The following is a 288,358-nucleotide window of genomic DNA, read 5'->3' on the forward strand; positions in this document are numbered from 1 at the left end:
TAGCACAAAACATTTTCAAAACATTTTTAGAAGGTTGTATAAATATCTTATTAAAACGTTGTCAAACAAATATTTTCGTGATTTTTAAAACATTTATTTAAAACATTTTTTGAAAATATTTTTACAATGATGTAAGAATATTCATAAAAATGTTTTCGATGATATTTTTTAAGATATTTTGGATGAATGTTTTATAAATGTTCAGAAGATATGTAGGTTCTACCTCTGAAACACATTTTAAAAGTATATAAGTAGAAATTTCTTAACAATATCACTACGATGTTTTAAAACTATTTTCTAAAAATGTTTCATGAAATGTTAAAATAACATGCCTTTGAGATATGTTAACAACATTTCTTCATACTATTTGATGAAAACATTTTGAAAACGTTACGCTTTTAATATTGAGAAAATTAATTTATAAAACATTTTGTTGCTAATATTGTGACAACATTTCAAAATGATATTATGAACACATTTACCCCAAAACATTTTAAAAACGTTTCGCATTTAATATTGAGAAAATTACTTTATAAAACATTTTGTTGCTTATATTCTAACAACATTCTAAAAATATTATGAATACATTTACAAAAAAATATTTAATAGAAAATGTTTTAACCATATTTTTCAAACATTAATTTAGGTTATGTAAAATACTTTATTTTATTAAATGACAGGGATTGGAGCTGTATCTCGATCCCATATATAGCATTATATAGTGCACGCACTGCTATTTTCCGGATTTTATGATCCACTACCGACATCAAACGTTAACACATTTAAAATCTAACTGTTCCCGATGATCAACGGACATGATCCAAAGGAATTTTGGAACCAGTAACCGGAAGTTTTATGTATTGCCATGCTGTAAACAAAGACAAAAGAAACGTACAAAATAAAGAATCACCTTATCATGCGTTAAAACTGGTAAGATATGACACGAGTTCACATTTATAAATGATTGTTATGCTTCAGAAAATATCTTGGGTAATTTGTTTAATATATTCAAAGAATAAATACGAGTGTAAGCAAGTATAATACAAAAAGGGGGATGATGGTAATTTAGTCTGCCTTGATGTTGTGGTGTGTATGTCCAGTGAACATTAGAATAATACAAACAGGGTTAAATGTAAGGGTTATTTATATTATTTTAAAGTCTATAAATGCAATCACTTGTAACCACAAGAACATGTCTGAAAAGTTCTGTTATAAGCATTACAAGTCGGCCCATTATTTGCTTTAACAGACTGGGCTATATAAGAAATACTTTATTTGCTCCATCGCTGGCTACACATCTACTAATCAAGGGAATCTCAAATACGCAATGATTATCTAAGCTTTTGCTATTTGACAAAGCAAGTGTTTCAGTGGCGGATCCAGAACTTTTCCTAAGGGGGGACCGCTGACTGACCTAAGTGGGGGGGGGGGGGGGGGGGCGGTCCAGTCATGCTTCAATGATTCCCTATATAATCAACCAAATTTTTCCCACGAAAGGGGGGCCCGGCCCCCCCCCACCCCCCTGGATCCGCCTATGTGTTGTTGCCTCCATAATATATTGTTTTAGGTTTTTGTAACTTGTACTTTTGTGTTGAGCCCTACAACCTATCGCCCAGCCAGATAATTATTTATGTGCCGGTCCCAAGACAAGTGTTCGATTCAGTAGTTGCCGGTTCATTTCTGACAAATTTGTTTTTTCGTTAAACTTTATAAATTCTGCCATTCCTTTCATTATTAGAATTATTTAAGTTATACGCCATACAGAACGTATTATGGTAATGTATACTGTGTCCGTCTGTCGATCGGCCTGTCCGTTCCTCTATCTGTTGCGTCAACATGTCAGACACTAACTCAAAAAAGCTTTAACCAATTTGAATAACACTTTGGTGGATTGTTTATATACATGGAGCAGCTGTTCACTTTTGAATGCTGTGGCCTTTGTAGCTGACTATTACACTGTGACTTTTTCTAACTTATATTTTATTTATTTGTTTATTTTAACTTTTGTAGGATCAATTAGACGTTCCAAAATTTATGATAAATTTTCTGAAATGCAGATTAAAATGGAGAATGGAAATGGGGATTTTAAAGAATAATCTAAGCTTAGAAATGACTACAACCATCATGGAAGAGCAAATTCTATGAAGGTATTTATTATTTTAAATCCTCAGTCTACATTACATGTATTTGCGCAAAAATATACAATAACCATTACAAAACTCTTTTTGTTTCTATGTAAGACCAAGAAAATGTTACAGGTTCTTCATGGCTGGCTACTCTTTATAGTTGAGAAAACTATAGTGTACAGTATATGTATATACATGTCTTTTTTTAAAAACTGGTGAAATCTACCGTTACACTTGTTTAATAATAAAAAAAAAACCTCTAGAGGTATATAATAGCTACAATTGTTGCTTCACAATCAATTAACACTGATAAGTTGACACTTTTCAATTTATTTTTGTAAAACCACTGGATTTAATGAAAAGACATAGTTTATAGTGTAATTTTGATTAAATTAACTGAAGCTCCACTTGTTTAATCACTTAACTGAAAGATTAATGTTTTTACACTTTATTTTACAGAAGCCAGCAGATGTCAAAGGAAGTAAAAAGAATGGAACAAAGGAAAATTTGAAAAAGAACAGTGATATGATAATATTGAATAAATGTTTTGCATTTATAATAATTGTAGTTCTATCTTGTATAGTGTTGACTAATTATATATAAGGTAGCAGAGAAAACAGTTAAATAACTATGCAGAAAAATGTCTGACGGTACCTGTGATCAAACATGAGATCAAGAAATACTTTTAAAAGAAATGCGCAAAGATATTTAAAATCAGAAAAAAAGAATACCTTTCTGTAAGTAAAACCATTACAAACTATATAATATTACGTGTTCAATAAATACAAAAAATAGGGTTATGTCAATGAGATATTAATCTAAATCTGACAACAGTAAACAAAATATATGTTGATTCAACTGTAATCAACAAACAATTGTAAAATGAGATGTTGGGTAAAGATCAGTGTGACAGCAGTTGTTTTTCAGATGCAGATCTAGGATTATGAGAAAAGTGGCCACAGGCTCTAAACTAGACAAAGTTGAAGTGGAATAGTTGGAATTAGATAAACCATAATTATAGCTCCATACGGGGACCCAGGATACCCCCATATTCAAACACGATAAATTGTTTTATAATATTTTATAAAACGTTTGAATAATGATGTTAGAAAACATTTTTCTAATGATATTCATATAACATTTAAATGATGTTTTGAGAATATGAACATTATCAAAACATTTTGTAAAATGTTTTTTGAACATTTTCACAACATCATGAACATTATTTCCTGCAAAACATTTTTGTTTTATGTTTTCAAAATGTTTTAAGGATATTTTAATATTAAACAAACATTTATAAAACATTTTACAAACATTGTCAACAAAATTTAGAAACGTTTTAGTGATGTCTTAAAAATATTCTGGAAATGTTATAGAAAATGTTTTGAAAATATTTGTGATACCATACAATCATGTACAATGGCACGTTATTTCAATATTTTCTACGATATTTTCACAACATTTTTCAAAATGTTTTAAAAACATAAACAAAATATTTGTGTTAACTGGGATGCTGTTATAAAACAAACCGACATGAAAAATGTGAAACATGTTAAATAACTTAAACGAGGTAACAAATATATGTAATAATTTAGTTCATAATAGAGCAGTTTACGTTCAAATGGCAACAACTGAACATTTATAAGAAAAACGGCTATAGCCACAATGAATTAACACGAATCGGTAAGTTAAAATGTTAAGATTAACTTCTATCATCTTTACCTTTTTAAACATATCGTTCATGGTTAATGTAATTAACCCTATAATTTTGTCAAGTTGCGGTTTGAACTATTTTCATGCATCTGCAATTAGAGGATAAGCTTTACAATTAAAAAATCGTAAAACAAGTGTAAATGGATCAGAAATGTATATATATCTTACTAAGATACTCTGATGTTTTTAAATTGACGATAGTGTAAAATAAATTGAGGGGAAATCGTCCACAACAAAACCCCAAAAAAAACCCATTAAATTATTGAGTTTTGTCTGTACTATTACAAACTTCAGAATTTAGCTCTCCGAGCAAGTTTCTGCTTCTTGTAATATTCTTTTATATTCGATATTGACGTCGAGTTTTAACATAGCATATATACAAGGAAATATTGAAAACAACGTCAACATGTAGAAAAGTGCAATGATTGTTTCAATACGATAATCAGTAACTCATAAGGACGACAGGGACTTCCTATATCATACTGTTTAAACTGGTGATGAATTGAATACCGAGTTAGTTCTAAACGATTGTCAATGTCGCACTTTAATATTGCGCTTCAATATTAACATTAATTTGCATATTCATGATGTTCAAAAATGTCCAATAAATCTTATGTCTTATTTATAACATTTTATTAATGATAAGAAAATAAAAGTTAAATCAAATGTAGCTCAGTTGAAATCTTCAATCACAAACTGATCAAACAGTGCTCACAAATACGAGACAACTAAAAAAATCCGAATATTTTCATTAAATACTATATTATGAATTCAAGTTACTTTTACGAATATTATAATTTTTTTGTTGTTATTTGATATGTTCTATATGTATCATTCTATACTCATAGAAATGAGTATTCTTTTTTTCAATTAAATTCAGAAATGCAAATGTTTCAATTTTATTTAAAATGTAATAGTTCTTTCTTTTAAGAATCATGTGTAAAAAAACAGCTGAATTTGCTACGTTGATTTTTCGACAATCCCAATATGTGAGCTTTCGTTAAGAGTAGTGAGTGGATAAACTATTAAATAAACATGTACACTTTAAACAAAATATAGCATAATCCTGACGAGTGCACAACATACATTTGAGAAAAAATGACACTGCTTCAAAATCAACATCAAATTTGGACAATATGGACCTTTGATTAGGAGAATAATGACACTAAATGACGAATATCTGTAGTCCTGTCCCGTAGTTATACTTGTTATATTATTATAGGTTTATTAAGAATGTAAAAGTATTAAAACTTTTTTTTTCTATTTTTTAAAAAGGAGCATATTGTCTAACAGATGGTTGAAGTAAGCAAATTATACCAACACCTTAACTAGAAATGTGGAAGTTTGATCGACTCTGTGGTGAAAATATTTCTTTTGATAACAATTGTACCACTGCAAAGAGACAAAATCCAATCGATACATATGGTTATGGTATTTGTTTTACCAACACACCATTAGTGATTTGTGAAGTGTTTGAAATACAAGTAGACAAAATTGTTACGAAATGGAATTCAGCTGTTTGCTTAGGTAGTTTAATTTATCAAACTTTACAAATTAATGATAATGTTATTTTAATGACCGACCGAAAGGTCACATATTTTGTTTAAGAAAACCCAGTATCATATAAAAAGAACATAGTTTATTCGAGTGAATTTTTCCTTTAACAATAAGAAGTTATAATTTGTTTGAGTAAGAAAAAAAAAATGGCCACTGCAGCATTTCTTGTAAGACTAGACTGTGACGATGCTGATTGGTAATTTTCTGGCTCATGTTCTTTAATTTCGAAGGAGGTAGAACTTCGACCTTTAGGTGTCTTATGAACAGGAAATTCCAAACATATCGTTTGACTATCAAGAGTTGCTATATACAATAGGAAGAGATACATAGGTGCTCGGACCTCATATAGCTGACTATGCGGTATGGGCTTTGCTTTTTGTTCAAGGGGGTCTTGTGACCTATAGTTGGTAATTGGTGTCATATTGTCTCTTGTGACGAGTTGTCTTAATGTCGATTATACCTACATTTCTTTTTTAAACTGTATGTACTGCTGTTTTTTTGTTTTAGTCAGTGTGTCTTCATTTTGCCATAACATAGTCAGTTATAGACATTTAAGTTTTAGTAATCAGCTGTTTTTATCGTCTTTCAAGTTATGGGGTATGTGTTTGTTCAAATGCGATAGAAATTACTTCTACAAGAAAAAATATAACTGCCGTTATTCAAAAGAGCTTTTGCATGTTGTCGACAATATGAACTCTTATATAAAAGTTCCGGTTGATGGTCAATAAAGGCAACAGTAGTATACCCATGTTCAAAACTCATAAATCGATAGAAAACAAAAAACAAATCCGGGTCACAAACCAAAACCGAGGGAAACGCATTAAATACAAGACAATGACGGCAAAACATTAAAAGGTAACGCACACATAAACGAACTAAGCATTAGACAAAATCCGATGCGAATAACAAATATAGCATCAAAACTAAATACATGAATTTGGAAAAGAAAAGTACCGTGACACGTCTTATTATAATGTGAATTTACACTCAAATTTAAGAAGAAACAAACGACACAAAAGAAACACAACTTTAAAATTAACATTGACAAACATTGTCAGCTCAATTAAGACACATCTAATACATTACTATTCTTCATTTCAGAGGTATACTTTAACTTTCTAAATCACATAATAGCTCCTTTTAGCAGTTCTATCAAATAAACTTTGATGAGTTTTTAGATTTACTACTATCATTTGATAGAACAGTATTAGTTGAAATAACAAGCGAATTGAATAAACAAATTAACCACTAACATAAAGTGATGTTAAGAGTTTACACATTGTGTAAACTGGAAAAAAGTGTGTATAATACAACGTCACAGAATTGTATACATTGCTGAAACTAGCCAGGTAATTTTCTGATTTTGAAACCATACAACTTTTTGAAAAAAATTAATAAATAAAATTACAACACATATAACAACGACACAACCGCAATGCAAAAATAAGATAATTAATTTGATTTTCGAATGCATTTTTACGGGTGTCATTTTTTCAAAACGCAACTTCTTCAGTCCATATACTTAAGAAGTATGTCAATATATATTATTCTACAAATGCAAACCGAATAACATAAATCTGAGATCAGTTATGTTCTATTGCCAGGTGTGACGACACATATACCACATAATCTAACGAAAATCGGCTATGGATTACTTTTAAAAGAAAGCTGGCTATTACAGTAAGTTCCATTTTCAAAAGAGTAATGTGAGTTTTCTACACATGTTGATTCATTATTTTCAAACTAGTGCTACCACTCTTGTCTTTTAATATTATAGTAACACAACACATGTGAATAGCTTCAATAACATTTTTCAAAAACATACTTCTATGAAACAAAACCTGAAACATATACATTGTATTTTGTTTCTTGTGCTACCAAATCACCTGCTGCAAGTTTTGTCAGTAATGCAGCATCCTTTGATATTACAGCACACTCTCTAACACGACTATCGACATTGTATATGGACACGTGATGTAAGGTGTCGTCAGAAAAAGCTTGATCCACAATCGAAACATTCATATTCTTTCAAAGAAATATCACAAGATAAACTTGCACGTGTGTTTGTGCTTTCTTTTGACTGGAAATTTCTATAATATCATCACTAAGTAACTGTCTCTTTTGAGCACTTTTTAGTTTTGTCAAATTAAACACGATTGATTAAATTTGGCATTGTCACTAATGTGTTTGCTATACCACTTCCATCATTAAAAATTGTCAAGTTGATTGAATCCGGTATACAACTTATTTCATTCAATTTAACAAGATTTTCTGAAAAAATAAAATCTCCTGCTCCAACATTTGAGCGTATTGAGTCAGATGGACGTTGCAATTGTTCTTCTGTGCTGTTCTGGCAAATCAAGCAGATATTCTAATCATATATATCATAAGATTTAAATTTTTGTGGCGCTGAATTAGTTGCACTGGCTGACGTCGTAGAAGCTATTTGTAAACTTTGTGTTGCCATAGTTTGACTTTAAACTATATCATCCTAACTACATTGATCATTATCTGAATAAAATAGATAAAACAATGGTTGAAGTCTTAGTAAATGTACAAAGAAAAAAAAATGGATCTAAGAAAAAACGAAAATAAGAACACATTTTCCGAATAAGTTATTGACTTATAACTAATGGACATCATTGAAGCATTTGTTTGCATCATGTATAACAGGACGATAACAACATTTAATGTTAACGAGGCACGCCTTGAATTATTTGCTAGGAAACAGCAATCTTGTAGACTTCTTTGGCTGCTGTTTCATCGTGTTGTCAGGAACTTTCGAAATGCACACACAAGCAATCTAGCTAGCCGTGATAATAACTGTAAATGCTACCGTGGTGATCTTCCTCGTACGGATTTGTAATTGGCAACTATCAATTATTTATAAGATAAGCAAACTTTATTTTGAACTAGGCATTTTAGGGGGAGGGTTGGGATCCCGCTAACATGTTTAACCCCGTCTTATTCTGCTATCGGTCTGTCCACCCTATGGTATAATATAAGTCACTACAGGAAAAAAAAACACCATTTCAACAATTAAAAGATGTCATATAGATTAGGTACAAAAGCGATTGTCATACTGATGGAAAATTGCTTGTTTGTTTATTTAAACGAGTTTGCAATATTATAAGATTGACATAATTACATTTAACATTTAACACATTAACAATCCTCCTAATGCATTTTAGAAACATTTAAAATATTTAATATATTTCTTTTTCCAATATCTTCCCTGTTGCGTTAATGACGAACTATTCATATCATACATGCCACTGCATTCTTTCTCAAGTGATGTCCCGTCTTATAATGCGAACACGTTTTATCGTGTCTTTTTTATCAAACTCTTATCACTGGATTTTGTTATATCTTAATCGTGTGACAGGTAAACTTTGTTGACATCTAATTGACAATATTACGATACCAAGTGTAGAAAGCAAAACATGCTGACCGACCTTAGACAAGTTGTAACTGTTATTTAAAAAGTCGAACCCTTGCTTGAAATGCGATTCTTTAATCAAGAGATTTTACGTGAAAACCAGCATATAAGAACTATTACATTTTAGTACAACAGCTATACATTGTGTAACCCAGAAAAGTATACACAAGGGGCCCTGTGTTTAAAATAATCCATCGTGGTTAAACGTTATTCTATTATCAAACAAATAATTTTCTATTTTGAGGACATAAGTTGAATTCTTATTCATCACACAGACAAACTTGCGTACAAATCAATATAACATTGTGCATTAGAAAACATATTTCAAGAGACACACTACAAAATGTGTGCTAATAACCTGGATTGCATTGTAATTGCTAGGTACGATGCTCGACGTTGTTAACTTATGCAAACTTCATTTCTATTGGATGCTGTAAAATGTTGTTAGTAGGAAAAGAAAATAAGTACAAAACTTATTTATGTAAATTTTTTTGCAAATAAGTTTTATGTCTGCTACTCACTTCTTTTTTTGAAGATACCGACATATCCATAGATTAAATTAAACTGCTTAGTTCCTTTTTCGCATTTGATATCAATTGACACAAGGTTAACCATTAAGATTTTTTTTTAGTTATATAGTGTGCTAATATATAGATTGGGTCAGTAAAGTTCATATAGGGTCAGTTAATTTTATATGGGTCACTAGGAGACTGTATAACGAATTTATCTTACCGGGTATTTAGGCTTGTGAGTACACGATCTGGTTTGCGTTAATTAAGGATGTATGTTTTAAATTTAGGTAGTAGGAAAACGTTTACGTTTCTATCCTTTACCTTTATGTTAACCCTTTTCTTTTAGTGGATCAAGTTTATGGGAAAATGGAAATGATATTGGACCTTATTCGTTGAAAATCAATGATGTACAAGTCGGGGATAAACTTGGTATGATGATTGCTCCAGACAGTACTCTCAACTTTTACTTAAATCGTATCGACAATGGAAAAGCTTTTTGTAACTTACCTGAAGGTACGACAGAATATTGAGGTTACAGTTAAGAGTAGTTGTTACTATACTTTATTAAAGTTTTCATTGCAATATGACATACAGACGCAGAAATACAACAAAAAAGTGTCTCTATTGTCAATTTGATAGATTGCACTAAACATTTCAGATTTTTGTTTTAAAAAAAAAACTTAAGTCTTAGACTAAGTCCTTATGCTTAAACAGTTTACATTTTCCAGTAAATGACTCAACTTCATACAAATTTGAAAGAAATACAATGTATCTGTTGGTTGTCGTAGACATGTTGACTTGATACTGCTTCCTCCAAGAACATCAGGGATATGCATATACTGAAATAATAACAAAACATGAGGCATGAACACCTAGGTGATTAAACGTGTCGACCCAAAGTAAATACTGTATAAGAAAACAGTGCATACAATTAAAGTGTATCCGACCGAGTCAAAACAACAGCTTATTAAGACTAGTGTTGATAGCAAAGAATTTAGCATTGTAATGATTTAAGGCAAATTAAAAAAGCTTGTTTAACTAACCTTGTCAAACATACAAGTACAATGCTCTCGTTCGGATTACATTGTCTGTCGTTTGTCCATTTACAGTATATTTAGCCACTATCGTCTTCGATGTACTTTGTTTAAACTATGTATTTCAAGACCACCAGTGTCCACCTATCAATTATCATTAGTATATACTTTGGGCCAAAATGTAATACAGTACACAAAAAATCTATAGGACATGTATACATTGTGAACAGAACAAGGATCAACAAGAAAACATTTACAAACTGATAAAACATGCTGAATATTTAAGTGACGTTAGCCCCAAAAATAATACGAAAAAAAATATGACAGTCATTAACAAACGACAACTAATAATCTGTCTAAGAATCGACACAAAACACATATTTATTAGCGCTACATCATTCCCCTATCCTAGGACAACAGTGTTACATGATAACGTATAAGTAAACTTTACAAATAAGTCAAACATGTTGAACTCCTTTGTTACATGTAGTACTGTACAAATGAAAATACTTCTGAACGAACTTTAAGAGGTACTAATACATCAACATAACAAATAGAGCCTTTGCAGATTTGAAAAAAAAACTCGAAGTTACTGAAAGTGAGTTTAAAACAAAAACACGACTAATTAAACAAATCATGTACATAAGACTCATGATAATGGCATACTTTTCTGGAGATCCCGAATAACTTTACCATTTTGACATAAAATAGTGTCCCTCAAACGATACATTGATATCGCAACATATTAAAGCATATAATGTTTTAAAGTAAAATATCGGTCAAAGGTTTGTGAAACCTTGAATCGCTAAGAGATGAACAGTCTAACAACTGATATCAACACACTGGTAGTTAAAGATTTATAAACCTTATCATTTGTATAAAACTTATTGTGCATTTCATAACTTCGTATGTCTCGCAAGTTATTCTCGAGTCCAATATTTTGCAAACTGTATACATCAGTGAATGGTTAGAGCTGATATAACAAATGCACAAACAACGTATATAGTATAAATAGACCTCTGGCTACACATGCCAAATTGAAATGATTTATTTAGTGTCCGATAGTACTACTAGCCCTTTCAACCGACATGCACATACACATATTTGCTTAAAGTGTATCTTCACTGTTATGATTATTGTTTGCTTCTAGTAATCTTTGGGGTGCAATTGATGCAATAATTTCTTTCCCATATGCATCGAATGCTGATATCGTTTTACTTTTAAGATGTTTATGGTGTCGTTGACGTTTATGGAAATTGTTGTGAAGTTTCTATCATTAACCAAGGTAAGTTATGAATCAATTCTTTACACATCTTTATCAAGTTCTAACTGAAAGACATGTTAGTCGTACTCAGATTGACAGACATCAGAAATTATCAATATTATAATAAAAAATATTTTCGATATTCATCGGTATTGCAATTAATGTCCCTGACATATTTCGCATCAAACGTCATGCAACTTTTATAGGATCGCATGTGTTCTTAGCAGTTCATACACACACACACAATGGATTAGTAAAGTCATCATTGCCTGGGATAAAGTATGATCCCTACAGCAGAATAGTAAAAACTATAATGTTTGCATTATTTGATTTACATTCAGCTCGATAGTAATAGGAATTTAATTTATACAGTTTGAAGTTAGTTTTGTATCCTACTTCATTATTTTTTATTACAAACAATATTGCTCCGCGTCTCATTAAATACATGCAACTTATCAGTCAAATTTGCAATTTTCATACAAAACATACATTATTTAGTAAATGTTGAGCCGTAGAAATACGTTACAGTCCATTTGTTTGATCTTACACATTGGTTTAACGTAATGAGTCAAAGAAAAAAATATTATACGCATTTTACAAATGTTTTAATTTAATTTATAAAAAAAATATCTGTGACATATACAACTATGTTAAAAACAAATACCAATCCATATAGTCAATTTATAACATGAGTGAGTTAATGAATTATTAACAGTTCTTAACATAATTTGAAATACATTTTTATCATATAAAACTATGTAGAATATAATAATCAATCAACAAGCTGTCTATATATATTATATCATTAGTTGCATGGTGTGTTAATGACCCAACACGATAAATGTGGGACCAGTTAATTCTAAATGGGATGAGAGCGAAGCTTTGTGGTGTTTAGACTAGCGGCCTATCAAAGTGATTTAAAAGACTACAATACTCAGTTTTAACATGTTTAAGAACCTTTTTTCCATTCCTTTATACAAAAACAAATGCTTACGATAACAACGATGTTACGTTTTAGCGTTGATTTGTTTTATAAATATATTTCAATCATTTTTTATCAGTTTTTTCATCTGTTTAAACACTTCAGATGACATTTTTGTTTTGAAAGGGAAATAGCTTCTTACTAACCCCATGTGGTTGCTTACGCTATATGGTAACTAACCATGTATTTTAAGGACACCCTGTATGAAATATATATAGTTACCACAGGTAGTCGATTAACCAATCATATCCCTATAAATCTATAAAAGGTAAGATAAGAATTCATAAAATTATTCGAAAATACCTTTTTTACAGCAAAATCTGCTACAGAAGCACAGGTGGCAATAACAAAAGCACCTAATTTCAGCGGACGACCAGCAGAATGGAATGTATGTATAACTATTACCAAATTACAAGCTTTTTCCAAAGGCCTCAACGTATATACTTGTATTTCAATTGGTACATACCCAATGGGGCGTGTCTTCCTTAAAAGTCAACGAAAGATGCCAGAGGGACAGTCAAACTAAAAAAAGATCGAACAATAAACTGACAACGCCATGGCTAAAAATGAAAAGAAAAACAGACAAGTAATAGTACACATGACACAACATAGAAATCTAAAGACAAAGTAACACGAACCCCATCAAAAACTGGGGGTGATCAAATCCTGCTCAACATGTGGCACCCTTCGGGTTGCTCATATTATTAGAAACCCGTTAAAATTAGGTAGTTCACATTCACCAAAAGGGAAGGGGATTGTAGTTAAGACGTAAGGAACATTTCCGGTATCATCTGTGAAACGGTTATTGAAATGATATCGGATATGTTCCTTACGTTGTAACTACAATCCTCTTCCCTTTCATGAATGTGACCTACCGAATTAAACTATTTACCGGATTTGTTATCACATAAGCAACACGATGGGTGCCACATGTGGAGCAGGATCTGCTTACCCTTCCTGAGATCACCCCTAGTTTTTGTTGGGGTTCGTGTTGTTTATTCTTTAGTTTTCTATGTTGTGGCATGTGTACTGTTGTTTGTCTGTGTGTCGTTTTCATTTTTAGCCATGGCGTTGTCAGTTTATTTTAGATTTATGAGTTTGACTGTTCCTTTGGTATCTTTCTTCCCTCTTTTATTCCATAACGGTGAACCTATTCGGAATGGCGTCCTGAAAATTCACGAAGGGATGATTTTCAACTTTAGCATTTTGGAACTCTTGGTTCGATAGCTTCCTTGTGAGCAGCAACCCTCTATCATGGAAATCAGGTTAAGAAATACAAGCACGGGAATATCGTATCAATTGGGCGATATATATTCCGTATGCAGGGGGTGCTGGAATGTTGCTACTTAGAAATGATAGAAATGAACATTTCACAATCTGAAATCATCTCTTGTTTTTGTAAAAAAAAATGTCAATTTCTAGATAAAAATCTAAATATGAAGCCAAAATAAATGCATCTACCGTTACCTTTATCTCTAGTTCGATGGGATAGATGCGTTCAACATAGCAGCTAAATTTTGAATTATTTAGTGAGAGAACATCATCTTTATAGCGGAAAGTAAAAATAAAGGATATTTATAACTTCTTATTTTTCTTCCTAACAAATTCTTATATGACGTCAGCCTCATAATAACAAAGAAACCAGTCGACAAGAAGTAGAGCACAATTAGTTCCCATTTGAATGCCGACAGTATGTTGTAAACCACGTCCTTCAAACGTAACACATGTGTTGTCAATCAAGAAATCAAGCATTTCGATAATGTATGTTTCAGAGATTTGTTTGTTTGAATCAGAGTGATCCTTTGCAAAGTTGAATGTATCACTCCCTAAGACCAAGATACTTGTATCTACGTTTGACATTTTTTTATGAAACAAAGCAATACTAACATTTTCAATTTGCCCTTTAATTTGGAATGGGGAATACTTGTGTAAAGTGTAGAACAGTCAAATGTTTAAATACTATTGCAAGATAAAATAGTCTTAGATTGTGTGTACTCTAAAGGGTCTTTGGAATTTTTGAGTATCCACATCTGATTCATGCCACCTCTAAAATAAGCAGTTTCACAATAACTTTAAAGCCCGGCTTTGATAAATGATACAATTGGATGTTATTAATTAGAAAGAGGTTTTGTGGAGCATTTGGAAGACCCAGCAATATATACCGTTGATTGTAAGACACTTATGTAGTTTAGGTATCCAATACAGTGATCGAAGATCCAGTTCTGCATCTTTGGTTGAAATTCCAAAGGAACATTGAACTGACCTGTGATTATCCAGGATTTTCTCTTTGGTAAGTGTCGTGAGGGTATATGTTGAGTTTCCTAGTTAATTGTCAATACCTAATTCATTTATCCAGCAGATAATGTAATGAGTTTTACACACAAACATGATGTTATCTTTATCTGCAGGAACAACATATTTGTCATAGTGGTAGGACAAGTCTTTTGCAACATGTTGGTCTCTAAAGATTGACGTAGCATGTGTATTGATAAACCTGTTCAGTTTCCTAATTCTGATTTGTATCAACGACTACACAGCCTTAATCTATTCGGAAACAGTATCTTCCTTCTTGCGCTTAGCCCATTGCCTAGAATAATCCTCGAACAAATCAATCCGTATTTTGAAGTTGTATTTCTAATTAATGGATTAAGGCAAAACGTGTGTGTATTTCAATATTTTAGTTGCTAATGGTTTGCTTTAGTTATAAAAAATGATTGGTACAGACCGATCTTTGAAATAACGATGTATTTTTGACTGAACTAATCAATGATGAAGGATATTGCTACAGTTGACACAATTGAGACCTTTGTTGGTAAATGAAAAATTAAGAATGGTCTCGACTCAAAAAAGTATTTGAAATAAAGGAACAGTAGTATTCCGCTGTTTAAAAATCATAAATCGATTCAGAGAAAACAAATCCCGATTACAAACCATAACCAACGAAAACACATCAACTATAAGAGAAAAAACAACAAAAACAGAAAGCTGAAATTCAACGAAAACACACGACAATGCAACATGTGTTTACCCTGATATTACAGCAAGAGGTACAAACATGTATATTGTTTTGTATGCTATATATCAACAGTCGGGAAAACTTTAGTATGGTAATGTCTCTTTGCATGTTTATACATATCAACAACATTTAAAATAACATAGGACCAGTGTGTATGTAGGTCACTCTTAAACCCTTAACATTTGCCATATTTATGGTTTTATCAACACGGAACCACATTGTGAAGCATAGAGTTGAGTTGTGAAACACCCTATACGTTTTATTTTTATTTTTTCTCTCTCTAGGTGCAAACAGTTTGTGATTTCATAGAGTCGATCCCGGAGTGTGCCCCATATGTTGCGAAATTCCAATCAGAGCGCATCAATGGGGCTGCCTTATTAGAATTAGACAAAAAGGATCTTAAAGATTTTTTTGAGATGCCTTTAGGATTAGCCGTTAACGTTTGTTCGCATTTGAAGAAGTACGAAGAAAAAAAATTAGATAATCTCCATTTGCCTTAAATATATGTGTCGCGTACATATTATTATTTTGTACAGGTTATTACTTGTATAATGCCTCCATACAAGTTATAACTTGTACAACTATTATTATACAAGTTGTTACTTTTATCATTTTTGTGGAGAAAATATAAAAACTTGTAACTGTATTTGAGTTATATTTCTTTCTTCTTCTAATTTAAAGTGTTGTTCGAAACTCCTCTCTTTTGGTTTGTTAGTCTATGACATTTTTTTCATTTGTCAGGAATTGTTTTCTTTTTTACTATTTCCTTTTATTTATTTGTTTTATTATTTCTAGATATCATACAGTGTACTGTGGATTTATTTATTTCCTAGGGTACACATTTTCGTAGATTAGGTAAACCTTACTTATATTCTAATTCTCCAGCTCAAATGAACTACTGCTACGTTAACATGGTTAACTATAGGCAAACTTCGAATAACTTTATTTTCTCAATCGAACCCCTTAAGTTATAATTATTCATGTTTTTCACGAATCTCATGATCGCATATACATGTACCCGTAAAACCGGCTATGCGGGTATATCCCATCCAATTCAAGTGAAAATAAACACACACAATGTGCTTGATGCAACACACACAAGTGTTTATAGTAAACAATCACTTAACCGTTACTATACGTCATGTGACCAATAACTTTAATATATATATATATATTCGTAGATATGTAATTTCGTGGTTTCGCCATATATACTAGTCTCTAGAAAATAAGTCATCCGTTCAAAATTTGATTTCATAGTTCACCTCTAACAACGAAGTCCACGGATTTTGGTATTCAACGAATAATAATGACTCCCAAGTACGTATTTTGTGAATACAACCAACCCGACAGCTGTTTTGGGCATGGCCTTGGCTTCTAAAACCTTAAAAAAACATCTACTTGCCAATGAAAACTACAGTCTGTTGAAGTGATAAGACAAACGAAGTATTTGGTGGTTTCAGAGCGACTTTTTATTTTAATGTTCACAAATATGAATGAAAAGCCTAATAATTTCTGTGCTGATATCGGCGATTTTTTTTTTTAATTACTCCTTATAAAATTTGTTGATGCCTCCGTGACCAACTCCAGAATGTGCTGTTCAAATCAAAGGTCAAAGTTCGTCAACTGTACAACAATAAATGTATTTGTACAAGTAATAACTGTCCAAGGTTAGAGGAGGGTTAGGGGAGGGTTAGGACACCACTAACATGTTTAACTCCCTCACATTTTATGTCATTTTGGTCTCTTGGGGATAACTGTCTAATTGGAAATCATAGCACATCTTCTTTTATATATACACGACATATACATGTGAATCTTGTAGATTTTCATTTTATTTTATTGTTGTTTAACACCTTACACCATTTTTTTTAGTTGACACGGTTTTCATACACTATATATAACAAAACGTTGGAATCATAAAAGAAAAGTAAAAAAATGCATGTCTCAAATAGATGATTTAATTCATATATATTCATGCATGCAGTTTTATCTCAAATAAATATACTTTCTTAAATTCTAATTTTCACTCCAATTACATTCTCTGAAACAATTGAATATTTGATGGAAAAGTAACATAATGTTCAAAATAACTAAACAAAACCACAGATTACCACATATAATATAACTGCTTCCAATCTGTTGTGGTAGAGTGATCGCCTAGAGTGCAGAATTCTTGGGTTTAAATACAGTCATCGTCAAATTAAATATATAAACAAATAAAATTGTTTCAAATAGCGTGTATTGGAAGGGTGCTCGTCATTCGGTGGAATGTTATTAAGTGTAATACATTGAGCACGTTGAAATCTGAATTAGCATAACCAGTTTATACAACACGAGTTTCATATAGTAACGCAATTACATTACGTATATCATACATTATTAATGTGCTCACCAATACTATTAAATGAACTGGTGTAAGCAGTTTTCAAAATTGAGGTGGTCTATTGTGTAAGAAATGAAAAAGGAACACACTATACATGCTATATGTGGCTAAAACCACTAAATGTGTATTAAAGAGGATTTGTGTAAGTATATCCTTTCAAAATCTACGGGTTCGTGGAAGAGTGCTTGTTTTGGGTGTCATAGTCAAACACTTAAACTTTTATATATACTGCTTCACGTCGCATATAATCAAAAAGAAAGATTAAAGACTGGTCGAACTCTAGTGTGTCCGGAAATGGTGGTAACAGGTCTGGTAGGTTGTATATTTGCAAGTAAAGATCCAGGTCATTGTGTCAATATTTTACAAATAAGTGTCCCGATTCATCTAAAATATACGAATGGAATATATGTATAACCGTTATTATCTTCATCGTTGTCAAAAGAAGCTGAAGCTTTTACAAACTTAAGCAAAATCATGTGTAAAAAATAAATGCAAATGTATGAAAAACACTTGAAAGGAAACATTATACACTTGAGCAACACTCCAAATATTAAATCGAATAAAATAAGTTGTGTGTTTTTAAGTGAATAGGTTATCAGGCTTTATGGGATGATAAATGGTGTCATCCAAAAAGAGATTGCTAAGTTGAAAATAAAAAAGTAACCTGTTCCGCCTTGACTTCAATATACGGTCGAAACTTCTTATTTTTGTAAATGGCACCTTTAAAAGTGTGCATAGCAACACCAATATCAAGTAAACTATATAGATTTGATTATTTTGACATGTATATTGTAGGCTTCACTAACGGTATAATCCAAAAGTTTTATAAACATAAGAACTAACACTCTGATAAAAAAAAAGTTCACTTCGAAATAACATCGCCAGGTGATAATAATTTAATTACACCAGAGTTACTCCAATTCATATAGGATGTAGAGAATATTTCCCTAAACGTATATCTTTATTCTCATGTAACATGTGTAAAAATTCATCAAATTGTAACTTTCAGTAATAAAAACTTATTCATTAGTTTTAACTAACCTGCACTGCAATATCAAACACACAACCTTATGCTGAGTGGTTGTCGTTCGTTGATGTCGTGCGGTTGTGTTTCTCATTTCACGTTTTTTTATACAGATTAGACCGTAGTTTTCCCGTTAGTAGGGCTTTACACTTGTCATTTAGGGTGACATTTATAGCTTTCTGTTCGTCTTGAACTAATGCTCCGTGTTGATGATAATACTTCGACATATTATGATTTACTTTTACAGATTGTAACTTGCATGAAGAGTTGTCTCATTGCCACTCATATTACATCTTCTTATATCTATCATACTGTTTAATATACAGTGCCGTAATTAATCAAATAGCTACACACACATTTTATTTCTGGCTCGTATATCTATACTATGATTCCGTTTTTTATGTTATTCGCCTACTTTTGATAAACATAATACATGTTATAGATGTTTGCATTTATTCTATTGCAAATAAGATCTAAATAAGCTATCATAAACTGTACAAATATAGCAATGTTTTATAATTACTTACTATTAAAACATTGTTGTGACGTCATTTTAGTGTTGTACCCGTTCTTTATGTCAGTGATTAGACTATCATTTACATGTAAGAAACCTTTATGTTATCTTTAACTGTCCAACATTTTTAGGAAGAGCCCTCCTCTTTCTTAAAAAAAATTGGACAACTGATTCTTACTGGTTAATTATAGTTATATTATAAAAAATAACTTCCGCCCTTCCGCCTATTGTTTTCATCATGTGAAAAGAAAAAAAATACAAACAAAAAAAGAATAACAATTAAAAACCAATTGTTCAGAGAACAATTGAAGGTCTTTCCACCATTAAAGATCTGTTTTGGTATCAGCATATTAAAAATCAGTTTAAAATGTCATTTCCTATGGCTTTATGAAGTATAAATATGAATGTTAAGCAAAGTTCAGAATCTACAACTTCCTATTAACATATGACCTTGTTTTTAATTTCAAGGTCACAAACCAAGGACCTGAAATCAAAAGACCCTAGGTCTTTAATATGTTTGGTTAATGAGTTAAACCTCTTCACACATAATTCTAAATATATAATGGCCGAAAACTCACATTTGTTGTCGACGCACCCTTTCAACCAAGATCTATAAGTTACGGCATGTCGCAACTAACAATTTAGTAAAAATACGGTTTTTGAAAATAAGTGAAAATAAGCCAAAATCTAAATTTAAAATATGACCTTAACCTTTGACTTTGACCTAATTTAGTTCCAAAGACCCTATGCTAATATCACTGATGGTTTAGAAACGCATATCACTTATATCAAATACATCAGGGGGATAACTCTCATATGGAGTCTCTAAATCTAAATCCTGAAGATGTAACATCTGGTACAAACATATGTTACTCCCCTATTCAAACTACACTATAATATGTAATCTATTTAGCTTATACACATACTTTTTTATATTATCGAATAAGAATCATATAAAGTTCTTTTAATACAAATGAGAAAGAATATATAAAAAAAATGTTCTGTGCTAAACAATGGTTAACAATTGTTCATTTTATTTTCTACAATAAATTATTCAAATGATAATATCAGTGAAAATTAAAACAAATCTAACGTTCGTAATTAACATATACAATATCGTTGCATGATTGAATGATTTACAATAAGAAAACATAACAAGTGCATGTTCCATGTCAAAAGTTATTGTATGATTTAAAATACAATAAGAGAATATAACAAGTGTATGTTCCGTGTCAAAAGTTATTGTATGGATAGGTGAAACTTAAGTTTTAAATGCTTTCATTCTATAGCAAAATAACCTAGGTATCTAATTGTTTAGAAGGTAAGTTATTTTCATATTCGATATAAAAGCAACATTTTCCCCCGGATTGATCAAATATGGCTTGTCTGATTTTTCTGTCTATTCATTAAAATCCAAAATGTCTAATATTTATAATCCACCCTCATTTTCATTTATTTTCTGTACATGCATTCAACGTTTCATTTTGTGTTAACTATTATTAGCTCACCTGACCTGAAAGGTAAAGTGAGCTTTTTTCATCACTTGGCGTCCGTCGTCTGTCGTCGTCCGGCGTCCGTCGTCCGTAAACTTTTACAAAAATCTTCTCCTCTGAAATTACTGAGCCAAAGTTAACCTAACGTGGCCACAATCATCATTTGGGTATATATACTTTAAAAAATGTGCGGCGTGACGCGGCCGAACCAACCAAGATGGTTGCCTTGGCAATTTCAAATTGTGGAAAATATAAAAAAGAAGATGTGGTATGATTGCCAATGAGACAACTGTCCACCAGAGATCGAAATGACACAGACATTAACAAAAATCCGTCCTCCCTTTTTTTAAAGTCATATAGTCGTTCCCTAACTGCTAGAAAAGTTGTTTGAAAATTTGAATTCGGTTCTACGTATACGTAATGAAAATTCAAATGACATATAGTTTACAAGTGTGAACAAATCTTATGTACAGGTAGCTAAACAAGGTGTAAAGATGTGAACAAATGTAATATGAAACTAGTGTACGTTACATTAAACCAAATGTAAACATGTTTACTGTACACAGCGTTTTGTGTAAACACGGCCTTAGTTCAGCAGATTGTAGAATTGAACAGAAACATATCATGCAGATGACATCATTTACAGGTTGATTGGAGTGGAGTGGAGTGTAGAAGTGCTGGAGTGTTTGAGTGGAGTAATTTAGTACAAACATGGGTATAGGAAATAGAGTGTAGTTCAGTTGTGGGGTCAATATTTTGTTCAATTCAACCAATTTATAAGATTTTTTTGTATAGATGTTTTGCTATAAAAATCATAGAATGAATATTTGGTCTCAACTGCATTCATGTATAATTTCCCTTGTATGTTAGGATTATACAAACATGCAGTCACACATATTTAAAGATGGTCTTAAGTGTGTTAGATGTACTATGTGTATCTAGTTGACACCACAAAAATGTTATGATAAATGTTACATGATAGATTTCTATAATTTAGAAGTGGGTCTTATATACCTTTGTTCTCAACACTCTGGTAACTATAACTTTGCTGTGTGTGTAAAATAATTTTACACGCACAGCAAAGTTATAGTTATAAACTACTAGTATATACAAAACAACATCATCAACAGAACAGTCTTTTGCGGGAAAAACGATCCATGTATCTATTGAGATCAATATATCATTCAGTTAAGTTATTTTTGTCTCCCGCTTAACATTTAGCTGAGGTTTAGTAACTAAAACTAAACAGTCTTTTGTTGTACTGTAACATCACCGATCCAGATAAGGGGGAGGTTGGGATTCCGCTTACATGTTTAGTCCGACCACATTTTGTATCTATATGTCTGTCTCTAGTCAAGGGCTTTTATATAATAAACAATTTGTTATTCAGTTACATGTATCGGTTCTTGTGTTTTTCGTATAGACGCTATCTAAGGATTTCTTATCCCAGGCATATATTACCCTAGCCGTATTTAGCACAACTTTTTGGAATTTTGGATCCTCAATGCTCCTTAACTTTGTACTTTTTTGCCTTTATAAATATTTTGATATGAACGTCACTGTTGAGTCTTTATAGACGAAACAAGCGTCTGGCGAACTTAATTATAATCATTGTACCTTTAATATCTATCTAATAAGCCAGCAAGGTGACCTCTGATGACTATCGACGGTCTTATAACATGCATAACTTATTAGGAAAATACACAAATATATAAACAGATACCAAACTCTTGCAAATTGATTTTTTTAGGTCTATTTGATTTTATATCATAAATTAAAAAAAAATACATTAATACTCGTGTGTGCCTGTATAAGAATTAGTTTGTGTAGATCAGACAATCTTATGATTTATCTTTGTTTCACTTCTATAGCATTATTTTTCTTCCGATAGGTTAAATGCCTAGTGTATGCGTAACCCTTCTCTAGGCATAGGGCTCAAATTATCACAGGAATATGGATTTTGGGAGGTTGAATTATTTGCTTGCAACTAAAATAATGTTACTTTTTTTTGGCAACTGAACTGGCGGTAAAGACTATTTAACTATTTCACTTTCATCAATAATAATTGAACAAAAAAAGAATTTAGTTTTTTATATTTGTTTTAGCTTATTCATGTTATTCTCCTTAAACAATAAATATATACATACTTGAATGTTGTTAGATATTACAAATTTAAAGGAACATTCGATAACATAAAGTTTACAACACGTACATATATATGAGACCCGTCCATTGTACTAGGGTCAAAGCAGTGGAAAATTCGAAGTTCGAAGCACTGTTCCCGTAACTGCAAACTTGAAAATAAAGTCAATGCAATCTATGACACATTTTTTAAATAGCTGTTTTATAAACGACGTACCTTATGTAAATATTTTTTAAATATGCATATATATATATAAATCATTTAACTACTGGCTCCAATATATGCCATTTATCTTTCATTTTATAGAGAAACAACATTGGAATTACTGGAATGAATAATGACACAACTGAGTTATGAGAAAGACTGAATGAAAAAGAAGGGAGGAATATTTCAAAACTGTTTTGTAAGTGCGAACTCTTAATTGTTCGTAAAAAGGTATTGTAGTTCAAATGAACTTTTCATTTTATGATACAATTTTCAATGAAACTTCGTCATTGTCACGATGCATAGTTTTATCCTTCAAAGATGTTACTATGTTAAAAAATCTATACATATGTCAAAATTGCAAATTGTTACAAAAACCAATAGAACAATGTACAGAGAGGTTTGGTCGTCATATGAATAACAAGATACTTTTTTTTTTGGGGGGGGGGGGGGGAGGGATTTTAACCAAACGTTTTTTTAAGACTGATATACCTTTATAATTTTACTCTCTTTGTCTCGATTTCAGTTGACTCGAATTTATAGATAGGTCGACATTTTCCAATATGTCTCTAATTTCGTCCCATTTAAACGTATGCGTGTATATCGACTCCTAATAAGTTGGATGAGTAAACTAGTTGGTTTACCCGAGCCAAATTAACGATTCTTAGATTGACAAAAATAATTCAGGTGTGTTTTTATCACGAACTATAACATACATATCCTATTGTCTCAGTTAAAGGAGAAGGTTTCGTACCCTTAAAACGTTTAAACCCGCTGCAAATGTTTGCACCTGTCCTAAGTCAGGAATCTGATGTAAAGTAGTTGTCGTTTTTTTGTGTAATTTATACATATTTGTCGTTTCTCGTTTTTTGGCTCACCTGGCTCAAATTTTTGTAATCTTTTACAAAAATCTTCTCCTCTAAAAATATAAGGTCAAATATAACCAAACTTCGCCACAATCATTATAAGGGTATCTTGTTTAAAAATGTGTGCAGTGACCCGGCCAACCAACCAAGATGGCCGCCATAGCTAAAAATAGAACATAGGGGTAAAATGTAGATTTTGGCTTATAACTTTGAAACCAAAGCATTTAGAGCAAATCTGACAAGGGGTTTAATTGTTTATCCAGTCAATATATATCTGTCCTGAAATTTACAGATGAATTGGACAACTGGTTGTTTGGTCGCTGAACCCCCCCCCCCCCCCCCCATCCTCCAATTGGTAATGTTTAAAGAAAGTTTGCCGTTTGTGGTTATTATCTTGATTACTATTATAGATAGAGATAAACTGTAAACAACAATAATGATCAGCAAAGTAAGATCTAGAAATAAGTCAACGTTACCAAAGTGGTCAGTTTAGCCCTTAAGGAAGCTCGCTTGTCATGTTTTGGAATTTAGGTCAGATTTTCGGTATCCTCTGGTTTTATCCATTTGAATGCCTTAACAAAATTTGCCCGGTGACCCCCATTTTTCTTTTTATAAGTCTTTTACATGTATAATGATAAGCTGTCTGTTAAAGTCTTATACATTTTTAATTACTTTTTAATAGTTTTTGAAGACTTAAACTTGTCAATGATAAAGCTATGAAGAGTCAAGAGAGAACATTTTCCAGCCCAAATTTCAATGGCTAATATCTCGAAAACAAACACGGTGACCTATATATTTTATTTGCTCTTTGGATTCCTTTATTAATCCCCTATCAATATAAACTAGTGTTTTGAAAAGTTAATTACTTTGAAACTGAGAAACCAGCTCCCTTAGGGAGTTATTGCCTATTATAGTAAATTTTAAATAATTTTCACTAATGTGGTAAATTTTGAAATTTTAAAAAATATATGTTCCTCTGTTTCTAAAGGGCCAAATTTATTATAGATAGAGAAAATAGTAAGTACCAAAAATGTTCAGTAAAGTAAGATCTACAAACACATCACCATCAGCAAAACACAATTTTGTCATGAATCCATCTTTGTTCTTTGTTTAATATGAACAAAGACCAAGGTGAGCGACACAGGCTCTTTAGAGCCTCTAGTTTTATATAGATTAGACCGTTTGTCTTCCTGTTTGAATGGTTTTAAACTGGTAATTTTGGGGCCCTTTATAGCTTGTTGTTCGGTGGGAGCCAAGTCTCTTCGTTGAACGCCGTAACTTGACCTCTATTTTTTTACTTTTATAAATTGTTATTTGGATGTAGATTTTTCTTATTGGCACTTATACCACATCTTCCTATACCGATATCAACAAAAAAACAACTCGTGGATTCAAATTGATTAAAATGTAAAGTTCATCTGGCAATACACGCTTAATTAATTTTCCGGTCTTTGACCACTGTATTGATTTATGACATGTTTTTCCACCAGTGTTTACCTTTGATCATTATACAAAAATACCCATATTCATACATTAATGAGCTTGCATAAATTATATAAATGAAAAAGTAAAGATAGGTCAACATGGACAATGTCCTTGTTCTAAATAATACAAACGATTCAATTATGAATGAAAAACGGGAATGTGTCAAATAGACAACAACCCGACCAAGGAGCAGATATGTGCATACATCTTACTATAAGACAAATGTAAAATAATTTCAAGGAAAATCGTCCTTTAATTTTTTCCACAAAAAAAAATCAGAAAGAATTGTGTTTTGTCTTTACTATAACAAATGTCTATCAAATTCAGTTCTCTGCGCACGTTTTTGTTTCGTGTAATTTTCTTTTATCTTCGAGATTGATGTCGGCTTTTAACATAGCACATATACAATGAAACATTGAACATATAGTCAACATGTAGAAAAGCGATAACTAGTATCTCATAATAATGACAGCGGATGATCATTTTATGAAAACATCCTATGCCCTACTGTTAAAACTTGTGATGACAACCGACAAACGAACTAATACTTAATGTTTTTCTATGTCATAATATACCCAAATCTCCATTGAATCATATTTCTTATCTATAACATTGTATTAATGATAATAAAGTCAAAGTCAAATCAAGTTTACCTCAGTTAGAATCTTCACAAAGCGATCAACCACGAATACGAGACACCTCATGAAAATCAGAATATGTTCATGTTATGCAAAATTTGTAAGTAACTTCATACGAATATTACAATCTGTTTTAGTTATGATATGTTTGATATGTATCTATCTATACTAATAGAAATGAATATTGGTTTTCCCCAATTAAATTCAAAAATACAATTATTTATATTTTATTTAAATTGTACAAGTTGCTTTCTTATTAGAATTACGTGTAAGAAACAGCTGCATTGTTCTCTTGATTCTACATCATCATTACAAATCACTCAGAAAATTCCGTTTCACTTTGTCTTTTTGTTTTGGCTTTTTAATGCCAATTGCTACCTTGATTTTTCGACACTTCCAATATTTGAGCTTTCATAAGGAGGGATTAAGAAACTATTTAAGAAACGTGTACACTTTGGAAAAATGCAGCGTAACACTGATGTGAGCACGAAATAGATTTGAAAAAAACCGAGATAACAGTCACTGCTACCAAATCAACATCAAATTAGGACAATACGGACCTTTGATGAAGAGAACAATGAAACTAAAAGACGAATCTCGCGATCGGACGTCCTATCCCGTAGTTATATATGTTTTATCTTTGTATCTTACGAATGCAAAAGTATAATTACTTTCTTCCATATTTTTAACATGGAGCATATTGTCTATTACAGATGGTTGAAGTAAGCAAACAACTTAACAAGAAATGTGGAAGTTTCATCGTATCTGTAGTGAAAACATTTCCCTGGAAAAGAATTGTACCACTGCAAAGCGATTAAATCTAACCAAAACATCTGGTGGTGGTATTTGTTTTACCAACACAGCATTAGTGAATGGCAAAGTTTATGAAATACAAGTAGACGAGCTAGTTAAAGAATGGGGACTTTCACTTAGCTTAGGTATTTTTTGTTATCATACTTTACAAACTAATAATAATGTTAATGACACTACCGAACCAAACACTACTATCAAATTAAAGGTTGATAGAATCGCTATTTAAAAACCCATAGCTTTTGTCTAAGAAAACCATGTATCAGATTCAATAGAAAATAGTTTGACCTTTTACAGTTTCTAATATTATGTGTTAGTGTAAGAAAATCAAAAATTGACAGCTGTACTATTTGTAAGTTAAGACTGTGACAATGTTGAGTGGTTAAGTTCTGGCACTTCCCATCTCTTATTAATTTCATTATAATTCTGCATTTCTTCCTCCTTTTCACAATGTTCTATATGAATGTTATATCATCAATTCCTCGATATTATCTGTATTTTTGTAGACTTTGTGACAATTTCAGTTTTCACTCAAAATGAAACACTGCAGAAATGTTTATATCAGACTAGCATTATAAAGTAATCTGTTCAGTGAAATGATGATTGTTTAACCTAAACATGATAAATCAGTTGTTAACTTGTGAATTGTAAAATACGTCAAAAATTCATAGTGGTCAGTGTCAATAACTTTTCTTGTTCATCTTATCTTTAACAAGGTATATTTTAAAAACAGCAAAAAATGAATTAACATTTCTAATAAAGTGTATGAGGTTTTACTGCATTGACAGTTAATATGTTGTCATAAACCGATATATTGTAAAAAGTATCAGCTTTTTTCAACATGTAAACAAGGATTTTGAGTTTTAAAGTATTTACGTCTCGGGGATTCACTAAACATGCTAAAAGTACACACTTTTTAAAGCTTGTGTTTAAAACAGAAAACACGAACAGAAGTTTCAGATAACAGAAAAAGCTCAAATACAGTTATGTGTTTTGCATGACAGAGATACTACATGGGCTACTTTCGTAACCTTACTTTATCAATGCAATCATCCCATCATTACGATGATTATCATCCGATTGTAAACTCAGAGTAGAAAAGTTGACAAAAAAATGGTTTTAAAAAAAAACATATGTGTTAGTATTTCTGTAATATTTTCTATACAGTTGTCATTAAAAATCTTGTGCTAAAATGGATCAATTATGTAGATTTGACAAATATTTGAACTATTTTTATTAAATCAAAAAGACCGATTAGACACATTAACATTGTTCACGTTCTGACAAAACACTTTATCAAATTTTATATGTAATACAGTCGTGAAGTTGTTATTTTACATAGTTGAATAAAAGAGATATACAAAAATGGCATAAAAAAATAAAAAAAAATAAGAAAAAAATATACTAAATTTTAAAGATCGAGAAACACAAACTCCAACGAAAAACAAAGATAAACCAAAATGCTGTGAGAGTATACAGTTTCTTGTATACGTATCATTAGTCTGCATGCTCATGTCAAGTACAACACATATGTACATGTACACATCATTTACACTACATTACCGCACTTGTGCATTACCGTCATCCTTGTGGTATATGGGACGCTAGATAGGAATATAACTGTGGAAATGTTATATGTTATACGATACCTGTATGGTGTTTACGTTCTTTAATGTTTGCTACAACTAATGTCATATAGGTAGTATTTGAAAAGCAAGTTGTTGGCTTGATAACACTGAAGTTCTGATATATTGTTTTATAATAATAATAATGAGCTATGTCATCAGCAATGCCCATTTGAAGAGTAGCTTTAATTTTGGAAATATGTTGCATCTTTAAGTTCTGTATACATATTGATTATTACAACAAGTACATTTTATCAAGGTTATAATTATAATTATTATTCCTAAGATTTATTACGAACTTTCATTTTTGGTAACACGCAATCACGTGACATGGAATAATTCGGTTAATTGTCATTCAATTGCATGGAATGAAGATTAACCCTTAAAATTAATACTAGCGGATAACCTTTTTAGTTTTTAATTATTAAACTAATTCCTAAGTGTTTTTCAATAATTAATAATAGTCTGCCACTGTTATTTTGGTATAATAAAACAAATGTGGCCCTATAGAAGCAATGAATATCCAAAATTGTCCACCCTTAAAAGTTGCTTCCTCATTGAAATAACCTTGTCCTGTTGATAATTTTGGATATTAATCTTTTCCAAGATTTCTACGGGCCAAAATTGAAAAATATTATTACTCCTGACATGAGCTAATTGTTCTGTAATGTTTAATAATAAGTGTTTATAAAATCTACACTACGCCATCATATCTTCGTTGTAGTATCTATTAGCATTGAACAAAGTATAAGTCATTTCAAATCGAACGTTATGGTCAACTTTGTACTTATGACTGCTCAGAAAAATAATTCCTTGCACCATTAAAACAAGGTTGTTGCTGAAACATTTATTGAAACACCAACTTCCATGTAATGTAGTATCTCTGTCTAATACTATTTTTGTTTAAAAACAAACTCAGATTTATTTTTCTTCAAAAAACATGTTCTTTAATTTCGGAGGGGTGACACTTTGTCGTATAAGGTGTCTTATTCACAGGAAATACCAACCATATCGTTTGACAAATCAAGAGTTGATATTTGCAACAGGAAGAGCTACACAGATGGGAAAATGAAAAAATTAACAGCAACCATCCTAAACAATACTTAGCGTGCATTAATTACTAAAGATTTGAATTTGAGTTTCCATTCACGCATTCAAGGTAACACAATTCCAACAGAAGTATTTTGATAATTTGAAGGTATTCGCAATAGTATCACATTTCACATGTGGTATAAGTTGGTTAATACATCAAGCGTTTCTATTGTATCATACAGTAACACCAATATTCTTTTATCTATAGTATTTTACTATAACCAAGCATTGTTGGACCTGGATTTAGAAGAATACTTAAAATAACCTCTGACATGTGAATGTTTATCATGCTGTACGTAGATTCGTTATAAATCGTTTGATACAGTTTTCGTGGATTTCTTTGGTACAGGTCAACCAAGATATTTAATGTTCAACGAGTGACACATTTTCTACAGGCGTGTATGCAAAACCACGAAATCCAACATTCACAAACATGTTAGTTTTCCTTCATCCCCGAAAACCAGCACACACAAAAATAATCGAATCAACAGTAGCAGTCCATACCTCAAGCGTTCATCTCAATACCGGAATATGACAAGCAAGACGATTTTACTTTCAAATTCACTTGCATATGGGATATACATTTCAAAGCTAATTCGATATTCGAGCGCTAACAGCTACTATTTATACTTTATAAAACATCACCGGTGTCTGAAAATATCGAGTTATGTCAAGGAACGTCTCCTCCTTTTTTAAAAATAAAACATTTATAGGAAGACACCACTATCTTGATGATATTTATTCACAACTGATAAATGATGGTTTTCAAGAATAGAGTCTTGGTATGGATTTTTCATCTCAATAAAGTGTTACAGTGTTCCAGTATGTGTCTTTGTAAATTGTTAACCCTTTCTTTTAAGACCAGTTTTAAGTTACATCCATCTAGCATGGTTCGGTACACATACTTTGTCGTTGTATTATTGTGTTATGGTCATTTGTGTATTCTTGTGTTATTGTCATTTGTGTATTCTTGTGTTATTGTCATTTGTGAATTCTTGTGTTATGGTCATTTGTGTATTATTGTGTTATTGTCATTTGTGTATTCTTGTGTTGTGGTCATTTGTGTATTCTTGTCTTTCATTTTTCATATTTGTTTGTGTTATAGGGTTTAGGAATAAAGCAAAGTGGTGACTGCTGTATCCCTTTTTTTTTATTTTTGTACCTATTTTGTCTGTTTATATTGTTCACACATTATTGTCCATGTAATGGAAATAAATAAACTCATCATAAATACCAGGACTAACATTTTACACTGACGCCAGACGCGCGTTCGTCTACAATAGACTCATCAGTGACTCTCGAGTGAAACAATGTTTAAAAAGGCGCAAATAAAGAACGGAGTTTAAGAGCACTGAAGACCATAATTTCTAAAAGTTTTGCAAAATACCGCTAAGATAATCTATTCCTGAGGTAGTAAAACCTTAGTATTTCAAAAATTCAAAGTTTTTTTAACAGTTCATTTATTATTATGAACATGTCAATAAAAACTCAAGTCAACACAGAAGTTCTAACTATTTGTCTGGTAATACCCTCGGGAAAATAAATCTTCTTTTGAACTGAATTTTACTGTACGTATTAGTGTGTGTTTGTTTTTTTCTACATTGGCTAAACGTATGGAAGGAGGGTTGAGATATCAAACACAGTTCTAACCCGCCGTTTATATTTCGGAGTTGAGTATGGCGCTTAGTTTGTTGCTTTATATCTTGTGTTTATCCTTGATCAACTGATTTTTATAGTTCTTTCTTATGTTGTGCTGTTTCACCCCTGTTCCGGATACCGCTAAAATGTTTAACCCCGTCACATATTGTATGCATGTGCCTGCCCCAAGTCAGGAGCCTGTACGTCAGTGGTTCTCGTGTGTTTATGTGTTACATATTTGTTTTTCGTTCATTTTTTGTACATATATTAAGTCGTTAGTTTTCTCGTTTGAATTGTTTTACATTGTAATTTCGAGGCCTCTTATAGCTGACTATGTGGTATGGACCTTGCTTATTTTTGAATGCCTTACGTTGACCTATAGTTGCTTATTTCTGTGTTTTTTTGCTCTCTTGTGGAGAGTTATCTCCATGGCAATCAAACCAAATCTTTTTTTAATATTGTATATACTGCTGTTTTTTAGTTAGTGTGTCTTCGTGTTGCCATGACATAGTCAGTTGTATTGTATATACTGCTGTTTTTTTTTAGTTAGCGTGTCTTCATTTTGCCATGACATAGTTAGTTGTAGACTTATTAATACGGCAGCTTTGTGAAAAATTGTGCACATCCTGCTACAAGCATGAAATTTGGCATATACCTTCCTCAACTATTACTCTTTATTTCAGATAGGGAGGCATTTGAAAAGTATGTCTCACTTCCGCTAAAATCATCGTCTTTCCTTTTAGTCGTGTGTGTGTGTTTGTTCAAATGCGATAAAGATTATTCTACGAGAAAAATAACTGTAAATATTCAAAAGTGCATATTTTCGAACGTATGAACCCTCATATACATTCAGTTTGATGGAAACATTGACACATCTAATACATTACTTTTCTTTCATTTAAATAGTCTACTCTTACTTTCTTAATCACATTACACCTCATTTAGTAGTCCATCAAATAAATTGATGATGAGTTTATATATTCTTTACTATCATTTGATAGAACAGTTTTAGTTAAAATAACAACTGAATTAAATAAACGATATTACAAATAACTGACATCAAGTTATGTCAAGAACCTTTATCATGTAAACTGAAAAAAGTGTGTGCAATACAACGTCACAGATTCGTATCAGTTGTTGAAACTAGCCATGTAATTTCTTATTTTGAAACCATATAACATTTTTAAAAAACAATTCAATAAAACACATATAACACCAAAACAAACGCAATTTCAAAATAAGATTATCAAATTAACTTTCTAATAAATTTTCATGGGTACCAATAATTCAAAACATATCAGTCCATATACCTTAGAAATCTGTCAATTTTATAGTAATCTACAAATGAAAACCATATTGAATATTACAAATCTCAGATCAGTTTTATGATCTATTGTGCAGGTGTGACAACAAATATACCATCTGATCTAACGGAAATTCACTGGGCTTGGAAGTTGACAGAAAGCTGGATATTACGGTAAGTTCATGGTTAGAGGAAGGAATGAGACTTTTCTACACGTTTCTCTGATTTCAAATTACTGTTACCACTCTTGCCTTTGAATAGTCTATTGATACAAAACATATAGATATGTTTCAATCACCTTTTTTCAAAAACATACTGCTTGGAACAACACCTGAAATATATAAAAGGCAAGGCAAAACACAAGCATACTTTTAAGTAAATATTCACCAGATTTCATACACTTCATGAAATGATACTCGATGTGATGACAGCGTTTCAATGTGTGTGTTGTGCATCAATACAAGGTAATATTAAGTGAAGCGAGGATAACAAAAATCAAGTTATCAAATTACCGTTATCTAGATCTATCAAATCAAACTAAATACGAAGCACCTTTTATACAAATATTGGTTATCGCCAGTGCAAAACGTTGTTGATGAAGGTAAAGTTAAGTTGCTTTTAAATGTTCAAAATTTGGGTTTTCAAAAAAATTCACACGTTCGATAGCGTTGAAATATTATAGTAAAATCGAATGTAGACATTAGAATATGAATGACATAATTGATGATTTTGAAATTTAAAGCAACTGATTGTCAGCATTTTGTTTGAATTTGAAATAGTTGAAACAAATCAGGTTTTTAACCAGTTGTTTATATCTTATATGAAGTGGTGTTCTCTTTGACAAATATTTAGATAACAACTTGTTTCGGCAAAGCTTCAATGTCAAAGTAAATAAACCAACATACAAAGCTTACACGACAATTTAAAACTGAAAGTCCTTGAACAAAAGGCGAAATCAAAGTTCAAATATCAAATAAATGGAAAACACTTGTTATAAGCCTTACTTGGTACAGGCGTTTCTTTGTCTTTGTCAGTGTGGCAACATTTAGACTAACAGCTTGTTTTTTCTCACTTATATAACAGCCGCATAACATTCCATTATATTGACCTCAATATTAAATCAAAACAAACAGAAATAATTGGTAAAAATGTCAAACTATTAGGGACTGGACTCAACACTGTGTTAAAATCCTAGTCACTACAGAAATAAAAAAAAATAGCTATGTCAACAACAAAAATAGATATCGGCTGTTGTCTGCTCTATGGTCGGGTTGTTGTCGTTTTGACACATTCCCCATTTCCTTTCTCAATTACACTCTATACAAATCACATAAGGTGTTGTTATACTAATATAAGATTGCTTTATATGTCATTGATATATCTAATTGCAAGCTTTTTCATTTGCATAAGTCTAAAATAATTCTATATAACCCGTGAACAATCCTTTTCTTTTTGTATTTAAGAAACATTGAAAAACTTTAATGTATTTCATAACCAAATACCGTCCCTGTTGCGCTGTTGAAACACCATTTATATCATACATGCCACTGTATATTTTGTCAAGTGATGTCTCATTTAAAGTAATAACCATTTTTTGTCGTTCCGGATGCAGGCTGACGTTTTTTTTTATTTTAACTTTGAACGATTGTAGAATTACTCATTTCAATCTTGTCGATTCTGAAATCCAGTTTGATTTATCTTCAATGATATTGTATATAAAATGGTTTATTTTCTTATGTTTTTGTTTTACATCCCAATAAATGTAATTGCATTCATTTTACTTTTCCGAAATAAGTGAAGAAAATAAGAATTCTGTTGTGTTGATTTTTTTTATTTTCGAATAATTGTTGGTTAAGGATATCGTTTCTATTTATTGGACTGAATTAAACAGACGAAACGTGCGTCTGGCGTAATAAATGATAAGTCTGGTACCTTTTGTAACCATATTGCACGTTTTAATTGAATCAAGATACAATTTTGGGAAATTTTCTGTTTGCCATCATCGGAAACCAATACATTTTTCTAAAAAAATATCACCTAATATTTGATATCAAGTCTATTTAACCACCATTCGGCTATTATGTTGCAGATATCGGTTTCTGATCCTAAAAACTTTGTCTTACTTTTGATTTGTTTAGATTTAGAGTTGATGTTTATGAGACTCGACCCTTCCTTTACTGACCCGCATCAGTTGATCCTTTTAATTAAAATATGTTGTTCTCTCCCTACACATGTTTACATGATGTTGTTTATTTCTTTCTTATCTTTCAGGTATTCCTCGTATTTAGATTCCAATTGTTTACCGTCGATACAATCAATGATTTTGATATTAAGACTCAGCCCTTGAATGTAATATCACGAGATTTCCATACCTCGCAACACGCATTAATGTTCCTTATTTTTCTTACTATAGAGCTTATATATTAACAATGTATCCATGCATGACTCCCAATACAATAATGGGGTTATTTGACTACATTTTTTTGTTAAATGTTGATGTTTGATTTCTTCAACGACCAAAAACATGTACACACAGTTAACACTTTTCACATTACTCAGACCAACTTATAGATATAATCAATATGTAATAACAATATTCCTTGTACTAATCGAAACAATATACGTGTTTATGGGTTGCCTTGGTATTATTTTATACGTTGCAAGTATTGTATTTCTTAGCTCCAGTAGTATATGTATATCATTTGAAAAACTGAGAATGTCATACAATTGCAAGGTAGTGTTATTGAGTATTGCAGTAATAGAGTATTACACAACACCGTCCTGACTTTATGTGACATACTTTCAGCTTTACATTAAGCAGTAAACAATGAAGAAAGGAAATAAGAACTTACAAGTTAGCAAAGTTTCTTAAGGAGACAATATTTGCCTTTGAAAGTGAAATAATATTTAAGGACCTTGCTTATATTAAGTAGCACGTTGATTCATTAATCACAGATACATGTAAATGTCGTATAATATAATAATGAAAAAAAATATTTGGAAAACGTCGAACAAAGCCATTTGTAGAGATAGAGATTATTTTTTGTCACCCAATCTAAGCTACATTGATAATTCCAAAGATTACAGGTTTTAAATTACTTTAAGTAAGGATTACCCTAAAGAAGTTACCGGGTAAGAAAATATAAATAAAAAGAATCATTCATTGTTTACACTTTATCTTTCAGTGGTAATACTTTAAACAAAAATGGAGAGGTGATTGGTAAATATTCCTTAAATTCAAATAAATTACAAGTCGGTGCTAAACTTGGTATAATGAAAGCGTCAGACAGTACCCTACACTTTTACTTAAATGGTATCGACCATGGTAAAGCTTTTTCTAATTTTCCTGAAGGTAAGACCACTATATGGATGGGTATAATGCAATAAGTAAATGCTACTATAATTTATTGGAGTTATTTATTGTTATTTGAGGAATCTAAATGTGATAATGTTAGTTGTAAAATTGATAGTGTTATATCTAATTATATTTGTTTTATTTGAGGACTTTTACTTAGTCATTATCCTATGTTATAGAAATACTTTTTAAGATGTTTCTATAACTAATTCATCTTATTAGGGTTTTAACAATCGTGAAGCAAATACCGTGAAATGAGTTTTTATAGTAGACCATGTACTTTTCATATTGTACTATTCGTGCAAACGTCATCGTTTTATGAACATGATTAAGTATAAGGAGCGAAACGCGAGTCAAGATGATATCAAATCCAAATATATGGTCAAAACCTCGAACAAAATATCGCTAATATATACATGATAAAGCCGATAAATGATTCAAGCTATACATTGCACAAAACAAGTCATGTTGAAGCAATTTGTCTTCTGATTCCTATTCTAAATATACAGAACACAGGATAAAAACAAAACAAGCATTATTTTCGACCATATGATGGACGTTGTTTTTAACAAAATAGTGTATCAAATTAGAATGAATCAATCAAAATGTAATACAAATGCTTATACATATATGCATGGTTATACATATTTGCATATATAAACTTCTTGTTAAAACGCATTAAAGCAAAAAAAAAATCTTAAAGCTCTTGGTTCCCAACAGACAAGTAACATGTTCGCATCAATTCGTATTACATCGTATGTCGTTTGTCAATTGACAGTTTATTTGGCCACTATCGTATTTGTGCTATATTGATTAAAAAATGTGTCCTACCATCCACCTTGGTGATTTACGTAGCTTCACAACAATAATTAAAGTACAGATAATATGCAGGAATGGCCTAATAAAATAACTTTATGAGAACCTTTATCTTACATTTGTTAAGGCACAATCTAACAACAACTTTAATGAAAAACCGTATCGGGCAACTGCTTAGTGATCTTTTTCTTGCTATTCTTTGCAATAATTTAAAAGATATATCAAATTCTTAAAAGCAAAAACCCATAACTTTTATTAAACTTATCATGGTGAATTCTCTAGCAGCAATAATCCTTAAGCATATCAAGTAATAATAGTTTCCAATTTGTTTTTTTTCCGCTTATTATTAGCACATTATAGATAAGGGAAAACTTCCAAGGGTGAACATCATTAGAATTACACTATCTGTATGCACATACGAGTAAGTATAAGAGAAAATAAGTCACGGAAATGAAGTTGTCAATCTTCTTAGAAAGTAATTGACAATTTTATCATATTCGTGCTTTTGGCCAAGCAAAAACAGCCTTATCTGATGTACAGAAGTTGTCGTTTGTTTATGTAATTTATACGTTTTTCTCGTTTCTTGTTGTTTTATATAGATTGGACAATTGGATTTCACGTTTGAATGGTTTTACACTTGTAATTTTGGGGCCCTTATATAGCTTGCTGTTCGGTGTGAGCCAAGGCTCTGTGTCAGGGATGGGGTCGAATACTTTAAAATGTAATCGATTACATTACAATTACACCATTTTTCATATGTAATCGATTACATTAGATTACTTTTCTTTAAAGATTACTTTAGATTACTTATGATTACATTGTATATTGCAATATCAAATTTTTTTTAGCACAAAAAAGCTAATTTTGGTGATTTTTTTAAAAGCTTTAAAATAAATTATTCATTTTCATCAAAAGAATTTATAGACAAGTACAGTGTAACATGTGTAATTTGATAAAATAGCTATTACAGACAAGAGCATGTCCTTTCTCTATGTAAAAGATCTAACATTATTTTTTTTCTACAAATTTTAACCAACTGCCTAATTAACAAAAACCTAATAATAAGGAAGAATTGATTAAGTATAGTCTTTTTGTCTGTTGGGACATAATTGACACATCCATTAATGTTTTACAGGTGTTAATCACCACTTCAACTTTTTTTTAACAAACAATAGGTGAGCTTGGGTATTACAATGTTATTGTCTTTATAACAATATCAATAACGTTAAAAGTGGTTGATTGTCATTATTTTGTTTGATTTTTTGTTATACTTCATCTAACTAATAATTATTGTCAGGTGAAAACACAAAACAGCTTTGTAACTTAGGAAAGCATATACATTTATCTTTAAATTAAGAAACAGTTTATTTCAATAAAATATATTTTGTACTAATGAAACTTCTGACGTCACCTGTTGTTTACTATGCATATTGTTTGTAATATTATGCCATATGCATACGCTGTGTATGTACTTGTTTGTACTGATGAGCCGTAATGCTCAAAGTTAATAAAGAATAAAAATTAGAAAGCACATATTATACACTAATTTATGCAAAATTTATTCAATTTGTCAATAAATGAAATCTGGTTTTAACTTCCATTTTGAATTAAGTGAGCTCATATATGTATGTCGACCTTCAAAGTAAAATTAAAACTAAATGTCTTCTGCATTTGAATTTTCAATGTAGTTATGTAAAAATATTGGTTAAACTTATATCAAATTGGAGTGTAATATCAGAAGTTTTCAATCAAGGAAAAACATGCTTTCAAGGCATATTCTTGTATCATAAGAGCTCAATCTCACAACAAAATATTTGAGAGGCAATTTCCTTTAGTAAACTGTTAACAAAATAAAACACTTGGTTATACAAATTTGTTAAATAAATGATACAATTTATCAAATTAAACAAGGTCCCATCATTGTGAATACCAGTTTCATGATTTTTCATTCAAGCTTTACATTTTCTTATTTTCATATTGTCTATCAAAAACTATTTTCATATATGTAATCAGCAGGTAATCATATGAATGTAATCTTAAAGTAATCTAAAAGTAATCATGATTACACCTGTTTTTGCAATGTAATTGATTACATTCTGATTACTTGTAATCAGAAATGGCATGATTACTGATTACATAGGATTAAACTGCAAAATGTAATCGATTACAACTGATTACGATTACTGATTATGATACCCCATGCCTGCTCTGTGTTTAAATTTGACCTATAATGGTTTACTTTAATAAATTGTTATTTGGATCGAGAGTTGTCTCATTGGCACTCATTCCACATCTTTTATATCTTTTAAACTATAGAACATAGACAGAAATCGTGGACAAAACATGAAAAGAATCAAAATCGCCGAAAATTTCTGTCAAAACTGGGTCAATAGTCCGACTAACATATATTTGTACTTTTTTTTCTTGGTCTGACATTTTTTTTGTCAGCAAATGCTGAATACTAACATTGACAAACATCGCTGTTAACGACTTCATACTGTAAATGTGTTTTTTCCAAGTCATCAGTCTACGTTTTAGTTTTTTGATGTTGACTTTGCGGTATTCGTATTTAATCTGTTGTTTAACAATTAATTATGATGTTGAACGTTGGTTGCTTTATTGAATTATTTCTAATTTTGCTTCGACGGTGTTTAGCTTACTTTCTGAAAAGCATTATGTTTGTTGTGTTTTTTATTCTGATTCATAAACGTCATTCATCTTTGTTAGTTGTCTTGCTTTCCCCCCAGTTTAATTCCAGATGTTCTCGTTTATTGATGCAGTATCAATCTGTGTTGATTTAAATACAGCCATTTGTCGACATTTATGTGTTGTTATTGTTATTATGTTTAAAAAAAAAAAACCAGATATAATATGATCGCCAATGGCCATACTGTCCACTAAACTTTAAATTATCTGGATGCAGCAATGATTTGTAACCTTACAACCTTAAAAAACTAAAAAAAAACTTTACTTTTCAGTTGTTTATGGTGTCGTTGACCTTTGTTCAAACTGTTGCCAAGTTTCTATCATTAACAAAGGTAAGCTATGCATACATTTCTTACAAATATTTATAAAAAAATAACCAAAAAGATGTGGCTATCGAACTCAGATTGACAGACATGAGAAACTAACGATTGTTTAACAATAAATAATTCAAATAGATCTAATAGCACCAATACTGCCCTCATTGAAATCGCCAGTCATATCTCTGAAATAGCTTTGTATCACACATCAGTCAAAATTTATAGATTTGCGTGTGATCGTTTGCATTCAGTGAGACTAATTAAATAAGACTGTCACAAGATTTAACAATGTTTACCAGAAAGTAATTATCTGACCTTGATGAAAATGTGTTAATGAAAAAAAAAATACATTTAGAATTAGCATTATAAAAGCCCTTAATAAATTGCTCAGTTCTATCGTAGAACTTAACCTAACATGTTGACCGTAGAACAGATTATTGCAGTTAAACTCTAACAATCAATACGGTCATCTTTACTTGTTGCTATGCTTTATTTGTTTGGCCGGGTTTGGCATGTATACAAGAACTAATTACATGAGTTCTCCTTAATGTGTGTGTGTTTTGTTTTGCGGTATATTACTTATTTTCTGTTTGCGCTGACGAGAGCTGTAAGATAGTTTTAATGATAACGTTTTTCTTTTGTTTTTTTCATCCTTTTTTATCTCCTGGTTCTTCAGATTATGATTTATATTTCGATTGCGTTTTTAATAGTAGAGCATCATACAACACAAATCATGCAAGTGACGATACACGTGGGAATTTGTATGAACATGCCTTACGGTGAATTTGTATAATATTAAGAGGGTAGCCACGAAAATAATCTATCCCGTCATGGTGGCCATCTTTGATTTTAAAAATGACATCTTTACAGGTAAAAGACATCAAAATATTTCTCTTTTGCATGCGCTTTTGCATTTATTTAATTCAAACTGTTATTAAATAAAGTGAATGAGGGTTTAATTGTTTTATTGCAGTACTTAAACATCACTTCAAGTAAAATCTTGGTCGATTACTCACTTCCGCTTTAAATAATATCTTACATTTTATCCATCCTTCCACACACCAATGTTTAAATCGTAGAATGTTGTTGAATATTAATTTCGATTGTTGTTTTTAGGTTGATCTTTAGACCATATTTAAAATGAATCTCAATCTTAAGTCTTTACTTGGCATCCGTCCGGAACCATTGCTTGGCATCAGTCAATTGTGAGATTGCATGACTTTGTCGAATGCCATTACTTAATGAAACAGCAAAATTGTTCAGCAGAATAAGATCTTCAAATAAGCAAACACGACCAGAATGCCCTCATAATCTATTTTAAGCATTTTATTATCTTTTACAAAAATCTCCTCTGAAACAGACAAATTTAACCAAATGAGCCACACTCATTATAAAGGTAAATGGTTAAAAGTAACTGTCAGATGATTCCGTCTACCAACCAATATGACTGACATTTATAAATAGAGAAAATTTGAAAGGAACAAATATGTTTAGAAAAAAAATATATCTACCAATTGTCCATATATGTAAGACAAATTCTTTTCTTCAGATTTTGAGTAATTTCTTGCAATTTGATTTGCTAATATTTTCCTAATAAAGTTCTGTACAATTGTTTTATAACGTCAATCGGAATTATCTTCCTTATGTATTACGTCAATTGGAATTATCTCCCTTATACCATTGACCTAATAAAACAATATCAAATTAAAGTGTCTTTATAGTCCGAATATTTTAATTTTTTCACAGTTTTTGATTAAGTATCTAAAATATATTTGTTTGATATTGTCCTAATATTGAATTTAAATATACTAATATGTAGTATTACAAAATCAGGATACATTCATTTAACAGTGTTCAAGTGTCCTAATATGGAATGTATCAGGTCAATAAAATTCATATAGGGTTTGGCGTCGCCTCACCCGATATGCATTTTATTGACCCGAGGAATTTTCCTATTAGGACATATACACACTGTGTGTATATTAAAATAAAAAAATGATCAGCAAGGTAAGATCTTTTAATAAGTCAAAGAAACTATAAAACAGACAAAAAGATCAGTAATATAAGTTCAACAAAATAGATATGCCTGTCTTGAAGTCTATTCTCGTCTTCAATGTTGGAGAGTGTGCTTGATAATATACTAAGTTGAAGGACACCGGCTCTTTTAAGCCTCTAGTTTTGTTATATAACTTAATCTCTGATATTTTTCATTTTTTTTTCGTTAGAATATATTGATAAGTGACTATATTTGTTGGTAATCAAACATATCAAATATATTTTACCTACTTGCAATACTGCGATCCTGAAGTTTAATGTGCGCAGTGTTGGTGTAAATGCATTGGTTAAGCTTCACCATGCACAAAATTACTCATATATATGAATGTGAAAACCGTTTTTGATATTATGAGGCACACAATTCTCAATTGTACCTACTCGCTCCTCCAACAGACATAATTTTCCATTACGTACATATGAAAATGTATACATATTTAGCTAATAATAAATTTTGTCAAATAACAAAGGAGGATGTATTTACACTCACTGCTTAATCTGTAATCCAATGTCATGAGCTATTTATTTATAAGTACTTGTATTATGTATGTCTGCTTGACATTAATGTCAGAGGTTGTTGTTTAACTAACATTACAAAAATTGAAGATCTTTTCTACGTGTATGGAAATATCTTCATTTTAAGAAAGCAATTCCTTTAAAAATAGTATGGTATTGGTTTGAAAATAAGAGAAACAAAAATGAGCAGCTAATGAACAACAAATGGAAAGAAGCAATCACTTGTCACATTTTAGCTACATTTAACGAACAAATAGGAAAATTATAAATTATGGTCGTACTTAGTTTAGTCTCCGATTTCCAGAATTTATATTATTTTTTATATATTCTACCACTTCTAACCCGATACATAAACTGTTAAATGGAATGCTATAGAAATATCGTTAACGTCCATCTGTATGACCTAACTGTTATATATTGGCTTCAGATTGTAATTCGAAGAAGGGAAACACAGATAATAGAGGTCGATATAATTTATTGTTTATTTTTTTCTCGTTTTGATGGATAGTTAATTGTTCCTATCAGCAAATGGATACATTGATAAATGTTTATTGTAATCGCTACCCCTTTTTGTTCTATTCCTAGTGATACCAACGTATATTATATTAAACGTTGATTTCAACTGAACTGTTAATCAACATTAATAGCCTATTTCATCCAAACAGTTAATTAAAAACAACAATACGGTACATGAAGAAATTGTAATACAAAGCAATAACATTAAAATACTTCTTGGAGAACATTTATTTGGCTGCTTTTGCATTCTTGAATGTCTTTAAACCCAATGTTGTTCAATACATTCAGTTTCTATGTGTGCGCAAACTTTACATTATTTGTGCCTATACCAAGTCAGGAATATGACAGTTGTTATTCATTCGTTTAATGCGCTTAAAGTTTTGATTTTTTCCATTTCATTAGGTGCTTTCCGTTTTGATATTTCCGCGGAGTTCAGTATTTTTGTGAATTTAACTTTTCCTGTCATTTACAATAAAAATGCGTGATATTTTTAACAGTTTTTCGTAGTATGCCCATAACAATAGTCAATATACCTACTAATGCCCATAACAATAGTCAACATACTAACTAATGCCCATAACAATAGTCAACATACTAACTAATGCCCATAACAATAGTCAACATACACAATACTATCTATAATAAAAGTCAATGTATCAAATAACTGACACAAGCAGATGTACAAAAAACCTAAATCAACATTTTGCTACATTTAAATGTATTTTTTTTTTAACATCCGTCGCATGTAAATACTTGGTGAATACACATATCAATCAAAAAGCAGTCTTTTTATAACACAAGTGAATAAATACATTATTTACAGCCAATATCACAATTTGAAATACTTTTTTATCATCAGAATTAGCTACAGGAGTTGGAGCTGGAGCACAGGTGGCTATCAAAAAGGCGCATAATTTCAGCGGGAGACCAGCAGATTGGAATGTATGTATAAATACTACCTTAGTATAAGCATTTTTTTCTAAAATCCTCGCACGTATATAATTATATTTAATTTGGAACATATTCAACGATGAATGTCTTCTAAAACGTTCGTGACTCAAATGAATAGTTCAAAACGCGAGTAACATCAAATTGTATACATGAGGTGTCGAGTTTGATAAATATTTTAACGGTGAATGTATTGATTGAAAATCGAGTTAGTATTTAAATTGCGATTTTTAATTAAAAAAAACCCCAAAACATATCAAAATGTCTTACAATGTTAACGTATGAATATTTAATGTTAACATATTTACCAATAGTAATGTTTTTTTATCTTAATTTCGGACTTTAATGAGTAATATATTCACTGGTCGAAGTAGTGAGTGTCCCATACCAGCAGCAATGGTGGCTTTAAATCAACATCTCTATCAAACAACTAAAATTTACATTAAATCGAACACTATCTACTACCAAGGTGCAATCAGCATGATAATACATCTACCCAACAGTGCTTTGACGTATATGTTTTTTTAGTGTGAGCACTTAGGAAGATTTCGTTTCTGCTGTTAACATGGTTAAGCCTCCAATTAAAAGTCTATAAGTAGTTTGTAGTTACATGGATGAGGGTTTGATTACAAAGGATGTAAATATGTGTCCGCCCTGAGATTTAGATAATCAAGCAATTTGTACACACACGTATATTATGCTGTTGCTATAAATCTAAACAGTCGGAAAATGTTGATACATATCAACAAATCAGAATAGAGAGTGTGCATAAATGTCGCACTTATATTCTTTACACATGCTAGATATATGGTTTGTATCAACAAGTAACTATATTGTGAAACATTAACCTATGTTGTGAAATTAATTAAGCATTTTTATATTATGTTGTTTCTCTCCAGGTGAAAACAGTGTGTGAGTTCATAGAGTCAATACCTAACTGTGCGCCGTATGTTGAGAAATTCAGATCAGAACAAGTCAATGGGGCTGCCTTATTAGCACTCGACAAAAAGGATCTAAAAGAATTTTTCGAGATGCCTTTAGGATTAGCCGTCAACGTTTGTTTGCATTTGAAGAAGTATGAAGAAAAAAATAAATGAGACACATTTACGCATTCTATATTTGTACATACGAATCTTGTAGATTTGTATCATAGTTTATCGTGGTTAAAAAAACAGACTGTGTGTTTAATTCGTTTTGTATTTGACCTTTAATATGAACAGAGGTTGGAATCATCAAATAAAAGAATACAAATTCATGTCTAAAATAGATGATTTTATTATATATTCATACATGATGTTTAACTTCCAATACATATACTTTCTAGGATTCTTATGTTCACTGCAATCTTTAAAAAAAGTGGAATTCACAGTGAAAAGTAAGATTATTTTCAAAATAGCAACCACTCAATTCAGTAGAACCGTTTATAATGTCTCGTTGTAGCGTGATTGCCTAAATTGCAGAATTCCTGGGTTTGAACCTTGAAATCGTAAAACTAAATACTTTCAAATTAGTATTCTTCATTTAACATATTGTGTCTAGGTAGGCAGAATGTCTTTCTGAGAAAGGTAACTTAGTAGAATACATTTAGCACGTTGAAAGGTAGTTCATGTTTTTTTTAGTACAAAGCAAGGTTAATATCGTTACGCAGTTACTTTACACATTGTTGACCTTACTTTTGTGTGCTCACCATGCAATACCATCTAATTAACTGGTGGAAGCAGTCTCCATAATTGAAGTGGTCTATTGAGCAAACAACGGAAAAGGAGTGATTTTAATAGTTCGTTCCCGTATTGTGCTGCTATATCACTGTCACAGATTAGGGAAGGGTTGGAATCCCGCTAACATGCTTGACCTCCCCACATTATGTTTGTATGTGTCTGTCCCAAGTCAGAAGCCTGTAATTAAGGCCGTTAATTTTCTTGTTTGCATTATTTTACATTTTCATTTCAGGGCCTTTTATAACTGACTAAGCGGTATGGGCTTTGTTTATTGTTGAAGGTTACCTGTAGTTGTCAATTTCAGTGTCATTCTGGTCTCCTGTGAACATTGCCTCATTGGCATCGCCATAGACATCGTTGTTATTCCTTTGTCCGAAATAGTAGTATTCGACAAAAACCCACGTAAGCAACTCTATAAATGTTGATACGATTACGATACATATAGTTTGTGCTTAATTGACAGTGGCTATGTTGCCTGCTCCGGCAAAGTAGTGATTAACATGGAGTTTTGCTATTTTGCCAGTCTTAATTATGATTGCAAGATAAAAATAATAATTAAGAATAGAATAAATATAGAAACATACACTTTAATAAGAAATCTGTCTTCTTTAAAAAAAATATTCAAATTGATTTCCTTTACTTTTAGAATAAGTAGTTTCTAAAAATGTGTATCTATAAATATCTAAAAAGAAAAGCATAAATATCAAAACTAATACTAGCACTTGTTTTTATTAAATGTGAAGTATAAAATAAAGCATTAACATATAAATTGATACTAGTACCTTTTTTTATTAGAAGACAAAGATATATTTCTTAAAAGAAAAACATAGAATATATACACATAAGAAAAGCATACAAACTCATAAAAAAATTCGACATTCTGATTAACACTTTTTTTTTAACAACATAATTATTTTATTCGTCAAATATTGCTTGTTACAAAAACTATTAAGATTCCAAGCTTCTCTTGATGTACCCTGTTACACCCCACTGACTACCCAGGGAATAATCAGCTTATAAGTTATACATTTTATTAAGTCAAGAATACTGTAGAATAAAATAAAAGTATTATATTAGTTTTGAAAAAAAACGGAACACCCAACAACTTCAAACTGCTTGACGAGCGTTACAAAACCAGTGCCTTGTTTTTTGTTATGATTTTCTTTTCAGTCTAGCACCAAAAAGTTGCTGCCACTGAAGACATGAATTGAACACAACACTTGTTTCTTTTGTGTCTACATCACTTTTGCGGACTGAAATGCAGATATTTATAAATTGTCGTTGATCATCTTAACGAGATTGATTTTTTCGCTTGAGCCGGTCACACAAAATTCCTCCAAATTACATCAATAAGGTCTGATTGTAACTGCAACGTTTTCATTTTATATCCATTTGATTCTGCAAATAACTGATTTACCACAAACTGGTCATTGTTAAAATGTTTAACGCACAATCGTGATGTGTCGGATGGCTGAAAGTTATTCCGTTTCACTTTGATTGTCTGTCCATAGTTTACATCGTCTGTCATCTTTAAGAAACTCTAATAATCCTATTCCTAGACCTGACCCAGTTTTGATTTAAGGGTGCCCGATGGGTATAGATCGATTTTTGTTTGTAATATGGGATCTCGCTGATTTTTTTCTTCTATAGATGAACTTTATCATATACGTAACAGAAAAATAGCAGATAAATAATACCACACCTGCTTATATTTTGTGTACTTTGTAGAGGATTTGTTTTCAATTATTGCAAATAAGTTGACTTAGAGAAGGCATCATTATCAAACTATTGACTACTCCAAATACGATGTAATAGGTGAAAAAAGAGGGACGAAAGATATCAAAGAGACAGTCAAACTCATAAATCTAAAACAAACTGACAACGCCATGGCTAAAAATTAAAAAGACAAACAAACAACAGCACACATGGCACAACATAACAGACTAAAGAATAAACAACATCAAACCCATTAGAAAACTAAGGGTGATCTCAGGTGCTCAGGAAGGGTAAGCATATGATGCTCAACATGTGGCATCCGTCATGTTGCCTATGTGATAACAAGTCCGGTAAATAATCTAATTCGGTGGGTCACATTCATGAAAGGGAAGTAGATTGTAATTACGACGTTAGGAACATATCCGATATCATTTGTGAAACGGTTATTCCATAACGGTCAACCAACTCGTGATGGCGTCCGTAAAATTTACGAAGGGATACTTTCAACTTCACCATTTGGAACTCTTGGTTTAATAGCTTCCTTTTGAGCAGCAACTCTCTATCAAGAAAATCATGATAGGAAAAGCAAGCACGGGGATATCGTTTCAATTGTGAGATATACACCCCGTGTGCAAGTGCTGCTGGAATGTTGCTACTTCGAAATGGAAAGTTCACAATTGGAAAGCTGAAATCCTATCTTTTGTCGTAAAGTTTTGTTTTCAACCGACCCTCATTGTCAATTTCGAGATGTAAGTCAAGATATGAGGCCGACTAAACTGTATATGTAGTATCCTTTATCTCTAGCTCAATGGGATAGATGCGTTCCACCAAATTTAGAATTATTTAGTGAAAGAACATCATCTATATAGCGGAAAGTAGAGCTAAAGGATATTGCTAACTTCTTATCTTTATTCCTAAGAAGTTCCTGTATGCAGTCTGCCTCATAATAATAAAGAAACAAGTCGGTAAGTAGAGGGGCACAGTTTGTTCCCATTGGAATGCCGAAAGTCTGTTGAAAAACACGTCCTCCGAACGTAACAAATATTTTGTCAATCAAGAAATCAAGCATCTTGATAATATCAGTTTCAGAGAATTTTTTGTTTGAATCAGAGTGATCCTTTACACAGTAGGATTTATCCCTCCCTAAGACAAGATACTTGTATCTACGTTGGCCATTCCTTTTTTATGAAGCAAAGCAATACCAACTCTTTCAATTTGTCTTTTAGTTTGGAAAGTGGAATACTTGTGTAAAGTGTAGGAAAAGTCAAATGTTTTAATACTGTTACAAGATGCAAGAGAGTTAGATTGTATGTATTATAAAAGATCTTACGAATTTTTAAGTATCCACATCTGATTCACGCCACCTCTAAAATAGGCAGCTTCACAATAACTTTGAAGCCCGTCTTTGATTGCTGATAAAATAGATGGTAATAATTTAGAAAGAGGTTTCGTGGAGCACTTGGAAGACCCAGCAATATATTGTTGTTTGTAAGGACACTTGTGTAGTTTAGGTATCGAATACAGTGATGGAAGATCCAGTTCTTCATCTTTGGTTGAAATTCCAACGGAACACAGAACAGACCTATGATTATCCAGGATTTCCTCTTTGGTAAGTGTCGCGAGTGTATATGTTGAGTTTCCAAGTGAATTGTCAATACCTAGTTCGTTTATCAAGCAATTAATGTAATGAGTTTTACACTAAAAAAAACGATGTTGTTTGGGGCTTTATCTGCGGGGACAACAACATATTTGTCATGGAGGTAGGATAGGTGTTTTTCAACATTTGGGTCTTAAAAGATTGACGTAGCATAGACATTGATAGACCTATTCAGTTTCTTAATTCTGATTTGTATCAACGACCTCACTGCCTTAATCTATTCGAAAAGAGTGTCTATGTCTTCATTCTCGCGCTTAGCCCATTGCCTGGCATAATCCTCAGCTGAATCCATCAACATTTTAAAGTTGTATTTCCAATTGATGGATTTAGGCTCACAATATTTCGGACCTTTCGATGACACAGTTCGTAGAGAAGTGTTATTAACAATGTTGAGGTCACCGGTAATAACGTGGCCCGCAGGATTATATGTGAATATGGAACTAGCACAATTGCAATCAGGAGGTTTAGACTTGAAGTCGTCAATATCGAGATCCTGCAAAACGTGTTTGTAATTGAAAATTTTAGTTGGAATAGGTTTGGTATAGGTATAAAAAATGATTGGTACAGAATATTCTTTGAAATAAGGAGGTTATTTCGATTGAATTAATTTATTATGAAGGATATTGCCTAAGTTGACGCCATCGAGACCTTTGTTGGCAAAGGAAAGATTAAGGAAAGATCTTTTCTCTTTTTCATCTTTACCAATGTGGACTGGCTTGAAAAGTCTGTAACTTGCAATATCCGAATCTATAACTTCAAGTTTGTATTGGTTTGAATGAGGGTTTGTAATAGTGGATTCCAAACATAAATTGAACAGAGAATGAAGTTTTGAAAGGGGTAATGAATAAAGTTTCGTGCGAATGAGATGAATACCTAACGGCTTTTGTATAAATGGCAGCAAGTCATTAATAGATACATCATGCAAAGAAGGTGATGTATAATGTCCATGACCATGACTGCGTCTACGTCGAGGAGTCGAGTTGAAAATATTCGTCACATTCACCGAGTTACACGAAGGACTAGAATTAATACCTATACCATCAACTTTGTCATTGCAACCCTAAGGTATCGCAGATCCCAATTCTCTAATCCAATAGTCCTCTTTTTGTCTACGGAGAGTCGTTGAAAGAGTAGGATTGTTAGAGCTATTGTATCGATAATGCGAACAGTCATAGAAACGATGGAATGTACGGGCTGATTGAAATGCTGGTATAGAATGTCGTTAGCATTGAGGATAATGTCTGATTTATGACCGCAAATACGTTTGTTTAGCCTTCCTTTCGTTTCACCGGCGTATACCAATCCGCAAAGGTTGCACTCTAATCCGTAGACGACACTTATCGATTAAAAATTCAGATTACCTTAACTTCTGGTAAAATATGACTTCTTGGTCAAATTGCTAGTGAATTCAGCATCTGTTATTTACAGCATTTGGTCTCACATTTCGAAATGTGACAGTGTTGTACAGTGTCATCAAAAACCAAAATGTCTTTAAGGAAACTGAACATGGTTGTATATGTGTAATATTTCTGTTGTCACTAGAACGATGATCTGAATTAGATCTGAGATATTTGTCATGTCTGGTGATGAGGGGATGAAAATAGGTGAAAGGGTGATACGGAAACTCCAATATCATAAATTATTAATCACTTAATACTGTTATTGCAGGTCGATGAGTTATTACATACGACAATTAAACAATCAATATCAGACTATGAAAACACTTGTTTCAGACAGACTTTCAGACTTATTGTAATTTTCCAAATAAGTTTGTTCATATAAAAAAAACAAGAACAGTTCGTTTGTTCATTTTTTAATCAACAGTTTTGCACTTTCGCATTTGACAATAACGATGTATTTATATCTATGTTAACATGTCTAAGGAGATTGCTCGAGATATGAAAAAAAAAATCGAGAGGGCAAAAGAAAACAAAACTAACTTCCAATGAGCTTTAGTATTGTGCCGGTAATATAAACAAATATCATTATATCTGTGATCAGGCCTTAAACTATAATAATTTACTTGGATGGAGATCTTTTTCTTCATTCAGTATTTGTTTTGAAAAACAAATCTTTTATATTAAGTAATGATACTGAATTGTCAGTTTGAATTTACTGATGAATGTAAATATTCCTTCATCATTTTAAGTATCTTCAATCTCTTTCAAATTCAGAACCTATCATATAAAGAAATTGACAATACCGGATAACTTTTATTTCGTCAAAAAAGGTGTAAGCATTATGTTTTCATCTTAATAAATTATCTGACTATGCATACAGAACGTTTGATTTTAAATTTGTGATGTGGTTCATGCTGTGTATCGCCTATTTATGAATCTTGTCAGACAGACTTTCCGATGATACAATGCATACCATGTTTTCAATTTGGTTCATGGAGAGGTTGTATAAACGATAAAGCCTTAAATCATTTTAATGACACCAGACAACGCAATGTCCCACATCGCTAAGAGAGTGACGAAGAAGACAAGTTCTCCTATAAAACAGTGAGAATTGAAATCTCTATCTACAGCCGTGAAACTGACAGAACAGAATGTTTCGCAAGAGAATGTAATTGTGAATTCCGTATTAATCTTTTCTATTACTATTTCACTCTTATTCAATGGCGTTGTACTAGTGCAAAACAAGTATGTGAACAACTAAAATTAATTAAGACATTATCGTTTTAATCGTAGAATGCGTGGTCAATAATAGTGTATACACCTAAACATGCTAAAAGCGCTTCCATATGTTATTTCTCGTTTATAAAGAGAAAATGAAAATTTTCGTTTATCAATTGGTCATGAACTATATACATCTCCATTCATTTTTTTTTCTACACTGATAAAACGTGCTAGGTATATCGTTTTTTTTTTGGTTTAAATGTTATGAAACTATACAATTATACTTGGAATAATATAAATACATTTAAGATTCATATTGTTTATCGGAGAAGAACTAAATGGCTGATTATTTGACTTAACAGCTTCAATCAAACATATTAACATTCTTCTACAAATGGCACATTGAATACTATTACAAAAACAAACACCCCAAAACACCAGACATAGGCGAAAAACAAACGGTAGTCTCAACAGATGTTTGCTTCTGCGTTTTATGCACATATTGTACACATCATAATTATCAAAATGAACGAAAACACGTGTACAGAAGATACTGTAAAAGTTGTGCGCAATACATACGCAAACATCAAGCCTTTTTAAACTAAAAAGTAAAAGTTAAAAACCAATATTCAACAAAAAAGAAAAAAAATAATAGCTAAATTGTAGTCATTAAACGTAAAACCATTCTATCGTTTCCGTTTCATGCAATTTGTTAAAAAAAAAGAGCGAATAATTGTGATAGAGTTCAGGGTATTTGATTTTTTACGAAGGTCACAAATATAAGTTCGCAATGATTTGTTTTTCTTGTATTGAAAGTATTTCCTAGCTCTTGTGGACAATACTTTTAAAAAAAATCCAATTTGTTAGGCAGAATACATTTTTTTTTCTTTATGGACTGCCAAATGTGTCCAATACATCTTTCTCTTATTTCTGCATTCAAATAAATGCATTCAATGCATTGTTATAACATTAATAAAATATCGTTAATAGAGAACGATTCCTTCTGAGTCTTTAAGATGCAATTCGTTTATAATAATTATGTTTCCACATCATGCAAATGGCATATAATCCAGTTTTATTTTTAAACTAATGGAAAGCATTTAAAGCAAATATTGAGGACGCAGATGTTGATCCGGATATTCTATTACAGTCAACACAATCGTTTGTTTTGTTGAACTTTAAGATTGCGATTTGATTCATCTATACCAGAACACTGTAACATTGATATTTTTTTGAAATTCATCAAATATCAACATAACAAACAAGATTTTTAACTATATCATTTTTTTTTAAATTTAACTGTGACTGCACTTTTTAGGTGTGGATCAAGTCGTGTGACAGACAATGCGTGGTTCTGTTGTGTTGTTTTTATGTGCTGTCCTACAATGTTGTTTTTTTACCTGTTTGCTTTTATTATGTTGTATGTCAGCACTTCGGTCTTGTCATGCATATCAATTTAATGGTCGTTTTTTATAAATTTACTATTTGCAAAAGGATGAATTATTCTGAACCGTAAGAGTTTTCTTGTTCCAGGCATATATAACCTTATCTGTATTTGGCACACTTAGGGAAATTTTGGGTCATCAATGCTCTTTCACTTTGTACCTTTTAAGCTTTTAACCTATTTTGATCAGACCATCACTGGCGAATCCCTTCCCTTTTCACAAATATTACCTACCGAATTAGACTATTTACAAAATTTGTAACAAATATAAGCAACTTAACGGATGCCACATGTGGAGAAGGATCTGCTTACCCTTCTGGAGCACCTGAGATCACTCCCAGTTTTTCGTGGGGTCGTGTTGCTTAATCTTTGGTTTTGGATGTGGTGTGTTCTGTGTTATTGGTTGTTTGTCTGTATGTTTAGTTTTGGCCATGGCGTTGTCAGTTTGTTTTCGATCTATGAGTTTGAATGTCCCTCCGGTGTCTTTCGTCTCTTTTTCTGTGGACTAAACGGCCATATGTCGTTAAAAAAATAATAAGCCGGGTACCTTTGGTAACTATTATCATATCAGAATGTTCTATTTTTGTTTTGTTTATTTGTGTATTTTACCGTTCTGCATGTTTTTGCATCTATTTGTTCTGTAGTCCTGTCATGTTTGGCTTTATAAATATTTCTATATTAGCGTCAATGATGAGTCTTATGTAGACGAAACTCGCGTCTGGCGTACTAAATTATAATCCTTTTAGCTTTGATAACTATTTAAACCTCTGGGTCGATCCCACTGCTGGTGAACGTTTCGTCACTGAGGGTCACCAGCTCAGAAGTCAACATTTCGGTATTGACATGAATATCAATAAAATATTATTTGAAATTATGTAGCGAGCAGGGGCTTGAAATGCTTCGACCCACAAGTTTTTACTCAAATTTTATGAATAGTTTGTAAATTACAAAGTCAGTATGACAAGATATGAGCAAGTCAATATATTATAGGCATTTTCTAAAAGTAATAATGTCAGTGTTATATTTAACATTGCAGTAAAAGCAACAGAGGTTTGGCTAGCCACAAACCCATATTCAACTCATCATGTTTTCTCAAAATGTTCTGTACCAAGTCAGCACAATGGCACTTGTTATCTTATAGATCGTTCTGTGTGTTGTTTGTTTTTTTGTTGCACTTCAGTGTTTCTGTTGTTTCGTTGTTTTCCTCTCATAGTTGATGTGTTACCTTTGGTTTTATTTTGTTACCCAAATACGTCTCTCAATCGATGTATGACTTTCGACCAGCGGTATACTACTGTTGCCTCACAAAACTTGTATCACCTCGAATCTAAATAATTCATCTGCAGGAACATGTGTTATGATGCAACAAATAAATGCATATCTTATTAATGAAATTGAATTCTTCAAGTTAGAGACAATGTCGTGTTAAAGAATGAACATTTGATTTGTAGACAAGCAAAAATTATTTGAAAACAAAAGTATGTCAACAGCCTAGGTTTTTGATTGAAATGGTTCCACAGTTATTGCAGTGTATATCCAAACCTCCTACTAATAAGACTGAAACCTGCAGATTCACCAAATGTATAAAAATTAAACCATTGTTATCGATGTCTGCTTTTCTTCCGTATATTTTGTATAATGTCCAAATGCTGTTTTGCTAGTCTTGGTATTTGTGATTTACAAATCTTCGATTTCTTTTAAAACATTTACACAAATCATTTCATGTCATTACTTTATATAACATGCAGTGTAATTGATTGGAACGATTGCATTTATTTTTCAAACGATTTACAAAAGCAATTAAATTCCCAAATTGAAATGCATCCATATAGAAAGTTAATGTTTAAAATAATGATATTTTACAACACCTTTGAAATAAAATAAATTGCTTTATTTCATCATTGTTCAAAAAAAAAAATAACTTGTTTTGCCATTCTAACGTTTTACTCCAACAGAAAATTCTAAAAAATAATGATTCAACGTAAAATTACAACTAGGTGGTCACACAAAATCATAGCTTGACATTATATATTCATTCAAACGTGAAAGAGTACTTTCGTTCCATAAAAAAGGTAGAATCACAAAGATACTTAACTCCAAGGAAAATTCTAAACGAAATTCCCTAATCAAAATGCAAAATCAAAGGCTCATACACTTCAAACTAATAGATAATAATTGTCACATTTCTGACTTGGTAAATGCATATCCTGATGTAGAACATTGTGAATTGAACCATGTTTTGTACCGCTAAACCTCTCACTTTACGACGATCGCTTCCAATTTTATTATATCAATAACGATGCGTGAACAAAACAATCAGACACAATAGGTTACCATGCATGTTTTTATTGAACAATGATGAAATAAAGCCATTCATTTTATTTCAAAAGTGTTGTAAAATATCATTATATTAAACATTAACTTTCTATATGGATGCATTTCAATTTGGGAATTTAATTGCTGTTGTAAATCGTTTGAAACATAAATGCAATCGTTCCAATCAATTACGCTGCATGTTATATAAAGTAATGACATGAAATGATTTGTGTAAATGTTTTAAAAGCAATCGAAGATTTGTAAATCTCAAATACCAAGACTAGCCAAACATTATTTGGACATTATACAAAATATACAGAAGAAAAGCAGATATCGATAACAATGGTTTAAGTTTTATACATTTGGTGAATCTGCAGGTTTCAGTCTTATTAGTAAGAGGTTTGTATATACATTGCAATAACTGTGGAACCATTTCAATCAACACCAAGGCTGTTGACATACTTTTGTTTTCAAATAATTCTTGCTTGTCTACAAATCAAATGTTCATTCTTTAACACGACATTGTCTCTAACTTGAAGAATTCAATTTCATTATTAATATATGCATTTATTTGTTGCATTATAACACATGTTCCTGCAGATGAATTATTTAGATTCGAGGTGATACAAGTTTTGTAAGGCAACAGTAGTATACCGCTGGTCGAAAGTCATACATCGATTGAGAGATGTATTTGGGTAACAAAATAAAACCAAAGGAAACACATCAACAATGAGAGGAAAACAACGAAACAACAGAGACACTGAAGTGCAACAAAAAAACGAACAACACACAGAACGATCTATAAGATAGCAAGTGCCATTGTGCTGACTTGGTACAGAACATTTTGAGAAAACATGATGTTATCAATATCAGCGTTTTTTCCGTTTATTTTGTATAATGTCCAAATGTTATTTTGCTAGTCTTGATATTTGAAATTTATAAATATTCGATTGCAGATTAAAACATTTACAAAACATATGTTTTGTTATTACTTTATATAGCATGCAGTGCAATGGATTGGAACGATTGCATATATTTGTCAAACAATTTACGAAAACATGTATAACAATTTAATTCCCAAATTGAAATGCATCCATTTAGAAAGTTAATGTTTAAAATAATGATATTTAACTTCACTTTTGAAATAAAATGAATGGCTTTATTTCATCATTGTTCAATAAAATTTCAACTTATTTTGCCATTCTAACGTTTTACTCCCGCAGAATATTCGGGAAACATAATGATTGAACGTGAAATTAAAACTAGGTGGTCACGATAATGTATAGGTTTACAGCATCTACTCATTATAACGTGCAACAATGTTATAATACACTAGACTTTCATTCCATAAAAAAGTAGAATAAAAAAAATACTAAACTAAAAGGAAAATTCAAAACGGAAATTCCCTAATCAAATGGCAAAATCAAAAACTCAAACACATCAAACTAGTAGATAACTGTCATATTCCTGACTTGGTAAAAGGATTTTTTGATGTAGAAAATTTTGAATTGAACCCTGTTTTGTAGCGCTAAACCTCTCACTTTTAGACGGTCACATTAAATTTTATTAAATCAACAATGATGCGTGAACAAAACAATCAGACACAATAGGTTAACATGCATGTTTCTCGTTTGAATTGGTCTACATTGTCATTTCGGGGCCTTTTATAGCTGACTATGCGGTATGGGCTTTGCTCATTGAGAAACATTTGTTAAAGTCCGTACGGTGACCTATAGTTGTTAATGTATGTGTCATGTTTGTCTCTTGTGGAGGGTTATCTAATTGGTAATCATATCACATCTTCTTGTTTTATATGATGTATTCCTGTAAAACAGTACTCAACTTATAACAGTGTGACACTTTACAAATTCGATCGAAATTAAAGAGTCTCTACACGAAAAGATAAACGAAGTCTATTTTATACATGTTATATTTGAGAATCATTAAATCTTCTGTTATCCTTTTCAAAAAGAAATTGGATTCATTCCTAATCAAACAATAAGTAATATTGAAGGTTAGACTAAATCGATGAAAACAAAAGTAATATTCGGAAATTGAAGCATTCTACAAATAGATTGCTGTTCCAAGACTAACTGACAGTACCGACTAATTGGAAACGAAATTCTAGACAATTAATATTTTGTTATCACATATGTTGCTGGTTTTGGAACCACGCAACATCTGTATTTGATGTTGGACTAATTGTTTGGGTCAAATTTATCTAGAAATACAGAACACAGCATTGCCTATAAGGTTGTACGAATCAATCGATTATATTTATATTTAACTATATCATGCACGAAGTAGACACTATAGAAATATTCAAAATATGAAGTAATGCGCATTAGTTTTGTATCAGAGTAATTCTGTAGTTTAGATTCATAGGGTAAAAACTGTAACTGATCTTATTTTTCGAATTATAATTTTGTTTCACACAAATGTATTTTTTTTTATAGAAGTCTATTATATTTACAAATGGTGGTGCATATTGAGTTATCGTCGGTAGTATTGCTAGAACGCAAATACAATAATTATAGATATATTTCATAGTCTGCAGTCATTACGAAATTGGTTATGGTTGTTCTTATATGTGCAACAGGACAATTTTCTGAACTATTAGCAAATTTCATAACTGTAGTTGGCTTTTTCGACTGATGTTTATAGTTTGTTCTTATGTTGTACTGTTAATCCACTGTCTCGGTAAAGAGGTTGAGATCCAGCCTATATGTTTCACCTCAACACATTGGGTATGTATATCCCTGCTCTTAGTCAGCAACCTCCAATTTAGTAGGTGTCGTTTCTGTCGTAAAACATGTGTTTCATATTTGTTTTGCGTTCATGTTTTTGTACTTACTTTCGACCATAAGGTTTTCTTTTTTGAATTGTCATTTCGAGGTATTGTTTTGCTGACTACGCGGTATGATTTTGCTAATTGCTGAAGTCCGTACGGTGACATATAGTTGTTATTTATGTGTCATGACGTTGTAGCAATGTCTCATATGTAATCATACCACATCTTCTTTTTATAAAATAAATATAAAACTAATAATTTACCAATTATTTCTCCAAGGCAGGACAATGACAGTGTGTGTGTCTCCTTGCTTGCTTAGCTCTAACGTTCGATTGTCAATTGTTAATAACTTCCCCTTTTTTTAATTTACTTTTAAATACTTGTTATACTTTTGTTCATTTGGTAGGTTTCAGATAGATAATTTAAAAAAGATATAAAGTATAATTGAAACAATTAATACCCGACTCTTAAACAACAAATGTTATCTCAAATGTGGAATCAACTAAAAACATTTTGGAACAAACAGCAATGCAGTACATACCATACAACATTGGACAGCACGTCATTTTGGAACTGACGGACAATTTATAGAAGAAGTTTTCTTGAGCTATTCTATATATTGTATTTTAATACGTGGTTTTTCTTGCTAAGAATACGCCTTTATTTTTTGTTTAGATATTTGCCAACTTTTAGCTAAACAACTTATACATTTTATAATTACCAATACTTTAATTGATTTCGTCAATCATAAAAGTCATAGATTCAGGAAGGCAGTTGAAACAGTTCGCACACGTCATTAATAGTTCTTTTCCTTTCCGTTTCAAAAGATATGTTAAAAATTGCTGAATGTTCTGTTCGTTATGTTATTGACATGGATAATAAATAATTAACATGTGTTGACATTTGATCAGAGTTTTTAGATGTAAGATTATTGATAATGAATAACACACAAACACCAATTGATATTGACATCTTGTGTGTACCATCTCATTATATAATTGAGAAAATTTAGGGAAAAATTCCAAAACTTTTGTAACGTATTGTTACCATAACCTTGTATATATGATAAGTTTTGGAATAGCTGTATTTGCAATTTCTTCTAGGGAAAAGTAGAATAATAAATTTTCTTTCTCATATCAAACAAATAGGAAACAGCTGTCATCATCCAGGCACTTACAGCATGTTTGTATCTACAAACGTGCATTAAACCTGGTTTTACAGCTAGTCCAACCTCTAACAGATATGATGCATTCAATTACATTAAGTTTACAAGAATGTGTAAACAAAACAATCATTTGTCATTTCGGGGCTATCATAAGTCGATTATGTGGTAAGGACATTGCCCATTTTTTAAGATCGTGCAGTCACATTCATGTCTGTGTAATATGGTCTCTTGTGTAGAGTTGGCTTATTGGCAATCATACCACATCTTATTTGTTATATTTAATGTTGCCAACATATTTGGTTACAGCAGTCATCATTGTGTTTAGTTGTTATTACTAGACCTCACATAATAATGGGAACAAAGGAACCAAAAAGGCTTAACATAACTCTTTGACAAAACAATTACGAAAAGAATACAAACTTTATCAAAACACAATAGCACAATAACACAACGGCGGACTTAATTCATATTTAGTATGCTTCAACTTGTTTTTGTTTATTGAAAATCATTGTAGGATATTTTGTAAAACGATTTGTTAACATAAGATTTGTGGTTGAACAATGTAATGATAGTTTTGTTAGATTTAATTACAGAGAATGAGATATCTTTTAAAATGTTCGAAAATTCTTTCGGATTGATATGAATACACATACGCAAGTAAACAGTTTTACATTTTTATATAGACTGCGTATATAATTTTTAAAATCTAATTCATTTGTAGAAATTGCTGATTAGCCGGCATTGCACCGTTGAATGTCGTGAATTTATAAAAAATTCAGGGTTAACCAAATACCGCTCTTTATTTCCTGGACATTATAATATGACTCAAATATGTACTGTTAAAGACGTGATATGCCTGATGAAGAAAATGAGAATGAGTCGAATTCCTCGTTATCTTAAGATTATAAAACCGACTTTATTGAAAACCAAGTGCTAAATTTACTTAAGAAACAACGATTAATGGGATGCAAGTTCACAGCTAGTTCGTGTAGACGACATTCTTGTACAATAATGTTACTTAGTAATATCAATAGCAATTAAGAAAAAATAAAGTGGGGGTTGTTGATTCATCAGTTTATACAAAATTCAACAATAAAGTCTGTTTGTCTTTTTTATTGTTAGTCATGGCGTTGTCAGTTTATTATCGATCTATTGCGTTTGAATGCCCCGCTGATATCTGTCATCCTTTTCATTCCATATTGCATTAATCGGGAAAAAGGAAAAACAAGTATTTACATCTAATTTTGATCCTTCATTACAATTTTGTAATACAGTCATTTATTCAGACGTAATGGAAGTCAAGGTAACCGTGTTTTCATCCTCGAAAATAAATTACTCTTCTTATCAACGTGAACAATAATCTACTTTTTGAAATGTTCTATTTCAGAGACTTTTCTATGTCCTTTTTTCACTTGATTTAAGACTAGTATTCTGTAATTTCAGTTAAGTTGTGGTAGATTTGTATTACTATTATCAAGGAAAAACCATCGCAAATAGAATCCTTCCACAAAGTTTGTTTTACTGGCATAACTGCACATGACCATTCCTGCATTGATAAAAACAATATTCTGTTGGTGTTGAGATAATGAACTAACGTGGTTTATGAGTTTCACAATATGGTGTGCGACAATGGAACAATTACAGCCCAATCCTTTCGATGTATGTCATTACCCAGTTATTATCTTGTGATTGGTTAAAAACTGTATCCGTTGTTTATTTGTATCATTTCTTATACAGCTATAGCAGGGAATGGTTTAGTCAATTGAAGGATAGAATACATCAACACCGTCGCAGTTTTCATTTTTCTTCATGCCCATGTTGACGTTAATGTAGTGACAATGCATGATTATCACACCTTTTTTCAGGTTAGTGTTTTGTGTGTTTTTGGTTGTGGCTGACCATTTGAGAAAGTTGTGCTTTTTTCCAATGTATTTTGTAATAATTATGCGTTAAAAGACTAACATCAATATTTAGTGGTTTCATAATGAGTGGAAATGGGCGATCGTTGACCTGCCAACAAATACTGAATACTCACAAATGTATAACTTACCACTCGGACTGTACACAATATACCCAATAATTTTGTATACCTTATTTCGGTGTCGATGTGGCATGCGGTATGTTGGTAAGACAGAACAGTAATTCAACACACGCATGAATGGTCATCGAAGTGACTACATCAACGAGCCAAACTGCCCGGTAAATTGTCATTTGAGTTCACCTGGGCACGCCCAAGCTAATATCAAAAACCTTATCATCAAAATCATAGACGACAACGAGGGTTGGTCAAGGGCAGACAGACTTGCTCAGGAAAGGTTTTGGATAATTAAGCGAAGGACACCTTCCTCACAGGGAAAACATGAAACATAGAATAAGTCACTCATTTTCCCTACCATCACTCATTTTCCTACGATAGATATATGAAGATGTGGTATGGGTGTCAATGAGACAACTCTTCATCCAAGTACCAATTTTATAAAAGTGAACCAGTATAGGTCAAGGTACGGCCTTCATCACGGAGCTTTGACTCACACCGAACAGCAAGCTATAAAAGCACAACAAAATTTACTAGTGTAAAACCAATCACACGGGAAATCCAACTTTCTAATGTTTATAAACACGACAAACGATAATCACTTATGAACCACCTAAACAGACGACAACCACTGAACGTCAGACTCCTGACTTAAGACAGATGCAACAATTGTAGCAGGATTAAACGTTTTAATGGTACCAAACGTTCTCCCTTTTCTGAAACAACAGTATAACATCAAAACATAGAAAGACGCACCTACTATCACTTGTCTCCAGTATATCAGGCTTCCATAATTGACTCTAACAGTTTTAACTATTTTTTTTTAAATTATACCAGTTTAAATTACAACTTCTATTTGTAGGGTGAGGGATGAACAAGTACACAGTCAAATTTAATCATTTAACCTTAGTCAAAATTGAGTATTATTTTTTTAATCATTATCAAACTGCTATGCATTTTGCATTTTTAAATATACAATTAGCTTTTAAAAGCAGTTGGTTTGAGAAATTCTGATAAATGTAAAAAAAAAATATCTTCACTGACGCCCCTCATTTAATACATTTTTACGGACATAGTGTTGGAATTAGTGGCAATATTTTACAATTATATCAGATGCAAACCTCGGTTTTTATAGAGTATTTTTAAATAATGCAACTAGAAACCAGTGATTGATTTGAAAACGGCAGGAACAGCTGTTTTGGAAAACCGATTGTATTTGTGTAATTGATTTAAGCCGTTTTGTAACTATATTGTTCTAGACATTTAACATTTATATAATATATTAAAATATTCAACTGTTATCAATTAAACGTTTTAACTAAAAGTGCACATAGCTTATTAGTATGTAATTATTTTGTGCTAACAAGTATATGTAATTCTGAACACGTACCAATTCCCTCAGAACTTGATATAAAACTTGTAACATTAAGTTAAGTACACTATTAAACATTCAAAACTAATAAAGTCATATGACGATTGTTCACAGGTTTATCTCGATAAACGAATTTATTGTGTCTGAATAACTGATAAGATAGATACCATTTATCATGTTTATTTGCTTAAACTTATCAAATATGTGCATACATTTGATTATTCGTTTTATTAATATTCTTCCACAAATGACTTACAGACATCTTGTTATCAATTTTTTTTAATGTCAAGACTCAGAAAGAAACTGTGAAAATAGGTAAACCACTGGAGGTGGTAGAAGTTACAAAAAGCATGTTTCCGTTTTTGGGGATGAAGAACCTGTATGAACTAGTTTTGATTGAAACCATTATAAGTGGCATAAAAGCATATCCGTTGTTTGTTCGTGCCGGAAATGTTTCAGTCGATTGACTTATAGTATGCATAAACATTAAAGTAGTTAATATCTTCTTTTTAAACCATTGTGGTGACGTCAGTCTATTCATTTATCGTGATTTCTTTTATAAGAATCAACGCGTATCCATTGTATCTATATCACTTACTAACGTCAATGTACTAATAATTCAATAATATCAAACTGTTTCAAGGTACATGTCTTGTGTCTTTACGGTGATTACGGATTATCGTCAGATGCAGCTGCTTTTTTTTATGGTATTATGTAATGTATACTTTGAATCAATATCAATATGTACATTTATCTGTTGATTATCAATTAGACAATCCACTTGCAGAAATCATTTTTACAATATCAGTACTTGTTTGTGTTCTAAAATATTTAATAGATAAATTGTCCAAAAGTAGTCGTCTTTAATAACTTGTGGAGCCCAATAACAGAAGAGATTTAAGAAACACATATCAATTTTAATCAGACAACATAACAAATAACAACATTCTTTCCATTGTAAATACAACCATGGTCATACTAAATGCAAGAATGTAGTGATACCATCGCAAGCAATCAGAGATATACTAACTAATCATTCTTGAATATCAATAATATTTAATTCGATGTGGTTTTTAAATTACATCTCTAATTTGAATAATATTATTATTATATAGCAAATGTTTTTAACACCTCTTGATTTACAAAAAATAGCAGAATTGTGAGTGCCTTAACCATGTTACCGATTTCATTTGATTTGACATAAGAAAGACGTTCATGTACACTCACACTGAAAGGTGTGATTTTTCTTTATAATATATATCATATTGATACAATATGTTAAAACATACAATTTCTAACTGTTTAACGTTTCATTTAAAGTGCACATAACTGTTCTGTATGTATGTTCGTTATTATAAGAACTTCAAATCTAATTAGTTTTCTCTGAAAAGTATCTGTTATTCTGAACACGTGCAAATACCCTCAAAACTTAATATATAACTTGACATAACGTAAAGTACACATGCAAAGTACACTAAAAAGTAGAAAACAAGTCTTATGACGATTGTTCACATGTCTATCTCAGTCAATGTTATTCTCGTGTCTGAATTATTAATTAGATAAATTACCTTTTACCTTGCTTTCTTTATCAAAAATTTCCCTCAATCTGATTTGTCGTTGAATTAATATTCTTCCATAAACGACTTACAGACAGCTTGTTGTCATTTTTTTCAATGTCAAGCATTAGAAAGAAATTATAAATAGGGAAACCTGAAGCAAACGAAACATTCGCTTGAGGTGTAAGAAGTAGAAAACTAATGTATCCATTTTTTTGGAAAAAGTACATGTATGAACTGGCCTTAATTGACCTACCTTATTACAAAACAAAACGTAAAATTACTTTGACTGTTTTGGTAGTAAGTGATTAAGATTTGAACACAATGATGACTCCTATACCCCTATTTGTGGCATGCTTCTCAATTTAAAACTACTATGTCTGATTCTTTTGTTCATGCATCGTTTTTAATGAATGTAATTTGATGTGACTGTTGTACAAAAGACAGGTTTATTTAGCTTAGAAACCAGGTTTAATAAATCACTGTCTACATGACATGCAGTTTTCAATTTTCGTCGGAGTTTAATATTTTTATGATTTTACTCTTTTTATTTTAACTTAGAGCCTTCTCTACAAGTTTTTGGGTCGATTGTAGTGTTTTGTGTTTAGCCGAATGAATTGTTGCAGCTTAACTGTTTTTGTGACGCGATCTCCGTTTTTTCGTCCAAATGACAATATCGTGTTAAGGTGGTATGGGTGTCTTCCTCCATCTTGGATTGTAAAAACAGAGAACCAAAGGTCAAGATTTTCTATCAAGTTTGCAAAATTTGATGCAAGAATGCAGATAGTTAATGTGAATTTTCTTTTTAAAGAATCAATTTATAAGAATATAACTTAAAAATATTAATATTTTTGCAAATGGTGATTATTTTTGGTTGTTTAAAAAACAAATTAAATTGGCATTTTAAGGGGAGGTAACTCTAAAACAGTGCATTTTCTAAAGGATTCTACATGGAATTTTCCTATTTTGCATTTCAGCTGGAAAAAACGCACGGTGACCCTATCTTTTCTTTTGATATTCTCAAAGCATTGTCTGAAAGCTATCCTTTCCTTAAGTATTTTACAATTATATCAGTTTGTTTAGTTTCTAATCACAAAATGGTGTTTTTTTTCCCTGTATAATCCATACAAAATGTGTAATTTTGTCACGTCCTGTAGCTTGAGAAAATGCGCGGTGACCTATCATTTTTATTATATTTTTCTACATATATCAATAGATACTACGTTTTGACAAAGTATGAACAAATTCTATCATTTTTATTTTAGACTCCCATACCACCTTAATATTATTTATTTACAAAGTGTATACCTTTGTGTAAACATCTTTCACATTGTATACATCGTGATGTTGAAATGAAATGAAACCAATTAACACATGTGTTAAGAAAAAGACATATAGCTTAGCGACATAAAACGTGATGATATATGAACTATAAAATAATGCAGTAGCAATCGCTTATCGAGTCTCTCTGTATAGGCATGTTTACGAGATACATAAAGTGAACTGCACCTTAAAGTAAAATGAAATATGATATCAATATCATCTAACCTTGAGCGACATTTCTGTACATATTCATTGATAAAGTCACTGTTCATGCCTAGATACATTGGATTGAGTTTAACAGTAATTCTTTTAAATCTTTATTTTCTATCATTTGACAGAAACCGATTCTGGATTCTATCAAATTGATCAAGATATATATGGTATGGTTTGAAAGTCAGATTGACGGAATATATTTCAATTTGGGGTTCTGACTATGAATTAACAACAACTCATTTATAGTAAATCTGGAAATTGTCAAATATTTTGATGATGTTTACACATTCTATACACAACTGTATAACCCCAGGACACAACAACTATAAGTTATATCAACCGTTTACATTACACGATATCAAGCTCGAAGGGAGATTAAGATAACATGTGCTACATGTACATAAAGGTCGTTACCTTAGAGTTCAGAATCTGATTATCTAAACATCACGTGTGATACATGTTGTCTTTGAAATGACAAATATACAATGCATTTGAAATAACTTTCAGTAATTCATTCGATAAAGACTAGCTGTAAATGATTTGACAAAACTTTTTTCACAGAATGACATTGAAGTTTTTATTTCTTGGACTTTTATCTTACTTCAGGGATTGTTTCGATGATTTGATTAAGTGTGTGCCTACTGAATAATGTAACATTTGATGTGGTATATTTACGCTATAATAATAACAGAGTTAATTTCTTTCCCTAGAGAAAACTTTCGACGTACTGTGGTTGAAAAAAAGCTGTCATATGACATTCGTGTCATGACTATGTAATTCATAGTACTGGATATTGCCATTAAAATGTTGCTTTTGCCAATTTCTGTCGAAAGGGTAACAATAATATATATTGTTTCCCGATGGCCCAATTAATTATACAATTATAGCGTTCAGTTGAAGGAAACACAGACATAATTCAATTTAGAAGTCTAGACAGAGTCTATTGAAAAGGGTGTACATTGTTGAATACATTATTATTGGCAGGTCAAAGGATTAAGACGCCTGTGATGTAATAAATAGTTTATCGTGTTTTCAAGTTTCAACTTCTTGTAACACTATATTTTCCCAAAAATTTGTATTGTGGATATTGTAACAAGAGTTGATGCAATATAACCTTTAAAATCTACAAAGACAATTTAGTATTGGAACAAGGCTTTGGTCAATGTGACGTGTTTAAACAATATATTTGTTAACTTATAGATAAGAAAGTTTTTGTATTCCAAATTGTAGATAAAGTCGACAAAAACAGAAACAAAAAGAGCAACGTACTAGAAACAACAACACCGAAAATAAATAGTAAATAGTAAACACTTTGCCAGTAATGAAAAGTTAAAACAGAAAAAAATAAAACGCAGTAAATCCCGGATGATTTGAAGTGCTGCACTGGGGACATTATGTTACAACTCAAAATACGTTGATAAAGTATTATCACATAATTCGCAATTACATCTTAGCGCATGTGTCATCCATTCATTTGATATGTTTGAGCTTTTTGGTCTTGTCATTTGACTAGGGACTTTTTGCTTTGAATTATGCACGAAGTTTAGTTTCTTCGTAATTTTGCTTTTTTGTAAATACTTTGTTTAACATTAATATAACAACAAATTGTTTAAATATCGATAAGGTAATAAGTCTTTCCACTTTTCTGTGGAAAGACTTATTGTATTTCTTCTGATTATTATTAGGTCTTTCCACTTTTCTGTGGAAAGACCTATTGTATTTGTTCTGATTATTATTTTTTTTCCGCCAAAATTTGTTCTTTCGATAAATATTTGTTTCGCAATATGTCGTTTAGATATTTCTTATATTGTATCGTATGGTTTATGCGCTTTTAAATTTCACCCTGCGAAGCCGAACCATTTTCTTTGTAAGCGTTATCTCCCTATTCACTGTTAACAATCTGTGTGCATCTCCTTCGTAACAAAAAGAGATAGCGACAGAATTCTCTTTACAAATTGTTCGTTACATCCTCAGGAGTTTTGGGCTTATTAGGATCGAAGCGACTCGATGAAATATTATATGAGTTATCTGCCTTTACACAATAAATTTGTTGCTATGTTTTTTTAACTCACAAACCCGAAACCGTATAACCCTGAAACATTTTTATTTGAAGACCCTATGTCCTAATTTAAAAAATAAGGTAAAAGTCAAAGGTCGAAGTTAAGTTCTGAATTGAGACTTTTGCTTTTTTGGCATTTTTTCCAACACTTTTAAAGATATATATAAAAGAACAAGCATAACATGTTTGCTTAATTGTTATGAAGATATGATACATTTGGTTCGAAACAATTTAATGACTTCTTATAGGAGTTAGTGCCCCTGAAATGTCTTATTATAAGGTTAATTGATTATTTCTTTAACTTTGTTCATTATAAAGTCATATCACCTTTAACAAAAGGTTGAGTGATATATGACCTTGAAAAATGACAATCGGAAGTGACCTTGAGAAAACTGGAAGTAGCCATTTTTGCACTTTTTTCAAGAAAAAGAAGTCGGAATTCATATATTTTGTCAATTCAATACATATCACTCAAGACTAGAAATAACTTTCGATCAACCGGAAGTGGCCAATTATCTCCTGGTTTAAAGTCTTAAGTATATAAAAACTATATATTTTTGGGATCCTTGTGAAAGAAGCTATCATATGAGACCTGAAGAGACATTTACTTCAACAGAAGTAGCAAATTATCTCCCGTATTTCAACCAAAAGTATATCGAAACCACTTATGTATCGCATCAGTAAAATGTAACTAGCTTATTCATTTTAAAATTTCTTTGATGTGGAAAGACCTTCAATTGTTCTCTGAACAGTTGTTTTTTAATTAATAAAATTGAGAATGGAAATGGGGAATGTGTCAAAGAGACAACAACCCGCCCAAATAAAAAACAACAGCAGAATGTCACCAACAGGTCTTCAATGTAGCGAGAAATTCCCGCACCCGGAGGCGTCCTTCAGCTGGCCCCTAAACAAATATATACTAGTCCAGTGATAATGAACGCCATACTAATTTCCAAATTGTACACAAGAAACTAAAATTAAAATAATACAAGACTAACAAAGGCCAGAGGCTCCTGACTTGGGACAGGCGCAAAAATTCGGCGGGATTAAACATGTTTGTGAGATCTCAACCCTCCCCCTATACCTCTAACCAATGTAGTAAAGTAAACGCATAACAATACGCACATTAAAATTCAGTTCAAGAGAAATCCGAGTCTGATGTCAGAAGATGTAACCAAAGAAAATAAACAAAATGACAATAATACATAAATAACAACAGACTACTAGCAGTTAACTGACATGCCAGCTCCAGACTTCAACTAAACTGACTGAAAGATTATGATTTCATCATATGAACATCAGGCACAATCCTTCCCGTTAGGGGTTTAGTATCATACCATCATAACATATATGAGAAGAACATAACCCGTGTCATGCCAACAACTGTTTTTAGAATAAATGTGTTTAGTTCCGATGCAAAGACCTTATCAGTGACTCAATATTAACGCCAAAATATGCAATCTTTAATGACTTGACAACAGTATCGTAATTATATCCCTTCTTAATAAGTCTATTCAAAGGTTTTGTAAGTTTCTGAGGTGAATACTGACACCTTTGTGCTTTATAAAGAATATTACCATAAAAAAATTGGATGTGAAATACCTGAACGTATTAAAAGTCTGCATGTTGAGCTATATTTACGAATAATGTCTTTATACCGATGATAAAATTTAGTAAATGTTTTGACTAGTTTGTGATATCGAAAACCCTGGTGTAATAATTTTTCAGTAATACATAAATTTCTCTCGTTAAAATCTAAAACATTGTTACATACACGAGCGAATCGTACAAGTTGAGATATATAAACACCGTAAGATGGTGACAAGGGAACGTCACCATCTAAAAACGGATAATTAACGATAGGAAATGAAAAATCATCCCTTTTATCATAAATTTTAGTATTCAGCTTTCCATTAGTGATATAGATATCAAGATCGAGAAAAGGGCAGGGGTTATTGTTAGTATTAGCTTTATTTAAAGTAAGTTCAACAGGATAAATTTCATTAATATACATACTGAAGTCGTCATTCGTGAGAGCCAAAGTATCATCCAAATATCTAAAAGTATTATTAAATTTGTTTATCAGATGTTGTTTCGATGGGTCTTTGCTTATTTTTGTCATAAATTGTAACTCATAACAATACAAAAACATGTCCGCAATAAGTGGTGCACAGTTAGTCCCCATTGGAATTCCGATAATCTGACGATATACGGAATCCCCAAAGCGAACAAAAATGTTATCTAGTAAAAATTCAAGGGCATATATAGTATCAAAGCATGTCCAATTAACATAGTTTTTTTGTTTATTGCTACTAAAAAATGACCTAAAAGAGTTTGAACATATATATTCACATTCTGATTTTTTGAATGCCCATTGAATTAGGTGTGTGAATTTTTTCTTAATGAGAATGTGAGGTAATGTGGTATACAGGGTAGAAAAATCAAAACTTTGAACAGATTCAAAATCACCAATATAAGCATGCAATTTATCAAGTACTTCCAACGAGTTCTTGACACTCCAAAAGTAATTTATTCTACTATTTTCGAAGGCCTTATTTGAACAATTTATTATCAGGTTTTTAATTGTACCAAGTGTGCTGGTAAGAAGAATAGACAATTTAGTAGTTGAACAATGGCTTGAAGACGAAATAAATCTATATTTGTAAGGGGTTTTGTGTAGCTTCGGAAGCCAATACATAGTTGGGACTTTCATTGTATTTGGCTCTGCTTTTAAAGCGGTGCCTAAAAGTTTATGTTTGTTACAGATTTCGTTTTCTGAAAATGGAGTCAGTTGGAATGTTGGTGAATTGGTGATTTCCTTTTTCAGAACCTTAATGTAAAATTTACGTCAAACAATAATAATATTATTAGCAGCTTTATCTGCCGGGACAACAACAAATTCCTTGGCTAGTTCTTTTAGTTTATGTTTGATACGAGAAATAGGTTTATTGTTGTAATGGTTTATAGTAAAATGTTCTTTAAAATGTTGAATACGTATATCAACTATCTTCATTACTGAATTAAAAAAAGAGTCCAAAGATTTTTTGTCAGCTTTTTCCCGTTTTATCCATTTCATACAGTAAGTATGGAGTGAGTCGTGGATGATATTACGACACTCATTCCAATTAATTATTGACGGGGGACGATATTAAGGTCCTTTACTGAGGAATGATTTTAACTCTCGGTCTTGAACGATGTTAAGATCATCTGTTATAACATGGGAAATGGGGCCATAATATATTCGGAATTACTGCAATTACATGAAGTAGGTGTATTTTCACTGATATTAACATCTTTACACAATTGACCATAATTAAACACAAATTTACGGGTAGATTTCTTGTAAATATAACAAATAAGAGGTAGCTCAGTATTGTCAAAATATCCAGGAATTTGTTCTTTAACAGAATGGTCGTTAAATATACCGGCAATATTTACAAAATCAAAGCCTTTATTGACATACTTAATTTTAATAAAATGTTTTTTATGATCTTCAGGGCGATCAATTTTGGAAAATAATTTAGAATAACAATATGCCATAATAATTTGAACAATTTCATACTTAGGACTGCTATATGAAATTGTGTTGCAATCCTCCAAAATTTTATTTAACTTATTAACCGGTAACGAACAGAGTTTTATTAACAGATAATGTCTGCCGTTGTTTTTTGAAATAGAAATTAGGTCCGAAATATTGGTATGATTGGCCCGAAATTTTCTTTGATTGCGATTTGTTCTACGACCGTGCGAACGTTTTTTACGAACAGTTTTAGAAACTATATCCAAAATGTTAACGGAATTGGTTCTAGATATATTACCAATTCCCATGATATTATCATTTAGACCGAGAGGGTAAACTGTCTGTAATTTTTTAATCCAATTTAATTCAATTATTTTCCGTGGTCGTACAAACTTTGAATGCGATTCACCAGGCTGCTTATTTACTACTTCTAAAGGTTGAACTGCTAAATATTTAAAAGGATGGTTGTGCTTCTTAAGGTGTTGGTAAATGATACTTTTGAATTTATTGGGTCTTTTGAAACGATACAGATGTTCTTGAGTGCGTTTAGATAAATATCGTCCAGTTTCTCCTACGTACTGAATACCACACCCCGGTTTGTTTCATGTGAGTAAATAAATAATACTGTTTGTTTTTCAAGTTATATCAGTTTCAAAATTTAAAGAAAATGTGCGACCATTAAACGTGGACCTTACCGTATTGTTGGTGGAAAGACGGGGACATGTAAGTCATTTTTTGGCATGACACTTATCGATAGAAGGGTAACCACGTTTTTTATTGTTAAAAATGTTAGCGATGGTAGTATTTTTAGATAACCGATTTTGAAGATTGAGACGTGTGGATACCCTTTGAACAAGTTTAGTATTTAGTAATTTTCCATTTCTAAGCTTCATAATTGTTTTGTTAGTGAATTATATAATAAAGGAGCAAAGATTGGCGTCCAGAATATGAACCAGCATACAATAATTGAAGTATATAAAATGGATAAATTTGTTCGGCTAAAAATGTCAAACGCTATCAGTATTAAATAGTAGAATGGGGCTGAATATTGAAATACTACTTTTTGATAAATATTCCTTAAGTAATGAATTAGAGCAGTTCTCGCTCGGACACACACTCCATAATCTAGTACATGTATATTATAAGAGCATAAACCTGAAGCACTGGGAGGCACTCTACTGCCTCCACACGGCACTAAAGACAAACTCTGTAAAAAATATTATTGAGAATGGAAATGGGGAATGTGTCAAAGAGACAACAACCCGCCCAAATAAAAAACAACAGCAGAGGGTCACCAACAGGTCTTCAATGTAGCGAGAAATTCCCGCACCCGGAGGCGTCCTTCAGCTGGCCCCTAAACAAATAAGTCTTTCCGCGTTTCTGTGGAAAGACTTATTCATATTATTGTATTTCTTCTGATTATTAAGTATACTTTTCTGTGGAAAGACTTATTCATGTTATTGCATTTCTTCTGATTATTATTATTATTATAAAGTCTTTCCACTTTTCTGTGGAAAAACTTATTGTATTTCTTCTGATTCTTATTATTAGGTATTTCCACTTTTCTGTGGAAAGACCTATTGTATTTGTTTTGATTCTTATTTTTTTTTCTTTCGCCACATTTTGTTCTTGCGATAAATGTTTGTTTCGCAATATGTCACTTAAACCATCATTTATCGCATCAGTATGAAGAAACTATCTTCTAATCAAAATTTCTTTGATGTGGAAAGACTTTCAATTGTTCTCTGAACAATTGGTTTTTAATTTTCTTTGAATTTCCAACATGAGATAACTGTTTTGTTTTAAACACAACCACAGTTTTTTTTTTGTTGTTGTTTGATTTTAATTATTTTAATTGCCTTTTGTGTTTTGGAGTGTCGAAGCTTCATCATACCTATAAACATTTCTGAAATCATTCAAAATGTATGTAATCTAAAATGCATTGCCTTGGAGGTTGCATTTCTGTAAATAATGACAATGCTATTTCCAGTAGGAACTCTTTTTACGACTAAAACTGTACCTCTTTTACTATGAAGTTTTGAAAAAAATCAGATCCTAGAATATGCACCACATTTTATTTTCAAAGGTCAAAATATAGGGCTGTGCGGCATATTTTCAACGTTAATATGCCCTGAACTTCTCAGAGTTTAAACTAACACTAATTTTCTTTACTACCCTTACCTCGAATGAAAGTTTACCACAGATTTCAATGTTACAATATGCACATGTATATTTACTGGTAACATTCCCAAGTTATGTCTCTGTGAGATGGAACACAGAGAGCATAACTTGGAACCAGTATGAAAACAAAATAAATGTTCTATGCATATTCAAGATCTCCCCAAAAGAGGCGTGTTTTGAGAAACAGCTGTATTTACAAAGTACAACCTGGATTGAAACAATCCAATCGTATTTTCCAACAATTTATCAATACATTTACTGAAATCAATTTCCAATTTGTAAGGAATCAATTGCAAACTATTTTCATTAATTATTTGGAATAAAATATTTAACAAATACAAAGAAATTTTTGTTGCTCAGTATTTAGTGTTGTATGTTGTGTTGTGTGTACCAATGTTTTACTTTTTTTTGTTTAGCTAAGGCGTTGTCAGTTAATTTTCGGATAATGAATAAGCAATAAGAAATTAAAGACTAACAGAAAAGTATTCACATAGAGATATCAAGTGGATTTTGAATAATTGATAAACCAAGTGGCGCTTCTTGTCGATAACAATATAGATATGTCTTGATATAACCACCAAAACATTTTCATTCAAACTTTCAAGCAACAAATAACGTGTTTTGCTTGTTTAACGTGGATCTCACAAACATGTTTAACCCCGCCGCATTTTTGCCCCTGTCCCAAGTCAGGAGCCTCTGGCCTTTGTTAGTCTTGTTATATTTTAATTATAGTTTCTTGTGTACAATTTGGAAATTAGTATGGCGTTCATTATCACTGACTAGTATATATTTGTTTAGGGGCCAGCTGAGGGACGCCACCGGGTGCGGGAATTTCTCGCTACATTGAAAACCTGTTGGTGACCCTCTGCTGTTGTTTTTTATTTGGTCGGGTTGTTGTCTCTTTGACACATTCCCCATTTCCATTCTCAAATTTAGTTGTAATAACCAATTTGATTGCGACATTTTAAATATTTTATAGAAATGAAAGCACCACTTTGTGTATCAATTATTCAAAATGCACTTTATATCTCTATGTGAATACTTGTAACCTACACACATTACATGTATGCAATGTCTACGAGATGTGACAATCAATACGCACTATTGAATAAACAAATTGATCTCGATAAAAACATTGTCCCTTATATGAGAAGAGACAGGTACATATGTAGTCGATAATATTTCTTCTTGAAGTTATTGTCTGGAGAACTTTTTAAAGGCATTTGTATGCTATTTTAAGGAATACTGTTAGATCTTAATACTTGTTGCAATCTGAAATAATCTTTACACCATTAATTTACCCAAATGGGAATACCATAGTGTAATGATATTTATTGTTATTCATGCATTGCCTTCAACAGATGCTACTTATTTTGATTTTAAAACGGAAAGATTCCAATAAAGAACATTGTAGTCACGATTTAACCTAAATAAAATGACAATGGAAAGAAAAACATTATAACATATATAATTCGCCTGCAGGCTGCAGGAGCATCTGTTCTGCTGCCACACCAAACAATGAATATTTTTGTATCCGTGTTAACCTTGGTTTTAGCTAAATAGTGGATTAAAAATACCATTAATTAGTGAGTGAAAAGTTATCGCTTACTTGTCTGAATTAAAGTGAAATGGTAATTCCAATTTTGTGTCCTTTTTCTTGAAATACTTCAGTCGGAAGTCTGTCTCATCCATCATTTTCTACATTTGAAAATGCCTGTACCAAGTCCGGAATATTTCAGTTCTTGTCCATGTGTTTCGTCATTTGATTTTCCCATGTGATTAGGGACTTTTTGATTTGTTTTTGCCATGTGATTAGGGACTTTTCTATTTGATTTTCCTCTGAGTTTAGTATTTTTGTGATTTTACTTTTTACTCATAATAATACACCTGTAATGTAAAACTGCAGGACACAAATGGCAGATACTAAGTAGACATGTAGAATAATTATAAGACGAGCACAGAGCACATATATGACAAAAAGACATATAATAGTTTATTTTCTTGTGTAGGGTTCCTATACCACATATGTTTGTTTATACGTAATGATGTGTATATTCTTCTACAATAGCAATACAGACGGTGCACGTTTAGTTTCGTTTGTACAGTCCCTGTAACGTAAAAGTTAACACTTTTTTCGTTCTGGAATCGTACGTACAGCGTTCGGTAATCGTTCGTATAGAGATCGGTCATCGTCCGTACATCGTTCGTATAGCGTCAGTACAACGTTCGGTCAGCGTTCGTTCATCGTTCGTTCATCGTATAGTAAATGTCACCGTTGAGGGTTTTGTATAACGTATGCTTCATGGTATCGTTAATCGTTTTATTTGTCGTATGGTTTATGGTATCGTTTAGCGTTTAGCGTTTCGTTTATCGTATGGTATGTTATATTGTTTAACGTTTCATCAATCGTATGGTATATTTTTTTGTTAAGCTTCTGATATACAAATATGTTAGGGTTTTATTTCAGAAAGTTATTTCAATTATTATAGTTTTGAGTTAAAATGATTTAATATAAAAAGATGCGAGATAAAAAAAAACAATTATTAGTTTGGATTAGATTAAATCTCTAAGTAATATCATTATGGAATATATATAAAACGAAGGGGAAACGTTTTCTCCAATCACATTTTGACATGAACAACAAGAGACCAAATACCGCGATATAAGTCTATATGTCTCTCTCTCTCCTCCGCCAAATATTTCTCTGATCCAAATATTTCCTTGACACAATAAATTATATATACTATTATATAAATGAGGCTTTATATGAAGTTAACGTTTTATATCTAAATATATTAGAAAAAAAACAACACATCCATGGTATTTGTTCTCCTCAATGTCAGAGTCTGATATATACCGAAAACTGCCAGGGATATATAAAAATTCGTTAAAGATATCTATGGAACCAGCGTTGCTTGTGATTCAAACGGAAGTTGAACATACCTTAGAAAATATTTCTTTCTAAATCGTTTATGTTTAATGTAACCATTGCCGTGTTGATTTGGAATTTAGTGGTCATTGGTTTTAGAGAAAATATCCAAATCAGTTACTCTAATATATGTTTAAACGGAACCGTAGGGTTAAGCAATTACTCGCCTAAAACCCCTTTCTGTGCAAATGTCGTTAATGAATATGAAATGATAAATTTGCTTGGTGTATTATGAAAATTCATAAAGGGTCCGTGAAACCGTGGTTCTCGCCTAAAATTACTGCTTGCTGCGAAAATTGAATCCATTTATCAGTCCATTACGAAAGGATTTTATTTAGAGTTTTTTTTTCTTGATCTAGAATATTAACTTCGGTCAAATTTTCATAACAATCATAATCGGAAGCCTTACCAAAATTAATTCTCATGTAAAAATATTAAACACAGATCGTCTGTTGACTGCTAAAAGATAAGTTCGTATGTCTAGTGAAAAATTAAAAAAACATATACTTTCAAAATTTTGCTTCAGATATTAATCACAAAAAAAAAAATTCTGCCAGTTTCATTTAATTCGCTGAAGGCTTGACAAAGTAATTGAAGTGTCACCAACTTTGACCACAGACTGTATCTTCTTGTTAACTGCTGTGCAAACAAAATCCGTTTATTAGTAAAATATGGGAAAATCAAAAATATGAATTCGTCATTAGAGAATAAAAAGCACATGAAAAATTGTGTCCAACTTTCGTAAAATTTCATGAAGGTTTGAAAAAATATTGATATAAAAAATATCTTTAACCACATTTTGGACCTAAATGTTGACGCCGCCGACAGAGTAAAGGTCCGATATATCTTGCTTTCGCGACATGAATGTCACGGGTTCGGCTAAAAGTCAAGCCACATATCAAATCACAGCTGATTATGAATTGCTTTGAACAAAAGGAAAGTAAGAAGAATTTCCAATATATTTAGACTTTGACTGACAGAAAATAAACAAATATCTAATACGGTACCTATTGATCGAAAATAAATTCCGTTACTTTTATAAGTAATTACAGCTATTCATTGAAGAAAGATTTACAAACTGATGTGCTTTAAACTAAATATTTTTAATCTATTGAAATTAATATATTTTGTTTACCAAAATTCAAGTGTACGCCCGGGCGTTTTGACGTAAACGTAGCTACGCGCCTGACCTTTACTTTATCTTATTGCAAAATCAAAATTATTGACGGATAGTTTCAGTAAATATTCCGTGATATGTCAAGTCCTGTGCACCTTGCTCTATTAAGTCCAAAGAAAAGACAACAGTCGTTCAATTTTATGCAGTGCATAATATGCCAAAAAAACCTCGATTGAAATTTTGAGTCAATTTACCAGTTTAGGGAAGTCGATTTTTGCATGTATCTGCATTGCATAAAATATTAGATGAGGTGCACATCAAGATGTTTCATGCGATAGCTGTTAATTTGACAAACTCCGTGCAGGCAGTTTATCATCGTTCATGCTACAAAACTTACACAAGTAAACATATGTGTTCCCCCTTTTAGTGCGAGGAAGCTTCTAGTCTGATATTTAATGACGACATACAATTATCTGACTGTTGTCCCTCAGTTTCGGGAACTTGTACACGTTCTAGAATGCAGTTGTTCAACTGGAGCGCTTGTATATTTTGTTGCAACAAAACATTTTAGAAAGATAAAATATTACTCAAATTTGAATCAGATGAGCGTTTTAAAAATGTTTTATCCGTGTCAGATAAAGTTAAAGTTGAAATAGTTTCCCGTCTATCTTTTAAACTTTAAGCACTGTCATTTTGGTTGCATTACAAATTATTTACTAAAAACGAAAAACAAATCCAAACCTGTGGAAGTAGATATCTCAGAACACGATACTGCTTTTACTTATTTTATTTTGGCTTTTGACAACAATTTAATGGTCATTCCTCATGACACCGTTACTTAATAAATATAGATCATTTCTTTCGGCTGATTCTAATTTCAAATATTCTATATGTAAAATGCAGTCTAAACACTGTATTCATATAGAAATTCAGTTGTCAAACAACTTCAAGTTTAAGGCAAATATAACATAATATTTAGTAGCGAAATAACTATTTAAGATGCCGTATAAGCTTCTAGTCAATTGAAAACTGACCTTAAAATCTCAATGTCATGCAACTGTAATAGACACAAATAACGGACAGATATTTCATTCGGCTGCAAGTTTACTTAGAAAAGACATCGAAACTCTACAGAAGACTACCCAACTTCGGATGAATTGTATCTTCCTTCTTAATTTAGTCAACGCCTTCGTATTTATTGCAATTCATTCTAAAGTTACTCAATGAAACTGCATACCGCCAAGACTATTCTCAGAAAATGACACCAGAGAATTGTGGAAATGCTAAGCAATTGTTGAGGCAATCGTTTTTGTTTTACTCCTTTTCATTTAGGATTGGCTTTACAAATTTACCATGAGTTTGGTTCAAAACACCTTGTTGAAACATTGAATGCCAATGGAATTTATGCTTCTTAAAGTATAGTGCGACGCTATCTAATGTGTTGCCAACCATGAAATTGAGCGAATTTAAGATAGCGTGTACGTCTCGTATAATGTTTCCCCAGCATCTTTGCAGACAAGCATATGGATGTCATCAAACCTTCCTAAACCCCCTTTTATATCTCTGTTAAATCTTGGATAAATTGATAGGGATGGAATGAAGCTAGTATTTTTTTTATGAACAAATGTCTTCGGACTTCCTACATAACCCTTGTCTGTACTTGTAAAGAAAAACTCAAAATAACGTGTTTGTTTTGAGTAGAACCTTTCATGTGCAGACCTATTGCCATGTGTGAAATGTGTAGAAATATTAAAACATGTCTTGTTACGGTTGATGAAAATGAAGATGATGGAGATAACGGTTGATTTGGTATAAAGCTTGTTGCGCTGGTACACACGGTTCGAGCCCCGAGGTTAGGGGTGTATTGGCGTGCCCTTAAAAAAGTTAAACCCCGCCACTATCTGTATGTGTCTGTTTCAAGTCACGAGACGGTAATGCAGTGTTTGCCGTTTGTTTCTATATACTTTATTTGTTTCTTTCTTATTTATTTTGTACATTCATCAGGCCGTTAGATTTTTTGTTTGTTTTACATTATTGATTTCGGGAATTGAAAACTATGCAGTATGAATTTTACTCATTGTTGAAGTCCGTACGGGACCTATAATTGTTTTATGTCTCATTTGATCTCATTTTGAGAGTTGTCTCATTTGCAATCATATCACATCTTCTTTTTTTATATGGAATACTTTTGAAGTTTGTGGTACGTTCCAAGGAAAAAAAGGGGGGATATAGTAACAAAACCTGTAATGTAATAGATATTAACCAGAGTTAAATACACAACAAAAGATAATACTATGGTAGCAGTAATAATTGTGAAAAAAACCAAAAGCAACGCGTAGTCTATAAAAAAACCTGAAGTATCCGCAAATTCAATTTGAGGTCATATTTGACTGTAGTGTTATATGGCTTTGGTTTGATACCTCACCCACTATGATAGTTGAAAAAATTATTTTAAAGTATTGTCCTGCATGACACTTGATTTTTACTTGAAATTGATATTTTCATAAGGTTAAGGTGCTCTAAACATTTTATAGGTTGGAAACTTGATTTTTGAAGTTTTGTTTATAAAACATCGTTTTAGAATTTCTTTTGGATAAAAAAATCTCAATGTTTGAGGTTTATGTTTAATAAAAAACATTACTTAAGCCAAAACAGTATCATTTGTATTTAGGTAGAGTTTAGAAATAGAAACAAATGTCAAAATTGAAACCCTCCCAAATTTTCACAGATTTTTACATATGACCTTTGACCTCAATTTTATAAAAAAAATGTGACCATATCAAGTCCTGACGACAGGCATATTATTATAGTACACGATTTCTTCTTTCCAATGATATATTATGTAAGTGTGTGTTCGGTGGGGAGATTAAATTCCAAAAAATCTGCCTTCAGTCACTGCACTATTATAGATTACTTAGAATTGTTGGCTATATTTTCTTTTAGACACAAAGAGTCTTGTCATATTGTTATACAATCAGACAATACAATTTCAGTAGCTTTTATTATTCAGTAGGAGGTATAACCTCTTTGTCACTTGACAGGCTTACTACAGATATTTCATTATTTGAGCTTGGTGTTGAAGAAAGGACATTTTTATCACAGCTCATACATATTCATGGATAGACAATTTTGATGCTTATCATATGTTTAGAAATTAGATTCAGCAGAAAGGCAATTGAAAGAAAAAATATTTGTTTTGTTTGTATCAAGTTTTCATTTTCAAATCTGTAGATTATTTCTTAGTCTGTTGACCAACAAGCTCTTTTCTTAGATGCTTTTACTAATTTCATGGCAAGAATTAAAACCTTATATTTTCCCATCTTTTCCTTGTTGAGGATAACTATAAAGAAAATTAGTGGTGATAAAGTTCAGAAGGCTCAGAGTTGGTTTTCTTTGCTAAGACAAATTTCAATTTATTTGCCAGTTAAACTGCTTATCATAAAAATTAGCAACGATGTTACATACTGAAGAATGCCATCCCATTAGGAAGGGAATACATTAAACTGTATGTATTGTAAAAATATAAGTGAACCAACCCCTGAAGTGGTGATTATGCGGTTGGGTAAAAACGTGTGTATTGTAAATTCAGAAATCACTCATTAAAAGAAGATTTGCAAAAAAATGTTATCACTTCATCCTGGAGACCATGCATCTACGATCAAGCAGTTTCAATATTTTTAGAGAAATTTCATTATTTGGTGTATTCAAAGGAGAATCAATTGTTTATCACCATTTGAAAAGGATGTTATTGAATTTTCTTTTATAAAACAGAAACTTTTCATATTCAGCACCTTCAGTGTTAATTTTACTTGGTCTATGTTGAAACAGACCTGATCCTTTAAGAAGTAGATGTTACTAAATTTGTTTGTTTACACTATTACTGAAAGGTTCCTTAAACCTGAATACGCCGCTGAATTGAAGAGTGGGATACTCTTTCACTTGGGAGTTGAATGTGTGCTAACTTTTTTAAGTTCTTTATATTCATTAGAGGATTTATAACATTGAAGACAGTCTTTTATACTTTTGTCTTTATTTGCCTTGATTACAGCTGCCAACATACATTCTTTGTCAGCTCTAGATTTACATTCTATGTCTTTCATTCAGAGACAAGGTACTTTATTTTTCCATATACATGAGCTTTTGAAAAATACTAAATATGGTGCTACCTAATGAAGTGTTTTATGGTTTTGATAAACTATTGAACTTTGTGTTGTTAAGACAATGATATATTATGTTTTGTGTACAAAAGATGTGAGGAATTCATCTAAGTCTGTTTATTTTTTATGGAACTTTTTCTACTTTTTCTTTATCTAGATAGTTAGTACTACAGAGATGTCTAATTTTAGCAGACATTTTAAGTTTCACTCATTTAGAGGGGCCTCTTGATAAGTGCCTTTAGCTTCAGGATGTTCTATTAAAGACATCATGGCAACAGCTTAGGGGTCATCCATAATTGTCAACCATTTTCCAAAGTGTACAAAACGTACACTTTTTCAGACCTCCCACCCTCCCTCAAAAAGTATACATCAACCATTTTCAGATTTCAAGAGAAGAATCAGTCATTCTTAATAAAAAGAAGATCCTGTCTATTATATTTTAGTTTAATATAGAACTTTGCATTGAAAAAAAAACTAAAACATATCTGACTGTTTTATTTGATGACATCTATCTGTGATGTTTGTGTTTTGTCAGAATAAAGAGTACAAAGATTAATAGTGTTCCCCTTATCACACAGTGGAAATGGTAACTCCAATAAAATAGGGCACCTAGAGCATGCAAAAGATTAACAAAAGGGCACATAAATTATGCTAAGAATCAAAGAAAGGGAAATGCATGGTTTTATTGCATTTGTAAAGTATCATGAGTATGGACTGACAGTTGTTGATGGAATCAGAGCTCAAGACAGCAATCAATAAAAGTGTAATGTTTTAAAACATTTTGAGTTTTTAAATTTCCCGCCTGTATTTCTATTTAAATGGTCCCTGTAAATATGCCATTCATGGCACTATTATCGTTTATGTATATATACTGTAACGTGTACATATATTGGATATTTTCTAAGTTAAGGTTAAACTTCATATGGAGGTCCTCCTAATTGAAGGAGGCTTTTACTAAGAAAAATAAGTTTACTTCCAGTTTACTGGTTTACTATTTTGGAATGCATTACAAGGAAATTAATCGAAGGACCAGTTTAAAATCTTTTCACAAAATGGGGTCTTGTCAAAATCAAAACATTCAAAGAATTTAGTGTTTCAATCAATTTTGTTTATTAAACAGAGTAAAACGATATCGATCAATAATAAAGCAGGTGAAATTGAAAATCGGGGGTACTGAGAAATGCTTGCAAACTTTTTGTTTAAATAATTTTACTAGTTCACATTTTTGAAAGATTTCGTTTTCATATGATTTGATCTTTTAATCGTTCAATCTCGATTGAGTAGAATTATGATATCGAAATCAATATCATCAAAGTGAAAATAATAAAGAAGAAATAAGAAGAGAAACACACCCAAGCCAATTTTCGATTTTATAAATCGACTTTCCCTATGAAAACGATATAAATTCCGGAAATAAGAAAAAAAGCGTACGGTAAAAATGTTGATTTTTTTACCCCCTCCCCCCAAGTGTACGTTTTGTACACTTTGGAAAATGGTTGACAATTATGGATGACCCCTTAGTCTGGACATGTGCTAAATCTTTTTATTATAGCGAAGTGAATATAATATCAGTACTAGAATACTTTTCTTCAGTTGTAATACTGGATGATCTTGTGATATTTATGCTTTAACACATGTGGCATTTGTGTAAACATTGTTTTTAGTTTGTGTCTACACTTTAAACAAGCTAATTCATTACTTGAGACCGAAGGTGAATATGAATAAGAATGTTCCGTCATCCAAGCATATCTTGGATGTGCAGGATGAAGGTCATTCTTAGAATATGAGCCTGAGGCTCGAAAGTAATTAATTCCCACCCTAGGGATTATCTGTCAGACCCACCCTTTTCCAATGGGTTTTATGGTTGACACAAACTTGCTTTAAATTATGACAAGTTATCATGGAACAGGTGCCTATATACTAGGGTCAAGGTCACTGGCCATCTATGGTCTGATGGTTATAGTTTGTTTCTTTAAACAGAGATATTACATATAAGCTTCACCCCTCATAGAGAAGTTAAGCTAATTCATTACTTTCGAGCCTCAGGCTCATATTCTAAGAATGACCTTCATCCTGCACATCCAAGATATGCTTGGATGAAGGAACATTATTACATTTATCATGATTGTAAACCACTTCCTGTGAATTATTTCTTTTATTTTGCGAATGAATATAATGCTAATTAAAACACTTTTTAAAAATGGTTGGAGTAATAGAGATAGATATAATCACGTCAACAATTAAAGAAAACACAATAATTCACCAAGACGACTTGTTTTAAGGTCAAAATATGCACATGATACAATACATATACATTTCAATTAAAACGTAAAGTATTGTTTCAAAATAAGCGTATGTATGGCTCACACTTATATCTTCTGTTCAAAATATTTAATAATAATTTAGCTGTTAAGTGAAAACACTTGTAACCAGTAATTTCGCGCTTCTTTGATAAAATAACTGTTGACACATATATTAGAAATAACCTGAAAAAGACAACAACATGTTATACCTTTAAAATTAACTTTTATAGAGATATCGATAAATACTATTTCTTTTTATCATACTTTTTTTCCGGTTTATAATGACCCATTCATAATATACATTTTTAAAAATTTACAATACGCATCTATTGTTTAATATTTAAGAAATGTGAAAATAATTCGTGAGATATGAATATATTAAATCAGTTATTGTAAACACAAATGGCAGGTTATATTTGTAAACACACACATGAGTGAATATTTATTTTTGTGTAAATGTTGTCGTTGTTTACAATGTCACGGTTCAATAAGAACGCACCTGATAAGATCGCACCTGACAACATACGATTTGTTTACGCAGAGTAAATAGTAAAACTATGATGTGCACTTTTAAGTTAGCTATTTGCTAGATATTTTGAGAAACTTTACACCGTCGGTTTATCGATACTTGTACATATTTGAAATATATTATTCCCATGTTTGTGTTTTACGCCCTTTTCAACAATCTTTGCTTCGACTATTCATAACAGACTCTATTTTAAAAGAGTAAAATCCATTTTATTCCTTTTTATAATCTTTTTCAATGTTTACCATAAATTGAATGAAGATTTCATAAAGAAACACACATTTTTTACAACATTCCATGTTTTTATTCTTATAATTGATAAAACTTACATTAAATGTTCGGGAAATTTCCCAAAATATATGAAAGTTTCAATATATTTGTAGTAAAGATGTATGTGACAACAAATTATTCGGGAAATGTACCAAAATCATTCTCAACATTATTATTTATTACATATATGTTGGCAGAGCATTTTAACAAACAGATCTGAAACGCATTTCGGGAAATATCCCGACAAAAATAAACTAAGTACAACATGTATAACACAGATGTCTTCAAATATTTCTGGATTTATCCCGAAATTCAAATGTATATGCTAGACTTCATGACTAATAATTTCTTTTCACATTTCGGGAAAAATCCCGAAAATATAAATCTAATATCAGACACACACTTGTTACATAGATTTTTTTTACCCATTTCGGGAAAAATCCCGAAATAAAATCTACAAGAAAAAATTATGCATTTTGGTTTTTTAAACATATTGGGGAAAATCCAGAAAAAAAAAATCATTCAGATTTTACAACACATAATTTTGATACATTAAAAAAAGTTTTTACATAAATTTGTTTCCAACATTTGTTAAAATTTTAATTCATAAAAAATATGTTTATAACCATACTTTCCATTTCTTTAAAAAAAAAAAAGTAATTTCTTAGAAATAATAAGGTTACTCTATACTGCATCCCTTTTGTCATGCTTCAGTAATTCCCTATATATAATATCAACCAAATTTGTCCCACAAAAAGTGGGGCCTATGCATCCTCTAAATCTTATTTATAAGTGATCGATATTAAACTGGCCTAAGCATAAACTTTAACATATAAACAGAAATCTGCAAAAGATTGTAAGTTATAAAACCATGATTTAGGGTTCAGGATTATTAAAATCCCTAAAATACTGTTCTAAAGTAAAATACATGTACTTTTAATATTACAAATACATACAATAAAATATAACTACAAATCATAGTATACATGTGAATAAATCTTCATAGCGTGTGCAATGTTTGTTATATTCAGATGAAATTATTACATATTATAAATTGATCTGTTTCTTTACTAATGCCTAGCTTTCGCCTAGCTTTCTTTTCCTTTCACTCCTGCCTATAAGAGCAAAGTAAATTAACATTTAATAAAATATGACAAAAACGTTCTATTCTGCTGAACATGCTAAAAGTAAATATTAACTGTGAAATCAACAATTTTGATTATGTTGATAGGTTGAGACTATAACCATTTGACATTTATAATAAAACTTCTTTCCCCCCCTGACCATTTTGATTGCCTTGTGTGACATTTCACACAATCAACATGATCATTATGTACATAATGTTTTTGACATTTTTATAAATAAAGATAGTATAGCCAATAAGTTTTCAAAATTATTTAGCGTAGAGTTGTGTTCTTTTCCCTTTCTCCAATTTGAATGTTCCTGGCAACCTGCATTCTTTTATGTTACTTTTTTCTTTTTACAAACACTGATCGAGATTTAAAAGGGGAGCAATATTGAGTTTGCATGTGACTTAATAAACAGATTAAAATCCTTAAAACAATATGTTTTATCTGTATGAACATTATGGATTATTTATTCCTTTTAGAGTTTTCTGAATAAATAAATGATGAATGGGTCCATGGGACACAGATTATGCCCCTGCTTGCATATAACATTTTAAAGGGTCATAAATCAAGAATGGTAAAAGTGACACACAGTACCCAAATGAGTACTTGATCTGATTTTTGTGGTAATAAGCATAGTGTTTAAGTTTCAGTACATTTGGTTAAGCAAACTTAAGTTTATAGTGAACTAAAACAAATAAACAGATGCGACATGTGAACATGATACCTCCGTTTCTTTTTCAAGAATAAAGTTCAATAACTTCTTCATAAAATTGAGAATGGAATTGGGGGAAATATGTCAACAACCTGACCAAAGTGCAGACAACAACCAAAGTCCACCAATAGGTCTTCAACACAGTGAGAAAATCATGCACTATAAGTGTTTGTCTTTTCTTTTTTTTTTATATAGATTAGACCGTTGTTTTTCATGTTTGACAGCTGATTTCACAATAGTAATTTTTTGGGTCCTTAAATTAATAATAGCTTACTGTTTGGTGTGATCCAAGGCTCTGTGTTGAAGACTGTACTTTGACCTATAATTGTCTTTCTTTTACAAATTGTGACTTGGATGGAGAGTTGTCTCATTGGAAGTCATACCACATCTTCTTATATCTAATATTATGTACAAACATACAAGGATAAAACTTAATGCCCCCTCCGCTACAATGGGGCATAACAACTAGAGGCTCTCAAGAGCCTGTATCGCTCACCTGATTCTATTTGGGTTTTTGAAATCATATAAAAAAATATAAAATTTGGCTACAAGTGACAACACAACCTCATTTATAAGGAAAGGAACATGTTTAATTTCATTCAAAAGTCCCCCACTGGCGGCCATCTTGGATGACGGATCGGCTACAAAGTAACAACACTTGGTCAGCACCTCATAAGGAACATTCATGCCATGTTTGGTTTTATTCCATTCAGTGGTTCTCTAAAAGAAGTCATTTGTATGCATTTCCCATAGGGTCCTATGTTAATCTAAGTCCCCCGCTGGCGGCCATCTTGGATGATGGATCGGCTACAAAGTAACAACACTTGGTCAGCACCCCATAAGGAACATTCATGCTATGTTTGGTTTTATTCCATTCAGTGGTTCTCTAAAAGAAGTCATTTGTATGCATTTCCCATAGGGTCCTATGTTAAACTAAGTCCCCTGCTGGCGGCCATCTTTGATGATGGATCGGCTACAAAGTAACAACACTTGGTCAGCACCACATAAGGAACATTCATGCCATGTTTGGTTTCATTTCATTCAGTGGTACACTAGAAGAAGTCATTTGTATGCATTTCCCATAGGGTCCTATGTTAAACTAAGTCCCCTGCTGGCGGCCATCTTGGATGATGGATCGGCTACAAAGTAACAACACTTGGTCAGCATCTCATAAGGAACATTCATGCAATGTTTGGTTTTATTCCATTCAGTGGTTCTCTAAAAGAAGTCATTTGTATGCATTTCCCATAGGGTCCTATGTTAAACTAAGTCCCCCGCTGGCGGCAATCTTGGATAATGGATCGGCTACAAAGTAACAACTCTTGGTCAGCACCACATTAGGAACATTCATGCCATGTTTGATTTCATTCCATTCAGTGGTTCTCTAAAAGAAGTCATTTGTATGCATTTCCCATAGGGTCCTATGTTAAACTAAGTCCCCCGCTGGCGGCCATCTTGGATAATGGATCAGCTACAAAGTAACAACACTTGGTCAGCACTCCATAAGGAACATTCATGCTATGTTTGGTTTCATTCCATTTAGTGGTTCTCTAGAAAAAGTCATTTGTATGCATTTCCCATAGGGTCCTATGTTAAACTAAGTCCCCCGCTGGCGACCATCTTGGATGATGGATCGTCTACAAAGTAACAACACTTGGTCAGCATCCCATAAGGAACATTCATGCTATGTTTGGTTTTATTCCATTCAGTGGTTCTCTAAAAGAAGTCATTTGTATGCATTTCCCATAGGGTCCTATGTTAAACTAAGTCCCCCGGCTGGCGGCCATCTTGGATGATGGATCAGCAACAAAGTAACAACACTTGGTCAGCACCTCATAAGGAACATTCATGCCATGTTTGGTTTCATTCCATTCAGTGGTTCTCTAAAAGAAGTCATTTGTATGCATTTCCCATAGGGTCCTATGTTAATCTAAGTCCCCCGCTGGCGGCCATCTTGGATGATGGATCGGCTACAAAGTAACAACACTTGGTCAGTACCCCATGAGGAACATTCATGCTATGTTTGGTTTTATTCCATTCAGTGGTTCTCTAAAAGAAGTCATTTGTATGCATTTCCCATAGGGTCCTATGTTAAACTAAGTCCCCTGCTGGCGGCCATCTTTGATGATGGATCGGCTACAAAGTAACAACACTTGGTCAGCACCACATAAGGAACATTCATGCCATGTTTGGTTTCATTCCATTCAGTGGTTCACTAGAAGAAGTCATTTGTATGCATTTCCCATAGGGTCCTATGTTAAACTAAGTCCCCGCTGGCAGCCATCTTGGATAATGGATCGGCTACAAGGTAACAACACTTGGTCAGCACCACATAAGGAACATTCATGCTATGTTTGGTTTCATTCCATTTAGTGGTTCTCTAGAAGAAGTCATTTGTATGCATTTCCCATAGGGTCCTATGTTAAACTAAGTCCCCCGCTGGCGGCCATCTTGGATGATGGATCGGCTACAAAGTAACAACACTTGGTCAGCACCCCATAAGGATAATTCATGCTATGTTTGGTTTTATTCCATTCAGTGGTTCTCTAAAAGAAGTCATTTGTATGCATTTCCCATAGGGTCCTATGTTAAACTAAGTCCCCGGCTGGCGGCCATCTTGGATGATGGATCGGCTACAAAGTAACAACACTTGGTCAGCACCTCATAAGGAACATTCATGCCATGTTTAGTTTAATTCCATTCAGTGGTTCTCTAAAAGAAGTCATTTGTATGCATTTCCCATAGCGTCCTATGTTAAACTAAGTCCCCCGCTGGCGGCCATCTTGGATGATGGATCGGCTACAAAGTAACAACACTTGGTCAGCACCTCATAAGGAACATTCATGCCATGTTTGGTTTCATTTTATTCAGTGGTTCTCTAGAAGAAGTTCAAAATGTAAATTGTTAACGACGACGACGGACGACGACGACGGACGACGGACGCCAAGTGGTGAGAAAAGCTCACTTGGCCCTTCGGGCCAGGTGAGCTAAAAAGCATATGTATATAGAGAAGCAGGACTCTTATTAAGACTGAATATTACAGTACCTTATTCTGCATTCTTTCATCTTATCCCCTGATTGCTGACATGAATGGTTCTTTATTTCTTTTACTTCCAGGCAATTTTGGTATGAAAGCACCATATTTCAAGTTAAGTGTATCCATGGTTTGTCCTGGGCGTATTTTGATAAAAATGATAAATGTTGACCGCATCTTTTGGTGTCTCTCTTGTAAAACAATAATGCAAAGCCTCTGTGTGTTGTTTAAAATTACAAATCAAAGGAATTAACCAGTAAAATAAATTGTATTATAATTTCACTTCTGAAATAATCCTGACCGGTGACTGTACAGTTTCAGCATATTTTCCTTTGTTCTTAATTTTTCTGATATTTAGCTGAAAGCAGGATCAATGAAAATCTTCATGTGTGTGGCCAACAGGTTCTTACGACCAGAGAACCTGCAAAAAAAATTATCTGTTGAGGTCTTGACTAGTATCATTTATTTATCCATTAATGAGATAGAGCTTTGTTAGAATATTGAAAGGTGGAAGCAGTATAATTACTTTAATACACTAAAATATGTAATGAATAAAACAAGAATGTGTCCATGGGACACAGATGTCCCTGCTTGTAAATATATCTCTAATATATATCCTTTTTCCTATTAAAAAAGTATTCATGATAATATGAGAATGACGAAAGTGACTTGATCAGTGTTTGGTGGTAACAAGCATTGTGTAAACATTTCACAACACTTAATGGTTGAGGCAAAGTAAAGTTAAAGTGCAGTTTGGGATTTGAACAAGTTTTCAATTACTTCAAGTTCCCGTAAATCCCTGATATTCTTTAATGTTTTTTTTTTTTTTATTGCAGTACAGTAATAATCTGATGGTTCAAGAGAGCACAAAACCACGACAACAACAGGTTTAATGTTTATCAAAATATCATTTTCCTTTGTTTTTCCTTAATATTATAAAACCAGAAGAAAAATAAATTTCCATATCTTGCCCTGTTAACGAGTTGTAATAAAATTTATTCATCAACATGATCAAATACACTGGATAAAAATCTGTTGGTAGTGCTCTAAGGTTAAATAATTGACTTATTTTCATAGATTTATGACCACTGACCAGCTATAACAATAATGGCTATAGAAAGTTGAGGCTCCAACGGGCCTTTATCGCTCACCTGATATTCTCATTTACAATTGATGCATGAAATAATGCAACTGTTATACTTTTGCTTTAGTTTCAGAGATATAAGTAAACACTGCATTTTCCTCCTATTTTCTATTTTTAGTCATGTCTGCCATGTAGGTTGGCAGGGTCATCAAACACATTTAAAACTATATATACATACCCTAATGATGAGTGTGGCCAAATTTAGGTAGATTTGTCTCAGTTGTTTCAGGAGACGACTTTTCTAAAAGATGAAAAAAAAAATATGAAAAATTATTCATTTTTTATTCCTTTCAAAATTCTCTGAATAAATAAATGTCATGATTGGGTCAATGGGACACAGATTATGCCCCCACTTTCATATAACTTTTTAAACCAATATGCGAATTAAAATATTAAGGTACAATGTAATGTATGTGCCTGTTCCAAGTCAGGAGCCTGTAATGCAGTGGTTGTCAATTGTTGATCAAGTGTTACATATTTTTTTTTCTGCATTTTTGTACATTAATTAGGCCGTTAGTTTTCTTGTTTTACATTTGTCATTTTGGGGCCTTTTATAGCTGACTATGCAGTATGGGCTTTGCTCATTGTAGAAGAGGGTACAGTGACGTTTAGTTTTTAATTTCTGTGTCATTTGGTCTCTTGTGGAAAGTTGTCTCATTGACAATCATACCACATCTTCTTTATGTATAAAGTTAAGTACAACTATTAAAAGTGTTGACAATGGTTGATGTTAATTACATTATTTAGATTTTCTTGAGGAGAATAACTAAAATATGATTTTATTAGGGCTTGGATCCCACTAACATGTTTAATCCTGCTATCTTCTGTGCCTTTCCCAAGTCAGAAACCTGGACAATCAGTGGTTGTTGTTTGTTGCTGTGTTGCATATTTGTTTTTAGTTATTTTATTTGTATATTAATATTAAGGTCATTAGTTTGGAATTATTTTACAATTGTAATTTCAGGGCCTTTTTTATATATGACTATGCAGTATGATCATTGCTGAAGGCTGTACTTTGACCTATATATATAGTTACCTGAACGACGGAGGGACAGGTGTAAAACAATATGCCTGTCAACTTTTTCTTACAATTTCATACATTTCCAATATCATTGACTATTTTATCATTACTTACATCTGTCCATTATTATACTGTCTTTTAGGTCACATTGCATTTCAAGCTGATGTTCAATACTTGCACAGTTGTACACCTAGAAAAAAAATATGCAAAATTAAGATAAAACAGTCTTGTGTTACTGTCACACTAGCTTAGATAGAGAGTCGTGTGAGTTTCTAACAGAAAATTTACAACACTTCAATGAGAAATTGAAAAAAGTAAATAAAATTATACATTTGTCATTTTCGCTGTTGAGGTTACATAAGTGCATTAATTAGCTGCCTTATTTTTACATGTTCACAAATCAGTAACCAGGAGAAGAGTAAATATATAGAGGCTCTGCATCCTCCCCCTGAAATGTTGTGTTCTTAAGGGAACCAGGTGCTTTTTACAAGTTAAGAAAGAGTTTTAAAACTATCCATGCATGTCCTCACATCTAATTTATAAAAGATGATTAAATTGATCATTGAAATATGTATCAGAGTGAGAACTTCTCAATGTTCATTTTTTTTGGGGGGAGGGATATTTATTACCCTAATTTAATATTTCTATTGTCTTTAATTAAGTAACTGGGACTACAGTACTGAGGATAAAATTTTCATATCTCTTCATTTATATCCATAAATTCTAATGTTTCACATCCTGGGGGATTAAAAACCAGATTAAAACACATGAAATTGAAATTTTTCACACATAATTGACTTATAGTAGTAATTGGGAATGTAAACATGTAATAATGTTTTCCCAGTAGGCAGTTTAACCAAACTTAAGATAGACAAGACATAATAAATCTATTATACAATATACACAGCATGCACATGACATGTGCTCCAATCATAATGATGAACTGAGTCCATACTGTCCTTTTAACATGTTTAACAAATAATGCAAATTTTTTTTTTATTTAGATTCTGTGATTTTTTTTAATTTTATAAACATTCTTATAGTTTGCTTGAAATAAATATAAGTTATATATACTTAATCATCTGTAGAATTTTTTTATTAATGAAAAAAAAAGAATAAGCTTAACTGATTAATCAATATTTAGGTCACAAGTCTTTTTACCCTGATGATCGAAGCTTGTCTAGAAATTGCTTCAGATTACTTTTAAGCAAATAGAACAGTTTTGAACATTCAAAAGGTCCCAAGTACATGTAAATATTAATGACACACATTTTTGATGACCAACAATGTATGAAGAAATTTTCAAAAAACATAAAAATAAAAAACACGAAAATAATCACATTATAAATCGAACACTGTTTCTGTTAGCGCTTTCACTGCATCCCTTACAGTTCATCAGACAGAATTGTTATTGTTACTAGTAACAACTTGTGATGTTACCTAATAGTAACATCATGTGGTAGTTTGTATATATTACGGAATCTTATTCACAGACCAAATTTCACTTCCTATTAAAAGTCGGCTTATACAGTTATATAAAATAGCGTTCCTTGGCTTCAAGTGGAATTTTATCTTAGGTCCACATCTGAAACTAGAGGCTCTAAAGAGCCTGTGTTGCTCACCTCGGTCTATGTGCATATCATAAACGAAGGACACAGCAGAGTGATGGATTTGTAGATCTTACTTTACTGAACATTCTTAGTGCTTACAATGATCTCTATCTAATGAACCTATGAATCTATCCCAGTAGTTAAACTATTTTGTAAAATTTTACAAGATTTACAAAATTTATGAAAATTGTTAAAAATTGACTATAAAGGGCAATAACTCCTTAAGGGGGTCGATTGACCATTTTCATCATGTTCACTTATTTGTAGGTCTAACTTAGCTCTACATTATTGCTGTTTACACTTTATCTCTATTTATAATAATATTCAAGATAATAACCAAAAGCTGCAACATTTCCTTAAAATTACCAATTCAGGGGCAGCAACCCAACAACATTTTGCATGTTTGTTACGGAAATTTCAGGGCAGATAGACCTAGACCTAACAAAACAAATTTACCTGCGTCAGATTTGCTTAAAATGCTTTGGTTTCTGAGATTTTAGCAAAAAACTGCATTTTACCCTAGTTACAATTTTTTGCCATGTTGGCCATCTTGGTTCGCCGAATGGCATCATTAAACACATTTTTTAAACTAGATACCCTAATGATAATTAAGGACAAGTTTGGTTAAATTTGTCTTTAGAAGTTTCAGAGAAGATTTTTGTAAAAAAAAATTGACAAAAATTGACTATAAAGGGCAATAACTCATTAAGGGGTCAGCTGAACATTATTGCTGTTTACAGTTTATCTATTTCCATAATAATATTGAAGATAATAACCAAAAACGGCAAAATTTCGCTAAAATTTCCAACGCGACAATGGACGACGGACACCAAGTGATAAGAAAAGCTCACCTGACCTGAAAGGGATATAGTTTAAATTTTCTCTTTCCACATTGGTCAAAGTGTTCAGAACATGGAGAGTTTCTAATTGAAGGGACCTTAGTCCAGACAGCTGTTTGTGAACTCTTCCTCTATCAAATGGTTTGACCTATGTAGTTTTGATTACAAGTGGGACAGGTTGAACAATAAATAATATTTTTAGGTTTAATTGCTGTGCCTGATTTCAGAGTTTTACTTCTAGCATTTAGCATGTTCGAAATCTGGGATCCCCCCTGTGAGTGATTTTGTATTTCTGCCACCTTCGTTCTGTGTACTGAATTTTGCTCGTGTCAGAAGTTTCTTTAGATTTGGTGCTTGTTGACGGCTCCCAATAAGTCATGATTTATCGACTAGATCTTTAATTTGCTTGATGCAGAATAGGTAAAAAAAAACTTTATAGCAGAATTAAAGATCAGTGACTTTTTTATTATCTCCCTTTAAAGGACACTTAGCTTTCACTGTGAAAAAGTCCTCTTATTGAATGTCAACCTTGTAGGACAGAATTTAATAGTACTTTATCATAAAAGAATGTCCAATTGAAGGACACTTTTTCACAGCATCTGACAAATTAAAATATTTACATTTTCTGTAAAAAAGTGTCAAGGTGGTTGATAGTAAACAAATTAGGTATTGTTACTTAAAGACCAAACAACCTATTGATTTCTACCAGTGATTTTTCCTTAAAATTTTGTGTGAAGGTATTTCATGATTTGAGGAACAAAATGTGATGAAACAAATTGGGGGTCACCGACTTATTTTTGTCACAATAGCAACCTCAGTTTCGCGTTTCCTGAATATTAACATAATATTTTAACATAATTAAAGTTTTTTATTCTAAAATGTTATAAATCTATCATAAAATACAATCCCTGTTATTACTATCTCAAGTGTTTTGAATAAACGAGACAGTAAATATAAAATACAAAAAAGTTTTTAATTCAAAAATTATTTTAGAAATAATTTTCCGTTGAAAACTACAAAGTAAGATTTCTCCAACAGGATAAAATATTATAAATCTAAATTGCTCATTTTGGAAATTTAAACAAAGGTTGTTGTCGGTATTAAAAATCAAAATTTGTTTTCAATCCTGTCATAGTTGAAGCTAAATGAAAGGGAGAGATTTAATGTTGGATATTATTCTTGGAGCAAATCTTTTTGTCTTAAGTTAAATTTTTAACTATTTAGTTTTTACCACCGACAATTTTGATTTTATTTCACATTCGCTGAGTATTAATTTTATTATTATGTTTTGCCTTACAGCTAATTTCCTACTGCATGTAGCGTAAAACTTTGGTTGGCGTCCTTGCTTTGTTTGTTTAAATGTTTATTCAAGCTTTGTAATTAAGATTGACATCTTCATATATAGGTATGTAAACCTGTATATATATGATATTTAAATTCAATTAGACATTATCAAAAAATAATTAAACAAAATATACAAACAAAGAAAGCAAGCTATAACCAAAGAGTTGATATACATAAATTAGGTAATTAGCTTCAGTGAGATCAGGGGAAATGTTTGTCATTTCTCCTTTAGACAATTTGAAATGAAACAAATGACAAACGACAATGACCCTTTGTCATAATTTTATTTTTACTATAAGATTTTGTGAAATAAGCAGTATAAATAAATTTTAATTTCATTGCAAGATCGGACATTATTTTACGAGAATCATCCAGACATTAGTTCCATGCATACGTTGCCAGTATGTCAAAACATCTAGGAATAATTGTTTATCTGAATACTCAATTTTTGAAAATTGTGACATAAAATTAGAAGGATCATATCATAAGGAACATTGTGTATAAAGTTTTAAGTTGATAGGACTTCAATTTCATAAAAAACTGCCTTGACCAAAAACTTCAACCTAAAGCGGGACAGACGGAGGAACGGACGCACAGACCAGAAAACATACCGTAATGTTCATAAATGTTGCTGAAAAAGAACTTTCACCTATCTAATTAACATGTACACAATTGGAGAAAATGAAAGACAAAATCTACGCAAGTGAAAGATAAAAAAGGAAATGCCGATTGGCACAAATACAAGACAAATACGCATGTGAAATAATAAAAAAATGATATGCAGATTGGCGAAAATGCAGAAAGTCGAGATCAAAATTTATATTTGATTATTTTTATTAGAGCGAAGGTCAAATATAGTGTAGTATCTTTTGTGTCCATTTGTGTTAAATTTTACATAAGACTAGAACACACCCGTGAAATCGCTGGTCTCTGACTAAAGTAAAGTATATAACTATGTGTAAGCCTTATTTTAGCCTGGATATTTAGTTATCTGATAAAGTCATGCTGATTATAAGATGCACAGTTTTCTCTACTTTCAAAATCTTTCTGTTAGAAACCGTCGACCTGGAACTTATCAATTATTGGTAATATTAACTATTTGAAAAACAAAAGAGCCTGGAATGGAGTAATTTTTTATCAACAGCATTGTCCAATATTAATTATAAATAAAGTTGAATTCTTGGTTTTGCTGTTTTGCGTCATGCCGGCTAACAAATTGTAAACTGAACCTATACGCCTTATTTTAAGTCTAGCTAGATTTTTAGTATTCATATTATCATCTTTTAAAGTCATACTGATTAAATTACTACAATAGGAAACAATGTGATAGAATTTAGTATTGTCAACCTTGTGATTATGACCCTTGTATATATAGCAAATCCTAAATACACTGTTTGGTGGTGTGCCTGTCAGATGCAGAACGTACAGATAAGGTATAGGTAAAAGGTGAATATACTATTGGTATTGGTATTGGAACTTGTTAATTATTTACAATACTAATTATGTGGAAAACAAAAGGGTCTGGAGTGGTGTAACTTTTAATCAACACCATTGTCCAATATTAGCTATATATATATATAAAGTTGAATTCTTTGATTTGTCGTTTTTATTCCATGCCGGCTGACAAATTGGACCTCGTTATTTTAGTATTATAGATATCAGCATAACAAAAAATGAAACATCTGAGTGGATTGAGTGTCCAGAACACATTTTATGAGAATCATTTTACTTGAAATTGATTTTGATTTTTGTTTGTTTTTTTTTGGGGGGGGGGGCTGGAGGGGGGTGCTTTTTCTCCTTATTTCTTATATTCTGCTATGATAGAACATTTTCCTAGGAAATACTTAAATAAATATATGTTCATAAGTTAATGAAATTATTTTTAATGCTGTAACGACAAATTATTCTTTAAAAGAGAAGCCTTTTATGTCCCTCTCTGGAATGCTGCGTAAATTTAATTTTGACGTAAGGACTTATTGAAACCTCCTTGGAGACAGTTAACTTATATATATGGATTGTTCATTCTGCTTAAATACTTCAGTTACTCATTTCTGATAACATTTCTATCATAATATTTATGAGTGAAAGTTACCCCATTATTTTTACTTATTGACCTGAAAAGTAAAAATTTTAAGGAAATTAGAGGTATAAATTGACCAAAAGAGACCTTATAAAGGAGACAATGAGGTCCATAAGTGGTATTTATCTTCCTAAAATCATCTTAAGTATCATATTCAACTGTTTGTACGCAGATAAGATAAATATTTGATCATTTATTGGTCCACACTATATTTTATCTTGATGCAGCTTGGTTTGGATTTGTCGAAGAAATTTTGCTCGAATCGCTGTAGATGTCGTCTTTCATTATGCTAGATTTTTCTCAAACTATTGAACTCTGGTTATGACAAAACTTAACAGAAATGCTTGAAATAACCAGTATTACAAAGGAAAAAAGTCACATTCAGTTTATTAAACAATAATCTGATAATGTCTTCTTTAAATTTAGTCCTATAACAATTCTACCTTTTTTTACATAATCATTCCAGGCAGGGATAGGGGAAACCAACAATCATTTTTGCATGGCCTGATCTTGACGAATAGAAAATAGGGATTGTATGCAAGTAAAGCTTAGACTGGTGGACTATCAGTCCCCGAGGGTATCATCAGCTCATTAGTCAGTGCTTCGGTACTGACATGATTAAACAAACTTTACTAAAATTGTCCGTTTTTAAATTTTTAAATTATTATTAAACTAAGGTATCAACTCCCTCAGGCAAAGTTGGCTTTAGATGAATTTGGCTATTTATTTTAGGTATTTTTAACATATAGCACTTCAACGATTTTCGGTACTTATACATCCTCGGATTTCAAATGTTTGGCTTTGAGTGTTCCTGATGAAGGTAAACCCAGAAAAGCGCTTCGGACCCAATAAATTATTAAACCTGTTGTTTTATATTTTTACATCACTGGGTCGATACCTCTGCTGGTGGACTATCAGTCCCCGAGGGTATCATCAGCTCAGTAGTCAGTGCTTCGGTACTGACATGATTAAACAAACTTTACTAAAATTGTCCGTTTTTAAATTTTGAAATTATTATGAAACTAAGGTTTCAACTCCCTCAGGCAAAGTTGGCTTTAGATGAATTTGGCTATTTATTTTAGGTATTTTTAACATATAGCTCTTCAACGATTTTCGGTACTTATACATCTTCGGATTTCAAATGTTTGGCTTTGAGCGTTCCTGATGAAGGTAAATCCAGAAAAGCGCTTCGGATGCAATAAATTATTAGACGTGTTGTTTTATATTTTTAGATTTATGTAAAAAAAAATAGAGACTTTTACTTAGTTTGATCTATTACAGATTTTCATTGTGATTAAGTCACTAATACAAGTATGATATGTTCATGCCAGCATAATCATTTGTTGTTTACAAAGAGTCCTACACAACTTTAATTTGAATACAATCAAAAGTCAAGAACACCCTGGACCCAAGGCCATTAAAGGTGCACTTGAATGGGTCTATATATTTCATGTATTTGGTAGTTTGATTTATAAATGAATAACTTTATTTCTGAATTTTAAATTGTTTTTTTTTAAAACTGTGTAAGATAAATAATTGCTCTATGATGAATCCAGATTTTCCCCATACCTGTCACTGTCAGGTAACCTGAGGATTCCCAAAACCGAAGTGGTTCGTCTGAAAAAGGTGGAATTTACAGAATAGGTGACGGGTAACAGGTGTGTGGATAGAACAAACATTCTCACCTTCAAACTGGTAAAGTTCAACTTCTACAACAGTCCAGACAGAAGAACATCTGTTATCCAATGTAGCTATGCAATCTGGGAACCAGTTCAGGTAAGACCTTGAACTTGAAGATGCAGAGCTTTGCTTGTCGGTACGACAGCAGCCTGTTGTTGAAGTGATTTCAATATATATGGTCCTATATGGTAAACGTTTAGTTAAAACAAGTGTGAGAGCATTATTTACGTTTAAAAAAGGACTGGGTGTTTCGTTTTGTCCTTCTTTTTTTTTTTGGGGGGGGGGGGGGGATCGGATGGGATAAGATAAGGGTAGTCCAAATAATTATGACGTCTTGAAAGGCTATTATAATTTTTTTCTTTGACGCCTTACTGAAAGGCTATCATAAAATGATTTAGCTTTTCAAGACGTCATAATTATTTGGACTAGGATGAGGATAGGTCACTAAGTGTGCAGTGGGTGGTAAGGGGGGTGCTTGCACCTAAAAACGTGAAATAAGACATTATTTCATGAACGTTGCACAAAAAATAAATACTTTGTTGTGAATCTTTTTCTGACTGAGTCACAGTCTTCTCATTGGCGGATCCTATTCCAGGGTTTGGAACCCCCATTTATTTTGCCGATCAATGCATTTGCATGGGGACATATAGTTGGAACATCCTCCCACCTATGTCCTGGGTTGGGACATCCCCCCTCTTTTCAAAATAGCTGGTTCCGCCCCTGCTTCTTGTATATATTAACTTTATGTTTTACATTGTGTACTTGATATTCCCGATTTAGTATACACATGTATGATATAATTGGTTTACAGCTTTTAAAAAAGTATTTCTTGACAATCCCTGCCAATTTAAGTGTTTGAATTTTATTTGAAAAATACTGAGCACGCAAAATAAGCATTTGAAAATCACGATGCACATAAATTTAAATTAGCAGAATACATTGCACGAGGCACCTGAGTCTTGTAAGACTGAGCAGAGGCGGATTTAGGGGGGGGCAGGGTGCCCAGGCCCCCCCCCTTTTTCAGAAAATATTTGGTTGGTTATATAGGGAATCACTGAAGCGTGACGGAATCGGGCCCCACCCCACCCCCGTTAGGCAGACAGTGGGCCCCCTCTTATGAAAATTTCTAGATTCACCACCGCTGAACGTCAAATTAAAAAGTTAAAACATGTTGAAAGTAAAATAAAAACACAGGTTGCAAAGTGAAAGGTATAGATAACGGACCTACCATTTGGTTTTTAAGGGGGGGTAGGATGAAAAATTTTGTCCTGCATTCTATTAGTTGTTATGTATTTTTCACTCTGCCTTTTTTGTATTAAAATTGAGAATGGAAATGGGGAATGTGTAAAAAAGACAGCAACCCTACCAGAAGAGTGTACTAGTGAACTGTCTAGTTCATTAGTTTATCCTGCCCTTTTTTACATACATATAAATAGATCTTAATAGTTATCCTTCCTTTTTTTTGGCAAAGTGTCTCATCCCCTATTTTAATCATTTTTGTTAATTCTCCAAACTCCTGTCCTGGCCTTTTTCAAATTTCATCCTGATTTTTTCATATTATACTCTACACGTAGTTGCATAATGTTATTATTACTAAATCCTCAGTCTATATCAAAAACTTCATATTGTAAGAGGGTCTGGATGGGGGGGGGGGGTCTGTTATTCTGTAAACATTTAATTTTCACCCCTTTTTTCTCTAATCTTCAAAAAATTAACCCCTTTTTTCTCTAACCTTCATTTTTTTTTGCCCTTTATCTCTAATCTTCATTTTTTAAGGGCATTATTCTTAAGTCATTTAACCCCATCCAAACCCTCTTGTATATGTTCCAGACCATATGAGTATTTGAACCGTACACCTATATTCGTGCAGTGGTACCATATGTGTACGGTCAGACCAATATATATGAGTATACTAATACAGTCTAGTTAGGACTAACTGGCCCCTATACATGTATGTATTTCGACCCTAGGGGTTAATTTTTGACAAACATGTATCAAAATCTGTTATTGAATATATATATATACAAACATAAAAATTAATATTATGAAAATTAGATGAATGGAGTGAAATATATCATCATATCACCAACCCTAATAATCTGGAAACAACTATTATATATATATATTAGAGTAACAAAGCTACCTTATTTATTCTTTGCACTAGTTTTAGACACATTTTTATTTATATTTTCTCTATGTGTTTTCAAGGGATTTTTTTTATAGTTTTTGTCATGTATCATTCTGTGGAGATTTTGTAGAAAAGTTCCTAAATATTCTAAAATATTTTCTTCCAACATTATGTTTATTCTGATAACTTCAACAATTTCAGCCAGCATAATTCAATCTGATGTATTAACTGACATGCTAAATGTACAGGAGCTTCAACATAATAAAGCTGTGATTAATATAATGATACTGTTCCACAACATTTTAGGGTCAGAGAAATTTAATGCTTGCATGATTGGGAGCAATTATTTGTGGTCACTTAAACTGAAGAAATTTATTGCTTTTAATTGATTGACCATGTGCAGCTGGTAAGCACATAATCAGCTGATTTACTAAAATAACATTGATTACCTTGAATATATTATTATGGATAGAGATAAATTGTAAACAGCAATAAGGTTCAGAAAAGTAAGATCTACAAGTAGGGCAACATTTATTTTGCTCTACACATTTTATGATGTCCAAGTAATGAGGTCATGACATCAATAATGGTCAATTGACCCCTGAAGGAGTTTCGTAAATTTTTGTAATCTGTAACTACTGGTCCAAATACATATGTACATGGAATATATATGAAATAGATTCAAAGGAAAAGGAAAAATTTTTCCTCCAATTTTGCTTATTATCTTGAAGACTATAATAATAGATATAGAGAGAAACTTTGAAATGCAAAAATGATCAGAAAAATACTCTTTTGTGTGTGAACTTGAAGCAAGAGCTAAATAAGATCATAAAGATAGAGAGAAACTAAACAGACTTCATTGATCAGCAATATAGTTACGTACGATACAATTTTTTTTTAGTAAAGAACACGATGTATTAAAAAAACATACACAATATAATTTAAATCATGCACATGTATATATATATATATAAATCAAGCACATGTATATAGATATATATAATTTTTTCTAAACATCAACCCAACAATGTTAGATCTGTCAATTTGCTTTCGCAAATTGTTTTGTTTTTAGCTCTCAGAGAAATTCAAACTCATGCTACTGAGATATTGTAACACCAAATCGCCTGCACTTTATCTGACGGGCTACATCACTTAACCACCTGGGCTTCACAGAAATAAAGCTTTCGGTGGCCGGGTCTCCCTGTTACCTTTCCTCCTGAGTTTTTATTTAACGTTGTAATACAGTACATGATATATAAGGCATGAACATGGAATGTATATAAATATACGACCTATTAGTCGTTTTGTTAAAATATACTTTTTCACTTTTTTCACACGACCACCTGGGCTCTCAAAAAAAAGAGCTTTCGGTGGGCATAACATCTTCATGCCTTATATATCATGTACTGTAGTACGCCGCTAGATTAAAACTGACGTGGAAAGGTAACACATGCCCACCGAAAGCTCTTTTTTTTGAGAGCCCAGGTGGTCGTGTGGTCTAGCGGGACGGCTGCAGTGCAGGCGATTTGGTGTCACGATATCACAGTAGCATGGGTTCGAATCCCGGCGAGGGAAGAACCAAAAATTTGCGAAAGCAAATTTACAGATCTAACATTGTTGGGTTGATGTTTAGACGAGTTGTATATACATTATGTACACAGCCATGTATCACCATCATTGATGGCGATCCGATGGATACATCTGTTGTAGGGTTGTCACTGACTCAGACGTACTTATGAATATAATTATTTTCTGTGACTGTATCTTACATTAATTTGTAGGATCCTTTACTATAGATAATTTAGCTGATCTGTAACAATAACATCTTCATGCCTTATATATCATGTACTGTAGTACGCCGCTAGATTAAAACTGACGTGGAAAGGTAACACATGCCCACCGAAAGCTCTTTTTTTTGAGAGCCCAGGTGGTCGTGTGGTCTAGCGGGACGGCTGCAGTGCAGGCGATTTGGTGTCACGATATCACAGTAGCATGGGTTCGAATCCCGGCGAGGGAAGAACCAAAAATTTGCGAAAGCAAATTTACAGATCTAACATTGTTGGGTTGATGTTTAGACGAGTTGTATATACATTATGTACACAGCCATGTATCACCATCATTGATGGCGATCCGATGGATACATCTGTTGTAGGGTTGTCACTGACTCAGACGTACTTATGAATATAATTATTTTCTGTGACTGTATCTTACATTAATTTGTAGGATCCTTTACTATAGATAATTTAGCTGATCTGTAACAATAACATCTTCATGCCTTATATATCATGTACTGTAGTACGCCGCTAGATTAAAACTGACGTGGAAAGGTAACACATGCCCACCGAAAGCTCTTTTTTTTGAGAGCCCAGGTGGTCGTGTGGTCTAGCGGGACGGCTGCAGTGCAGGCGATTTGGTGTCACGATATCACAGTAGCATGGGTTCGAATCCCGGCGAGGGAAGAACCAAAAATTTGCGAAAGCAAATTTACAGATCTAACATTGTTGGGTTGATGTTTAGACGAGTTGTATATACATTATGTACACAGCCATGTATCACCATCATTGATGGCGATCCGATGGATACATCTGTTGTAGGGTTGTCACTGACTCAGACGTACTTATGAATATAATTATTTTCTGTGACTGTATCTTACATTAATTTGTAGGATCCTTTACTATAGATAATTTAGCTGATCTGTAACAATAACATCTTCATGCCTTATATATCATGTACTGTAGTACGCCGCTAGATTAAAACTGACGTGGAAAGGTAACACATGCCCACCGAAAGCTCTTTTTTTTGAGAGCCCAGGTGGTCGTGTGGTCTAGCGGGACGGCTGCAGTGCAGGCGATTTGGTGTCACGATATCACAGTAGCATGGGTTCGAATCCCGGCGAGGGAAGAACCAAAAATTTGCGAAAGCAAATTTACAGATCTAACATTGTTGGGTTGATGTTTAGACGAGTTGTATATACATTATGTACACAGCCATGTATCACCATCATTGATGGCGATCCGATGGATACATCTGTTGTAGGGTTGTCACTGACTCAGACGTACTTATGAATATATATATATATATATATATATAGTCATAATATGCATTAATTAGGGAATGATGTGTTACTGTTAAACTTCAAACCCACTGTTGTTGAACTTTTAAAGAAATATTTGATAGAGAATTGTTGACATTATCTTTTTATATTATATTACTGTATCTAAACTTCAAAGTGTAATTTCTAAAATAACTTGCCATTTTCTTCTTTGAACTGTTTTCTTTCACTGCATGGTTCTTCATAAAATCACCACAAAAACAATATTGTAATACATTGAAGATAGTTATAAGATGTGTATTCTTGATGAATTTCAAACTACATTTTATTTTGCTCTACACATTTTATGATGTCCAAGTAATGAGGTCATGACATCAATAATTGAATCCATATAGTAACCAATGAAATAAAAGAGAAATTCATTTTATGTCTTCCTAGATCTTTGGATAAAAACAGGCCACATTTACTTGTACATGTTGTGTGTATAATGTACTTAAGGTAAGGTTTGCATGAAACCTGGATTTTTTTCTTAGTGATATTACACCAATATGATACATCATTTTGTTCAGGGAGGAGTACCCAATCATTTAATGAAAAAAAATCAAACATCGCCCGTCCAGTTTTTTCAAGTGAAAAGCTCAAAATTCCGATTTTTGACGATTTTTAGGGAAAATTGTATTTGAATTCTTCTGAAATAATAATGTATGCGAGTGACTATAAAAAAATAAAACTGAACAAAACATGTATAAATAATTGTGGTCCATTCATTAATAATAAATTTTAATTAAAAAAATCATAAAAAGTTCCTAAAAACAAGATTTTTTAATTTTTGGATTAAAAAAAACCGTTGCCATGGCAACAAAAAGCCAAAAATATCCTTTTTCCGGGTCCACCGTTTTTGTAAAAAACTGTGAACTTTAGGATTTAACTATTTGCATTATAATGAGCTAATAAAATTGGTATGTCCCCGAACTCGTTTTTACGGAAACGGGCGTTATGTGTTCATCTTGTCATTTCTGTTTCAAACACAAAAATATTTTGTTTGTTAATCTCCAAAGAAGAGAGTCATTTTTAATAGCATCCTTTTACAAAGAATCATTTTGTCTTGTAACACTTTGGGACTGACCATAGTCAATGAGAGAAAACAGTGATTAACTTAGGAATGACATCAAAAGATCAATGTAGGATAAAAAAAAAACTGAATTCAAATAGTTTGGGGGGGGGGGGGATAAAAGTTGCTGCACGTTTTTATTAATTTGACATCGATTTTACATATATCCATATTGGTCAATCAATTCTTTCCCAAATTAAGTTAAGAGGGGGGAGGGGGTCAGTGAACAAACTATGTGAATTAAGTTAGTTTTTTTTATCCTACATTGAACTTTTGATGTCGTCCCTTAACTTTTATGCTCACAACTATCAGTCGGAAGAGCAGGTGTTTAAATTTGGTCATTATTCATACTTGTGTACTAATACATGTACAAGACTCTGAGTTTGAAGGAATGTGTCCATGGGACATTGATGATGCCCCCTCTTGCATAAATATAAACCATTATAAAGCATTACGTATAAATTTTATAACATTTGGTTGAAGTAAATTAAAGGTAGAGAACAGAAACGAAAAATTCAGAAAACGACCTCATAAAAATACTCCGAGCGTCGTCACTACTTCATTATGATCTCTTATATATATACGGAGAAAGACAAAAAACTAACAATTTCCCGGATTTTGTAGAGACACATATTACCATCCTTGTTGTTAGATAAATTAATTCAAAGTTGACTGATATGCATAGAAGTTTGTTTGATTAGGGGTTGTAAAATGTCCAGTGGCAAATACTTCAGGTATGTTCAGGACAACACAATACAATAGTTGTGTCTGAAAGACACATTTTTAATGCATCCATAAAAAAAATTACGATTAGAACATTCCGTCAGTTGTAAAAGTGATTGATAAAATAACATATATTTCGAATGATGTAAACGTGTGGGTTGTGTGCGTATTTCCGGATAAACCTTGCAAACTGTACATTTGAAAGACCAAGTCAACATTCTATATATTCATCCTCTATAAGTAAAACACATCAGTGGTGCATTATGTAAATTCCAACCATTTTAAACGAAATTGACTAAAAGTGTCACAAAAAATGTGCCGTTTTTCACTCAATCCTGCGTTTCTATAATTTGTATTTATACTTTATAAAAAATCGGTAACGGCGTGCATCAGACTTACAAATTCAATGAAAGAGACAGCTTAACAGTCATTGAAAAAATTATCGGGTTTCTTGAAGCAGAATAAACAACACTTCTATCTTGTGAAAGGACAGGACGGGGAGAAGCCGTCAAAACACAAGATATTAGATCGATTTCTGTTGAAATGAGCTTCCCATACATTAGTTTTTTTTAAAGGTTTTACGGCGGGTGACAAGAGAAAAGGGACGGGAGAAAGGAGAAATGTGTACCCTGTCCGACCCCTCATAAATCTAGAACTGTAAAAGTGACGACATCAAAATTCAAATTTATTCTGTGTTTTGTGGTAAAAAGCATTATGCATAAGTTTTATATATCAGTTGGTTAAGGCAAACTAAAGTTAGAGAATGGAAACCAATTTTGTAAAAACGGACGTACAAACAGACAAGGAAAAAACTCAATACCCCCTTGCTACTGCGGGGGCATGAAAATGTACATTTATGAAATAAAATAAAATAAAATTCCGCCAAACTTTATGAATGGTTTTTGTACAAAGACGTTACGGCTTAACGTGACGTCATATAAATGAAAACTAACAAACTGAAGGTCATAACGTTACTTGTACGATTCAAATTTTGATAAAATTACATCAAAACGGCGATTTTGAGGTAGGTGTTGTTTTATTTTCGATAATATTGTAGTTATCGAACATTGGTTAATCAAAGCAATTCAAAATGGCGGATCCCTCCTTTTTTCAATTATTTGAATTCGAGTTATCTCCCTGTGTACGCAAACCTTACCTTAAATATAAAAACACCAGTAAATGTTATACATATATATTATGTATATACTCTCACCACATTCAATGTCATTGAGTTAATGGACTTAATTAAGTATAATGGGAATAGGTCTATTAGTGTAAATAAAAGTGAAATAATTAGAAGGATGTTAGTATTGTATTTCACAATGACCATGATGACATACAGGAATAGAATTTTGAAAATTTTATTGTAAGTAATAATTTCATACTTATATCAAAGTCTAATCAACTTGAAACTTAGTACATGTTCCCTATGATATGATCTTTCTTATTTTATTATCCGATTAGAGTTTTGCCCCCATTTTTATGGTCCTCTAAACATACAAAAATGATAGTGCTAGTGGGTCATCTGTTCACTAAGGACACATTATTGTTATTGATTTAAATGCAAAGTATTAAGAATAAGTTTCTGAATTTCACCAGTTGATAATTCCCTACAATTTAAAATTCAAGAATTTTGTACAAGTATGTACCACTTGAAAGTATATTTGACATGGATGAGAGTTTAGATGGGGTTTACAAAATAGAGAATAACAGGCAAAATGTATACAGAATAAAGGTAAAAAAAAAATAATAGGGAAAAGAAAGAAAACTAAAACTAAATAAATATTAGAAAATTTAACAGGGTGCTGAAATGAAATATAAAAATAGAGATTAAAGAAAAACAATTTAATATACATGTCTTAAAGAATAAAGATACATGTATACAGAACCCCTATCTGGACCTTAATAAATCAAGCCATATAAACACATAAATGACAAATACTCTGATAATTGTGATTAGGTCAGACAGGAGTTTGTCTGCAAAACACTCATAAGTAACTCGATCTCCAAAAAAAAAAAGTGAAAGGCCAAATAATTTACAAAATTAAAAACTTTGATAATCAAGAGAAAAACTGAGAAAGACATATATCTATGATTCATACATAAAATACAAAACTTAGAACCTGAAATTGAAAAATTATAAACAGTCAGGGGCGTTACTTAAACAAGTAGTTTTTTCACGTTACTTATATATATAAGTAATTTTTGTTTTTGAAAATAATAAGATTACTAAATCATGTTAATAGAGTTATTTTAAATTTGAATAGAAGCATAGATTAAATATAGTTTGAATGAGTTTTTATATAATTTTATATGATAAAATAAAGAATTTATTAGATTGGAGAGGAATATGAAGATGAAGGTTTATAATGACAAAAACATTACTTGAATAAGTTATTTTATACATTTTAATTTTTTTTTAGTAATAACACTTATTTAAGAAACACATGTAGTTGATTTGGGTTAGCAGTTATAAATAACTTGAAATCTTAATTAATTCACAAGTATGTTAACTTTCTATTTATACCAGTCTACCTTCAAGATTTTGGAGGAAAATGATAATTTAATAGTCCCTGAAGAGACCAATCTAAATTTACCCAGAAGTATCCATATGAAAGATAGTGATAATTAAGTGCATCAGCAAGTTCATTAGTGTTTCAGAAGAAATTTATATTTCATGGGGAAAATAACCAGATGACTGTGAAAATTTGTTAAAGCTAGTAAAATCTGCATTTTTTGACACCTATAAAAATAATATTTAGAAAAGTTACCTAATATATAAGTAGTATTGAAAATAGCCTGGTTTTCAACATAACTTATATAGGCAGTTTTAAATGTTACTTGTTTAAATAATGCCCCTGACTTATGATTTTTTGTTTGTTTGTCAAAAGTTTTATTTTCTATTTAGCTCACCTGACCTAAGAGGCCATGTGAGCTTTTGCCATCTCTTGGCATTAATTGTTGAATCATCCATTAATGTCTGGTGTACACTTTTTCATAGATCTTCTCTTCTGAAACTACTGTAATTAATTAATTTTAACCAAACTTTGGCTAAATAATCCTTAGGGTATCTTGTATATATTTTGTAATTTTTAGCTCAGTGAGGCCCGAAGGGCCCGATGTGAGCTTACGCCATCACTTGGCGTCCTATGTCGTCTTTCGTCGTAAACTATTTAAAAAATCTTCTCCTCTGAAACTACTGGGCCAAATACATGTACCTTCAAACTTTAACTAAATGTTCCTAAGGGTATCTAGTTTATAAATTGTATCCGAAGTTTTGATCCATTGACAAACATGGACGCCATGGCTAAAAATAGAACATACTGGTCAAATGCAGTTTTGTTAATTGGCCCCTTAAGGAGTTATTGCCCTTTAAAGTCAATTTTACACAATTTGTTGATCAAGTTTGCTAATTATATATAACATTTAAAAATCTTCTCTGAAATACAGATGAGCGATTCAGGCTCTTGAGAGCCTCTTGTTATCTTGTCCTTTAATTAAGAAACACTGCATAGTTTGGTAAAAAAACAATAACTTTAATATTTAACGTAGCATTTCAAGATTAATCTGCCTTTAAAATTAAGACCAATCTTGAAAACCCTTGGCTATTTGAAGTTATTGCTTCTGCAATAGCAAGTTCCCACAATTTATCCATGTTATATATATGTTCTTGTTAACAATGATTGTCATATTGAAAACAATTATAGATATATATCATAAAGATAAATTTAAAACAGCAAAATAGTAGTGTGGATCTTATATGAGTTATTGCCCTTGAAAGACAAAATTTTAGCAGAATTTCAAGTTTCATGCAGGAAGTATGATAGATGTAGAGACATTTATTTATGTTCAGCTAAGTTAAATATCTGCGAATAAGCTTACATCATGACCAAAATAGTTAATTGATCCTTTATAGGATTTTTTGTCCTCAAGAAATTATTTTACCAAAACTTATGTTTTTTTGCAGATAATAATAGAAAGAAGGATTTTTTTTTTAAAGTGATAAATATGTTCGGCAAAGTAAGATCTGGGAATAGGACTTGTATTATTTAAATTGCCAATTGATCCTTCAAAGCTGTTATTGCCCTTGAAAGAATATATTACCAAATATGTTTTTCTTTGGTTTTTTGATTTTTGATTTTTTTTTTATGGAAGTATTATATTTCATTTTTCTTCCAATGGTTGAATATAGAAAAGCAGAAATTTAAGTAGCCCACACCAATAATAGGGGCCATTGGCGATTGGGCCCCTGCTAATTTAAGTTTTTCATAGTAAAGAAGTGTCTTCATCAGAATTACAGTTTACATGTGTTGTTTACATTAATGTCATTAATTAGTTCTGCACAGTTAAATGTTAGAAGGAACTTTTTAGTTCACATTAATTCTTTTATAGCTGTTTAACTAATTCACCAATGTTTCTATTTCTTTTGAATCCTATTGATAGGTTTTTATTGAATTTGTCACCTATTGTAGAATCTATTTTGATAAGATTCCAGTATTTCCTGAATATTGTTTGAAGTTTTCTGCTTAAGAATTCGATTGATTATTTGTAATGAATGATATATTTTATCTATTTTCAACTTTGTTCTTTTTCTAGACATAAATTCATAGAAATTGATCCAATATCCACCTATTTAGGTGAAAATCCTAACACTGTCCTGATTTCATAATCAGAATTTCATAGAAATTAATCTAATATCTATCTATCCATTAATGCATATCACAATTTTAAATTAAATAAATGTGCCTTCAAGTAGTTCATGTGTAAAAAAAAATGCTAAGGATAATGCTTTGGATTCATAATTTCATTTAAATTTTGTGGTCACATATATCAATTTTCGTGGATTAAAGACATTTTGTATTTGTTTTGTTTGTTTTTTTCATAGTCTGTATACAACCCGATGGCAAATTTATAATTCGTTTAACATTTAAATTCGTGATTCAGCTGTTTCAATGAAAACCACGAAAATTGGTATCCCATGAATAATAATGAATCCACATTGAACATTTTCAGCATGAAGGTTTATGCCATTCTGTTCTTATTTCAGATTGACATATCTGTAGGACATGCAGTTAGTCTAGACAAATAGGAAGTAAAGGTCTTTGATTCTGAGTTCTCTGTGAAGTTCAAGGTCTTTTTTAGTCTAAATTATAATGGGAAGATGTGAACGGTAAGTTTGAAAGTTTGTAATTTTACAAAAATATGTTATTTTTAACAAAATGTGCTGTTTCACAAATAAAATCCTCTGTCTCTTAGACACTTATGTAGCAATAAGGCCACTATATTGGTATATGAAATGATTGTTAGCTGTATTTGCTTGACTGGTTAAACTGACCATGCCTCCATTTTCATGGATCAAGTTTATGTAATATTATTAAAAAAAAAATCGACAAATTTTCAATCATAAGTAAAGCAGGCTTAGTTGTTAATTTATGTGTCATTTGGGCTCTTGTGGAGAGTAAATGTCTCATTGGCAATAATGAATTATACCACATCTTTTTTATATGACATTTGAATGTTGCATTTATATATATATATTATATATGTATTGCAATCACTCATTAGCTGGCCAATTGTTTATTAGCATCCATGTTCACAAATAACTACATTTGTGCAATAATGGGATGATTTGGTGGCACCATGTACGTTAACTGTTCTAGAGTAATGCCCCTTTACAAACAAACAAAAGTGCTGAATTTTGTTTCCATTCCAATTTTATAAGTTTGCCTCTGAACCAAATGCTATGAAATCAATACACAGCAATGCTTATTACCACAACATACAGATCAAGTATGTGTTAAGGGGGTGGTGTCACTTAACTGTTCTGTAGTTATGCCCCTTTACAAATGGAAAATATGCTTATATTTATAGTTTCCGTTCTCTAACTTTGATTTGCCTCAACTAAATGCAATTAAACTTATACACAATGCTTGTTACCACAAAATACAGATCAAGTTTGAATTTTAAGGGGGTCACTTTAACCGTTCTAGAATTATGCCCCTTCACAAATTGAATGATTGCTGAAATTTTAATTTCCATTCACTTACTTTAATTAGCTTGCCTCAACCAAATGCTATGACATTTATGAATAATTGTACACAATATTTATTACCACAAAATACAGATCAAGTTTGACTTTTGAGGTTGTCACTAAATTTTTTAGAGTTATGTCCCTTTGAAAATGGATAAATTGCTGGATTTGTGTTTCCTTTCTCTAAATTAAGTTTGCATAAACTAAATTTTATGAAACTTATACACAATACCTATTACCACTAAATCAGATCAAGTGTTTTCGGTAGAGTCACTTTTACTGTTCTTCAGTTATGTCCTTTTATAACTTTATATGATATACAAGGAGGGGCATCATCTGTGATCCATTGATACATTCCCTATTTAATTTTTTGTTTAACAGCAATTTTTTTATTTTTTGGTTGTCAGAGGCGATTAATGCCCCATTTGTTTGTAGGTAAGAATTGGTAAAGTAACACACACACATATATATATCAAAAAATGAAAACACCAAATTAGAAAAAAAAAAAGATGCAGTATGATTGCTAAGGAAACAACTGCCATAAAAATTATAAGAACAAAATTTAAACATCATCAGAGTATTAAGGCTTCAATTATTGAAGAAATCAAATGACATACAGTAAGCTATGAAAGGACCTGTGATAACAAATTCATCTATTATCATGATTATAAGACAGAACAAAATATGTCGGGGGGGGGGGGGGGGATCATGAATATTAATATGCCTGAAGGACTTTAGAATATTGAACTTGAATTGACTTTTCTTTGTAGGATACAAAGAAATCTTGGAGGACAAATTGGTGCGAGTCTTAAAAGACACAGATTTGAAGATAAATGAAAGAAAAATAATGACAAACATAGTTTAAAGGACTGCAGACTTTCTGATATTTCTGATATCATTTTATTTGTATAGGTATACATCCTGTAAATCTTGTTGGTGCCTTTTACCTCCTTAAATGCAACCACTATTTAGTAAACATTGTCATGATTGTTGTTCTATATGTGAGCTTATTAGTTAACTAGATCATAGTAATTGCATATATATGCAATCTTAGTCTTTTTAATTCAGAAATAATTTTTAAAACAAGTTATTCTAATCAGACTAATGGAATTTTATTTTGTATGTTTAACCTGTTATACTGATTGCACTTTGTCAAATTTAGCATGTTGCAAATGTGATGCAATAGAGAGCAACCTTTATGTTTCTTAGAAAATGCTTTTTCTGAACTGTAATGAAAAGTATGGTTATACATAATATCCAAAAAAAAAATTTTAAGTGAGACATATGTTTTATGAATATTTCAATAAATGTTAGAAACAAGTTTACATAAGAAATTTCTTTGGTATCAAAATTCTGTGTTGTAAAATCTCAAAGATTTTTTTTTTTCGGGATTTTTCTCAATATGTTTAATAAATCAAAATGCGTAATTTTTGCTTGTAGATTTTATTTCGGGATTTTTCCCGAAATGGTAAAAAAAATCTATGCACCAAGTGTGTGCCTGACATAAGATTTATATTTCGGGATTTTTCCCGAAATGTTGAAAGAAATTATTAGTCATGAGACCTAGCATATACATTTGATTTTTCGGGATAAATCCCGAAAATATTTATAGACTTATCTGTGTTATACATTTTGTAATTAGTTTATTTTTGTCGGGATATTTCCCGAAATGTGTTTCAGATCTGTTTGTTCAAACACTTTGCCAATATATATGTCATAAAATTTAATGTTGAAAATGATTTCGGGACATTTCCCGAATAAATAGTTGTCATATATACATTTTTACCACAAATATTTTAAAACTTTTATATATTTTGGGAAATTTACCGAACATTTAATGTAAGTTTTATCAATTATAAAAATAAAAACATGGAATGTTGTAAAAAATGTGTGTTTCTTTATGAAATCTGCATTCATTTATAGTAAACATTGAAAAAGATTATAAAAAGGAATAAAATGGATTTTACTCTTTTAAAATAGAGTCTGTTTCATATATATGTAAATGAAGCTTGAATACAAGCAAAAGCACAACACATCTAATTGAAGACTTTGACGGCGTACTGTAAATATAAATGGACTAGGTAACTGCATTTTAAGTTTTTAATGTTATACATGAAATAAAAAAAGAAGAAAAAGTACATGAATTCACTTAAACATTCTTTTAATGATATGTTATCAAGCGCGAATTAAAATGTTCAATGTATATGTTTGTGTAACGTTTTAAAATGTTAATGTCTGGTCAATGTTAGTTTATAACGGTGTTTGATATTTGTCCAGCTGTGCACAAACATTTATAGCGTATTACTAAATACATTTGTCAGCGCTAATCACTCCTGAACTGAATTATCTACAACGATATATCTACCAAGCATGACTATGATTGATAAAATTGTGTATGTTAGCTATACATACATGTAGCAGTAAAAAAGTTTATATTGTGTAATTACATCATTGTACATATTTACGAAGAACTGAAATGGACAGACGAAACACGATTATGCCTTCAAAATCAGCAAAAATATCTACGTATTGCAAGCTGTAAAAATTTCCAAAATGTCAAAATGAGAACAATAGTACACTAGTAATGCATTATCTATTTAAAGTATACGTTCAACTGTCATACAGGTAACCGTGACTTGTTTATTAGTTACACATTTTTCCTTCCTGGTTACAATATCTGAACTAATAACGTCCATTTTGTTATAATTACAACTTGCAATTCAGGTAAATATTTATTTCTATCAATCTGACTTGTAAACATGTGCTTTTAAAATGCATTTACCATGTTGCGATGGTTATATATTTATATATAAATTCGTGATTTTAAAGACGATCTTAAGAATAATGGAATAACAGGTTTTATAACAAACTGAAACAAAAAATATGAAATAATTTTATCGAGGAAACTAATAACTTAATTTATAACAGAGCAATTTACAAACAACAATAATAACAGAACTTTTCAAATGACAACAACTGAATTATCAAAGGTGTGAACATTTAAAAGAGCAGTCACAATGAATAAACACGTATATGTAAGCCAATATATGAAGATCAACTTCTTTCTACTTTATTTGTTTAAACCTATTGTTCATGGTTCACTATAAGTCTGTCAAATTGCGGTTTAGACCATAGTTATGCGTCTGAATAAGGAAGGTAAGCTATTCTTCTTCGAAATAAAAGAAATGAATGGCAATGGAGAATGTGTCAAAGAGAAAACAACCCGACCAAAGAAATATACATATATATCTTCGATACTATGATTTCAGTAAATGAGTTTTTATCTAAAATGGAAAAAGTGCAAAATAAATTTAGGGGAATTTATCCCATACCTTTCCCACTAAACAAGAAAGAAAATCAATAATAAATACGCTTTGTCTTTATTATTACAAACGTCTATTAAATTCAGCTCTCCGCGCACTTTTCTGGTTTGTTTTATATTCTGTTATCTTTGAGATTGATGACGACTTTTAACATAGCATATATACAAGGAAAACATAGAACATGCATCTTAAAAAGGAAGATAAGCTTAACTTCTTAAATAAAAAATAAAAAAATGGCAATGGGAAATGTGTCAAAGAACCAACAAACCGACAAGGAGCCGAATTATACATATATCTTACTTCGGTACTCTGATTTCAGCAAATGTAATTTTTTTTTTAAATTAAAAAAGTGTGAAATAAATTTAGGGGAATTTATCCCATACTTTTTCCACAAAAAAAGTAAACAAATCAATAAAAAATGTGTTTTTTCTTTACTATTAGAAACGTCTTTGAAGGAAGCTCGCTTGTCTAATTTTGGGAAATTTTGTCAGATTTTCAGAATCCTCTGTTTTTTTTTCATTTTAATGTCGTAACAAATTTTGCCATTAGACCCCCAATTTTCTTTTTATAATTCCTTTACATGTGTAATGATAATTTTTTATTATTTTTAATAGTTTTTGAGGACTTAAACTTGTCAACGAGCACGGTTACCTATACATTTTTTTTTGCTCTTTTGATTTCTTTATTAATCTCGTATCAATAATGCTAGTTCTTTGAAGAACTAATTATTTTGAAACTGAGAATCCAACTCCCTTAAATTCTACACTCTGCACACGTTTCTGTTTCGTTTAATATTCTTTTATCTTTAATGTTTAAGAAATAATTCTTTCATGCCATGCTTTAACATGGGTATTAAATGTTTACAAATATAATGCCTACCCATGTTAAAATGAGCATAGAGCATGGCATAATAGAATAATTTAGATCGTAATAGGAATATTTTGAACTTCTGTACTTCGAAGCGGACCTATAGTAGACCCTCCAAAATGTCGCCATTTTGATTTGATGAACACAAATGTTATAGAAAGATCAACAGTTTATCAATACAAAAAGAACAGAAACATTTAAACTTTCTTTTAGAATGTTGTTATCTAATTTCCTAATGAGCAACACCAACAAAAATGTCCATCTGACGTAACAATTTCAATTGTGACGTCAATCACGTGCAGCCTATGTTCTATTCAAATAAGAACACGGCTTTGTACCCAAAGCTAAAGAAGAACGTTATATTATAATTGATGTTTTACCATAGCATATATACAAAGAAACATTAGAAATTACTTTAACATGTAGAAAAGCGTAATTGTGTTTTAAATACGATAATTAGTATCTCAAAATGACACCAGAGGGGGATCATTTTAGGAAAACATCCTATGCCCTACTGTTAAAACTCGTGGTGACAACCGACAAACGAACTAGTAATATACCCAAATCTCCAATGAATCATATTTCTTATCTATAACATTGTATTAATGATAATAAAGTAAAAGTCAAATTAAGTTTAGCTCAGTTACATCTTCACAAAGCGATCAACCACGAATACGAGACACCACATGAAAATCAGAATATGTTCATGTTATGCTAAATCTTTAAGTAACTTCATACGAATATTACAATCTGTTTTAGTTAGGATATGTTTGATATGTATCTATCTATACTTATATAAAGGAATATTTGTTTTCCCCAATCAAATTCAAAAATACAATTATTTGTATTTTATTTAAATTGTATTAGTTGCTTTCTTATTAGAATTACGTGTAATAAACAGCTGAACTGTTCTCTTGATTCTACATCATCATTAAAAAATTTAGAAATTTTCCGTTTCACTTATTTTTTTGTTTTGGCATTTTAATACGAATTGCTACGTTGATTTGTCGACTCTTCAAATGTTTGAGCTTTCATTAGGAGGGATAAATAAACTAATTAAGAAACTTGTACACTTTGGAAGAATGTAGCGTAACACTAATGTGAGCACGAAATAGATTTCAGAAAAAAAACGAGAAAAACTGTCACTGCTACCAAATCAACATCAAATTTGGACAGTACGGACCTTTGATGAAAAGAACAATGAAACTAAATGACGAATCTGGCGACCGGTAGTCCTGTCCCGTAGTTATATATGGTATACCTTTGTTTGTTACGAATGCAAAAGTATACTTACTTTCTTCCATATTTTTAACATGGAACACATTGTCTATTACAGATGGTTGAAGTAAGCAAATTGAACAAACAACTTAACAAGAAATGTGGAAGTTTCATCGTATCTTTGGTGAAAACATTTCCCTGGAAAACAATTGTACCACTGCAAAGCGATCAAATCCAACCAAAAAAAATGATTGTGGTATTTGTTTTACCAACACACCATTAGTGAAAAGCAAAGTTTATGAAATACAAGTAGACGAGCTAGTTACTGAATGGTATGGATCACTTATCTTAGGTACTTTTTGTTATCATACTTTACAAACTAATAATAATGTTATTGAAATGACCGAACCAAACACTATTATCAAGTAAAAGGTTGATAGAATTGCTATTCAAAACATCAGAGCTTTTCTCTAAGAAAACCATGTATCAGATTCAATAGAAAATAGTTTTGCCTTTTACAGTTTCAAATATTATGTTTTAGTGTAAGAAAATCAAAAATTGGCAGCTGTAATATTTCTAAGTTAAGACTGTGACAATGGTGAGTGGTAAATTTCTGGCACTTCCCATCTCTTTTTTAATTTCATTATAATTCTGCATTTCTTCCCCCTTTCACAATGTTTTATATCAATTTAATATCATCAATTCCTTACTATTATCCCCATTTTTGTAGACTTTGTGGCAATTTCAGTATCCACTCAAAATGGAACACTGCAGAAATGTGTATATCAGACTAGCATTATAAAGTAATCTGTTCAGTCAACAATGTGAAATGATGATTGTTTAACCTAAACATGCTAAATCAGCTGTTAACTTGTGAATTGTAAAATACGTCAAAAGGTCATAATGGTCAGTGTCAATAACTTTTCTTGTTCATCTTATCTTTAACAAGGTATATTTTCTAAACAACAAAAAATGACTTATCATTTCTAGTATAGTGTATGAGGTTTTACTGCATTGACAGTTAAAATGTTGTCATAAACCGTTATATTATTAGAAATATCAGCTTTTTTTCAAATGTTAACAAGGATTTTGAATTTTAAAATATTTACGTCTCGGGGATTCACTAAAAGTACAAACTTTTTAAAGCTTGTATTTAAGACAGAAAACACGAAAATAAGTTTCAGATAACGGAAAATGCTCAAATACAGTTATGTGTTTTGCATGACAGAGATACTACATGGGCTACTTTTTGAACCTTACTATATCCATGCAACCATCCCATCATTACGATGATTATCAGCCGATTGTTAACTCAGAGTAAAAAAATAAAAAACATGGTTTAAAAAAACCCATATGTGGTAGCATTTCAGTTATGTTTTTTATACAGTTGTCTTTAAAATCGTGTGCTAACATGGATCAATTATGTAGATTTGACTAATATTCGAGCTATTTTTAATAAATAAAAAAAAAACGATTAGACATATTAACATTTGTTCACATTATGACAAGCCACTTTTTCAAATTTAATATGTAATACAGTCGAGATGTTTTATTTTACATAGTTGTAAAGAAGAGATATACAAAAATGGCATACAAAAAGTTATAAAAATAAGAAAAAAAATATACAAAATTATAAACATCGAAAAACATAAACTTCACCGAAAAACAAGGATAAACCAACATTCTGTAAGGGTATGCAGTTTCTAGGACATGTATCACTAGTATGCATGCTCATGTCAAGTACAACAAACATGTACATGCACACATCAGTTACACCATGTTACCGTCATCCTTGTGGTATATGGGACGCTAGATAGGAATATAACTGTGAAAATGTTATCTGTTATACGATACATGTATTACATGATAATCAATCAATGCTGTTTACGTTCGTAAAACTACTGCAACATAACCGTTCCCAATGTTTGCTACAACTAATGTCATACAGTTAGTATTTGAAAAGCAAGTTGTTGGTTTGGTAAATCTGAAGTTCTGATATATTGTTTTATAATTAAAATAATGAACTATGTCATCAGCATTGCCAATTTGAAGAGTAGCTTTAATTTAGGAAATAAGTTGCATCTCGCTAAAGTTCTGTTTAAATATTGATCATTAAAACAATTAAATTTTATCAAGTTTATAATTATTTTTTATTATACCTAACATTTATTACAAACAATAATGTTTGGTAACACGCAATTACGTGACATGGAATAATTAGGTTATTTTTTTATTCAATTGCATGGAAGAAAGATTATCCTTTAAAATTAACACCAGCGGATAACCTTTTTAGTTTTTAATTTTTTAAACAAATTCTTAAGTGTTTTTCAATTATTAATAATACCCTGCCACTGTTAGTTTGGTATAATAACACAATTGTGGCCCTATAGAAGCGATGAATATCCACAATTGTAAACCCTTGAAAGGTGCGTCCTCCTTGAAATAACCTTGTCGTGTGGACAACTTTGGAAACTCACCTTTTCTACGGGCCATAATTGAATAATATTATAACTCGTGACATGAGCTAATTGTTCTTAAATGTTTAATAAGAAGTGTTTATATAACTACACTGTGCCATCATATCTTTGTTGTAGTAGCTATTATCATTGAACAAAGTATAAGTCATTTTAAATCGAACGTTATGGTCAACTTTGTACTTATGACTGTTCAGAAAAATAAATCATTGCACTATTAAGAAGGTCACGGCAGAAACATTTATTGAAAAATCAACGTCCATGTTATGTAGTCTCTTTGCCTAATAATCTTGTTTTTTTCTTTGAATGAAAAAATACATTCAGATTTATTTTTTTCTTCACAAAACATGTTCTTTTATTTCGGAGGGTTTAAACTTTGACCTATTTGGTGTCTCATTCACAGGAAATACCAATCATATTGTTTAAGAAATCAAGACTTGCTATAAACAACAAAAAGAGCTACATAGATGGGGAAAATAAAACAATTAACACCAACCATAGTTAACCATATTTAGCGAGCATTAATTACTTCAGATTTAAATTTGAGTATCCATTTACGCTCACAAGGTAACACAATTTTAACAGAAGTATTTTGATAATTTGAAGGTCATCTCAATAAAAGGACATTTCACATGTGGTATAAGTTGGTTAATACTTCAAGCGTTTCTACTGTATCATACAGTTACACCGATACTGTTTTATCTATAGTATTTAACTATAAGCACACATTGTTGGACCTGGATTTAGAAAATACTTTAAAAAAACTCTGACATGTGAATGTTTTTATCATACTGTACGTAGATTCGTTATAAATAGTTGGATACCATTTTTCGTGGATTTCTTTGGTACAGGTCAACCACGAATTCAAAAGTTCAACAAGTGACACATTTTCTACAGGTGTGCATGCAAACTTAGGCAAAACCACGAAATCCAACATTCCCAAACATGTTAGTTTTCCTTAATCCACGAAAACCAGCACACACACAAATAACTGAATCCACAGTAGTTGACATAAGCAGTTCATACCTCATATTTGAATATGATAGCGGAATATTAAATAATAAAAAAAAAAAAAACCACTCAGATTATTTTTCTCCACAAAAAAATGTTTTTTAGTTTCAGAGGGTTTAAACTTTGACCTATTTGGTGTCTCATTCACAGGAAATACCAATCATATCGTTTAACAAATCAAAAGTTGCTATAAACAACAGGAAGAGCTTCATAGATTGGAAAATGAAACAATTAACAGCAACCATCTTAAACAATACTTAGCGTGCATAAATTACTTCAGATTTGAATTTGAGTTTTCATTCACGCTGTCAAGGTAACACAATTCCAACAGAAGTATTTTGATAATTTGAAGGTATTCACAATAGTAGGACATTTCACATGTGGTATAAGTTGGTTAATACTTCAAGCGTTTCTACTGTATCATACAGTTACACCAATATTCTTTAATCTATAGTATTTACCTATAATCAATATGCTGGACCTGGATTTAGAAGAATACTTAATAAAAACTCTGACATGTGAATGTTTTATCATACTGTACGTATATTCGTTATAAATCTTTGGATACCATTTTTCGTGGATTTCTTTGGTACAGGTCACACATTTTCTACAGGCGTGTATGCAAACTTAGGCAAAACCACGAAATCCAGCATTCACAAATATGTTAGTTTTCCTTAATCCAAGTAAACCAGTACACACACAAATAACCGAATCCACAGTAGTTGACATTAGCAGTCCATAGCTCATATTTGACGTAAGCGTTCATCTCAATACCGGAGTATGACAAGCAAGACGATTTTAATTTCAATTTATTACTTCCCCACAACTTAGTGGCATTATGCACGATTCACTTGCTTATGGAATATACATTGAAGATCATAATTCCTAAATATTTTGCAAAATACCGCTTAGATAATCTATTCATGAGGTAGAAAAACCTTAGTATTTCAAAAATTGTTAACAGTTCATTTATTATTTTGAACATATCAATGAAAACTCAAGTCAACACAGAAGTGCTAACTACTAGGCTGGTAATACCCTCGGGAAAATAAATCTCCACCAGTAGTGGCAACGACCCAGTGGTTGTAAATAAACTCATCATAGATTCCAGGACTTGAATTTTTACACTTACGCAAGACGCGCGTTTCGTCTACAAAAGAGTCATCAGTGACGCTCGAATCCAAAACTGTTTCAAAAGGCCAAATAAAGTAAGAATCTAATACATCTGTCATACAAGTGAGAGTGGTTTAGCTAGCTATCAAACCTTGTTTAATTCATATGATGAAATGCATCTATCAAATCAGGAATATAACAGTTGGTTTCCATTCGTCTGATGTGTTTGAATTTTTTATTTTGCCAATTGATAAGGGACTGATTTTTCCTTTGAATTCCGTGCTTTTGTATTTTACTTTCAAACATTGCTAAAGACGACTGGTCTACACAAGTTTTTACATTATCCAAGATAATAGGTGTACTCTTTTGTTGTTTTGATTGATGAAGTGTTGCAAAGGCTTTCATGCATAACATGATACCTTATTCTATACTTAAATAGACAGAGTGACTCAATACTAAAATTTATGATAAAAGAGATGATTATTCTTTTCCTATCGATTACTTAAGAAATAAGTTATGGGGGCATGAATATATCGTGATTTTACCAAGGGTTAGCCCTTTATGACAAATATTTTACCCTGAGCGATAGCGAGAGGTAAAATATCGGCATAAAGGGACAACCCGTGGTAAAACCACGATATGTTCAAGCCCACCCGAATTATTTCAAATCAAATAGGACAAATAAGGCATTTCTTTTAGGACGAAGCGCTCTAGGCGGAGGACAATATTTGCCGTTCTCATAAATAAACGCATTATTAGATTGGCGTTGAAGAACGGAGCAAACTAAATTAGTGACGTGCTAAAACTCTTTTTAAAAACGTATTTATATAGTTTTGGATGAATTTAAATGATAATTTACTTAAACGTTAAATGTATTATAGGTATAAAAATAATTGGCTTATACCAGATTCTAGCATTGTTTTTAACGTTTCTTTGTTGTGATGATTTTCGGTTTCACATTTTCCCGTACAATGTTTATATTCTTACGTGATCGTTCTATGACGTCGGGTACCTCATTCATAAAAAAACACATGACATGGGAGTACAATTGGAAGAGCCCTGGCAATATATTCATATTTTGCCACGGGTGGATACTCAAAGCGTTTTAAGGACGTCATGTTAGAATATACATTTTTAGATGGCGTTCCCTTGTGACCATCTTATGGTGTTTCATATATTTCAACTTGTAAGATTGTCTCGTGTAGGTAACAACGTATCATATTTTAGCTAGATACATTTGTGCATTACTAAAAACGTAGTACACCAGGGTTTTTTATTTCACAAACTAGTCAACACATTTACTAAATTTCATCATCGGTTCAATGACATCTTTCAGTAAGATAGTTCACATCGATTTGTTTTCATGGTAATATTCTTTATCAAGCACACACAATGTCGGCATTCACCTCAAAAGCTAACAAAACCTCTAAACAGACTTATAAATAAGGGATATAATTCCGATACTGTTATCAGTTCATTTAGGATTGCATATGTTGTCTCTGGTATTGATTAACTTATACCATCTTTGCATCGGAAATAAACACATTTATTCTAAAATATATATGTTATGATAGTATAATACCAACCCTTAAAGGAAGGGATTGTACTTGCTATTTATATGAGGAAGACATAATATTTCAATCAGTTTAATTGAGGTTTGGAGCTGGTCAATAATTGCTGGTAGTCCATTGTTAATTAATGTATCATTGCCATTTTGTTGAGTTTGTTTTGTTATCTACTCTGACATCGGACTCGAACTTCTTTTGAACTGAATTTTACTCTGCGTATTATTGTGTGTTTGTTTTTTCTATATTGGCTAAACGTATGGAAGGAGGGTTGAGATATCAAAAACATGTCTAACCCGCCGCATTTCCCACGTCAGGAGCCTCTGGCCTTTGTTAGTCTTGTATGATTTTATATCTTAGTTTCGTGTGTATATTTTTGAGTTGAGTACGGTTCTTAGTTTGTTGCTTTATATGTTGTGTTCAACCTTGATCAACTGATTTTTATAGTTCTTTCTTATGTTGTGCTGTTTCAACCCTGTTCTGGAGAACGCTATGTATGTGCCTGCCCCAAGTCAGGAGCCTGAACGTCAGTGGTTCTCGTGTGTTTATGGGTTACATATTTGTTTTCGTTCATTTTTTGTACATAAATTAAGTCGTTAGTTTTCTCGTTTGAATTGTTTTACATTGTAATTGCGAGGCCTCTTATAGCTGACTATGTGGCATGGGCCTTGCTTATTTTTGAATGCCTTACTTTGACCTATAGTTGCTTATATCTGTGTTTATTTGCTCTCTTGTGGAGAGTAATCTCAGTGGCAATCCAACCACATCTTCTTTTAATATTGTATATACTGCTGTTTTTTTAGTTAGTGTGTCTTCATTTTTCTATGACATAGTCAGTTGTAGACTTATTAGTACGGCAGGTTTGTGAAAAATTGTGTACATCCTGGTACAAGCATGACATTTGGCATAGACCTTCTTCAACTATTACTCTTTTATTTCGGATAATGGCGGACACCATACTTAAATCAGCCCAACATCAGAGGCTAGTGTGTGAAAGGGTGTTTTCATCATGCTGCTATAATAATATTTGGTACAAACCTTTGTTATGTACTACTTTTGGATATATGATATAAATTAGATGTCTTTCAAAACCCCACTTCTGGTAAAATCCAACATGGCGGACATTATACTAAAATAAGCTTATTTTTTAGGGAGGGTGATTGAAATGTGTTTTAACGTATTGCTATTGTCATTAAATTGTGCAGGAAACTTTCTTTGATGTTTCTTAGGGAAACATTGTATACGACATATGTCTTCAAAACACTTACTTTCGGTAATATTCAAAATGGCGGACATAGCTAAATCATTTTTTTTTTATTCAACTTCTTTTCAAAATGTGAAGAAAGTTTGTTTTTTGTGGTGGTCATTAAATGTTTGCCTTTAAGTTATCTTCTAAAACCACTAACCATATTCTATAGTTGATATTTAAGTACAAAGTTAACACTTCCGGTAAAAAAAAAGAACCAATATGGCGTAAATTTTAAAGATGAGTCCGCAGTCCATATCTTCGATGTAGAGTTTTGGATAGATTGCTTAAAATGAAATAAAATCACTTAAATACTAAAACATCTTTAAATTACTGATATGGCCGCAGAAACATGTTTATTCACAATCGAAAAGCTGATTTTCCTCATTTACATAGACCGTGGTATTGTTTCTTACATCAATAATGTACAAACTCCTGGTAAGGTGACGAGGACTCACAAAGAATTGTCCAAAAGGGTTTCAATGGATCATAATTTTTCCTTCGCGATTCATAAGCGTCTGTAGTAGTAATCATTTCAAGCTTGTTTCTCATCCACACCCGCCATTGTATATTGCACGTTTTACATGCTGAAAAAACTAGACCGAGTCGTTCAGATAGCCTGTATATTCTAGTATAAGCCTCTTCATGTTAACATGGGGCAAAACTTGAAACACCATCATGTGGTGGATAACACAAAGAACATCCTTAGCATTTGTTGCTACAACTACCTTTTCCTCAAAATATCTTGAGTAAGCTCCTGTGAATGAAAACTAAATAGTTCTTTCTTTATGTCGTCATCTCTCAAAAAAAATTGCCAATTTTGAGATTTTTTTTTTACCCGGGATTCGTCTATGTACATGATGTATTCCTTTCCCCTAAATATAGCTTTTGTTTCTTGCTGCAGCATTTAAACTACCGCTATTGTCTATGTACGCATATGAGACTACATCCACTGTTGTTACAGTTTCAGGGTGTTTCACAACGAGTATGCTGATAGGGTATAACGCCCTTACCTTAAAAATAACCCGTGAAACAGTTCCAAGAGTGGATGAAGGCTTGGATGCATATGGTAGTTGTAGCAACACATGTTCAGGATATTCTATCTTAACCACCAAGTTATATATTTCAAGTTAAGCACCAAGTTCACATTAAGAGGCAGACACTAGAATTATAGTGCATGTGTCTGATGCAGTGAAACACGAACTTAAACGAGTCATGATTCGAACAATCATTACTAATGATGCTGTCATTACTGTTTCGCTATTCCGTGACATAGGGGCAGACGAACTATAGATTGTGTTTGGGAGGGGGAAAACCTTTAAATAAATATCTATCAATGACCTTTCAAATGCACTAGAGATGAGTGATCACACACATACTTATTGTGATCCATGTATTTACCGATTGTGATACAGTTCTCTGTTTGGCTGAAAAGGAGGAAAAAGCAACTGCATGGAAGACATTGATGGCATTTGAAGATGTGACTTTAACATAAAGAATGATAATTGATCTGCCTAAATCACCACTTTTTACTGTAAGATCGCACAAACTTATCAGATGGGGTTAGCATGGTTAACAAAGCAAGCAATAACTATTAACGCAAAAGGGAAGGCTAATTGAGGCTATTCCCTCAACTTAGCCTAGTAATTTCCGGCATGCAAAACGTACAATATACTAAGAAAGGTGTTTAGCAATGTTTAGGGGACGAGCTTTAACTTGGCTATTCTGCTACCAAGTCCAGGGGCTAATGGATGACGTAGGAACAAAGAGGATCACTTTTAAAAACTCTTTCTGAGGTCTCATCATTTTGTCAAAAGCTTGCACATTGTAGATGTGAGAAAGGTTGCCGCAGTTGTTGTCAATGTGAAAAATCAACTCTCCCGTGCACTGCGTCATGTGCATGTGGTGGTGACCGGGAACTAACATGTTTTTTTTTGCAATATAGTGGTAATTTTTAAAATGTTTTAGTACTGTAGTGATTTAATTTTGTTTTAATCAATCTATTCAAAACTCTACATCGAAGATATGGATTGAGGACTCATCTTTGACATTTATGCCATATTGTTTTTTTTACCGGAGGTCTTAACTATGTACTTAACTATCAACTATAATATATGATTAGTGGTTTTAGAGGATAACTTAAAGCAAACAATTAATGACCACCACAAAAAAAAAAAACTTTGTTCACATTTTGAAAAGAAGTAGAATATCAAAATAATAAAAATACTATATATCTATGTCCGCCATTTTAAGTATTATAAGAAGTAAGTGTTTTTAAGACAAATGTCGTATACATTGTATCCATTAGATGCATCAAAGAAAAGTTCCTGCATAGGTTAATGATAGTAGCAATACGTTACAACACATTTCAATCACCCTCTCTAAAAATAAGCTGAATTTAGTATAATGTCGGCTATGTAAGATTTCACCGGAAGTAGGGTTTTGAAAGACATATAATCTATATAATATATACAAAAGAAGTACATAAGAAGGGTTTGTACCAAATATTATTATAGCAGCATGATACTATTACCTTTTCACATACTAGTCTTCGATATTGGGCCGATTTTAGTAAGATGTCCGCCATTTTGAATTTTACCGGAAGTGAGACATCTGAAATAAAAGAGTAATAGTTGAGGAAGGTCTATGCCAAATTTCATGCTTGTAGAAGGATGTGCACAACTCGTCTAAAATATGCTTGTAGCCGCCGGACTGTGTAAGCTTCATTATTACGTTGGTTTTCATTTAAGTAGTCTACTCTTACTTTCTTAATCACATTACAGGTCGTTTAGCAGTACCATGAAATACATTGATGATGAGTTTATAGATTCTTTACTATCATTTGATAGTACAGTTTTAATTAAAATAAGAAGTGAATTAAATAAACGATATTACAAACAACTGACATCAAGTTATGTCAAGAACCTTTATCATGTGAACTGAAAAAAGTGTGTGCAATACAACGTCACAGATTTGTGTCAATTGTTGAAACTAGCCATGTAATTTCTGATTTTGAAACCATATAACGTTTTTAAAAACAATTCAATAAAACACATATAACACCAAAACAAACGCAATTATAAAATAAGATAATTAAATTCATTTTCTAATGAATTTTCATGGGTACCATTAATTCAAAACAAATCAGTCCATATACCTTAGAAACCTCTCAATCTTATAGTAATCTACAAATGCCAAATGTATTGAATATTACAAATCTCAGATCAGTTTTATGATCTATTGGCAGGTGTGACGACAAATATACCATCGGATCTAACGAAAATTCACTTGGGATTGGACTTGAAAGAAAGCTGGATATTACAGTAAGTTCATGTTTTAAGGAAGGAATGATACTTTTCTACACGTTTCTCTGATTTCAAATTACTGTTACCACTCTTGCCTTTGAATAGTCTATTGATACAAAACATGTAGATATGTTTCAATCACCTTTTTTTAAAAACATACCGCTTGGAACAACACCTGAAATAAATAAAAGTCAAGGCAAAACACAAGCATACTTTTAAGTAAATATTCAACAGATTTAATAGACTTCATGAAATGATACTCGATGTGATGACAGCGTTTCAATGTGTATGTGGTGCATCAATACAAGGTAACATTAAGTGAAGCGAGGAAAACAGAAATCAATTAATCAAATTACCGTTATCTAGATCTATCAAATCAAACTAAATATGAAACACCTTTTATACAAATATTAGAAATCGCCAGTGCAAAACGTTGTTGACGAAGGTAAAGTTAAGTTGCTTTTAAATTTTCATAATTTGGGTTTTCAAACAAGTTCAAACGTTCGCTAGCGTTGAAATATTATAGCAACATCGAATGTAGACATGCGAATATGAATGGAATAATTGATGATTTTGAAATTTAAAGCAACTGATTATCAGCCTTTTGTTTGTATTTGACAAAGTTTAAACAAATCAGGTTTTTAACCAGGTTGTTTATATCTTATGTGAAATGGTGTTCTCTTTGACAAACATTTAGATAACAACTTGTCTCGGCAAAGCTTCAATGTAAAAAGTAAATAAACCAACAAACAAAGCTTAAACGACAATTTAAAACTGAAAGTTCTTGAACAAAAGGCAAAATCAAAGTTCAAATATAAAATAAATGGAAAACACTTGTGATAAGCCTTACTTGGTACAGACGTTTCTTTGTCAGTGTGTCAACATTTAGACTTACAGCTTGCTTTTTTCTCACTTGTATACCAGCCGAATAACATTCCATTATATTGACATCAATATAGAATCAAAACAAACAGACTTAATGGGTGAAAATGTCAAACTATTAGGGACTGGAGTCAACTCTGTGTTAACATCTTAGTCACTACAGAAATAAAAAAAACCCAGCTATGTCAACAACAAAAATAAATATCGGCTGTTGTCCGCAGTATGGTCGAATTGTTGTCATTTTGGCACATTCCCCATTTCCTCTCTAAATTTTACTCTATATACAAATCACACAAGGTGTTGTTATACTAATAACAGATTGCTTTATATGTCATTGGTATAGTTGTTATGTATTTAATTAAAAGCTATTTTTCATTTTCATAAGACTAAAATAATTCTATATAACCCGTCAACAATCCTTTTCTTTTTGTATTTAACATGTTAAAGAAACATTTGAAAACTTTAATTTATTTCATAACCAAATACCGTCCCTGTTGCGTTGTTGAAGAACCATTCATATCATACATGCCGCTGTATATTTTGTCAAGTGATGTCTCAATTGGGGTCTCAGGATGTGTATTTTTTTTTATACTCTTAGCACTGGATTTTTTTTCTAATCATGTGACAATTAAACTCTGATGAATAGTTGCTTCATTAATAATATAGCTGAAAATGGTCAAGTATAGAAAGTAGGAAATTCCTACTAACCTGATACCAGTTAAAACTGTAATAAACGATAATAAGGGAAAATCAGCATACAAAACTATATACATGATATAGCATTGCACGTAATTTTGATAGGCCACATGATCCACGAATGTCATTAATGTATACTTAATATCTGTTGTTGGATGTATAAGGTTGCAAGATTGAAAGACACTGATATGTTTGTCTGTTTGTCTTTTATTTTTAGCCAGGTGTTGTCAGTTTATTCTTGATTGATGAGTTTGACTGACCCTCTGTTATCTTTCGTCCCTCTTTGATAATTAATAATATATATTTAACCGTGTTGGGTATGACATCATATCTTTCTTTTTATTGAAACCGTATATTTCTAGTATTATTAATTTTTGCCTCATTAGAATATCTGCTGTATTATTCAGCACATTATGTTTTTAAAAGAATAAAACATGTCTAACATCTACTATTAAACAACCTTTATACTGTTACAGTTATTAAATGCTGAGTGAGGGTTTTGTTTTCTGTTTACCAAGTCAGGAATATGGCCATTGTTATAATATAGTTCGTTTCTGTGTGTATTACATTATAACGTTGTGTCGTTTGTTTTCTCTTATTTTGAGTGTTAATTCACATTGCGATAAGACGTGTCACGGTACTTGTGTATCCCAAATACATGTATTTGGTTTTGATGTTATATATATATGTTATATTTGTTATTCTCGTGGGATTTTGTCTATGTGTGTTATATTTTAGTGTTATGTAGTTGTTCTCCTCTTATATTTAATGCGTTTCCCTCGGTTTTAGTTTGTTACCCCGATTTTGTTATTTGTCCATGGATTTATGAGTTTTGAACAGCGGTATACTACTGTTGCCTTTATTTACAAACATGGCATTTACCATTATTGGATTCGACTATTCTAAACAGTTTTTACACTGAGAAGATAATCTTATAAGGTTCCAGCGAATTTGTTTTGCCTTCTTAGAAGATTTTTATTTAAATGTCTCCATATCTTTTTTTTGGAGGTAGTTGCGAATTATACTGAATATTCTATTTTATTGGACCTATATTTTTTGTTACGAATATTGGATAAATTTCAAAGATAGGTAATATAGGATCTACTAATTAATTGTGTGCCGTAAATTTCTAAAGTACTTTTAATGTAATAACCATTTTTTGTCGTTCCGGATGCAGGTTGACGTTTTTTATTTCACTTTTGAACGATTTAAGAATAACTCATTTCAATCTGGTCAATTCTGCAATCCAGTTTGTTTTATCTTCAATGATATTGTTTATAAAGTGGTTTATTTTCTTATGTTTTTTTGTTTTACATTACAATAAATTTAATTGCATGCATTTTACTTTTCCGAAGTTAGTGAAGAAAATAAGAATTCTGTTGTATTGCATTTTATATTTTCGAATATTTGTTGGTTAAGGATATCGTTTCTATTTATTGGACTTAATTAAAACGATGAAACGTGCGTCTGGTGTAATAAATGATAAGTTTGGTACCTTTTGTAACCATATTGCACGTTTTAATTGAATCAAGATACAATTTTGGGAAATTTTCTATTTGCCATCATCGGAAACCAATACTTTTTTTCTAAAAAGATATCACATAATATTTGATATTTGTCTATTTTACCACCATTCGGATATTATGTTGCAGATATCGGTTGATGATCCTAAAAACTTTGTCTTACTTTTGATTTGTTTTACATTTAGAGTTGATGTTTATCAGACTCGAACCTTTCTTTTACTGGCCTGCATCAGTTGATCCTTTTAATTAAAATATTGTTTTCTCTCCATACACATTTTTACATGATGTTGTGTATTTCTTTCTTATCTTTCATGTATTCATCGCATTTAGATTCCAATTTTTTTACCGTCGATACAATCAATGATTTTGATATTAAGACCCACCCCTTGAATGTAATATCACGAGATTTCCAAACCTCACAACACGCATTAATGTTCCTTATTTTTCTTACTATAGAGCTTATATATTAACAATGTATCCATGCATGACTCCCAATGCTATACAATGCTATAATTAGGTTATTTGACTACATTTTGTTGTTAAATTTTGGTGTTTGATGTTTTCAACGACCAAAAACATGTACACAAAGTTAAAACTTTTCACATTACCCAGACCAACTTATAGATGCATTTTAATTTGTAATAACAGTATTCATTGTACTAATCGAAACAATATACGTGTTTATGGGTTGCCTTGGTATTGTTTTATACTTTGCAAGTACTGTATTTATTAGCTCCAGTAGCATATTTATATCATTTAAAACACTGAGAATGTCATACAATTGCAAGTTAGTGTTATTGAGTATTGCAGTAATAGAGTATTACACAACACCGTACTGACTATATGTGACATACTTGCAGCTTTCCATTAAGCAGTAAACAATTAAGAAAGAAAATAAGAACTTATAAGTTTCTTAATGAGACAATATTTGCCTTTGAAAGTGAAATAATATTTAAGGACCTTGCTTATATTAAGTAGCACATTAATTCATTAATCAGATACATGTAAATGTCGTATAATAAAATAATAAAAACATTATTTGGAAAACGTCAAGCAATGTCATTTGTGGAGATAGATATTATTTTGTGTCACCCAATCTAAGCTACATTGATAATTTCAAAGAGTTCAAGTCTTAAATTACGTTAGGTAAGAATTACCCTAAATACGTTACCGGTTAAGACAATATCAATAAAAAATAAACCTTCATTGTTTACACTTTATCTTTCAGGTATTCAGGTTTATACAAAAATGGAAAGAGAATTGGTTCATATTCTTTAAATATAAATACAGTACAAGTCGGTGATAAACTTGGTATAATGAAAGTGTCAGACAGTACCCTACACTTTTACTTGAATGGTATCGACCATGGTAAAGCTTTTTCTAATTTACCCGAAGGTAAGACCACTATATGGATGGGTATAATGCAATAAGTAAATGTTACTATAAGTTATTGGAGTTATTGATTGTTATTTGAGGAATCCAAATGTGATAATGTTAGTTGTAAAATTGATAGTGTTGTATCTAATTATATTTGTTTTATTTGAGGACTTTTACTTAGTCATTATCTTATATTATAGAAATACTTTTTAAAATGTTTCTATAACTAATTCATCTTCTTAGGGTTTTAACAATCGTGAAGCAAATACCGTGAAATGAGTTTTCATAGTAGACCATGTACTTTTCAGATTGTACCATTCGTGCAAACTTCATCGTTTTATGAACTTGATGAAGTAGAAGAAGCGAAATGCGAGTCAAGATGATATCAAATCTAAATATAAGGTCAAAACCTCGAAAAAAAATATCGCTGATATATACATGATATAGCCGATAAATGGTTTAAGCTATACATTGCACAAAACAAGTCATAATGAAGCAATTTGTCTTCTGATTCCTATTCTAAATATACAGAACACAGAATAAAGACAAAACAAGCATTATTTTCGACCATATGATGGACGTTGTTTTTAACAAAATAGTGTATCAAATTAGAATGAATCAATCTGAGTGACAAAATGTAATACAAATACTTATACATATATGTATATAAACTACTTTTTGTTAAAATTCATTAAAGCAAATAAAAAAAATGTGTTTAAGCTCCTCTTTCCCAACAGACAACATGGACAAGTAAAATGTTCTCATCAGTTCGTATTACATCGTATGTCATTTGTCAATTGACAGTTTATTTGGCCACTATCGTATTTGTGCTATATCGATTCAAAAATGTGTCCTACCATGCACCTTGGTAATTTACGTAGCTTCACATACATAATTTAAGTACAGATAATATGCAGGAATGGTCTTAATAAAATAACTTGATGAGAACCGTTATCTTACATTTGTAAAGGCACAATCTAATAACAACTTTAATACAAAAAACCGTATCGGGCAACCGCTTTATGATCTTTTTCTTGAATTTCGTTGCAATAATTTGAAAGATATATCATATTCTTAAAAGCAAAAACCCATAACTTTTATTAAACTAGCAGCAATAATCCTTAAGCATATCAAGTAATAATAGTTTCCATTTTTTTTTTGCTTATTATTAGCACAGTATAGATAAGGGAAAACTTCCAACGGTGAAAATCATTAGAATTACACTATCATTATGCACATACGAGTAAGTATAAGAGAAAATAAGTCACGGAAATGAAGTTGTCAATCTTCTTAGAAAGTAATTGACAATTTTATCATGTTCGTGCTTTTTACCAAGCAAAAACAACCTTATATGATGTATAGTAGTTGTCGTTTGTTTATGTAATTGATACGTGTTTCTCGTTTCTTGTTGTTGTATATGGATTGGTCAATTGGATTTCACGTTTGAATGGTTTTACACTTGTAATTTTGGGGTCCTTTAAAGCTTGGTTTTCGGTGTGAGCCAATGCTCTGTGTTGAAGGCCGAACCTTGACCTATAAAGGTTGACTTTTTTTGTTATTTGGATGGAGAGTTGTCTCATTGGCACTCATTCCACATCTTCCTATATCTTTTGAACTATAGATGATAGACATACATCGTGGAAAAATTAGAAAAGAATCAAAATCGACGAAAATTTCTGTCAAACTGGGTCGATAGTCCGACTAACATATGTTTGTACTTTTTTTCGTGGTGTGACATTATTTTATCAGCAAATGCTGAATATTAACATTGACAAACATCGCCATTAACGACTCCATACTCTAAATGTGGATTTTCCAAGTCAGCAGTCTGCGTTTTAGTTGTTTGTTGTTGACTTTTGCAGTATTCGTATTTAATCTGTTGTTTGATAATTAATTATGATGTTGAACGTTGGTTGATCTATTGAATTATTTCTAATTTTGCTTCGACGGTGTTTAGCTTACTTTCTGAAAAGCATTATGCTTGTTGTGTTTCTTATTTTGATTCAGAAACGTCATTAATCTTTGTTAGTTAAAACCACCAGTTTTATTCCAGATGTTCTAGTTTATTGATGCAGTATCAATCTGTGTTAATTAAAATACAGTCATTTGTCGACATTTATGTGTTGTTATTGTTATTATGTTTGAAAAAAAACCCAGATGTTATATGATCGCCAATGGCCATACTGTCCACTTAACTTCAAATGATCTGGATGCAGCAAAGATTTGGAACCTTACGACCTTAACAAATAAAATAAAAAACTTTACTTTTCAGTTGTTTATGGTGTCGTCGACATTTACGCAAATTGTTGCCAAGTTTCTATCATTAACAAAGGTAAGCTATGCATACATTTCTTACAAATATTTATAAAAAATTAACAAATAGATATGTCTATCGAACTCAGATTGACTGACATGAGAGACTAACAATAGTTTAACAATACATAATTCAAATAAATATAATAGCACCAATACTGCCCTCATTGAAATTATTTGTTTGGCCGGGTTTGGCCTGTATGCAAAAACTTATCACATGAGTACTCCTTAATGTTTCTGTGTTTTGTTTTGCGGTATGTTACTTATTCTCTGTCTGCGCGGACGAGAACTATAAGTGCTTTCAATGATAACGTTTTTCTTTAGTTTTTTATCATACGTTTTTTTATCTCCTGGTTCTTCAGATTGGGATTTATATTTAGAGTGCATTTTTTATAGTTGAGCAGCATACCACACAAATCATTCAAATGGCGATACACGCATGAAACTTCGTATGAACATGCCTGAGGTGAATTTATATCATATTAAGAGGGTAGCCACAAAAATAATCTATCCCGTCATGGTGGCCATCTTTGATTTTAAAAATGACATCTTTACAGGTAAAAGACATCCAATATATGTTTTCTTTTGCATGCGTGTTTGCCTTTATTTAATTCAAATTGTTATTAGAGACAGTGAATGAGGGTTTATTTGTTTTATTGCAGTACAAAAACATCACCTCAAGTAAAATCTTGGTGGATAAATCACTTCAGCTTTTAAAAATATCTTACATTTGATCCATCCTTCCACACACCAATGTTTAAATCGTAGAATGTTGATGAATATTTATTTCAATCGTTGAGTCTTTTTTTGGCATCCGTCCGGAACCATTGCTTGGCATCAGACAATTGTGAGATTGCTTGACTTTGTCGAATGACATTGCTTAATGAAACAGCAAACTTGTTCAACCAAATAAGATCTTCAAATAAGCAAACGCGACAAAAATGCCCTCATAGTCTATTTTAAACTTTTTTTTGCAAATTTTTGTTATCTTTTACAAAAATCTTCTCTGAAACTGTAGAGACAATTGTAACTAAACTTGGCCACACTCATTATAAAAGTATATGGTTAAAAGTAATTGTCAGATGATTCCGCCTACCAACCAATATGACTGAAAGGAACGAATATGTTCAGAAAAGAATTATATCTACCAATTGTCCATATATGTTAGACAAATTCTTTTACTCTGAATTAGAGTAATTTCCTGCAATTTGATTGGCTAGTATTTTCTTATAACGTTCAGAACAATTGTTTTATAACGTCAATCATAATTATCTCCTTTATGTATTACGTCAATTGGAAATATCTCCTTTATACCGTTGACCTAATAAAACAATATAAGTGTCTTTATAGTCCGAATATTTTTAATTTTTCACAGTTTTTGATTAAGTATCTACAATATATATGTTTGATGTTGTCCTAATATTGAATTTGAATATACTCATATGTAATATTACAAAATCAGGATAAATTCGTTAAACAGTGTTCAATTGTCCTAATACGATATGAATTGTATTGACCCGAGGAAATCTCCTATTAATAGAGCTTTCTTACAAATTGACGAAAGGTACGTATGCTTGACAAATCATACGGAAGACTCGTTTTCGGGATTCTTTATTTTGACATATTTAAATAATAGTCGTGAAACTTGGTAAAATTATCCTACATGCAACGACACTTATTAAATTTGATTTTCCATGACATATGTTTAAGATTTCGGGACGTACGATAAGTTAACTTATGATACCACTAGGTCGGAGGAGATAACACTACAAAATATCCTAATTGTAGAAAAAATGCCTCTAAAAGACCAAAAAAACGTCCCTTCCCACTCTTCAATATTACAATGATGCACTATTTAACCTAAGAAAATGTCAAACCAATTACATTGTCTTCCTCCCTTACAGCAAAATAAGAAAAATCAAAACACTGATACTTCCTTGATTCAAAATTTGCAACGCTCAAAATAATAAAATGAAAATGAAGGGAAAAGGATGACCTTCATCCTATGCCAGATACTGGTGCTCGTTTAATAACTTTTGATTCAAAGGCGCCTCTCCCCTGGTAATATTCGTTGCCCCCCCCCCCCTTAATGTGTATATATGATACACTGGAGCAATGGAATGGTTACTTTAGTGTATAATTACGTTTTGCCTATAGTCCTGAACATTCATGACATATAAGCCACTGAACGATAAGTGACAACTTCGCGTCTATCTTCCAAACAAGTGTACTGTTAAATCGTCATTATAAGATTCACAATATATACGGTGCAACATTTTAGATTTATTTTCTTGATATACAAAATCTGTTTTTATCTTGATTTATTCAACATTACTTTCTAAAAACATTGTAGCATCTTTTTTAGCAAATCTCGATATTCCACTTTGACAATTTGCTGAAAGTGTACTATAAAAAATAAAAATAAATGTGAAGCTTGTCGTTAAATTAAGACTAACATACTTCAATAATGCCTTTCAAATGTGAATCGTGAAACTCGTGCTGAAAAAAATCCCGCGGAAATGTGTGTACTCGTGGTTTACGTAATTAACGTATCGGACGTAAGTGTATTTGACACTATTTTTCTCTGTTTGATTATATTAAAATCGTGTATTATTTGCGATATTATTATTATTGAAAAATAAACGTGATTTAGAAAGGAATGATTTGTTACTGGATAAAACAAAGACTCTTTTAACTGTTATTGTGGAAATGAAATACATGCTCCCTTTACGTTCGTTCTTACCTTTCGTCAAATTGTAAGAAAGCTCTATTAGGACACTCACACACTGTGTGTATATTTAAATCACAAAATGATCAGCACGGTAAGATCTATTAATAAGTCAAAGAAACTATAAAACAGACAAAAAGATCAGTAATATAAGTTCAACAAAATTGAGACTGTCTTGAAATGTATTCTGGTCTTCAATGTTGGAAAGTGTACTTGCTAACATACTAAGTGGAAGGACTCCGGCTCCTGTAAGCCTCTAGTTTTGTTCTATTACTTAATCTCTGAAACTTTTCAAAATTGTTTTCGTTAGAATATATTGATAAGCGACTATATTTGTTGGTTATCAAACATATCAAATATGTTTTACCGACTTTCAATACTGCGATCCTGAAGTTTAATGCGCACATTGTGTGTTTAAAAGCATTGGTTTAGCTTCACTATGCACAACATAACTAATATCTATGAATGTGAAAATCGTTTTTGATATTACGAGGCACACAATTCTCAATTGTACCTCCACAAATGAACACACTGTTACATTGCGTACATATACAGAAATTTATTCAGATACAGTTATTAATAGAGTAATCTTGAATTTTGTCAAATAATGAGGGAGAATGTATATATGATAAGAAACTATGATCGCTACATGAAAATAATACAATACAATGTTTGCATTGTTTGAGTTACTTTTTACGAATTAGTAAGAACATCATAATTAATGTTCGTACTAAGTTCAGTCTCGTATTGCATGAATGCATATTTCAAACTATAAACATCAACGTTTACATGTAACTCAATACATGTGACTCCTTTATTGTAATCAGTCAAAGTTTCAATTTTCGTGCAATACACAAAATTAGTGTTAAATTGTTTACTATAGAAATATCTTAAACGTCCATCTGTATGACCTAACTGTTATAACTCGGTTTTAGATTGTGAATCTAGGGGAAGCACAGAAAACAGAGGTAGATATGTTTTGTTTTCTATATTGTGTTTATGAGACTTGAAACGTGTCAATCAGCAAAAAAAACCCAGAGATTAACTTTTATATTAATGAATACATAATTCAACAAAAAACGAGATTTACATAAATAGCCCATTTATTTTATCAAAACAGTATATTAAAAAGACCCAACAATTTATGGATTATGGTGCTTGAACGAATTATTAAAAAAGCAATAGCGTTGGCAATTCATTATTTATAAAGTTTACTATTATGCTTTAGAATTCACTATTTTTTTTTAAACGCATTTCTGTTCAATACTTTCAGTGCCTTTGTTTGGGCAACTTTTTATCTAATGTGATAAAATAGTCATGTTTAAAAATGTTTGATATTGTTTAAAAATCTTTCATTCAATTGTAATAGCAAACGATAACATACAATATAATACCAATAATAAAATTCAACATATCAAATGCCTGAAACAAGCAGACATTTATAAATTCATTTGTTTTGAACATTTAACGAAATGTAATCTATTGTTGTTTTTTTTAAAGATACATATAAAACTATGTTGGGTATACATATCTATTTTTTATAAGCAGTATAATATATGTAATATGAGTGAATAAGTGCGTTATGTACAGTTTTTTAGTATACTTTGAGATACTTTGTTTCAGCAGTTGAATTAGCTACAGAAGCGGGAGCACAGGTGGCAATCAAAAAGACACATAGTTTCAGCGGGAGACCAGCAGATTGGAATGTTTGTAGAACTATTACCATTTAGTATAAGCTTTTTTTCAAAGGCCACACCTGTATATACTGTTTTACATATAAATCAATAGTAAACTCCATGCTTAAACGACCTCGACTTGAATAATCGTTGTACTTTTTATGTCACATAAACAAATTACACGGTTGTCATTTTGTGTCAATATTCAAAGTTGAGAGTCTTTTAACAATGGAAATTAAGATAATATTAAAATCGATTGTTGTAGTTATACAATACTGAAAATATATGTGCTTGTTGAAAATCTGCGCTTTGCATCAATTGAATGTATATTTAGATGTTTTTCGATGTAATCTATAACGATAACGTCTATACAAATTCCACTGGAAGTTCTCAATTTAAAAGGATACTGCTGATTCATTGATAGTTAAGGGATACGTTTCTTTTTAACTTCGTGATTAGTGGTTTACCATGGATGTTAATGTTGAACAACAACATATTTTCAATCGGCTAGTATCCAAACCAATGAAAACAATATAATCAAACATCTCCGAGAATACAGTTTATCATTCATCCAAGAAATTTGGGGCCAACGATTATATTTAAATTCACAGTAAAACGGATTTTTCCGGACTGTGCAATAATAAACATTTCTTTTAATGATCGTTATTGAATAGTCGATGCCCTGAATCATTTTCTAATTTACAATTACACTTTTAATGATTATCTATATTTAACCTCTTTCATTTTTGTTTTGGTGTACCACATACTTATATTCATTCATTTGCAAATATTACAAGTGTTATACCATTATGTAATATCTGTGTTATAGATAACGAAGGATATGTTAAAAAAAGCAATGAATTCCGCCCTATTCTCCTCAAAGATACCTCGTTATACAGTTGATTACCAGTTTTGTATTATCATGAACAACATAATAGGTGCTTGATTTATATTTTCAGTTTGTTTTTAACATAAGTGTAACTATCCCTTTGATCTTTTTTGCTATAGTTTTGATAATGTAAAACGAACCATGTAGTTTACAAATTATGGATAAATAATTGAAGATGATCATTTGTCGATATTCTTTTTTTTAATAAAAAACGTGATTACTCTGATGTTTAGGTCTGAGCATATTAAACTAATCCATTGTTTTGTATACACGTCATATACGTATATTTGTATACGTCCAAATAGTAGGAACACTATATATTGCAATCTAATTGACATCCCTAATACATATCAACTACTTTTTTTAAGTAACAAATGTTAAGGTGAACAAACACTATTTAACCTTAGACATATGCATATGCTGGACACATGGTTGTTATCACCTTACCAAACGATGTGAAGGTTTATGTATTATTTGTGTTGTGAAATATCTATATATGTATGTTTTTTTTTCTTTTTCAGGTGGATGCCGTTTGTGAGTTCATCACGTCAATACCGGATTGCTCTCCGTATGCGGAAAAATTCAGATCAGAGCACATCGACGGTGCCTCCTTGATAGAATTAGACAAAAAAGATCTGAAAGAATTTTTTGATATGCCTTTAGGTTTAGCCGTCAAGATATGTTCTCAATTGAAGAAGTTAGAGGGAAAGAAATAAACGATATATATTATATGGATCCAATGTATACATTTAAATCTTGAAAATTCCTTTTGATTCTATCATTGTAAGAGGTCACAAGATTTTCCCCTTATCGTGGTAAAAATGTTATAATTACATTGGTTTAATAATCTTCAAATAATTATTCGATTTTTTTTGTTTGCTTCAATTGCAATACCATTGGATATAATAAATCACTTGGATACAAATTGGTGTAGTAAAAAAAAATATTAAACATTTGTTTTTCATTACAAATTTTATTTATTACCTTTTGTAGTTGTTTCTTTGTCTTATGGTACAAACATCATTCAAAACAATCAATTCGTGTTGGTCCCAGATGACTTTTAAAATATGTGCATCATTGAAAAAGCTCCAAATTATCTCTCTTTGGTGGAAAAATGTCATGTTTTGGCTTTAAAATTGAAATATCTATTTTAACTCATCGGTGACCTATATTTTTTAATATAATTTCCATATAAGCTGTACTTAAACTAAATTATTGTAAAATTTTACCGATTTCTGTATTAAATTTCTTTTTTATTTCGATATTAACCTTTATTTCTCCTATTAGTTCAACAGAAAAAAAAACACCTATACAAAAATGTATGCTTCTTTCGAAGGCAGATTGTGAGCGCAGATGAACGGTGACCCCACTTTGTTATTTTATTTTTCTTTTAACTATAAGATAAAGTTCATTTATAGAAAAATATAGAGAAATCCTATATAAATGATTTAGACCCGCGAACCCCCTTAATGATATAACAATTGTAGCCTTTGGTTGAGGTCAATACGATGTTATATCGACCTAGAGAAGCATATCAACCTCGGACTTCGTCCTCAGTCAATATGCTTCACTTAGGTCGATATAACCTCGTACCGACCTCATACAAAGGCTATAATTGTATAATATTATTAATTCGTATATGTTAACACATTTGATTCGTTTAGGGATAATCACATGTTAAACTATATTTTCGAAGGTAGAGAGAAAACGGCGGATAGCAAAAAGCATATTGCAAAGAGCATATTGCACGGTTATTTTTAGAATATCTAAAATCCGATTTACTTTGTGACGTCATGTAATGAATTTCATGATATCGTTAAACGTTTTGAAACAAATGATATCTGTGATCGATTATTTGACGAAAAAAGTCTTCCTAAGATGTCAAACACAAAAACAAAATAATTAAATAACAACTAATATGTTGTTATTGTCAAGGAGACAATATGATGTATAAAATTCAAACAAAATCAAATGACGATTTTGATACAAATATACATAATGGTCTGAAATTAATAATATAACAAATATAGCCTTTGTATGAGGTCAATACAGGATATATCGACCAGAAGAAGTATATCGACCTCGGACTTGGTCCTCATTCAATATACTTCTTTCAGGTCAATATATCCTTGTATCGACCTCATACAAAGGCTAGTATATTTGTATAATATCAGAAATACACTAAGATTTAGAACATTCAATTAAAATTCGGAATTCCTACTTCCCAACTCTTCACTCTAGTTCAGTTTTATATATTACTCTTATACGTTTTGTTTTTGAAACAAGGCTATATTTTGTCCAAAGACAAGCACATAACTCCAAAGCGAATTGCGAGAAGTGGTTTCGTATTTCTTTTTGGTTAAAGAAAAAAAAAAATACTAATAGTTTATGTAAAATAACGACTCTTGTACGGTGTCGCGTTTATATCTTTTTAATGCATTGGTGCAAATAGATGCAAACAATAATGACCATAAAATGTCAGGTTTGCGAGATCAGACAGTAACCTAACAACTAAACAATTGAAAACCTACATATCAATGTTTAACATTCGCCAGCAATGAGCAATTTTCATAAATAAAACATGATTGAGGTGAATACTTTGCGAGTAAAGAAAAAGACACTACCATAGATTTGTTATTAACCCCAGATGCTTGATGGGTTCAAATCAGTATTCAGGAATTACCACTTTTCATAACACCACATTACAACAGAAATTAGAAAATACATGTAGAGCCTCGAAGTATTTCTCAGACATTGTTATGTTCCTGTTGGCATTATAAATATTTCGATTTGAGCGTCACTGATGAGCCTTATATAGACGAAACGCGCGTCTGGCGTTCTAAATTATAATCCTGGTACCTTTTGATAACTACTATGTAGCTTTCTTTCTGGCAAACACGGTTTTATAAATGCTCACAGGCACCGACCATTGAAAAACAATCGATCTGTTTAAAATAAGAAATGAAAATAATTGTTGTTTTTTTATGGCAAATAAGAAAAATGACCGTTTGATTTAAAATTGTTTAAAATTATTTAGAATAGATTGAAATAGATGGAAATAACGTTTTTTAATGTGAAAAGGCTAGACTTTAATTTTTGCCGTAGGGATGTGACTGAGTGGTTTTGTTTACAATTATTTCCAACTATTTCCCTAGTGCAAATCTGCAATAATTATTGTATCATCAGGTTGTTTGATTTTCACATTATAACAAAACTGAGAATATAACGGATGAATTTATAGTTAGCTGTTTAATGTCCAGTGGCAACTATTAGATGTATCATTAGGAGGACATTTATAATGTTAATATAATAAAATTAGATGTACATGTATGTTTCATTATAATACGTTATTCTGATTGGCTACACTGCAATATTGTTCTTTAATCAATTTCATTACACAATAAAATCTACCATTCATGCTGACACGAGGTCCCACAATATAGTGCAGAGGTAAATAAAAACTTGGTAGAAATCGTGTTTTCATGATCCTAGCTAAACAATGTATTTATAAGTATTGAATGCTTCTTTTTGTAACTTCATAGGGTTGTAAAAGCGTTGACCGTGCACATTTTTTAGAATGAAGCGCTTCCGTGCTTCATACAAAATGTACTTCGGTCAACGCTTTTACACCCCAATGAAGTTACAAAGAGAAGCATTCAATAACTAAATATAAACAAGGACATCCTGTGTTAAGCAAACATGTGTAATCACGGCACAAGAGATCACCTATAGACCGTGTATATCATATGTTTATTTAGGGTGGGTTTCTCCGAATAAAGGAGATATAGATACAGGAAAATAAAGAAAAAAACAATTTAGAATAGTGTATAACGGGCAAAATAAAGATCAGAGGAAAATGGTATTTATAAGAAAATTAAAGAATAGAGGGAGTGGTCTAGTTTTTGCCGGACAAATATTGATGATTATTTAAAGTCAAGTGCATTTATAGGATAAATAATACACAATCGTTTGTACATTGGTAGGGATTTATGTTTAGAGTTGATGAGACACATATGAGAAATTGTTTTTCTTTGAAATTTTTCGAATAATTGTTTTTTTTTCGTCTGATTTTAAAATTAATAAAACATATCTTTAATCTAAAAACATATGGTTTAATTACGACATATAGATAAAACTGCTATTCAGTCGATTTTAAAATACATGCTATAAAAGAGAATACATAAAAATACTTAACAATTTAAAAAAAAAAGTCAACCTTAAGACCCCGAATATACTTTTGTAAGAACATTAGATTAATTCCGAATTCCATCTAAAATGCATTGTTCATTTAAAGAAAAAAATGGTGATTCCTTAGGCTATTTTCAAAAAAAAAAATGACTGAATTCTCTGCAGACTGTAGTTTACCCGCACATTCATCAAGCACGTATTTCTACGGCTAAAACAAATCATAATTGTATCTTTTAATTTGTTTAAATTTATTTCAGTGTTTATTTTTCAAACTTTTTATGTAAATAATGTTGGATCAAGATCGAGTCAGATTAAATTATTATCTATCAAATTATTAATTAAAAACTAAAACATGTATCCAATCTAAATTTTACACATATTATCACCTATATATATCAAAAGATTAAACAGAACACAATTTGTGTTTTATATTTAAAAAAAAAAAACATGTACACTAAACTATGCACGCCAAGAAACGATGTACGCTTAAACGATACGATATACGCTAAACGAAACGATGTACGCTAAACGATACGGTATACGCTAAATGACACGATGTACGCAAAATCATACGATGTACGATAGAAGGACGCTTATGTTATCGTTTATGGTATGGTTTATGGTACATGGTTTCGTTCGTACATCATTCGTTCAGCGTCCTTACAACGTTCGGTCAGCGTTTCGTTTGCATTCGTACATCGTTCGGGAAGCGTACGTACATCGTTAGGGCATCGTCCGTACATCGTTCGGGCATTGTTCGTATTGTTAACTTTTACGTTACACGGACTGTATTTATAGCTTGTAATTTTATTTTCGTATTAAGGGAAACGGATTTATATGTTTCCTAATCCCAATTATTGAATATTTTGTATATTTCGTATTTATGTCTTTACCCTTGTAACTATATATATAACGATTATTTTAATAACATATGTTTACAGGATTGTATTTAGAACATACGATATTTGGCTTCATAATAGATATAATGAGCTACGAGATTTATGATAAAGTCTATACAATATGTTGTGCGAACATAGAAAATGAAAGCTATAGTCTTTAACCAATGTCATTACCCGATAATTATCTTGAGAATTGTTAGAAAACAATATCCGTTGTTTGTTCGTGCCGGAAATGTTTCAGTCGATTGACTGATAGTATGCATCAACTTTCAAGTAGTTAATATATTTTTTCTAATAACGTCAATGTACTTATAATGCAATAATATCAAACTGTTTCAAGGTACATGTCTTGAGTCTTTACGGTGATTACAGATTATCGTAAGATGCAGCTGCTCTTTTTTCTATGGTATTTTGTAATGTATACTTTAAATCAATATCAATATGTACATTTATCTGTTGATTATCAATTAGACAATCCACTTGCAGAAATCATTTTTACAATTATATCAGTACTTGTTTGTGCTCCAAGATATTTAACTGATAAGTTGTCCAAAAGTAGTCGTCTTTAATAACTTGTGGAGCCCAATAACAGAAGAGATTTAAGAAACACATATCAATTTTAATCAGACAACATAACAAATAACAAAATTCTTTCCATTGTAAATACAACCATGGTCATACTAAATGCAAGAATGTAGTGAAATCCATCGCAAGCAATCAGAGATATACTAACTAATCATTCTTGAATATCAATAATATTTAATTCGATGTGGTTTTTAAATTACATCTCTAATTTGAATAATAGTATTATTATATAGCAAATGGTTTTAACACCTCTTGATTTACAAAAAATAGCAGAATTGTGAGTGCCTTAACCATGTTACCGATTTCATTTGATTTGACATAAGAAAGACGTTCATGTACACTCACACTGAAAGGTGTGATTTTTCTTTATAATATATATCATATTGATACAATATGTTAAAACATACAATTTCTAACTGTTTAACGTTTCATTTAAAGTGCACATAACTGTTCTGTATGTATGTTCGTTATTATAAGAACTTCAAATCTAATTAGTTTTCTCTGAAAAGTATCTGTTATTCTGAACACGTGCAAATACCCTCAAAACTTAATATATAACTTGACATAACGTAAAGTACACATGCAAAGTACACTAAAAAGTAGAAAACAAGTCTTATGACGATTGTTCACATGTCTATCTCAGTCAATGTTATTCTCGTGTCTGAATTATTAATTAGATAAATTACCTTTTACCTTGCTTTCTTTATCAAAAATTTCCCTCAATCTGATTTGTCGTTGAATTAATATTCTTCCATAAACGACTTACAGACAGCTTGTTGTCATTTTTTTCAATGTCAAGCATTAGAAAGAAATTATTGATAGGGAAACCTGAAGCAAACGAAACATTCGCTTGAGGTGTAAGAAGTAGAAAACTCATGTATCCATTTTTTGGAAAAAGTACATGTATGAACTGGCCTTGATTGACCTACCTTATTACAAAACAAAACGTAAAATTACTTTGACTGTTTTGGTAGTAAGTGATTAAGATTTGAACACAATGATGACTCCTATACCCCTATTTGTGGCATGCTTCTCAATTTAAAACTACTATGTCTGATTCTTTTGTTCATGCATCGTTTTTAATGAATGGAATTTGATGTGACTGTTGTTCAACAGACAGGTTTATTTAGCTTAAAAACCAGGTTTAATAAATCACTTTCTACATGACATGCAGTTTTCAATTTTCGTCGGAGTTTAATATTTTTATGATTTTACTCTTTTTATTTTAACTTAGAGCCTTCTCTACAAGTTTTAGCGTCGATTGTAGTATTTTGTGTTTAGCCGAATGAATTGTTGCAGCTTAACTGTTTTTGTGATGCGATCTCCGTTTTTTCGTCCAAATGACAATATCGTGTTAAGGTGGTATGGGTGTCTTCCTCCATCTTGGATTGTAAAAAACAGAGAACCAAAGGTCAAGATTTTCTATCAAGTTTGCAAAATTTGATGCAAGAATGCAGATATTTAATGTGAATTTTCTTTTTAAAGAATCAATTTATAAGAATATAACTTAAAAATATTAATATTTTTGCAAATGGTGATTATTTTTGGTTGTTTAAAAAAAAAATTAAATTGGCATTTTAAGGGGAGGTACAGTTGTGTGCAGACCAAGCATTACATAAAGTAAACGCAAGTTAACGCCGCGTGCACATATTTCGTTAGTTAACTTCAAATCTCCCGTTTACTTGTAAACGCACGTTTACTATAATTACGTTAACGTGGCTGAAATGGAAATTTCTAATGTCTACCTTAGTAAACGGGCGTTTACTATGTGTCCGTTTAGTCAGTAGTAAACGGGCGTTTACTTCAGAATTCTTCAAATTTATTTTTACGTGCACTTAAAGGTAAACGGGCGTTTAGTACAGATTTTACAAGTATATTTTTACGTGCACTTGAAAGTAAACGCACGTTTACTTTTCGCGTTAACTGATTGGGTAAATTTATAAATAAACTTCAAGTTCATTTGCACATTTATTTTATAAAAACGACCTTTAGTCTTAATATTTTACGTATATGTGTTTCAAACCAGAACAATTCAAAAATTTTTAATTCGAAATATTAAATTACACAAAATCACTTTCATTAAGTCCATTAACTTTACTGATTGGCAGATTTTCTATATTTTTCTTCCAAAAGTTACATGTGCAAATATCGATTCGAAACGAAAGGTTATCCGAGACATCGGGAGAATATTTTAATATGATGGGATATAAAAATCATGGTTTATATTGTTTCGTTCCCCATTCATAATTGTCTCTTCGAATTCCTACTATGACTCGGGGTATTTAATACATTATTATTAATCGAAATTCACCTTGTTTGTCTTGGATTTACATGATAAGATTCTGTTTTGACAAATGATAAAAAAAAAAACACGTAAATTGTACAGTGTATTGAAAGGGATATCGATAAAGGGTAATATAAGTATGTACATTTGTACCGGTCATCTCGTCAATTTAAATGTTCAAATATTGCTATCTTTACATGGATATAATAAACTAATTTACTATGCAGCTATATATAGTGCTAATATGGTCTGTTTTGGTTAAAATTCGAGTCAGTCTGAGATTAGAAAACTACTGAAATTTGTTTCAATATTCAATATACTGAATAAAAAAAGTACATGCTGGCACTCTAAATTGATGCAAACAAATTTTTTTAGTCATAATATTCAAATATTGCTACCTTTTTCATTATACAATCAATCCTTACATGAAAATATAACTCATGTACTATGCAGCTATATAGATTTACATAATTGAATGCTTATATGGTCAGTTTTGGTTGTTGCGGACGAATAATTTTATTATATGAGTCAGTCTGAGGTATGAAAACTACTGAATTTTGTTTATGAATAAATATTTTGAATAAAAAAAGGACATGCTGGCCCTCTAAATTGATGCGAACAAAATTTTTTAGTCATAATATTCAAATATTGCTACCTATTTTCTTATACAATCAATCCTTACATGAAAAAAAATAACTCATTTACTATGCGGCTATATAGATTTACATAATTAAATCCTTATATGGTCAGTTTTTGTTGTTGAGGACAAATAATTTTATTATATGAGTCAGTCTGAGGTATGAAAACTACTGAATTTTGTTTATGATTCAATATTTTGAATAAAAAAAGGACATGCTGGCCCTCTAAATTGATGCGAACAAAATTTGTTAGTCATAATATTCAAATATTGCTACCTATTTTATTATACAATCAATCCTTACATGAAAATATAACTCATTTACTATGAGGCTATATAGATTTACATAATAAAATGCTTATATGGTCAGTTTTGGTTGTTGCATACAAATAATTTTATTATATGAGTCAGTCTGAGGTATGAAAACTACTGAATTTGGTTTACGATTCAATATTTTGAATAAAAAAGGGGCATGCTGGCAACCTAAATTGATGCGAACAAAATTTTTTAGTCATAATATTCAAATATTGCTACCTATTTTATTATACAATCAATCATTACATGAAAATATAACTCATTTACTATGCGGCTATATAGATTTAAATACTAGAATGCTTATAAGGTCAGTTTTGGTTGTTGCAGACAAATAATTTTATTATATGAGTCAGTCTGAGGTATGAAAACTACTGAATTTTGTTTACGATTCAATATTTTGAATAAAAAAGTACTTGCTGGCACTCTAAATTGATGCGAACCAAATTTTTTAGTCATAATATTCAAATATTGCTACCTATTTTCTTATACAATCAATCCTTACATGAAAATATAACTCATTTACTATGCAGCTATATAGATTTACATAATTAAATGCTTATATGGTCAGTTTGGTTGTTGCAGACAAATAATTTTATTATATGAGTCAGTCTGAGGTATGAAAACTACTGAAGTTTGTTTATGATTCAATATTTTGAATAAAAAAAGGACATGCTGGCCCTTTGAATTGATGCGAACAAATTTTTCTTATTCATAATATTCAAATATTGCTACCTATTTTATTATACAATCAATCATTACATGAAAATATAACTCATTTACTATGTGGCTATAGATTAAATAATTAAATGCTTATATAGTCAGTTTTGGTTGTTGCGGACAAATAATTTTATTATATGAGTCAGTCTGAGGTATGAAAACTACTGAATTTTGTTTACGATTCAATATTTTGAATAAAAAAAGGACATGCTGGCCCTCTAAATTGATGCAAACATATTTTTTTATTCATAATATTCAAATATTGCTACCTATTTTAATATAATACAATCAATCATTACATGAAAATATAACTCATTTACTATGCAGCTATATAGATTTAAATACTAGAATGCTTATATGGTCAGTTTTGGTTGTTGCGGACAAATAATTTTATTATATGAGTCAGTCTGAGGTATGAAAACTACTGAATTTTGGTTATAATTCAATATTTTGAATAAAAAAAAAAGGACATGCTGGCCCTCTAAATTGATGCGAACAAAATTTGTTAATCATAAAATTTAAATATTGCTACCTTTTTCATTATACAATCAATCCTTACATGAAAATATAACTCATTTTCTATGCAGCTATATAGATTTACATAATAGAATGCTTATATGGTCAGTTTTGGTTGTTGCGGACAAATAATTTTATTATATGAGTCAGTCTGAGGTATGAAAACTACTGAATTTTGTTGACGATTCAATATTTTGAATAAAAAAAAGGACATGCTTGCCCTCTAAATTGATGCGAACAAAAATTTTTATTCACAATATTCAAATATTGCTACCTATTTTATTATACAATCAATCATTACATGAAAATATAACTCATTTACTATGCGGCTATATAGATTTAAATACTAGAATGCTTATATGGTCAGTTTTGGTTGTTGCGGACACATAATTTTTATTATCATGATTATATGAGTCAGTCTGAGGTATGAAAACTACTGAATTTTGTTTACGATTCAATATTTTGAATAAAAAAGGGGACATGCTGGCACCCTAAATTGATGCAAACAAAATATTTTAGTCATAATATTCAAAAATTGCTACTTATTTTATTATACAATCAATCCTTACATGAAAATATAACTCATTTACTATGAGGCTATATAGATTTACATAATAAAATGCTTATATGGTCAGTTTTGGTTGTTGCGAACAAATAATTTTATTTTATGAGTCAGTCTGAGGTATGAAAACTACTGAATTTTGTTGATGATTCAATATTTTTAATAAAAAAGTACATGCTGGCACTCTAAATTGATGCAAACAAAATTTTTTAGTCATAATATTCAAATATTGCTACCTATTTTCTTATACAATCAATCCTTACATGAAAATATAACTCATTTACTATGCGTTTATATAGATTTACATAATTAAATGCTTATATAGTCGGTTTTGGTTGTTGCGGACAAATAATTTTATTATATGAGTCAGTCTGAGGTATGAAAACTACTGAAGTTTGTTTATGATTCAATATTTTGAATAAAAAAAGGACATGCTGGCCCTCTTAATTGATGCGAACAAGATTTTTTATTCATAATATTCAAATATTGCTACCTATTTTATTATACAATCAATCATTACATGAAAATATAACTCATTTACTATGCGGCTATATAGATTTAAATACTAGAATGCTTATATGGTCAGTTTTGGTTGTTGCAGACAAATAATTTTATTATATGTGTCAGTCTGAGGTAAGAAAACTACTGAATTTGGTTTACGATTCAATATTTTGAATAAAAAAAGGACATGCTGGCAACCTAAATTGATGCGAACAAAATTTTTTAGTCATAATATTCAAATATTGCTACCTATTTTATTATACAATCAATCATTACATGAAAATATAACTCATTTACTATGCGGCTATATAGATTTAAATACCAGAATGCTTATATGGTCAGTTTTGGTTATTGCGGACACATAATTTTTATGATCATTATTATCTGAGTCAGTCTGAGGTATGAAAACTACTGAATTTTGTTTACGATTCAATATTTTGAATAAAAAAGGGACATGCTGGCACCCTAAATTGATGGGAACAAAATATTTTAGTCATAATATTCAAAAATTGCTACTTATTTTATTATACAATCAATCCTTACATGAAAATATAACTCATTTACTATGAGGCTATATAGATTTACATAATAAAATGCTTATATGGTCAGTTTTGGTTGTTGCGAACAAATAATTTTATTTTATGAGTCAGTCTGATGTATGAAAACTACTGCATTTTGTTGATGATTCAATATTTTTAATAAAAAAGTACATGCTGGCACTCTAAATTGATGCAAACAAAATTGTTTAGTCATAATATTCAAATATTGCTACCTATTTTCTTATACAATCAATCCTTACATGAAAATATAACTCATTTACTATGCGTTTATATAGATTTACATAATTAAATGCTTATATAGTCAGTTTTGGTTGTTGCGGACAAATAATTTTATTATATGAGTCAGTCTGAGGTATGAAAACTACTGAATTTTGTTGATGATTCAATATTTTGAATAAAAAATGGACATGCTGGCCCTCTTAATTGATGTGAACAAGATTTTTTATTCATAATATTCAAATATTGCTACCTATTTTATTATACAATCAATCATTACATGAAAATATAACTCATTTACTATGCGGCTATATAGATTTACATAATGAAATGCTTATATGGTCAGTTTTGAGTGTTGCAGACAAATAATTTTATTATACGAGGCAGTCTAAGGTAAGAAAAATAATGAATTTGTTTTGCGCTTCAATATTTTGAATGAAAAAGGACATGCTGTCACTCTAAATTGATGCAAAAAAAAAATTATGTCATAATATTTTAATATTGTTTCCTTTTTTATTATACAATCAATCTTTATATCAAAATATAACTCATTTACTATGCCGGGTATATAGATTTACATAATAAATTGCTTATATGGTCAGTTTTGGTGTTGCAAACCAATAATTATATATTACGAGTTAGTCTGATGTATGAAAACTACTGAATTTTGTTTACTATTCAATATTTTAAATAAAAAGAGGTCATGTCCGTCAGGCTGGTACAAACATTGCTGTCAATTGTTACGTATTATATGGTCAATTATGGCATGAAAATATAACTGAATTACTTCTATATAGAATAAGATAACTTGTTAAAAGGTAAATATTGTCAGTTTTGGTTAATGATATCAAATAATTTTGTTTTACGAGTCAGTCTGTCTAAGATGAGAAAACTATTATTTGCGAAGAACAAGAAATTTACTATAATTATTGTTCAATTAAATACAAATGTGTGACATTTTTAAATAACTTTAATCGTCAATATGTCAAGCAGAAATGACCGGTTGGTCAATTAATTTTGATGTTCCTTATCATTTCATATTTTAGGTCAGTGTATCCAGGTTACGATGACAATCTGATTTAACGGCCGTTTACTACAAACAGTAAACGCGCGTTTACTTATTAGTAAAGTAGAAGACGCGCATTTTCCCACGTTAACGCGGAGGTAAACGGGAAAGTAAACGCCCGTTTACTGTTTACAAAATTAGAAGACGCGCCGTTTTTGCGTTAACGCGGAGGTAAAAACGCTAAAGTAAACGCCCGTTAACTTTTAATGTCTACTGCAATTTCGGAGTTAACGCACAGTTAACGCGGCGTTTACACGAAGTGCACGCGAGTAAACGCCGCGTTAACTTTTTCGGCCCGTCTACATGTAATGCTTGGTCTGCACCCAACTGTAACTCTAAAACAGTGCATTTTCTAAAGGATTCTACATGGAATTTTCCTATTTTGCATTTTAGCTGGAAAAAAACGCACGGTGACCCTATCCTTTCTTTTGATATTCTCAAAGCATTGTCTGAAAGCTATCCTTTCCTTAAGTATTTTACAATTCTATCAGTTTGTTTAGTTTCTAATCACAAAATGGTGTTTTTTCCCTGTATAATCCATACAAAATGTGTAATTTTGTCACGTCCTGTAGCTTGAGAAAATGCGCGGTGACCTATCATTTTTATTATATTTTTCTACATATATCAATAGATACTACGTTTTGACAAAGTATGAACAAATTCTATCATTTTTATTTTAGACTCCCATACCACCTTAATATTATTTATTTACAAAGTGTATACCTTTGTGTAAACATCTTTCACATTGTATACATCGTGATGTTGAAATGAAATGAAACCAATTAACACATGTGTTAAGAAAAAGACATATAGCTTAGCGACATAAAACGTGATGATATATGAACTATAAAATAATGCAGTAGCAATCGCTTATCGAGTCTCTCTGTATAGGCATGTTTACGAGATACATAAAGTGAACTGCACCTTAAAGCAAAATGAAATATGATATCAATATCATCTAACCTTGAGCGACATTTCTGTACATATTCATTGATAAAGTCACTGTTCATGCCTAGATACATTGGATTGAGTTTAACAGTAATTCTTTTAAATCTTTATTTTCTATCATTTGACAGAAACCGATTCTGGATTCTATCAAATTGATCAAGATATATATGATATGGTTTGAAAGTCAGATTGACGGAATATATTTCAATTTGGGGTTCTGACTATGAATTAACAACAACTCATTTATAGTAAATCTGGAAATTGTCAAATATTTTGATGATGTATACACATTCTATACACAACTGTATAAGGACAGGACACAACAACTATAAGTTATATCAACCGTTTACATTACACGATATCAAGCTCGAAGGGAGATAACATGTGCTACATGTACATAAAGGTCGTTACTTTTTAAGAAGTCTACCATAGAGTTCAGAATCTGATTATCTAAACATCACGTGTGATACATGTTGTCTTTAAAATGACAAATATACAATGCATTTGAAATAACTTTCAGTAATTCATTCGATAAAGACTAGCTGTAAATGATTTGACAAAACTTTTTTCACAGAATGACATTGAAGTTTTTATTTCTTGGACTTTTATCTTACTTCAGGGATTGTTTCGATGATTTGATTAAGTGTGTGCCTACTGAATAATGTAACATTTGATGTGGTATATTTACGCTATAATAATAACAGAGTTAATTTCTTTCCCTAGAGAAAACTTTCGACGTACTGTGGTTGAAAAAAAGCTGTCATATGACATTCGTGTCATGACTATGTAATTCATAGTACTGGATATTGCCATTAAAATGTTGCTTTTGCCAATTTCTGTCGAAAGGGTAACAATTATATATATTGTTTCCCGATGGCCCGATTTATTATACAATTATAGCGTTCAGTTGAAGGAAACACAGACATAATTCAATTTAGAAGTCTAGACAGAGTCTATTGAAAAGGTTGTACATTGTTGAATACATTATTATTGACAGGTCAAAGGATTAAGACGCCTGTGATGTAATAAATAGTTTATCGTGTTATCAAGTTTCAACTTCTTGTAACGCTATATTTTCCCAAAAATTTGTATTGTGGATATTGTAACAAGATTTGATGCAATATAACCTTTAAAATCTACAAAGACAATTTAGTATTGGAACAAGGCTTTGGCCAATGTGACGTGTTTAAACAATATATTTGTTAACTTATAGATAAGAAAGTTTTTGTATTCCAAATTGTAGATAAAGTCGACAAAAACAGAAACAAAAAGAGCAACGTACTAGAAACAACAACACCGAAAATAAATAGTAAATAGTAAACACTTTGCCAGTAATGAAAAGTTAAAACAGAAAAAAATAAAACGCAGTAAATCCCGGATGATTTGAAGTGCTGCACTGGGGACATTATGTTACAACTCAAAATACGTTGATAAAGTATTATCACATAATACGCAATTACATCTTAGCGCATGTGTCATCCATTCATTTGATATGTTTGAGCTTTTTGGTCTTGTCATTTGACTAGGGACTTTTTGCTTTGAATTATGCACGAAGTTTAGTTTCTTCGTAATTTTGCTTTTTTGTAAATACTTTGTTTAACATTAATATAACAACAAATTGTTTAAATATCGATAAGGTAATAAGTCTTTCCACTTTTCTGTGGAAAGACTTATTGTATTTCTTCTGATTATTATTAGGTCTTTCCACTTTTCTGTGGAAAGACCTATTGTATTTGTTCTGATTATTATTTTTTTTCCGCCAAAATTTGTTCTTTCGATAAATATTTGTTTCGCAATATGTCGTTTAGATATTTCTCATATTGTATCGTATGGTTAATGCGCTTTTAAATTTCACCCTGCTAAGCCGAACCATTTTCCTTGTAAGCGTTGTCTCCCTATGTGTGCATCTCCTTCGTAACAAAAAGAGATAGCGACAGAATTCTCTTTACAAATTGTTCGTTACATCCTCGGGAGTTTTGGGCTTATTAGGATCGAAGCGACTCGATGAAATATTATATGAGTTATCTGCCTTTACACAATAAATTTGTCGCTATGTTTTTTTAACTCACAAACCCGAAACCGTATAACCCTGAAACATTTTTATTTGAAGACCCTATGTCCTACTTTAAAAAATAAGGTAAAAGTCAAAGGTCAAGGTTAAGTTCTGAATTGAGACTTTTGCTTTTTTGGCATTTTTTCCAACACTTTTAAAGATATATATAAAAGAACAAGCATAAAATGTTTGCTTAATTGTTATGAAGATATGACACATTTGGTTCGAAACAATTTAATGACTTCTTATAGGAGTTAGTGCCCCTGAAATGTCTTATTATAAGGTTAATTGATTATTTCTTTAACTTTGTTCATTATAAAGTCATATCACCTTTAACAAAATGTTGAGTGATATATGACCTTGAAAAATGACAATCGGAAGTGACCTTGAGAAAACTGGAAGTAGCCATTTTTGCACTTTTTTCAAGAAAAAGAAGTCGGAATTCATATATTTTGTCAATTCAATACATATCACTCAAGACTAGAAATAACTTTCGATCAACCGGAAGTGGCCAATTATCTCCTGGTTTAAAGTCTTAAGTATATAAAAACTATATATTTTTGGGATCCTTGTGAAAGAAGCTATCATATGAGACCTGAAGAGACATTTACTTCAACAGAAGTAGCAAATTATCTCCCGTATTTCAACCAAAAGTATATCGAAACCACTTATGTATCGCATCAGTAAAATGTAACTAGCTTATTCATTTTAAAATTTCTTTGATGTGGAAAGACCTTCAATTGTTCTCTGAACAGTTGTTTTTTAATTAATAAAATTGAGAATGGAAATGGGGAATGTGTCAAAGAGACAACAACCCGCCCAAATAAAAAACAACAGCAGAGGGTCACCAACAGGTCTTCAATGTAGCGAGAAATTCCCGCACCCGGAGGCGTCCTTCAGCTGGCCCCTAAACAAATATATACTAGTCCAGTGATAATGAACGCCATACTAATTTCCAAATTGTACACAAGAAACTAAAATTAAAATAATACAAGACTAACAAAGGCCAGAGGCTCCTGACTTGGGACAGGCGCAAAAATTCGGCGGGGTTAAACATGTTTGTGAGATCTCAACCCTCCCCCTATACCTCTAACCAATGTAGTAAAGTAAACGCATAACAATACGCACATTAAAATTCAGTTCAAGAGAAATCCGAGTCTGATGTCAGAAGATGTAACCAAAGAAAATAAACAAAATGACAATAATACATAAATAACAACAGACTACTAGCAGTTAACTGACATGCCAGCTCCAGACTTCAACTAAACTGACTGAAAGATTATGATTTCATCATATGAACATCAGGCACAATCCTTCCCGTTAGGGGTTTAGTATCATACCATCATAACATATATGAGAAGAACATAACCCGTGTCATGCCAACAACTGTTTTTAGAATAAATGTGTTTAGTTCCGATGCAAAGACCTTATCAGTGACTCAATAGTAACGCCAACATATGCAATCTTTAATGACTTGACAACAGTATCGTAATTATATCCCTTCTTAATAAGTCTATTCAAAGGTTTTGTAAGTTTCTGAGGTGAATACTGACACCTTTGTGCTTTATAAAGAATATTACCATAAAAAAATTGGATGTGAAATACCTGAACGTATTAAAAGTCTGCATGTTGAGCTATATTTACGAATGATGTCTTTATACCGATGATAAAATTTAGTAAATGTTTTGACTAGTTTGTGATATCGAAAACCCTGGTGTAATAATTTTTCAGTAATACATAAATTTCTCTCGTTAAAATCTAAAACATTGTTACATACACGAGCGAATCGTACAAGTTGAGATATATAAACACCGTAAGATGGTGACAAGGGAACGTCACCATCTAAAAACGGATAATTAACGATAGGAAATGAAAAATCATCCCTTTTATCATAAATTTTAGTATTCAGCTTTCCATTAGTGATATAGATATCAAGATCGAGAAAAGGGCAGTGGTCATTGTTAGTATTAGCTTTATTTAAAGTAAGTTCAACAGGATAAATTTCATTAATATACATACTGAAGTCGTCATTATTGAGAGCCAAAGTATCATCCAAATATCTAAAAGTATTATTAAATTTGTTTATCAGATGTTGTTTCGATGGGTCTTTGCTTATTTTTGTCATAAATTGTAACTCATAACAATACAAAAACAGGTCCGCAATAAGTGGTGCACAGTTAGTCCCCATTGGAATTCCGATAATCTGACGATATACGGAATCCCCAAAGCGAACAAAAATGTTATCTAGTAAAAATTCAAGGGCATATATAGTATCAAAGCATGTCCAATTAACATAGTTTTTTTTGTTTATTGCTACTAAAAAATGACCTAAAAGAGTTTGAACATATATATTCACATTCTGATTTTTTGAATGCCCATTTAATTAGGTGTGTGAATATTTTCTTAATGAGAATGTGAGGTAATGTGGTATACAGGGTAGAAAAATCAAAACTTTGAACAGATTCAAAATCACCAATATAAGCATGCAATTTATCAAGTACTTCCAACGAGTTCTTGACACTCCAAAAGTAATTTATTCCACTATTTTCGAAGGCCTTATTTGAACAATTTATTATCAGGTTTTTAATTGTACCAAGTGTGCTGGTAAGAAGAATAGACAATTTAGTAGTTGAACAATGGCTTGAAGACGAAAAAAATCTATATTTGTAAGGGTTTTGTGTAGCTTCGGAAGCCAATACATAGTTGGGACTTTCATTGTATTTGGCTCTGCTTGTAAAGCGGTGCCTAAAAGTTTATGTTTGTTACAGATTTCGTTTTCTGAAAATGGAGTCAGTTGGAATGTTGATGAATTGGTGATTTCCTTTTTCAGAACCTCAATGTAAAATTTACGTCAAACAATAATAATATTATTAGCAGCTTTATCTGCCGGGACAAAAACAAATTCCTTGGCTAGTTCTTTTAGTTTATGTTTGATACGAGAAATAGGTTTATTGTTGTAATGGTTTATAGTAAAATGTTCTTTCAAATGTTGAATACGTATATCAACTATCTTCATTACTGAATTAAAAAAAAGAGTCCAAAGATTTTTTGTCAGCTTTTTCCCGTTTTATCCATTTCATACAGTAAGTATGGAGTGAGTCGTGGATGATATTACGACACTCATTCCAATTAATAATTGACGGGGGACGATATTTAGGTCCTTTACTGAGGAATGATTTTAACTCTCGGTCTTGAACGATGTTAAGATCTCCTGTTATAACATGGGAAATGGGGCCATAAATATATTCGGAATTACTGCAATTACATGAAGTAGGTGTATTTTCACTGATATTAACATCTTTACACAATTGACCATAATTAAACACAAATTTACGGGTAGATTTCTTGTAAATATAACAAATAAGAGGTAGCTCAGTATTGTCAAAATATCCAGGAATTTGTTCTTTAACAGAATGGTCGTTAAATATACCGGCAATATTTACAAAATCAAAGCCTTTATTGACATACTTAATTTTAATAAAATGTTTTTTATGATCTTCAGGGCGATCAATTTTGGGAAATAATTTAGAATAACAATATGCCATAATAATTTGAACAATTTCATACTTAGGACTGCTATATGAAATTGTGTTGCAATCCTCCAAAATTTTATTTAACTTATTAACCGGTAACGTCAGAGTTTTGTTAACAGATAATGTCTGCCGTTGTTTTTTGAAATACAAATTAGGTCCGAAATATTGGTATGATTGGCCCGAAATTTTCTTTGATTGCGATTTGTTCTACGACCGTGCGAACGTTTTTTACGAACAGTTTTAGAAACTATATCCAAAATGTTAACGGAATTGGTTCTAGATATATTACCAATTCCCATGATATTATCATTTAGACCGAGAGGGTAAACTGTCTGTAATTTTTTAATCCAATTTAATTCAATTATTTTCCGTGATCGTACAAACTTTGAATGCGATTCACCAGGCTGCTTATTTACTACTTCTAAAGGTTGAACTGCTAAATATTTAAAAGGATGGTTGTGCTTCTTAAGGTGTTGGTAAATGATACTTTTGAATTTATTGGGTCTTTTAAAACGATACAGATGTTCTTGAGTGCGTTTAGATATATATCGTTCAGTTTCTCCTACGTACTGAATACCACACCCCGGTTTGTTTCATGTGAGTAAATAAATAATACTGTTTGTTTTTCAAGTTATATCAGTTTCAAAATTTAAAGAAAATGTGCGACCATTAAACGTGGACCTTACCGTATTGTTGGTGGAAAGACGGGGACATGTAAGTCATTTGTTGGCATGACACTTATCGATAGAAGGGTAACCACGTTTTTTATTGTTAAAAATGTTAGCGATGGTAGTATTTTTAGATAACCGATTTTGAAGATTGAGACGTGTGGATACCCTTTGAACAAGTTTAGTATTTAGTAATTTTCCATTTCTAAGCTTCATAATTGTTTTGTTAGTGAATTATATAATAAAGGAGCAAATATTGGCGTCCAGAATATGAACCAGCATACAATAATTGAAGTATATAAAATGGATAAATTTGTTCGGCTAAAAATGTCAAACGCTATCAGTATTAAATAGTAGAATGGGGCTGAATATTGAAATACTACTTTTTGATACATATTCCTAAAGTAATGAATTAGAGCAGTTCTCGCTCGGACACACACTTCATAATCTAGTATATTATAAGAGCATAAACCTGAAGCACGGGGAGGCACTCTACTGCCTCCACACGGCACTAAAGACAAACTCTGTAAAAAATATTATTGAGAATGGAAATGGGGAATGTGTCAAAGAGACAACAACCCGCCCAAATAAAAAACAACAGAGGGTCACCAACAGGTCTTCAATGTAGCGAGAAATTCCCGCACCCGGAGGCGACCTATTGTATTTGTTTTGATTTTTTTTTTTCTTTCGCCACATTTTGTTCTTGCGATAAATGTTTGTTTCGCAATATGTCACTTAAACCATCATTTATCGCATCAGTATGAATAAACTATCTTCTAAATGTAATCAAAAATTTTTTGATGTGGAAAGACTTTCAATTGTTCTCTGAACAATTGGTTTTTAATTTTCTTTGAATTGCCAACATGAGATAACTGTTTTGTTTTAAACACAACCACAGTTTTTTTTTTTGTTGTTGTTTGATTTTAATTATTTAAATTGCCTTTTGGTGTTTTGGAGTGTCGAAGCTTCATCATACCTATAAACATTTCTGAAATCCTTTAAAATGTATGTAATCTAAGATGCATTGCCTTGGAGGTTGCATTTCTGTAAATAATGACAATGCAATTTCCAGTAGGAACTCTTTTTACGACTAAAACTGTACCTCTTTTACTATGAAGTTTTGAAAAAAATCAGATCCTAGAATATGCACCACATTTTATTTTCAAAGGTCAAAATATAGGGCTGTGCGGCATATTTTCAACGTTAATATGCCCTGAACTTCTCAGAGTTTAAACTAACACTAATTTTCTTAACTACCCTTACTTCCAATGAAAGTTTACCACAGATTTCAATGTTACAATATGCACATGTATATTTACTGCTAACATTCCCAAGTTATGTCTCTGTGAGATGGAACACAGAGAGCATAACTGGGAACCAGTATGAAAACAAAATTAATTTTCTATGCAAATTCAAGATCTCCCCAAAAGAGGCGTGTTTTGAGAAACAGCTGTATTTACGAAGTGCAACCTGTATTGGAACAATCCAACCGTACTTTCAAACAATTTATCAATACATTTATTGAAATCAATTTCCAATTTGTAAGAATCAATTGCAAACTATTTTCATTAAATATTTGGAATAAAATATTTAACAAATACAGAGAAATTCCTGTTGCTCAGTATTTAGTGTTGTATGTTGTGTTGTGTGTACCAATGTTTTACTTTTTTTTTTTTGTTTAGCTAAGGCGTTGTCAGTTAATTTTCGGACAATGAATAAGCAATAAGAAATTAAAGGCTAAAAGACAAGTATTCACATAGAGATATACAGTGGATTTTGAATAATTGATAAACCAAGTGGCGCTTCTTGTCGATAACAATATATATATATATGTCTTGATATAACCACCAAAACATTTTCAGTCAAATTTTTAAGCTACGAATAACTTGTTTTGCTTGTTTACCGTGGAGTTGTAATAACCAATTTGATTGCGAAATTTTAAATATTTCATAGAAATGAAAGCACCACTTTGTTTATCAATTATTCAAAATGCACTGTATATCTCTATGTGAATACTTGTAACCTATACACATTACATGTATGCAATGTCTACGAGATGGGACAATCAATACGCACTATTGGATAAACAAATTCATCTCGATAAAAACATTGTCCCTTATATGAGAAGAGACAGGTACATAAGTAGTCAATAATATTTCTTCTTGAAGTTATTGTCTGGAGAACGTTTAATGGCAAGTGTATGCTATTTTAAGGAATCCTGTTAGATCTTAATACTTGTTGCAATCTGAAATAATCTTTACACCATTAATTTACCCAAATGGGAATACCATAGTGTAATGATATTTATTGTTATTCATTCATTGCCTTCAACAGATGCTACTTATTTTGATTTTAAAACGGAAAGATTCCAATAAAGAACATTGTAGTCACTATTTAACTTAAATAAAATGACAATGGAAAGAAAAACATTATAACATATATAATTCGCCTGCAGGCTGCAGGAGCATCTGTTCTGCTGCCACACCAAACTGAATATTTCTGTATCCGTGTTAACCTTGGTTTTAGCTAAATAGTGGATTAAAAATACCATTAATTAGTGAGTGAAAAGTTATCGCTTACTTGTCTGAATTAAAGTGAAATGGTAATTCCAATTTTGTGTCCTTTTTCTTGAAATACTTCAGTCGGTAGTCTGTCTCATCCATCATTTTCTACATTTGAAAATGCCTGTACCAAGTCCGGAATATTTCAGTTCTTGTCCATGTGTTTTGTCATTTGATTTTCCCATGTGATTAGGGACTTTTTGATTTGATTTTCCCATGTGATTAGGGACTTTTTGATTTGTTTTTGCCATGTGATTAGGGACTTTTTTATTTGTTTTTGCCATGTGATTAGGGACTTTTCTATTTGATTTTCCTCTGAGTTTAGTATTTTTGTGATTTTACTTTTTACTCATAATAATACACCTGTAATGTAAAACTGCAGGACACAAATGGCAGATACTAAGTAGACATTTAGAATAATTATACGACGAGCACTGACCCCATATATGACAAAAAGACATATAATAGTTTATTTCCATGTGTAGGGTTCAAATACCACATATTTTTGTTGATACGTAATGATGTGTATATTTTTCTACAATAGCAATACAGACGGTGCTCGTTTAGTTTCGTTTGTATGCATAAACTTCGACCGTTCACCTTTACCTATTTAGACATGTTTGTTAGTTTCATTGTCCATGTTGTTGTATTATTTCTCTATAAAGTTGTCCCAAAAAGGATCCGGAAGTAAACTAGATGTCTTGACGATATATTCATTCAGAGTTTAATCGATTTTATTTCCAATATGAACAAGATTAATAGATGTAAGTTCAAATACTAAAATATTGCTCATGCTGCCACACATACAAACTAACAGCGTATACATAGAAATAGAAAGGGTGATATGAGGGCCAATTAGACAACTCGTCATCGAAGTCACACTTTATAAAAGTAAACCAATACAGGTCAAGGTACGGTCCTCAACACGGAGCATTGGTTCACATCGAATAGCAAGCTATAAGGGGCATCCAAAAAATTACTAGTAAGTGTAAAACCATTCAAACGGAAAACTAACGGTCTAATCTATACAAAAAAACTAGAAACGAGAAACACTTATGAACCAATAAAACAAACGACTAAAAAACAGATGCCTGACAGGTGCAAACAATTGCAGCGGGATTACATGTTTTAGTGAAACCATATTTATTTGAAACAATAATGTAACATCACAGTATAGAAATACATATTATAAAATATCAATTAGAATGGCTACACTCAATCGAAAAGAAAAAACAAACTAAGATAGTAAGCTTTTTAAAATTAGTATAAAACCGTCATACTATTCACTTCGTCAAAATGCCTTGTTACAGAGTGAACACTAGACAAAGGGTTGATCAACGATCATTAGGATAAATCAAAGCATGTATAGGTACTTTGTAATTCATAGGAACAGGTTTAAAGTACTTTCCATGCAAATAGAAACTTCTTAACTATTCTGAAACCTGCAGTGTGACCCAGTTGTTAAGGCTTAGATTTGCAGTTACCGGTATTTCGTTTCTTTGGTATAATTTCGCTTTTATTGTTATAACATTAATATTGATGGCTGTTTACTACTAATAAATATTGTTCTGCATCTAAGATATTTATACAAATCATTTAACATGTGTGTCACGTCATTACGTAATTTAGCACGTAGAGCAATAGTTTGGAACGATTATATATAACTTTCAAAGGATTTACGACATCATTTATGATACTTATTTTTCAATTTGTAATGCATCCATTTAGAAATTTAACACTTGAAAAACGATTTTTTCCCAAACTTTTGTTATGAATGTGTTTTTCCATTTCACAATTGTCCATTACAAGTAATAACTCAATTTACAATTCTAATGTTTAACTCCAACACTGAATTGGGAAAACTAATAAATAAATGTGAACTGTCAAGTTTGCTTCAACTATTAATCGGCATACCGCATCTTAACATTCACTTACAACACTGTTATAATCAACTAGGTGGCGTATTACATTTACCCAACTGAACATGGTGTGTTCTTGTAACACATATAGTTACATATATTACACGTATAAGTGTCATGTATTACCAGCACATACGAAATGAGAGAGTCCCTAATGAATATTCAAAGGGATAAATGTTATGTTTGAGAGTCATTTATTTCTGTAAGACGTTGTCTATAGAAATCGGATTAATTATCAATTAAATCATAAGCAACATTAAAAGTTAGACTAAATCGATATAAACAAAATTAACACTGCTACAAATATTATTTGATTTTTCCTTACTATACACCTGGAAATAGGTATTGCAACGATTACATTGAACATAATTTAAACTGATCTGATTGTATAACTTGGGTTTTACCAAATACTTTAAATCTGTTAATGGTTTAAAATTGAATTTTGTGTTATAGCATTTTTAGCAAACTTCCGACTAGAGAGACGCATCATTAGATCTCATTGCAGGACCAAAGTATCTTTTGTAAAAATTGCAAAAAACTATGTTCGTGCTGCTGTTCTGTCTTGTCCATGTAGGATTAATAGTTAATAAAAAGTAAGTTAAGACCATGAGTTAAATTTTGAATCATAAACGGATTAAAAGTATTTGGTAAAACCCATTTGTTTTGATAAATTGTTAATACATTTGCGTACCAGTTTGTACATTTGCAAATACATTAGAGACAACAAACTATGACAAAACAATTGACTTCTTATTGCACTTATGCACACAAAAAGGCAAACTTTCCGTTTAAATGCAAGTCAGTATATAGTCTACAAAAGCGATAATTAAATATAACTGGAATGACGGACTATTAAATGAAGGACTTGCGACGGGTATTTACTAGATGAGTTATGGTTGATAGGAATTCGCCTTGCTATTTTTAGTAGGTTTACAAAATTTACCTAAAATTTTTACAATTATTTGTAAGACTCAGAAGAGATGTAATTATGAATGGTGTTTTGTGGTAATGCACACAATAATGCTTGTTATTTAATACCACGTTAAGTTAATTCATAAAGATATTTGAAATACGTGCGATATTTGATCCTGAAAATGATAATTAGTGGAACTCCCAATTATCCTTATTCTATAAAACCATTTATATTGACAAGCAGATGCTAAGCTAACACGAGTTACAGCAATTTATGGTATGCAAGTTCACAGTTAGTTCATTTTGAGGACATATTTAGACACTAACATAGGTGGTAATTTAAGAAGAATGAAGTTAGTGGGAGTAGACTCATTAGTTTTTGTATAACATACAATTAATCAGAAGAATCAATTAATAAAATATAATTTCATAGAAATTGACATTTCTTTATTTCAAATGATACAATATCGGAGAGATAGTTGTACTTGTTAATTAGAAGTTGTAAGCAGTTTATAATTGTTTTACATAATAAGTATTTTGTTAATTTATACCCTGTTGTAAATTGTTAGATACAAAAGAGGGATGAAAGATACCAACGGGAAAATCGAACTCATAAATCGAAATAAACTGACGACGCCATGGCTCAATATATAAAAAAAGAAGAACAGACAAACAATAGTACACATGGCACAACATAGAAAAGTAAAGAATAAGCAACACGAACTCCACCAAAAACAAATGGTGATCTCAGGTGCTTCGAAAGGGTAAGCAGATCCTGCTCCACACGTGGCACCCGTCGTGTTGCTGATGTGATAACAAATCCGGTAAATAGTCTAATTCGGTATGTCATATTCATGAATTTCAAAGTGAACTTCAAGGTGATTGTAGTTGCGACGTAAGGAACATATCCGATATAATTTGTGAAACGGGTATTCCAAAACGGTCAACCAACTCGTGATGGCGTCCGTAAAAAATACGAAGGGATGATTTCAAATTCACCATTTGGAACACTTGGTTACATAGCTTCATTGTGAGCAGCAACCCCTATCAAAAAAAGCATGATAGGAAATGCAAGCACGGGAATATCGCATACAACATATATTCACGATGTGCAGCTTTGACACACTGATACATTATGACATAATAAAAACATTTGTTATACATATCCCTGAAATCATTTGCAATTTTCCAGTTATATAGAGAGTCACATAATAAAGAGGCATTATGTTTGAACAGAGGAATGATTAAGAAATCCAGAAGAGGACACAATAGACTTAACAAATATTAATAAAGATTCAAAATATTTGTCTTCTACGACATATTGAAAATAGAAAATGAAATTGAGGCAATTTCGTAACATATCGACAAACGACAACTGATTTATGGTGCAGTGTATCCAAATAGTGATCTTCTGCAGAAACTCTAGCTTCCTTTATTAAAAAAGGCCACGATAATGAAGACGAAAATTAGTCTTGAACCCCTATTTTTTATCGTTCAAATAATTAGACCGTCAAAACATATGATATATGCGTGCGTTGTTTTCCTACTCATACTGTATTGATAAACTCGTCATGCTTGTGTTTTAAACATATGCCATTAAATGACGAAATTCTATGACAAGATTTATAACAACGCTTTATAATGTAAATATTATGTCTTAAGCTTGAAAATACAAAACGCTATTTAATATGCTGTACATAACTAGTGGGTTTGGTAACATTTGTTAACACCAAAACAATCGACTTTCGTCTTTACGCAAACTAGAGTTTTAATATTTATTTACTTCATTTTATCTTCGTTTTTTTTTTCAATTTCGAAAAATATATATCATGTATATACTTCACGAGTTAAATTATATTACACGATTGATCATTCTTTTTCGTTTTTCTATATGTTAGAAATTTAATTTGTGCAACATACAACAAGTTGTATTACAGAGATGTTCACCTGCGTCTTTGTCATTTTATCAGGCATACAATCTGTACTTTCAGTCAGCATTTGGTAAATTGTTCTATCTTTTGTAATGGTGTAATGATCCTAGAACAAATATAATAGAAACATTATTTTCCTTGTATAAATATTTACTTTACAGATGCACAAATCGAAACAAATGTCTTTCTTATGATGTTGGAAAAACAAAATCCTTGGAAGTTGAAAACCGTATACAGAGTTGGTTACCAGAATTATAATTTGAGACGCCAGACCCGCGTTTCGTCTACATAAGACTCATCAGTGACGGTCAGATCAAAATAGTTTATAAGCCAAACAAATAAAAAGTTGAAGAGTGCCAAATACGACTAAATTAATCTATTCCTGTGATAAGAAAATCCTCATATTTCGAAAAATACAAAGTTTTGTAATAGGAAATTTATAAAAATGACCATATAATTTATATTCATGTCAACACCGAAGTTCTGACTACTGAATTTGTGACACCCTCGGTGACGAAATGTCAACCAGCAGTGGTATCGATCCAGTGGTGTAAATAGTTATCTAAGGTACCAGTATTGTTATCTGAGACGCCAGACGCGCTTTTCGTCTACATACACTACAAAAGTCTAAAAGTCTGAAAAGACCAGTTTTTGTGTTGATTTGCATGAACTTTTACTCGACATTCTTCAAAAGTATGACTTGTGTCTTAATTTTTCTTGACAAATTCTCATTTATATTAAATTTGTCTGAAATTTACTCAACATATTCTCGACATTCTGAATATGGTCTTAAAATTTCTTGACAAATTCTTGACATTTGAATACTGTCTTGAAATTTTTCGACATATTCTTCACATTCTTATTTGTTCTAAGTATGGCTTGACATATTCTGAACATTTTGAATTGTGTCTTAAATTTTCTTGACAGTTTTGAGTTCTGAGCAAATTTTGATGATATACAAATCATTCATTCAAAAGAAGAAAAATGTGTGTAATGTCATCTGTTGGAATGTATATTAAGTATTACACATGGACAGGATGTTACCCATAAAATTAAGGTATTCCACACCCCAGAGTACACGCAACTGTAAAATAGTAATTACTGATTTACCTGTAATCCATGTAATCAGCCATAAAACTTATCAGTTGACCAACCATGCCACTTCAATTTAAAAAGTTTGTTGATAGATGAAAATTATGAAAATCATCACTTTGATGAATTGTTTTTAATTAAAATGGTTTCTCTTCATCAAAATTATGAAGTTATTTATTTTAACATAAAAACAAATTGAATAATTCCCAAAGATTAAACGAATATTATTATCTACTCCAGGAATAATCAATAAAAATGTATTTATAATGGGTCCCATCAAAGGTTTCTATAGAAATCATTGGTCTTATGAAATGGATCTCAAACAGACATGCATAATAAAGATCTAAACATTTTTTTCTTTTCAGGAAGGAGTCATCACAAATATTTATTTGTGATAAAAAAAAATTATAAAATTCAACACTCAAATTTGAAAAAAAAACGTTTTAATAGGTTGTTCTCAAAAATGAATAAGGTTTTTGAATCAAGATGACAAATTCTTTGACCTACACGATCACCCCCCTTCCCTTCCTATTTTAGCCACAATAACCCAAAAGATGAATTGTGGGGTCCAAAAGAGCCACATTTTAAAACTGCCTACAAGACACCTATTTTAGTAAAGCAAATTTGACTGGCAGTTTTGCGAATTGCAAAAATCTAAATGCTGTTTGTCAGTTACTTATTTTTCAAGTGAAAACAATTAATTAAACGTTTAATAAAAATCATTCAAAATTAAACTACATCGGGGATTATTCAAAGTATTCCAATTTAGTTGCACCAAAAGGGTATCTTACTATACCAAATTATCCTTGATTCTTCAAAGTTTAGTTTAGCCATAACAGAAAGGAGTATATAACAGCAATGGAATATCATAAAAAAGAACGATGCAGAATAGGTCTGTACACATTTCAGGCGAAATTTATACTGATGAGATAGTGTCAAGAAATATTTAAGACTGTCAAGAATGTGTCGAGACACATTCAGACATTATTTAGGATGTCAAGAATGTGTCAAGACATATTCAGACATTATTAAGAATGTCAAGAATATGTCAAGACAGATCGAGACAAATTTAAGACAGTCAAGAATTGGTCGAGACCAATCCAGACTCTTTTCAGATGATCCAGGAAGAGTCGAGGAATTTTAAGGCAATGTTCATACTGTCAAGACACTTGTCAAGAAAAATCAAGAACCTTATTAGACAAAATAAGAATGTGGAGTAAAAATTCATACAGATTCAGATTTTTAAACTTTTGTAGTGATAAGACTCATAATTGACGCTCATATCAAAATAGTGTATAAGCCAGACACATAAAACGTTGAAGAGCATCGGCGACCAATGGCATGATAAAAGAGGGGCAACATCTCAGAGCTGCACATGCGGTTGTGTGATTTTGTGTTTTCCATTTTTTAATCCCATATATAAAAAAACAATATATGGTGTCAGTGTCGAGATAATGAGTTACACGGTTGGTGATCAAGTCTTTAGAACGTGCTAAGCTAAACAAATAACAAGTATTGCTCAAGTTTACTGATTATTGTACTTACTTTGCAATTATCGTGGGAATGGTAAGAAAATTAAACCCGTTGACTTATGAAGGGAAATGGTCCAGTCAATTGAGGGATAGTATGTACCATAATTGTCGCAGTTTACAAATGTTGTCCATCACGTTCATATGTTAATGCTACAGATTATCAAATTGTTTAAAGGTACATGTCTTTTGTTTTGTGAATGTAGGAGACAGTCGGAGTAATATGTATGTATTGAAAGAAATTGCAAAATAAAGAAAGAGATATCCTTTTGCAAGTAATTTGTTGCGATTGTCAAACAAGTGAAATATTTTACAGATGAATTGAAAAAAAACAACTTGTAGAGTCCATTAACGATAACAAAATATTGTATTTTGAAAACGTGATAAACAACCACACTCTTAACTTTGACAATACACCACACGTATTAATAAGAAAAACATACTTAATCCATTGTATGGAATAAGTGATGTACTTACTCATAATTTAAAGTTATCAACCACTTTCAACGATTTATTAAATCATGTGAATTAAATATCGATAATGTCATTATATAAATAACACATAGCTGAGGGGGTGATAGATCATATTGTTATTCCGAGAAAACATTTTCAACTGAAACGAACAAGGAGAAGGAACTATGACATTTTTACGTGACATATAATAAAATATAACATCACGTGCTTTGTTGATAAAGATAAATTTGCAAAATTGAATAAACCTGTAAATGTTTGCAAGCAATCTCAATTATCCTGACCTAAGATCATACGTCCATACATGATAAAAGACGAGACTATTTTAGATTATACGTAAATACAATCAGTGTGAATATGCGAAACACAATTTAATATTTCTTTCAAAAATCTACAAATAAATGTAAATCATGAAAAAACGTTGATGACGTCACGGTCACATAACAAAATTATGTATTTGGGCTAATAAACAAAACGACGTCAGCCAATTAGAAGACACATTACATCCAAAATTAAATGATATTATCATACACGATTTCCCTTATATATTGTAAAAAGTATAATCACAAAAAATACTCCAAGGTAAATCTAAAAAGGTAAAAATGTCCTAATCAAATTGCATAATGTAAGTCTAAAATACATTAAACGAACTGATAACAAATGTCATATTCGAGACTTGATACATGCATTTTCTTATGCAGGAAATTGTGGACTGAATCGAGTTTTATAACTAGCTAAACCTCTCACGTGTATGGCAGTTGCATCATATTCCAGTATTCTGATGACAATGAGTGAGCAAAACAATCAGTCACAATAAGTAAAAATGTCACAACTAGGGGTACATCAGCCAATATATATATTGTTATCATCATAAGTATCATTAAAACAAACAGATGTAACAAAGAAGCATACAAAGACAGACATCAAATGTAACTTCGCGTTTTTATTATAAGATTTTACTATTTCAACAAATAGTGCCCATAACTTGTCTTTATATATACACGGTATATTACAGACGTGCACTCTTTCTAACTGATCAGTAAGATTAATTCTCAACAAGTAAAGTCCCCACAGGATTAACTATAAAACATAGTATATATATATAAGTGCACACTGACATTACATCTCCAGTTTCAAATCAAATTATATGAGAATTGGTTACAGATCTATCTAATTCAATAAAGTTCTTGTGTCCGAATCAGTCAATAATTAAATGAATACACACTAACCCTTTAACCCTGCTTCAGTATATTGAATATGTGCATCGATTTGTTGGTTGTTTTTTTTTTGGAGGGGGAGGGGGTTGTATTACTATTATTCAATTAGCAGTCATCTTGGTGTCACATTTCAAAACATCAAAAATCATGCAGAAATTGTTGATAAGGTTAACAATATATAGGTCAAGATATGTCGGAATTTGAAAATATGTATCCGGTTTCTGTATGACTTTTAAATCTGAGTTGAGAGCAAGCTGAACCACTCACTTGTATGTTGGTCGCACACAGTTTCATTTAATAGAAGACGGTGTGTGAACAAAACCAACAGACAAAATACGTGTACAACAGTTAACATTGTGTTATATAAAACAAAGAAATTTGTAGCAAATGCACCCCAAAAAGACTTTTAGATAAAATACATTTATTTAGTAAAAATAATGTAAAAGGCACAAGACACACATTTTACCGTAGCACATTAACATTAAACTTGATGCTATATACAGATCCATTCAGAATACGAGAAAACATCATATTGCGTTCCTGGAAAGGAAATATATGTATTCTGCATTTATTGGATATTTGGGTTTAAACAAAACAAAGGAACGTAAGGCATGCAAATACCAGAAAAGCTAAGAAATCCTCATGGATCACATCTATTTTTTAAAATTAATTGATAGAGTTTTTAACAATATTAACATAGTATTTACAGCTTTTTAGAATGAAGTTCAACGTTCTCTTGTTGAATATATTTATTCCTTCACGTTGGTGTCTTAAATAAATTAAAACAATTAGACACACATATCATAGAGACAATAGTAATAATTAGATATGTTTTTCCCTTTTAGTTTTGATACAGTGTTTATGAATATATATATATATGTATATATACGATATATTAGGAAAGATTGAAAATGTGTCTTTGTCTATTGTGTGTTTACTGTTAAACATTTTGATTCTTCTTTTCCTTTTTCTACACAGTTACAATATTATGAAGGTGGAAGCACTTATGATATATATATAATGTTGAGAGAGAATAGTATTTTATTTTGAGGGAAATGAATACTTTTTAGATGACAACTTTCAACATGATTTATATATCAATAAGAGTTCTAATTCTATTTAACTATTCATTATGCTTTTTTCTATTATATTTGTTATTTTAATGTGTTATACGCATTAAAAAATAAAATGCACATAATACAAAACACATATGTTGTAGTCAAACAAATACAAATGTTTTATATTTACTTTTCTATTTTTAATTTCTATTACTGTTAATGGACATATCATGATTTGCTTTTACAAACTGTAACTTGGTTGCAGAGTTGTCTCGATGGCACTCATGCCACATCTTCCTATATCTATAAACGTTTTTATTAAGCAATCTGTATTAATCCAAAATAATCAAAGACAAATATTGCATGTTTGAATGTACATGTACAGTTAGATTCGTAATAACTAATACTTTTCTTTTATTGTTCATGTTGTTTGCTATTAATTTTGAATTGGTATACTTTTTTTTTCTTTCATATAGGCTGTTTTGTAAATTGAACAACATCAAACAAAAGATACAGAAAGTTCATACAGTTGCCAAGTCTTAAACGTCTTAATCAGTCTGAAACCATCAGCTCAAATTAGTGTTTTAGGTAAAGATTCCTTGATACCGGTATCAGATTTTCTCATTCGTATTTAGTATAATGTTTGAAAATTAATACAGATGGCTTTTTAAGACTAAAACACTTCTAATGCATATTATACATTTATAAAAAGCAGTTAACATGTGAGTCATGTCATTACGTAATATAACATGCAGTGCAATGGATTGGAACGATTACATATATTTTTCAATTAATATGGGACACATTTATAATAATCATTTCTCAATGTGTAACGCATCATCAATTTGAAAAGGTAACCTTTGTAAAACGTACAATTTACAATACTTGTGTAATGACCTATTTTATGTTTTCCATTATTGTTCATTACAAGTTATAACGCATGTCACCATTCAAACGTTTTACTCCAATAAGATATTGGTAGTGTAATGAATATTGAAATGTCAAGTTTTAATTTGTGATTTATTTGTATACTACATCTGAACATGTTGAAGTGCAACACTTAAAAAATCCACCAGACGGCGAATTTTATATCTGGTTGACCATATTGTTATTATGTGAAACACATAGTTCACTGCATTTTATTAATCTTAATGGTTTCAAAGAGTCATGAACAGAATACATTAAAAGGTAGTGTGCCTTAAACTTTAATAAATTGAGTGTTTGCTTGGTGTTTAATGCCACTTTCGACACTATAGTGATATTTCGTGGTGGTAATTTTTTATTGGCGAAGAATGTCGGAGTGCCTGTTAGAAACAACAAACATTTAGTAGTTATACTGAACATCCTAGTCGATAAGATTGGAGTCAAGTGCACCTGTCCAGTACATGATTCGAACTTGTAACATCAGCATTGATTGGCTAGTAATATAGTATTTCGGCTACTTAACCACTTGGTCACAGAGACCAGTTTTACTTTATATATAGTATGTTTTGAGTTTTATAATATTCTTTTAGCCCTTGGAAAAAGATATCAGAATTATTCTTAATCAAACCACAATAAACATTGATGGTTAGAAAATATCAATAACAACAAGATTAAAGCTCAAAAGATGAAGCATACTACAATTATTGTGTGATGTGCTTAGAAAACATAACAGTAACGGCTTCTTTAGAAAAAAAATATAGACCGTTCAGTTTGGTTTTCCGGAAATCTGACAGATTAAATTTCAAAAATATTTCAAATTTAGAACACAATTTTTAAAAGATAACTCGATGCAATCAATTATGTTTATGTATAACTGTAATGGGACACAAAAGACATTGGTAGACATTATAAATAAACACAATTTGTGATTATTAGTTTTGAATTAGAGAAATTAACATTCTTCAGTTGATGGTAAAACAAACGAAATGCTCGTATTTCTTATCTAAATGTCATTTCACGTGTAGGAATATTTTTTTGTAAAGGCTAACATACAACAATGTTTAACCCATCATTTGTTTTTAAAATGTCCAGCTTGAAGTAAGGAATTTTGCAGTTGTTATCAACGAATCCATATCTATGTATGTTGGTGTTTGTTTTTGTAGCAGTTCAGTGTTACTCTTGTTTCGTTACAGTTGGTGTTTTTCCCTCGATTTTTGTCTGTTACCCGGATTTATTTTCACCTTATTGATTTATGACAGCGGTATACTACTGTTGCCTTTATCTACCTTTAACTGGTGGTGTTATTGTAAAATGATAGTTAGCTGTATCGCCAGAATGTGAAGTTCAGGGAGTTTTCTCACGCATGCTCATGGTATGATGTTATCTTCCATTTATTTTTGTTTGTTTTTATATGTGCGCAAGGAGCAATTTACTGAAATATACGCAATTGTTTACAGGTAATATATTAAGCTAGCAATACATCTGTGTAATACCAATATTATGAAACTTTTTTTTAAGTTACCGTGGTATGTGTTTTTTTTTATATACCATTTGTTTTAAGGTAAATATAATAACACAATGCCGATTGTTATCTACCTTACATATTGCCATAATTCATAAAGGTTAATTTGATAAACGTGATATACGTGATGTTGAAATGAGAATAAGTAGAATTCCCCATTACTTTGATATTTAACACATACTATTATGACAGCCATGTGGTAAGCTAACATTTGGTACAGCAATGAATGTGATAGGAACATGACAGTTATTGTACATTCGTTTTTTATGTGTTTTGTCATTTGATTTTGCCACAAAAATACTGAACTTCGAGGAAAATCAATTCGGAAAGTCCATAATCACATGGCAAAATCAAATGACAAAACACATCAAACGAAAGGACAAGAACAGTCAAATGCCGGACTTGGTACAGGCATTTTCAAATGTAGAAAATGGTGAATCAAATCAGGTTTTAAAGCGCTAAACCTCTCATTTTGATAACAGTCTCATTAAATTCCGATATATTTACAATGATAAGTGAACTAATTAGACATTCTAAATAAATTAGTCAAATATGGGTACACCAGTCATCATCGTGTAACAATTTTAAAAGGAACACTTTAACAGAACACAAACACATCTATCTACAAACACATTCATTGATTCGCGTGTCAGAAGTCAAATGGCAGTTTCAAAGAATTTACTACGGATTAGTGGGCTCATTAGTTTATACAACATACAACTTATCTGAAGAATCAATAAATAAAGTATGTTTTTTTTACCAAATTGACATTGCAATTATTGCAAACATCGCAGAGATAATTGTAAACATTGTTTATACGTGATTGTAAGCATTTTATAATCCTTTTACATATTTGATATTTCATAAATTAAATCCTGTTATATATTGTTCGATGAAAAAGATATCCACGATGTACAGGTTGATCTTATCTGTTATCAATATCTTTTAAAGTATATGCATTTTTTCTGTTATCAATGAAGAGTCACAACATAGAGATACATTATGTGTAGACAGCAGTAAGGATTAAGAAATCAAGTAGGAGAAGTCAAAGACGAAACAAGTTTAAATGAAGATTGATGAAGTTTGGGACTTTGTGTACAACGACATATTGGAAAAAGAGAAAAAAAAAACATAGACGTGAGGCATTGTACAACCCTAACGGCCGTATGGGAACAAGTGGTCTTCTCCTGGGACTGTAGCATCCATTAACAATAAAAACTGGCCACCAAAATATAGGCAATAGTGCAAAAATTAGTGTTAAACCCTGATACATAATCGCTTTAAAAGGTATGACTATCGAACATATTCATATGTGTGTGCCTTTAACAATCGGTTATATTGTTTGATTGTAGATGCTTGTTTATGCTACAAAGTTGACGACATCAAAGAAAAAACTTGTATTTTTTCAATTGATTTGTATAGTTCGTTCTTATGTTATACTGTTATACCATTGTCCAAGGTCAGAGGGGGGAGGTTGGGATTCCACTAACATGTTTAACCCCGACACACTATTTATGTATGTGCCGGTCCCAAATCAGGAGCCTGTAATTGATCGAATGGTTGTCGTTTGTATGTGTTATATATTTGTTTGTCGTTCCATTTTTTTAATATAAATAAGGCCGTTAGTTTTCTCGTTTGAATTGTTTGATATTGTCATATCGCAACTCTTTACAGCTGACTATGTGGTATGGACTTTGTTCATTGTTGAAGGCTGTACGATGACCTATAGTTGTAAATGTCTGTGTCATGTTGGTCTCTTGTGGACAGTTGTCTCATTGGCAATACATACCACATCTTCTTTTTATATTTACAATAACACTATTATAATGTAAATAGTATGTTTTAGCACGAAAATGCAATACACAATTGAATATAATTTACATAATTGTAATCCAGGTTAAGGAAATATTTATTAATACCACAAACATCGACTTTCCTATTTATGAAACATGAAACAAAAGAAATAAAAACCATTCATTTACTTCATTTAATCTTCGATTTTGTTATCTTAACTTTAGAACAAACTTTTTTACACTAGTTCAATAATATTACACATAACAAGATTTCCGTTCCATTTCTGTTTCCAAACGTCTCAATATGAATCAAGTCAAAAACTGTTTATGTCCTCTACTAGAACTATATCACATGAACGTATAAACAATTATATTCAATTTGAAAGTGTCATTACAGAAATGCCCTGTTAAGTCTTGTTTATTTCACTTTATTTGAACAAACATTCAGTAATTCGGGAAACATTCTGTAAGCAGTTATACCATATGAATTGTTTAAAGATCCTAGAACAATAAGTATATAACCTTGATTTTCTTAGCTATAATATTAACTGCGCAGGTGTGCAAAAAGCCATATTTGTGATCTTTGATGAGATGATAGAAGCTACTTCTCTCTTGATAATACGTATGTACTTTTCTGCAACAACGTTTATCGACAGGTTGTAGGTATTATAAAGGGCGATAATTACGTCTCTTTAATAGCAGACCCGTCTAAAATTGCATTTAATTGATCACTTTAACAACAATTATCGTTATCTTGATAAACTGTTAAATAATGGTATTTTAATTGTGATAGCACGTCCTCAGTTTTACAGAGATGTTGGTAATGTGCCCGGAAACTTAAACTTAGAATAAATCCTGGTAAACTTTCAGATATTTCTTAGTATAAATAAAAACTGTACATTGCAAATTGACAAAAAGATGCTTCTTTATTATGTTGGAAAAAAACCTTGGAATATTGAAACCGTACTCAAAGTTGATTAAATGACGTAACAGACGTTGACCAACTGACGTAACATAAGTTGACCAATCGCATGCCCTAATAACAAAATGAATAAGGACACCATCTAAGAGCTACACACGCACGATTTAAAAAAATAAGTTTAATCCCACATTTATTAAAAACAAGATATATATTGTGTCAGTATCGACATAATGAGCTACGTGGTTGGTGATTAAAGGGAAACTTCGCAAAAAAATCAAAAATTGATATTATGTTTATTCTGTATAAAAATGCTCAAATTCATAGATATTAAAGTTTTATTCTGCTAGATAACAGATCACCATCGATTTTAAATTTAGAGTATCAATTCTCTGCGGTCAGCCATTTTGTCACCTTCTCCGATTTGCAGTCACGATATGTCCAAGGACCTAAACTACAGTAACCCGATGTAGTCGTAATTGCGTGTCGATATCTCGTCAATCGTATGGTTGTTTTATCTGACTAGTTAACTAGTTAACTAACTTGATACGGAAAATGTTCTTCTTTTTTTTTTAAATAACCATGATCTGTTATTTTTAGACTGATAATATAGGAATTTAATAGTGAAAAAGTCAAAATTTCAAATCATAAATAAGTCTTCCGTGAAACTTGAATTGTTTTCGGAAATCTAAAAGTTCATAATTCTTTTATGTAATAAACTTTATTCAAATAAATTAGGATCTTCGCTCCACTGATCACCCGCATGGCTAAAGGTATTACTCCCAAAGATATTGTAGGGAGTGTGAGGTGACACGTCCAGGTATTCAAGCGATTTCCTGTCGAGTTTGCAAATTCATGCATCGTTTCACTTCTTAGTGTATTGATAAGTGTACACGGCCGATAACTTATAACTTTCCATTTTGAACTATTAGGTGTATAATATAGATCTCTATCTTGCGTGTCCGAAAGTGATATTACTAAACTCATACGCTTGTTTATGAATAACATTTCTGGTGAAAAGAAAATTATTTATAAAAATATAAATAATACCAAAAAAAAAACCAAACATATTTGATGAAATAAAAATCTATATACGTATTTTTTCCAAGGGTAAATTTGGTAAAATGTAATATATACTCGTTGTCAATGGTGAAGGCCAGAAATATTGATTTAAAAAAATGTACGCACTTGTCGACCATTCGTATATACGCCTGGATTATAAGTTACGGACCTATAGCGCAAATTAAAACATATACATGTATATATAGAACATAAGAAAGAAACATACATTTTGCGTAAATTGGGGTAAAAGTTTTGTAAAATGACAAGTCCACGTATGCCAACATGCAGTATGTAATCATCAAATGACGATAGACTATAGTATACCAAAAGAAGAAGAAGAAGAGATTTAAATACAGGTCGATATATAACTTTATTTGGCTCATCGAAGTTATGGACATTTATATATCACTTAGATTGTTCTCGAAAAAAGGAAGAAATTCGCTATCATCACAATTGTTCCGACATGCATGTAATATATACGCAACTGGAAGTACACTAATACCGAGGGATGTGAATATTTTCCAGGAAAACTATAGAGTATCAAAGTTTCAAATCAATTTCGGGATTTATTTTCTCTCTTGATATCTAATGACAGCAATTTAAAGAATAAACTGCTTGTCCGTTTTAGTGGTATTCTTGCCAGTTGAAACAGACTTATAATTACATTAAAAAACAGGGAAAGATGACATTTAATTCGTTCATTTTTTTTTAATACATCGTTGGTCAAATAGCTCAAGTATTATATATAGTTACGGTGTGAGACAAAGAGTATTTTAAGAAGGACATTCCCGATTATGTATAAATTTTGTTGATGTTTTTCACACTTGAAAAGCATATCTGTTCGTAATTTGTTGATTCCATTCCAATTAGATCCCTTAATTTCCTGTCAATTTTTTAAAACATCTTTTTTCAAATATCTGAAGTATTCATGTGTTGTGAGATTTAAAATATTTTGATGAGCAGTTTAATTCCTAAATAGGTAATTAAAGATCACTTTGGATGGACTAAATTATATAATTGCAATTGTTAATGATCTGTTTGAAATATTTAAGGCTGCCGTTCCTAATTTGAAATAGTACAATTTTTAGTCCATAAACTCGTGTTTAGAAGGCAATTTATTTATAAATTCTTCAATTAAAATAATTCAGTATTTTATCGTTACTAAAGTAATCAAAAGTCATAATTCATTAAAAGTGATCTTATGCAAAATATAAAAATATACAACAGCTATCCAGTTATTGTGCGATCTTTTTATTCCCGTTATTTAATTTTTTTTTTTTACATTCATGTGTCTGAAACTTTGTCTGACTCCCATTTACAATTGATACGAAATGTTGTTCACACCTGAAATGCCAGTGAACCGTGACGCCTAGATTTCACTGAATGAGGATCAAAAGATTAGAATTACATAATGCTAATCTTTTAATTACCTTGAGTTAAACTACGCATTCCACATTCTTTAGGTGTCACAAAACAATACACATTTTATTGTTTCCACCGTACAAGCAACTGAAAATGATTGCTGGAATGAAGCAAAAAGGTCAGAATACAAACATGTATTTTTAATACACTATCGATCATGTCAGTTTCGTATGTTTGTTTAAAGTATTTTTAGAAAAAAAATCATAAAAATGTTCTATTGTATGATTTACTTTTATTATTAAAATTCGTTTTAAAAAATCCACACGATCTTATTTTAAAAGTTGCATGGCTATCACTTATTTTTCGTTGGTTAATAGCTACACCAAAAGTCGTCGATGCGCTTTAAATCGCGTTATTAGATGGTTAACGAACAAGACTTAAATGAGATATTTTCACTCCCGGCATGCATCAAAGACTTAAACTACGTCACATAAGTCAGGAAGTTTCAAAAAATAAAATTAATAATTCCCAATTTTCTTCTTTATTAGATTTCATATCAAAATAAAACTTGGTGAATATGTTTTTTATGGTATTATGAACATAATAAGATGAAAAGTGAAAAATCGCGAATTATCCCTTTAAGTCTTAATGACGTATTATACTAACAAAGAACAATTATTGCTCAAATCTTCCAATTTATGTCATTACTGCTCGATTCTCGTGGGAATGGTTCGGAAAACCATATCCGTTGTTTGTTCCTATTATAACTTTCGGCAAGAAATTGTTCAGTCAATTGAAGAATAGTATGTACATTTAATAAATATGTAGCATAATTGTTTGTTACAGCGACTATCATACGAGTAAGATGGTTATGCAGCTATATAAACAGGTTTTATCCATTGTTTTCTGTGTTGTGTCGTGTTTGCTATTATTTTTCTGTTTGTCCTTTTCATGTTTTGCCATGGCGTTGTCAGTTTATTTTCAATTTATGAGTTTGACTGTCCCTCTGGTATCTTTCGTCCCTCTTTCACTATATCTTTTATTTGGTACAACATAATTTTATTCGGAAAACGTGACTATAACAACGCAATTCGTAATATTGTAAATGCACCACATTTATTAATGCTAACATGTAATTAAATATAATTTGACTGTATCTGTTTCATATAAGACTATTAATCACATACACACGAAAGGTGCACGTGCCACATGTGGAGCATAATCTGCTAACACTTTCGGAGCACCAGAGATTAACCCAAGTTTCTGTTGGGGTTTGTATTGCGTAGTCCTTTAAAGTGTTATATGTACTATTATTTGTCTGTTGTGTGACTTTCTTTTTTAGTCATGGCAGTGTCAGTTTATTTTCGATATATGAAGGTATCTCTGGTATCTCTCGCCTCACTTTGAATAAATTCTTAAATCATGTCTAAATATGAATGATGATATCATAGTATAGCAAAGGTTTTGTTGATACTCATTAAGCTGCAAATTAAACATTTCGTTCAATGATGACTAGCGGTCTTATTTACCTTGACTTTAAATATAACTTCCTCATATGATAAAAAAAAGAACTTTCTAATTAATACTTGATTAGAAGTCAATAATTTTGAAAGGAAATCTACAAAATAATTGTACTCTTGTTAAACTATTAAGAAACATATTTAACATAACACTTTGTACGATTTCAATAATAAAAAAAAGTCATGTTTTTTTTCTGACTGTTGATGACGTCTTTACACTAAAAGCATTGGATGTTGGATATGTACGGATTGGTAGTTCAGTTTTAGATGCATGATTTTTTTTATTATTTGTTAGTGGCTTTGACCTAACTGTCAGATAACTACGAGTACTCTCATATATGTTCCTAGTGTCTTTTTATTGTCGGGATGTACAAGTACCCGGCCACGTCCACTTGTATTTTTGTCCATCTGTTGAGTTAAGCCTTTTTTTAACTGATTTCTAAAATTTGTTCTTATGTTGTACTGTTTTAAAACTGTCCCAGGGTAGGGGAGGGTTGTTATCCCTCTAACATGTTTAACCCCGCCACATTATTTATGTATGAGCCTGTCCCAACTCAGGTGCCGGTAATTCAGTGGTAATTCAGTGGTTGTCGTTTGTTTATGTGTTACATATTTGTTTTTCGTTCATTTTTTTTATATGAATAAGGCCGTTAGTTTTAACTCTTACAAGTATGTGTTGAAAAGTGACCATATACACGTCAATATCCCTCCTTTATAGAACATAGTATATATTAAAGTGCACATTGAAAGTACATCTAACATTAATAACTAAAATCCTATGACGATGGTTCACAGGTCCATCTAATTAAATGTAGTGCTTTTGTCTGAATAAGAAATATAATAAAAAAAAAATATATATTTAACCTTACTTCGATAGAATAATCAACGAGTTGATAATGCGTTGTATTAATATTCTTACATTAACAGCCGGATTGGTGTCGAATGTTAAAACAATAATAATCATCTAATTTTTTAATGAGTACTACATATACTGTAAACCAACTTAGTTTCGTGTATACTTTAGCCCCTTCTATCCCAATTCGCGTCCATGAAATTGTACAATTGGTGAATTTACTTGATGTAGTGAGCTAAGGAATGACTCAGGTTTTGAATTTTCGAAACAATTTATGTATGCTTTATTTCTTTTCTCGCCTCGCAAAAATTAGCTCGTTGACGGTGATTAAAAGAACATGATCTGTTGGAAGTTGAAAAACACGGATAAAAATATATGTGTACGCTTGCCTTGATTAATAGGCGACGAGCACTATTTAAGTAGTATAACTGGTAGACGTAATAAAAGCACGTATAAAATAGAAAAACTAGAAATTAAACGAAATACAACCAAAAAATTACATAACCACAATTTTTAGATAGCTGCATATATTATGAAGTAGGAAGAGGGAAAATGATTCGGAAAGAATATATAACAAGCTAGATTAACACGACACCATAGCCAAAACAAGTACTAAGTCATCAGAATTCGAAATGATATAATTCTGATCACCATCGTAAAGTATATGGGTAGTGATAACATCTTGAATCGAGTTGCCAACTAAATCTCAATGCTTTATTTTACGATGTGTTATAGCACAAACTCAAATTTGCACCTGTACATGTTGTCAGTGATTGTCGTTTATTAATTTTGTTTGCAGGTGTGTATCGTTTCTCATTTTTTATATGTATTAAACAGATGGTTTTCCTGTGAGAATGGTTTAACACAAGTCATTTTTATAACTTATATTCTAATACTTACTTTAAGTGTAAGCCAAGTTTCCATGTTGAAGGACTTTCTTTGATCATTAATGGTTTACTTTTTACAAATTGTGACTGAGACGGAGAGTTGTCTCATTTACACTCACACATGTACTACTTCATTGTATATCTTTACATATCAATTAGCTTAAGGATGTTCGCTACTCTGTTTAAAAATAACAAACTTTTAAAAAGACTGTTATAAATTAAAAGTATATAAATAAATAAACTAAAAAGGCAGCAAAAAATGGAGGGTTCGTGTGCTTGTTTTCGAGATATGAGCCGTTGAAAATTTGGCGGGAAATAATTCTCTCTAGATTTTTCTTTCACTTAACATTGGCGCCTTTTTTGTTTAAAAACTATGAAAAAATAACAAGGATTTCATAAGATTTTGAAATATTGCTTTTTAAATAATATGTAATAAAAATATGAAAAGAAAAGTAGGGGTTAGTGGGCAAATTTTCTAAATGTAAATACATGGATAAAACCAGGAGATTCCGAAAATCTGGCAAAAATTTAAAAAGTAGAGGAGCAAACATCCTTAACATAAGAGAAGAGAAACAAGACCGTTGCTAGTGTTATGATAGATAATGAGTTGGTTATATACACTTATTTTTCGACGATATTACTATTTTATTACGATATAACCAGATTAAAAAACTTAGTATTTTATTTTTATTTAAAGAAACAGTTTCAAGTGATATGAATGTGTTAAATCATCATTTTAATTCTTATTAAAACATTCAATTGTGCATTCAGCCGGCTTGTATTCAAATAGCCGACACACAAATACCAAGTTTGTTTATCACAATATTTATATAGTATAAGTATACATGTAAGGCCGTGTTCACACCAAAAGCCGTGTACAGTAAACATGTTTACATTTGGTTTTATGTAATGTACACTAATTTAACATTAAATTTGTTAACATCTATACACATCGCTTAGCTACCTGTACATAAGATGTGTTCACACTTGTAAACTATATGTCATTTAAATGTTCATTACGTAGAACCGAATTTAATTTTTCGAACAACTTTTCTAGCACTTAGGGAACGATCATTTGACATTAAAAAAAGGAGGATGGGTTTTTCCACAATTTGATTTAAACAAAGCGGGTCATTCAGATGATTAGAATGAACACATGTTCTTAAACCGAAGTTTCTCCATACATTAAAATGTTAGATATTGAATTGGTACCATTGAACATTTTTTTTATAAACTTTCGCGAAAGAAAAAATTCTGATTCAGACCGCCCCCCCTGTTTTTAGGTAAAGTGGTTGTTCCTTTAAAAAAAGTCATTTTTGATGATATGCAGCAGTTTAAAGATGTCTCGATTACGCATTAAAAACGTTGGTTCGCCACCAGCGTGCTTACAGACAACGAATACAAAGAATTGCGATGTTAAGGATCACTACATTTCTATCTTTTCTGATATTTTTTTCTCCAAGGAGTATTTGACAAAGGGAGGGGGTAATGTTTTTTTTTATTTCTAATTATATTTTAACGGATCTGAGATACTACACAAAATACAATTAACCTCACCCTTTTTCAGTAATGCAGTAATTTATGTGTGAATCGTTGTTTGAGTATAAAGACCAGTGGCAACTATTTCTGTCAGTGTGTACGTCCAATCGATTTGGGAAGACATTTTCAAATGAATTATGTGTTCGGCAATGATGATGAATGAGTCTTGATCAGGGGTTGATAAGGCTACGTAAAGTGTTTTTATAACAAATAAATATATCAAGTTTAGATAAATATTTCTGTAAAGAACTTTATTAATAAGTGTTATGATAATCAATTTTGTATAAATATTGTTTCTTTTTTAAATATACATGGGAAAATTAAAGTTCTGAATGCCTAGTTTTGTGTACACTTAACCTACACAAGGCCTACATCGACTATCGACTGAATGTAGACAAACAATGATTTAAACTACATGTAAACATTGAGTGCTATCAATGGGAACGTAATTATGTTTAGTGTATGTGTGAGTTACACAAACACAACACCGAGTTTAGGTCATTATGAACACGGCCTAAGGCTGCTAAAATCATGTTTTTATCTTGAATTATATGTTTTGTTTACGTCACAGTTAATTTTAGAATCCTCTTTCATTTTAAAATGGTTTAACATTATCATCATTTGCAATAACTCGTATGTGAAATTGACAGACGAATTTCAACTATGTTGACATATATGTATATTTTATTATTGTGTATCATGCGTGTTGTTTCTAATCGCATCTATATGTCTCCGGTTGTGGCCAACATATCCAGTTTTACATATATGTTCTTACTATATTTTTTACAACATATACAAACATATGTAGCAATAGAGATTATGTGACAATGGCTTGCGTCATGAAAAACCGATTCTTTTGGAAAATGTTTGAACATTTTGCATTGTTTTTTGTAATATTTCTCTTCGTCAACTATAGTTTTCAGAAAAAAGCCCAAAATAAAATAAAAATCGAAAACTGTGTCTTAGGGCAATTAATCCTATCATGTGTCAACTTACAAACGTCTGTATTCACGATGGTCTAAATATAAAACAGAGACATAAATATTTCATTCCTTTGTTTTATGTTTAGGCTTATCGTCTATTTCAGTTGAGAAGCGGAATGTCAGAAACAATTTCTACACAATACGAAAGACGATTGCTGTTTAATTTGCTCCGAAGATTCAGAGGGTAATATTGTTGGTAAACTGCTCGGACAACGAAAGACGGCACATTCACATACATTGGACAAAATCACATAGGAATCAATCTTAATCATACATTTACAGTATATGACCAATAGTATTATATACAATGTCATGAAACACAAATAATTCAATTGTTGGTCTGTTTCTTAACTAAGAATATAAATGTTTTTTCACTAGTGTTTTTGTGAGGGCCCTTTATAGCTTGCTGTTACAGAGAAAACAACCGACTGGACCAAAAACAACTGTCGAATGCGAGCATGGTTCAGTGAGGATTTATATATATATTGTGTAAGGGTTTCTCAACTCAATAAGGCAGAAGTCTTTTTGAAAAAAAATAATTTCAGAATACTATTAGATATTCATTTTACCGTAAAGGAAGTGAGCAATATCAACTTTATTTTTATCTGTATATTGATTTATTGTTATTTCACATGATGTACGTCCTTATTCTTAAACACTTGTCCCAGAACTTGTGTTTACATCTCCATTCTTCATAAATATTCTTTCTTTTAACACAATTGAATCGGATGAATTGTTTAGATTGTCCCTACTGTGATACGGACTTCTATTCGATGAACATGGTGAAGGAATGTCTGTAAATCGTTGCCGATAAACGTTGTTTGTAATATTTTTGTTCAAAGGGGAAAGTCCTTTATACCGAACAATGTGTTGGGCTGTTGTATTTTTAGAAAAAGAAACACCAGTAAAGTATGTAGCTTCTCTGTAATATTGACTTTCGCTTTTCCTACCTGGCATTATTCTATAAAGCATTCTAAAAAAAACTCTCCTGAATTTTGTGCTCATTACAGAATATAATATAAAATTGATCGCAGCATTGCACTGAATCAATGTATTTGAAACGTTGCCAGCAATACGTAAATTATTAACCTCGTTTCCGTTTAGACTGACATCAGCTGCGTCTAAATACGTGTTATATATTATAAGAGTAGCTGACGGAAGTTGACAAATGATAAAAACAACAGCTACACCTATAAGCATTAATGTTGTTTTATGTTGTTCCCACTGTCGACGGTCACCGGATCTCGTGGCAATCGTATGGGTCATTACTTTCCGTATTTCATTGGCTTTGCACACGGACCTTATTAGAATAGAGTTAAAACTACATAGTGCTATCAACGGTATGAAAGTAAACATAAAAGCAAGGAAATAATAATACCCGATGCTATATGATTCCTGTTTAGCAAACTCTGTTGTGTCAACGCGTACAAGAGTTACGTTGTCATCTTTCTCGTAAACTAACTTCCATTCGAAAAATTCGGGAATCGTACACGCAAGCGCACATGATGCCATCACAATAGCAATTATTTTGGCCCTTTTTGGTGTACAAATTACTCGACCTCTCATTGGATGACAGACAGCAATATATCGTTCAATAGTAAACGTCACAGTTAATATAACCGAAGCATTTGACCACATATCAGATAAAACGCGTCCATATGGATACCAATGCTTAAAAATATATTCATCTTTAATTGTTTCGTAATGATTGAAACTTAATGTGAAACTGGTGATTAAATATAAACTGTCAAAAACCGCTAAAAACGTCAAATAACAATTTGTCGATGATTTCATAGACGGATTTGTCAATACGGCAATGCTCACAAGGTTACCAGATAATCCAGTCAATACAATAATAGGAACCAGTATCTTTTGAACCACAAAACGAATTAACATCAAAGTGTATGCGTTTGTAATTACTATATCAGATACTGATTCTGGACTTATGGTAAAGTTTAATGTATTTGTCATCCCAATGTATTTGACGACAATGGCGACTGGCGGTTCAACATCAGACAGGTTCTCCATCCCTATTCAACTGAATCGAAAGCCTACAAATAGAAACATAACACGAATGAGTAAATATTTTAATTTTGTGGTTTGGAGAATTTCCCTATATATATATCTGTCCTCAACGAGGTAAGTTTATTACATACTTTGTCTTGACATATGCTTTTAAATATATATAAATCAACCATACGAGAGAAAGTAGCCTTCCGATGCAAGTTTCAAAGGTGTAATATGTAATTCAGTAATACTTAAGCGTAGGCTTGCAATGCCGTGTTTAAAGGTGAAATAATTCATGAACACTTCACATTAAAAAATAGTGTCATTTGATCAACTTTTGTCTTTTTACATCTACACTGGATACGAAGAACGTATGTTGATGCATTGAATTAATATAAACTAAAATAATACATTGATACTGACATTTAGCATATATGTCGTCTTTCTTAAGAATACTATGGTATGTTTGTATGGTGATGTAAGACTATTATATCAATAATGAAATATGATTAAATGTAATATATATATAGCTTTTCAGAATGAATTGAAACACGCAAAAATGGAGATAGCAAAAAAAAAAACAAATTGCGAGAAAAGGTCCGTATTCTTTTCATGACAAAAAAAAGCTCACATATCAAACAAATATATAATAAGTGCCAGCAGGTAATTTCAATCATTCTACTGTTTTGTCTCGCCTACAGTAATTTTCAAAACTAATTAGAATAATAAGATACACGAATTGTCGAAAAAATAGTTATAATGAGATATATTGTTTCGTGTTCTAGAAATAAACTCATCATAAAGCATTATAAATAGTATGCAAGTTCCGATTGTTTTTTTAATTATTTTCTCTAGTTTTAACAAAAGAACCATTGTTATGTTTTATCTGTAATACAAAAATAACTATCGACAAATAAAGTTGATGTAACTATACTACGGACTATGCCACTGATGGTTGACGTTTCGTCCCCAAAGGTTTCATTAGACCAGTAGTCAAAATTTCGGTGTTGACATGAATATCAATAATGTGGTAATTCTTATACATTTCCTGATTACAAAACATTACATTTTTCGAAAAACTAAGGATTTTTTTTATCCAGACATAAATTACCCTAGCCGTATTTGGCACAACTTTTTTGAATTTGGGATCCTCAATGCTCTTCAATTTTGTACTTGTTTGTCTTTATAAATATTTCAATATGAGCGTCACTATTGAGTCTGGCTTTCTAAATGTTAATCCTGGTACTTTTGATAACTATTCTGTATCTACCGGGTTTGTTATAACATGAGTAACTGGACTGGTGCCACATGTGGAGCAGGATCTGCTTACACTTCCGGAGCACATAAAGATCATCCCCAGGTTTTGCTGAGGTTTGTGCTGCTTAGTCTTCAGTTTCTTACTTTTGTCTTGTATAATTCTATTTGTCTGTTTGTCTTTTTTTTTAGCTATGGCCTTGTCAGTTTATGAGTTTGACTGTTTCTCCTGTATCTTTTGCCCCTATTTTATGTAATTTATGGTTTGAAGTTGACTCATTGACAATCATACTTATATTTTCTTTTTTATGACTGTAGTTTGTTAATTGAAATGATATTTCAACAATTGAACAAACTTGTGATCCACTGAATTAAAATATTCAAGGCAAATTCCTTTTAGATTTAAACTTGGCAATAATGAGAATAAAATCCTTGGTTTCTCTACCGACACCTCCTTTTTTGTGTTTTTGAATTTTTGTGAAAATATCTAAATTTCATAATTTGACTTATAAGTATTACCATCAGTTGCATGCATTCAAAAAATATGTTACCAACTTATAAAATGCTTTTAATTTGAATCAGCTACTATGTAGAATTATTATGATTGCAGGTGGCACCCGATCCATTTTGTCATATGATTGTGTACTAAACATAACCCAAATGATTAAATGTATGTTTCAAAAAAATTTCACCCAAAGCATAACGATGTCCATTTGAAACTAGTTAGCAATAACAATCTTTATTTAGTGATACAAATGTACATTAAATGTACTACGTCTTAAATGAAATATAAATCTGATAGTATTATCATATTATCTATAGCGTCATTTCTGTAAAAAATCGTCACATTAATGTTGTTTTATTTTCCTTCAAGATAATGGGTGCTGATATTACAATTCACAGTAGAACAATCTGACAAAAAAAATGCAATACTTGCAACCTTAGGCGTTACTATCCAGCCGACCAATAAGTCAATGATCGTTCCTGTTCGCCTCAAACCAACGTCAACGATTCGTAAGACTTATAATAACGTTATTTTACAGTTTGCACGTACGTGTCAGGTCAGACTGGTTGATGATGTCTTTTATCATTAATACAAATATAAACATGCAATTATATAGACATATAGATGTACAATCATTTTGTTTTTTTAAAGGCTTGAAACTTCATAGAACTTGATTAATAATAATGTCAATTGACATCTTAAATTTTAATCAGTCTGAAAGCTTCAGCTGTATCCCGTGTTGTGGGCTAAAGCCCGTTGTTACCGGAATAAGCTTTTTGTAGGTATATCCAGACAAAATTCCAAATGTGATTTTAGTTATTTATACAGATGAGTGTTTATAACTTAATGCTTCGACAATTGTGTCACGTCGTCAATCAATATATCATGTAGTGCAATATATTGACAATATTACATATCATTTAAGTAACGATTTACAAAAACATAAATTTTAATCATTTTCCGATTCATAATGAATACAAAGATAGAAAACATTAAAAAAGACATTGTATACTCTCTTGTAAATGAAATATATAGTTTTATTCCTTTATTTGACAAACATGTTATAACTCATCACAACCGTGCTAACGTCGCGTACTCCAACAATGTATTTGGATCTATTTGCAATTAAATCAGATTGATCGTGAAGTTTTATTGGTATACATCATCTTAACAAAGTTAAACATCAACTTATTGTTTAATCAACCAGCTAGATTTGTTTCCTTTCACATGTTCAACCTACTGACAATTGTGTTTTCTGATAAAACAGTAGTTGGCACATATGGATGTATACTTTTATTTTCGAATATCAGCATTAGTATCTGCATTCATAAAATAAGATCATGTTAATATGTGAGTGCTATTCAGCCACAATGGCAACTAAAAACTATACATTACATTTATGCAAAATGATAATACATCAACTAGAACAACACAGTGATATTTACATTTTACACAATTTACAGGTATGCAAGCTTTCTGAAGTACTGTAATGTTTGTGTGGTGATGTAAATAGATATATGAAGATGTGGTGTGAGTGCCAATGAGACAACAACCCATCCAAATAACAATTTAAAAAAGTAAACCATTATAGGTCAATGTACGGCCTTCAACACGGAGCCTTGGCTCACACCAAACAATAAGCTATAAAGGGCCCCAAAATAACTAGAGTAAACCAGTCAAACGGGAAAACCAACGGTCTAATATATATAAAAAAACGAGAAACACGTATAAATTACATAAACAAACGACAACTACTGTACATCAGATTCCTGACTTAGGACATGTGCAAACATTTGTAGCGGGATTTAACGTTTTAATGGATAGACTGTTATATCAACAATGAAATAATAATGAGATATTTATAGTTTTTAAGAATTAATTTAAACATGAACAAATGAAAATGAAGAAAAATACTGAACTCCCAGTACAATACGGAAAGTCTGTAACCAAAAGGCAAAACCATAGGCTCAAACATTAAACGAATGGAGAACAAGTGTCAACAGGATATCTAAATCCTTCTACTGTTTTGTCTCGCCTACAGTCATTTGCAAAACTAATTAAAGTAATAGAACACACGAAGTCTCCAAACAATAGTTATAATGAGATTTCTTTTTCCTGTTCTAGAAAAAAAAATCACCATGAAGCAGTATAAATAGTATACAAGTTCCTATTTCTTTCTAATTATTTTCCCTAATTTGAACAAGAGAACCGTTCTTTATGTTTTACTTGTAATAAAAATGAAAATAATGACAAATATAGTGTATGTGATTGATTATGGACAGTTGACTCATTGGCAGTCATACTTATTTTTTTCTCTCAAGTATTCAAGACGTGCATTGCATGAGTGTAAAATATAGTTATATGCAAAAAGAAATACCGTATGAATACGATCATATGCAATAATCGTCTTTGTTAAGGGTAATTATGAGATATAAATGAAATGAGCTACGGCTTGAATCCAATATAAGTCTGGTATAATATGAGCCAACATATAGCGTCATTCCTGTTCACAATCACATCTATGTCGTTACAGTTTCTCTCTAGATACTGAGAACTGGTAAACGAATTCACATTAGGGTGCTTTGACAGTTAACCACAGTACATACAGCCTTAGGCGTTATTATTGTGTCAATCAATGAGAGGTCAATGATCAGTCAATGAACAGTCAAATTCGCATAAAACTCACGTCAAACTCACGTCAACAATCTTAAGACTTAAAATAACTGTATTTGACTGATTGCACGTATGGAACAGATAAACTAATTGGTGGTGTTGCGCCAGCATAAAGTCTGTCTCATTGGAATGTTTGTAGGAATGAAAATATGAGTTTGCAGTTTGATAAAGGAATTTCCGATTTGAATTTTCCTCGGCGTTCCGTATTTCTTGTGATTTTACTTGTTTTCAATTTAATAATGCATTGCATTGTTAGCTACACAGACGGCATACACCAAAAAGACATCCATTGTACGTTACTGTAAATACAACTGGGGAGACTATGACACAATTAAGAACAATCAGACAAACATAATGTCTATCTTCGTATATAAGAGTATAATCATGCATCTGTTTGTGTAAATGTAGTAGAGATACTTATATCATTTATCCATTCATATTTTGCTTTTTTGATTTTATAAAAATGCATGACGCTGGACTTAACATACTGTTGAATAATTTATATATGTGTAATACATACATGCTAGTTAAGCTTTTTTTTATATCATTCAGTTGAAAACTGTTACCACTATATCACGAAATATACTAGTGCCCTAGACAATATATAATATAAAGTGTCATGAGACACTGTTAGAAGCAATGCGTCATTTTTTTATATTTTTTATAATGTTAGATTGAGTCTTACATATAGTCAGTGTATGTCATCACATATTACACCACATGTATAATAGATTAATTGTTATAGTTGTCTTTATTGATCATCCGATATTTTCAATTTTGAAAACATAAGGACTGTCACAAATAATACAAATGAAATAAAGAACGAGAACTAGGTTAACAGTTATTTCAATTCAAATCGAAACTTTTAATATGTCTTAAACATGCAGCTTTATTCCGTGTTTAAGACTAAACCCAATTGGTACCGGAATCAGCTTTTCGCACGCATATCGAGCATAATTTTGCTTTTGTTAGTTAAAAAAATGGGTGTGTAAGACTCAATTCTGCGTTAAAAGTTAAAAAAAATCATTACATATAGCATGTCGTTACGTAGTGCAATATATCTTGCAGTGCAATGGATTGACAAGATCACATCTCATATTACAAACGATTTACAAAAACATTAATTCTAATCATTTTCTGGGTTATAATTAATATAAAGCTAGAAAAAATTTCAGAAGACATTATTTAACAATATTTTTTAATAAATAAATAATTGTATTCCGTCATTTAACATAACAATTATAACTCATCAAAACCGTGCTGAAGTCGTATTTGTATCTATTTGAAATAAAAACACGTTGATCACAAATATGTATTAGTATAGTTAAACACCAAATCAGCGTTTAATTAACCAGTTAGTTTTTTTTTTCCAATAAACATTATCAACTAACTGTAGAGTCTGTGTGTTTATAAACAAGTAGTCATTACGTATGGAGGTAGAAGTACAGTGTACAAATGTGCACGAAATGTCATCGTTAGTAACTGAATTTACAAACACAAAAACTCATGTTAAGGATTTATGAGGGCTCGCGGGTCTAAATAATATTGGTGTCTAAATATCAGATTTTGCTATAGTTTTCTATAAATGAACTGTATCTTATACTTAATAGCAACAATAAAATAATTTACGCTTATAATATACCTTCGAAAGAAGCATCCATTTTTGAAAAAAAAACTTTTGTCTGTTGAATTTATAGGAGATATAGAGGTAATATCGAAATAAAAAAAAAATTCTTAATTACAGAAATCGTTAAAATTTGACAATAGTTTAGTTGAAGTACAACTTATTTGAAGATAATAACACAAACATATAGGTCACCGATGATTTAAAAAAGATATTCAAATATTAATGCAAAAAAAAATTGGCATTTTGCAGCAAAGGGGAATACTTAGGAGGTTTGTTTTCTGAACTTTTAATACCCTCGAGCCTCCGTAACTGTTTTCTATGAGCTTTTGTATGACAAGTGTTTTCTAACTAAGTTATTTTACAACAGGACTTTATCGTAATATCTGACCAGATGATGAAGTTAGAACAATCAATATACACACAATAAATGTTATCTCTTTTAATTAAAAGAGACCGAAAGGTGTACAGTCGAGTGTCCTTTGTCTATTGATACAGTTTCTAAAATTCGTTGTTAAAAAACTGTATGTTGTTTCAATGATTGTAGTTAATTACGAATTTGTCGGAACATGATTAAAACCTGTCAATCTGTTGCTCTTTTTTTTACTAGACTGAATTCTTTTACCCATACTGATTATGATAAGTAGTATTTACGGAACTAAAAATTCTGAACAATTTCAATCTTGTTCTCTTAACTGCAAAATGTTGATTGTTCTGTAAAAAGTTTACTGCAATACAAACAAATAAGTTACAGAGTAACTAATACAACAAAATGATCATAGTATGATATTTGTTGAAATCTTGAACAAAAACAAAACAATTATCGTAGTTTGAATCTCTATACATTAAACATATATTCGTAGCGAACGTTTTTCTTTTGTGGGTATGCTATACTGCCAATTCATTATAAAAGTTTCCTCAACCATTAAAAAGAGTTATTTTAAACAAGGCAGCATAATTAAGACTGCAGCTTTCGAATACAATACTACCACATGTACTCTAAACACATGTTTAATTAGTTTCTTATTCTTTTGGAATTATTCAAAGGCTGTGAAAATATTCCATTCATTCTATGATTTTGAGATCTTCCGAAAAAAGTATTTACCGCTAGTCATATCATTTATAAAATATAATGGATTGTCACGATTCCATTCAATTTTACATAATTTAAATACATTTGTCATAATTATTTTCCACATCATGCATTAGGAACTAAATCCATTTAGAATCAAAAGAAGCATTTAGAGCTTTTATGAAAATATCAATATAACTCTTATCCGTTACATCTGTGTTGTATAGCCTTTAAATGCCAACTACTATTTCGGATAACTGTGCCTATTTCAAATAAAATTACATTTTGTATTTTGTGTTCATTTTTATACTACCGCTCAATTGCGTATACGTATTAATAATTTGTACTATTTTCAATTAGAATCTCTTTAAATCGTTGATATAGTATTCATTTTGTTATTAACAGTTGACTATACTTTATTGTTCTTATATACATTTTGTTTTAATTTGATTAATTTCTACTTTTTAGGAGACACTTTACATCAAATGATTTTAAACCATTTACAAAAGAACTCAATAAAAACTCTAAATAAAAAGCTTTTTCACGTTTTACTCTGAATAATTGATATATTATCATCACGACATGATGAAACTATAATTTAACGTATTTTAAAACATCAGAATTCTGATTATCAGTTTGCAGAATTAAGAATGTGAAAAGAACAAACATCATCACGGCCAATGTGTACAGAGCAATACATAGACGAGAATTGACATTATACTTAAGATAAAAAAAAATATGAATTATACATAATGGAGGTTCTTTCTATTCTGAAAATGAATATTTATTGACTTTTCATTTCTAGTCATTTTATGTAATATATAGAGCTCTGCATCTCATATTTAATAACTGTTTAATTGATTGTATCAAGATAAATATTCGCTATTGTATATATGCATATATTTACTTACACCTTTGCACATACAGGTCTTTAACTGTGTTATTTTGATTAAAGTGTGAAGTTTCCAAATCTGAAATATCAATACTGAAGCCTTAGTGCATTGTCTTTTTCGCCATGAATTCTAATCAACGAAATGACCACAAAGTAACATCCATCAATGAAACCTTCCTATGTTAAATACATTACTTCTGTCTGTGCGCTATCATCCCTGGTTGAATTATCTCCAAATGATATTTGCAAAATATACATAGGCTGTCAAATTAGATCATCTTCAATTTATCTGCAGAGTTCACGAGGTGTTCAAGGTCTGAATTGTCTTCAGGTTATAACTTGTTTGTTAACAGTTATATTATATATCACAATCATCAATACTGATCATCATCATGACCATTATAGTTATCGTTGTTTCTAACTGTTTGATAAAATATATGGAAGAAACGTGTGATTGTGACGCTTTTGCTTACGGCTTTTTTCAATGAATTATGTTAAAAGACAAATACCAAATCTAATCAAATGCAAGAATTCAGAATGATGGTTAATTCATTTTATTCTTATCAACCAGCTTCGGTTTGTTGGTCAATTTTTTTGGGTGGATTTTCCACTTAATTTTAAAAAAAATTGTTTAAACTATGCGTTTTTTTTTAAATTATAAGGATGCATAACATCATGCTCGAAATACTAAACTCGAAATTTTGATTGGTTGATTTTGGTGTATAAGTACAAACAACTGACTCGAAAATTTTATTACTTCTAGGCAAATACTTCAAACTGAGTCAGATTAAATGAATCGACAACGATGACTACGATACCGAGCTTGCCTAAAATAGCAGTAGGGTTTACAGAAATTCATATTAGGAAGTTAAAATTTCAACGACACTTAATATACCAGATACATAAAAAACGAGGCATGACATTATTTGACTGTGCGATTGAGTCATATAGTAAAAAACATGTGACATTGTGTTAACAAACGTTAAGTCAAAAGTAGGTTGTTTTATTACAAATACACGGCTGTTTTTTTTAATTGGTTATGTTTAACTTGCGTGACACTTAATATATAAGTTAACCTCATGCTGGCATGCTGAAATAATATTGATACAGGAATTTTAAGTCAATATATAATTATGTTTTTCATTTGATTACTAATTTTTATTCAAAGCTTTAATTTCCTCAACGGTTTGCTTCAAATCAATACGTATAGATAGAGTATCATATGGTTATTGAAAGCATATTATTTAACAAAACAAATCCTAAATATGTTTTTTGATATTCCACGATCTTACGACTACATTATATATTCTCGCAGGCTACATTTCCCTAATAATCCGGCAAATCTTTTTTATTTTATTTTGAGAAAGATAATAAACGCTTCGATAATTTGAATCTATATTTTGCACGAGCGCAGTATCATATTTCATTGTAATTTTTTAAAGTAGTATGCTCCTGTACAGTTATGTTATGTATCATAATCGGACTTTTGATTAGCATAATGTTTTTGAGTGTTTGAAACCATCATAAATTACACGAAGACAAAACAGAAGAACTTAAACATCATAACTTAACAGAAATGATAGTTATACGTGTGTTGTCGTCACCATACTGCGTGTACATTATTTCATTAAATACGTTTGTTGTTGTAGAAAAAATCGTGCTTTCAAAGCAATTTCACCTAGTAAGAGAGCCATTCCATGTCCTAATATAGATAATGTAATCATATACAACTTTTTCTCAATTGACCACAAAACCATCAATGATTCTGTAATGAGGAGTACCCAAATTGCATCGATGCTTAAATTCGCATCGTCAAAAGTCGAATAACAGAGCTTATGTTTAATTTCTTCAAATATTTTGAATAATTGGATATAAGTCAATGCTTACTCTCATTTTTTTTTAATTTTTAGAAATGGATACTTGTAACATATTGTGTTTGCTAATTTTAAAAAGATGACGTTTTGATGACGTTGCATGGCGACGTTTTTTAGTTCATTTTGCTTTTTCAGTAAACACTTCATCTATTGATAAATACTGTGAACGTTTTGTATATATCTTGATATTTTTACCAATGTTGAAAGACGTGCATAGTATGAAATCATAAAAATACAAATTGTTTAGTCTCTAGGAAATCTTGTAAGATTTCCGCTGTTGTTTTTGCATATAGGTGCAATTTGGGTACTCGATGACATTTGGGTAACGTTACAGTTTAAACTAACACTGGCTAGTATTTTTTTTAATAAACACTTGAATTACGAATGCTAAACGATCAAACATTATCAAATGATATCAAACATTTATATATGTTTCTTAAATGTATTGTTCGTCAACGTCTGCGACTGGTATAAGTGTTACTATCTAATTGATAATTGATATTTTGATTTGATTTGAATTGAATTTACACGTTAATGTATTGATCGACTTTGATTTGTTTAAGTAATACGCCGTTGGTTATTTTTACGAAGCAAATGTCATGGATTATGTTTGTTTGCCTGAATTACATTTAAGTTAAATACAATTCCAAACAGATATAACTGTATATAATGACACAACCCTATGCACAACTTATTGTCAGAACATATATGTTTACCTAATATTTCAAGACTGTTAGTTATTGACATGTTTAAAAAAAACTTTTAAAATTCGGTTTTAAACAAAATTCTTATTAAAATGGGTCAAGAAGGGGTAATGCTTTTATTCTGCAAATGAATATTCAAAACTTTCAAAATTATGATGATAATGTTTATCAAATATGATGATAAAAGCTGTATACATTTTAGAACAAGAACAAATATTTCCGTATCATTAAATTCATGTGTTGTTTACAAGTTTATAGTATCAATTACTTACATGGTATGATTTCATTTGAAATAGACGACATCATTATTAATTTTCTTTTGATGTACTTAAGTGTGATCATACAATTTACATAATTACAATCTTTAAACAATTTAAAAACATTGGAATTTGAAAGAGTACATGTATGCATTTTTATATCTAGCATATTTAACATGTTTACCGACTAATGTGTTTTGTGCATTTTTTTACGAGTATACTTTTCATACATCTGGAGCTTTGCGTATATAAACGTTCAATGTGGTACACAAATTCATCAAAAGCTATAGATGAAAAGCCAGACGACCAGTTACCTTACACAAAAGAATAATCTACTAGTACGTAACAAATATGCTGATTGTCTATATCTTTTTTATACACATGCTAAAATGTTTTTTTGTACATAAATTATTAAGTATAACAATACCTTTGATGTTGTTAATAAACTCTTGCGAACGGAAATTAAAATCATATGTTTATGCTGTGATGATATGACAGCAATAAAATATCGTCTAACAAATAGTGTTAGAATGTTCTTGTTGATAACAACTAATTAGAACTGAAACAGTACCGCGTACTAACCCGCATTGACAGATTTCGAAATTACTCAAGTTTGACAAACGCCCATCAACCTTGAACACCTCCTGAACTCTCTAAATTAACGCTTGATAACCTTAAAATAATATACTTTGACAGTTATTATACATTTTGTCCATATAATAATTGCTAGGTGTAGCAACGCATATGGTTGATTAACAGCTTACTCATCCTTAACGCAAGTTGGAAGTTATTACTAACTTAAAAGCTATCAGTCTAATTTCAGTCTTTCTGATTATCTGTGATCGGATTGCTTTCAGAATACATGTCCAATACCGGTTTTACCTAACACTTAACAATAAACGTAAAAACATATATATACTTCATTTTTTTTTAATTTTCATTAAACGCTCTTTAGTCTACTGATCATATTTATTTTAACACGAATTACCGACTGCCAATTTGCATGATTACTAAGACTCTCGGAGATGAAATTTTCAACCAGAAGTGTCATTGACTTATTCTAAAACTTCTCTAATTTAGATAATTATAATTTGGTATGCTAGGTGCACGTTGCATCAAACAAAACTTTCATATGATTTTAAGAAGGTTGGGAATATTTTGGTATGATTACAGATGTATGTATTTATAAAAAAAATTGCATAGTTACTTCATATCCCATTCACTGGAAGTTTAAGACTTTTTTTATGTCTCTACCCCGAAAGTAAAAACACTAAGGTTAGGTAACTGCCAGATTATTTACCTAAAGTTATGATATATACTAGAGATAAGAAACGAAAAAGTTATATTCTAATAAGAACATAACACGAGGCGCTTCATTCGTGCTTTATTAATTCATTACGGGCATTTTTGATATGACAATCTGCAACACTTTTATTATCATCTGCAATGTTTTAACTTCTTATGCTGAAAAGAAAGCATCATTCCGTTATGGCTCAAACTCTGTGTTGTGACGTAAAACTATTCTTGGAACTTATGTGATGTTTAATAATGGTGATTGAATAGTGACAACTTAAAGGTAAATAGAGCATGACACATTAGTTATATGGACTGAATGAGTTAAATGCAATTAGCTATTATCAATTACAAACAGACCTTGAACACAACTTGAACTCAAAAAGGTTATGGAGAGTAATCTTATAAAGATTCATTCAGACATATTCAGACACTAATTAGGACTTTGTCCATACACTATACTACTTTTTATGATTAAACATGTGGTTAATTAAACGCTCATTCATCCTTGAAAAAAATGAACGGTATTACTTGAATATAAATCAAAGTTAATAAACAATTATGCAATTTGCTGCAATGAAATTGCTTTCGTATATAAGAATTAACAAGGTTCCGATCGAAACGCGTCGTCAAGATGATCAATTATATCACGTATTTCTAGACACTGAATTGTTTAGTGTAAGGACGCAACAAACATATAAGAAACGCCTGACCATTTTACACATGCTTAATAAATAAGAGAAATAATGTTACCCACAAAAACATATTTGATATGTAATAATCTTTAGTTGTGTGCCTTTAGCGTTTGTACAAACATACTCAGTTTTATAGCACGATTATTTCCTGTTAAGGTGGTACCTAACACTACAGGGAGATAACTCTGTAAAATCAGCAGAACGTTTTAATGACGTTGGGTTGTTAAGGGAATATTAAGCTTCTCAATGATCAAAATAAGTTTTTGTCGAACTGCTATAAAACCAGTGTAATTTTTCTGATCAAACGGTTGGTTCAACTTTTTATTTTTTTTTATATTTTTGTCAAAGGGTCAAAGTAAATACTGTGTCAAAATTTTAAGAAAATTAAACGAGCTAACTTAATTTAAGTTAAGGTTTTGGGTAACACCTTAAATACGTTGCACATTTTAGAAGTTTATAACAATACCAAACAGAGGCATTAGCTTCGAGATCACTGAAAATATTAACATATGTTAACATTAAAAAAGAAATAAATTAGCAAAGAATTATCATCCAATGTGAAGCAATTATATATATATAAAAAAAAGCAAAGATACGTTATTGTTCATCCCGCTGACTGTCTGTTCTACTTGATCTAGACTATGTTCAGCAGACCCTGTGTAATTCAATATATCAGGTCGGCATTGCTTGTTTTATAAATCATGTAGGACAATAAAAAAACGTATAGTCACCTTGGCATGTATAAAGCTTCATATATCTGCTTTCAATTTGTTTTTAAACACGGGCAATTATTATTTTAAAACCACAGTAGTATGTCCAAATTCTCGACAATTATTTATCACTGACTGCCGGATTTACAAAATTAAATATAGATTATTACGCTAATCTTTAGAAACATTGTGAAAACAGAACAAAGGGAATGAAAACTGTATCAACGAAATTATTTCTTGTAAATGTGCAACGATAAATCCTCGTATGGCATTCAACACTGAGACATGCAAATATCACAGTTAAAACTTTTAAAGACACCAATATGACAAGACGAAATGCAAATGTGATATACAGATACGAACGAAATTCAATTAACTGCCGGCTACTTATCTAGTTTCAATTGTCTAACACACGTTAGAATTTGAATACCCCCCAACAAAAAATAAAAACAATCATGAAATGCATAAACCGAAATGTAGAACGTTCATTTCTTTAAATGCAATTTAGTGTTTATAAAAAAATTGAAAACAACACCTTTGATAATGTTTTGCATCTGAAGTGCTTTTCTGGATTTATAAGTTTGTCAAATCTTTCTGCTTTGAAACAATAACCTTTTGAAAAATATACAGCTTAGGTAAAACATTTGAGGCTAAGGTTTAGGTTTTACATTGATTAGGATGAAAGTATATACGGGATGAAATTGAGAACAGCGGGGAATGTGTCAAAGCGAAAACAATCCGACCACAGAGCAGACAACAGTCGAAGTCCACCAATGGGTCTTACATGCAACGACAAACTCCCGAATCCGTAGACGTCCTTCAGCTGGACCTTAAAAATATGTATACTAGTAAAATTATAATGGACGTCATACTAAACTCCGAATTATACACAAGAAACTAAAATTAAAAATCATACAAGACCAACAAAGCCCAGAGGTTCATGGATTGTGAAAGGCGCAAAATTGCGGAGGGGTTAAACGTGTTCATGAGAACTCAACCCTCCCCCTATAGAAAATGAAGAAAAGTGAACGCAAAACAATACGCACATTACAATTCAGTTCAAGAGAAGTCCGAGTCCGATGTCAGAATATGTAACAAAAGAAAATAAATAAAATGACAATAATACATTAATAACAACAGACTATTAGCAGTTAACTGACATGCCAGCTCCAGACCTCAATTAAACTGATGTAAAGATTATGTCGTCATCATATGAATATAAGGCACAATCCCTCCCGTTCGGGGTGTAGTATCATACTATCAAAAAATATATGAGAAGAACATAAACCGTATAATGCCAACAATTGTTTTTTTTAATAAATGTGTTTAGTTCCGATGCAAAGACCCTATAAGTGAATCAATATTAAAGCCAACATATGCAATCTGTAATGACCTGACAACAGTATCGTAACTATATCCCTTTTCTTATAAGTCTGTTTAAAGGTTTTGCAAGCTTTTGAGGTGAATACTGACATTTTTGTGCTTTGTAAAGAATATTACCATGAAAGATTGGATGTGAAAACCTGAACGTATAAGATGTCTGCATGTTGAGGTATATTTACGATGTTCCTTATACTGATGATAAACTTTAGTAAATGTTTTGACTTGTTTGTGATATCAAAAACCCTGATGTAATCATTTTTCAGTAATACATGAATTTCTCTCGCTAAAATTTAATACGTTGTTACATACACACACGAATCGTACAATTTGAGATATAAAAACACTATAAGATGGTGACAAGGGAACGTCAAAATTTAAAAATGGATAATCAACCATATGAAATGAAAAATCAATAATTGTTTGCATTACGCTTCAGAGATGGGTCCGATTACTTTCAATGTAATTGATTAAATTACAATTACTTTGTCATTTGTACGATTAAATTAAATTAATGATTACATCATTTCTGAGAGTGTCTGATTAAATTAATGATTACATTGGCAAATTCTTTTAATAGAATTGTTTAAACAAATTGTAAACAAAATACAAGTACTATAAGTCAATGCATTGTATATGTCCAGGCTAAGTACAGACAAACATTTGCTTATTTGATATAAGATATTTGTCCAACTTTTAATTTAGTTTGTGCTAATTAGAGTAATTTTCACATGTCTTAATAATCTTTTATCATATTACATCCTACAGCTATTAGAAATTGCAATAAAAACAAACCTTAATTGGTTTCCTACCTGTCAATTCAACGTTTACAAAAATCACAATATTAACAAAAGATTATAATTCAGGGTTAAAGAAAAATATAATTTTGCTTAAATATAACAGGTTTTTTTTTCAAATATATATATGTACATCTTTTATAAATTGTGAATATATCTACAATATTTTTTACTAATGCCTTTTTAGGCTAATGATGACTTTTTAATATTGTAACAGTTTGCTTTTTACTGGAGTATACAAATCAATTAACATGCTTGATAAAGTAAACCAAAATATCTCAACTTGTTAAATATCTATTAAATAAGAATAACAAAAAGGTTCATTTATTGACCATAAACACAGTTCAAGATTGTTTTCATTGTAATCAGAATGTAATCAAAATGTAATCAGGATTGCAGGGCATTTTGAAAAGTAATTGATTAAATTAAATTACATGTAATCATATTTTTGGGTGATTAATGATTACAATGATTACTTGAAAAATTGTAATCAATTACAGCTGATTAACGATTATAATTACAATTACCCAAGTCTGTTAAGCTTCCCGTAAATGATATAGATATCAAGATCGAGGAAAAAACAGTGGTTATTGTTAGTATAAGCTTCATTTAAAGTATGTTCAACAGGATAAATTTCTTAAGTATACACACTGAAGTCGTCATTATTGAGAGCCAATATATCATCCAAATATCTAAAAGTATTGTTAATTTTTTGTATCAAATGTTGTTGCGATGGGTCCTTGCTAATTTTAGTCCTCAATTGTAACTCATAACAATACAAAAACGGGTCCGCAATTAGTGGTGCACAGTTAGTCCCCATTGGAATTCCAATAACTTGACAATATACGGAATCTCCAAAGGAAGTATTTTTTTTTAAATGACTGTGTACTATGAATATTTCAGATCATCAATCGTTCTTGGAATTCTAATATATCAACCCACGTGTCAAGATTCAAAAGATTTCTTTTTTTTTCAAAAATATTACCGCTACACAGATGATATACGTTTACTTCCGCTTCAAATTTTATAACAAGAAATGGTATGTTAAAGCAAAGCCAGCTATGTCATTTAAGTTTTACATATCTGTATGTTTATGTGCATGCTATATCCAGAGTATACACATTTTTAAATGAGGCCGAACCCCCTGACCTATTCGAATATCTTGCTTTTTTGTGTAAATATTAGCACTGTTTTTGTTTATTGTCGTCAAGTTGTTTTGGGGATGCAATTGTCTTTTTTCTACAAAGGCTGTTGGCTGCTTTACAAAATCATTTATTTTGGCTAGTCCGATTTAAGACTTTTGAACTGCGGTGTACACTTTTTGCCTACATTTACATATGAAACGCAATTTTAAATTTTACTAGTTTTAATATGTTATCCACTCGTGGTCGATACCTGTTTTGAAAATGTAGACTTCAATTAACTGAATTTATCCCCTTTTTTGTCATTAAGGTAGTATATTGTAAAAGAGGAAAGCAAAATGAATGCATGAATAAACTATCGAAAAAAACAAAATCACCAGCTCTTCTCAATTCACATAATAGTATATCCATGGCTCCATGTATTCGGCTTTGAGCGTTCCCAGTGAATGGAAATGTAAACAACGCTGCCATTGCATGCAATTTTCAAAATGTTGTTTATTTTTTGTCTATAAGACAGTATGACATATTGATAAAAAAAACCTTGGGAACTACTATACACTAGAGGTCACCAAATGTTGAAAATTTTGTTATTGTTTTTTATTTATGGAAAAACAGAAGCAAATGAACTAACGCTGTTGAAAAATATCGAAAAAGCACTACATATGCAGAAAAAGAAAGTCCTTAATACGGAGATACTAAAACAGTTTCAGATGTAACGGAGAACGAAACCAATCCTCTTATGCTAATAAGAAAAAGTTAAAAACACCTCTTTCACCAAACTTTCAGTAATAACAACAATGAACAACGACAACAAATAATTTAGATAACTTTGTTTTCTAACAGTTTTCTTGCAACTTTTTTTTTATCTAATTGATAATCGAGTTGCTTTAAATTCTTTCACTGATGTGTTGGGACTGATAGATATTCGAACGGACAATATAATAAACGTCGTCTAGTGTCATTACACTACCGATAAAGAGAAGAGTCAGCAACCGATTTACTAGTTGAAATACTTCATTCAAACTAACCGACGTATACATTTTATGTTTAAAGAACGTAGACACCGATTAAAAATGTGTGTTTTAAGTGTTGATACGGGAAAAACGTTATTGATAGGAAAGTTAATGCATACTAATTGTAATCGATGTCTGCTATGTAATTTGCAATCATGTCCATCTGAATATATTATCATAGGAATGCCGTAACTAAGTCAGTAATATGACAGTTGTTATTCGTGCCATTCCGATGCTTATTAATATTGATTATTTTTCTTTGAGAGTGTGTACATATACCTCTCGTCTTGGCTTTCTCTTGTGATAGGAATTATGTTATAAAAGAGGGACAAAGAATACCCAAAGGGACCATCAAAGTCATAGGTTGAAAATAAACTAACAACACCATGGCTAAAAATAAAAAGACAAACAGACAAATAATAATAAACACAACATACAAAACTAAAGACAACGCAACACAAACCCCACCAAAACAGGGTGTGATCTCAGGTGCACACATGTGGCACCCGTCGTGTTGCTTATTTTATTACTTATCGGTAAATTATCTAATTCGGTGGGTCATATTTGTGAGAGGGGAGGGGTACAAAATGTTTAACTTCAAATTGATAATAAATCTAACATTTGTTAGAACTTCAAATGCTTCTTCATATGAAACTTCAACACCTTAACTACAAATAATACGATAATACAGGGATCATCACTTCAACCGAAATAATTTATCTCGAAGTCAATTTCAATCTCGTATTTCTTCAGATATGCTTTGAGATTAAGTTATTTATATGATTTTAAAAGTCTTAGCTAAGCTCCGGGGAAACATAGAAATTAACAATACCGCATTTAACTCAATGTCAGCTTTTATAAACAAAGAATATGCTAAAACATACTAATTGTAAACCCAGAGAGACAGTAAAATAAAACGTAAGTATTTATGTCGAGTGGTACAATTTTTCTACATATATCATGCATATCTAGAAGGAAAAAACCTTAACGATGTTACAGAAGTTATGTTTTGAAATGTAAGTCGATTTGGATGAAAATCTTGGTAATTTAACATACAAGAAAACGAGAATGTGTAATGGATACTTGCAGTCATTTTCTCTTACAAATGGTAACGTAGGCACTCAGAAAAGTATTTGTAAAATGTTCATCACTCTGTGAGCATCGTTCGAAGAAAATAAAATGAATGCATAAGTTATTTTTCTAGATGTGACTCTGTTTTGATACCTTCCACATGTTAAGATTTTCAATTCTTTATGGCAAGTCTTACTTTTCAGCGACGTTGGGAAAAAATTGACTTTAAATCGTCAGGACTATGTACTTTTTTATGTCTTTTTTGTCTCTTTTTTTTCTGTCCATTTTGTTGTCAGTCTATTTTAGATATATATATGAGTTTGAATGTCCCTTTGGTATTTTGCGTCCTTCTTTTATAGCAATGGATGTGCTAAAACTACTTAGTTTGTACAAATGCATTTTCAGAGTACTGTCATGTTTTTGTTTGTTTTAGCGATAATGAAGAACAATCTAATTAAAAAAAAAAATACACACAAATTATTCAATACAAGATTCAATAAGAGTTATGTATAAACAGGTCTTGAAGAAGCAATCAATTAAGAGGTATATGCAAACGACAAAGAAATACGTTGCTTTACTTAAGAGAAGATATTTAACATGGAAATGTAGTGAATAAAAAAAAAGAGATTTCTGTCATGATATGACGTATTATATTGAATGTCAATGTTCCCTAGTTATATTAATTAAAATAGTAGCTATACCGATAGTGTAACTTGATAACCATCGATTCATGTGCTACAGACTGAAAAATATGGAGTTTGAAGTCATTTTGATATAATATAATTTATTATGTAAAAAAAATATTAAATCATATTTCGATTGACATTACACATAGCATAAATTCAAAAATAGTAATTACAGCGTAAAAGTATATTTACATGTTAATTGTATTATGATTTAAGAAATTAATAGTGCGTCAGCAGTGGCCCCTTTCATGACAAAAACATTGATCTATATTAATAAATAAAGAACTGTCCATAACTGTAACACGGATATATGTGTCATTATGTTCTATGCAGCAGCTGTACTAAGCTTTTCTAGGGTAAAACCGCTGTCACCAGAATATATGTCAGGATAACTGTTTTACAAAATTTCAAAAACGGAGATAAGTTTAAAAAATGTAGAACTGTTGCGAACTAGGTAACTCTTACTGTGTGAAATCATGAATAAATTAGTTTATGAAACAAATCAGTTGGAGACGCTTATGTCAAAATCTAATTGAAATAGAATAAAAAGTAAAACCACAAAAATACTGAATTCAGAGGAAAATCTAATGGGAAAGTCCATAATCACTTGGCAAAATCAAATGACAAAACACATCAAAAACGAATGGACAAGAACTGTCATACTCCTGACTTGGTACAGGCATTCTCAAAATGTAAAATATGGTGGATTAAACCTGGTTTTATAGCGCTAAACCTCTCACTTTGATGACAGTCTCATCAAATTCCGTTATATTTACAATGATGCGTGAACTAAACAGACAAAATAAATAAAATAGTCAAAATATGGGTACAGCAGTCAGCATCGTGTCACAATTTTAAACGAAACACTTTAACAGAACACAAACACATCTATCTACAAAAACATTCATTGATTCGCCTGTCTGACGTCAGAAAAGTTTATACGTCACATATATTAGTCGTTCAATGTATATACAAACAATTTAAAAATTTCACATGGGCACTGTTAGCATACAGGGTTTAAAAAATCAAAAGTATGTAAGAACTAATTTCAGAAATAGACCGAGATTTAAAATAGTCCAATTTTATATAGAATTTCAAATAGTTCATTCCACTACGCGATTGAATAATTTTGACGTTTGTGGTTCAACGTATTTTCTAATTCATAATAGAAATATATCATAATGACATATAATAGAACAATATCATACAAACGGGATCTTTTAGCATACAACCTTTCCATCATTATCACATACAATGTATTATTCAACGTTTCTATTTCTATTGCGTATTCCCCACATGGAAAGAGCTACATTTGTAGAAGTTGCATTTAATACTAGATTGTACTAGTCTGCAATTTCTATTCGATATTGTATAATCACAAGATACTTTTTTTTTTTAAATTCGATATGTGTTATTCAATGTAAAAATTGAAGCATACATAATTATAAAAACGCTGAAATAATTAGTATGATAAATTCGATAACTTACGTATAAGATTTGCATTAAAAAAAGAAAATGCGAAGTATAACATTTTGAAATGTAAATTAAGAAAAAAGCATCTAATGGATTTAATAAGTGTTCTTTAATACAGTTGGGTGCAGACCAAGCATTACATAAAGTAAACGCAAGTTAACGCCGCGTGCACATATTTCGTTAGTTAACTTCAAATCTCCCGTTTACTAGTAAACGCACGTTTACTATAATTACGTTAACGTGGTCGAAATGGAAATTTCTAATGTCTACCCTAGTAAACGGGCGTTTACTATGTGTCCGTTTAGTCAGTAGTAAACGGGCGTTTACTTCAGAATTCTTCCAATTAATTTTTACGTGCACTTAAAAGTAAACGGGCGTTTAGTACATATTTTACAAGTGTATTTTTACGTGCACTTGAAAGTAAACGCACGTTTACTTTTCGCGTTAACTGATTGGGTAAATTTAGAAATAAACTTCAAGTTCATTTGCACATTTATTTTATAAAAGCGACCTTTAGTCTTTATATTTCACGTATATGTGTTTCAAACCAGAACAATTCAAAAACTCTTTTAATTCGAAATATTAAATTACACAAAATCACTTTCATAAAGTCCATTAACTTTACTGATTGGCAGATTTTCTATATTTTCCTTTCAAAAGTTACATGTGCAAATATCGATACGGAAAGAAAGGTTATCCGAGACATCGGGAGAATATTTTTATATGATGGGATATAAACATCATGGTTTACGTTGTTTCGTTCCCCGTTTATAATTGTCTCTTCGAATTCCTAACTATAACTCGGTGTATTTAATACATTAATTTTTAATCGAAATTCACCTTGTTTGCCTTGGATTAACATGAGAAGATTCTGTTTTGACAAATGATAAAAACAAACGTAAATTGAACAGTATATTGAAAGGGATATCAATAAAGTGTAATATAAGTATGTTCATTTGTACCATCTCGTCAATTAAAATGTTCAAATATTGCTATCTTTACATTGATATATAACTCATTTACTATGCGGCTATATAAATTTACATAATAGAATGCTTAGGCAGCAACCATTTGATTTTCTGGGGGGGGGGGGGGGCTATGGGTTTTTTTTTTCTGGACAAATTATTTTGTTCGCCTGCGGCGAAAAACAATCTATTTTTTTCACGACAAGTCGAAAACAATTTTTTTCTTTCAATTTTAACATTACATATAATGGCAGCTGAGGGTGAAACAAACATTTTTTTCCCCCTCAGAATCAAAAACAAATTATTTTTTTCTCCAAAAACTGGAAACAAACTTTTTTTTCCAAAAAAAAACCATAGCCCCCCCCCCCCCCCCCCCCCCCCGAAAATCAAATGGTTGCTGCCTTATATGGTCAGTTTTGGTTGTTGCGGACAAATAATTTTATTATATGAGTCAGTCTGAGGTATGAAAACTACTGAATATTGTTTACGATTCAATATTTTCAATAAAAAAAGGACATATGCTGGCACTCTAAATTGATGCGAACAAAATTTTTTAGTCATAATATTCAAATATTGCTACCTATTTTCTTATACAATCAATCCTTACATGAAAATATAACTCATTTACTATGAGGCTATATAGATTTACATAATAAAATGCTTATATGGTCAGTTTTGGTTGTTGCGGACAAATAATTTTATTATATGAGTCAGTCTGAGGTATGAAAACTACTGAATTTTGTTTACGATTCAATATTTTGAATAAAAAAAGGACATGCTGGCACTCTAAATTGATGCGAACAAAATTTTTTAGTCATAATATTCAAATATTGCTACCTATTTTCTTATACAATCAATCCTTACATGAAAATATAACTCATTTACTATGCGGCTATATAGATTTACATAATAAAATGCTTATATGGTCAGTTTTGGTTGTTGCGGACAAATAATTTTATTATATGAGTCAGTCTGAGGTATGAAAACTACTGAATTTTGTTTACGATTCAATATTTTAAATAAAAAAGGACATGCTGGCACTCTAAATTGATGGGAACAAAATTTGTTTAATCATAATATTCAAATATTACTTCCTTTTTTATTATACAATCAATCCTTACTTGAAAATATAACTCATTTACTATGGAGCTTTATAGATTTACATACTAGAATGCTTATATGGTCAGTTTTGGTTGTTGCGGACAAATATTTTTATTATATGAGTCAGTCTTAGGTATGAAAACTACTGAATTTTGTTTACGATTCAATATTTTGAATAAAAAAGGACATGCTGGCACTCTAAATTGATGCGAATAAAATTTTGTAATCATAATGTTCAAATATTGCTACCTATTTTTTTATACAATCAATCCTTACATGAAAATATAGCTCATTTACTCTGTGGCTATATAGATTTACATAAGCAAATGCTTATATGGTCAGTTTTGGTTGTTGCGGACAAATAATTTTATTATATGAGTCAGTCTGAGGTATGAAAACTACTGAATTTTGTTTATGCTTCAATATTTTGAATAAAAAAGGACATGCTGGCACTCTAAATTGATGCGAACAAAATTTTTTAGTCATAATATTCAAATATTGCTACCTATTTTCTTATACAATAAATCCTTACATGAAAATATAACTCATTTACTATGCGACTATATAGATTTACATAATAAAATGCTTATATGGTAAGTTTTGGTTGTTGCGGACAAATAATTTTATTATATGAGTCAGTCTGAGGTATGAAAACTACTGAATTTTGTTTACAATTCAATATTTTGAATAAAAAAAGTACATGCTGGCACTCTAAATTGATGCGAACAAATTTTTTTTAATCATAATATTCAAATATTACTACCTTTTTTATTATACAATCAATCCTTACTTGAAAATATAACTCATTTACTATGCGGCTATATAGCTATAGATTTACATACTAGAATGCTTATATGGTCAGTTCTGGTTGTTGCGGACAAATAATTTTATTATATGAGTCAGTCTGAGGTATGAAAACTACTGAATTTTGTTTACGCTTCAATATTTTGAATAAAAAAGGACATGCTGGCACTCTAAATTGATGCGAACAAAATTTTTTAGTCATAATATTCAAATATTGCTACCTATTTTCTTATACAATAAATCCTTACATGAAAATATAACTCATTTACTATGCGACTATATAGATTTACATAATAAAATGCTTATATGGTAAGTTTTGGTTGTTGCGGACAAATAATTTTATTATATGAGTCAGTCTGAGGTATGAAAACTACTGAATTTTGTTTACGATTCAATATTTTAAATAAAAAAAGGACATGCTGGCACTCTAAATTGATGCTAACAAATTTTTTTAGTCATAATTTTCAAATATTGCTACCTATTTTATTATACAATCAATCCTTACATGAAAATATAGCTCATTTACTATGCGGCTATATAAATTTACATAAGCAAATGCTTATATGGTCAGTTTTGGTTGTTACGGACAAATAATTTTATTATATGAGTCAGTCTGAGGTATGAAAACTACTGAATTTTGTTTACGATTCAATATTTTGAATAAAAAAGGACATGCTGGCACTCTAAATTGATGCGAACAAAATTTTTTAGTCATAATATTCAAATATTGCTACCTATTTTCTTATACAATCAATCCTTACATGAAAATATAACTCATTTACTACGTGGCTATATAGATTTACATAATTAAATGCTTATATGGTCAGTTTTGGTTGTTGCGGACAAATATTTTTATTATATGAGTCAGTCTGTGGTATGAAAACTACTGAATTTTGTTTACGCTTCAATATTTTGAATAAAAAAGGACATGCTGGCACTCTAAATTGATGCGAACAAAATTTTGTAATCATAATATTCAAATATTGCTACCTATTTCTTATACAATCAATCCTTACATGAAAATATAGCTCATTTACTATGTGGCTATATAAATTTACATAAGCAAATGCTTATATGGTCAGTTTTGGTTGTTGCGGACAAATAATTTTATTATATGAGTCAGTCTGAGGTATGAAAACTACTGAATTTTGTTTACGCTTCAATATTTTGAATAAAAAAGGACATGCTGGCACTCTTAATTGATGCTAACAAAATTTTGTAATCATAATATTCAAATATTGCTACCTATTTTCTTATACAATCAATCCTTACATGAAAATATAGCTCATTTACTATGCGGCTTTATAAATTTACATAAGCAAATGCTTATATGGTCAGTTTTGGTTGTTGCGGACAAATAATTTTATTATATGAGTCAGTCTGAGGTATGAAAACTACTGAATTTTGTTTACGATTCAATATTTTGAATAAAAAAGGACATGCTGGCACTCTAAATTGATGCGAACAAAATTTTTTAGTCATAATATTCAAATATTGCTACCTATTTTCTTATACAATCAATCCTTACATGAAAATATAACTCATTTACTATGTGGCTATATAGATTTACATAATTAAATGCTTATATGGTCAGTTTTGGTTGTTGCGGACAAATAATTTTATTATATGAGTCAGTCTGAGGTATGAAAACTACTGAATTTTGTTTACAATTCAATATTTTAAATAAAAAAAGGACATGCTGGCACTCTAAATTGATGCAAACAAAATTTTTTAGTCATAATATTCAAATATTGCTACCTATTTTCTTATACAATCAATCCTTACATGAAAATATAACTCATTTACTACGTGGCTATATAGATTTACATAAGCAAATGCTTATATGGTCAGTTTTGGTTGTTGCGGACAAATAATTTTATTATATGAGTCAGTCTGAGGTATGAAAACTACTGAATTTTGTTTACGATTCAATATTTTAAATAAAAAAAGGACATGCTGGCACTCTAAATTGATGCGAACAAAATTTTTTAGTCATAATATTCAAATATTGCTACCTATTTTCTTATACAATCAATCCTTACATGAAAATATAACTCATTTACTATGTGGCTATATAGATTTACATAATTAAATGCTTATATGGTCAGTTTTGGTTGTTGCGGACAAATATTTTTATTATATGAGTCAGTCTGAGGTATGAAAACTACTGAATTTTGTTTACGCTTCAATATTTTGAATAAAAAAGGACATGCTGGCACTCTAAATTGATGCGAACAAAATTTTGTAATCATAATATTCAAATATTGCTACCTATTTCTTATACAATCAATCCTTACATGAAAATATAGCTCATTTACTATGCGGCTATATAAATTTACATAAGCAAATGCTTATATGGTCAGTTTTGGTTGTTGCGGACAAATAATTTTATTATATGAGTCAGTCTGAGGTATGAAAACTACTGAATTTTGTTTACGATTCAATATTTTGAATAAAAAAGGACTTGCTACATATTTTCTTATACAATCAATCCTTACATGAAAATATAACTCATTTACTATGTGGCTATATAGATTTACATAATTAAATGCTTATATGGTCAGTTTTGGTTGTTGCGGACAAATAATTTTATTATATGAGTCAGTCTGAGGTATGAAAACTACTGAATTTTGTTTACGATTCAATATTTTAAATAAAAAAAGGACATGCTGGCACTCTAAATTGATGCGAACAAAATTTTTTAGTCATAATATTCAAATATTGCTACCTATTTTCTTATACAATCAATCCTTACATGAAAATATAACTCATTTACTATGTGGCTATATAGATTTACATAATAAAATGCTTATATGGTCAGTTTTGGTTGTTGCGGACAAATAATTTTATTATATGAGTCAGTCTGAGGTATGAAAACTACTGAATTTTGTTTACGATTCAATATTTTAAATAAAAAAAGGACATGCTGGCACTCTAAATTGATGCTAACAAATTTTTTTAGTCATAATTTTCAAATATTGCTACCTATTTTATTATACAATCAATCCTTACATGAAAATATAGCTCATTTACTATGCGGCTATATAAATTTACATAAGCAAATGCTTATATGGTCAGTTTTGGTTGTTGCGGACAAATAATTTTATTATATGAGTCAGTCTGAGGTATGAAAACTACTGAATTTTGTTTACGATTCAATATTTTGAATAAAAAAGGACATGCTGGCACTCTAAATTGATGCGAACAAAATTTTTTAGTCATAATATTCAAATATTGCTACCTATTTTCTTATACAATCAATCCTTACATGAAAATATAACTCATTTACTATGTGGCTATATAGATTTACATAATCAAATGCTTATATGGTCAGTTTTGGTTGTTGCGGACAAATAATTTTATTATATGAGTCAGTCTGAGGTATGAAAACTACTGAATTTTGTTTGCGATTCAATATTTTAAATAAAAAAAGGACATGCTGGCTCTCTAAATTGATGCGAACAAACTTTTTTAGTCATAATATTCAAATATTGCTACATATTTTCTTATTCAATCAATCCTTACATGAAAATATAACTAATTTACTATGCAGCTATATAGATTTACATATTAAAATGCTTATATGGTCAGTTTTTGTTGTTGCGGACAAATTATTTTATTACATGAATAAAAAGAGGTCATCGCCGTCAGGCCGTTACAAAAATTGCTGTCAATTGTTTTATATGGTCAAATATGGCATAAAAATATAACTGAATTACTTCTATATAGAATAAGATAACTTGTTAAGAGGTAAATATTGTCAGTTGTGGTGAATGATATCAAAAAGTTTTGTTTTACGAGTCAGTCTGTCTAAGATGAGAAAGCTGTTTGATTTTGGTGAGGATTAAATTACATGTATTTGAATAAACATACTTAAACTATTATTTGCGAAGAACAAGAAATTTACTATAATTATTGTTCAATTAAATACAAATGAGTGACATTTTTAAATAACTGTAATCGTCAATATGTCAAGCAGAAATGACCACTTGGTCTATTAATTTTGATGTTCCTTATCATTTCATATTTTAGGTCAGTGTATCCAAGTTACGATGACAATCTGCGTTAACGGGCGTTTACTACAAACAGTAAACGCGCGTTTACTTATTACAAAAATAGAAGACGCGCCTTTTTCCACGTTAACGCGGAGGTAAACGGAAAAGTAAACGCCCGTTTACTCTTTACAAAATTAGAAGACTCGCCGTTTTTGCGTTAACGCGGAGGTAAACGCGAAAGTAAACGCCCGTTTACTTTTAATGTCTACTGCAATTTCGGAGTTAACGCACAGTTAACGCGGCGTTTACATGAAGTGCACGCGAGTAAACGCCGCGTTAACTTTTTCGGCCCGTCTACATGTAATGCTTGGTCTGCACCCAACTGTACTCATTAGGAAACAGAATCATCTACAACATTATATTACAAAATGTCTTGATATCGCATCAAATAAAATCCCATTAGTCTAATTTTATATAAAGAACTTTCAAGAGGTATTTTGGTAAGAATATGTATTATGTTCTTTTGATCTTCGTACGTAATTCAGCCTTTTAATTATATCTGATTCTAGTATAAAGTACCCTTACTGAAAAAATCAGCCTCCTGCAAACATTTGCTGCAAGTCTGCTGCGAACTTGCGGCAGACTTGCAGCGAACATAGAGTCCGTGTTTGCAGCGTGTTTGCTGCAAATACGCTGCAGGTCTGCTGCAAACAATTTACCATGCAAATGAGTGTTTGCCGCAGACCTGCTGCAAACATTTATATGCAAATGAGTGTTTGCTGCAGACCTGCTGCAAACATATTTATGCAAATTAATCTTTCTCCTGCCTGTTTGCTGCAGACCTGCTGCAAACATTTATATGCAAATGAGTGTTTGCCGCAGACCTGCTGCAAACATGTTTATTCAAATTAATCTTTCTCCTTCGTGTTTGCTGCAGACCTGCTGCAAACATTTTTATTCAAATCAATCTGTTATACAATTAACCAATGTCATGTTGTGTACACATCATTTTATCTATATTACACAGCAAATTCTTAAAAAGTTATGTTACATCCATCCATTCATAAAATAATTCAATTACTTTATCATTTGAAAAATTATCATAGCATAAGTTTATCATGTTTATACCTTTTAACATGTTTAATAAGTTAAATTGATTCCAAGTACGAATTACATGCATGAATCTAAAGTTAAAAAGATTTATTTGAAATTTTCTTTGCGCATGTATATGATTATATACAGCTATAGTTAAACTAAAATTGTCACAAAATTCAACTAAACTTACATATCATCGTGTAATGTGTTTTCGTACTAATAACAATTTTCACTGCTTACGGTTTTTACTGTTGAGTTTTTATTTAGGTGTTTACTCAGATTTAAAAAGCATGTCCTGTAGATTGATTTTAGGTATCTAGTTTTTTTGTCAATGATTTCTACGATTTTTTACTGTTTCCGATTACTTTGCGATTTTTGTATGTAAAAAAAACGGCGTCATATGTTTTCGTATGAAATAAAAATTGGATCAGTACACGGACAGGAAATGACTACAAAATCCGGAAATAAATTTTTTCTAAAGTCGTGGTTCTGGTGATCGCTTGAATCATAAAAAAAATTATTAAATACTTTTCAGTACTAAAAATTACTAGTAAATAGTGTAAGGTTGGTGTTTCGTGTGATGAAATTTTTAGATTTTGATTAATTTTCAGATTGGCACCTGGTTTGTACAAAATACATTATTTTTTCTAAAATAAAATGCAGTTTTCAAAATTTATGATTAAATATAAAAAGTTAAGACTGTTTTCATCTTCATGTATCAAGGATGTATAAAAAAAAATTGTCAATGAAATATTGAATAGTTGGATTTTGAACAACCATTTTATATAAGAACCCTGCTAATTTTAACTCGATGGTTTGTAATTAAAACGGCCAAAAAAACACATGACAGTCATATGTCTTGAAGATCCGGTGTCTGACTTGCAAATAACATATCTGGACTTTATTTTAACCCTTCAGAATTTTTTTCCACAACTATTCTAGTGATGCGTATTTTTGACATTAAATAAAAATGGCTAAATAGGTCAGTTTTATTTAATTTGTTCTAACGTCTTTAAAAAGCGACGTTGAATATGTTTTAAATATATCAAGTTGTAGTGGTGTTGTTGTTCTAAATATAGAAACAGAAAAACATGCCACAATGTACGCGTATGCAGTCGAAACCGACGAAATGTGGTTGATACGAAAACATATGACATACGAAAACATATGACACGACGATATATTTTGTAAGTTATAATCTCTAAGCATATGAGCGTCAGTACGTACTGTATATTGCATGGTTACATATTTGAAAATGTATTTTAAACCTCATGCAGATATCTGTGGAGGGAATGAATTCCATAACGGTTAACATTCTACGATGAATATGTACTTACAAATAATGTCTTTAAAAACTAATCTGTTAATTACCAAACTATAATACCTCCCTGAACACTAATATATATCATGACACAAACATCACCAAAATTTTCAAATTTAAAATTTTTATCTTCCAGGAAGTTACCAATAGGCATGCCCAGTCGTTTTATGTAGTTTCTTGCAATGCTCTTGCAAACATATAAAATTGTCAAAGATTCCTGCAATCTAGCTGCGAACATCCCTTATATTCTAGTTTTTCCTGCAATCTTACTGCAAACATATTTGTTTCTGCAACCTTGCCGCAAGCTTGCAGCAAAAAGCTGCAATGTTTGCAGGAGGTTTGCAGCTAGCTGCGAACATCTGCAAACATTATTCAAAGGGTTCCTGCAAGCATTTTGTTTGCAGCAGACCTGCAGCAAGTTTGCAGCAGATCTGCTGCAAACATTTCAGTTCTGTAAGGGGTATGCTTATTTTCAGACAAACTAGCATATTATTTACACATTTTACTCCTGGTATATATGGTCAGTTGATTAAACCTCAGTGTGCCAATGCTACTACTGTGTATAGCCACATAGACACGATTTTGTTGTGACATGGTGGTCAAAGCACTTCAACTTCGGACTTTATTTGGCTTTTTAATTAACTGCTTTGATCGGATGTCACTAACACATGTATGGTACACGAAGCACCTGTTTTATGTAAACAAGTAATAATTTAAATCTAAGATGAGTATATATATACATACAATTCAACGAAGATATGCTAAATGCAGGAATTCAATGTCGTTTAACATCATTACATAACATCTTACTAAACCGAAATTGTCAACATCATACAGTGAAAAAGAGCAAATATAATGGCAATTATCTTAAACCTTTGAAATATAAAACAAGTTTTAAAAATGTTTAAAATCTCTTTGAATAAGCCACGTGTCTTCGATGCGATTTTAAACTAATTTTATATTTTTAACATTTAGTCATGAAAGACAGCTGTAGATGTAAATAAGAAGATATGTAAGTTTTGTTAATTTTTCTGTATGTTTATATGTTTGTTCATGTTGATCTATTAAATTAAGCTCTTTCAGGTTTGACTTATAGAAATCGACAGCATTATAGAAAGATGTGCATTCGAATTTAATTGCACCATTTAATATCTGTTAATTTATGTTCGAGTAAATCATTAGTTGATCTAATACAAATGTTAAACAGGTTGTCTAATCGAAAATGACCAATTAGATAGCTAAACGTGGACCAAAAACCGTGCAAGCACATTTATATTTTAAAAGTCTTCAATGTTTAACATAGAAATTAACATAAGACAACAATCGTATTTGTTATGGTATGGGTACATTGGGCTACTAAACAAAAACTATCCTTTATACCATGACCTTATAATAGCTTGTTGTCTTTGTTGTCTTTTTGGTTTTCAATTGATTGAACATATTAAATTACTCATATCTAAAACAAATATTCAACATCTGGTGTAGCTACAACTGATCAAATATATAGTCTCAAGTGGATAAAAACCAAAAAAAGCCCTCTTCTTCAATTTCAAATGATATCAATGATTTATAACAGACAGTTGAAATACTACTTGTCCATGCGAGTTTTGAATTGACCAATATATACAATCAACACCTTTTTCATTTTATTTTGTCATTTTATCTTTATGATTCTCACCTAATCTCAACCTATTTCAAATAATATCGATGCTTTATAACAGACAATTGAAATAACAAAATAAACCATTATTGTGCAGGTCCTGCATTAAGTAATACAATGAAAAAATGGAGTGTTTTTTGTATCTTTCAGATTCTCTTCTAATTGTAGACATATTGCAGAACAATAACAAATAATGAGAAAATGTAAATGTGATAATATTTCATAGCCTATTATGTTTGTCGATAAACAATAAAGTAAAACAATTAACAATCAGAATACCTGCAAGAAAAATTCTAAACAAAATGCAAAAATCAAAATCCCCAATACATCAAACGATTGAAAACTAACTGTCATATACCTCATTAAATACACGTACATATCACTTTTAAAATGGTTCAGTTAATATCAAAACCAAATCAAATAGTCGTTTCCACTTTTAACTTGTATACAATATATATGAGTTCTTAAAATAAAAACTGCCGTCAACTTTCTATAAATTACAAATGTATCATTTTATGTTTATTATATCTAGAACAAGTGTTAAAATTTCTGAGAAATTTTTTTAATTAAATTACACCATGCTTATACGCAATTATTTACTTACGATTAAGCTGGAGTATCAAAATGGTTTGAATTACCAGTATAGTTCCTACTTATTATTTCCATTATCGTTAAAAGACAAACTACTTGTAATTGGTAGAGATATTATATCGGAAAAGACATCTGCATTGGTATAAGAAATACCTAGTATTGAATACACTAACTTTACTTTGTTTATCAATATTGTCACGTGAGGTATCAACATGTAGTGCAATTAGTATCTTATTAAGATTGAGTTTTGCTTCTGATTATAATAGATGTGCATTCATCAGATTCACGTAAATTTTAATTACCGGATTTTAAATATTTAATGAATAGTGTATTCTTAAATCAAACAGGTTTGAAATAAAACATTAATTAACTAATCATTCAATTTTAAAAACACGTAATACATAAAGTTTTTAATTTGACAGTGCTAGTCAATTGGATTGATAACGAGTTCTGCCAAATCAAACCCGCTAAGTAGTTGTAGTATGCACATCATTAATGAATGCATTTCATATATGCAAATTATCAAATTCCGAATTATATTTTACTTAACATTTTCAAATAATGTGTACAGTACATTAGCATATACATACAAAGGCAAAGAGGTTAATCATTATTAATTTATTGCATAACGGCGTCATGAGTGTTATGAAATATAGTAAGGCTAATTTCGGAATTGATGAACACAATACCATCATCAGATAATGCATGTATACCTTAATGTTCATAAATTTAAGATGTATGTTGAAATCGGTTGAGTATTAACTTTAAAGTGTACCTGTTAGATATGCTTAGCAATACATGTGTTAGCCAATACTACAATGTTGTGGTTTCTTTAAAAAACAGAAATGTTCAAATTATTTACAGGCAGAATACATTTATTTTCTTCGAAACCCTGCATTTTTTTCAGATTTTTTCGAAGTTCAACAATCAACTGTTTAAGGGCATTTGTCATGTTTGTTTCTATTTAAGGTCAAGTAACAGTAAATGAACGCCGTCTAGCGGATTCCGCGAAATATTGCGACGTTTTGTACGAATTACGTCCCTTTGACCATATTCTTGGGACAATGTCAACGGTAAATGTGACGGAAAGTATGTTACTTCTAGGTGAATGAACTTGTTTTTCTAAAATTAAAAATTGAAAATGAATATGAAAACAGTCATGAAGACGATCTTCAAAATGAAAATCAGTACGTAGGGTGGTAGAGTTTGTATATCTGCCGACCAGTTAAAACAAGTGTGAAAACTGTTGCTCACTATTGTGATGAGAAAAAACAGTGTGGTCTCGGAAGTATTCTATATGTAGTATGTCAAAACTGTCCTTTCAAAAACCCTATATTCACTGGGAATAGACATCGTCTAGCATAAAAAAAGCAGAAGGGGTGCAAGTTTAGGAGATTAATACTAAAGTTAAAACTTAGTATTGTGCGGTAAGATTCTCCCATATTTTGAAAATTATCACACCAGTCGGAACAAGTAAAAATATCTCAAATTAGAGGGAATGAAATGAACCACATAAACTAATACTGGTCATACATTCGCCGCTGCTGTCAGTCAGTCATAGATGGCACTAAACTATAATACACTTAAATTAATTAACCTTGTTCACGGTTGGAAAAATAGTTTAATATTCATATCTCACAAACATGTTTAACCCCGCCGCATTTTTGCGCCTGTCCCAAGTCAGGAGGTTCTGGCCTTTGTTAGTCTTGTATTATTTTAATTTTAGTTTCTTGTGTACAATTTGGAAATTAGTATGGCGTTCATTATCACTGAACTAGTATATACTGTATTTGTTTACGGGCCAGTTGAAGGACGCCTCCGGGTGTGGGAATTTGTCGCTCCATTGAAGACCTGTTGGTAACCTTCTGCTGTTGTTTTTTTTTTTCTATGGTCGGGTTGTTGTCTCTTTGGCACATTCCCCATTTCCATTCTCAATTTTATACACAGTTTTTAGACTATAACAAATTAAAAAATAAGCAAAAATGATGTTTCACGATCATTAATCCATCGCTACATTTTGTAATCTAACGCTGCTTTTTGTTTTTGTAATGGTGCTTTCTTTCACGTCCGCAATTTCGATGTTAAAAATAGAACACAAATCATTAAATAGATTACATATATAAATAGTATATGGTTTGAAGATTTATACAGGGCTTAGTATCCTAATAGTATTGATTCGTATGGTTGTCTCCTCAAAGGAAATTGTTATATATAGATTGGTAAAAATTAACCGAATAAAAAAAATTTACCCTAGCTGAAAGTAGTCCAAATAATCATGCCTTCTTCTGAGGGTATTTTTATATTTGGATTTTTTTTAGTTCCCTCATTGACGCGGGAGGGCGTCCAAAAAAATTATAAAATAGCCGTCCAAGGCGTCATAATTATTTGGACTAAGCTGAAAGTAGCATCTCAAATATACAATAGAACTGTTCTCAATTCTATTCCAATCATAAAACTTAAAGGTTGAGAACGAGATTATATCGATCACCTCTATATCAAAGTACTACTATATATACCGACTGAAAAATATGCACAGTGTCACAGACTTTCAGTACCTAAAGTTAAATGTAAATCCCGTAAGTAGTCAGTACTTTAATAAGACAGCAACCAGACAACAACACAAGGCCAAAAGAAAATTGAAAAGGAACACGCATCTTATGATATGCATTCGACGGGGGTGGGGTGGGGCTGCAGACGTTCTGATCCCGAAATCCCGGACTTAAAAACATGAAATCCTGAGGTCCCGAATTTATAGAAATTTCAATCCCGCCATACCGAAATTCGAAAAAAGAATAGCCGGATCCATAAAGGATCAATCCTGAAATCCCGTGTTGAAAAACACCCGATCCCGGAGTCCCGTTTAAGGTCCCCCCTCATTTGTGTAGATGGACTAAACAAATACAACATTACCAGTCATGTCTCAGCCTGTGTGCGATTGTTTTTTTTTGTTCTTGTTCTTTTTTTTCGGTTGGGGAAAAAAAAGGGGGGGGGTTGTAGACATATCAAACATAAATATGTACATCTGTTTTTATGTCATATCTCAACCTCCGTTAATTTGTTTTCCTCGGAAATGTTTTAACACGATGTATTTTCTGGAAAATACACTGTACTACAAAGACTACAAATGTCTTGAGAGAAAGCGATATTCAGAGAAAGAAGCACAATAATTTATTGTCACATATGATTAGATATCAAAGGGAGTTGCAGAATAAGGAATACTGGCGAATGTCAAAATTGAACAAAAAAGTTTGCAAAATTATAAAGAATAACAACGGAAAATAAAATAATTATTTAATATAAAAATGTAGACCATGTACAGAATTTTACAAAATCGTTAATTGAAGATTTTACAGAATAAGCGTTATATATAAAGATAAAGAACATTTAGGTCAACACTTCATATGGACCCTTATAAATCGTTTGATTATCTCGGTGTTGCTGTCAGTAATGAATAAAAAATCACTGGTCAATTTAAAGGTTGTTGTAAGTGATGCAATATATTCTTTGTTTCCTGTTCCCCTTATGTAACTTCCAGTTTTATTAAAGTTTACATTCATCAAAGCCTTAGTGGAATTTAGTTTCCTGTCATTACTACCCCCCCCCCTTTATTTGTCGCATGTTGTGTATCATGTACTGATTCTATATATACTTCGAGCATACATATGTACACTTATGAAACAATAACCATTTAGTAAACTTTTTAAAACGTTTATGTAGACTTGTATACAATAAATTTTATACAGAACAAATAAGATATTAACAAAGATGTCACTTTGTCTGGATGTTTTACTTGTTAACTTGAAGATGTATAAATAACCACACGACACTCTTTCAAGAATTTGTAGAATCATTGATATAATGTTACTTTATATGTGCATGCTAAGCAGCAGTATATGGACAGAACACGTTCTGTCGTGATATAGTACCAAAACACAAGCTTTTACATGTTCCGCTGCTAAAAAAAACTTTTTTTTTTCAAAAGTGGCCAAATCATATATCGGAATGGAGTTAAAGTGTAAACAGATGACTTACAAGATAGTCTAAGAGATTTATGAATTGGTTACCTTAAAATGACAAAGTTCAACTCTCTCTCATTAGAGCAAATATTAATAAAGATCAAAACCCTGACCACATGCAAACAGACAGCAAAGTACGTTCTAGGATTCAAACTAGATGTTTTGCGGAAAAACTATAAACTATAAAGGGGGACGGACGGACGGAAGGACGGGCGACCAGACGGAATGACGGACGGACAGATGTACATGGGTAGTTGAGGGGGCATAAAAAATATAGCTTCAATTACATCTTTTATTGCGTCAACTTGTATACAGCAAACCCTGATGATTTCTATTTTTAAGATTTTACCATTTTTGCGTTCATGTACTTACAACGTACTTTTGTCGGAATTAGTAATTGTTTTAGATATGTATATTGATAATGAACATACTTGTATCACATTTTTTACAACGTATAATTTCTTATTAAAATGTTCCATAAAAGAGGGTCTGATTAGGGTTTACGGAATACAGAATAATGGGCAAAAATTGCAGAATAAAATGCAAAAAAAGAAAAAGAAAAAAAAAAGTGTATAATGAGGTGCTAAAATATAAAGAATAAAGAATATTGGTAATACTAAATAAAAATGTATGATAATTATCCAGACTCTTATGATAAAAAAAATCTATCAATACGAAACACATAACCATCGTGCATAATCAACACGAAGAACGTTGGAAATTATTAGCAGGATAACTTGACGTTGTATAATAAAAATTACGACGTCACGAATTTTTATGTTTTTTTTTGTCAAAATGTTGGGTTTGCGTCGCTTCTACAGGGAAAAACGAAGTCGGTGACCATATTTTTTTTTTTATATCATCTAATTCGTAAGACAAAGAGGACAAAAATATTAATTTAAAAACAAATTCTATGGAGCGGTTCTCGTGATTTATACTAGAAACCGAAAATTGTAGAATAAAAATATAGATTTACCCTATATATTCAATGTAATTTAGTACCCTCTCGGACCATTTTAAAAATGGATTTTGCTTGAAAACGAAGTCGGTGACATATACTTTTTTTTACATTTTCTGATGTATATTTTCAATATCTAATTGAGTTCTAAGTTTTAAAAAAATCTATGGACTAGTTTATTTACTGATCCTTGACCTTAAATGATATGAAATAATCAGAAGCCTGTTGTAAGTATAAAATGATATGCAAAATATTTGACCACTTGTAATTCCTAACTCTTTGAGGAAAATACTAATATTGATGTGTTCTATGTATCTTGAATTAACTTCTTTGCATTGGGTATACAGGAAAGCCAAAATATAACATATGGTAATTAAAAAAAATGAAATAATACTGCAATTAAGATTAAACATTTTGATATTGTTATTGATTTTTTTTTAGCATAAATACAAAAGGTTCATATAAGCACGAAGGAAAGTGAATAGCGGCAATTATACCTAATAATAGAACGAGAAGATAATGAATAATAGCCAGTGAGAACGATATCTACCAAAGACCTAACGACAAAAAAGTTAACAACTAAGTGTACCAGCACATCCTTGAAAAATGAATAAAACCAATAACGCGTAACCAGTAATATATTACCGTCTAATTATTAATTAGTTACTTTTAAATCGGTTTGTTTATCAATGAAAATAGATATGACATGGTACTGTAATTTATAAAGGATTCTTTTTATAGCTATATCACGTATGTTATATATATTGTATATCGTTATTTATAACTTAACGAACTAGTTCTGGTGTATATATTCTTTTTTGATAATTATTAAACTGTCATATTTTCTTCCGTCCATTCTCCTTGTTAATATATCAGGCAGAATATTTGCACAATGCATTACAACTGAGAAGAACAAATCAATTCTACAAACCAATGTATATCTATGTAAATGTGTGTGGTTCAACATTTTGACCATATAGTGATTTGCATGTATTATCATAAGCTGTTTAAATGTGTATACTTGTTTACATAAGATAAAGACCAGGCAAGAGATATTCAACTGAAAGCTAATTGTTTAACTTTCCTTGAAATATATATTATGTTGTTCAAATTGACTTTATTTTTAATATTCGGGCTGTTGCATGGAACACATTTTTACACACTTACTTCTACCTACATCATCAGAGTTGTATATGTCTTATTCTTATAGTTATAATAGTTCCGTTCAGTTACTAAACAAGTGATATAATTTACAAAACAATTCAGTCTTTATCCATCATAAACATTATTAATTCTTTTGATATTATATGTATTGTATACAATGCACGTGCTGCGATGGCCGAGTTGACTAAGTTGTTAAGCTAATGTATCACAAACAGGACTTTACTTAGTTTGTTAGTGTGTATTATGCATGTGGCAGGAGTGTTGATTTAAAACGGTAATTTACTAGGATAATAAGTAGTCCTTTTAAATTTTGATGTTGACAAAAAAAAATGTATTCCCTTTAAAAGAGCCAATATAACTGAAAAGACGTTAAATAACACTAACATGATTAATATGTAAAATAAAAAAAAAATCGAGGTCAATTCCAAACGGAAAGTCCCTTATAAAATGGCAAAGCTGAACGTATGAATAACAACTGTAATCAACTGACTTGGTACAGGCATTTTCTTATGTAGAAGGTTATTTTGAAATCTTTAATTCTTCTTCTTAAGATTTTTTGGAAAATATCTGTTTACACTTCCGAAGCACCTGAGATCACCACAGTTCTTGGTGGGAATCATGTTTATTAGTCTGTTTGTTCCTATTTTATAGCAATTCCATGTTATCCAACATATCTCTTTAAAGCAACTATTCCAACTTAGAATACGTTGCAAATATTTGAAAGTCAGTAAAAGACATACCGTTACACTTTGAAAACAAATACCGATATTAGCATACGTCAACCACATTGTTTTTGTTGATCTCTTAAGAACACACGTAAACATAGTTAACACAGTTGTTCACTAATTATATGGTAGACGTGCGTGGTCAGTCATTTTTGGTAGTTTGTTACAGACAGTAATTGTGTCTATTTATTTAATCTTGCTATCATATATCATTACCGATAATTGTCCAAACGGAATTGCATGCAATCACTAGTATCAATGAATTGTGAATTATGTAAAGATACTTACTTGTGACGAGTATGAACGGTATGAATGAAACTAGTCGTATCGTTAAACAAAAGTTGTCTGATTGTAGGTGGAAAATTTGATACGGGATTGCTTTCCGTTTGTTTTACGTAGCATCAGTACTATTTTGCGGTGCTGATATTCAAAGTACACGTTAATGTTAATATTTAAGAGGTAACGTACAACTGTAAAAATATTTCAGAGAAAAAAATCGTTCTGCTTTAATTTTAGTCTATATTGTACTTTCCCTTCTAGCGGTCATATTTCAATGTGAAATGAATTTTACAAATACTTATGGTGTTGATCAAACTACGTCATGTGTTTGCAATGCAATGTATTTACGAAGAGAAACATAGGTGATTGAACAAACTTGTATGTTAGAGTCATATATTGTTATATTCAATTTACGTAAATTGTGATTTCTTTAAGGTTAAAATCAATGCATAGTTCAGGTAGATTTGTTTATTCTTTTTAGCTAGATCAATGAAGAACAATAAAAGACAATTGACAATAGCGAGACTTAAAATGATAGATTTATCATGTTTTCATCTCACGATTTGCACTGGTAGTAAACTTATAGTACTAATAGAAAACACGCAGTCTATTTTTTTAATATTAATATCGATTATAAAGAAAATTAATATGTTATCGTTTATATTGTATAAGCATAATTATAATTAGTAAGCATACATGCCAGATTCAAGGAATTCAAAGTACTATCTATTTTACTATTTCAATATATCCATTGTAGTAGTGCCTTAATCATTTAACAGAAGATAATTGTTTTTGGCATAGCAAAATTAATCTTATCAAACGATAATTTGTATGACAGAATACAATAACAGGCATTATGTTTTTTTTTTTTTTTGGCATTTCAACATAATTTGTATATTTTTAACAAAATATGTCATAACCTGTTCTAAAGAAATAACTGATGTTGGCAATCAAAATTTATCATTATTCCATGTTTGAATTACAGACCACAATGCAATATCCAATATCAGATAAGCAATTTATGAATTAAAGCAAAGATCATTCTCAATATACTGATAAACATATCGTTAAACAGTATGTAAATATGTAAGATATTTTTGTAAGAACTACTAACTTGACTATATTTATAAGAATTTTTAAAATGTTGAAGTTGTAGTGTATAAGCAATGTATCACTCTTGTTCTAAGTCTTGTTTTTCTTCCTCTTCTTCCTCGACCAATATCATCCTAACGGCCCTTGGGGTGATATTGGTGTCTCGGGATGATACGACATATGATGCGGATTTTGCCATGTATTATTCTCCATGTATCGACCTCATACAAAGATTATAGTTGTATAATATATCATGTTTCATTAAACAATACAGAAAACTTTCACGCGTCGAAAATTATGCTGTTAAGGGTAGATCATTGTTGAATTACTGTCTTATTTGTGTTTTCTAGTGGTACATGTTATTGCATTTGAATGTTATACATTTTATATAAACACTGTATGATAGAGCGATAACAACAAATACCACTGGGACTTTTAAATGCATAAGTCGAAAATAAACAGTTAACGCCTTGGCTGAACACAAAAACAACAATTTAATAACACAAATAACAAAAATAATATTTAAAACGATTGTTCTCAATTCAGATTTCATTTAAGGGAATGTCTGAAAAAATAGCTACTTATACCTAATGTATTATCGAAATTAACAAAATAATTACCGAAAATAAAATACACATGTTGAATTTAAGTAAAGATTCATAGCAGTTATCTTTCAATAAATTAATAACTATCAAGATTGCATTCTTACCTGATTTTCAAGTAACAACTTTGTCTTATAATACAAGTCAATTATAACTTTGTTATAAATAGTATTTAGGTAGACATAACATTCATTAATTTTCAAACAAAGGCAGTCCAGGAATTTAATAATTTACAATAGACATTTAAATAAGAAATATCTGTCAGACGGAAATCGATGGCGGTCGCAATTATGTAAGTATCACACCTGTCTATGTCTAGCGCAATTTACATAGTACCAATAACGATTAAAAGATAACATGATAATATCTACAACAACTTACCAACACTTGTTTTGTACACTGAAATTACTTACATCAAAGTAGCAACACAAATTCAATTCGTGTGCCTACATAATACAAATGGATGAGTACGTATTGAGCCTAATTTTTTTATATACAGTTGATAGTTTGCAGTACAACTCTTATACAATTTTGGTTAAGTGTATGTTGACAGTCAGCGAATAGTTTTATGATAAAATATAAATATCGCTTTTTGTCAATAAAGCCCTAGTAATGCCGGTACTGAGATGTATATATAAATAGAAAAATGGCTGATGCAGAGATAAAGATTAAACCATCATGATTGATACGTTCCATAAAATAAAATATAATATGGCAACTCTTTGAAGATTTATCGACCATTACATGTAACAGTAAAGTAGCACAAATTAGATTCGTTCAAATTGATCAAAGGATAAAACTATTTTTAAACGTATCATGTAAAATATCGCTAAAGAGAATGACATATTACCAATGAAGTATACATTTGTAAAAAATCCATCCAACACTTGAGCAGCAAGATTTAAATTGATTGCTAGGATTGAGACGATCTATGACGAATGAATTTATGCTACTATTAGACCTTTTCAACAATTGTCTACACTTACAGTTGATCACGACTACGACTGGTAAGATGTGAGGGGTCGTCTCAAAAATAAAACTTGAAAATAATACTATACATCACTAAGATATTTAATGCTTGAAATTCATTTGATTGACAATGATATAACTACAAAGATCAACTTACTGTACGGTGGAAAACAAAACAGAAAAAACAAAACTGATGAAAAATCCTCTAAAAAAAAACATCGATCTCTGATCGATTAAAAAGAAATCAAATATGAAGACGAAGCATAATTTCCACCGTGTGAAGGCCGTACACAGTATCAACATTTTCAAGACTTGGTTCAGGCGCACAAAACATGCGACGGGGTTTCACTAACCTCATTAGATAAAAATAAAATTAAAAAAAACTCCCTTATGAATGGTCATAGACGAAATTTAAAAAGAATCATTATACGAAAAAAAAATTAAAAGATTTTAAAACCGACAAAGATGTGTCATGGATTAAAGAGACAGTGAAACATTTTCTGACCCGTTTACAACATTATAAAATATAGCATTGCCAGTGTAACATATAAAACCAAAGATACTTGATCAACACGGACCCCACTAAAATCTATTGTTTAGCCAATCCCGCTTCTTGCAAGAAACTCAGATGTCAGTTTCGAGAACTGGGGACTGGCTTTACGATAAAAAGGACAACGTCTGTTGTTTTTTCGGAACACGGGCAGTTCTTGAGGACGACCATATAATTAGATGAGGGAACAAAATAGGTCTTGGACTCACAACCCCTGCTTAGCACTATCCAAAAAGAATTTAAAATGACAAAGTTATATAGTAACTAATATGTTGAATTATAAATGTACTGCTTAAATGCTGATATATCTCCCCTTATTTGTAAGAAAATACACCAACTTTAACAAGGTATCTTGATCTTTTCTTTCGACCTTTGAAATCAATATGTTTTACCCCTCTCAAAATTAAATATGTACATCGGGTAAGGTTTAGATCGTTTAAAAAAAGTATCGACCGTGTTTACACGTGTGACAACAGACGGATAGACAGCCCGGTAATAATGTTTCAGAAATTCTCAGAAGTTTTCAGAAAAACGTTAACAAATACGCATTTATTCTTAATGGCATGAGGTATCATCATAAATTTGAACAGAAAGCTGATCAGGATGCGGAATGATTGCAGTATTTGTTTAATCAATTCAACGTGAAAAGTCGTGTAAATACATATAATAAAAATATTGTATATTCATGATGATAGAAAAATATTTGTATTGACTTTTTATATTTTTTATATCTTCTGTAGCTATTTATATTCGCCAAACCGAATTTATATATCGTAATGATAATCAGACGTTTTTGTCTTTGAGACGACCCCTCCATTTTACCTGTTGTTTTTCTAAATCGAACTTACAGTAATTATTCGTAAAACAACTGACATGTATCAAAAATGCATGCGTTCGATTTATCTGGCATTGTCCAAGTTTAAGTCTTTGACATGACATTCTTTCAAAGTGGTAGAAACAATGTTTTTTTTTAAACAGTTATCCTGCTGTCAAATAGATTGTGAGATAATCAAGGTATAAATCAATTTGTTAATAAATTTATTGGATATCTTTCAAAAACGACTTGAAATATGACATAACATTTACTTTATATATATCACCATACATACAAGATTAAAACATCTTACACGTAGTCTTTAATATATCATATTGTAATTAATGCTTCTGCTATTGGAATGAGAAGACTTGACAAAACATAATCCTTTTTAACATGCAATGTTTCCACATTAAACATGTAAAGAATGGTCATCTTCTTTTTTTGAGGTGTTACCCTTATATTTTTACAGTTAGGGTTTTTTTTATGCTTGTGAGAGAGCTGTCTTCGTATTCTATTATCATGATTTTGGTTTGTTGTGGAGAGTTGTCTCATTGGAAATCATACCACATCTTCTTTTTCATATCTACATTCTCTGTGCTGAAAGTGCTATACCAAGTCATACCTGATTGAGAGACCGCCTGTAGTAAGTAAGACCTATGTTAAAAGACAGCTTATTAAGAGTCTTTCTATAGTGCATTTCATCAGAACTAAACCTGTATTAAAAATCACCTCTACTAAGTGCAGTTTATTTCTTGGAGTTGTTGTGTTTTTTGCATGTGACAACAAGGCCTAACAAGATTCTAAGGGTCATTTAAAAGTAAAATTACTGAATAGAAAGAACGTATAATAATGACAAAATTAAAACATAGTGGCATTATCATTTAAATGACAATTTGTACAATTCATGTCATTTAAAAAAACTTTTTTTAATAGATTAAGCACAATACTTATGCAACATTATACTAGTAATTCAGTCACATTAACAAATATAAAAACTTACAGCGAACACTACTGAAAGGACATGGGAACCTATCTAAATGAAAATCAAAAGCATTGAATCTCAATAAAAAAAGTATAAGGCGCTGATTATAGATTTACATATTGATATTTGAATGATGCCTTTTTTTGAACGGTTTGGTATTAGAATGCATACCAAAATAGCTGTTTCCACTTTGATACTCTTCATTTTTAGAAATAAAACAATCACTAGTACAAAACATTTCATTAAACATCTCAGTGTTAATTAGTGTGCGTATACTGTTATGCTCACTTAATAGAGAATTACTTGCAGTTTAGTTCTTCTAGTTCAAATAAAACGATCTGCAAAAATATCTCAAAGAAGTCATGAAATGAGTGTCATGTTATTCAAACATTATTAAACCGATGCATAGATACATTTACATTTAATACGATATGCACTTGTTTTAACAATTACATTGGTTCAAAAAACGAACAGCTAACAGGGAAAACAATTACTCGATGAATTTTGATTTAGTTGTACAAGTCTTCGAAATATGTTTTTCGTTCATGGTTATGAGTAATAATCAAAAGATAGAGTATACGGGTACAAAAAATGCATACAGGTTTAGAATTTGGTACTCCAGACGCGCATTTTGTTAAAAAGGACTAAATATTGACGACATAATAAAAACGTTTTCAAGGTCAATTCAAAAACAAATAAATGTACACCACATTGAGATATTTAGTAGAAACTTCGACAAGGCAAATATATTGCTTTATCAAAGAACAGATTAAAATGTAACCGAACATAACGTAAGAGTGCAGTATAATCAATTTTGCATTAAATCAAATAATACAATCGTGTTATACTCATAATTTGTGTGGGCCTCATTATACATCATAAATAAAGCCCCCCTTCGTTAGGAAGAAACATTCGTAAATCACGATCTGTCTGAATATTTCTTACACTTTGTCTCATCAGTATTCCTTAATGATACAAAATATTAATGAAAATGTCAGCATACTAAAATTAGAAAAGAGCGTGATTTAGTTCGTTTTTGAATTCCATCATATGTTATAAATATGACAGTTGTTTTCCATTTGTTAATTGATGTAGGAGAGCGTTCAATTTCGTGTGGTTTTCTGTTTTGTTTTAAATTCTTATTTAATAAGCTAAAGGCAACAGTAGTAAAACCACTGTTCGAAATTTATAAAAAATATTGAGAAAAAATCAAATCAGGGTTACAATATAAAAACAAGGGAAACGCATCAAATATAGGAGAACTACGACACAACAGAAACACACAATTAAAATGTAACATACGCAGAAACGAATTCTAATATAACAATGGCCATTTTCCAGACTTGATACAGGAAAAAATGGTGGGTTGAACCTAATGAACATAGGAATTTTGAACATGTTCTTCTACCTGACTAAGTACGGTGTATTTCAAAGGAGGAATACAAACATACCTCTTCCAATACCAATTCGAATTTGACAACAACGGTTATCAATACCAAAATAGAGAGAAACGATGCAGTTTGAATTTTAGAATTATCAATTTACCCCAACCAGGCAGCGATTAACTAACGTTAACATTTTATCGATGATGCAATTATGAACCCGTACAACATACAATGAATTGCAGCTGGTACTCATACGTTTTACTACGTTAAGGGTGACTAAACCGATTAATATTCAGCAAAGGTTTTGTAAAAAAAAAAACCAGGCATCGTCCTTTCTCTAAAGTTTATCTAAAACACTTACAAATGTTTTATCTAAAACACTTACAAATATACATTATGGTATTGATTCATAAGTGTAGGTCTCGAAATTGTGCATCTTTTTCGATGTCCTTCATTGTATTTATTGTTTTGTTTGTAATTGCGCTTGTATGTCTTTTTTTTCTTCATATGGCTGTTGACATGACTGTCTTTGTGCATCAAGACAATTAATTGGCTTGGGTTTTTTTTTGGGCTTTTGAGAATCTTCAGTTGAATGGTTTTTCTTTTTCTGTGTTACTTATATATTTTTTTGTTCATTTACTTCAGATTGTATACTTTATATTGTAGCTGAACAATTATAATCACAAATACATTTCTTTAGTTTCTTGACCATTGACATCCATTGTTCAACTTGTTTGATGTGTTTGTCTTATTTCCATTGTTAACACTAAATATACCTATTCTTGTGATGAGTTTTACAAAGGGAGATAATTGCATGTATAGTTATCTTGATTTTTATTCTAAACCTATATATGTGTATACTGCAACGATATTCCAATTCCGGAACATTTGTTTAAGTTTAATCATACCTTCCGCAGCAACTGATATTACCCCTAGTTTTTAGTGGGGTTTGTGTTATTTATTTTTTTATTTTTTTATGTTGTGTCATATGTACTATTGTTTGTCTGTTTGTCCTTATCCTTTTTAGCCATTGCGTTGTCAGTTTATTTTCGATTTATGAGTTTGACTGTCCCTCTGGTATCTTTCGTTCCTCTTTTTCCAACAAAAGTTGTTATTTTCAAATGGTATGGCTTTAAATGTTTATTGGACAAATAAAATACAATTAAGATTAAAATTCTACAAAAAAACAATAAAAAAATGTTTCAACAAAAACGGAGTTCCATATCAGATTGTACTTGCATTTTATGAAAAAAAATGTTTAAAAGGCAGATTATTTCTAACTTCAAACTGTAAATGAAATATAGAAAAATCGTCCATTTTCCCCAATTTCTTCAATCATATGGGGTAAAACATTTAGTTACTCTGCATGTACTGTACTTGGTTTAAATATTCAAATTGAATTTGCAATCAAAGTTTTATCAAATGAAGGTAATTTTTCATCAGGAACATACAGCCAACTGAAATTTAGAACACCCCTTTCATTTTGTTGTTCATTTTGGATGATTTTCTCGTAGACATTCATTTTAGTTTTATAGGTAAAATCGTGTGGTAACTATGTTGGTTAAGAGTATAATTTATAAAAAAAAAACATCCGTATTTGTTATAAGAAAACAACATCTGAAGATTAAACAAATATAATACTTCGAAGCACCGTACTACTTATTAATTGGATTATAATCGCGGTAGACACACTCGATTTTTTTTCAATTTGATTCAGAGTATTTTTAAAATCAGTTTTTTTGTTCGACATGATATGCATGTGATTTGACACGACCTAGACGTCGAAAAACTACTGCTGTCTCTTATATACGGTTTCCAGACTGCTCAATAACATAGTTACAATTATTATCACGTACTAACATATTCAAATAGCGCTCATGAACAATACTTTTAGCAAACACCTGTCTTCATGAATATGTGAACGTTTTAATTTGACTGTAAACGACGTATAACGAATCAGAGTATTAAATTCGAAAATATAATGTGACTTGACTTGTTCTACAAAACATAAATGTGTCTAAGATCATGCAATAATAAAATGCAACATACTAGTTCCAGTATGTCATAACGCGAATGTACCATTTGATAAACTCGGTTAGTAGGTTAGTATTAATTTCACTGATTCTTTATGCAGTAATCGAAATGTAATTACAATAAGTACAAACATCGTCTTTGTAACTGAACCTCTATCGGATGTCTGATGTGGATTTTTGTAAATATATTTGTTTTAACCAGAATAGTATGGTATTTTGATAAATTATATGAAGAAGTTTCTTCTCACATCGCTTAAGAAATGCAAAAGATAGCACAATTATTAGATATTCGTTAATCAAAATCATTCCATGACAGCTTCATTAGTGTTTTGAAATAGTTTTGCCAAGTAATGAACGTAGTATCATAATCAGAAATAAGTAAACAAATACAGGTTGATTGATTTTATCGATAATGGTTTAGTGTTAATAAAAAGTGTACGTTAAAGATATTCTTAACCAAAGTCAGAATTATGTTGACCATAAACATACAATGTTTTAATTTCTTTCAGTCATAAGATTGTTTATTTCATTGTCACGTCATACACAGCAACTATTGTTTTTTTTTCTTCAAAACCCTGCTTTAGTTAAATCAGATAAGAAGTTAAACAACTATGTGTTTAGTATATAACAATGTCTAAAAAAAGTAAAAAAATAACCATAAAAACTGAACTCCATTGAAATTTGGAATCCAATGGTGAACAATGGTGAAAGGAAAACCTCAAACTCTTCAAACGATTTTTTACCAACTGCTATTTTGCAAGATATGACAAAATTCATTTTTGTCAGGGACACACACTCAATTTTAGGTCAATTATGTGTCCCTGTTGTTGTCTAAGACAGATGCACCCGTATGTCTTGGTTACAGAAAAGAGCCAAAAGATTTCAAATAGAATTTAAAAAAAAAAATATTTTTTTGTTATCTATATTTTATACTGTAACTTGTACACAAAGTTTTATACTAACGCGCATTGAACATTTTTCAAATTTACAAATACCACTGTCTTATCTTTATTGTTGTTGTGATAAAATATTACACATGTCACTTGTTAGAAATTTTTTCGTATCTAAACGACATTACACAGCCTTTTCTTCAAGAGTGTTAGCTTTACATATGACATGTACAAATGCAAGTGTTGATATTTTCGACAGTTTATGTTCGGAAAAAACTAATTTAATCAACAATACATTTATGTATTTAACCTATCATATCTTTAAAAACAAAACTATTTCAACAGGTGAAATTCATTTGAAAATCAGCAGAATATTTTACCGTACACTAAGCAATTGTTTATAATATTAACTTAAGGGGGCTCGCGGGTACACATGCAAGTGTTGATATTTTCGACAGTTTCTGTTCGAAAAAAACTGATTTAATCAACAATACATTTATGTATTTAACCTATCATATCTTTAAAAAAAAACTATTTCAACAGGTGGAATTCATTTGAAAATCAGCAAAGTATTTTACCGTACACTTAGCAATTGTTTATAATATTAACTTAAGGGGGCTCGCGGGTCTAAATCAACTTTTTTTTCTAATGTAGGATTTTGCTAATTTTTTTTTTATGATTACACTTTATTTTATACCTAATAGAAATGTAAAATAACAATATGGGGTCACCGTTCATTCAAGCTCACAATCTGCCTCCGAAAGAAGCATACATTTTTGTTAAAGTCCTTTTTTTCTTTGGAACTAATAGGAGAAATATTGGTAATATCGAAATAAAAAAAAGAACTAAATTACAGAAATCGCTTAAATTTTACATTTATGTACAGTTTGATTGAAAACCATAATGAAAAAATATAGGTCATCGATGAGTTAAAAAGATACAATGACATGTTTGCACCAAAGGGAGATAATTTGGAACTTTTTCAATGATATGAACATTTTGAAAGTCATCTGTGGCCATACCAAATCGATTTGTCTGTGTGCTTTTTGTACCATATTATAAAGTAATAACTAATAGTGTAATAAATAAAATCTGTAATGACAAAACAAAAGTTTAATTTTTTGCTGATTTTTTTGTACCCGCGAAGCTCCTTTACGTATGTCTTAAACTTTGTTTATCTCTTTGGAACCAACTTTTCTCCTAATTAAGTTGCGCACTATTTATATGGTAGACGTCCTTGATACGTAACCTTAAAAACGGTAATTGTGTCTATCCATTAACTCTTGATATCATATATCATTATCGGTAATTGTGAAAAAGGAATTTTATTCACTGAAGAGTGTGAAGAGTGTGAGTGAATCATGTGGAGACAGTATTGTGTGACAAGTATTAACCTGATGAACGATACTTAAACTATACATGTATATAACTGTTTCAGGTTTTTATCATGGTTAAAGCGCTGATAAATTTATTCATGCATCCATTGATTGGTGGCTGTTTTTCGCTGCATTAGTGCTATATCGTGGCGTTGATAAACTCATACGATTCACGTCAACGTTAATATTAATCTAAGTAGGTATATGTATGCGAATATTATCAGCCAAAACTGACAATTGCAACTGCATTGTTGTCAGTCTACATTTAACTTTCAACAGTCAAGTTTCAATGTTTAATAAATTTTAGATACACTATCTTAGGATATTAAACCAACTCCTGTTGTTGCTTTTACCTGTGGTTATAAAGAGATACATATAATATACAAAACAATGTAAGTCTCCTTATATAAAACGATTACTTGATTATTTTTCTACATTGAGAGATTATTTATAAAAATCAAAACCGTGGTTTTCTCGAAAGTATATATCAATGTATAGTTCCGGTATTTATAGAATAATGTTCAGTGTTGTCAGTCACGAGTTGATAATTTTTCGAGATTTATCGAAATCAGAATTTTCTGATTATTTTTTTATTATTATTACATTGGCGAATAGCTTTTCAAAACAAATTAAAGAAGAAAATGTACGAAACTATTTTTTTTTCTTTGCATACTCAATTTGTTCTGACCCTAATTATCGACGTTTTGACAAAGCCTATTGTTGTTTGATGTCAGAGGAGTGAATTACCATATGTATTCCACATGGGCAAAGTGTCAAATAGATACCAACCTGACGAAAAAATTGAAATCATCACAACGCTACAAATTGGTCTTCCGCGAAGGAGAAAATGTTACCACAGATGGGCTTCAGTAGTCTTTTAACAAATGTGTGACCTCGTTAAACGAAAATAAACGTCATATAATTTTGCATTGTTACACATATTGTGTTAGATCTAAAACCTCCTTTGTATACTGAATCGTAAAAGAAACGTCATATTTTTGGAAAACTCAAATTTTTAAATGTTTGGCTTTCAGCGTTCCTGATGAAGGTAAATCCAGAAAACCGCTTCATTTTTTTTTCAAATACATTGATTTTTTTTGATTTTTTTTTTTTTTTGGTTTACGTAAAAAACCTTTAAAAGAGGCTAATATTTTGTTTATATCAACTTTACGGCTCACATCGTTCAATAATTCGGTCGACCTTATATTAGTTTCGTTTGGTACGTTCGACACGTTTCGCAGTCAAATTTTATGATGATATTCACGTTATATACTTGTCTCAGTGAATGTATTTAAGAGATGCGAAGTTGTTTGTGTCATCCTTACCAGTTTGATACATGCCCCAACTGAACTCACGACAGAAAAAAAAAACAAGCAATGTGACCTTTGAATGCTGAACATTTTGAAGCTAAAAGGGAGCGAGTTAGATTGACAAACCCATCATCACAAACATATTCTGAACGTACAAAATGGTAAACCGTTTGGAAAAAGGTAAAATCACAAAAAATACTGAACTCCGATGAAAATTGAATCGGAAAGTCCTAATCACATGGCAACATCAAATGATAAAACACATCAAACGAATGAACAACAAGGGTCATATTCCTGATTTGGCACAGGCAGTTTCTGAGGAAAATGGTGGATTGAACCTGGTTTTATAGGGCTTAACCTCTCACTTGTTCGACAGTCTCATCAAATTCCGATATATTTACAACGATGCATGAACAAAACAGAAACAATAAATAAAATATTGGTAAATTAGATATCAATGTGTTCCAATCTTAAAACAAACAATCATTTAAAAAAAGCACAAAAGAATATATAAAATAAAAAAAAAACACATTCATTGCTTCTTGTGGAGAGTTGTCTCATTGGCAGTCATACCACATTTTTTAATATGTTTAAAAACCATGAAGAGGCTTATACAAATTTGTAAATTTATTATTGAAGAATAGTAGGTACCCGAGTTAAACTATCAAACATTTAAAGAATGGCCATGATAATCAAATATGTACGAATGTGATATTCGTTCTAACAACTATCAAATTAACTTATTTTCAATTTGTAGAATTGGTCAAACATAATGTAGTTCTAGCTGGTTTCATAATTGACTTAAACGTATTTGTTTTTGTTATATTTGAATAAAATTGGTGGAGGAAATGGGGAATTTGTCAAAGCGAAAATGACCCGACCATAGAACAAACAACATATAACAGCCGAAGGCCACCAATGGGTCTCCAATGTAGCGAGAAACTCTCGCACCCGGAGGCGTCCTTCAGCTGGTCCCTTAAAACATATGTATACTAGTTGTTATTATCGGTTACTTTGCTCTGAAAGTTGTTATAGACTAATCCTGGTGGCTTACATAGGAGATAAGAATTTCGTTATCACATTCTTCACTTTAAATTGATAATCCATCGAACATCTATTATATCTTGATATGCTTAATATGCAAATTCACCACCTTGAATACAAATAATACAACAATACAAGGATCAACATTTCAACCGGTTTAATTGATCCCGAAGTCAATTTTAGTATCGTAATCCTTCAGAAAAGCTTTGAGATTAAGTTATTTACATTATTTTAAAAGTCTTAGCGAAGCTCATGGGAAACATAGATTTAGACAAATACTGCCTTTAACGCGAAGTCAGCTTTTATAGACAAAGAACATGCAAAGACATACTAATGTTAACCCGGATTGATAGAAGAGCAAAAATTAAGTGCTTATATCGTTTGGTTCATTTGTCATGCATAACAAGACGGAAACACATAAACAATGTTGTAACCGTTATATATTGCAATGTGATTCAATTTGGTTGAAGATCTTGGTAATTGGACATACAAGAGAACAAGAGTATACTCTGGATACTTCTAGTCATTTTTTCTTGTAAATATCCACGTGTGGACCCGTTAACGATTTTGTATTAATGCTTTATCAATCTATGATCATTTTTCTAAGTAAAACAAAAAAATGAAGTTTGCTTTTACCAGATTTGACTCTGCATTGATACCATCTGTTTTTAAAAATCAACAACTATTTTATGCAAGTCTTTCTACTTAATGGAGATAATGGACTACTCACTCTAGATTAACCGACTTTCGTGTGCAATGTTTTAAATCTTTCGTTGGAAAAAAAGACTCACCCGTCTTAAAATCATCGGGACCATTTAAAGCTCAGGTCTTTCCGCATTAAACATATGGTATGCGAAATTTGAATAAAAAACGTTCATCGCTGATTAGAATATTCGGAAACATACATGTAAGTTCGCTAGTAGTATTTTTTTCTGGTATCTTCTGGTTGTGGGTTACTTTTCCAATGCTCAGTTGGGTCTGACTAAATCGTGTTTTCGTTTCAAATCAGTTTATCAACATAAATGAGTTATATATGTTAACAGTGCTATCTCAAACAAAACGTTTTTCCAGATACAACAGAAATAGTATCATATACGGTATAACGAGTATAGCAACAGAACATGTTTGTAGTTTTATAAATATCTGATGCAGATTTCAACATTGATATACAATAGTTTAGCACTTTTGGGAATCATTTGTGGTAATAAAGATAAAAAAATAAGTAAGTTTAGTACGACTTGTTTATTTTCCATCGTTTGCTTATATAGTAAGTATAGAAAGGGATTGAGTACAACTACTTTTGTAAAACTTTCAAAGTATTGATATTCTTTTTAAGTTTCTGATAATAAAGAAGTTCAATCTTATTAAAATAACAAAATTATTTATAAGCAAGTCTCAAAAAGTAAACACCAATTCAAAAGTATATGCAATTGACAGAGAAATACGTTGTTTGACTATTGACTTCTATTTGAAATGTGTGGATTGATCTGTTACAGCCTTATACTAGTGACCGATTAAGTAAAAAATGAAAGGATTCAAAATAATTTGATTAATATCATTATATGACGTATCATATAGACTGTCAATGTAATTGTTTAATTCAAGATGTGTTACCAGTGTCCCCTTTATTGAAAAGAATAAATCACTGTATACAGATACAGAGCTGCCAATAGCTATTCATATCTGTTATTACTCGATTTATTTCACTTGACTAGGCGGATTTAGCCGGTTCGCTCGTGATAAACCAGTCTATCTATATGTTTGAGGATAAACTCATCAACGAATCGTCTAGTCATTCTTTTGTAAATTCCTTTGATGACATTGATAGGTGATTAGAAATCAGTTATAATTATTACGGTTATCAGCCTAATCACACACATCCTGCAATATACTGTCCTTATGCAAATTAAAACGTAAGCTCCGCCCGATCAGTTGAAATAACATTGGTAATATATGGACAGCACTGTCAACACATGTTCTATACTGCGGAATTTTAAACAGTTAACAACTGGACCCAAAGTTAAATGCAACTAGGAAATCATGAATACATTAATGTGTAAAATGGATCAGTTGGACATTCTTATGTCAATAATCCGATTAAAATGCCATATAACCTTTCCATCATTATCACATACTATAGGGTTATTGCATGAATATTGGGGAATATTGACCCGAGTAGAATTTTATATTGCACGAGCTTGCGATATATATTCTACGAGGGACAATATTCCCCAATATTCATGCAATAACCCTTTTATTGTATAGCAATATAATATTTGAAACTAAAATTTGGTTTAAACTAAGATTTTGTCGTTGATGACGTCATGAATTTGAAGATTTATTGCACTAGTGCAATATTAGAATTTATTGCACGCTAACTTTTGGTTACTTTCTGTGGGAAATATTATATTGCTATACAATAAAATGTTTTATTCAACATTTTGTATTTCTATGGAGTATTCCCCACATAAAATTGAATCAAATACTAGATTATCCTAGTTAGTAATTTCTACCCGATATTGTATAATAAGAAGATACTTGTTTTCTTTCTTTTTTGAAAATTCGATATTTGTTATTCAATGTAAAGTTCCAACAAACATAATCATATCAACGCTGAAATAATAAGGGTGGTGAATTTGAGAATTTACATTAAATGATTTGCATTACAAAGAGAAAATGCAAAACATTACATTTTGAAATGTATATTAAGAAAATAGCATCAAATGAATTTTATCATTGTTCTCTAACATTCATTAAGAAACATAATGACCTACCACAGTATATTACAATATGTTTTGATATCGTATCAAATAAAATTTCATTAGTCTAACTTTATATTTATGAATGTCAAGAGTCATTTGTGATTTTTTTTTATATTATGTGTTTGGTTACCTTCGTACGTAATTCAACCTTTTAAATATTTTGTATTTGAGCTTCACTTACGAGTCTATAGCAAGGACATGATCATATAACGTACACATTGTACTCCTCGTACATAGTGTTAGTAAATTAAACCATATTGTGCATTTTCTACTGCTGGGTATAGTTTGCAGTCAAGATTCTGTTGTGACAGGAATTATCATTTATATAGTCAATATTATAAATTAAATGCTAAAGTTTACTTTAGATGTATTAGGACAATCCGTATGGTATATTTGATTATCAGAGCTCTTCAACTTCGTACTTTATTAGGCTCTTTAATTGACTGTTTTTTATCCGATGTCACTAACGAATCTATAGACGCTGAAACTCGTGTCTTATGTATACAAATGATAACCATTAATCTAAGATGAGTTAATATTTATCTTCAATTCAACGAAGATAAAATTAATCCAGGAATGCAATGTCGTTGAAGATTATAAATGACATTTTTCAAAACCGAAATTGTCAGCATCATGAAGTGAAATGAAGCAAATTCTGTGGTAATTATCGATAACTAATATATAAAACCTTTGGAATATACAACAGGTTTTTACAAAGGTTAACGTCTAGCTAATCATGTCATATAACTTCAATTTGACTTTAAACTAATTTTAATATTTAGTCATGAAAGACAACTGTAGATATACGAAGATATGTATGTTGTGTTGGTTATGTGTATGTAGTTGTGTTAGACTCAGTTGATCTGTTAAATAATGCTCTTTCAAGTTTGAATTTTAGAAATCAACAGCAGTATAGAAAGATGCTTTATAAAAAATGTTATGTACTGGTAAGTTTATTTGACCTGAGTATTTTCAGATCTAATAGAACCAAGTTATGTGGTTTATTCGTCTTATATTGCATTAAGCAATACAATGACAAGATTATGTTTTTGTCTTTTCGTTTTTTAGATGCTCACCTAATTGTAGATGAGACATGATATCTTACAATAGAACAATACAAACGAAATGAAAACAAAGGTAATTGGTAGTATATTCCTTATCCTGACCAATTTTTCGATAAACAATGTACGTTTATTGTTTCGATGCCAATAAAGCAAAACAGATATTTTTTTCTGATATTACTGTATTTTTACATTTGTATTTGAATTCAACAGCACCATTTAATATCTGTTAATTCATTTTCGAGTAAAACGTTATTTGATATAATACAAATGTTGAACAGGTGGTCTAATCAAAAATGACCAATTAGTTAGTCAAAAAATCGTATTTGCTATGGTATAGGTGAATTGGGCTACCAAACAAATAATATCCTTGATACCATTACTTAATGAAAAAATGTTGTTTTTGTTGTCTTTTAGTTTTTCAATTGATTTAAGATATCAAAACCAAATCCTAACCTCTTCTTCAATTTCAAAGGATACCAATGATTTATAACAGACAATTGAATTACTACAATATCCGCATGTTCACGCGATTGTGCACTGACAAATCATATCAACACATTTGTTTTAGATTTTTAGATTGTCACCAAATCTCACCCAATTTCAAATAATATCTATGATTTGTAACAGCCGTTGAAATAACACAATAACGTATAATCATGCAAGTCATGCATTAAGCAATACAAAGACAAGATTGTGTTTTTGTCTTTTCGTTTTTTAGATGCTCACCTAATTGTAGATGAGACATGATATCTCACTATAGAACAATACAAACGAAATGAAAAACAAAGGTAATCGGTAGTATATTCCTTATCCTGACCCATTTTTCGATAAACAATGTACGTTTATTGTTTCGATGCCAATGAAGCAAAACAGATAATAACAAAAATATCGAACTCCAAGAAAAATTCTAAACAAAATACAAAAATCTAAATCACAAACACATCAAACGGATGGAAACTAGCTATCAAATACCTTACTTAATACAAATATCACTTTTAACATGTTTACGTAAATATCAAAATCAAATTAAATAGTTGTTGTCTACTTTAATATAATTTGTATACAATATATATGATTTCTAAATCTTAAAACTGCCGTCAACTTTCTATATTTACAAATGTATCATTTCATATTTGTTATTACTAGAACAAGTATGAAAATTACTAAGAAAATTATGTAATATAATAAAACTATGGTTTTCCGATTACTGTTGGTTCCAATAATGACGTACATTTTTTGTATAGACTTTGAATATTAATATATTTAAACAAGAAGACAAAACTCAGTCATATATTACATTATTAGATTTATCTTTAAAACAATGTTTGCGCACTTTCTATTAATTTCGATTTTAATTTCTAAGTAAAGCAACAAATCTTTATTGCATAAAATCTAAACAATAATATTTATCTAATTACTTACGATTAAGTTGAAGTATCAAAATGGTTTGAATTACCAGTAAAAATCCGTCTTACAATTTCCATTATCGCTAAATGACAAACTATATGTAATTGGTAGATATATCATGTATCGGAAAAGACATCTGCAATGGTATAAGAAATACCTAGTATTGGATTCACTAACTTGACGTTATTTATCAATATTGTCACGTGAAGTATCAATTTGTAATGTAATTAGTATCTAATTCAGATTGACTTTTGCTGCTGATTATAATCGATGTGTTTTAATCAAATTCACGAAAATTTCAATTACAGGATTTTGAATATTTAATGAATATTTTTGTCTTAAATCAAATAGTTCGAATTCGTGTAATTTTAAATAAAACATTAATTACCTAATCCTTCAATTTGAAAAACACATGATAAAACAAATACAATTTGAAAGTGGTAGTCAATTGGGTTGTTAACGAGTTCTGCCAAATCAAAACCCGCTAAGTAGTTGAAGTATGATTATCATTAATGAAGGCAATTATTATATGCAAATTATCTGATATTCAAATCATGTTTTTACTTTACATTTGAAAATAAGGTGTACAGTACATACGCATATACATAAAAAGGCAAAGAGGTTAATCATAATTAAACCTATCACATAACGGCGCCATGCGTATTGTGAAATATAGTAAGGGTAATTTCGGAATTGAAGAACACAATACTATCATCAAACAATGCATGTATACCTTAATGTTCATAGATTGAAAACGGCTGAGTACTACATTAAATGTGTACTTATAAAATATGCTTAGCCATACATGTTTAGTTAACAATATGCCAATACTACAAGGTTTTAGTTCCTTTCGAAAACAGAATTGTTCATTTTTTTACAGGCAGAATGCATTCATTTTCTTCGAAATCCTGTTATTTTTTCAGATTGTTTCGAAGTTCAACCAATCAAATGTCTAAGGAAATTGTCATGTTTGTTTATGTTTAAATATATAAAATAATCAGAAGACTGTTGTAAGTATAAAATGATATTCAAAATATTTAACCAGTTGTAATTCTTAACTTTTTGAGGCAAATACTAATCTGTATGTGTTCTATGTATCTTGAATTAACATCTGTGTAGGTATACAGGAGAGCTAAAATATATCATATAGAAAGAAAAAAAACCTAAAATAATGATGAAATTTAAATTAAACCTTTTGATTTTTTGTTATCGATTTTTTTGGGCATAAAAACTACAAAAGATTCATATTTACCCCTGACACGTAGTTCTAGAATCATAAAGGAAAGAGAATAGCGGCAAGAATACTTAATATTAGATCGAGCAGATGATGTATACTAGCCAGTGACAACACTATCTTACAGAGACCTTATGACAAAACAGTTAACAACTAAATGTATCAGCACAGCCTTGAAAAATTAACAAAACCCATACACGTAACCAGCAATGTATGACCATCTGATTATTAATTATTTATTATTCAATCGATCTTTTATATCTGGTCGTCACTGGTGAGTCTTGTGTGGACGAAGCGCGTTTTTGGCGAATTAAATTTTAAACCTGAAGCTTTTTGTATTCATTAATCATGTGTTTTTTTGTCTAATACGTTTTCCTATTTATTTGTATTGAAGTCCTGTAATATTATGTTGTCATTACTATGTTATATTTAACATTGCCATTAAAGTGCGAGGTTTTGCATGCCACAAAACCAGGTTCAACCCACCATTTTTTCCTTTAAAAATGTCCTGTACCTATTCAGGAATATGGCCATTGTTATATTATAGTTCGTTTCTGTGTGTGATACAATTTAACGTTGCGTCGTTTGTTTTCTCTTATTTTTGAGTATACATTGACATTGCGATAAGACGTGTCACGGTACTTGTCTATCCCAAATTCATGTATTTGGTTTTGATGGTATATTTGTTATTCTCGTGGGATTTTGTATGATGCTTGGTCCGTTTCTGTGTGTGTTAGTTACATTGTAGTGTTGTGTCGTTGTTCTCCTCTTATATTTATGCGTTTCCCTCAGTTTTAGTTTGTTACCCCGATTTTGTTTTTTGTCCATGGATTTATGAGTTTGAACAGCGATATACTACTGTTGCCTTTATTTGTATATCAATGAAAATAGATATGACATGGTACAGTGATTTATGATGGATTCTTTTTACAGCTATAAAAAATATATCAGATATTGTATAACGTAGTTTATAACTTAACGAACAAGTTCTGGTTATGTTCCTTATCTTAAATTTTTCCACTGTCTACTGTTTTTCCGTCCTTTCTATTATCAAACAGAATGTTTGCAGAATGCATTACAATTGTGAAGGACAAGTCCACGATGCAAGCCAATGTCTAAAAACAATATATATGTAAATGTGTGCTGTTCATCAAACATATAACTCTGATATATATTTGTTTGATTTAAGAGAACATATCAACTACACATCTTTACATGTTGACCATATAAGGATATGCATGTATTGTCATCATATATGTTTGTATAATTGTATACTAAAGATAGGGACCAGGTAAGACATGTTCGCCTGAAAGCAAATTGTTTAACTTTCCTTGCAATATCTCTTATATTGTTTAAATTGACTTTACTTTTAATATTCTAGCTGTTGCATGAAACAAATTTACTTATACATGTATCATCAACGTCTTATATGTCTTATTGTTTTTACAACTCTGATAAACTATTGCAAGTTTGTCTGGTCAGACATTAATGCATGTCTGAATGATAAAACAAAATATGTGTTTCAATGGCGATATGGCTTTAAGTATGACATATAAAAATGAAAATGTGTTCATATTTATAATAGTTCCGTTCAGTTACTGAACATGTGATATAATTTGCAGGCGTGTTGAATTATAACGGTAATTGACTCGGACAATCAGAAGTCATTTCAAAGGTCGCTTAGTGTTTTCACTATTAAAACGTCAAACGTATTGATAACAATTGTCATATTCCTGACTTGGTACAGGCACTTTCTTATGTAGAAGGTAATTTTGAAATAAATCAATCTTCATCTACAGATGTCTTGAGAAAATGCCAAATTTATAGTTTTAGCATATGGAGCAGGATCTGCTTACACTTCCGGAGCACCTGAGATCACCCCGGTTCTTTGTCGGGTTCATGTTAATCATTCTTCATTTTTCTTTATTGTGTCTTGTATTCTATCATTCGTCTTTTTCTTTTTTGCCAAGGCGTTGTCAGTTTATTTTTCGATCTATGGGTAAGCATGTCCCTCTTCTACCTTTTGCCCCTTTTATATAAATTACATGTTATCAAACATATCTGTTTGAATCAACAATTTCAACTTTCTAATACGTTGCTATGTATTTAAAAGTTAATAGAAGACATATAGGAAGCCACTACACTTTAAAAACAAATCTCGAGATTAACAAACGTCAACCAAAGTGTTTGTGTTGATCTCTTTAGAACCAACTTAAACCTAGTTAACACAGTTGCGCACTTATTATATGGTAAACGTCCTTGATCAGTCAATATTGTGCGTTCGTTAAAGACGATAATTGTGTCTATCCATTTCATTCACTAAAGAGTGTGAATTAATTATATGGAAACAATATCTAGTGGTAAGTATTACCCTTAGGCTAATACTTAAAACTCAGTTATAGAACCGTTTCAGGCTTTTATCTTTGTTAAGCTACTGATGCCTGATTTAATTGTAGGTTGAATTTTACGTTGTGTAATTCATTGATTTATTGAAAAGTCGATTGATCTGTGGTTGTTTTACGCCGCTATATAGTGGAATTGATAAACTAGTAAGATTCAAGCTCACGTTTATATTAATCCAACATGTTCATCTGCATTTGTTAAGTCTACATTATACTATGGTCTATTCAATAGTTCTTTAAACTTAAATTCGAAAAACACTTTAAGAAGACAGACTAGAATTTGTCAAAAGCAGATGTTTTTTTTTTTAATTTTCATCATGATACAGATGGGTGCAGTCTTAACCTGTGCAGCTAGTTAACTTAATAAGCAGACTTTATGATTGGTTAAATTTAACTTAGCACAGGTTTTACGATTGATGTGACCGGTCCTAGGACAGAATGTTGTTAACTTAAACAGCAGACTTGGTCCTAGGACTGTATACTGATTGCCCGAAAAGTTGAAACAGTACAGGGACATGGCCAGTATTGAAGATAACTTTGGACGAAGTCAACTTTGCAACAAGCAGTCATACCCACATTTCAGGTCTGGTATTGTCAAGCTGACCTGTCAGCAGAGATCTGTTCTGGTCCAGCTAACCTTTCCTGTGAACAGTTGTGCTCTTTCAAACATGTTCTGGGGTCTGATCTACAGCAGTCCTAAAAACGGAGATATGATTTCTGGTCTGCTAGGGATAAAGTTAACTTACAGGTCTGCTAAATTGCTCCCAAGTTAACCTATACACCATCAAAAGGACTGTTTTAAGTTAATGTGTGTCAATGTTGGGACTGCACCCATCTGTATGCAGACATCAATACGATGTTAACGAATCTTGCATCTCATTGAATCTTTTCTTACATAGTTACTACAATCACAAGCTAATCATTATCACATTATTTCGATTCCAATAAAGCAAAATAGATAATAACAAAAATATCGAACTCCAAGAAAAATTCTAAACAAAATGCAAAAATCTCAATCACAAACACATCAAACGGATGGGAACTAGCTGTCAAATACCTGACTTAATACAAATATCACTTTTAACATGTTTACGTAAATATCAAAATCAAATTAAATAGTTGTTGTCTACTTTAGTATAACTTGTATACAATATATATGATTTCTAAATCTAAAAACTGCCGTCAACATTCTTTATTTACAAATGTATCATTTCATATTTGTTATTACAAGAACAAGTATTAAAATTACTGAGAAAGTTATAGAGGAATAATAAAACTATGCTTATCCGATTACAGTTTGTTCCAATAATGACGTACATTTTTTGTATAGACTTTGAATTAAAATAATAATATATTTAAACAAGAAGACAAAACTCAGTCATATATTACATTATTATATTTATCTTTAAAACATTGTTTGCACACTTTCTATTAATTTCGATTTTAATTTGTAAGTAAAGCAACACATCTTTATTGCATAAAATCTAAACAATAATATTTCTCTAATTACTTACGATTAAGTTGAAATATCAAAATGGTTTGAATTATCAGTAAAGATCCGTCTTACAATCTCCTTTATCGCTAAATGACAATCTATATGTAATTGGTAGAGATGTCATATATCGGAAAAGAGATCTGCAATGGTATAAGAAATACCTAGTATTTGATTTACTAACTTGACGTTGTTTATCAATATTGTCACGTGAAGTATCAATATGTAATGTTATTGGTATCTAATTCAGATTGACTTTTGCTACTGATTATAATCGATGTGTATGAATCAAATTCACGAGAATTTCAATTACAGGATTTTGAATATTTAATGAATATTTTTGTCTTAAATCAAATAGTTCGAATTCGTGTAATTTTGAAGAAAACACTAATTACCCAATCCTTCAATTTGAAAAACACATGATAAAAAAAATTTACTATTTGAAAGTGCTAGTCAATTAGGTTGTTAACGATTTATGTCAAATCAAAACCCGCTAAGTAGTTGAAGTATGATTATCATTAATGAAGGCAATTATTATATGCAAATTATCAGATATTCGAATGATATTTTACTTTACATTTGAAAATAAGGTGTACAGTACATACGCATATACATAAAAAAGCAAAGAGGTTAATCATAATTAAACCTATCACATAACGGCGCCATGAGTATTGTGAATTATAGTAAGGGTTATATTATCATCAGACAATGCATGTATACATTGTACATGTACCTTCATGTTCATAGATAGAAATCGGCTGAGTATTACATTAAATGTGTACTTATAAGATATGCTTAGCCATACATGTGTAGTTAACATAATGCCAATACTACAAGGTTTTAGTTCCTTTCGAAAACAGAATTGTTCAACTTTTGTACAGGCAGAACACATTCATTTTATTCGGAACCCTGTTATTTTTTCAGACTGTTTCGAAGTTCAACCAATCAAATGTCTAAGGGCATTTGTCATGTTTGTTTATGTTTAAATATATAAAATAATCAGAAGACTGTTGTAAGTATAAATAATATTCAAAATATTTAACCAGTTGGAATTCTTAACTTTATGAGGAAAATACTAATCTGTATGTGTTCTATGTATCTTGAATTAATATCTCTGTGTTGGGTATACAAGGGAGCTAAAATATATCATATAAAAAGAAAAAAAAAACTAAAATAATTATGAAATTAAACCTTTTGACTTTTTGTTATTGATTTTTTTGGCCATAAAAACTACAAAAGATCCATATTTACCCCTGACACGTAGTTCTAGAATCACGAAGGAAAGATAAAAGCGGTACTAATACTTAATATTAGAACGATCAGATGATGTATACAAGCCAGTGAGAACACTATCTAACAGAGACCTTATGACAAAAAAGTTAACAACTAAATGTATCAGTACAGCCTTGAAAAATGAACAAAACCCATATCACGTAACCAGCAATGTATGGCCATCTGATAATTAATTATTTACTATTAAATCGGTTTGTATATCAATAAAAATAGATATGACATGGTACAGTGATTTATAATGTATTCTTTTTACAGCTATAGGAACTATTTTAGACATTGTATAACGTCGTTTATAACTTAACAAACAATTTCTTGTTATGTTCCTTATCTAAAATTATTCCACTGTCTACTGTTTTTCCGTCCTTTCTATTATCAAGCAGAATATTTGCAGAATGCATTACAATTGTGAAGGACAAGTCCACTATGCAAACCAATGTATAAAAACAATATATATGTAAATGTGTGCTGTTCATCAAACATATACTCTGATATATATTTGTTTGATTTAAGAGAACAGATCAACTACACATCTTTACATTTTGACCATATAGGGATATTCATGTATTGTCATCATATATGTTTCTATTATTGTATACTAAAGATAGGGACCAGGTAAGACATGTTCGCCTGAAAGTAAATTGTTTAACTAGCCTTGCAATAACTTTTATATTGTTAAAATTGACATTCATTTTAGTATTCTAGCTGTCGCATGAAACAAATTTACTTATACATGAATTATCAACGTCTTCTATGTCTAATTGTTTTTACAACTCTGATAAATTATTGCGAGTTTTTCTGGTCAGACATTGATGCATGTCTGAATGATAAAAAAAAATATGTGTTTCAATTGTGATATGGCTTTAAGTAGGACATATATAAATAAAAATGTTATCATATTTATAATAGTTCCGTTCAGTTACTGAACATGTGATACAATTTGCAGGCGTGTTGAATTATAACGGTAATTGACTGGGCAAATAAGTAGTCATTTCAAAGGTCGATTAGTGTTTTCACTATCAAAACTTCAAACAAATCAAACGTTTTGATAACAATTGTCTTATTCCTGACTTGGTACAGGCACTTTCTTCTGTAGAAGGTAATATTCAAATAAATGATTCTTCATCTAAAGATGTCTTGAAAAAAAGTTTATAGTTTTAGCATATGAAGCAGGATCTGCTTACACTTCCGGAGCACCTGAGATCAACCAGGCTCTTTGTGTGGTTCATGTTAATTACTTTACAATTTTCTTTATTGTGTCTTGTGTTCTATCATTGGCTTTTTCTTTTTTGCCAAGGTGTTGTCAGTTTATTTTTCGATCTATGGGTAAGCATGTCCCTCTTCTACCTTTTGCCCCTTTTATATAGATTACATTTTATCAAACATATCTCTTTAAATCAACAATTTCAACTTTCGAATACGTTGCTATATATTTAAAAGTTAATAAAAGACATGCCGCTACACTTTCAAAACAAATCCCGAGATTAAGATACGTCAACCAAATTGTTTGTGTTGATCTCTTTAGAACCAACTTAAACCTAGTTCACACAGTTGCGCACTTATTATATGGAAGACGTCCTTGGTCATTAACATTATTGTGCGTTCGTTAAAGACGATAATTATGTCTATCCATTAATTTTTGATATCATATATCATTATCGATAATTATGTAAAAGGAATGTCATTCACTAATGAGTGTGAATTAATTATGTGGAAACAATATCTAGTGGCAAGTATTACCCTTAGTCTAATACTTAAATTACAGTTATAGAACCGTTTTATGCTTTAATCATCGTTAAGCTTTTGATGCCTGATTTAATTGCAGGTGGGATGTTACGTTGTGTAATTCATTGATTTATTGAAAAGTCGATTGATCTGTGGTTGTTTTACGCCGCTATATAGTGGAGTTGAAAAACTAGTAAGATTCAAGCTCACGTTTATATTAATCTAAGCAGGTACCTTAGAGTTATGCTAATATTACCAAGCAAAAACCAACATGTCTATCTGCATTTGTTTAGTCTACATTGTACTATGTTCTATTCAATAGTTCTTAAAACCTAAATTCGAAAACTTTTTCAGAAGACAGACTAGAATTTGCCAAAAGCCGATTCTTTTTTAAATTTTCAGAATGATACATATAGGTGTAGGCTTAACCTGTACAGCTAGTTAACTTAATAAGCAGACTTTATGATTGGTTAAAGTTAACTTAGAACAGGTTTTACGATTGATGTGACTGGTCCTAGGACATAATATGTGTTAACTTAAACAGCAGACTTGGTCCTAGTACTGTATAAGGATTGCACGAAAAGTTAAAACAGAACAGGTATAGCGAGTATTGAAGATAACTTTCGACGAAGTTAACTTTGCAACAAGCAGTTATACAGACATTTCAGGTATGGTCTTGTCAAGTTGACCTGTCAGCAGAGGTCTGGTCTGGTCCAGCTAACCTTTCCTGTGAACAGGTGTGCTCTTTCAAACTTGTTCTGAGGTCTGATCTACAGCAGTCCTAAAACATGAGACATGATGTCTGGTCTGCTAGTGATAAGTAAACTTATAGGTCTGCTAAATTACTCTCAAGTTATCCTATGGACCATCAAAAGGACTGCTTTAAGTTAACTTGTGTCAATGTTAGGACTGCACCCATCTGTATGCAGAAAACAAAAAGAGGTTAACGAGTCTTGAATCTCATCGACTCTAGTGTACCATAGTAATAACAATCACAGGGTAATCAGTATCGCATTAAAGCATACTAATAAACTGTATTCTAAAATTACTACTTGTAACTTTATTGTCCAGAATGGGCATTATAGACATGATAAATGGAAATTTGTTTTTGACTTTGAATGACATATAACGCTTCATATTTTGTTATTCGAAACCATTATCTTACATGACATGATTTCTTTAAGATGAACAATCCTTTAATATTCACATTAAACAAATCAGTGAAGTATGAAATGATGTACTCTTAAAGTATGCCGTAAACCGGATGATCCATTTACTAAACTAGGTAAAGCCGGCTGATAATAAGCAATCATGTCACCGAGTCTGTATACAATATTCGAGATGTGATTAATGTCTGTTAATACAAACATAATCTAACGAAAACCTTTAATCGGAAGTTTCACATCGACTTTGTAATTGTATTTATGTAAACAAGATACTGTAGCATCATAAGAAAACGATTTGTTTACATTCATTCATTTGATTTTATTGTGATTAGTTGAGATTGAATTCTACCTTACACATAACGCTATACAGCAATATAACTATTTTATATGAGCAAGTCTTCAATGTCAATTATACAAAGGTTACTAGCACAACATACTTAGCTTTTATATTTTCTTATGTGACTATTACAATTCAACGGAAATTATTTAAATTTATCAAAACAATGATATCAATGTTGTATTTTCCTAAGCTATAATCACAGTGGGTCGTCCTGAATATTCATGACATGCTTTATGTTCGATGTAATGTATTAAGCAAACATCAATCTATCACAGTATAATGAATACTGTAAACCAACTTATATTTGCGAGTAATTGATTTTCGCAAGCAGTGTAAAATACCGCGTAAATAAATCGTCGTACAACTAGGATCTTTGTTGATCTAACCTATCCTAGAAAAGTAGAAAAATGTGAATTCAAAATGCCGTAAAATTGACTATAAAGGATCAAATGTGTAAATAAGTTGGTTTATATTATGAGAAAAAAAGGTTTCTTTTTAATGTTTCAATTGAATTGAGTGTCATCTTTGTCATTGCATCCGACATGTTTATATTTTCTAGAGTATATTTACAATTACTCATGATTGAATGATTAAATGTGCTATTACAAAGTTGTCTAAATATGTAGTGTATATTCTTTTTTGTATACATAGTAAATGTTTGCATGAGCACAGTAATTATTGATTGCTTTGTACAGTGACCAAGGTATAACGAACACATACTATTTTATTTTATGAAAGTATACCGTCTTAAATCTTTGTAAAACAGGAAACATACATTAAACACAGGAAACAAAATGCTATCAAAAAGATACGAAGACCCTCACCATTTGCACACCTTGATACTGATACAGACATTACTATTCATTGTGGTCATATTTGCATGAATCCTTGGTACTAGGACAAATATGTACGGTGAGAGATGATATTCAAGCTTTTTGATTAAACAATATGATAAAAATATCTGTAAATGCAGTATTCTTTATTCATAAATATTTTTCGTTTTGTGAATTTTACACAGAATTAGTCTAATTGTGAAATTGTAACAATGCATGATTTAAACATGTTAAACATTGTTTTTTAAACAAAGTTAGGCATTTACAAAACAATTCTAATTGGACTCAATTGACTTAAGTTTTTACAGTTAATTCATTCCCTGGGTCAGTTGTGCGCAATGCCTTACATATGCAAAAGGGGAATTGCATATACTGCGGTCATACCAACCACAAACAAGTCATAAACTACAACATTTAAATGACCAATGCTTATGTAATACATTCAGTAAAACTAACAACGTACATTATTGGGATAGGACAATTGGTACGTAACAACTGAAGACCTTCAGCCACAAATAGAATAAAGTATGATTACAATTACAAAGTTCTCTATTGCATACACAATGTCCAACTAACTATCATCTCTTTTTCATATTGTAGGTTTCAACAATAAAGAGAACCCATAAGGAAGTAAAGCTTTAAAACTTTCAAAGGCATGTCAATTTACTTTAAGCAATTGCCTCAGAGTCTATAGATCATGTTCACATTGGTAGCTAACCAGCTTTGTATATTTAAAGATACTTAAAATGGTTATGTTATCATTAACTCCATTGATTCTACATCAACGACAATATTTGCATTGTATCCTCTTTTGAAATAATTTGTATTAAATCAACAAAACATAAGATATATTTGACATCAGTACAATGATGTTCAAGAAAATATATTGTTAAACAATGTCTTGTCTTCTGGTAAAAATAACGAGTCTTTCAAATGCTCTTAATGTGAAACGTGAACTCTATATATCATAGCTATGAATTGAATCTAGGGACAATCAATTGTTAGACAAGCCTATCGCTGACAATGTCTTTTGAGTGTTTTAACATGTTTAAAAAGAGTTATTTTTTTTATCAAGCTGAAGGTTTTGTTTTTCAATATATTGCAAGAGTAACACAACATATCGTGATGACATATTCATTGTTGCATAAATCCTAATTGATCATAAGTGACACCAATATTTCTAGTACAAATATCGTGATGACATATTTATTGTTGCGTAAATCTTAATTGATTATATGTGACACTAATATATGTAATTGGTAAATTGTTGACAGCTGAAAGACAATCATGTTAGAAAACGATCGTGCAATCTCAGAACAGTCTTTAATTTACGGCATATGTTGGCAGAGATATCATATGTTGATTTGAAAACGTTTATTTTTGCATGAAATAATCACAGACTACCAAGGACATAATAGGTTATTGAACCTATCGTTCAGAGCATTGTGACATTAAAGGGCTGTTGACATCTGAACTGAAAAAAACCTGAAAAATAAATAAGGATTTTTAACTGTTGTTGATAGTTTTTTTTTTGTACGGTTGCACGACTATCTTAGGTTAGGGAGTGTTGATCACTCACAATTTTTTTTACCTCGCCATAATTTGTATGTGCTCGATCGAAGTCGGAAACCTGCAGTTGATTGGTTGTTGTTGGTAAATGTCTATCATGGTTTTCTTTCTTAATAATTATTTGGTAATTAATCAGGTCGTTAGGCTATCCAGTTGCCTACAATTGTTAAATTAACTTCATTTGAAAGATGGTGGATATTTGTATTGATAACATTATAGATACACAAATTCAATTATAGATAAAGATAATATCGAATGGAAGACTTAATTTTGTAGTTTTGACACACATTAGTTTTTTGAATTAACACAATGTATAATGAACCAATAAAATCATTGCATTAGATATAGTTTTGAACAAATCACAAAACCACAAGTACTATAATTGTAATTCAAACCAGATACAATTACATTCGTTTACGTGTCATTCATCGTGAACTTTATTTTTTCTAATGCACCAACTTTACATTGGAATAAATCATGTACCATTCGGAAACATATATAGTATAACACAGTGTGCTGTCTCCCGATCAAACTTGATGTCAATCAAGAAATTCAGCATCTTCATCAATTTCAATTTTAAAGAAAATAGAATGTTGGTAAAAATTATATTACGATTTATTTCTGAGACAAAAGAGGGACGAAAGATACCAAAGGAACAGTCAAACTCATAAATCTAAAACAAACTGACAACGCCGGACAATACGTACCAACGTTGGTTCTTTTTTGTCAAATGAAACAAATCAGAACCACGTTTGTTCAAGTTGTCTATAACTTCGGAATGGATAAGTCTTGTCTAGAGGATAGAATATTTATTCACACGACAACCTGTGACACTGGCTTTCATATGCAACAATCTCGATATTTTAAAACGAAGGAGTTATCGGGAAGCGTTTTGAACACCCGACAATATAACATTGTAAAACCCTGTTTGTAAAAGGAATTTCGTGATTAATCAACTTTTGCTGACATTCCGAAGGACCTGTGATTCTTTAACATGTCCGCCGTTGGTAGTGTCGTTGATTTCAAGGGTAATTTTACTTGCTTTCTAGTTAATTCATCCTGAATTTATTTTGCGATTTTCAAATGTCGATATGTAATAAGAACTGAGGTAATTATTTTGCGTCTTTAATCATCCGGGCATCGAATCACTTGCTATACGTAGTTCGTTTAAAGTATAATATGTCTCTGATAAATTAACAAAAAATGCTTTAACCTGTTATCATGGTTAACCAAAGCATGAATTTATCAAAACACAATTTTAACAAAACAATAATCCTGTACACCATATAAAATGTTCTTTTTATTTTCAAATGATGATAGGAACTAATTACTGCAAAGCGTGTCTACCAGTTTATATCTTAATATAGGTATGTAAAAATATGAGGAAAAGCGTAACACAAAAGACAACTTTCAATGCCTGCTACAACAAATATCTTACTATTCATTTATCAAGTTTATATTGGAAAAGTAAAATCACAAAAATACTGAACATAGAGGAAAATCAATTCGGAAATAAAATTGAGAATGGAAATGGGGAATGTGTCAAAGAGACAACAACCCGACCAAATAAAAAACAACAGCAGAGGGTCACCAACAGGTCTTCAATGTAGCGAGAAATTCCCGCACCCGGAGGCGTCCTTCAGCTGGCCCCATAACAAATATATACTAGTCCAGTTCATATTCGGAAAGTCCATATTCACATGGCAAAAACAAATAATAAAACGTATCAAAAACGAATGGGCAAGAACTGTCATATTCCTGACTTGGTACAGACATTTTCAAATGTAGAAAATGATGGATTAAACCTGGTTTCATAGCGCTAATCCTCTCACTTATATTTACAACGCAATTTGTTTATATTAGATACACAACGTTCTTAAACATTGTTAAACATATGCACATGTGCAATTTAAAAATATTTTTTATGTTTTGCTTAGTTCAAATGTTTTAATAAAATAAATTGAAATTTGAAATGAAAGATTAAAGACAGACTAGCAATGAGACAAGATCAAGTTGTATTTAACAGGGAAAAAAACCAACTGAATGTAAACCAAGCAATCTTAAGGGCATATCCAACAGTTTATTTCTGACGGTGAGAAATTTTTCCCCTTAAGATATTTCATTCTTCAGTTGACAGAGAATCGAATTTTGCCAAAAAAAAATATATGTTGTCGATTTCGTTTTTGCAAAAATTACTGCTGAAAATTGAACATTTTTTGCAATTTTTGAGTAAAAAACGTTTTTTATTGAAAAAAATAAATATGATATTTTAATCAACATATACTTATATAATTGGGCTCAAATTGAAGCAAAATAATTCAAGATGGTTAGAAAAATCTAACTTTACCATTTAAAGCATTAATTCTGACTCAAATAAAAGCCAAAAACGTTATGGTGGATCCAAACAACGGCAAGAAATGAACATTTGAAATGCACATTTTTGATTTTTAGAAATATTTCTAACGGTGTCGATTTGGCCAAAGTGAGATATGTTATTCTTTTTAAAAAATGGAAAAATATTGGTCACCATACTCGTTTTTGAGAAAAATTGAGTAATATAATACTGTTTACTCAATCCCTCCCGTAAGCCTCACAAATTGCGCCAAAAATTAAGACGTTTCGGAAAATAACGTTATATTTCCCCGCTAATTTTTCAAAGGCAGTGCGACGCAAACTCCCCGGCAGTTCCAGTTCCGATCCGCATACGGGCCCGAATACTACTCTACACTAATGGAGAAAAGTAAAAAGGTTCCGGAACGGAAACGATCACTGTACGGAGTTTGAGTGCGACGGTGTGGCAGACAAATGTATTTATACAATTTGACTTTGTTGGATAGTTGTCTCGATATCAATCGTATAGTAAATCAGCCATATTTTTGTGTTAGGATTCAATGTACAATACAATTAACAGCAATATTGCAATACAATAACAACAAATTTTTGTTCGCATAAATCTAGGGTGCCAGCATGTCCTCCTTTTATTCAAAATATTGATGCGTAAACAAATTTCAGTAGTTTTGATACCTCATGCTGACTTGTACAACAAAATTATTTGACCGCATTGACCAAAACTGACCATATGTGCACTTTAATTTGTAAATATATATACCCGCATAGTAAATAAACCATATTTTTTTATGTCTGGATATAATGTATAATACAATGGACAGTAATTTTGCAATATAATAACAACAAATTTTAGTTCGCTTAAACTTAGGGTGACAGCATGTCCTCCTTTTATTCAAAATATTAATACGTAACAAAATTTCAGTAGTTTTGATACCTCATGCTGACTTGTAGAACAAAATGATATGACTGCATTTACCAAAACTGACCATATGTGCACTTTAATTTGTTAATCGATATACCATGTATACCCGCATAGTAAATCAGCCATATTTTTGTATTAGGATTCAATGTACAATACAATTGACAGCAAAATTGCAATACAATAACAACAAATTTTTGTTCGCTTAAATTTAGGGTGCCAGCATGTCCTCCTTTTATTCAAAATATTGATACGTAACAAAATTTCAGTAGTTTTGATACCTCATGCTGACTTGTACAACAAAGTTCTTTGACCGTATTGACCAAAACTGACGATATGAGCACTTTAATTTGTAAATCTATATACCCGCATAGTAAATAAGCCATATTTTTTATGTCAGGATTCAATTAATAATACAAGGACAGTAATATTGCAATATACATGATAGAATAACAACAAATTTTTGTTTGCATAAATTTTGGATGTCAGCATGTCCTCCTTTTATTCAAAATATAGATACGTAACAAAATGTCAGTAGTTATGAGGCCTCGTGTTGACTTATACAACACAATTATTTGACCGCATCGACCAAAAACTGACCTGCATTTGTGCACTTTAATTTAAAAATCTATATATATCCACATAGTAAATCAGCCATATTTTTTATGTCTGGATTCAATGTATAAAATAAATGACCGCTGTTGGGATGGCGCCTTTATGTCCTCTCCTGGAACTCCTGTGAACGTGTTAGTAGAATGGCAAATCATGAATGTAAGCAATAAGGAAAACAATTAATGCCAATTTTTTTCCCGCATAATTGAGAATGTCAGCGTTTTATCTCTGTATTCATAATATCATGAATATTGAACACTCACTAGGGTGTGTAAAAAAAAACTATTAGGCCGCATCATCAAAGTACATGTACCGTGTGTACCAACACTGACATGTCTGAATTCATTTGTGCTTTTTAATAAAAAAAAAATGTATATGAGGTTCTCTTCTGGGAATAGTATACTGTTAATCTATTATGTCGGTTGATTGATTTTATTTGTATTTCATTCATGGGCACAAAAATATCTCGACAAATCTGACGAATTTGACGAGATTGTTGGTAGTTTTACCACATCGTATCCGGACACTCTACAACTGTACACTTTTCGTAAAAATATTCGGCGGAAAAAAAATAGTAAATTCAATCCAAACAAGTAGAATAACAATGGAATATCCATGCATGCATAATAAAATGCATAAAGTAAAATTAGGAAGAGACAGGCAAAAAACGAGGAACGAAGAAACGTCGACAAAGATGTTGATATCCCATGATATGAGAATGTTGTTCCGATGCGTTGGATAACCTTTCTATCCGCCTTCTAATTAGAAAAATATGTAAGCTCTATGTAATTGACTAATGTATATAAGAATATATAAAATAAAAAAAAGAAAGTTTAGAATTGTGTTGTTATGAATAATGTCTAGTAGAGTATAGCGAGTAAAGACATTTGCTATCAGAGGCCTTCTGTGGAAGAACAATGCGATTGTTATTTATACATATTTTAATAAAGCTGAAGTCTGATATGAAAAGTCGCAAAACGATAACATTTCATAAGCAGACATGTCCCAAAGTCTGGTCAATTTCAGAATTGTCAACAGGTCTGGTCAGAAGCAGACCTGTCTACAGATCTGGTCAAATGCAGACATGTCCACAGGTCTGGTCAGGAGCAGACCTGTCCACAGGTCTGGTATGGGGCAGACCTGTCCTCAGGACTGGTCAAAAGTAGACTTGTCCACAGGTCTGGTCTGGAGCAGACCCGTCGATAGGCCTGCAGCAGTCATAAAAAAGCTGACCGTAGGTCTGGTCCACCGTAGACGAAGTTAACTTGCTGGTCTGCTTTAAATTCTCAAGTTGACTTAAAAAGCAGTCAACAAGTTAACTCTAAGTTAACTTTTGTCAAGGTTAGGACCGCACCCATCTATAGCTAACCGATTTTATTAAGGTATCTAAAGATTAGGTTTGTGGATTATATATAATTAAAAATTAGTCTTTCCACGAATTATAACGATGAAAAAGAAAATAAAGTATGTTGTTTTTCTACGTCATTCTTTTGCTATTTCAATTATATATCACATTATTCATGTTATTCTTTAAATGTATATAAACATATCATAGGAACCAGAACTTAATTTTGTATATACGCCAGACGCGCGTTTCGTCTTAAACACCAGACGATTCTTTTTAGAAAATGCTATAGCCAATAGCAAATATTTGACTCTAACATAGTACTTGATAAAATGATAAAATACAAGATACATGATGCATCATATATATGTGTCATCGGTGGCCAAATGGTTGAGGTAGTTACTACTGTGTTTACTGGCCAGTTAACACTATGGTTGTGATTTCGTGAACTCTCCTCCGATCTTATTTGAATAGGATTGTCAGTGAATTGTCGGTGATTTTCTCAGACTTCACTACCAATAAAGACTGGCTGCCACAAAATAGCACAAGTGTGGTGCGTAACAGTGGCCTTAAAACACACAAAAATCAATTACATCATCATATATGTATATGATCATCACCAAAACAGTTGACTCCTAGTACATGTAGTATTATAATCCGGGAAAATTAAAAGGAGAATCGGAAGCTGAGCCGAACCACACATGTTGAACTTGTATGTACAACAAAAGTAAAATAATAACAAGAATATCGAACGCAGAGGAAAATTCAAAATATGAAGTCCTTAAATAATAGGAAAAATCAAAAGCTCAAACACATCAAAAGAATTGATAACAATTGTCATATTCCTAAATCTAGTTACCTAACAGAAAGTGTATGCGTATGTACGTATATGTAGAGTTTTTAGAGTATTCTTATTATTTAAATCATTTCTAAGTGTGACTTCAGCTGTTCGATTGAAACAGATTGATGATTTTATTTTTTTTTTTTTTTTTTTTTTTTTTTTTTTTTTTTTTTTTTTTTACTGGACAAGTTACTTTATTAAAAACAAAAATCAAAAAGATATGGCTTTTAAAAAAAATCAGAATCTTATATTAATATCAATTATATTGCATGCTTCATTTAACGATAAAAAACGATCACGTGTCAAAAAAAAGCTTTTTAGGAAAGTTCATTGTGGAATTATTTTTTTTTGTGTCCAAATTCTTCTACTTGACGGACAGGTCATTGCATTTAAATGTTATATGTACGCTATATAAGAGAGCACACTCGTCGTGTTGCTCAGTTCAGTACAAACACGGAATAAGATATATGAAAACTTTATAAATGGTAAGCTGATTAAAATCAGTTTCGTAAGAAAAGTTCATACGAGTTTCGTTCATGATAGTTATGTTCGATTTAATCAAATTAGACAAAATACAATATTCAATGATGAGATTTATAGAAAATGTAACTTGATAGAACTAACGTTAGCAACTATATGTTTTACGTTCTGTTCAAAGAAAAACTGCAGATAGACAAAATATAAACTATGAAAAAACTAAAACTAAAATGACGTAGGCTCCATATATATTTAACTGTTTCCGGAATGCATAATTTGCTAGAAGAAAATAACGAAAAATTATATAAAACGATGTGTTCTTTATTGAATTAATATTAAAGTGTATGTCTGATACAGTTTTCTACTTATACCGAGTGTATTATCAAACACTATTTTTTTTACCAAAATGCTATATGCATGTTATAATAAAGTTAGTTTCATAGCAGTTATCATTAACATCTTAACCAATTAATAAAATTGAGAATGGAAATGGGGAATGTGTCAAAGAGACAACAACCCGACCATGGAAAAAACAACAGCAGAATTTCATTAACAGGTCTTCAATGTAGCGAGACATTCCCGCACCCGGAGGCGTCCTTCAGCTGGCCCCTAAACAAGTATATACTAGTTCAGTGATAATGAACGCCATACTAATTTCCGAATTGTACACACGAAACTAAAATTTAAAAAAATCAAGACTAAAAAAGGCCAGAGGCTCCTGACTTGGGACAGGCGCAGAAATGCGGCGGAGTTAAACATGTTTATGAGATCTCAACCCTCCCCCTATACATCTAGCCAATGTAGAAAAGTAAATGCATAACAATACGCACACTTAAAATTCAATTCAAGAGAAGTCCGAGGCTGATGTCAGAAGATGTAACCAAAAAAAATAAACAAAATGACAATACTACATAAATAACAGCAGACTAATAGCAGTTAACTGACATGCCAGCTCCAGACGTCAATTAAACTGATTGAAAGATTATGAATTCATCATATGATATCAGGCACAATCCTTCCCGTTAGTGGTTTAGTATCATACCATCATAACATATACGAGAAGAACAAAACCCGTGTCATGCCAAACACTGGTTTTTTAATAAATGTGTTTAGTTCCGATGCAAAGACCCTATAAGTGAATCAATATTACCGCCAAAATAAGCAATCTTTAGTGACCTGACAACAGTATCGTAACTATATCCCTTCTTGATAAGTCTATTTAAAGGTTTTGTTAGTTTCTGAGGTGAATACTGACATTTGTGTGCTTGATAAAGAATATTTCCATTTAAAAATTGGATCTGGAATACCTGAACGTATTGGAAGTCTGCATGGTGAGCTATATTTACGAATGATGTAAGTTTAAATATAAATTAGTTATCAAGATTAAATTATCTCCCGATTTTCAACTAGCAAGTCAGTCCTACTACACTAACAAATGTCAATTATAAGTTCGCCACAAATAGTATTTAAGAGTTCATCAATTCTCAGACGAATGCATTCCACGGATTTTAATAATTTAAAATAGACACTTAGGTGATACATATCTGTCAGACGGAAATCGATGACAGTAGCAATTTCGTAAGTATCACACATGTCTATGGCTAGCGCAATTTACGTACCACCAAGAAACACCAATATATTATATGTTGATGCCTACAACAACTAACCAAACCTAGTCTTGTAAGTTGACAAAGCTTAATAGAATGATAGAAAATGCCAGAGTAAGCAGAATCATAATTTTATATTACTATCAAACACATAAGTTAAAACTTTGAAATATGACAATTACTCAAAAGTTAAACATATAGTGTGGTTTGGCATACTGAAAATTAATCCTATGAAATGTGTTGTCCTTTAGATAATTTCTTTGATTCAGTAATTTTATATTTTGAACCGATTTTGTTTGAAAATTTATGTTCCTTATGAAATTATCTCTGACTTTCACTTTCATGAATGTGGATTTAGTTTTCAATTGATGACAGTTTACTGTAAAAGACCATTCGATACTGTCAATTTTTAACATAATAACGCTGTTTAGGATACTCGGCGTACTTGCTAATATCTATAAGCAATATAACAGAACTAATAATAAATGAAAATAATAGTTTATTCTCCATTCAGAGGAAGCGTTGCTGAATAACACATTCAATTTATTGTCATGCAGACACAAACAAGTGAGACAGGGCTCAGGTTTATTTGTTGTTGAATATTTTTGAGCCATACATAACAATACATAATTTTAGAGCTGAAAATTGTCGGATTTTCAAGGCATTACGAACAGTATAATTGATTGTACTTCAAAATAATTACATTAGATGTATGTTTCATTATAATATTTTATTCTGATTGGCTAACTGCACATCACGTGTTATTCCGTAAGCAGTTGCATTGCTCAATACAACTTTTCATTCATGATAACACCTGCTCCAACAATAAAGTGCACAGGTGAATTAAATAATAAAATATATAAAATTCGTGTTTTCATAATCATAACTAAAAAATGTAATTATAAGTATTGAATGCTTCTTTTTGTAACTTTATAGGGTTTTAAAAGCGTTGACCGTGCGTACATTTTTATTCGGTCAACGCTTGTACACCCCAATGAATTTACAAACAGAAGCATTCAAATCTTAAGTACAAATGTAAAACTAAAGAGAAATATGTTTGTTCTCTTGAACAATAACAGATGAACGATGCTACAAAATGAATATAACCATGAAATGTTCAAATGTATAATAAATAAATTCGTAAAACATCGTACGTCTTGTGATCAAATTTGAAGTAAACAAGAAATAATGACGAGGCCTCTCTTTATCGACATTACAAGTATATATTGATAATAAAATCTCATCTTGTATATTATCAAAAAAGAACTGTGTGAAGTTTTGGTCATATAAATAGTTTACTGAAAGTCAACCTGACTGATGAATATTCAGATGATTAATTTCAGAAAAATAATACAGGGATAGACATTTTAATATCAGTCGCTTAGTCAATCGTAAAAGCAAAAAGTCTATAAATTATTACAAACGTCAAAACCTACGAATCTACAAAACACATTTGTGAGAAACATGATCACCCATGAAGCATCACATATCATATTTTAGTCTAAAGAAAAACAAAAAGCATCTCTTCGACTTTTGTTCGATAGTCTAAAACATATGTTCTTTGTATGTCAACAGACAAAAAAATAAAACATATTTCTTATATTCAATTTATTTTATATTAAGCTTTCATAATGTTATTGAAATGTGAGATATTTGTTTTCCTCACGCATATCGGCACTGTCTGCAACTGTTTAACACATATTGAAAGAACATTAATTACAACTTTCAATTTAATACAGTTGCATCCATAAAAAGGATGGAATAGAACATATTGAACGTTTTGGTATATAGGTTTTGTGTTCCAGTACAATGCGTAAACAATTTTGGATAAGTGTATATTGACAATCAGTTAATAGTTTTATAATAAAATATTAATCTCGCTTCTTGTTACTGAAGTCCTATTTAACTGAGATGTTGGTGGAAATAGAAAAAAATGCGCTGATGCAGACATCAAGATTAAACCATCATGATTGATACGTTCAATAAAATCAAATATAAGATGATAACACATTGATATGCAAAATGGAAGATATGGATAGTGTGGAATATTAAAATTATAGGACGGCTATTCCTTCTTATTTCAAACCTAAGGAGTAATAGTTAATATCTTAACAAAAATCTCAATAAATCAAAACTTAAATTAAATTAAATTAAAATTAATTTTTGAAACAAATAAACATGTATCTGATAACATCGTTATTTTAAACACGTAAGAACATATGTTTATGTTTGTTTCAGACAAATTGGCTTTGAACCGGAAATTAACAACTTACAGCGACTTTCATGATGATATAAATATCCATGACAGGTCAGCCCAATATGACATATAGTAGCATAGGTTTATAAAGCAAGTAGACAGAAATAGCTTAATATATAAGAATTCATTTGGCAGACTAAGACTATACGGATTGATTTGGTTTGAACGAAATCATAAAAAATCTTACAGTTAAACATTGCACCGACTGTCAGATTTGAAGTGAGAGGTCTCGTAAAATATAATAACAAGTCGTATTAAGGTTGTTAACTTGTAATGTGCTACTATTCGGGCTTTTTCAAATGCCATATGCAAGTTTACTTTTTTGCATAGCAGATAAAAGGATTTAATTTTGGTTCAAGATAACTAAATAATTATGATTCTGTTAATATTTGAATGCCAGGTTTTACTTTTTGCATTAGTCGATAAAAATCCAACCAATTTTTTTAACCAATATGGCTTTTCAAATTTGTGTTCCAACAAGTATCTAAGTGCCGTTAACTTATTGTGGAAACTCCTCGAAATTGCCAAACCTATATTCAAAATGCCTGATACATGTTTCGTAAAACATTTACCATACAGCTAAACAAAACATTCATTGGGTAAAAATAAGGTTCGGAATATGTTGGTATGTTCACTAAGAAGTATTATTAACATTGTTTTCTTCGTCTTCGTTTAGTAGAATATTTTCTAATGGCTTTATTTCCCATCCGCTAGAGGTTTAGAAAGTCTTTGATGTGCTCCCCAAAGCAAAACAAATAATAAAAAAGGTTAGGTTGCTGCCAGATCATTTACCTAGAGTTGTCATGAAGGAAATAGAGTGGGGACAAGCACTTTCATATTCTAACAAGAACACAGAAACAGGTGCTACATTCCTCCTTTTTTATTTCATAATATGCGTTTCTGATATCATAAATCTGCAACAATTGCGTTATAATCCGCGACGCTTGAAATTTCTGTCGTTTGTAGCAACCAATATTCCTTTATAGCTCAAACTTGTTTGTTCCGAAATAAACGTATTCCTGGGACTAATGATATGTCCAGTAACGACAAGTAAAAACTATAAAGTCAGTGGAGCATGGCATCTTTAGTTGACTGAACTAAATGAGTTCAATACAATAAGTTATTATCGATAGCACATAGACCTTGAACCCATCTTGAACTCATAAAGGTTATGGAGAGTAATCTTAGAAAGATTCATTTAGACACCAATTAAGACTCTGTCCATATAGTATAATACTCATTTTTTAATAAACGTGTGGTTAATTAAACGCGTAATCATCCTTGAATAAGATGAAATGTATTACTTCAATATAGATCAAAGTTAATATACAATTATTTAATTTACTGCAATGTAATTGCTTTCGTATATAAGGATTAAAAAAGTTCCGCTGAAAAGGCGTTGCTAATATTAATAAAATCATGTCTTCCTAGAAAATGTACGTGTCTTTAGACACTGGTTTAGTGTAGGGACGCAATTAACATATAAGAAAGGCCTGGCCATTTACAAATACTTAGATAAGAGAAATAATGTTATCCCAAAAAAAAATATTTCATATAAGTTAATGTTTTAAGATTTGCCTAAAGCGTTTATACAAAAATACATCTGTTTATAAAAAAACATTTCCTGCTCAATATTATGCACATATTATATACCAATAACAATATCATGCAGCGTTTTTAGCTTCGAGATTTATAAACAAAAACAAGATGTGTTGTTGGCATAAAGGAAGTGAATATGTAAACATATAAATAAAGGCAACAGTAGTATACCGCTGTTCAAACTCATCAATCCATTGACAAAAAACAAAATCGGGGTAACAAACTAAAACTGAGGGAAACGCATAAATATAAGAGGAGAACAACGACACAACACTGCAACGTAACTAACACACACAGAAACGGACCAAGCATCAGACAAAATCCCATGAGAATAACATATAATTGATCCACCTATTTGGTTCAATTTTATCAAAATAAGCAAAGATACATTATTGTACATCGCTGCTGAATGTCTGTTATACTTATTGATACATAATCTATATAATGTTTAGCGTACGCTATATAATTCAATCTATCAAGTAAGCATTACTTGTTTTATTAAACGTGTAGGACAGTAGTAGGTATTGTCACCTTGACATGTATTATGATCCATACATTTTCTGTAAGAATTGTTTATAAACACGGGACATTATTGTTTTGAAACCAGTATGATGTATAATTTCTTGACAATTATTTATGACTTAAGCTGTCGGTTTTCCAAATTCAATGTTTTAGACGCAAATCGTCACAAAACATGTGGAAATAAACACAAATGGAGATAAAACCGTGTCAACTGAGCGAATTGACGTAAAAACGTTCATAACACAAATAAATCTGTTATAAAACAGTATGTGACAACAAACGAAATGCAAATGTGCTATATAGATACAAACAAAATGCTCATAACTGCAGGCTAGCAACTAAGTTTTAATTGTCTTACAATTGGGACAAACAATTGGATTATCCAATGACAGACATTTGAATAAAATAAAAACAATTAAAACATGATTGTCTAAAACCCTAAAGCTTATTGAACAAACAAATATTTTATTGTAGAAATAAAAGAAACAAAAATCTTAGAGCATGATTTAGTAGCCCAGCTATACAGGGGTATCGGTGACCTAGTGGTATAATAAGTTTAATTTTTGTGATTTTGAATTTCGTGTCAAGTGAGGTCTTTTTTCAATCTTAATTGACTAGTTTTCCTTCCGAAGGTCGGTGGTCCTATAACGCTTCAGCGTCTTTCAACAAAACCACAATTATGATGTATAGTGTTTAGCTCCAAGTAATCAGTTGATCAAATATATATGCATGTGACATCGGTCCTTACAAACATCATTACTGCTTTATTTTCACACTGTAGAAATTATTAAAAATAACACAGTTCCAGAGTTGTTTTTGTCATTTTTGAAGACCTCATATGACCTGCAATTATTCACATCATCTGTCTGTAGGCAGATACTTGTCTACTGGACAATACTGCCGCACCTTGGTATTTTTATTCTCATTAAGTATAGTAAGACAAACAAAAAAAGCATCGTCGTAAACAAAAATCACAAGGTCTTCTCAACTCACATAATAGTATGACTGTGGCTTTGTGTATTCAGCCTTGAGCGTTTCCTGTGAAAGGAAATGTAATTAACGTTGCCGATGCATGTGATTTTCGACTTGTTTTTTTTGTTCTATAAGACAATATGAAACATGAATAAAACAAACTTGAAAACCACTATCAACTAGTAACCCCAAAATGTTGTAAATCTTGTAACATGTGTAATTGCTACTAACTTATGGAGAAAGAGACGCACATGAACGAACGCTGTAAAAACAATATTGAAAAGAACTGCATCTGCAGAACAACAAAGTTTTTGATGCAGAGAAATTGAAAACAGTTTCAGATAATACGGAGAGCGAAACCAATCAACTTATGCAAATAAGGAAAGTACCTATCTCATCAAACTTTAAATAATACAAACAATGAACAACAACACATAGATTACATGACTATGTCTACTAACAGTTGGTCCGAGTACACAGTTATTTCGTAGTGCATTTCTTTTAGACAATAAATGAAAATTAAAAAAAAACCACCTGTGCTTTCTCAATAATATTTTTACAGTGTGTTGTACTACTTTTGGGACAAATTATATCAAAATTATAGAAAACTTCATCAGCTCTAACTCAAAATATGGACAATCTTATGTTAAGGGGGTCTTGAAATCTTTTGACAGCTTCCGAAGTGCTAATTTTTGACCTTTTTCAGCTGGACCTAATCACTACTTTACATTAATATTTATGACCCAACTTTTTTTACAGTGTCATTTCACCCCCCAACTTGGTATATGAGGCATAAAACATGGAGAAATAAATTTGGAAGGGGTATAACAAAAATTGGCAAGTAACACACTGTCCACACTAAGGACTATATTCGTGGACAACGAAAATCAAAGGACGATAACTGTGTACTCGGACCAGTTCTCATGAAACCTTTTTTTTTTATTTCAATTATAATCGAGTTGCTTTAAAACCTTTCACTGATGTGTTGGGACTAACAAATATTCGAACGGAAAATAAGAAACGTCGTTTAGTGTCAATATACTACAGATAGAGAGAAGAGTCAGTACCGGTTTACTTATAACAATAATTCAATTAAACTAGCTTACATATACATATTATGTTTAAAGATTTCAAACACCGATTAGAAAATGTATGTTTAAGTGTTAATAAGGGTTATGATAGGAACAGTTCATGTATATTAATTTTAATAGATGCTTGTGATGCAAGTTGCAATCAGGTTCATCTGATTGTATTTTCGTAAGAACGCCGTAATTAAGTCAGTGATATGACAGTGTTTTTCCCCGTCATTCTGATGATGTTGTTATTGAGGAGTTGGCTTTAATAGTTTGTACATACACTTCTCTTCTTGAATCTCTTGGGATTGGAATTCAATTATAAAAGAGGGACGACAGATAACAAAGGGACAGTCAAACTCATCAATTAAAATAAACTGACAACGCAATTCTAAAATTTAAAAGACATACCACAAATAATAGTACAGAAGACACAGCACAAAAAAACTAAAGATTAAGCAACAAGAACCCCACAAAGAAACGGGGATGATCTCAGGTGCTTTGGAAGACTTCATATGTGGTGGCACATGCTTCATATGTGGCAACCGTCGTGTTACTTATGTTATTTCTTATCCAGTATACGGTATGATTCAGTAGATCACATTGGTGAAAAGGGTAGGGTAATAAATGTAAAACTTCAAATTGAGAACACACCTAGTATCTGTTAGAGCTTTAATGCTTCTTCTAATGGACATTCAACACCTTGACTACATATAATACGATGATACAGGGATCATCACCTCAATTGGAATAATTTATCCCGATGTCAATTTTAATCTCGTATTTCTTCAAATATGCTTTAACAATACTTTAAGTATACTTAAGTATGTAATTCGTTTACAACACGGTAAACACTTCGATGTTGGTTATAAAGTAGAGCCGTGAAATACCAAAATAAAAATTCAAAACATATAAAGTACAACCACTACTTTCAGAAACTCAGCATCCCCACATAATACAGCTGCTTCAAAATGTTTGAATGACATACAATGCTTCGCGTTTTGTTATTTGAAACCATTATCTTACATGACATGATTCTTTAAAACGAACAATCCTGCAATATTCACATTAGACAAACCAGTGAAGTATGGAAATGACATCTATAATACTAAAATTACGAGGTCCAATTTATCAGCCGGCATCAGGTAAAAACGACATATCAAAGAATTCAACTTTATATATAGCTAATATAGGACAATTGTGTAGATTAAAAATTACACCACTCCAGACCCTTTTGTTTTCCACATAATTAATATTGCCAATAATTAACAAGTCCCAGGTTGAATCCGGTACCGATACCAATAGTATATTCACCTGTTACCTATTACCTTATCTGTACGTTCCGCATCTAACAGGCGCACCACCAAATGGTGTATTTGATTTTACTATATACACGGGTCATAATCACAAAGTCGACACAACGAAATTCAATCATTGTCAAATTGTTCCCTATTGTAGTTTTTTTTAATTAGTAAGACTTTCTAAGATAACAATACGAATACTAAAAATTTGGACTAAGGCGTATAGGTACAGTTTTCAATTTGTTAGCGGGCATGACGTAAAACAGCGAATCAAAGATTTGAACTTTATTGGACAATGCTGTTGATTAAAAAATACTCAATTCCAGGACCTGAATATTACCAATAATTGAAAAGTTCCAGGTCGACGGGTTCAAACAGAAAGATTTGAAAGCAGAGAAAACTGTGTATCTTATAATCGGCACGACTTTATCATATGACAATATCAATACTAAAATAAGGCTTACGCATAGTTATTTACTTTAATTCAGTCACGGACCCGCGATATTACGGGTGTGTTCTAGTACTATTAAAGTATGCCATAAACCGAATGATCCATTTACCAAACTATGTTAAGTCGAGTGATAATAAGTATTAATGTCAATAATAATAATAAGAAATCTCCAATCAGATGTCTCGCATGATTTTTGTAATTGTATCTGTTTCAACAAGAATACGTTGACATTATAAGAAAATCGTTTATTTACATGAACTTGAGATTCGTTTTTATATTTAATTGCATTAGGCTTAACAAATAATGCTATACAGCAATATAATCCCCGTTTACTTGAAATAGTCCTAAATGTTATTATACTTTTTCTTTATTTCTTTGACTATAACAATTCAATGGAAAACTGAAATTATGTCAATTTATCAAAACCTTGATATCGATTCTAAATTTTCTTAAGCAATAGTCCCAGCGCTTCACATTATGATGTTGTCATATTCAAATGGTGCTACATTTGTAAGAACAATATATGTATATATATATATATATATTAATATTGGTATGTGAAGATTGGTGGAAAAACGTTAAACACAAGAAAACTGGCAGTGTCTGATAAGAAAAATAGTTTTTTTTCATTTTTGTCAATAATTGAATATATATATTTGTATATTTTGGACAAATACACACATGCATTGACCCTACGGTATATGTGGCATTTGCAAACATTTCTAGATGTGTTATAAACGTGTTATCGTTTTAGTAATACTAGACTATTACAAAAGTTTAACTTGACGCAATATTTTTTCGTCATCTTTTTAGAGAGTTGTCTAATTGAAAAGTATACCACATACGCTCAATGGTATTTAGGAAAATAACATGTTATTCAATCTGAATATTTTTGTTATTTATCTCGCTGTTGTTAGTTTGTTCTAAATGTAAAACAAGTAACCATACACATTTGATAATGTAATGTCAATTTATGACAGTTAAATTATTTGATTAATATGTATTTGTCTTTTAAAAAAAAGACAACATAGACATCCAAATGCAATTAAAGCAAAACAATTTAATTCTTCAATTTCAACAATATGAAATACATATCAATTTTCATGAAGTGCAAAAATAGAATCATTCATTAAACACCATATTATAACACACAGTTAAACATATATATCGAAAACTCGGTCTTTTTTTCTGTTTTCCAGCTGCTTCCCCTTATCGCCCGGAAATTGAAAATCCTGCTACGTCTTAAAACACTTAAATATATAATGGAATCCGATACAATTGTTTTGATAATTGGAAATCTGATATTAACCTTTGTTGTACTTATAGGCAGTCTAATCGGAGATTGTCCTTGTGATTCCTTTGTGTCCAATGTTTAACAAACGTCCCTATCATCCGGTCGGTGTTCTGACAGATCTGACAATTATCCTCTGTTGAGCTAGAGCTGCATTTTTTTAAGACATTCAACGGCTACTTTTTCTTAAAATGACAATGATTTTTCAGATAATAAATTTCAAAGATTTGAAAAAAAGCAATACTCGAATATTACAAGTATAACTAACCGATTATATTAATATATCTAAAGATTAGGTATGTGACATTATTTGTAATTAAACAAATAGTCTTTCCACGAATAAAAACAATGAAAAAGAAAATAAAGTATTTTCATTTTCTATGTCAATCGTCTGCTATTTCAATTAACTATTACACATTATTCATGTTATTCTATGAATTTAAAAATGAAACGATTCATTTAAGAAAATGCTAGAGTCAATTGCAAATATTTGACTCTTACCTTTATATAGTGATTCAATACATGATGCATCATATACATGGGTCCACAGTGTCCATGCGGTTCAAGTAAATACTGATGTATTCACCAGCCAGTCAACACCGAGGTGGTGAGTTCAAACTCGCCTCCAATCTTAATTGACAGTAATTGTCAGTTGTCTTATCTAAAGCCGGTGTTTTTTTTTTCAGGCCCCCCCGACTTCTTCAACCAATAAAAACTGGCCACATCGCAATAGCCAATCGCAATAGCCAACGAGCGGTGCTTACAAGAGGCGTTAAAATATCAAAAACTCAAATCAGAACAACATATACATATGATCATCACTGAAACAATTGACTCCTAGTACAAGTTTTACTTTAGTCCTGAACAAATAAGAGTACATCCGAAAGCTGAGTCGAACCATATATATATATTGAACTTGTTTGTACTTAATAAATGCAAAAAATCAAATCACAAAATAGCGAACGTCGAGAAAAATTCAAAACGTTAATTCCTTAATCAATTGGCAAAATTAAAGCATTTTTGAAGTAATATCATTATGGAGTTGGTGTCTTATTTTTGTTTCCAAATAACTGCGTTTTGTCTTCTAGTGCTATACAAATTATGTCTGGAAAATGTTATAAATCGGTTCGAACCTAACGCAACAAAATCAATAAATGTAAAATCAATTTAAAAAAAAAACGTCAATTGTGTTCTCTTTCTAGTAAACAGATAATAATTGACTCTGTCGATCATGTTTATGTTAACACAAAATACCGACTATTAAATGAGCAGGATATTTTACACCCACGGGAATGGTAGACGTTGCGTCAAACATAAAACATATAGCTAAACATAACATTCATATGATTTTAAGTAGGTAGGGATGTGTTGCTATGTTTACAGTCGATGATTCTATATAACAATGTTTATATAATTATTTCATCTTCAATTCCTTGGAAATTCCGGAAGTAAAAACAAACTTAGGTTAGGTTACTACAAGAATATATATCGCAAGTTGACAATAAGAAAATAAACTATGTGTAGAGATAAATTGTGTATATCCTAACAAGAACAAAAGAGCTGCTACATTCCTGTTTTTTTTTAATTCATTATAGGCATTTTTTTATATCAGGTTGTGCAACACTCTATAGCTCAAACTTTGTCTGTTGTGAATTGAAAAAAATCCTGAAACTTGATTTTCAGTAATGTCGATTGAATAGCTATACGGTAAATAGAGTATGACACCTCAGTTTTCTGAACTAAATGACTTTCATATAATAAGTTATTATCAATTGCACATGTTGCACTTAGGCAATGAACACTTATTGAACGTATAAAGGTTACGGAGATTAATCTTATAAGGATCCATCCATACACCAATTACTACTCTCTATATTCTATATTGTTCTTTGTTACAATACGTATGACTAATTAAACTCTCACTCATCCCTACAGAAGATGAAAGTTAATACTTGACTATGTAATTTAATATGAAATTTAATATACAATTATTTAATTTGCTGCAATGAAATTGCTGTCGTAGATAAATATTGGAAATCATCCGATCTAAAGGCGTGGATGATATTAATTGAATAATGTCTTCCGAGAAAATGTAATTATCATCATACATTGAATGGTTTAGTGTAAATCCGCCCTTAACATTTTAGAAACGCATGACCATTTTTACACATACGTAATAGGTAAGAGAAACAATTTTACCTCCAGCATATATTTAATATAAATGCATGTTTAATGTTTTACCTACAGAGTTTGTGCAAAAATACATCTTGTTATCAATTTGTGTGTGTTCCTGCTTAATATGTTGCTTAATATGTTGCAAATATTATATATAAATGACAATATAGTACAGGGGTTTTAGCTTCGAGATCTTTAAAAAGAATTAATATGTTTTTTTAACATAAAAAAAGTGTGTATAGTAATATAGAATTTATCAACCAATTTGATTCAATTATGTCAAAATAAGCACCGATACATTATTGTGCATCACTGCTGACTGTCTGGTTTACTTATTGATACATGCTCTAGATTACGTTTAGCGTACACTATATAATTCAATATATCGATGTTGCCATTGCTTGTTTTATAAATCGCATAGGACAACGTATTGTTATAAAAATAAAAAAAAAAATAATATGCCATGTCAAAACAATTACAATTGATTAATTCAAAATGTGTAAGCAGTGTCCCCTTTTTTGAAAACAATAAATCACTTTATACAGATACTGAGCTGCTAATAACTGTTCGCAACTGTTATATGGAGAGCACTGTCACCATATGCTTTATGCAGCAAGTGTACTTGTATGTTCTAGGGTAGACCCGCTATAGTTGGATGGAAGCTGTTATAAATATGTTAGTGTAAGGATTACTGTTGTACAAATTTCAAAAAAATAGTTTTCTCGGCGATTCCTGTAAAAAATAAAAACAGGAAAGATTGGTCCCAACCTTAAATGCAACTAGGTAACTCTTACTGTGTGTAATCATGACTAACAAATTGTATGAAATGGATCAGTTGGACACTGTTATGTGAATAATTCCATTAAAATGTCATACAACCTTTCCATCATTATCACATACAATGTATTATTAAACATTTCTATTTCTATAAAGTATTCCCCTCATGAAGAAATAAGCTTAAAATTGAATCTAATACTAGATTATACGAGTCTGCAATTTCTATCTGATATTGTATAATAAGAAGATACATGTTTCCAATTTTTTTTAATAATTCGATATGTGTTTTTCAATGTGGAATTCAAGCAGACACGATTATATAAACGCTGAAATATTCAAAGTAGTGAATTCGAGAACTAATGTTAACATTTTTGTATTACAAAGAAATGTATATTATGAAAATAGCATCCAATGAATTTAATTATTGTCCTTTAATATTCATTAAGAAACCGAATCATCTACAACATTATATTACAAAATGTTTTGATATCGTATCAAATAACATTTCATTAGTCTAATTTTATATAAATAAATGTCAAGAGTCATTTGTGTAGATATAAGTATTATGTCTTTTTTACCTTCGTACGTAATTCGGCCTTTTAAATATGTTTTTTTTTCGAGCTTCCCTTTACGAGTCCTTTGTAGATAAACTAGCAAATTACGTACACATTTTACTACTGATATATATGATAAGTTAGTCTAACCCCATTGTGTCAATGATACTGCTGGGTATAGGACATGGATTAGCATTGGTATGGTAATAATTATGAACTAGCTGTTTTTAAAATACTAAGAGTTTCAACCCAGATAATTGATTACCTTAGCTGAATTAGGCCAAACCTTAAAGAACTATTTGGTTGTCAAGGCTCTCAAATATTAAAACACCTATTTTTCAATTTCAAATGAAATCAATGATTTTTAACAGACAAGTGGAATAACACAATATCCGCTTGTTCATGCCAGTGCTTTTTTTATTTGTGCAATTTAATCATCATCTTTCGCTATGTTTTTAAATGTTCTATACTTTTAACTTATATGTGTCATCTATGGTATCTTACTGTGTACTATTTGTTAAACATCCTGTTATTTTCATGACTCTTTTATGTGTATTATATTTTATTATTAAGTTGATTTGAAAAGCGCACTGTAGCTTGTGTGTTTGCATTTTATTAAATATCGACTACAATTAAAACTTTGATTCTTGAATCATGAATCTTGAAAATGCTGAATAGACCAATACAATCTACATTTGGTTTTGTCTTTTCATGTTTAACAGTCTCATTTGATTGTAGAAAATACATGATATATAATATAAAAAAAGAGTAAATGCTAGTATATTCCATAAACTGGCATGTTTGTCAATATACAATGTACTCTTATTGCTCCAATGTCAATGAAGTAAATAAAAAAAAATATCAACCTCCATGAAAAAATTAGAACGAAATGTCAAAATCAAAAGCCCAAACACATCAAACGAATGTTAACTTACTGTCATATTCCTGACTTAGTACAAGTTAATTTCACTTTTAAGTGAATATCAAAACCAAATTTAGCAGTTGTTTTCTTTTATTTAACTCGTATGAAATATATATGAGTTCTTAATCTAATAACTTCCGTAAACGTTCTATACTTTACAAATGTATCATTTCATTTTTATTTCCAGAACAATTCTAAAAATTACTGAGACTTTTTTAAAATTAAACAACGCTCATCTTATCACAGTTTGTGTAATGGTGTAAATAATTACTACAAACTTTGCATCAATTGATTTATATATTATTTAAAAGAGTAGATAATACATCAGCCATTTATTATATTCTTTTGTTTATCTCAAACACTTTTGATGGTAAACTTTCAATTAATTTTGGTTGTGATTTTTGGATAGAAGCAATAAGCAACAAATATTTACCACGTAAAATCTAAACAATAATAATTATTTAACTACTTACAATTAAGTTGGAGTACAAACACGGTTTAAATTACCAATAAAATTCCTTCGAAAAAATTCCATAATCGCTAAATGACAAACTGTATGTAATTGTTAGAGGTATTATATCGGAAAATACATCTGCATTGGTATAAGAAATACCTAGTATTGGATACACTAACGTTACCTTGTTTATCAATATTGTCACGTGAAGTACCAATATGTAATGCAATTAGTATCTAAGTAAGATTGACTTTTGCTACTGATTATAATCAATGTGTATTAATCAAATTCACGAGAATTTCAATTACAGAGTTTTGAATATTTAATGAATATTTTTTTCTTAAATCAAATAGTTCGCATCTGTGTAATTTGAAATAAAACACTAATTAACTAATCCTTCAATTTGAAAAACACATGGTAAATACAATTTTCAATTTGAATGTCCTAGTCAATTGGGTTGTTAACGATTCTGCCAAATCAAACCCCACTAAGTACTTGTAGTATGATCATCATTAATGAATGCTATACGTATATGCAAATTTTTCAAATTCCGAATTATATTTTACCTTACATTTGAAAATAATGTGTACAGTACATAAGCATATGAATAAAAACTTATTGCATAACGGCACCATGAGTGTTGGGAAATATATAATAAGGCTAATTTCGGATTTGATGAACAAAATACCATCATCAGACAATGCATGTAAACCTTAATGTTCATAGATTTTTAGATATAAATGTATGTTGAAATCGGAGTATTAACTTTAAAGTGTACCTATACGATATGCTTAGCCATACATGTGTGTGCCAATACTACAAGGTATTAGTTTCTTTTTGGGTAAGCATGTCCCTCTTCTACCTTTTGCCCCTTTTATATAAATTACATGTTATCAAACATATCTCTTTGAATCAACAATTTCAACTTTCGAATACGTTGCTGTATACATGTATTTAAAAGTCAATAGAAGACATATAAGAAGCCGCTACACTTTAAAAACAAATCTCGAGATTAACATACGTCAACCAAAGTGTTTGTGTTGATCTCTTTAGAACCAACTTAAACCTAGTTAACACAGTTGCGCACTTATTATATGGTAGACGTCATTGATCAGTCATTATTGTGCGTTTGTTAAAGACGATAATTGTGTCTATCCATTTCATTCACTAAAGAGTGTGAATTAATTATGTGGAAACAATATCTAGTGGTAAGTATTACCCTTAGGCTAATACTTAAAATACAGGTATATAACCGATTCATTTTTTTATCTTTGTTATGCTACTGATGCCTGATTTAATTGCAGGTTGAATGTTATGTTGTGTAGTTCATTAATTTATTGAAAAGTCGATTGATCTGTGGTTGTTTTACGCCGCTATATAGTGGAGTTGATAAACTAGTAAGATTCAAGCTCACGTTTATATTAATCTAAGCAGGTACCTTAGAGCTATGCTAATATTACTAAGCAAAAACCAACATATCCATCTGTATTTGTTTAGTGTACATTGTACTATGTTCTATTCAATAGTTCTTTAAACTTAAATTCGAAAAACACACTAAGAAGACAGACTAGAATTTGACAAAAGCCGATGTATTTTTTTTTTTAATTTTCATCATGATACAGATGGGTACAGTTTTAACCTGTACAACTAGTTAACTTAATAAGAAGACTTTAGGATTGGATAAAGTTAACTAAGTACAGGTTTTACGATTGATTTGACCAGTCCTAGGACATAAGTTGTGTTAACTTAAACAGCAGACTTGGTCCTAGGACTGTATAATGATTGCCCGAAAAGTTAAAACAAAAGAGGGACATTGCCAGTATTGAAGATAACTTTGGACGAAGTTAACTTTCATACAAGCAGTCATACACACATTTCAGGTCTGGTTTTGTCAAGCTGACCTGTCAGCAGAGGTCGGGTCTGGTCCAGCTAACCTTTCCTGTGAACATGTTTGCTCTTTCAAACTTGTCCTGAGGTCTGATCTACAGCAGTCCTAAAAAACGAGACATGATGTCTAGTCTGCTAGGGATAAAGTTAACTTACAGGTCTGCTAAATTGCTCCCAAGTTAACCGATACACCATCCAAAGGACTGCTTTAAGTTAACTTGTGTCAATGTTAGGAATGCACTCATCTGTATGCAGACATAAAAACGAGGTTAACGATTCGTGCATCACATCGACTCTCTTCTTACATAGTTACTACAATCAGAAGCTAATCATTATCACAATATAGCATACTCAAATACCGTATTCTAAAATTACTAGTTGTAACTTTGTTTTCTCCCATTATAGACAAGATAGATGAACATTTTTATTTGACTTTGAATGACATATTACGCTTCACATCTGCTTATTCGGAACCATTATCTTACATGACATGATTTCTTAAAGATGGACAATCATTTAATATTCACATTAGACAAATCAGTGAAGTATGAAATGATGTACTCTTAAAGTATGCCGAAAACTGGATAATCCATTAACTAAACTAGGTTAAGCCGGGTGATAATAAGTAATAATGTCACCGAGTCTGTATACAATATTCGAGATGTAATTAATGTCTGTTAATACAAACATAATCTAAAGAAAACCTTTAATCGGAAGTCTCACATCGACTTTGTAATTGTATTTATGTAAACAAGATACTGTGGCATCATAAGAAAACGATTTGTTTACATTCATTCATTTGATTTTATTGTGATTATTTGAGATTGAATTCCGCCTTACACATAACGCTATACAGCAATATAATAATTTTATATGAGCAAGTCTTCAATGTCAATTATACAAAGGTTACTAGCACAACATACTTAGCTTTTACATTTTCTTATTTGACTATTACAAGTCAACGGAAGTTTTTTTAATTTACCCAAACAATGATTTCAATGCTGCATTTTCCTAAGCTATAATTACAGTGGGTCGTCCTGAATATTCATGACATGCTTTCTGCTGGATTTTATGTATTAAGCAAGCATCAATCTATCACATTATGATGAATACTTTAAACCATCTTATATTTGCGAGTAATTGATTTTCGCGACTTTCGCAAGCAGTGTAAAATACCGCTTAAATTAATCGTCGTACAACTCAGATCTTTGTTTATCTTACCACTCCTAGAAAAGTAGAAAAACGTGAATTCAAAATGCAGTAAAACTGACTATAAAGGAATGATTGTGTAAATAATTTGGTTTATATTATGAGAAAAAAAAGTTTTCTTTCTAATGTTTCAATTGAATTGAGTGTCATCTTTGTCATTGCATCCGACATGTTTATATTTTCTAGAGTATATTTACAATTTCTCATGATTGAATGATTTCATGTGCTATTACAAAGTTGTGTAAACATGTAGTGTATATTATTTGTGTATACAAAGTAAATGTATGCATGAGCACAGTAATGTCTGATTGATTTGTACTGTGACAAAGGTATTACGAACAAATACTAAATTTGTTTTATGATAGTATACCGTCTTAAATCTTTGTAAAACATGAAACATACATTAAACACAGGAAACAAAATTCTATCAAAAAGGTACGAATGCCCTCACCATTTGCACACCCTGATTATAATACAGACAATACTTTTCATTGTGGTCATATTTGCATGAATCCTTGGTACTAGGAAAAATATGTACGGTGAGAGATGATATTCAAGCTTTTTGATTAAACAATATGATAAAATATCTGTAAATGCAGTATTCTTTATTCATAAATATTTTTCATTTTGTGAATTTTACACAGAATTAGTCTAATTGTGAAATTGTAACAATGCATGATTTAAACATGTTAAAACCATTGTTTTTAAAACAAAGTTAAGCATTTACAAAACAATTTCAATTGGACTCAATTGACGTAAGTTTTTACAGTAAATTCATTCCCTGGGTCAGTTGTGCGCAATGCCTTACATATGCAAAAGGGGAATTGCATATACTGCGGTCATACCAACCACACACAAGTCATAAACTACAACATTTAAATGACCAATGTTTATGTAATACATTCAGTAAAACTAACAACGTACATTATTAGGATAGGATAATTGGTACGTAACAACTGAAGACCTTCAGCCACAAATAGAATAAAGTATGATTACAATTACAAAGTTCTCTAGTGCATACACAATGTCCAACTAACTATCATCTCTTTGTCATATTGTAGGTTTTAACAATAAAGAGAACCCATAAGGAAGTAAAGCTTTAAAACTTTCAAAGGCATATCAATTTACTTTAAGCAATTGCCTCAGAGTCTATAGATCATGTTCACATTGGTAGCTAACCAGCTTTGTATATTTAAAGATACTTAAAATGGTTATGTTATCATTAACTCCATTAATTCTACATCAACGACAATATTTGCATTGTATCCTCCTTTGAAATAATTTGTATTAAATCAACAAAACATAAGATATATTTGACATCAGTACAATGATGTTCAAGAAAATACATTGTTAAACAATGTCTTGTCTACTGGTAAAAATAACGAGTCTTTCAAATGCTCTTAATGTGAAACGTGAACTCTATATATCATAGCGATGAATTGAATCTAGGGACAATCAATTTTTAGACAAGCCTATCGCTGACAATGTCTTTTGAGTGTTTTAACATGTTTAAAAAGAGTTATTTTTTTTATCAAGCTGAAGGTTTTGTTTTTCAATATATTGCAAGAGTAACACAAAATATCGTGATGACATATTCATCGTTGCATAAATCCTAATTGATCATAAGTGACACCAATATTTCTAGTACAAATATCGTGATGACATATTTATTGTTGCGTAAATCTTAATTGATTATATGTGACACTAATATATGTAATTGGTAAATTGTTAACAGCTGAAAGACAATCATGTTAGAAAACGATCGTGCAATCTCAGAACAGTCTTTAATTTACGGCATATGTTGGCAGAGATATCATATGTTGATTTGAAAACGTTTATTTTTGCATGAAATAATCACAGACTACTAAGGACATAATAGGTTATTGAACCTATCGTTCAGAGCATTGTGACATTAAAGGGCTGTTGACATCTGAACTGAAAAAAAACCCGAAAAATAAATAAGGACTTTTAACTGTTGTTGATAGTTTTTTTCTGTACGGTCGCACGACTATCTTAGGTTAGGGAGTGTTGATCACTCACAATTTTCTTTACCTCGCCATAAATTGTATGTGCTCGATCGAAGTCGGAAACCTGCAGTTGATTGGTTGTTGTTGGTAAATGTCTATCATGGTTTTTTTTCTCAATAATTATTTGGTAATTAATCAGGTCGTTAGGCTATCCAGTTGCCTACAATTGTTAAATTAATTTCATTTGAAAGATGGTGGATATTTGTATTGATAACATTATAGATACACAAATTCAATTATAGATACAGATAATATCGAATGGAAGACTTAATTTTGTAGTTTTGACACACATTAGTTTTTGAATTAACACAATGTATAATGAACTAATAAAATCATTGCATTAGATATAGTTTTGAACAAATCACAAAACCACAAGTACTATAATTGTAATTCAAACCAGATACAATTACATTCGTTTACGTGTCATTCATCGTGAACTTTATTTTTTCTAATGCACCAACTTTACATTGGAATAAATCATGTACCATTCGGAAACATATATAGTATAACACAGTGTGCTGTCTCCCGATCAAACTTGATGTCAATCAAGAAATTCAGCATCTTCATCAATTTCAATTTTAAAGAAAATAGAATGTTGGTAAAAATTATATTACGATTTATTTCTGAGACAAAAGAGGGACGAAAGATACCAAAGGAACAGTCAAACTCATAAATCTAAAACAAACTGACAACGCCGGACAATACGTACCAACGTTGGTTCTTTTTTGTCAAATGAAACAAATCAGAACCACGTTTGTTCAAGTTGTCTTTAACTTCGGAATTGATAAGTCTTGTTTAGAGGATTGAATATTTATTCACACGACAACCTGTTACACTGGCTTTCATATGCAACAATCTCGATATTTTAAAACGAAGGAGTTATCGGGAAGCGTTTTGAACACCCGACAATATAACATTGTAAAACCCTGTTTGTAAGAGGAATTTCGTGATTAATCAACTTTTGCTGACATTCCGAAGGACCTGTGATTTTTTAACATGTCCGCCGTTGGTAGTGTCGTTGATTTCCAGGGTGAATTCTACTTGCTTTCTAGTTAATTCATCCTGAATTTATTTGGCGATTTTCAAATGTCGATATGTAATAAGAACTGAGGTAATTATTTTGCGTCTTTAATCATCCGGGCATCGAATCACTTGCTATACGTAGTTCGTTTAAAGTATAATATGTCTCTGATAAATTAAGCAAAAAATGCTTTAACCTGTTATCATGGTTAACCAAAGCATGAATTTATCAAAACACAATTTTAACAAAAGAATAATCCTGTACACCATATAAAATGTTCTTTTTATTTTCAAATGATGATAGGAACTAATTGCTGCAAAGCGTGTCTACCAGTTTATATCTTAATATAGGTATGTAAAAATA

At 31.1% G+C, this 288,358-nt stretch overlaps 4 protein-coding genes and 2 long non-coding RNA genes across 7 annotated transcripts; 4 read left to right on the forward strand and 2 right to left on the reverse strand.

The window, feature by feature from the left end:
- The first annotated feature begins 2,585 nt into the window (after window positions 1-2,585).
- Window positions 2,586-16,259, forward strand: LOC139499557 (neuralized-like protein 4). Its single transcript, XM_071288284.1, has 7 exons — window positions 2,586-2,863; window positions 5,115-5,366; window positions 7,001-7,076; window positions 9,694-9,860; window positions 11,607-11,666; window positions 12,942-13,015; window positions 15,928-16,259. The coding sequence occupies exons 2-7, from the start codon at window positions 5,174-5,176 to the stop codon at window positions 16,141-16,143; spliced, it is 786 nt and encodes a 261-aa protein (XP_071144385.1). The 5' UTR covers window positions 2,586-2,863; window positions 5,115-5,173; the 3' UTR covers window positions 16,144-16,259.
- Window positions 16,260-23,503: 7,244 nt separating this feature from the next.
- On the forward strand, window positions 23,504-141,790 carry LOC139498336 (neuralized-like protein 4). Of its 2 annotated transcripts, none has more exons than XM_071286707.1 (8): window positions 23,504-23,603; window positions 118,242-118,475; window positions 128,780-128,855; window positions 133,167-133,333; window positions 135,588-135,647; window positions 139,292-139,324; window positions 139,980-140,062; window positions 141,443-141,790. In XM_071286707.1, the coding sequence occupies exons 2-8, from the start codon at window positions 118,283-118,285 to the stop codon at window positions 141,635-141,637; spliced, it is 807 nt and encodes a 268-aa protein (XP_071142808.1). In that variant the 5' UTR covers window positions 23,504-23,603; window positions 118,242-118,282; the 3' UTR covers window positions 141,638-141,790. The 2 variants fall into 2 exon arrangements, with proteins under 2 accessions (XP_071142808.1, XP_071142807.1); XM_071286706.1 differs by lacking the exon at window positions 23,504-23,603 and adding an exon at window positions 115,344-115,439.
- On the forward strand, window positions 27,110-45,351 carry LOC139498338 (neuralized-like protein 4). The gene is made up of 6 exons (XM_071286716.1): window positions 27,110-27,331; window positions 32,960-33,035; window positions 36,047-36,213; window positions 40,011-40,070; window positions 43,999-44,081; window positions 44,987-45,351. Exons 1-6 carry the CDS (start codon window positions 27,139-27,141, stop codon window positions 45,182-45,184), a joined length of 777 nt encoding a protein of 258 aa, XP_071142817.1. The 5' UTR covers window positions 27,110-27,138; the 3' UTR covers window positions 45,185-45,351.
- Window positions 85,985-99,759, reverse strand: LOC139498334 (uncharacterized). The gene is made up of 5 exons (XR_011657891.1): window positions 99,676-99,759; window positions 92,232-92,307; window positions 91,275-91,337; window positions 89,965-90,373; window positions 85,985-86,191 (listed from the first exon to the last, which is right to left on the reverse strand). It is a non-coding gene; the product is annotated as an uncharacterized lncRNA (long non-coding RNA).
- Window positions 99,761-113,596, forward strand: LOC139498335 (uncharacterized). Its single transcript, XR_011657892.1, has 3 exons — window positions 99,761-99,858; window positions 111,732-111,854; window positions 113,486-113,596. It is a non-coding gene; the product is annotated as an uncharacterized lncRNA (long non-coding RNA).
- A 45,951-nt stretch (window positions 141,791-187,741) lies between the features above and the next one.
- LOC139498361 (FMRFamide receptor-like) lies at window positions 187,742-189,252 on the reverse strand. Its single transcript, XM_071286745.1, has one exon. The coding sequence runs from the start codon at window positions 189,249-189,251 to the stop codon at window positions 187,875-187,877; it is 1,377 nt and encodes a 458-aa protein (XP_071142846.1). The 5' UTR covers window position 189,252; the 3' UTR covers window positions 187,742-187,874.
- Between the last annotated feature and the right edge of the window lie 99,106 nt (window positions 189,253-288,358).

Source organism: Mytilus edulis, chromosome 12 (assembly GCF_963676685.1).
Source record: "Mytilus edulis chromosome 12, xbMytEdul2.2, whole genome shotgun sequence".
In the NCBI taxonomy this organism is placed as follows: domain Eukaryota; kingdom Metazoa; phylum Mollusca; class Bivalvia; order Mytilida; family Mytilidae; genus Mytilus; species Mytilus edulis.

What these genes read in the sequence shown, in the direction of transcription:
- LOC139499557 (XM_071288284.1), top strand. Translation starts at nt 5,174, where the DNA reads ATGTGGAAGTTTGATCGACTCTGTGGTGAAAATATTTCTTTTGATAAC. An exon ending in AAAGAAAGCTGGCTATTACA is followed by an intron (nt 7,077 to 9,693) that starts GTAAGTTCCATT and finishes CTTTTCTTTTAG; the next exon opens with TGGATCAAGTTTATGGGAAA. An exon ending in GACGACCAGCAGAATGGAAT is followed by an intron (nt 13,016 to 15,927) that starts GTATGTATAACT and finishes TTCTCTCTCTAG; the next exon opens with GTGCAAACAGTTTGTGATTT.
- LOC139498338 (XM_071286716.1), top strand. Translation starts at nt 27,139, where the DNA reads ATGTGGAAGTTTCATCGTATCTGTAGTGAAAACATTTCCCTGGAAAAG. An exon ending in TTTTTCTAATTTTCCTGAAG is followed by an intron (nt 36,214 to 40,010) that starts GTAAGACCACTA and finishes TTTACTTTTCAG; the next exon opens with TTGTTTATGGTGTCGTTGAC. An exon ending in GGAGACCAGCAGATTGGAAT is followed by an intron (nt 44,082 to 44,986) that starts GTATGTATAAAT and finishes GTTTCTCTCCAG; the next exon opens with GTGAAAACAGTGTGTGAGTT.
- LOC139498336 (XM_071286707.1), top strand. Translation starts at nt 118,283, where the DNA reads ATGTGGAAGTTTCATCGTATCTTTGGTGAAAACATTTCCCTGGAAAAC. An exon ending in GTATGGATCACTTATCTTAG is followed by an intron (nt 118,476 to 128,779) that starts GTACTTTTTGTT and finishes ATCTATTGGCAG; the next exon opens with GTGTGACGACAAATATACCA. An exon ending in AGTTTCTATCATTAACAAAG is followed by an intron (nt 135,648 to 139,291) that starts GTAAGCTATGCA and finishes ACTCGGTTTTAG; the next exon opens with ATTGTGAATCTAGGGGAAGC.
- LOC139498361 (XM_071286745.1), bottom strand. Translation starts at nt 189,251, where the DNA reads ATGGAGAACCTGTCTGATGTTGAACCGCCAGTCGCCATTGTCGTCAAA.